The sequence below is a fragment of the Gossypium hirsutum genome, chromosome A11 (genome assembly GCF_007990345.1).
Source record: "Gossypium hirsutum isolate 1008001.06 chromosome A11, Gossypium_hirsutum_v2.1, whole genome shotgun sequence".
Classification (NCBI taxonomy): domain Eukaryota; kingdom Viridiplantae; phylum Streptophyta; class Magnoliopsida; order Malvales; family Malvaceae; genus Gossypium; species Gossypium hirsutum.
Window position 1 is genome coordinate 15666484 of NC_053434.1, and position 286724 is coordinate 15953207.

The following is a 286724-nucleotide window of genomic DNA, read 5'->3' on the forward strand; positions in this document are numbered from 1 at the left end:
AGAATATATGACAGTTACAGAAGCTGTTAAGAAGGCTATTTGGCTTAATGGATTATTGAAAGACTTGGGAGTTGTTCAAAGTCACATTAGTCTATATTGTGACAGTCAGAGTGCTATTCATTTAGCGAAAAATCAAGTCTATCATTCAAGAACCAAGCATATCGACGTAAGATATCACTTTGTGTGGGAAGTCTTTGAAAAAGGAAAAATTCTACTTCAGAAGATTCCGACAGCAGATAATCCCGCAGATATGATGACCAAGGTGGTAACAACAATCAAGTTTAATCATTGTTTGAACTTGATTAACATCCTGAGAATTTGAGCACCTTTAGGTGTATGGCGCTCGAGAGCGCATTTGGAGGCACTACAAAAGATAGCTTTATCGAATTTGGGGAGTTGAAGGAAGTATGTGAAGATGTGATTATCCTAATCAAATCTTCAAGGTGGAGATTGTTGAAAAGTCAACAAAGGTAGGAAGCAACTTGTTAAAAAGGTTGAGCAAGTTGCACCGAATGTTGAAAAGTTGAATGGGATAATTGCAATTTTAGTCCCTAATTTTTTAGGCCATTTGCAAGTTAGTCCCTGAACCTCAACTATAAATAGACCTTTTCATTTTTCATTTCAACCATCCCAACCAATCTTTCTCTCTTAGTTTTCTCTCTTCTCCCATTTGAGAATTCTTAAGGAATTCTATTTGTTTGTAATACTTTGAAGATAGTAAAATTATCATCTGGTGTTAGTGCCCGAGGACGTAGGTATAATTTACCGAACCTCGTTAAAACTCTTGTGTTCTTTTTTGTTCTATTTTTCTTTCAATATTTGAGGGTATAATAGTAGTATTTAATTGTGCTATTAAATTACTATAGAAGGGATATTCTGTCTAAGGAAAGACTTGGTATTTAAGAGATCCATGTGATCCACCTCTCTTCCCTGGGAATTGAACTTTGTGTGATTTTTTAGTACAATAATTTACACGCTTCCGACCCTATTGGAACAACAGCTCTTTCGTCAACCTGTTAAAAAATTTTCTTCATCTAGTTGACAGATGATATAAAGAATTAAAAGCTAACAAGTCAAGTACGTTAGTACCTAAACCTGATATTTAAGACTGAGCCAAAAGAGAAGCAATATAAACCACCTATCACTGCTAGTAGCATCTTCCTGAGATCTAATCCCTTGAAACCTGAACAACTATACCAGATGGTGTATGGGCAGTTTTAAGATGACCTGATCCAATCAAGTCACGAAGGAGAAACCTCATATCAAGAGGAGACAATCGAAGGCGCATCTTCTCAAGAGGGGCCAACATCATCTCTTTATATCTCCTACGATTTAAAAGAGAAAGGAGTTCCTTCCTTCCCTGAAGTCCAAGCAAAATAAGAACACCATAAGTGCAACACTGACAGAACAGAGGACTTAAAATTTAGGTATCTTAGGTAAAATCCAAAAAGCAGTCAGACTTTGCAAGGTAAAACAGCATCTAAATTATTTAAAGTACTTAGTGCAATACAAAGTTTTGAAAAGTTATGGAGGATGTGCATATATATCATAACCTCATATACCATTTCCTATGTTCAGGACCTTTTAATTTGCTAGCAACCAAAAATTTTGAAAACCAACATAAAATTAAGAAATCAAAAGGATTCTATCTTAAATTTCTGTTCAACTCCTTATAACCAGAAAATTCATATATAGTTCCAATGATGAGTCGGTGCATGTATTTTCAAGCAACTGATTCACAAAATGATAAGAACTTCATGTACAGAAGTAATCAAGAAATTAACTCCTCCTTTGCAAAATATAATAACATCTCCCAGCTAGAGCAGGAAAACTAAATGAAAAAAAAAAATTTACCTGGGAGAGTCCTTTCAGTACTGAACCTATATTTGGGATTGCAAACCAGTACATATTTGGATCAATCAATTGGCGAGTCTGAAAGAGAAATGTCCTTGTTAGAAGAGGAAATTACTCAAGGAGACATCAAACATGCCTAATCTAATGCAACTGTGCAATAAGAGGAAAAGGAAACCAGAGGGAAATGGAATTGCACAAGTGCCATGTGGTAGGAAAGTAAACAGAAAAGAAAAAGCCCAATATGCATTCAAATAAACACCCACAATTGTTTTTATGAGATGTTGCAGAGTACTAGCCATATAATATTGAAGTAACAAAGGATAAAAACTCAACATGCTAAAATAATATGACAAACTCACCAGAACCAAAGTTCACTTACAAGAAGGCCAGCATTGATTAGGAGGGATATGTGTCCATCTTTCACCTGTCCCCCTAGTGATAAGAGTGCATACTGCAGCAAAGATAAACCATGAATTATAGAGACAAACATGCATGCACTGATGCACATGAAAATGGCACCTGGACAGATTAAGGCCTCAACATTCTGCAAAAAAAATTCTGAAAACAGAAGCGGCAATTTATTCATAAAAGATTAGGTGCCTTATTAGGTAGCAGGAAAATTTCATGATATAGGATCGCTGAAGTAATAATTTTAGCCCACATGTCAAATTCACACGTACACATATGATTTGCCACTATATAAACAATTTGATAATTAGTAAACTATATTAACATTTTCTCATCAGAATGAGTTGATAAATATGTCATGCACACCAAATGTACACATACATTACAACTAAAATAACTAAATACATTAGCACCCAAAAATAAAACAGGAGCATCATCCCAAAAACAAACTAAAATACAAGATTGCAGATTGGAGATAGATCTGCTGATTACTTAAGCAAATGGTCTGAGCCACTTGAAATTAATTAGAGAAAATCTTTTTGGCAAGTCAAAACTCCAAGTAGAGGCAGGCATGCTGAGAGATTAACAGCCAAAGATAAAATAGCATCCTAAAGGAAATCAGGATTACCAAAAATCTATGCAGACTAACAAATATAGATGCCTCTACCTAGTCCAACAAAAAATATGTGGGGTCTGCCTGTTCTGTATGCCAACATTTAATACAATTAGACCCCGGGAAAAAATCTTGGAGATCCAAACAAAGAATAGCTTGTATAAGATCAAATGTTCCTCAAAGGAACAACCGAGGCAATTCCTTGAAAGGAGGGGAAAGTAGGCACACCACAAATGCATTAAAAGGACATGCATGGTAAACAGAAAGAAACCATCAGACATACAAGCACGGAAAGGCATAAAAAATGTTCAGCAATGAATCCAATTCCACTCAAGGAATGAAGTTGAAGAGTGAGGGTTCTAATAAAAACACAAAGTTATATCTATCTCAAGCAGAGTAAAAATTAAATAAACAGCATGATTCATTGGTGTTTGGCCACTCACCAGTTCTTCATGTTCAATGCTAGGTTCCAGCTTGGACTCAATAACATGCCCTTTAAACCACTTAAAAACATCAACATCACCTTGTTTCTTTTCTTCCATTCTTTTGACAACATGCTCTAACTGCACAAATATTATGGACAAAGAAAATTGGTCAAAAGGAAGCCTATTTAGCTAGCTTACAACAACACAAACATCACTTGCCAAGAGTGCCAAGCACTACAAACCCTCATGCCTCAACCAGAGCCAACCAGATTATATGTAACAGGTTCTCACTTTGAACTAATTGAAACTGAAGTTGAAAACTAAATGTGGCATCATTTAGGGATTTAGAAAACATCAATAGACCAACCTGTTTTAGATAATCTTCTAAAAACATTATTCCATGATCATCTTGCCCTGTATTTAGTTTGAATATGCGCACTACCTTGTCCCTCCTTAGAGACTGCAGAAAAGTAATATATTATAGAAACCACACGGGACTATGTGAGAAGTTATTCTACTAAATTCAGAAGAGAGAGAATTGCAAGAAACATTACAATAAAAGAGAACTAACAAACAAGAACATTTACTTGCTCACTCTATTAGAACCAGGAATATTCTGACCACATAGACTTTTTTTCTTATCACCTTTCAGTCACAAAACATGTTCCAAATATCTAATTTACCAAGAACCAAATGATGTGTCAGTCATAAAACATACATGTCTATCTATAATCAGCAACGAGCATATGGATCTAACCTAGGAAACTACATGATGCCTTAGCTAAACACATAAAGTGCAGAAAAGCTAAATACAATATATCTCGGGAACAATTCTGCATAAAACACATCAATTAAAATCCCCCGCCCCCAAAAAAAAAAATTGCTACTCTCACTATTCAGTCAATAAAGCACATTTTTTGGCCAAGCATACCACTGAATCATAGTTCAGGAACAATTCTCCATACGAAGTAATGCTCTAAATTTGAAGGTTAAGGAACCAAACCTCTAGCTCCCTATCCACTTGAGTTCTGTCCTTTACACTGCTATACAATTGTGACTGTAAAATAAAAGGTTGAATTGCGACCTTGCAAATAAAATGAAACAACTTCAGCTTTATCATTTTAAAGTATAAGCAGAAGTAGATACAAAAGAATCTAAATAGAATAAAATTACACACTGCAATGGAAAAGGAACTGATTTTTTAACAGAGAAGTGCTAACAAATTGTTTTAAGAAGGGAAAAAAAGGGGGGGTAAATTTTAGGAGTAGATAGCTAACCTTATCAATTTGAGGAAACTGAGCTCGCATCATACGAAGGGCCACATTAGTATCGCTAAAGCTGAGATTTTGCTCTGCGAAATTAGAAAGCATTTATGATGACATTCGCTAAAACAGGAAAGAAAAAATTGGTAAGCATTTAATTTTGTTTGAAGCGCTAAGCTTTTACCTAGGGAAAGAGAATGATTAGCGTCTCTATTTTCAGCCTCGATCTCTTCTGCTTCTCTTCTGCGTTTCTTTCCTCTCTCCATCTTTAACGGAACCCAAATCCAACGGGAATTGGAACTTTGGCGCCTCACCCACCCCTCGGTTCTGGAACTTTCCCTATAGCAATTGTACTTGCATGTGTGAGCTCAATCTGGTCGTTGATGTGGCAGAAATGTTTTTGTAAGGTTAAAATATGCTGTTAGTCCAATCGCTTGTATAGAATTTGACATTTTGTCCTTAAGGTTTTTATAAAATATAATGAAAACTTTTAAGGGTGTTTAAATTTCGATTAAAATTGAATTAATCAGCTAGTTAACTAATTTAGTTCAGTCAGAGATTAGTTAAAAGGTTTTTTAAAATTTCAGTTAACGGTTAATTCGATTCAAAATTGAGTAATTAACTGAATTAATTGAATTAATAAAACTCATGAATATGTTGCTTTATAGCTCTAATGTACTTTACCATTATCAGTCTACGCACGCCTTTACTTCATGTAATTATTGCATAGATTTTAGACGATCGTAAGCCCCTGATATCAGTTTTAGCTAACTAGTAGGACCGAGATCTTTTGTAGGGATCCTGGTAGCTGCCTCCAGTTACACACCGAACATTCATCTTGCTTTTGCATATTATTTTCTTGTAGCATAATTATATAATTGAAATGTTTCATATATTTTCATATAGTTATGTATTTAAATCATAATCATATGATTTTTTAATATCTATTTTATTGTGTCGTGTGTTTTAATTCTGCGGTGTGTCCCAAATTATTGAATCTAATTTTAAATTAGCAAAGAATTTTGAATCGAAAGTCATCTCGATGTTGCTGCTACCTAATAAAACTTAAGAGGCTTTAAATTTGGAGTAGCAATATTTTTCTTTTTCTTTGACGTAACAGATTGACTTGAATCGAGAAAATAAGCCCTACCAAAATTTTGAGTTAAAAATGACCGAAGAAAAATCTGCTAACCAAAAGAGAAGAGGAAAACAATCTTGAAGCAAGCAACGCTTGCAAAGGAATAGGAATTAATCTTCAATCAACTCAGGCAGATTTAAGCTTGGCAGATGTAGAAGCCAAATGGGAAAGGACTCTATGGCCAACCAACACAAGGATAACTCCCAAGAAACCAAGTAGTTTCAGTGTTTGGAATAGATCCAACTGCATCCACAATATACATATATACAAATAATGTTAATGAATTATATATAATTACCAAAAATGGCAATCCCCTTTTATCTCAGCATTTGTTTAAGTGTTAAATAATAAATAATATAATATAATATAGAACTAACCTTCAACCAGAAGAGCACATAGAGCGACAGAACTGCTCCAATACTGACGTGGAAAAGTGTGGCAAACGTGGCTGGTACAGCATTGGAAGGAAAGTTCTTCAAATTCACTCCCAATAGTAATAGCTATCCAAGTAACCACCAAAAAGTTCAAATAATAACATTAGCACAATTTTGAAGCAAATATACTTTGCATATGCAAGTATGCATATATTACAATTATGCCTGAAAAATTGCAACCATTTACAGATTGAAAATTGAAATGCTTGACTTCTCCTTCTGAGATATCAGTTATGAAAAGGCAGGCGAAACCAAAAGATCCTAGTAGCCCCAAAAAATTATGTTAAAGGCTTCTCTATTTTCCATCACAAGAAATCCTTCTTTCTAAGTGACATGAAGCACCCAATGACTCAATCCCCCCCCCCAAAAAAAAAACTAACTATTGGACACAGGCATTCAACATGCCACATACAGATAAATCCTAAGTTATGGAAATAATTACGTGGGCCATGTCCAGACAGACATTGATTCAACCTGAGTTAAAATTTCCAAAAACTTAGTGTAGCGACAATTGAGTTTCTATTCAGAACCCAAGACAATGTCAAACACTTTGATAAAAAATATCATAAAAGATTTTAAAAATTAAATAATTAGAAATTCAGATATAAGTAACCTTCTGGTTGAAAGGAAGTATAAAAGAAGCAGTGCATGCAAGACTAACCCCAATCAAGAATCCAAGCAATGGCAAGAAGGTAAGACCCAGGAAAGCAAGAGAAAGCTCCTTAGGGGGACGCTTTTCAGGAGCCCTGAAGATGTGAGTTATTTCTGCTTTGGGCCCATATCTTGAGTAAGGATCAACAGGCTGAGGAGGAGGGCGGGTTGCCTTCTCTGGAGGTTCTGGCAGATCTAACTCAATATGCCCAATAGCTAGTAATAAAGAGTTTTCCTGAAGAAAGCAAAATATATATCTAATTGCAACATTTTTTTGGAATAATACAATTTGAGAATTTTATAAAGCAAAAGCAACATTTACCATAACAGCATCTCCAACTGCAAGCTCAATGTCATATCTACCTGAGAGATAGAAGAACTTCTCAACCAGTCCAAGAAAATTCTACAAGACAAGCAATGCAGAATTAATATATATACATATATACAGAACAGATACAGGATCAATTTCATCTGAATAGTAGTGTAATCTTAAATAGGTGAAGCATAAGCTGAGCCAGCTGAAGAATACTTTATTTGGGAACAGTTCTTGATAATAGTATAAAGTTCAAGGTGCCTTCTTGTTTCCCAGTGAAAGAAAGAAATTTTTAATGGTTCTAATATTACTAATATTTTAATCTATCATACAGCCCAAAATGATACTCAACTACGAAAGAAACTATACTTAACTAGAACTATCTCAAACTGTTTTCCAGAGTTTCCAACCACAAAGATGTGCTCAACCTTGCTTTCATGTCTCAACTTGAGCAAAGCCTGCAAGCAACCAAACTTATCAACAAACTACTACAAAGAAGACCATTGATTAAAGTTAAGACAAGTACGAACTTGATGTGGCTTAAAAGCAAGTCCATGAGGAGTTGTCAACTTAAAAGATACACGCAGCTTCTGTAGATGGTTTGCTGATAATGACACAGCATTTTGTCCAGCTAAATCTAACCTACAATATTTATGGTGTAAGACCATGAAAAATCAAACACACACCAACTTATAAAGGGGTCATCAGATGTTATTGCATAAGTACCCAAGACAGTCACCAAAATAGCACAAAAAGCAACAAAAGATAAGCAAAAGAAACAGAAACATACTTTTTCTGTGTTTCTATGCTCCCAAGATCACTGTCAAGTACTGCAATTTCAGCATTTTCGATTTTGATAAGTCCTGAGACAAATATAGGTACCTTTTTTTGGCCTCCCGTGATGTAAATCTTTTCATGCTCAAGTTCATGAAGCACAATCTACAAAAGTTCCATTTTGCATGTAAGGGAAATGCAGATGAACACAAAGCTTAAACTATAAATGCAAGAATGTCTACAACCACAATACCTCAAAAACAAATGTGTAACTTCCAACATCTATACTCTTGGGCAAGTTTTTCAAGTTATACATTCCAGTTCCATCATCAAACAGTAGTTCCTGTTAAGTATAATATTTGTAAACATTGACTCAAATTAAACAAAAGGAACACAAAAATAAAACTTGTATACAGAAGAAATTACATCCAACCAAATGAAAGACTTGAGAGAACAACATACTTGGCTTTCAACTAGAGATGCAGCCTTTGAACCAGAAGTAAAAACCCCCACAAGCTTCACTGTTAGAGGTGGTGCATTTGAACCAAGCACAGTGTTAACATTAACCTGTTATATTCAAAGAGCAGGGTTAAAAAACAAAGGAATAACAATAGCCTAGAAGCCAGATTAAATGAATTCAAGTTGGTACAAAAGAGCTCATGTATGCAAATAAATATCAATGCACCACAAATATGCATCATGATTGAGATGGAAAAAGAAAATTCCTTTCTGGTAAATAACAGAACAATAGTGGTCAGCATACACTACATAAAATGAGACACTGGGGATCAAAAAACTACGTTGTACTGGGAAAGCAAAATAGAATGCCACTAATATTAATAGCATCAATCCTTGGGTGGTTGGTTTCTGCCATTTAGAAGAATGTAAGTATTCATGTCAAGGATTTTAAATTTGGACAAACCTGGAGTAAGTCTTCTTTAGTCACCGAAAGCACTGTAGATGGAAGTGATAGGATCAGTGGGATGGAAACCCTGCATGGAAAGTGAAATTTAAGATCTATTAAGCTCCGGAGCTTTATTATACAAAACCAAAGAAAAAGGGGGCATAGCACTGTCGTAAAAAGCTACTGAATATGAACATAAAGTCTACAAATGGTAGTTCTTCAATCTGCAAAAGCTAAACAAAGTACTACCATGAAATGCTATTGAAATAATTCCATAGCATGGTAGACAAAGGAAATCTAATATCATAATCAAAATTTATATTAAATAAATACAAATACATTAAAACTGCCAAAGCAAAATATTGCCTGTTGCTTTCCAAACAAGCCAAGGAGTCTATTTGATTGAATAAATCTTTGGCATCGCCAGGAACTCCAATGCCAAGGAAGAAGTTAGCCAATCCAAGTATTTTGTTGCTGGGAATCTGCAGAAATAAACCATAGGGATTACAACACACTCCAAATAAAAAGGCTAAAAAGAGCATGATGTGTGAACTCTCCCAACGGACATTAAGTCTTTCATCAGTTACTGCTGCAAATGCTGTTAGTCCTCTAACAACAGATGAGGTGGTTGCTAAGGGACCTTGATGGTCATGTCCATCAACAAGCTTGTCATCAAAGTAAAGAGCCCCATCATCTGAAAAAAAAAATTAGAGAGAGATGCTAAAAAGGACAGAAGAAAAGAAAAACAAAAACTAACAGAATAAGAGTAAAATTGGTTAAACTTTTTTTTTTTTCCTGATTGATAAATGATGGATGGAAGTAGGAGAAAAAGATTGAAAAAAAATAGAACCAATAACAAAGAACATAGAAGGAATTTGGAAAAAAAAGGATAAAACATACATACCATATTTCTCAATACTGTCAAAAAGCTTGCTTATATCATTATTTAGAGTACTGATCTGCCAACAATAAGCAAACAAATATGATGGAATGCCCAAACTAACAATGGCTGACAGATAAGCAACAAAAACAATGAAAATCGAACTTGCTCACTTGAACAGAGATTATTCAATATCAAAAGACACCATCATATGACTAATTGAAGTAAAGAACTGAAAACATTATAAAAATTTATAGAAATGCTGATTATCATAAGCTCATTTGATGGGTAGTCTATTATTCGCAAATCTAAAACATCATCTCTCTTGAGCTTAATATGGTTTATGGAATTTAACCAGATGGCCTAAATAGTTCTAAGGAAGTGCTAATCACTACAGAAAAAGGCCTATGCGTACAAGAAGAAAAATCAGTTTTTCCTCACTAGAGTTCCAGAGAAACCCTCATCATCACAAGAAGGATAATTGACAGTCCACTTCTTTTGTCAACAACATAATTACCCAAAATAATTAAATGTCAGGTATAATCTTTATATTCCCTTAAAGAAACATTGATTAAGATTGGGCAACAGCTATGATATAGATATCACACATGATATGGCTAGAAAATGAAGTTAACCATTAAATATATATTTGTATGTATGTACGCACTAAGGGCAAAAATAATCAATTTCAATTCAGAAACTTCAAAACCCATACAGCTAAAAGCCAGCAAGTAACTACGTCAAAAAAGAAAATACAACACATGAAGTTTAACAGGAGAATGATACATTTAGATCTGATTAACAATTCAGATCCATAAAGTGTTCAAAACTTCACCAGACTAAAGCAAGCATCATAAACTACTTACCAAAGATTGGTCAAGTTCAGGAGATGCTAATGAAACAACTCCTGCAAGTGTTTCAAGTGCTATTCCTGCAAGAGTATGACATGGTTAACAAATAACAATCTCACAACTGGATTGAACAATGGATATTAAAAGAAGGTAAACAACTTTATCAAAGACATAACATTAGTGATAGGAGAAAAATGCTAAATGGTGGTTGTGCTGAACATTGTTCTCAAAAAAACAAGTTTTAGAATCTAGAAAAATCTTTACCAGCAGCAAAGGCACTAGATTCAGGATTACTAGAACTAGAGCGCCACCTGCCATCACTCTGGCGGAAAGCCTGAAAACAACTTGTAACATAAAATCAACCATTCATGAAAAACATACATAGCTATACAAATCAGGGCATAGAAGTTGGCTGAAGTGAAAAAGTCTATATAAACATAAGATCAGAAGTTTGAGTCAGTTCAAGTAGAGAGACGCCGCAAAGGTAAATGTCTCCATCCCAACAACTTGTCCCACCAAAATGGTAGGCCTTAGCCTGCTTAGAAAGCTGTGGAGAGAATGAGCACTATATCTTAATATCTACACAAAACTAAATCTAGTAATAGTAACAAACCTTGACTGAGCGGAAAATTCCATCAGCATCAGCAAGATGAACATCACCTTTGGAGCCCTGATCCAGCATTGACAAACAATGTATAAGACAAGGAGAAAATAGGAACAGCTAAAAAGCTATAGAAGCTGGATAAATAAGCTCACCAGAGCAAAATAACAAAGCATTTAATGCATCATATTTCCTCTAGAAAGCTCATAAGATTTACTAAATTGCATTCATCATAATAACCAGTATCCTACAGCCATTTATTACCTTGACAAGCACCAGACCTCCTACTGAATAGTAGAAGTCAGGCAATGAACTTGCACCATCGACAGCAGCATTAAGTCTTGTAATAATGCCCTTTTGCAAAGGAATAAAAACAAATTTAAGCGCCAGGACTAAACAAAGTTAAATGATTCTCAATAACAAGTTAGTGAGCCAAATTCTATTAACTACCTGATAAGCTTTGTCATTTATCTTGCATTTCACAATGCTATTTGCTTTTAAAGCATAGAAAACATTCTTTAGGGTTGAAGATGATGACCCAACAGTTTCCGAAACTAAACGGCAAGCTGTTGCGGTTACATCAGGCTTCTTTTCAATTCCAAGAACGTCAAATGTTCTTAGTGCTTCGTACGTCTCTTCCAAACTGGTGAGATCAATTACATCAAATAACATAAGCATTCCTAAAACTCGTTCTCAAATATCTCTATTCTACTTCGAATTAACAAAATAAAACTAGAATTCAGAAAGAAAAAAAAGCTTGAACGTAACTATGTTTGACCTTCAACGGTATTTATTCCCCATTATATCCTAACTTCTTTTCTTAACCAACAACAGAACAAACGGAGAAATGGAGTAGAAAAAAAAGGGTTTAAGAAAACCTCTTTAAGGATCCATGGTCTGGACTGAAGAGCTCAACAGCGGCAGATCGATGAGAATCGGAGATCGGCTGAAAAAACGAAGCGGATTCGCAGATCGATAAAAAAAGCAAAAGAACCGTAAATCCAACTAGACTTCTAGCCATTTCCTGCAATTAAAATCCAACCCGCATTGTATCAAAAAAATATCCAACCCACATTAGTCAACAGCATCTACTGAGATTAATTGACGTAAATATTAAAATTGTTTAATAGGATCTGAAAACAGTTTAAAGATAATATGGGGAAACCCTAGTGTTTTAGATCAAGAACAAAAGGAAACCATACGAAATTTAAATTCGTCGGCATTTTTTTTTTCGGTTGAAGTCTTCGCAGTCTTTGCCGTGCGCAAAGTGATCGAGTGAGTTTGGAGTAACTAAGCTATGGAAATAACGTAATAGGAACAAAACAAAAAAAATTACCCAATTTGTCCTTAGGATGAATTTACGAAGTTTTGTCTCTTGGAATTTCAGCCTGGGCCCAACAGTTTGGACTTTTCAGTTAGTGTAGGGAGTAAACTAAAATAAGGCTTGGGTCACATAAGGCCCAAAAGCAAATCCACTAACCGGTACATGTCAGATTCTTATTTGTCTGAAACTCAACCACAACACACCATGCATGATATTTTTTTCTTTTAAGGTACAGTGCATGATTAGTTGATTACTAAGTTGATACAAAGCCGCACTCGTTTGGTATCAGAATTAAGGATAAAATTTTCAAATTTCTTTTTAATATTTTCGAATTTTGATTTAACTGTATTTATTTATGTATTATTTTTTTTAATATTGATATATAAACTAGCATGGGTTAGGCCTGTTAAAGATTCTTTATAGGCAATTTTAATAATTCAGAAATTCTGATAACAAAACCTTTTTTTAGGAAATATAAAAATTAAAAAAAATTGTTTTCTTTCTTTAGAAGAATTAACTTTTCTACAAGTTTTACTTCTAATTATTTTTAAAAGTCTGACTAAATCTTCAATAAAAAGGAAATTACAAAATATTCTCAAATGTGTTATAATTGAGCTCTTTCAAGAGTTCCAACAAACCAAATTTATTAAAAAAATAGCATTCAGAAACTATAATGCCTTTTTAGTTATGTTATAAAAGCAAAAGAAAAAAAATTAATTATCCAAAAAAAATCTGAGCTTATACAATTATTAGATAGAATCGTTATTGATAAACTTAAAGAACAAAATTATAAATATACTCATTTTGAATTAACCCGAAATGGTGTCAAACCATTTAGTGTTGAAGCTACCAAAAATACCTCAATTTTAATTATATTAAGGGACCAAAAATACATAATGTTTAATAATTCATTACGAGGGACAATTGAGAAAATATCACACCAATATAATTACCAAAATCAAAAGGCAAATCTCTTAAGTTTATTCTTTATATTTAGTTCATCCAGCTACCCCTAAAACAGTAAAAATAGATGCTTTTGAGATAAGGTATGATGAGATCATGAAATAGATTGAGGATGGAAAAGAACAAATAGTCTAGTTTACACTTAGACATCAAAATCAAATTCAACAAAATTATAGTACAATAAAAAAATCAATTGTTCTATGTATTACGAAATTTTTAAGTGACTTAATTTTTTTTTATGATTTGATTGCAAACCTACAAAAGAACTTTTATAAAAAGATGTTCAAAATATTACTTCAAAACATATTTTGCAAGATGACAAACAATTTCGAGTGTATTTGATTTTGAAATTGAATATATCAAGGAAAAACTAATTATTTGTTTGATTTTCTCACTAGAAAATTCCTTAAAAATGCCTCCAAAACTCAGAAACAAAAATATCACTAAAACCCATCTAATTATGGTATGAAATTTGTTTGCAATAAGAAAATGAGGGATCATCCTCGTTAAAAACCTCAAATGATACATCCTCTGGAATGCACAAGACCCAAGTGAAATCAGTTCCCAAATAAAAAAATAGATTAAGTCTCTCTTTCAATCCCCAAAAGTGGCATTAGCCATGGCCCGATCACAAGAGAAAACTCCTCTCAAACAAATTGTTGTTGAAGCAGCCAAAATTTTATAAAATAAAGATATAGTTTTATAAAAACCGAAAGACTCACAAAATACCCAGTAATATTATGAAAATATATTGGTTCAAACTGGATCAAAATAGTTCAAAAATTACACAGATTCAAAAGACCCTGACTTAATTACCCATTCAACAACCCAAATAATTTGAATTATCAAACTAAGAGATTGGGGTGAAAACCCAAACTCTTCAAAGAAATTCGCAACCAAATTTACCACCAAAACAAATCATCACCTTTTTTTACATATTGGGGCTATCAAACAACTTGATACAATGCTTTTCTTATCAACAACCAACATATGAGACACTATTGGCTCATATATTTCAAGTATGACACTCAATATGAATTCCCAAATTGGTTTTCAAGAATGGTGGAATTGGTTTGAACCATATTCTTTTGATCTCGTATCAGAAAAAATCTAAAATTTGTGGACCGAAATTTTTGACAAATTCCAATCAGAATCAGATAAAAAACACATATACAAAACAATCCATTTCTTTTCAAAATTATGTATTTATTGGATTATTTCTTAGAATTATACTTACGAACAAGATCAATACATGAGAATCCGATAGTTAGTTCAAAATTTCATAACAAAATGATGGAATAATTTCAATGGCGAAAATATGATTCCAAGTATTTGGATGATTTTTTGATAAAAATCCAATATTATGCAAGTTCATTGCCTCGAATCAAACTATTACAAAATTTCTTCAAGTCAAATCGACTACCAGCGCAAGATTAGCCCAAGCTAATACCAAAAAAGAATATAGAAAGCTTATGACTGAAATACTCAGCTCAATGAATTTTGATTTAGAATATGAGAAATCCTCGATATTTTCAATCAAAACAATGGATCTTGTAGATAACACCACAACATAAACAATCACCAAAACCAAAAAGAAAAGAAAAAAATAATTATTTTAAAATAATTGTTTGCAACCTTTAAAGATTCCTTGCATACTTAAAGAAATTGTTCCAAAAGAAGATAAAAAAGTCACACAATAAAATTTTCCTAGAAGACAAAAGACGAAAATGAATAATAATGATTATTTGTGTTATAGTTGTGTAACCCAAATTCCTCTTAAAATAAAATACAAGTGGTAAGATAGTAGGATCTGCGAGGGCAAAGGCCGCAGCCCATCGCAGATCCCCAATAAGCAAAATACTAGATTGGGGTCGCAACTTGGGATGCGGGGTATTGGGAATTATCCATATTTATGGAAAATCAAAGATATGGGTATCAAATAATGGAAAGTCAAAGATATGGGTATCAAATATTGGAAAGTCAAAGATATGGGTATCAAATATTAGAAAGTCAAAGATATGGGTATCGAGATATTGGCATAATAAAATTTGAGATATTTGCAATATATGGTCCCTAAATTGTAAAGTGACTTTGCAAGTTGATCCCTGAACCTCAACTATAAATAGGCATAACCATCTCTCATTCTGTATCTCAAACTTGCCATTCTCTACTTAAGGCATTGTTTTCTCTCTCTCTCTTTGTAAATTCTCACTTGTATTTTGGAGTGAAATATATTTGGTAGTGCCCGAGGACGTAGGCAAAATTTGCTGAACCTCGTTAAATTCTTGTGTTCTTTATTGTATTATTCTGCATGAATTGTGTGTGTGATTGTAGTGATTTATTGTGTTATTAAATTACGATTGAGGGATATTCTGGCTAGGAAAGACCTGGTACTTAAACGATCCTTGCGATCCACCTCTCTTTCCTGGGAATTGAACTTAGTGTGATTTTTTAGTACAATAATTTTACTCTTTTACACGCTTCCGCACAACAATTGGTATCAGAGCTAGATTCGTACTTGGAGAATACGATCGTTCACGGCACTGTTCACGTACTGTAGTTGGGATTGAGGAGAAAAAAATGGAAAAGTCATCGTCAAAGACTACTGTGACCAATACGAAATTTGAAGTAGAGAAATTTGATGGTACCAATAATTTTGGTATGTGGCAATGTGAGATCCTGGATGTCTTATGTCAGCAAGAGCTGGATATAGCCCTTGAAGAAAAATCTGACAAGATGGATGACAAGGAGTGGGATAAGATCAATAGACAGGCATGTGGAACAATTCGCCTATGTTTGGCCAAAGAGCAGAAGTACTCTGTCATGAGGGAGACATCAGCGAAGAAGTTGTGGGATACACTGGAAGAAAAGTTTCTAACAAAAAGTCTTGAAAATAGGCTTTATATGAAAAAGAAACTTTATCGATTCACATATGCACCCAGTATGTCGATGAATGACCATGTGAACTCATTCAATAAAATTTTAGCAGACTTGCTAAATTTGGATGAGAAATTTGAAGATGAAGACAAGGCATTATTGTTGTTGAATTCCCTTCCTGATGAATATGATCATCTTACCACCACATTGCTTCATGGGAAGGACACAATCACATTTGATGCAGTCTGTAGTGCGTTGTATAGATCTGAGACTCGAAAGAAATATAAAAGAGATCACAGAGATACAACCGCAGAAGTCTTAACAGTAAGAGGTCGTTCACACAGCAGCAAATCTGGTAGAAGGGGAAAGTCCAAATGGAGACCCGCCAAAGATGAATGTGCCTTTTGCCGTGAAAAAGGGCATTGGAAAAAGAATTGTCCTAAGCTACAAAAGGGCAAGGCTATTTCTAATGCATGTGTAGCGGAGCATGATGAGGAGTCAGACTTTAGCTTGGTTGGCATGGCAATGGCATGTCAAACAGATGAGTGGATTTTGGATTCAGGATGTACTTACCATATGTGTCCTAATAAGGACTGGTTTTCTAGTCTTAAAGAGCTAGAAGGTGGAATTGTTCTTATGGGAAATGATAGTGCTTGTAAGACAATGGGAGTGGGTACAGTCCAATTGAAGAATCACGACGGCTCAATCCAAGTCTTGACAGATGTTCGCTACGTACCTAGCCTGAAGAAAAATCTCATCTCATTAGGTGCCCTAGAATCTAAAGGGCTTACAATCACTTTGAGAGATGGATTACTAAAAGTAGTAGCTGGGCAACTAACGGTGATGAAAGGCACAAGAAGAAATAACTTGTATTTTTTAAATGGAAGTACAGTTATTGGATCAACATCAACAGTTTCTACAAAATATGTAGATTCAGAGGCTACCAGATTATGGCATATGCGATTGGGACATGCTGGTGAAAAAGCTTTGCAGACATTGGTGAAGCAAGGCTTATTGAAAGGTGAAAATTCTTGCAAAATGGAATTCTGTGAACATTGTGTTCTGGGCAAGCAGAAGAGGGTAAAATTTGGTCCAGCAATTCACAATACGAAAGGAATTCTGGACTACGTTCACAGTGATGTGTGGGGACCTACCAAAGTAGCTTCTTTGGGAGGTATGCACTATTTTGTTACTTTTGTTGATGATTATTCAAGAAAAGTATGTGTGTATCTAATGAAAAGAAAAAGTGAAGTTTTGGATGCATTTCTGAAATGGAAGAAGATGGTGGAGACTCAGACTGGTCGAAAGGTCAAACGACTTCGATCAGATAATGGTACTGAGTACAAAAATGATCTATTTCTACAAGTATGCCAAGATGAGGGCATTGTGCGACACTTTACTGTTCGAGATACACCACAACAGAATGGGGTGGCAGAACGTATGAATCGGACTATACTGGAGAAAGTTCGATGTATGTTGTCCAATGCTGGATTGGGCAAAGAATTTTGGGCTGAGGCAGTTACATATGCGTGCCATCTAATTAATCGGTTGCCATCAGCTGCAATAAATGGAAAAACTCCTATGGAGAGGTGGGCTGGTAAACCTGCTATTGATTATGATTCTTTACATATTTTTGGTTCCACTGCATATTATCATGTAAAAGAATCTAAGTTAGACCCAAGAGTAAAGAAAGCATTATTCATGGGTATAACTGGTGGAGTAAAAGGATACCGTCTCTGGTGTCCTGATACAAAGAAAATAATTTTCAGTAGAGATGTGACTTTTGATGAATCAACCATGATGAAGAACAATGATTCACAAAAGGATAACACAACCAGTGGCACTTTGCAGCAGGTGGAGCTTGAAAAGGTTAATGATGATCCAGCTAATATTGAAGGAACAAATGATGAAGAAGTTTCGACCCAAGAACTTCTACAACAACATGATTCAATTGCATATAGAAGGCCAAGAAGAGAGATTCGTATGCCTGCTCGCTTTGATGATATGGTGGCCTATGCACTTCCAATTGCAGATGATGATGTTCCTTCTACTTACACAGAAGCAAGAAGTAACTCTGATAGTGTAAAGTGGAAGCAAGCTATGAATGAAGAAATGCAGTCTCTTCATAAAAATAGGACTTGGGAGTTGGTGACACTACCTAAAGGAAAGAAGGCAATTGGATGCAAATGGGTATATGCAAAGAAGGAAGGACTTCCTGATAAAAATGAAGTTCGATACAAGGCTAGATTAGTAGCAAAGGGTTACGCTCAGAAAGAAGGAATAGACTACAATGAAGTGTTTTCTCCAGTTGTGAAGCATTCGTCTATTCGGATTTTGCTAGCCTTGGTTGCGCAATATGATCTTGAACTAGTTCAGCTTGATGTGAAGACCGCGTTTTTACACGGTGATTTGGAAGAGGAAATCTATATGACTCAGCCAGATGGATTCAAGGTTGCTGGAAAAGAAAATTGGGTTTGCAAACTGACAAAGTCGCTTTATGGATTGAAGCAATCTCCGAGGCAGTGGTACAAGCGATTTGATCAGTTCATGAAAGGGCAAAGGTATACAAGAAGTAAATTTGATCATTACGTGTATTTTCAGAAGCTACAAGAAGGATTTTTCGTATACTTGCTCTTATATGTTGATGATATGTTGATAGCATCCAAGAGTAAAGTTGAAATTGAGAGATTGAAGACTCAACTCAACCTTGAGTTTGAGATGAAAGATCTAGGTGAAGCTAAGAAGATCCTTGGCATGGAAATATGTAGGGATAGAGCTCATGGCAGAGTTAGTTTATCTCAGAAGCAATATTTAAAGAAGATACTACAGAAGTTTGGCATGAACAAGCAGACTAAAGCTGTAAGTACCCCGTTGGCTTCTCATTTCAAGCTTTCTGCACAACTATCTCCTTCGACAAATACGGAACAAGAATACATGTTACAAGTTCCGTATTCTAATGCAGTAGGTAGCTTGATGTATGCAATGGTGTGTACAAGACCCGACATTTCACAGGCAGTTAGTATAGTGAGCTGGTATATGCATAATCCTGGAAAAGGACATTGGCAAGCTGTGAAGTGGATTCTACTGTATATTCATAAGACCATGGATATTGGATTACTGTTCAAGCAGGATACTACACTTGGTAAAGGTGTTGTTGGGTACGTTGATTCTGATTATGCCGGTGATTTGGACAAACGAAGATCAACCACTGGTTATGTGTTTACTCTTGCTGGAGGACCAATAAGTTGGAAGTCTACACTGCAGTCTACAGTTGCGTTGTCAACCACAGAAGCTGAATACATGGCTGTAACAGAGGCTGTAAAGGAAGCTATTTGGTTACAAGGTATGGTTAAAACCTTAGGATTGGTCCAGGAGCATATTAATGTGTATTGTGATAGTCAAAGTGCTATTCATTTAGCAAAGAATCAAGTCTATCATGCACGTACAAAGCATATCGATGTACGTTTCCACTTTGTGCGGGAAATTATTGATGAGGGGAAAATTCACCTTCAGAAGATTAAGACTGCAGATAATCCCGCAGATATGATGACCAAGGTGGTAACAACAATCAAGTTCGAACATTGTTTGAACTTGATCAATATTCTGCATGTTTAACAGTTGAAGAAGGCACTATCAAGTGTTGTTGACAAAGGAAGAGAGAATTGTGTGAAGATAAGATTACTCGAATCAAATCTTCAAGGTGGAGATTATTGGGAATTATCCATATTTATGGAAAATCAAAGATATGGGTATCAAATAATGGAAAGTCAAAGATATGGGTATCAAATATTGGAAAGTCAAAGATATGGGTATCGAGATATTGGCATAATAAAATCTGAGATATTTGCAATATATGGTCCCTAAATTGTAAAGTGACTTTGCAAGTTGATCCCTGAACCTCAACTATAAATAGGCATAACCATCTCTCATTCTGTATCTCAAACTTGCCATTCTCTACTTAAGGCATTGTTTTCTCTCTCTCTCTTTGTAAATTCTCACTTGTATTTTGGAGTGAAATATATTTGGTAGTGCCCGAGGACGTAGGCAAAATTTGCTGAACCTCGTTAAATTCTTGTGTTCTTTATTGTATTATTCTGCATGAATTGTATGTGTGATTGTAGTGATTTATTGTGCTATTAAATTACGATTGAGGGATATTCTGGCTAGGAAAGACCTGGTACTTAAGCGATCCTTGCGATCCACCTCTCTTTCCTGGGAATTGAACTTAGTGTGATTTTTTAGTACAATAATTTTACTCTTTTACACGCTTCCGCACAACACGGGGTCAGAGGCTCTCGTGGTATGTTACAAGCTGCACAAGTAGAATCCGTATAGAAGTTTACTTCATCTATTTGATATGTTGATTAGAATAAGGTGTTTTAACATTACTACATTATTTTTATTTGACTTTGATTAGACAAACCTATAAATAGACGTGGTATACTCCTCTTGTGTCATTGGAATTCGACATAGTGAATTTTTTTCTCCTCTGCCCATGGTTTTTTCTCAAAAGGGTTTCCACGTAAAATTCTATGTATTCTATTTTCTATCTTTTTCTTTGCAATTAATTGTCATTATCAACTTTCAACTTTCATACTTTGTAAAGAAAAAAATGAAGATGAACAATAAAGATTCTCTGTAAAGAAAAGACAAAGATGAACAATAACGATTCTCTACAAAAATTCTCTAAAAAAAAAGACGAAGATACACCGTAAAGATTCCCTTTAAAAGTTTTCTAAATTTGAGAATATATTCTCTGCAATTGTAATAATAGTATTGAAAATAACAATTCTCTTGAGTAAAGTTTCTTTCAAAAGCTTTCAATATTTAAAAAAAATTAAATTCAAAACAAATCAAATTTAATTTTTCAAAAATTTAAATTTAAAATTTTACTTCCATCCATCCTACATAACTAAATAAATCAACCGTGTACTTCTTGATTTGTTTGCAGCGATTCAACTTTTTTCCAATTAAAATATATCATGTTGAAATTTAATTTTTGTATTTTTATTTTTAAGAATTTAGGCCGTATTTCGTATTGCTTAATAAAAACACTTTTAAAAGAAAAATTATGCTAAAAAATCAACTTTTGGTTAAAATGAGTGGCTTTTTAAAAGTACTTTTACTCAAAAACTAAAATTTTTAGCTTTTTTTAGCCAAAAGCACTTCTTTATTACTGTAACTGCCCGTTTTCAGTGAAATCGAAACAATAGTTTCGAGACCACAAATTCGAATCCAAAAGAAAAATTATTTTAATATTATTTAATGGTCTGCATTAAGACTTAAATATCGTATGAAATTTTCGTAAAAAAATTTTATCGGTTACATGTCTAATTAATGTAAAGAACCAAATTGCAAAAGTGCAAAAGCTAAATTCTAGTAGCTAAAGGGATCAAATAGCTATGGGATTTAAAATTTGAGGTCTTATATGGCAAATAGACCAATTAGTGGAGTTAGTAGATAAGTATGATTAGTCATCATTGGAAAATTCAATAAAGAAAAGGATGAAATTGGAAAGTAAAAGATAAAAAGATGATAAATAATAAAATAAAACAAAATATCATCATTTTTATCATCTTTCCTAAAATTAAAGACATGGAAACCCTAGCTATGGTGTTGAGTTTTTGAGCAAGCTTATTTGGGTTAATTGGGTAAGTATTCTTATCCCGTTTTTAATAATTTTCATGTTTTCAAGAGTGTGATAGCTTAATCTAGCTATCGTGGGGATTAATCTGCAAAATTATTAAAGTACTAGGGTTTTTCCATAGATGAGTATGCATAAATTATGAAGTTTTAATGTAGAAAATGAAAGGTTTTTTATAGATAAACAATTTTTGTAAAGGGAATTTTGATGAAATTAATATTTAAGGACTAAATTGAAAAGATGTAAAATTTATGGAAAAATTCTAAATTTTATGAAATACATGGACTTCTAATGTTATATGTAAAAATTGGCTAGGCTTGGAATAAGGATTAAATTGTATGATTTCCATTTTTCGAGCCTAGGGATGAAATCATAATTAATTAAAAGTATAGAGGCAAAATGGTAATTTTATCAAAGATGTGAATTGAATTGAATTGAATATAAATTGATGTTAAATTCATTCTTATAGATCCGGATAGACACAATACGGAATTGGATCAAGAAAAAGAAAAAGTATCGGATTAGTAACCTTTGTATTCATGAACATTGTCGAGGTAAGTTCGTATAACTAAATTGATAATTTATATGTGTTAATTGAATTGTATGTATGTGATTGTATTATTGCCATGTATATGAAATTAATCACTTATCTGACGATGACGAACAAGTATTAAATCCCATTTGAACAAAAGAAATTCAATGGATGCAGGATTCCTAAATTGGTTGTGGTCCTGTATATGTTGCGGACACACCACAGCTCGCAAGAGCGTCCAGTTATTAGCTCTTACGAGCATCTCGATATTGGCTCACTTGAGCTACTCGGTATATGGCTCTCATGAGCTTCCCATTAATAGCTCTTTGGAGCATCCTGATTGGTTGTGATCCTGCATATGTTGTGGACACACCGTAGCTCTTATGAGTGTCCCGATATATGGATCTCTGGAGCTTCTCAATTAAAGGCTCTTTCATGAGCTTATTGATTAATGGCTCTCTAGAGCTACCCTATATTGGCTCACATGAGCTTCCCGTTACATGTCTCTCATGAGCTTCCCGTTATATGGCTCGAAAGAGCTTCTCGATTACATGCTCCCATGGGCATACCTGTATATGAATGGATTACAGATTTGTACACTTCGTGTGTACTACCCATGTATCCATCGATATTTAAGTGATTCAACGAGCAATGTTCTGATAAAAGAAAATGTGAATCCGATACGAATTGTTACCTATATGTATATGAAATTTACATGGAAATGATAGTACATGATATATGAAAATTATGAGATAAGTGATACTTGTATGGAACTTGATGGTGAACTTATTCATCCATGATTATGGATTATTATATGTGAATGCTTGGCTAACATGTCGAGAATATGTGCTTAGGCTTTTGGTCAAGTTGTTGGAATATGTTTTGTATGCTTACTTTATATGTATATGAAATTTACATGGAAATGATAGTACATGATATATGAAAATTATGAGATAAGTGATACTTGTATGGAACTTGATGGTGAACTTATTCATCCATGATTATGGATTATTATATGTGAATGCTTGGCTAACATGTCGAGAATATGTGCTTAGGCTTTTGGTCAAGTTGTTGGAATATGTTTTGTATGCTTACTTTATATGTGAAATTAATGGTAAGTTAAATTTCATGTTATACAAACTTACTAAGCTTAAAAGCTTACTCTGTTTAATTTTCCCTGTTTTATAGTAATTCAGAAGCTTGCTAAGGTTGGAAGCTGGTCGAAGTCATATCACACTATCCATCAGCCCATTTCGGTATAAGTAATAAATCAACTTTGGATACAATGACATGTATAGGTTAATTTAGCCATTGATGGCATGTAAATGTTTTGTTATGATTAGCCATTTGAATGGCTTGTGTTGGTACAATTTTGATATATAAGTATATGGCCTTATCATGGTTGATATGTGTTTTTGGTATAATTAATTGATGATTAACTAATAGGCATAGTTTCAGTTGGTATAATTGGTACCAATATGTTTATATATGTAAATGATCATTTGGTTAAGTATGGATACTTGGTCATATATGATGAAATATCATGCATAAGACTTGGTTTTCGCTAGATTTAAATATCTTGTATTGGCTTGTGAATGTATTAAAGTGCTAATGTAGGTGGAAGGTATATTTGGGTGAGAAATATGGCTTGAAAATGACCTAATTTCATCCACACGATGTAAAACACGACCTAGCACATGGGCATGTAGTTTAGTCGTGTGTTTCTTATATATTTAAAATTTCAAAACAGAATGCTAAAAATATCCACACGGCCTAGCACACGGGCGTGTGGCTTGGCCGTGTGACCCAAGTTAGAGAGCACCTTAATTTGGACACAGGCTGGGACATGGTCGTGTGCCCCTATTTCGAATGTCCACATGAGCGTGTGAACCCTGCACCTTGGAAAAATATTGATGTTTTTCGAAAAAATTTTTGAGTACCTGATTTAGTCCCGAACCATTTCTAATGTGTATTTTGGACGTCGAGAGTTCATATAAGGGTCTTTATGATTGAGTAAGAAAATTGTATGATGTGAAATATCTATTTATTTGATCTGTAAATTCTGGTAATGCTTCGTAACCCTGTTCCGGCGACGGATACGGGTTAGGGGTGTTACAATTACTTTTTTATCCCTCCATTTTTTTCTCTCATTTTTCATTCATTTTAAATTGAAAATACTAATATAAAATTTTTAATATTTATATTTGGTGTAGGACTCAAATTTTGCTCGGGCCCAACAAACAGAGCCCAAAATACCAAATAAATTAATAAACCAATTAACACCCCACTAACTCTATCACCCCACTTGCCTAAAAAAAAGAGGTGATTAGTTGTAAAATTTGGCTATAAAAACCATTCAAAACTATTGTAAAGGGGTCTTTTTTTGGAGAGGGGTTAAAAAAAGGAGAATGATTCGAATACAAGAAAAAGAGAGACTTTCAATACAAGAAATACATGAGATTAATCAAAAATCAAAGCAAAAGAGGTGTTTTTTTCTTTTATTCTCGTTTTAAGTTCTTTGTTTATTTTATTTTATCTTTCAATTTTATTTTGTTTTTTTTGCATACGAAAGTAAAAATAAAGGGGAGGAAGCTTACCTATTTTGAAATTGCCGAATTTTTTTTTTTAAGGTCCGGGCGTCGTGTACGGTGGCGCCAACGGCGGCGTGCGGAGGTTTGGTGACCGGAGCAAGGCCAGACCGATAATTTAGAAGGGAGGGGGAGAGTGTTGTTATTATTATTATTATTATTATATATATACTATTACTGTTTTTATTATTATTATTAGTAGTAACGTAATAGTGTTTTTATTATTTCATTATTATTTTTTACCTTTTTATTACTATTATTATTAATCTACTATTATTATTTTTATTAATATAGTATTATTTTTTTATATTGTTATTATTATTAGCACGTATATTATTATTATTAATGTATCATTGTTATTTTCTATTTTATTATTACTTTTATTACTATTGTTTCTATTATTATTATTTTCATTACTCCCATTATTATTATCGTTATTTTCTGTTATCATTAATATGTCGTTTGTTTATTATTATTATTTTTAACACTATTATCATCATTATATTTATTTTTTTAATATTATTATCATTATATTTATTATTATTACTATTATTTTTATTATCCGTCCTATTTTTAAACTATTTCATTTAATATTTTGTTGTACATGTGTTTATTTATCCACTCCCGATTTAAATTAAATTTTCATTCGAATTTTCTTTGTTATTCCATTTTTTATCTCTATATTATTTTATTTATTATTATTTTTGCCTGAATTTTTCAAGTAAAGACAATATTCGATACTTGAAAACTCGAGAAATCGTGTCTTAATGTACTGGGTTTTGGCTTTTCGTTTAATCTAAGTAATCGATTATCCTTTTAAGTTAAAATGTTTTAAATAAAATAAAGGCAATATTTTGTATTTAGAACTTCGAGTAGTTGTGCCCTAATGTACTGAGTTTCGATTTTCCGTTTGATCTAAATATCCTAATATCCTTTTTAAAATTTAAATATATGAGTTGTAAATGAAATAGAAGGCAAGCTCATACTCGAGGGTCGGGGTGTTGTGTCTTACATTTTACTTTGGGATGAAACGGTCCTTGACATACGTTTTAATTCATCCAAATACTTTAAAAAAACATTAACACTAAGAGGGATCTTATTTTACACTCTTGTCAAATTTTTAATTTTCGACATTAAGACACTAAATAATCAATTAGGTACCAAATTTCGGCGTGACGAGGGTGATAACCCTTCCTCGCACGTAATTGACTCCCGAACCCGTTTTTCCAATTTTAGCAGACCAAAATCGTTGTTTTGATAAATCAATATGTTTATTGAAAAACGACCACATTTTGAGGTGACCCGATCACACCTCATCAAAAAAGATCGGTGGCGACTCCAAACTTTCGTTTTAAAAATTTGATTCCCGTTTTTCAAAAAAAATGTTTTCGACATTTGGTATATAAATATTACCCCCTTTTGAAATTTTAATCAAATTACATTTGGTATATAAATTTATTAGATTTATATTTTCTTTGTTACGTTAATATCTAATATGAGTTATATATTTAAATTATATTTTAAAATAAAATAATTAATTAAAAATTAAAAAATAACATTTCTTAAAATAATACAAATATGTTAATATCTAATTACAGATAATTAATGGTTATATTTAAATATTAAAAATGCAGTTTATATATTCTTATTAAATTTTATAAATAATTCATATTAATTACTTACAAATATTTAAAATTTATATTTCATATATTAAAATATTAACAACAAGTTATAATAAATTATTTTTATAGGCTTAAGGGTACAAAAAACTCTCAAACTTAAAAAAAAAAAACAATTAAGCCTTTGCTTTTTTTTTTTCACTTATTTAGGTACTTGAACTTTCAAAATACATAAAAAAAGAGCCTCAAACTTTTTTAAAAAAGCCATTAAACCCTTGCTTTTATTAAAAATTATGAAATATTAAAATATTAAAAATTATAAAAATTATAAAAAGCGTAAAAAATTATAAAATATATAAAGATTTTTATAAAGTCGTAAGAAAATTATACAAAATATAAAGAAATATAAATTTTGCAAAAAAAATTAAAAAAATTATCATATCAAAAGAAGCATTTTTATAATTTTTCTATAACTTTTATTGATTTTTATTTTTTTATCATTTTTCGCCATGTCAGGCTATGCTATGACATATGATGATTTTAATTGAAAAAAATTAAGGGTCGTTAATTTTTTATGTTTTTTATAAAATTTTACAATTTTTTTTATTTTTTAAAATTTTTATAAAAAATTCTAATTTTTAATAATTTTAAATTTTTTATTAAAATTTAATAATTTTTCTAAAATTTATCATTTTTTATAATTTTTTTTCTAATTTTTAAGAAGAGCATGTGCTTAACTGCTTTCTTAAAAAAATTTAAGGATATTTTTGATGCATTTTGAAAGATCAAGTACCAATTAAGTGAAAAAAAAAGGCAGGGGCTTAATTGATTTTTTTGAAGAAGTTTGAGGGCCATTTTGATGCATTTTGAAAGTTCAAGTGATCAATTGAGTGCAAAAAAAAAAGATAAAGAAAAAAGGAGAGGCTTAATTGTTTTTTATTATTATTTAAGTTTGATGGCTTTTTACACCCTTAAGCCTTTTTTATAGTATTGCTAAAATATCATAATATTAATTAATTTGAACAATATTTAAATGCATATTTGTTACTTTATAATATCATGTCTAAAATAAATATTTTATTTCTCAAAAATACTTTTTGACAGCAATACTAAACTAATAATACTAATCTTAAATCAAAATTTTTAAAAGTACTTCTCAAAAGTACTTTTTCATCACACTTTTTAAAAGTAATGCTAAACTAGCTCTTAGTGCATTTACTTTTCAGATTTTAAAATTTAGGTCTAACTATTAATAAGTAATTTTTTGTTAAATTTGTTAGTTTAAAAATATAATTTTAACAATATCAATAGTAAAATTCGAATTTTGAAAATTGAAAAATAGAGAGACCAAATTTTAAATTCATGAAGAGTAGAATGGTTTATATCCTATTTTAACCTTTCTCAAAACTTGAAATTGAAGTTCTGCTGGATAAGGTTACAATTGAGATTGATAATGTTGCGAGGATGGATTTGCTCGGTTTCTTTTAGGAGGAATGCAAGCGGGTAGTGAATGCTGTTGTTTGTTGTGATATTTACATTCTCCAGCCCAACTGAGCTCCAAAATGAGAAATTACATTTCTTTCTACTAGAATAATTGAAACTTGACTTCTCTATTTTTACATTGGCTCACTTATCATTGCAGACCACAACGTAGATGTTCTTGTGTTGTTCAAGACTCTCATTCATCATTGCCTTATCATTTCCTTCTATCTTACCATGTACAAATGGAGATGAAAATTTCCAAGTTCCTGAATTCCCTATACTGTCCAACCAGATTGTTTTAGGATGCATGCTAATGTTATAAATTCCCAAAATGTGGTGCCTTCAAGGTGATGCCATAATAAAACTTAGAACATAGCCTTTACACCCATCAATCTTTGAAGCCTCCTTAGAAGTGTAAACCAAGCCATACTTGCCGCTGTAGGCTCATTTCCCATTGGAAGATCGATTCCATTATCTTGTGCATTATCCTAAAATCCCACTAATCAGTTACTAGAATACTTGTAAGGATGCCTGTAAAAAAGAGAGAGAAAGAAAAAGACAGCTCTCGTTTGGGTCTCCAAACTGTTAGTTGCAGTATATTTTTTTTTGTAGCAAAGCAAGGCTTCTACAACTACTCAAGCATCTCATCAACAACAGCAACACTTCCCACTTACAAGCTAATGTCCAGATCACATTATTGTCCATGTCAACTTCCTCCTTGCCAGCATCTAAAATGGGACCAGGTGTTGCTAACAACTATAACACGTTAAAATCATTACAAAAGGTAATCAACCTTACCTTATCACCTAAACAAAACCCTGTTATTTCCCTTCAATATCTTGCTTTGCTGTTTTCTTTCTTTTGACAGTTTTAGGTATATCCTAGAATGAATGGAATAAAATAAGAAGAGGAAAGAAGGTGGTGCAACGTCTATGGGGAAAAAAAGTGAGAAGATGGTTGGGTTGTGCAATGTTAGATGTCCTTATTGCAAGAAACACCCTAATCCAATCGATATCCCTCATGGCCCCTGGCCCTCGGTTGGCTGTCTCTGCCTTTCTTCCCACTCCATCCAAAAAATAAAAAAAAAATCAAATACCATATTATATAAAAAATGATAATATTAAATCACGTCAGTGAAATACTTAAAATTAACACAAAAATTGATTAAAAAAACCCTTCCTCTTACAAAATATATTTTTTAGGCATAATTATTAAAATTTGAACTTAATATTTACATATCTTTTTGTCAAATTGACGTTTATTTTTTAGTCAAATTTGATTACTAATCTTAAAAAAAGAGTCAAATTGATGACTTTTAAAATTAAAATATTAACTAAAATATTAAAATTTTAAACATACTAACTCGGATTGCAATTCATGTCAGCTTGAAGTGTTATATTTTATAATTTATAATTTTTATTGTTTAGATTTTTTTCATAAAATTTAAATTATTTGTTGATATGATATATAAGATAAATAGTGACATGTTTGCATAAAGTATACGTGGACTATCGTACGGGTTACCGCACCAATATCGCTAAAAAAATATTACTTTAGTCAACATTTCCATTAAAAAACTATTTGACTATTTTTGAAATGGCTAAATTTAGTCAAAAAAAGAGTAAATATCCAATGGACAAAAAATATATAAATATTGGAAGTTAAATTTATCATTATATTTTTTTATGCAATGCCTCTTTCTACCAATAATCTTTTCTAATCTTTAAATAAAAAAAAATACACATTTAAGTATATTTAAACTCTCTTAACTGTAGCAATAACAATTATGCTAATTGAATTAAAACTTAACAGTAAAAATATTAAAACATATATGTGAAATGAGAAATATATTTTAAAAAATATAGTGAAAAGAAAAAAAATTATATATATAAAACAGCTTTTAAAACAGACATTACAAATACAGAAAATTATATAACATTAATTTTATTAGCCTAATAATTTAAATAAAATTTTTTAAATAGTTAAATAATTAAATATTAATTTTTTAATTAATTAACCAAAACAAAACCTTATTTTAGTCTAATGAGTAATGGTGAAATTTCTAAAAAAAAAAAAAGCCTGAAATTTATTCGCGATATGAGTAATTGAAAAGAAATAGGCTGAAAAACGTATATAAAATGGAAGAGAGAGGTGTGCGATCAAAATACAAATACGAGAATAACGCGCGCGACAAGAAAAACTTTTCTTCCTTTTCTATCTTCTAACAAATTTCTTTTTCTCTTTCATTTTTCTCATTCCCATTTTATTTTCGAGAACAATAATAATCATATTAATAATTTAAAAAAAAAACGCTGCTCATATTAATAATTTAAAAAAAAAAACGCTGAGAAATAGCCGGGAGAGCTTTTTGCGGATCGTGTTGTCTCACGCAAACAACGCTGTAGCGCGAATTTCTTTGCTTACTTGGCTTTTAGTTTGTTTCTCTTTTTTTTTTAAAAAAAATTGAGAATCTTTTTTTTTTAAAATGTTATTGTTAATATTTATATGTTATTGAAATGAAGAATGCGAGGGAATTTGTTTAGGTGAGATTTGATATTTGATTAGAGAAAATGGATTCAGCAAGGAATTGGCTTTCGAAGCTACAACAGAAGGATAAGGTGAGGGCTTTGCGAAGGAATGAGGCGACGTCCAACGTTGAAGGCGGAGGGAATGACGAAGCCAATACGGACGAAGAAGCTCTCTCCAAAATCACCAAACAAAAGGCCGCCGCTGCCAAGCAGTATATTGAGAATCATTACAGAGAACAAATGAAGAATCTTCAAGAAAGAAGAGAGCGGTATGGCTTCCTTCCTCCCTTTATCTTCCTAATCTTATGCTTAACTATCTTTCATTTCTCAATAAAAATTAATTATATCGAGAAACGGAGATTTAATGAATTTGAACTAGTTTCACAAATTGAGGAATTCTCTCATGATTTTTAAAAGAAGTATGAAAAAGATAATATGAAGGTCAAGAGCCAAGACGTAGTAATTAATGCTTTGAATTATTTTTGAAGACTACTCTACCTTCTAATTGTTAGTTAAAGTCAAACCAATCACGGCTGAGCTGGTTCAGGGATTATAATAAATTGGAGTGGATTTTCAATGATACTCTTGACATTGGGCAGTCGTTTAAGGAAATTCATTTTTAATAATCCTGTTTTTGATAGACGAATAATCCTAGAACAGAAACTGGCGGAAGCTGACGTCTCTGAGGAAGATCAAACTAACTTACTGAAGTACTTGGAGAAAAAAGAAACTGAATACATGCGTCGTCAAAGGCATAAAATGGGTGTTGATGACTTTGAATTATTAACTATGATTGGCAAGGGTGCGTTTGGAGAGGTATACTTTTACATAATGTCACCTGTCATATATCTTGTTCTATACTTACCTTGTGCGAGGGAGTGCCTATACATAGACTACTCAGTTTCCTTTTTCTCCAAATTTTATTAGTTAAAACTGCGCTTATGGTGTAGGTTAGAGTTTGTAGGGAACAGACTACAGGCCAAGTATATGCTATGAAGAAGCTTAAGAAATCAGAAATGCTTCGAAGCGGCCAGGTATTCATTTATTGTGCCATGTGGTATTCTTGAAGTTTTGTAGACTATGTCATTTTGGATGTTTTCTTTAATTTAGGTTGAGCATGTGAAAGCTGAAAGGAACCTTCTTGCTGAAGTCGACAGCAATTGTATTGTCAAACTCTACTGTTCTTTCCAAGATGAGGACTACCTTTATCTTATAATGGAATACCTTCCTGGTGGAGATATGATGACATTACTTATGAGAAAGGATATCTTGACTGAAGATGAAGCTAGATTTTATGTTGCAGAGACAGTTTTGGCTATTGAATCTATCCACAAACACAATTATATTCATAGGTTAGTATAAAAACAAAACAAACTGTGAAGGTGTTTTTTTCTTTTGTTATGGCGTAGGCTAACCTTTGGAATGCTGAATGTTGCAGGGATATCAAGCCTGACAACTTGCTACTAGATAGACATGGACACTTGAGATTGTCGGATTTTGGACTATGTAAACCCTTAGATTGCAGTACCATCCAAGAAAATGATTTTATTGTAGGAGGCAACAGTAATGAGAGTGGGGAAAGTGATGAACGCCCAGCAGCACTGAAGCGAACACAGCAAGAGCAACTAGAGCACTGGCAAAAGAACCGGAGAACACTTGTGAGTTCTCAGCCATTATGTCTCAACTTCCCTTTATCCCACTACATTCTTATTCTATTAGTGGTTCACTAAATTAAATTCATATATTGGAGGCTCTGAGCTATGTTGCCCTTGTTCGGTGAATTGATGATGGTCTCACCTATGCATCTTTTCATTTGTGGAATCACTAAATGAAATGTATCGGACCCTGCATTGCTTTTCTGTTCATGACATATGTAAATAGAATTGTTTCTGTTTGCATGTGTTTTTGTGTGCATCTTAAAAAGTTATGGTCTGAGCCTTTGGAAGAATTCAGCAGTGACCATTAGATGATTCTTTTTTCTGGTCAAATACTTGGATTTGCAGGCTTATTCTACCGTTGGTACTCCGGACTATATTGCTCCAGAAGTCCTCTTGAAGAAAGGTTATGCAATGGAATGTGATTGGTTAGTATTATGCATTTTGAAAAGAAATTCCATCTTGTTTCACATACCAATATCCTTTTGGTATCTCTAACATGGCAATTGAAATTGTAACTTTTTAATTTAGAAACGAACTGGTTATGCCTGGTTGCAGGTTAGAGAACGTATCACTTTTAACTATTTTATATAGAATGCTGACTTCATTTTGAAAGATTAGCTTCAATATCTCAATGAGAATTGGTCAATTAAAGTGGCATTATCCTCTAATGATGTCTAGAATGCCTTAATTTCTTGCACAGACATTACAATAGATTGTTGTGACTGATTACTTTTTTGCATAGGTGGTCGCTTGGTGCTATCATGTTTGAAATGCTCATCGGATATCCACCTTTTTATTCAGATGATCCGATGTCAACTTGTAGGAAGGTAAGTTGAGAAATATTACCAATCAATGTTATGTACTTTTTCTTTTTCTCATTTGTTGCTTTAGTCTAGATCTAGCTCATGTTACTCTGTTAATAGGTCCTGATTTTGCTGAGGCTGGAATATGAAAAGAAACTGTCATAGTCCAGAAATATAATATATACACTTTCTTCCATAGATTTTTCTTGTTTTATGAATTTTTTTTAGGAAAGCGGATTCTGGTATAATTCTTTTTCAGTGGCATAACAGTCATCTATTGCAATAAAATGATTGAAGGGATGTAGGAAAAGGAGGATATAAAGAAGTAGTTCTATTTGTCTAATATTGTCACATTTTTTATTCCTGGCATAGATAGTAAACTGGAAAACTCATCTGAAGTTTCCTGAAGAGGCAAAATTATCTGCAGAGGCAACAGATCTAATTAGCAAACTCTTGTGTGATGTCAGCCACAGACTAGGATCAAAAGGGGCAGGTGAAATTAAGGTGTTGTTTGGCGTTTTCTATTCTAGATTCTTGGATATGTTCCTTACACTTGTTTCCAGATAAAGGAGGCTATCTTGCTTCTTTTTTCTTCTCTAGGAACATCCATGGTTTCAAGGTGTGGATTGGGATAGAATATATGAAATGGAGGCTGCATTTATTCCTGAGGTTAATAATGAGCTTGATACTCAAAATTTTGAAAAGTTTGACGAGGTACTGATTCTTATTTTTCGGATTTGGCTGTGCAAATTATGTTGCAATTTTATTGCATTCATGATGCTAGTGTTCTGTTTGCTTATTTTTCATTGTGCAGTCCGACGATCAGTGTCCTAGGCCATCAAAATCTGGTCCATGGAGAAAAGTAAGCTTTCTAGTGCCTTTTGTATTTATTAGTCATCTACCTATAGCATTTCAATCTACTGCTAGCAGATGACAAAGTTGCCATTGTTTTCTTTGGCTCTTTACTGTAGAATTCTGTAGTTGGATACTATTTTATGTTGTATTATTGTTATTATTATTCATTTTTTTGTCAGGATGGTTTTTGCCTGTGTGCACTGTTTGATTGCTAATCAGTCAAAGAAATCTTTTTATCGTAAATTATAATTTCAGGGAGTCCTCCATACAAGTGCATTTCATGATTTTGTGCTCCCTAATTCTAACATAAAATGGCAGCATGTTTCATTCTTTTATTCATGACTTCCATTACTGTTTTTTCTTCACCATCCCTCTGTGCCACAGATGCTTTCATCCAAGGACGTAAATTTTGTGGGATACACATACAAAAACTTTGAAATTGTCAATGATTTTCAAGTGCCTGGAATGGGTATTCTTCTTTCTCCACGTTATTATGGAATTATGTACATAGATAACCAGGGTATTTGTTCCAGAATCATGTGCAGGAATTCTTGTCTGACAAATATTTCAAGATGCTTAAGCTTCGTATTATTATTATGCCATCTGATGGTGCATCTCAACGTTATTGCTTGACTCTGCTGCGTCTGGAACATAATTGTTTTAGTAATTTGCACTTAAAATTTATCTTCAATCACAGAAATTAAGGGTTATTCATTAGATTCTTTTGGAGTGTGACTGCATAGCGAACCCATATTTATCATATTGCTATAATATCATTGAGGTCAAATGCTGAATGCCGAATTCCCAACATAACTGGAAAGTACAGCATGATCTGTCTAGTCTGTTTTTGATGAACAGAAAAATATCTAGTCCGCTTTTTACTTATTGCTGGCATTACATAATATCTCCTTGTTCTTGTGATACAAGATTTCTAATGTTTTTCAGTATTTTGACTTTGGAAATTACCTCTCTAAGTTGGCATTTTCTCTCTTTTTAGCCGAGTTGAAGAAGAAGAGCTCCAAATCAAGTCGGCCGTCAGTTAAGACACTTTTTGGTATTTTTTCTTTTTTCCTTACTATACTTAATATGTTGTTGGTATTTCTTTCTACATCTCCGGGCATATACCACACTGCCGACATACTTAACATATTCAATTTTTCTATCTGATTACTCCACACAGACAGTGAGGCTGACGCATCTGATGCTTCAGACTCAACACCTGCTGCACAGCCTGTTCAAGGGAGCTTTTTGAATCTCTTGCCTCCAGAACTGGAAGCCACTGAAAAGCAGTGTGGATCCCAGTAACTCATCTCGTCTGTTAGAACTGTTAGATCTTAGAAAGGCAAGTTGGCTTAGGCAACTGCATTCTGGTACCAAAATAGCAATTTTCCATGCTGTCTTTTGCGTTTGGATATATTGGTGGCTAAAGCTCTATCTGCAGGAACTTCAGGTTTAATTCACATCTTAAGGTCTAGATACCAAGGAAAGCTATTGCTGATCAAAGTTGCTTTTTCATTTTCATAAAGATCAAAACAAACAGGAGAATTGAAAAGGAAAAAGAAAAGAGCGAGTAATTGTTAATAATAGTAGGTGCAAAATATTTTTATTTTTTTTCTTTATTAGTGGTAAAAGCAGCAAAAATGTTGTACAGAAACAGTCTTAAAGTCATATCATTCCATCATGTATACATCCTTTACTTGCAATGTGTTAATTATTTACCCTCCAAGTTAGATACTGACTCTGCTTTCTGTTCTTTTCTATTATTTCTTTATGTGTAAAATGTTTTGCATGCCTTGGGAGATGGTTTGGATTGGGTTAGCTTAGACGTGCAGCCACCCTCTCGCACTTCTTCAAGAGATGTAATTGCTTGCTTCCATACTTATACCAACGCCAGGACCAGCTGTGAGTATATACACAACTTTGCCCCTTTACGAAGTTTTTTTTGGATGGAAGCTGCGGTGAAAATGGAGGGAATGATAGATAGTTAATTAGGTTAGGCGAGTGAGGTTTAAGCTAATAATGCTTCTTTTGGAGTGTTCTCTCGGTTGACAATCTTGAAGAAGCTCATAGAATATTTGCTTGAACTGATCTAGTGGCTTCTCCTTATGTGCTCTTTCTAGTGCTGAAAGTGTTGCATATTCTGCTAATGCCATGTCTAGTAGGCTATTAAGTCTTATTTAGGGATTTACAGTCTTCTTTGATGTTCTGTCTGCCTTCCGTCTCTCTCTCTCCCTTTATCAAATTCGCTCACTTTTTTTCTCCACCAAGCTATCCGTGAGTCATTTTGTTGACTCAAGAGGGTTCATAGACCTTGAATATCATGCAAGGCTTTCAATGTCCTACCCTATATGATGAAGACGTTGAGGTTTTTGAATAATTGGATCAAGTCTCTCATTGGTTGAGCAAGATCTCTCCCACGGTGGATCATTGTCGGACTCCACTATTATTCCACCATGTTTGATTCACTTGTGGGGGCATAATCTGCCGGCCGATGACTTTCTGTATGGGTAAACCAACAATACACTGGAAATTGTTGCAGCCTTGCAGGCCCTGCAAGATGATAATATTGTAGTTAAAATATTCTTTTTGTGGAAACCATTTATGTTTGTTATGGAAGAACATCAAAATTCTATTCACTATACTAAAAAAATCCCTTAAATTTACTTCTTTATACCAGAATTTTTTTTTAAACAAAAAATCCAACCATAAGTTCATAATTAACAATATTGTCTAAAGGTTGATTATAGTAAGTAAAATCTAATCAAATAATTCACTGTAAAATTCCAATAAACTTGAAAGCTTCAGCTGTTCTTTTTTATTCCAGGAATTAGCTAAATACTGGATATAAAAATATTGGAACAGCACATGTCATCTGCTTCTCAATTATTGATCCAGGCAGCTTAGGATTTGTCTCTTGGTCTGACTGTGAAACGTGTCGGATTAAATAGACGAAAGGGAGGCCCAGTCTCGGTGAATTATAGGTCTGAAGAAAGGTACAATACAAGACAATGAAGCATTTATAACTATAATTATAGTAGAAATTAATTTTTGGATTAGTGTTTCTGTTTGGTATAGTGATATATTGATGTTATTTGTGGAATTTAAAAATTTAATTAATAATATATTAAGTAATTAAAAAAAAAATAAAAACAACTCCTGAATCGATACACTAGCCTTAATGATTAAATGAATATAATATAAAATTATATCAAACACAATCAAAAACATATTTAATGTTTGAGAAATTAAGAGAAAAATATTGGGCTTACGCTTTCAATTGCCATAGTCGTACAAATATATATGATTACATATTAGAGTTTATCATTTGTTATTTATATCGTCCACAATAATTTTTTTGTATAAAATATATAGTTTCTAGTATCTAACCAAAATAATCTCATGTCAAATTTATAATTATAAATAGCTATAAATTTGTGACTTTCAAATTTTGATTAAGAAAACTTGAGAATTTAAATATCGACAACCCTATTAAATCTATACATAAATTTAATTTTATGATATGATATATGAATTTCTATTTTAGTTCAAATTTCAAAAAAAGTTATAACCTACATTACAAAATTTTAAGATTACTTTTTAAGTATACTAACCATTATTTTTTTAAGATTACCTTTTTAAGTATACCAACAATTATATTTAAAGGATAATTGGGTTTATTTAATTTAATTTTTTAAATACATATAATTAACTTAAAATCAAAATTAAACTTTCATACTTATAATTGTATAAAATTAATATTAGTATACTGCATTACCATTAAAATAAATTCATATACAATTTTAACCAAATATAAATAATTGAAACTAATCTTTTTAGTAAATAAATAAACAATTATTTTCAAACTTATATCACGTAGAAAATAATTTAATCTCAATTAAATATTATTATTAAGATTTAAATTCAAAATCAACCATATCGTCAACTAAAAAAAAACCAAATTCATGACTACTGAAAAATTATTTGATTCAGACAATCGTGTTCTCAAGTCTTTTTTAGTTTTTCCTTTTCAATTTTATTTTAAAGTAAAAAAAAAGTATATATATATAAATCTATTGTTTTCTTTCTTTTTCCCTTTTCCTATCTTTTTCTCCTAAATTCTCTCACCTTCACTTTCTTTCAATCATCTTACCTTTGTTAACAAACTGCTGCTGAAAACTATTTCTTTACTATTTTGATTTTGTTTTTATTCCAGAGAAAAAACAGAACAATTTTTCTTATTTAATTTGATTCATTGTTTTCGGCCAATTTTTTCCCAGCCGTTATCTTTTATTTGATTGCATATAGATGTTTGATTTTGCCTGTTGATTACTCTTCTTCTCTAGTCAATGTAGCTGGGTTTTTTTTTCCTTTTCTGAATTAGGGTTTCAGTTTTAAAAAATTGGGGATTTTGCTATCAAGCTGTGTAGTTGAGGAAACTGGAGGAGCCTTTCTGATAATTATAATGATAAAAGTTTGTTTTTTTCTTTGTTGTGCTTAGATTGAAATTTCCCTGCATCATTTCCGAATTTTATTTTTAGCGTCATCCGTCCTAGGATTTCATTTCTTTCTTTTAGTCAAAAGCTCAGACTTTTTTTTATTTTGACGATTTTATCCCTGCTGATTATTGAAGAAGATTAAGAATTTTTTTCTTCGTTTGATCTATTGGAGTCATCAATTTGGTAAATCCCCCAAGCTTTAAGGGAGTTGTTTTGGGGGCAATAAATATTGAATTTGAAAAAAATCGAGTGAAAACAGCTTAGATTAAGCTCTTTTGGGGGCATTTGGTATTGTTGAAGAGATAGAGAGTAGCTTTTGTTTTCTTGGCTTGAGATGGATCGTGTAATTGGTGGTAAGTTCAAGCTTGGAAGAAAGATTGGGAGTGGTTCTTTTGGAGAGCTTTATTTAGGTATAATAATCCAAAATCTCTTTAATGGCTTTCTCTTTCTTATTATCTTGTTTTTCTGTCTGCATTAGGACCTTTTTTTTTTCTGATTTATTGTTTTTGTTGAAGGGGTAAATGTGCAAGCTGGAGAGGAAGTTGCTGTCAAACTGGTATGTGATATGTTCTTTTGGATAGTCTATTTTGTTGGTCTTCTCGTGGGGTTTTTCTAGCTGTGTTTGCCAATTGGTAATGATGATTTTGGGTCTTTGAATAGTTATAATTTATAAATAAAGCAATCTTCAGTTTGTCATAGACTTGCTTTTGTGGTTGTTTTTACCATGTTTATTTGTAGTCTCTCTTATCTCTAAGAAGCAAAAAAAAAAAAAAAGAAAAAAAAAAAAGAAGAAGCAGAGTTTAGCTTAGTGGTTCTTGCAATCATCCTTAAGAGGTAGAATCCAGTAGGACTGGGGTTTGAATCCCAACATTTGCGATCCTTCTCTTATTCCCTAGCAACCTTTGTATCAGTAAAGTAAGAAGCCAAAAAGGAAAAGAAAAGTGAGTTTGCAAATGCTTTTCTCAATTTGTGTAAAGATAAGTCGCTTGTTTTCCACATCCAGTTATGTCTGCTCAATTTCCGTTATGTGACAGTGTTTCTACATGAATGAGAAAATGAGATCATGATTCTATGATCAAGGGTGTTTCAAGTTAATGTAATTTTGGAAGACAATTTGTCTACTTTGTACTGCCAAATTCCAGCCTGCACTTTCCTCTTTTTTGAGATCATGTGGTGTTGCTCTTTTCTTGTGAGATTGTGTCATTTCAGGTGTGAATTTGAAGGGTGCGAATAAGTTCCTAATCATGGTTGATGTCAATGATGGACGCAAACAATATTATTTTGATGAAAATTTGTATTTCTAACTTCAACTGCAATGACCTTGACCTTTTTTCCCCAATTTTTAATTCTAGGAATCTGTGAAGACCAAGCATCCACAGCTTCATTATGAGTCAAAATTGTATATGCTTCTTCAAGGAGGAAGTAAGTCTCAGACTTGCTCTCCCTCTCTGTATTTCTAGAAAAATGGTTTCACATGACATCATAATTTTACCATGATCTGTGTATTAGTGTTTTCGACTGCACTATCATTATACAAGGAATAACCTGAGAGAAAATATTCAATCGTCGATGTGATGGAAGCCATTAGTTTCCTTTTCATCTTAATTTATAAATCAATCTTCACACAATTTGCTATTGATCTTGGTAGCTGCTGGTTTAGAAAGACAGTATGATATGTTACCACCTATATGCACCTACACAATACCAATCTTCTTTTTCTTCCATAATTATGCATATCAACTTAGTCTTCAAACAATTTGTTCAATATGTTTTTACGAATGATTGATGCTTTATCTTCTGTTGCTTATTTATTTTTTTTATTATTTTTTTTGGGGGGGGGGAGGGTGGGAAGTGGGGGAGGTATAATTTTTTTGGGAAGCACATAATTTTTATCTTTAAATAACTTGGTGTGGATTCTCTTTCATACAGCTGGCATTCCTCACCTTAAGTGGTTTGGAGTTGAGGCGGATTACAATGTCATGGTAATTGACCTTCTTGGACCTAGTTTGGAAGATCTGTTCAACTACTGCAGTAGGAAACTCTCATTAAAAACTGTGTTGATGCTTGCTGATCAGTTGGTAAGTTTATGACAATTTTGTGACAAAATTATTTTTCAGGTTATTATTATTATTTAATTTCCCTCCTTTTCAACCATTTTCCCCCAGATTAGTAGAGTAGAATATATGCATTCGAGGGGTTTTCTTCACCGTGACATAAAGCCTGACAACTTCTTGATGGGCCTAGGACGCAAGGCAAATCAGGTTCTAGTTATTGTGTTTTTCTTGTAGGTTAACAAATATAACATGTACATATTCATTAGATGGCTAGCACAACCACCTTTTTTTTTTTGTTGAATTTTTGGTTATGATAAAAACAATATGATTCCTTTCTGGCTATACGACCCTGTTACACATCAAAAGTTTGAAATATTCTGGTATCATTTTTCCTTTTTAATTTGTTATTGCAGGTGTATGTCATTGACTACGGCCTTGCAAAGAAGTATAGGGATCTTCAAACTCATAAGCATATCCCATACAGGTGATTACTTTTTGTTGATTTCTTAATAAGAAATTCAAACTTGAGGGTCTGAAGAGTCTATAGTTTTCGTCATAATACATGACTATCGCTTATTGGGTTAAGAACTTATGAAACATAAGAAAGTTACTTCATGGGCTGCATATTTCTTTTATCAGGGTGTTTGTTTTACACTTTTACTGAAGGAGGGAACCCATGTTGGCTTAATATTTTGAACAGCTTGAGGAAAATTAAAGTGAAAGTTCATAAGCCTTCTATGTTCTAACCTTTGCAAATAAAGGGAACTCCAAACTTAGGGCAGTGCTCATATATCTTGCCATCTTTTCTTTGGATGCCATTTATTATGCATTTCACTATGCACTGCTGCCTATTGTAAGATCTGTCTGACTTGTCAGAATTGAATTTGATACAGATCTTTATCTCTTGTTTTGGGTGAAATTTGAACTCGGGCGGTTTCTTATACCCTTGACTCTGAACTTGTTTTATATAGATTCCATAGTACTAAATACTAATACCTAAAGATTATTGATGCTTATCCTTAATCATCCTGACTGAGTCTCTCTCTCTCTCTCTCTCTCTCTCTCTTTATATATATTTCTTTCTTTTTTTTTCGTTCTTGTCATCTGTTTTTGTATCTATATCTGTATGCTTAGCTACGTGGTAAAGATGTGCTGAGCATTCGGTGGAACCTAGTCCCCAATGCATTTGTTTGTGAAACCAACTCATGAAGTACTTTGCTGCAGAGAAAACAAGAACCTCACAGGTACAGCTCGTTATGCGAGTGTGAACACTCACCTTGGTATTGGTGAGTGACAAGTCATTTCCAACTAGTAGCAGTAAACCATGTATTATGGATGCAAGTTTACTTCTTCTTCTTCCTCTTATGAACTTATATTCTTCAATGTTACTGGCAGAGCAAAGCCGAAGAGATGATTTGGAATCCCTTGGCTATGTGCTTATGTATTTCCTAAGAGGAAGGTTAGTGTATCTAGTCTCGACATGCTCATCTTAATATATATATATTTGCATTTCCAGATAATGTTTTGTTCTGAATCTTCATTCTTAGATTTCTACACCTTGATTATTGATTCAATTGGCACTATTTCTTTGCTTTAGCCTTCCCTGGCAGGGGCTAAGAGCTGGCACGAAAAAGCAAAAATATGATAAGATTAGTGAAAAGAAGGTATCAACTCCTATAGAGGTATGGTCTCTTTTGCCTTCCTATGTCTAATTTGTTCCCTTTAAGAAAATTTTTTAAGTTACTAATCTCACTGATATCTGGATTGCTCATGCTTGCATAAGGCCTGCTCTTCATCCTTTTGTGGACTTGGCCTGATCTTTGTGTTCCTTCTTTCCCACTTGTGCAGAATGTCTGATAACTAGTATAAACTTTTTAAAGCATTTGAATTCTGGGATGGCAACCGGAAGTGTTTTTCAAAGGATAAGATTCCTATTTAGTTCTTTGATTTTTGTTATAGTGAAATTTAATTTGGCTTAACTAGCAAATGGCAATGTTGAATAAATTGATAAGGGGAATATATCCATTAAAGCTAAGTTATAGTTGGTATTTAATCCCGAAATTTAGTGTTAATCCATCTAATGGTTATTATATGTGTTTCCTTGTTTAGTAACAATGTCATATGTCCATATGTCAGGTGCTCTGCAAGTCATATCCGTCCGAATTTGTTTCATATTTTCAATACTGTCGATCTTTGCGGTTTGAAGATAAACCGGATTATTCATATTTGAAGAGGCTTTTCCGAGACCTGTTTATAAGAGAAGGTTAGTTATTATGCTTGTGGCTTCCTTAATAACGATTAGTTTATCATATATATTTTTTCTGGGTTCTGAATTTCACATTGTTGCAGGTTATTCGTTTGACTATGTCTTTGACTGGACTGTATTGAAGTACCCACAGATTGGTGGTAGTTCCAGAAGTAGGGTAAGTAGTTATAAACTTCTAGTCTCCCAGTTACTTCCAACTTCAGAATATTACAGCTTTTCCATCTGTTTCTCTCAGCATTCCAGTGGAAGGGCAGGTTTAGCTGCAGGACCAGCCATTGAAAGGCCAGAAAGAATCTCAGGTCTTCTTTCTTTTAAGAGAACTCAATTTCTCATTAGATGCTAGATATTATAATCAAACCTCTGATTCTTGGAACTTAATTACCCCAATACTCAACTTGGTCATTTGATTTTATAAAAAATTATAGTGTGTGGACGAGGACAAATGTTCTTTTAGAATAGTCTTTTGTTGTTTTTACTAACTATGATGTTATACTAATAACCTCTTTGCTTTCTATCTTTGAACCCCCTTGTGGGTTACATCAATATTCAGTGGGAAGAGAGGTTCGGGATAGATTCTCTGGTGCTGCTGAAGCATTTTCCAAAAGAAACATTTCGAGTACTAGCCCTCGTCATGATCATTCTAAAAACAAGGCTGTTGAGGATGCAACTTTGTCAAAGCATGCGGTGAGCCTTCATTTTTCTGTTAAATATTTTCTTTTATCGAACCTCAATTTTGTGTGGCAACCTTTCTCCAGAAAAGCATTCTCTCTAGCTGTGAAGCTTTAGACCCACTTTAATCATCCCCCCTGATTTCATATCCTCCCCTTTCTGTTTTATTTCATATAAGAGCCAAGGCTAAATTGCACCTTGCTGCTGGCTTTTATCTGCAACTCTGGGTTAGAGTTAGGTGATCCTATGCAGTCGTATCAAATTCATTCCGAACCAGACATATAACCAACCAACGATCTCCTCATTTACTGAGAATGATACTTTCTTTATATTTAGTTTTCTTTTATTTGTCATCAAATATATATTTGGCTCATCTCCGTTGTGATATTTGTTGGTTTGCAATTCCCAGCATCCTGATTCAGGTAAAAGACGCAGTTCTTCTCGATATGGTAGCACTTCAAGAAGAGCTGTAGTAACAAGCAGGCCCAGTTCATCCGGTGAACCCAATGACATTCCCCAAAACCGACTATCATCAACCGGTGGTCGCATGTCTACCACACAAAGAATCCAACATGCCTTGGAGGCCAAAACATCTAGTCGTGCCACCACTGTTAGAGGAAGCCGTGATGATCACCCTCTTCGAAGTTTTGAACTCCTGTCCATCAGGAAATGATGGGTGTAGTATATCAATAGCAAGCCTGATGCCTTTAAGAACGTACTATCTCACTGTGTATAAGGGATTATATCAGCCTAGATTCAATGCTGTTAAATTACTACAGCTCATGCCCCTTCTCTCACCATGTTGCCAATAGTTTTTCCAACATTTTTTTTCCTCCCAAGGAGTTTATGGCCATTCTATCAGAATTTTATGTCATGCGAGTTGAATTTCTGCAATCAAAGACTAAAGCGTTTTAGACTTATTAAATGTTTAAGTACTGCTATTAAGCATTGGTCAAGTTGATACTTATATAAGGAAATATTTAGTTAATATGCATTAACTTATTTATTTCAAACAATAACGTATTGTATGCAAAAAAATTAACTTCCAGTTCAAAAGGAAATGAGGGTCAGATTAAAAAGTCAACCATAATTTCAGATAGAGGTTTGATAGCAGGAGTCATAAGCAACAATTATGAGAAAAAAAGTCGGTAGAAGTTTACAATATCTCAAACTGAAATGTATAACAAGGCAAGGCTTAAATAGAAAAAAGTTTAGGCTGCCGTCTCCTTTTTAAGTTTAGCTAGCTCCTGCCTAACGATTCCAGCCTTCTGCAATACAAAATGTAGTACTAAATACATCAGTATCAGAAAATCTTACAAGTTGGGTAACAATTTATGTTACAGCTAAGATTCATCTGACTTGTACCACATGTATGAAGTTAGGTTTAACCAAAAGGGCAAAATTAGCTTCAAGAGCTTAAGATTTGTATTGATTGTGTACCAAAAGGATTTCGAACCTTTAACCTTCAACATTTAATTCAACACCCAAACTTCTTTAAATCATTAAAATCTGGACTAAGTGCACTTCACATCAACAGTGTGAACATATTTTATCCAAGCTCAGAGGAGAGTCTAATACAGGTATGTGTTGACCAGGAGCATGCTAATTCTTTTGTACTTAGTTTTTCATTTATTAAGAGAATTATACCCTCGAGCCACTATTTGTCAAACATACAGTACTTTGAAGGGGGAAAAATACAATTAATGTAGAAAAACTGTGCTAAATCAACTTCAACTCCCTATCCAAATTTAAAGTCGATGCTCTCATTCATAAAGATTGGGCTGAACTTATCCGGAGACCAATGCCAAGAAAAAAACTTTTTAACAGTTTACAGTCTATGGCTATTAGCAGCAATTCTATTAGCTTAGTAAACATGGAACGAAACACTTGTAGAAATGGAGAATGAGGATAAGAAAAAAGAGGCTTTCAAGGATGATGTAAATCTTGTAAAATTAAAGACCACACAAAATTCAAATGGCAGTGAAAACTAGGAAAACATAGCATGGAAATGATGCAATATGGAAAAAATAAATAAATGATCTGCTGACCTTAATCTTTGCCAACATGAGCTTGAACCTATCAAAATCATTAAGCGATGCCCGTCTTTTCTGGACGATCAGCTTCCTGCCCCATGAACTGTTCTCCCACTTGCTCTTCACATCTGCACCATTATAAAAGCAACTTTCAAGCAACAGATGAAAAAGAAAAGACTACCCTTGTTCTTTTCAAACTTAAGGATCAACCACCAACCAGCTTTTTCCATAGCATCAATCAAGGTCTTCTTCTTAGGAACCCTATTAATATCAATCTTGATATCAGTGAGAGTCAGTCTTTTAAAGTTCATTTGGCTTCTTACCGTATCAGGTGCATCAACAAGAGCCTACATCACATTAACAAAGCCATTATCACACACCTTATTCCATAACAATAGTAATCATTTTAAGCAAAAACTTTCTTATTGAACCTAAATTTTAGCTAAAAATTGCTGCGTACTGCAAAAAATGAAAACCATTATCAAACACACAAAAAAATTGCAAACACAATTCAATGGTGTACCCTGTTTTGATCAACGACATCGACAATGACAACAAGCTTGCCGTAGTCCTTTCCGTAGTTAACCAGAGCTACTCTTCCAATCTCCACGTACCTCTTGAACGGCTACACAGAAAAAAAAATCTAATTATAAACTATGAACACGGAAATGATGATATGTTTCTAGTCGGTGTTCAGATGCCATGAAGAAACAATAATAGAAGTGAAAAAAAAAAAAGGGGATTTGTTTGTTTAGGAAGCTTACCATTTTTGAGAGACTGGGGAAGAAGGGCAATAGCTGAAGTTAGGGTTTCTGAAGACCACCAAAACCATTAAAATGCCTTATATCATTAGGGTTTAAAACTTTAAATTTTCCTCCAAATGTTATTGGGCTCCAAACGGGTTTTTATTGGGCTTTTCAGTTGCTTCTGGGCTTCAGTCTTTAGAAAATAATAGTAACCGATTAACCTTGTCCTGAAATAAAATGATTTAATTAGTTGTTTATTTTATTTTGATATCAATTATATTACAAATAAATTTAAAAAATTAAGTCAAAAGATAATGAAAAGTTGGACAATATTTTAATCGTTTTTAATGGATATTTATGTAATAATGGATATATCTAAGTTTAGCGTTTTCAAAGTGCTAATTATATAAGAGTGTGGAAAGACCAAACCGATTCTTCGCATGGAGCTAACATTTGATAGACCATATTTTTAAGCTTTTGTTGAACCTGCTCTCTCATAAATTACAAGTACTATTATTAAACTGATAGTTACTTATTACTTACTTATCCATCTTGTAATTCTCATATAACAAATATACAATGAAATCATTATTTTTATAAACCTTTTTTAATCTATTGTTTGGTGTTATTGAAGATATACATGTTTTTTTTTTTTTTTAACCAAAAAAAGAAGACATTATTTATCATTGTGTTCTTAAGTGTTGGGGTGTTTTAATTTCGGTTAAAACTGAATTAATCGATTAGACCGATTTAATTTGGTTGGAGGTTGGTTAATAATTTTTTCAAAGTTCAGTTATCGGTTATGTTCAAGGTGAGTTACTTGATTGCATTATTTATTACCTAGCCGATTTCTTATTGTTCTTCAAACATTTTAGCTTATTCTTTGATGAGCAGGAATGAATGACATATGCTCTCCAATGGTAATTCTTCTAGAAAATGAAGCAGATGCATTTTGGTGTTTTGAGCGTGCGATGCGAAGATTGGTATACTTCACTTGTTGCAGGATGGTTGATTGAATAATTGCTTTAGTGGAGACTAATATACACTAGCTTTTATTATTTCATTTCCATGCAATTTGTGTATATGTTTATGAGTTAATGTTCTGTTCAAGTGGCATCTTATGATTGGTTAATTTAGTTGAAAGAATTAATTGCTTATAACTCATCATTTTGGAAAATAGAGGTCTAGGCCTTCAAACTAAGAGTTGGATGTACCAGTCTCTATAATGTTCATGGTGATTAAGACAGTACGTGATACATGCTTCCTTTAAACTGGTGCAATTTTTTGTTCTATATGATGATTTTGAATGTATATTCATGAAAAGACAATCCATTAAAATATTAACATTATTGTTTAAGAGGGAAGATTCATTTAAATTTGTATCCTTAATTATTCATAACACGATCGTACTTATTATATACAATATATATGCATCATTCTATAGGAAAAGATTCATGTAAAACTTTGGCTTTCATGCTTGTTAGTTTATATATGTTGCTTATGGTTTATATCTCCAAAAGTGTATCTCGGACTTTGGCACTTTGTTTTTTGTAACAGAGGGAAAATTTTAGGTGCAGTACAACTTCAATAGGAGTACAATCCCAGCTTGGTACACTTTCACAAGTAATTAAAACTGTTGACCCTCAGCTTCATAAACACCTTGGTATGTATTCGTTTGCCCCATTCTTTTTGTAACTCTAGTTCTTTTTTCGGTTTTATTCTTTGTTATCTGTTAACATTGACCTTGTTTAGCTTGAACTTATCTTGATAATTTACACCGTTAGAAAGAAGCTACCTAAAAGAATCAAGTATCAATATAACATGTAGGGGGCTCATACCAAACCGTTTTTATGCCACTTGAACCTTGAGCTCCTTACTGCTGTTAAGTCACTCTGAAACCTTTTGTGCAACTTCATGGATTAATGACTGTTGAATAATTTTGTTCCTGAACAAGATAAGGAAAGAAAGAAATTCGAACAACCGGGAACCCAATGCATTTCAAGGACATAGAGAGCACCGAAAATAGAAAGCTTCATTCTTATGCCTTCTTTTTCTTGGCATGTTCATAGTAATGTAATGTAATGAAATTTTATTTTATTTTATTTTTGTTAAACTAATATCTCATTTGATTTGTGTGGCAGAGGATCTAGATGGCGGGGAGTATCTGTTTGCATTTCGCATGCTGATGGTACTTTTCCGGAGAGAGTTTTCCTTCCTCGATGCATTGTATCTTTGGGAGGTGAGAGGAAAGATCCCGTTTATATCCAGCAAATCTGATGTAATTTCTTTGAGAGAATTTAAGGTCCCATTAATTTTTTTAGATTGTTTGAAGTTTCAGTTTCTTCATATGTGCTTATTCTAAGACAGGTAATGTGGGCAATGGAGTACAACCCTAATATCTTCTGGTCATACGAGCAGCCCGACGGAGCTTCAGATAGCAACTATGGACAATTAAATCAGAAGATGCTAAAGCAGTATGGGAAATTTCAAAGGAAAAACTTGGAGACTGGGTATGCGGATAAAAACAATGCACTTGCTGTTTTCCTTGTTGCAAGTGTTCTTGAGACCAAGAATAAGCAGATTCTAAAGGAGGCCAAGGGTTTGGATGACGTTGTCTCGGTACCCCCCCCCCTTTCTCTCTTCCATCCCTTCTACATATAAACCTTCGCCATTGATGAAAGCATCATTCCTCTGATCATGGATATCTCTTTTTTTTTTCTATTCTTTTTTCCGTAGATATTGGGTGATATTACTGGAAACTTGGATGCTAAGAAAGCATGTCAAGAGGCATTGAAGTTACAAAACAAGTACTTGAAAAAGGTAGGCTTTATTTATATATTCTGTACATAAAGTAGTTAGTCAGAGGTATAGAAACTGATCTTTCATTTCATTTCATTTGTGTTTTGGCATGCAGGCCAAGAGACCATAGCTGCAGATCGTCAAATTTCTATTCCTCTACTCGAAAATTTTGTATTCATTTTCTCTTGCTTAGTTTTCCATGTATTTGAGGTTTCTTTTTTTCCCTTCAAGTTGCACTAAATTTCTCTTTCTACCTAGGTTATATATAATATATTAATTCTTTTTGAAGTTATAGATCCCATCAAAATAATTTATTACAACCACTGAATTGATTAAGAATAACATAAAATAAATTATATGTGTGTGGAATAGCGCATATAGAATACAAAAGCGTGTGTAGGAATAACATAAAATAAATAATGAAATATATAGTTTGTAATTAATTAATAATTCATGTATGATATTAAAATTAAAAAAATAGATTAAATTGTAAATAAAACAAAATTTAAACACATAAATACATCATATTAAGAATCCTAAATGAATACAATTGTTTATATAGTGTTGTCATTAATCTTAAGTTAGTATAGATTTGTGAGATCATTCTGATTAGCAACATTATTAATATATACAATTGATAGAGGTAATAAATTGTGCATAATAAAATTAAAATGTATAAATAAATTGAAATAAAGTGTTGGTTAAGTAGTAAATTTAGAGTTTTTCCAATGTTATTGGCATAAGTTCAAATCTCACCATATGCATATTTTTATTTTTTATTTTAATTAAAAAGAGTAAAGTGGTATCACATAATATAACTTGTTTTAAATATGAAAAGTCATTTTTATAATTTTCTAATTGAATTGGTGCCTGGTTGACTTGTAACACCAACTCAATCTCTATCAGTGGCGTTTTTTAGACTCCACAAGCGAGTTGAGGGTTTGACAAGTGTTTTATGGGGATATAGTAAAAAAAAATAATTATATAAATAAATGTGAAACTTATCACATCATTGACATGTTTGTGGAGTCTAAAAAACTTCACTGACGATATATTAAATAATTACCCTTTTATTAATAATATAGCTATACAATTTTATTTTAATGAACTTTTGCAGACCACTAATACCTTTATTGACTTAGACATCATTTTACCTATTGATTATATAATAATTATGTTTATTTATTATAAAAATAATTGAATTTATTTATTTTTCAAAATGTGTATAATTTAATTAAAATCAAAATTTTATGTGTATAATTATATCAATAAATGGATCCAAACTTCATGATTGCAATTAAAATTACATAACTCCTTTTTTTTATTTTTCCATTTGAAAAGGATGTAAATATTTTATGTTCCTTTGAAAAGGAGCTAGTTATTGAAAGATGTCATGAGCAAAAAGGTCTAATGTACCACTATCTTCAAAAGAGAGGAGCAAAAAAAAATGGAGGTTGGTGTTCCCTCAATACTACAAGAAGCTATTTCCAAGGCCAGAGAAGAGAGGGAGGAGCTTTCCAAACAACAAGATCAAACATTCCTTTCACCTGCCTGTGCCAACATACACAAAGCCTTTGCAAAGAAAACCAATATTGAGGGGAAGAATATTGATGAAAAAGGTTTCTATGATCATAAATAGATACTTTCCTGAAAAGAAGTGATCCGATGGGGTTTGTTAGCTTTGTAAAATCATATGTCAGATACGTGGTTTTGGAGTCCTATGCCAATCATCTGAAGTCTATTGTTGATCCCAAAAGCAAGTATTTTCAAAAAGCTTTAAAGGAGGGTGGTATGATTTTAGTCTTGCAAGGATGAATGCATCCTTGAACAATCACTGTGTGAATGATGAATAGAACGACTCTTTTGATAAAAATTGCCAATACAATTACAAATGGGGTTCAACCAATGGTCACATGCAACTAGATTCTTCATAGTCAAAGGATACAATTGCAAACAAGTAGGTTGTGCTACTAAGAAAATTGTTGAAGTTGTTCAATTCAATCTTGGGGAGATCATATTCCAAGATACCATCAAGCATGCAGTGTTTGTGCGTCCTAGACTTTTAGGAACTTAGGTCGAATAAGAACCAGTTGTGGAAGTAGCAGATATTGAACCAATTGGCATTGAGATTGGCATTACGAGCTCAAATTTAGCCTTTGAGCAACGATTGCTAGGACACTTGGAAGCTAAAATAGGTGGGCAGGACAAGACTATCATTCAACTGAAGGCTCAATTAAAACTTGCTCAATAGATAAAGGCTCTTAATCTTCGTACTAAGAAAGGATAGCTGTACTTTGGCAAGATTTTTCAACAAGAAGGGGGAGTGATAGATGATGTTGATACTGTTGATTTTTATTTTGATTTTGATGATGTTGATTCATTCTAGTTATTTTGGTTATCAAACTTCTTATTTTTGAACTATTGGACATTTATTTTGTCTAGACTTAAGTGTTGATATTTTTTATTTATTATAAATTCTTATACTTATCAACTTTGCTATGATATGATTCTACTATTTTTATTGTTAATGCATTTCTATCTCAAAACGTTAATGGTTAAATTGCTTGATTATGATATTAGCCAAGTTTGGTTCATTGAAGGGAAGCATCTACGGATTTACTTCTTGTATTTGTTTTCCTATATTGATTTTGTTTAGAACTCTAAAATGGGAGAATTGTTGAGGCAGGTGTGAGAGGAGTGCCACTAATAGTTGCAACTGCACCTAAGGTTATGTAGCTTTCATAACTTATATAAAATTGACAATATTTTTTAACAAACAATTGGACCATAACCTTTGATAATCCTTTCAATGTGTTGGCCCGTCATTGAAGATCGATCATTTTGAAAAAACAAATTATAAAGATTAGATTGAATTGGATCCCCTATTTAAGGAGATTAGACCGGATCGCTTAGAAATATTATCTTCAAGATCCGTGACTTATTTGGATTTTATTAGGATATTCTCAATGTTGATTTTATTGCTACTTACCTGGGGATTGATGTTATAATTGATTCAATATGTTAACAAGTCAAAATTACATATATTCACAAAATTTGTATAGGTTTACCAAGAGTGTTAACACTTATTTGTTCTTTAGGAATTCATATTTGTGAGTGTTTTGTGTAAGCAAAATAAGTGAGTTACTTGGCTTTGCAATCTAAGTTTACAGGAAAAAACTTAGAGAAGAGAAATCTAGATCTAAAGTGTAAAAGTGAGATTACTATACTTGTGGGTGACCGGACTTAAATCAATGTTTGTACAAGTTAACAAATTATCTTTCTAAGCTATGCCATGCAAACAAAGGAGATTGAATTGTGTAAACAATCAGAATTATAATTATTCCTGTGTATTTACAATTATCAACATTATTCTTTTACCTTCAACTATATATCCAACGACAATATTAATTTGTCTCCATAATTTTCACCATTCATAGAATAAATAAGAAAAAATTTCAAAGTTTTAATGAGCAGTAAAAGTCAATTTATCTAAATTTCTATTATAAACATTTCATTAATTACATGAATATTATCAATTTTTCATTTGGATGATTTAATTGACATTTTTGAAAACTTTCCAATTTTACTACTTTGGTAACTAACAAATGTCATATCACATAAACATCAAATTGGAAACATTCAACTTTAAAGGACATGAACTTTCAAGGATAATACAACATTTAGTCTCCTAAATTTGATAACTTTTCTCGACTTGATCTCTAGACTTTCTTGTTCCTCATTAGTTTTGAAACTTTTGACTTTTTCAAATTTTGGTCCTTGTGATAACGTGACATTTTGAGATTGTGTTGCATCATCACATTTTTTTTATAAAAAATATTATAATTTTTTAGATGATGACATAACATAATATTAGAATGTGATCAAATGTACCAAAATTAGGAAAAGTTGCCAAGTTCTGAGACTAATGTGAACAAAAAAATTTAGGGACTAAGTTAAAAAAAGTTGACAAGTTCAAGGGCTATTGCTTTATCTCAGCTTTTAATGGCTACTTACATAGAATACCTAAAACCTCATAATAATCTATCCCTAATTTTCATCACAATACTTAAAAATAATACATATCTATTAATTATTAAAACCAACTCTCTCTATAACAACTCCATTTGTCTGTCAATATTTTGTCTATTATGAATAATTGACTATTATATATCATAGCAACATATTGATATAGAAAAATAATTGATATAAACCTACAACAGAATTCATGTCGTAAATTTTTATTTAAAAAAATGAAAGAAAATGAGAATTATGTTAAAAAATAAAAAGTAAGAATCAAAACAACAAAATGAAAGGACATATAACATATGCATGCATTATAACTTTTATGCATAAATTATTTTACATTCTTTCACAAGATTAATTATGAAGTTTGTAAATCTAACAAGTTCAATTAAACAATATGAGTTATTAAATTTAATTAATTATGGGTTATTAAATTCAACTAATCAATTTATAAATTTATAACGTTCCAAAGTTATAGTAGAGTATTTAATTAGGGAACTTAATAATTTATTGAATTAATATATTTAATTCCATTCATTAAAGATTTTTCATGTGAAATTTAAGTATTTTATTAAAATAATATTTTGATTAAAATAAAATTTTTATTTGACAAGTTATAATTAATAAACTTGCTTATATGAAATAGTCATAAATTTTAATAACTATGTTTGTCGTTGTTATAAATGAAAATTTACTATAAAGGATTAAAAGAAAACATAAAAAATCGTGTTTATAATAAATTTTATTATTATAACAAGTGCCTTTTAAAGAGAAAGTTAATTGTATTTTTTTATAAAAAGTTATATATTAATTATTTTTTTAATATTATGCATGTCTGTTTTACTATTTATATTCGAGGTTCGTGACTGTCCCTCATAATAATATTATTTTTAATATTCGATCCTATATTTTCTCTTTGAAAATGCAATATGCTTTACCATTAGACCCAACAACTTGTTGATAATAAAATTTAATAATTCTACCTATCAATTTAAACCATTATTTTTAAAGCACAACATAAGACCTAACATATGAGTCCCCGACATAATAAATAAATTAAAAAAAAAGCATTACAACGATACTAATCAGTAATAAAGAATTAAAACGTAATTGTAATAATTCACAACAATGGTGTTTAAAAACTTATATCACTACCCATGGTGGTTTCTTCTTAATTTTAATCAAACACCATTATCATCTTTTATTTCCATTGGTTGAAAACATTATCATATGTGAACTGTGTTTAAATAGTTGGTTCAGTTAATACCCGAATCGAATTATCATTAACCAAATTACTATTAAAATGTAAAAATATTTAACTGTTAATCAAATCAAAGTTTTTTTCAAATATATTAATCAAATCGAAATATTTCGGTTAATTCGACCGGCTAACCAAATTAACCAAAATTTATATTTTTTTTGTCTTTTGATTAAAATAAATATAAAACATACCTTGCTAATATTCATTTTTTTTAATAGTTCAAAAAATTTGAAAACAACAAATAAGACATTAGAAACATTACATAAATCTTGAAAGTTAACAACCAAACAAAAAGTTAACAATTAAAATATATATAATTTATTTCGATTAATTGGTTAATTCGATTAATTATCCGATTTCGAACTGAATTAACCGTTAACCGAAATTCTAAAAAATCATTAACCAACTTTCGATTGAATTAAATTCGGTCATTGACTAATTAACCGAATTAGATCAATTCGACCGATTAATTCGATATTAACTGAACTATGAACAGCCCTAATCTATCTACCTTGATGCAAACATAAATTATATTGATAAAATATAAAATAAAGAATTTAAAGGAAGAATTATATATTCTATTAACTTTATACTTAATGTTAAATTAAAATTTAATATTGGAAATAATATTATTTTCATAAATATATAATGTTACTTGATGTAGAATTGGAGTTGATAATTCCTTAGGATTTTTTAATCTTGTTTCACAAACCTTAAAATAGGATGAAAGAGCAAACACCATTTCTAAAAAAAATTTAACAATAAATTTCAACCAAATTTCCTGTGTATAATAGGACAACTAATTAACCATTGATGTATGGGCAAATGACTTCCACTGCTAAAGCCAATCTCTCTATTCTTTTTAAGTTGACAGAAGGAAAGTTCCTAAATTACACTGGGACTACTCGTGTTCCTAATCCATTAACATCTTCAAACAAAAAATGATCAACTTCTTGAGGAGGGTTGTCTGGCGCGCTCAAACCAAGTTCCCCATCCAACGCCAAGGTTGCCATGCTGTCCCCGTGAACATGCGTCACACGAACAACCCAATCTCATTGAAGCATAACCATAATCCAACGTACCACCGCATCATGTGATGAGGCACACGCTTGCTTCCCCAACATATGAACAACATCCAAGCTGCCGGTTTCAATTAAAACCTTCCGTCATAGATTCTCCACAACTTAACATCAACGATTGCATAAGATCCAGAACCCCGTAACCACCTCCCATTGTAATCTCGTACCACTCCTGCCGGCGCAGCCTGTCCCACATTCGTATTGAAAGCACCATCAGTGTATACTTTGTTCCAGCCATCTAGCGGCCTCTCCCAGCAGATTAATCGACCGACTCGCTGGCTGTTGCTACCTTGCTGTAAATTTAAACCTGCCAAAGCGCGCCTCACTTCCTCCCGCATGCTTATATTCTTTTCCACCACCCCAACGTTGTCAATATAATGTTGATCAAATGTTATGGAGGATATGTTGATAATATCCTACGCCAGTGCTTCGAATTCGTGGCAAGGTAAGTTTGGTTGATGTTAATTCAAGAACACAGAGTAAGTGAGTTCTTGTGTATGGAGATTTCAGAATGGATTAGCTTGAGTATTTGAGATCCATCTCTGTCTTCTTGATAAAAAAAAAATAGAACATATATACTATATTTAACGTAGTTCATTGAATTGGTGTCAAGTTGATTCTACGTCAACTTAGAAAATTATTTAAATTTTTTTTAAAAAACATAATGAATATTAATTTATATATATATATAATGTGGTTGATTGAGATAATGTCACTTAAAATTATTTTTTTAAGAATGTAAAAGATACTAGATTATGACACACGGATTGGGGTAAAAAAGAATTATATAATTAATTAATAAAAAAATTATTTGAAAATTAAAAGTGGCTTCAATTGAAATTTTAAAATTGAGATAGTAAATGTTATGATGTTTTAGGTTCAAATACTATAATTTTTATCATTTGTATGTATTTTTCTAGATTTATTAAAATATGAAAAGATATAAATACCCTCAAAATAATATTTATTACTTTGTACAAGAAATCTATTTTTGGTAGTTTTACAATTGAATTTAGACTCGTTAACGGATGATACAACTAAATTAATATAATGGTGATTTTGTCTTTTATTATTTTATATGAAATTTTATAAATAAAACCACTAAAAATCAAATGTTTAGAGATTGAACCCGAGATTAATAAGGGTTTAAACATAAGTACTTTAGCATTCTATCTATTATTCAATTATTAAATAGTCAATTGAGTCACAACTTAGTTAGCATTATTATTGTTATAACATGTAGGAAAACATGAGTTCAAGCATGCTTAAGTACATATTATCTTTCGTTTTAAGAGTTAGAGGTCATGGATAGTAATAAAAATTATATAAAAATATTCAATAAAAATTTGTAAATATATTCTTAATATCAAGTTTTTCTTTATCCAACACACAAGATGGATTTGACATAATCTAATATTAATAACTTAACATTTTTATTTGTATTTAATGAGAAATTATTTTACGGACCTTTCCCACCGCGCTAGCAGATGGAACAAAACTACTTTTCAAAGAAAATATTCTTCCATCTAGAGGCAATACTCATTTATTTAGTATTGGACCGGCTATAGCAGTCATATCAATTTTACTAAGTTTTTAAGTAATTCCTTTTAGCTCTTGCCTTATTTTAGCCGATCTCAATATCGGTATTTTTTTATGGATTGCCATTTCAAGTATTGCTCCCGTTGGACTTCTTATGTCAGGATACAGATCAAATAATAAATATTCCTTTTTAGGTGGTCTGCGAGTTGCTGTCATTTATAGTCCATTTCCAATTATTTATTGATATTTTAGTAATTTTTTTCATGTCATTTATATATTCTTTTGGTTTTTTTTTACCATGAACCCAAAACCCAATCTTTGAACTTTGAACTTAGTGTCTTGGATTCAAGGTTCAGGGTTTGGAACTCGGGATTTAGTGTTTTGGGTTTGAGGTTTAATATTCAAGGTCTGGCGTTTTAAGTTTAGGGCTCGGGGTTCGAGATTCTGAGTAAAAGAATTATCAAAATTATATATCAACGACATAAAAAATTATTGAAATGTCATTAAATAATTGAAAAAAATCATAAATGATGTGTTGGGAAAAGTCTATAAAATAATTTCTCGTATATAACATTTAGATTTGATATAGTTTTGAATGTAAATAAAAAAATACATCATCTAAAATATAAATAAATTAGATACACATGTATTTAACATGTATGCATATCCTAAACTCATCAACCAAATTTAAACGGGATGAAGAAAGTCAAATGTCTTATCTTCTATAATGAAAAAAAAAACTTAAAATAAAACAGGAATAAGCCCAATAATCAATATGTAGTTACTAAATAAGAGAGTTTGTTAAAACCTGCCTATATTTAGTGTTATCAAGAAAAAAAGAAACATAGAACATGTCTGGTCATTCGTTCATATGCATACCTAAATTATCGACAAGTTATTGATTTAGATTAACTAATCATAACTGTGAAACGATGGAGTGCCATTGAATTAACGAAACTTTTGTTTAAATCAGAAATTTTCCATTTCCTAATTATTATTATCTTTTTTTTCTCCACACCACCACCCTAATCACACCTTTGTCAAAAACAGTCAGATGTTTTTGATCAAATATTAACTTTTTTCTTTTTTTATTTTGACTTTAAAATTGATTCCTGTTTCTTGAAAGAAAGAAAAAAAAGGATTTGATCTCCTTTTCATATGTTGCAGGCATGAGGTGATGCAAATTTCTTTCTCTTTGCATCACACACCAAGTTTTGTTCTTCTTTCATCTTTGAAGCTTAAGAGGTTTGTTTAAGTTTTTAGCATCAAAGCCTCAAGAGTGAGACTTGAAGATGTCATCTTCAAACAATAAGATGAAGGGCCTTTTAAAAGGCCTTAGATATATTTCTGAAATTTTTGGTATGTATTTCCATCTCTTTCCAAAAAAAATAGAGGAGGGTTTTCAGATTGGAATGACAAAATGTTTGAACTTTGTGTTTTTGCAGAAAATGAGAAAGAGCCTGAAATGCAGATTGGTTTGCCAACAGATGTAAAGCATGTGGCTCATATAGGATGGGATGGGCCATCATCAGTAAACTCTGCACCCAGCTGGGTAAATTGAAAGAAACTACTTTCGTTACTAGGACAATCAAGTGTTTTTATTTTTTATTTCTTCTTCTTTTATGATTACACAATTAACATTCCCCCAAGTAAAAGAAAGCCATGATTGAATTCTGGCTTTCATTTTACATGCAGATGAATGAGTTTAAATCAGACGGTCGGGATGATGATCCTGCCAAATGTGTCTCTCAAGGTACCATATACCAGTTTCTTCATGGAACGATAGTTCAATCTCTTGGAAAATTTTAATAATTTTATTTCATACCAAATGTCAGATGGGATCAACCGAGAAGGTTCCAAGGGTCAAAGTTCATCATCAGTAACAGACATGGCAGAAGTTCCTAAATCATCAAAGCGCAGTTCAACTTCAACCAAGACTAGTAAAGAAGAGTCTACAGTGAAGGAAAAAGGAGATAAACCTTCCAAGGAAAAGCCAGATAAACCAGATAAACCTAAGCACTCAAAGAAGAGTTCCAAGAGCTCTTCTTCCAAGGAAGCTTCAGATGGCACCACCAAGCATAAGAAAAAATCAAAGGATCCAAACCCAGCTACTGACTCAAACTCCCAAGACCCCTCTGGCGTCCCTAAGAAAAGTAGTCGACGAGATAAGTCCAAAGAGTCTGTTGATGGATCCTCCAGGCGATCCAAGACCCGAGACTCCGATATCGGATCCGATGCTGGCTCTATTGCTGGTGGATTAGACCGAGATGAACGACTAAGTAATGCTTCAGCTTTTGAAGGAGGGGATTCTTGAGGGAATATTCTAATGTTGGTGGTACCATTGTTTTTTTGTTGTATACAGTAAACACCTGATAGCTACTAGCTAGACTCTCTTTTGCTTTAGTAGAAACCATATACTTGGTTTTTTTTTCTGGTTTCGTTTCCTTTTTCCCACACCGAGGAAACCTAACCTTGTATGAGTACAAAGCTCCATTGGAATTCATTGTTGAAACTTGGAACTGATTCAGTGGTTCAGCTTTCAATGGATGAAAACTTTCAATGCACTCATACACTCAGCCTTGTCTAAATCTAACTGTTATGATGAGAAGGGATAGTCAATCAGATCAAACTGATGATCATGGCTATATTATGATTTGATTGATTTTTTTATAGATAATAATGAATGGCTCATGTTTACATCAGTTGTAATTACGTAACTTGTTGATTGTTGGACAAAAACAGAATGGAGAAGAAAGTAATTACATATCTTAAACCCATCGTAATACAATCCTATTAGCTTGTTTCTGTAATATCTATCTGTATTTTTTTTCCCATTTGTCAATGATAAACAATCAAACTAAAACCATAAGAAGCCCCTAAAACAACAACTTTGTATGAAAAAAGAATATGATAATAGCCCAACATTATATCACACATTGAAGAGGACAACAGTGGGAATGTCTGCCTTGCTGCATTCAATACCTCGAGCTGCTGCCAATGTTTTTGCCATGGTTTAATTTCTCGTCAACACACAGTTTTAGACTACCCTTTAACCTTAACTTTTCACCAATCTTAGCAGTGAATTTAGCAGGGAAAGGAACTCTTCCATTCATATTATTGCTTTCCAAATTGAGTTCACTTACAAACTCTGAGAACCCAAACCCCTCAGGCACTTTCCTTTGAAGCCTGTTGTTATCAAGTCCTAAATAACACAAGTTCCTCAATGCAACCCCATGGAAATTGGAATTGCCCCGACCAATCCCATGCTAGAAAGTCTTATCCTCGAAATGTTATATATTTTCTCGGGCTCAGAATTAAATTATAATTTTAAGAGATTAAATTAAAATTTTATCGGTTTTAAGAGGTAACTAACTTATAATTTTTTAAATTTTAAAAGATAAAAAAATGCAATTTTTTATATTAAGAGTTGAGGGCCCTGTTAGCTCCTATCACACTCCCTGGATAGAATCAGGGAGAAAGAGTTTTTTTTAGTTAGCTGAAGATCAATAAAAAAACCTAGGGAATAAAATCAATAGTTGGAAATTGATGGGGACGTACTCCAATTGCCAACCTATTATCCATGAAAGCAACATTATTGAACGACAAGTAACAAGGACAAGTAACAAGGAACGACTGTTGTTATATGGAAAGATTGTACTAGTTGAGATATGGCAATTGTCTATTTTACAAAAGATTGTCTTCAGAAATGACAACGTATGTGATGCAATTCACGCTAAATAATACGAAAACAAAAAAGAATTACCAAAATTTTCCTTTGGCTTTTCTTGCTTAATCTTGTGGTTACTTGCTGGAGCAGAAACGAACTCCCGACTCAAAAACGGTAAGCAAAAGATGCCAAAAATAGGGACAAAGTTGGTGATGAATGGAGAAAATGACAATATCATAATATAGTTTCAAAGTTTTTGCGAATGTTATAAAATATACGTTAACCCTCTTTATAATAACTTATTTATTTGTTAAAATTTTAGATGTTATAAAGAAATTATTATTATACACCTATATAACAACATTTAAAACACTCAAAACAACATTCAAGATTTTGATTATATTTAATTTTTTAATTTTATAATTAAAATACTATAATTTAATTTTATAATTAAAACACTCAAGCTTTTATATGGTTTGAAAAAATCTCCTTCTCTCTTGGCAACTTTGGATGTAAAAACACCTTCGGTGCGTTAGATTTTTAAGCCAAAAATTGGCTCTCACTGAAACACACTTCAACTGCTTGAGCTTCTTTGGTGGTCGGCCGATGACTGATCGACTAGTCTGTCCCTTCGTCTTAAATAGAACACTTCTCATCATCCAATGCAGACACTTAACTATTAGTGCGTATTGTAATTTATGTGGGACTGCCATTGAGGATATTGATTAGGGGTTGTTTTGTGCCTGTCTCGACTTGGACCAGGTTCATCAAACCTGACAAATGAGTTTCGAAGTCTAGAACTGAAGGAATGGCTTTGCTTGAACTTTACTAAGCCAGATTTCTTTGCTAAAGATTCTAGAGATTGGATTTGCTATTCGGAACTGTTTGTTGGGAATTATGGAAGAGAAGAAACAAGGAGTTATTTGATAATAATTTTGTTGAAACAGAGAGTATTATAGATAGATGCCAGCGGTTGCTGGAGGAATTTACTTGTGCGCTACCGCTAGCGTAGCGAAGACCACTGTTGGTACTGGAATAAGGGCCTGGCGTTCGATTCCTTGGAACCCTCCTCCCACGGAATGGTTAAAGGTGAACTCTATGGTGCACTGAAGGCAGGACAAGGAATTGAGTTTTCTGGTGGGGTGGGGAGATGGATTATCCGGTTTGCAAGAAATATAGACTATGGCACTGTGGAGAGCATTAGATGGAGTTGATCAGGCATGGGAAATGGGCTATCGACGGATTATGTTAGAGCTTGATAGCTCCATTGCTGTCAATGCAATAAATAGCATGATAATAGGCAGCTCTGAAATTCGATCATTAGATATATTTAGGAGTTATTGGGCAGAGAATGGGAGGTGGTTACCATCCATATGTACAGGGAAGGAAATTATTAGCTAATGGATTAGGTAATGATGCTGTTGATCTACCTCTTGGTCTTCATGTATTCACACTTCTCCGGCGCCGGTCTTAAGGATTGTAATGCGTTACAACATCTTAGGATGATTACCGTGTAAGCTGTTTCTTTTCTCCAATTTCCATTCGAAAGAATTTATGGTAAAGGTACAACTAACTGATGAAGGTGAAGCCCAACCATTAGAAATAGGCCAAGGCCCGCCATGAAATTTTACCAATTTAACACCTAGTTGAATTAATTTTGAAAATGTTGACTTGGCTGAAAAAGAAAAAGTCGTAATCGCACTGAAAAGTGAAAATTCCCTAATAAATACCTTTCCTTTTACTTATTTCGGAACTGGTAAGTTTAGGCGGGGGACGAGTAACGGCGTTTTTGTTGCATCTCTTTCTTTGTTGTGTTTAGTATTGTGTGTGTCTCCTTGGCCAAGACAAGCGTAACGGCGTATCGAATCACGCTTTGGAGTCAACGAGTTCTAAGCTCAGAAACTGACTTTGATTGCGCGAAATCTTCAGTTTCCTTTCTGGAGAAATTTTGAGAAAAAAATCACTCCAAAAAAGGGGGGGACAATATAATTAATATAAATCGAGAAAACCAAAGCAAAATGAAGATGGCGATGGCGATGGCTGGTTTGTATAAACGAGTTCTTCCTTCACCTCCAGCCGTCGATTTCGCTTCCTCTGATGGAAAGGTAATCAACGCTTCTCGATTTTTAGCTTTTTTCTGTCATTTAGGGTTTTTTTAAATCATCTTCCAGAAAGATTATTGTTCGCATAATTTGTATTTGATTGTAATTTCTAGTTAAAGAAACAGAGGAATTTGTATAATGTATGTTTTATTGATGGGAAGTTTGCTTTAATGATTATATTTTAATGTATTCAGTTGCTTGTAATGTCTTGGAACTGTAGCAACTTTTCATCGAAGCGATTCAAAATGGGACGATGGAAGGATTTTATAGGTTGATATCTTACTTTCAGACACAATCGGAGCCAGCTTACTGTGGATTAGCCAGTCTTTCCATGGTCTTGAATGCCCTTGCTATTGACCCTGGAAGAAAATGGAAGGGTAACTTCTAGAACCGAGTTGACTTCTTTTCCAGCTCGTCTCTGCATTAAATAAATTGTTTTATAGATTATTTCAACCATCAAATTATTCCTTATCGTCAAGAAGTGGATGTTTTTGCAATCTAGCGAGGAGGAACATAGCACTTGTAGTGGAATTATATGAATTTCAAATAGTCTAAATGTAGTTTTGCATATGGCTTTTCAAACTTTGAAAGTGCTTTAATATCTTGTCATCCATGTGTTTGTAGCATTTAAATTTTGCCTTCAGTTGGTATTATATAATTTGGTCCTATTCACATCTATAATTTTGCTAATATTTTGATTAGTCTGAACACAGCCACCTGTGATTGAAGTAGTGTTTCTTTGATCTCTCACACAGTCATACTTTCTTATAAATATTTTATCCATGATCAGCTGAATTTGTTTTCTGTCGTCTAAAAGCATACAGTGAGCAGTTATAAGTTTCTTTTGTAGGACCTTGGAGGTGGTTCGATGAATCTATGCTCGACTGTTGTGAGCCTTTGGAAAAGGTTAAAGAGAAAGGGATATCATTTGGGAAACTTGTGTGCCTGGCTCATTGTGCTGGAGCAAAAGTTCAAGCTTTCCGCACAAATCAAAGCTCCTTGGATGACTTCCGTAAATTTGTTGTTAGATGTTCCACTTCTGATGATTGTCATATAATTTCATCATATCATAGGGCAACTTTTAAACAGGTTAGATTCAACTTTAAAGTTTATAGTATGTATATTTTCCTTCTCTTTTGTTTGTTATAATGTTATTTAACAGAATCCATATCAGCTCAAGTACTTGCAGCCTGGGTTGTAATAATACAAGGTTTCTTTTTCACCCATTTTGCATTCTATTTTCATTTCATGACTTGTCACAACGTGTGACATGCAAGCAATGTGAACAGGAAGCATTTTAAAAATGATATGGAGAGCTGTCAATGAAATTTTGTTTGGCAATTTGTACATAAACATAATTCTGATTGTAATTGTAAATAATTTGAATCTTATCGCATGCATCTTTGGTTAATCAATTATTAGCTAGCAATCCTTAAATATTATTTATTTATCATTTATGTGTTTTAAATCTTCCATTTTGATGTAGTGTACCATGCTTTTGACTATGCTATTCATTGAACTAGTGCCAATACTAAAATCCAAATTGTGTTGCATCTTTCTCCATCTTTTAAGTGAATCCCACTGGCTGTATGTTTTGCAGACAGGGACTGGTCATTTTTCTCCTACTGGTGGTTATCATGCTGGAAGAGACATGGCCCTGATTTTAGATGTTGCTCGGTTTAAGTATCCTCCTCATTGGGTTCCTTTGAGACTGCTTTGGGAAGCCATGGAAAGTGTTGATGAAGCAACGAGGCAATGTAGAGGGTACATGGTTTTGTCTGCTTTCCAAATTAGTTCTCAAATGTTATCTAAGCAAATTGTTATTAACAAGGAGCATTTTTTGGTCGGTGTTGGAGTAAGATTGAATATTATTAAGAAATATAATTAAGTCTCATTTAGACATGGGCATGGTTGATCAGCAAATTAAGTAAAATACCAAATCCAGTATATATTGGTGATTCTTTGAAGTGTGGTCAGTTATGGATTTCTATAAGATATAGAAGTAGTAATATGGTTGAGCTTTTACAGCTTTCTTATATATTCTGAAGAACAGATAAATGAGATGTTGAAAACTGTAGTGTGGTCATTTTTTGGTTTCTATATTAACATTGGGATACAAAGAAGTGGTAATTGCAGATTCTCATCCGTGGTTGATTTATTTTCCAGGTTCTTGCTTATTTCCAGGCCTCATAGAGATCCAGGCTTACTTTACACCCTGGTATTCTTGTTATCTTCACATTAAAAATTTACCTGTGGAGATGTTCTATTATTCCAAATGTTTTCAAATGATTATTCATACTTCCCCTTTCATTAATTTTGTGGTGGTGTGGCTATGAGCTTACTGTTGAATGCTAAAGTCAGCATTATGGTTAGGATGCATCTGATACAACTACAATAACAAGAATTATAACAATAACCACACAAGGCTTCTTTTTCTCATCGGCAAACTAGCATTTGTTTGACCTTTTTATTTGTGTACCATTTTATGTTCTCTCAAAAGTTTAGTCAGGTGTAGTTTCTTGATTTTTTGGTTTAGTACAGGTGTTAACTACTTGTTTTCGTTTTTATTTGGTAAAACTGCATCTCTTCTGGACGGCAGATGTGTGTTCTAGGTACAGTTTGTGGGGTAGTACTGAGGTGACTTTGTCTTGGATTCTTTTATACTGCCTTGTTTTGAAGTATGTCTAGTCTTATATTGTTGCTTTTGGTCATGGCTTGGCATTGCTCACTATGATTTAATAAATTAGAGCTGAAATTTTGAATTTTTTCTACCCCTTTTTTATGATGGATTGTTTGTCTGTTCTTTACACAGAGCTGTAAGCATGAAAGCTGGGTCAAAGTTGCAAAGTATTTAATGGATGATGTTCCTAATCTTGTAAAGACGGATGATGTGAAAGATGTTCATAAAGTTCTCTCAGTTGTTTTCTCATCACTCCCATCTCATTTTGGAGAGTTCATCAAGTGGATTGCAGAAGTTAGGAGAAGAGAAGATGGTAGTCAAAATCTTAGCCTAGAGGAGAATGGAAGGCTTTCTTTAAAGGTGCTGTAAAACTCGATTGTCCGTTTTTATTTCCTTTTCCTTTTAGTATTTTAGCTGCCTGCTATATTTCTTTATAAAGTTTTACACTACAAGTTGTTTCTGTCCTTCCAGGAAGAGGTGTTGAAACAAGTGCAGGAAACTGGCCTTTTTAAGCATGTTGTAGCATTTTTATCGTCACTGACTCTATGCTGCAGAAATGCACCCACTTTAAGTAATGAAAATAACCTGCCTGACATTGCTGCAACAGTTTGTTGCCATGGTGCAGAACTTTTGTCTGGGACGTTTGGTTCTTCAGAGAGGTATTGCTGTCAGGAAACATGTATTAGATGCTTGAGGGCTAATGGTGACAAGCCTATTACATTGGTGTCTGGGACAGTGGTAAATGGTAGCTCTGAGCAGGGTGTTGACGTGCTGGTTCCTTCATGCCCAACTAAACTGAACTGTTGTGGCTCTGGCCCAAGTAATTGCAATGGGATTTACCCAGCTGGAAATGATGTTCTCACAGCTCTTTTGCTGGCATTGCCTCCAGAAACATGGCGCGGTATCAAAGATGAGAAGCTTTTGAATGAAATGTATTCTCTTGTCTCGACTGAGAATCTTCCCATTTTGCTCCAGGAAGAGGTAGCATCATATCGGTCAATTTTGATTCTTCCTACCGTTTTGACCTTTTGTGGATTAATGCATATGATAAAATACTGAATGTGTATGGTAATGAAATAAAGTTTTGGTTGCTGCTGTCATTATTTTGAGTTCTGTCTGAGAATATGACCAATTTTGGGAGTATGATATATAACCGAGTGTGAGTTGCCTTTCTCATTCCAAATTTCTGTTTCGTTGAGAAATAGCAGCAATATATGCTAGAGAACAATATCCCAGAACGAGTTCCTTACTATATTATTCTTTTCCTTTATGCTTGAGCAGTGTCTTGCAGCCATTATCTAGCTAACTGATGAAACTATGAATCTATCTTTCAAAGAGTTGTGACTAATAGCATATATTGATATGGCAGGTATTGCACCTACGACGGCAGCTACATCTTCTGAAGAAATGCCAGGAGAATAAGGTAGATGAGGATCTAGGTGAACCTTTATGTTAGCATGTTACACCATCTTCCCCTCTCTTGATCTCCTCTTCTCATTATTTTCCAATTGCTTTATGTTGTTAACAAAAAAGGGTAAATATTAGTGTGTTCCAAGAACGTGAAAACCTAAGATAGCACGCAAGACATTTTTCCCCCCTTTCAGTTGGGGGGGGGGGGATAATCATTTTTTATGGGGGAGTTTGTTTCCATTGCAAAGTGGGGAAGAATTGACATTCGGAGGCTGTAACCTCTCCCATGGCAGTGAGGACCAATGGATGGTATCCCCTCGGCCTTGCAGGCGAGGTTTTAGTTGAAACTGAACCGATTCTATATCCTGTACTAACTCCTAAGTCCTAACTAATTTGGTTGAAAACTCTTTTAATCATTACAAGTGCACTCTGTAACCTAAACTAAATTTTGTTTGTATTTGAGTACTAAACTTTGATTGCATTGGAAAAGAAAACTCACTGTTTAGTTTTTTTTTAATTAATATAAAAAGTTCAACAAAAAATTGTTGAATTACTTAATGTTGATTTTTTTTTTTTTGAAAGAGAGATTTGGAAAGGATCTTATTTCTGCACAATGGGACAGTAAATCCTACTTGTAGAATAATACCCTCATTGTGCAACAATAAATTGACCTTCAAGAGCAGCTCAGGCTTTTTTTTTGTGTGTGTGTGTGAAAAGTGCAATCAACAACAAGAGATGATACAACAGAATGCTTGAATTATTTGCAAGTTGAAGGCGAAGCGAGGCCACCCAAAGATGGTAAATGTAGCACCGAGAATGAGGATGCGGCTTCATCGGTAGTTGGGGAGGAAATCACCCCACCAAAACAAAAAAGAGGAACATTGGACTTGACACGTAAGGGATAGGTGTACCCTTGGACGGCTCACGGCTTGAGCAGCAAAAGGATACTTTAAGAAGAGAAATGGATTTGTTAAAACTATTAGCAAAGTGAGGAGAAGTTCCATCAGACCAATACGTGAATGATCCATTGACCGCCCAAGTCACCATAGTATCAGTATTAAATTCCTTCAAAATGCTGACTGAAACATAGCAAGGAACAGAGGATTCAAGGGACCATCTATATCAATGTTACAACTATATGAATATGAGAATCATGAGTCTCTGACACCCTTAAATGTAAGTAGTTCTCCCTAACGCTATAAGACCACGTTTGGAGTTGGTATCAAACACTCTCGGCTAAATCTATTGGTAGTTTCGATGAGTTGGCTTGCTAGTTTGAAAACTTGCACTCCGCCAACATTGCTATGACAAAGAACCCCGAAATGCTTTTCAGCACTAGACAAGTCAAGGGGAAAATTTGCCAGAGTACATCTAACGGTTTAATGTTGCCACTTAGAGGATCAAAGTCCTGACGAATGATTGAGTAATTCAAACTTTCCCAACTAGAGTAACCCACAAGCATTTGAAATATGAGTTGGCAGAACATTGGCTAGATAAGCTTGAACTCCTTATATGAGAAGACACATAGAAACCTAGATACTGAAAGTTTGAGTGCTTCCAGCCATATGTTCGCAGCTTCTATGTGAGATAGAAATTAAGAGATCGCAACAAGAACAAAGGCCCCTAGAAAACTTGCCTAGAGAACCATAGAATGAACCCTCCCCTCAGAGTCAATATGGGGAGACAACATTTCTCAAGACACTATTAAATAAGAAGGCAACTATCGGGGCAGAATGACAAGTTTCTACAAGAAATCTATTACCCTACCATAGATTCCAAGGGTGCACGTCACTGAATACATCTCAGGTGTATATTTTAAATCAAATTGCAAGAACGAAGTGTTAGGAGCCCCTTCAGCCATGAAACATTCGCTCAGGTGCAAGTATTATGGTGAAGTGAGGCATAACATAGAGAAACATGTGGACCAAATAATTCCATAGAAAGGATTCGTAAGGTGAGGTCATTTGGGACAATTTGTGGAATGACAATCTAGGCAGAAAAGGTGCAAAAATAAAAAAGAATGTCTAAACAAAAAGAAACCAGAAATATGAAACAAATACGAGAAATTGTTAAAATAATAGTGGGGGCAACAAAAAAATGTACTATATCGATCATGCGAAAAAAAACCATCTGAAGAGCATTATTTCAATTGAAACACCCTTTAAAATGTGGAAATAGATAGATGAGAAATGAGTTTTGAAATGCTATAAAGGCCACCATCACCAATTACATTGTAAAGAGAATCTTGATCCATAGTGGCAATGCTATAAAGGTACTATTCTATGACGCCTTGCAACAAATGAGATTAAACGAGTGTTTGTTTCAAAATTTCGAAATTATCGCAAAAGTAATCATTAATCTTTATTATCGATTTTATAAATTTTTCAAAAAAAAAAACTTTTAAAAAAGTCATTGTAATTTATTTTTAGCTAAATTCAACAGATTTTGAACTATCTGTATGTCAATTAGTCTAACCCATTTTCATGAGCTTATTCTCGATCTAACCAAGTAAGTTAATTTAGTTTAAACAATATTTATTGCAACACTTCCTTTGTAACTTAGAATTTCCTAAACATTGGCTCCCAAAAAGAGGTAACTATCAGATGGGATATTGAGATGCTACTTAATTTAATACCATAAATAGTATCCTTTTCTTCAGCTCTCATTGAGGCATAAGACAAAATACGGAGAAGGAATCTCCCTTACCTTAGTTCCCTCTAACAATATTACCATTTAGCAGGACTTAAAAAGAGAACCGAAGAAATGCAAGTCATTAGTCTGTAAATCCACCATGAGGGAAACTCCATGGTTTCTAGAACACAACTTAAGCCCTATAATCTCGACTGTTGAATAATTTGAGGAAAAAAACAAAAAAAAGGTAAATTATCAAAATAGTCACTTTAATTTGTCTCATGTCATATTTTAGTCATTTATGTTTAAAATGTTACGTTTTAGTCACTTATGCTATCGTGTTGTAACATTTAAATTACTGAGCTGTTAATTATCATTAACAATGTAACAGGAAGTTGATGTGGCACATTAAATCATTTTAAACAAAAATTTTAGGTTAAATTGCTCAAAACAAAAAATATATATATAGGGACTAATTGCATTATTTAACCTAAAATTTCATTTGAAATGATGATTTAAAGTGTCACGTCAACTTACTATTACTATTACACTGTTAATAACGATTAATGGCTCAGTGATGAAAATGTTACAACATGATAACATAAGTAACTAAAACGTAATATTTCAAACATAAATGACTAACATGTAACCTAAAGCAAATAAAAGTGACAATTTTAATAATTTAACTTAAAAAAATCAAACATACTTTGTCCAATTAAACATACAATTTAATTCCGCCTCCAAAATTTTTCTTGATCCCGCCATTAGATAAAATAAGAAAAACAAATTTAAAATAAAATTAATAAATCTGGATCGGATCTAATAATATCAATTAAAAAGAAATTTAACATTTTTTAAATTTATTTTACTATTCATATTTAAAAATTATAATTATTACTCGAGTACACTCTAGTTAAAACTACCATTTGTGTTTTCATTATATCAACGCATTGATGGTTGATGTAGAATATATTTGTTTTCTACAGTCTCCAGAACATATTCGTCATTAGGTAAGAGAATGGGTCCCATAGTCTCATAAGAGCCAAGCCGCGGAAGCTGCTCAATTTGCCTTTTTGCTAAAGCCGGTCAATTTGAACTTTGAACCAAAGAAAAAGGATGTACTATTTCTTTTTTCTTCTTTTTTTTTCCTTTTTAGAAATTTACTCACTGTTGGGTAAACTATACTATGATATGAATAATTTTTTATTTTAGTTACTTAATTTAAAAAATCACAATTTAACTATTAATTATTTAAAATTGTAGTTTTAGTCACACAATTATTAAATGATTAACTGTAACATTTTTTTAATTAATATAATAATTTTTTTAAATTTTAACATGTTCTATTAATTTAATCCTAATTCTTTATAAAAAAATTATTTTAAAAAATCAGAATAATCTGTTAAAAAATAAGAAAATTTAGGTTATTGCAACAACAATTCTTCAATATTGCTGCCACAAAATCATGAAAACTGATATCAAATTCAATCTCAACATAATATTCATCTTAAATATGATTAACTAATGTTCATATAAGAAAACTCAATATCCTATTGCAGTAAAGCTCAAGATTATTTAATATTGAGACATAAGAGCAAAAATGATCGATCAGTAGAATCCAATAACAAATTAAAAAAAAAAACCAAATTAGTTTATTTTCAAGTCGAATTCCATGCTGTTAAAGAACTAGTGCCAAAACTAATATCACTTAGACTTGTAAAATTGAATTTGATGCCATTTTTTAGTAAAAAAAAATACAAAATATACCACAAAATTTTCTTTTTGAAACTTAATTCATAATTTCAATTCATTTAAATTATTTTCCAAAACTCAAATAGTACAAACAAATTACATTTCGAATCTTATTGTTTTTCTTTTCTTAAAATGAAAAACAATTTCTCCTCATTTTCTCTCACTTTATCTATTTTTGAAATTTTTATTTATTTTTTTAAAATTTATATGTATTTTTAGTAAATTCTTACTTTTTAAAAAGAATTTCAATTTTCTTTTATCATTTTATATAGAATCAGAGTCAAATTAACAGAAAGTATAAAAGCTGATAACTAAGTTTGTTATTATACCAACTAAAAAAGTGTCACCGATAGTAACTTAGGTTAGATGATTAAAAAAATAATTTCAAAAATATTAGCGACAAAATTGTAATTTTTTAGTTAAGCGACTAAAATAAAAAGTTAATTATAATTGAGTAACTATTAGTAGAGGTGTTCATGGGTCGGGCCAGGCCGGGTTCGAGCCGGGCTCAACTAAAAAATCATGCTCATGCCCAAAAAATGAGCCTAAAATTTTGCCCAAGTCCGACCTGGATAAAAATACTAAAATCCGGGCCCAACCCAGCCCGCCCGTATTAATTTTTATAATATTTTTAAATATATATAATACATCAAAAATTCTAAAAACATCAAAATAAATATTTCCCAATAAATTGAAAATAAATTTTAAAAAACATGTAGACTTAAATAACACTAAAATAGATGCAACTTAACAAGCAAATGCCTCTAAAATAATAAAATTAACAAATGCCTTTAAAATAATAACAAAATTAACAATAAAATAAGTTTCATACAATATCTAAACAATAACAAGAAAATAGTAACAACATAATAGTAAAATTATAGCAAAATAGGGAGAAAACAACAAGAAAATAACATTCAAAAATAAAAAAATGTAGATTTTTTTGTCCTTAAGTGAATTCAGGCTGGGCCGGGACTAAAAATACCTTACCCGAGGCCCGACCTATTTTTTAAACTGGCCTTATTTTTTGTCCAAGCCCATTTTTCGTGCCTATATTTTTGCCCAAACCCTCCCACGTTTCGAGTGGGCATTCGGGCCAGACCGGGTAGCCCGACCCATGAACACCTCTAACTATTAGTATAATTTAGTGTAAAACAATTATGGGTAAATGGAAAACGTCAACTGAAAATGTGTCCTAAAAGACACGTTTTCACTTAAAATTAATAACTTTAACTCTTTTGATCAAATGGTTAAATGTTAGTGTTTTTGTTTTTTGAACATTAGGTTTGATTCATCCCCTACTCACATTTATATTTTTTATTTCATGTCGTTTTAAATTTTTTTTTAGATGGTTAGACAATTGTAATTTTTCCCTTAGGTCCGAAGTTCGCTTCCTCTTATAAGCATTTTAATATAAGCATTTTAATATGTATTTTTTATTCATGTCCTTTTATTTTTTTATTTTTAATTAATATTTATAATTAATAAATATATTGTTTTCAGTTTTTTTTATAATTTTAATTAATAATTATTTTATTTATAAAATCAAATCATAAATATGTTGTTTTATTAAAAAAATAACTAATTCTTTAAATATATTTTTTATATGTCAAATATTTATTTCATTCACCTATATTGCGGGGTATAGTGATTTCTAATAAAATAAAATCAAATAATTATTTCAAATATCATTATTATTTCAAATATGTAAAATATTTCAAATATTTCAAATATTATTATTTTTCATCTACATTGTGGGTATGATATTTGAAATATTTTTACATGTGAAATATTACAAATACACATACAAAAAATATAATATGTCAATTTATTACACTCATGATACGAACTGAAAAATAAATATTACACAAAAAAATTATATTTACTAAAAATAATGATATTTGCAATAATTATTTAATTTTATAAATAAAAGAGTTATTAATTAAAAAGATGAATTAAAAATAAAAAAAATTAAAAATAATATATTTATTAATTATAAACATTAATTAAAAATAAAAAACTAAAAACAAAATTAAATAAAAAATACAATTATGAGTAGGAGAAAAATTAAACTCTAGACTTAAAGATAAAAATATTAATATTTAACTATCTTATTAAAAGAGTTAAATTGTTAATTTTTTGAGAAAACGCACCCTATAAAAACGAGTATTAGCTTCAAAAACAATGTAATTAGTAAATTAAAAAACAAAATACATACTTTCTCCAATAATTTTTTTTCCAGCACATATATATATATATATAAAAATTAGCCCACCAAAAACATTTAAATTCAGATTTAAAATACTAGAGTATATAGCTAACATCAATGGATGAACACATTTTCATCCGCTCCTGCTTTTTCCCAATAGATTGTACAATGTTTTTTTTTTCTACTCTACTTATTTGTAAAAAGAAAAGAAAAACTTTGATTATGAAGATTAGATCTGATATTTCTTTTTAGTGTTGAAAATTCTTTTGTAAATGATATTTTGTATTTTGTAGTGTTTTAATAAATAATCTTTCACATTTTGTAACTCCTTTAAAAGGTAAATGCTGGTTACAAGATAAAGATCAAATACTCGATGACCAGTTAAGTTAAAAAAATCCCTTACCATTTTACCTAAATCTCTGTTAAGAAAAATCCCACATCAACTTTGGATATTTTTATAAAATTCCAGAACCATTATTACATATCATGCGAAAAGGTATTTGTGGATGGCAACAAAGATTAAGCAGTAAATGGTAAGCTTTTGTTGTTACAGCTTCGTCCTAAACTTCTAGGGTTTTGATCTAATTTCCAAATTCAAATCAATGTTTAGACCCAGAAAAAAAGTAAAAAAGGAAATAATAGTAGTATCAAAAATAAAAGAAAGCATCTTGTATGTTTCCAGTTTGCATTATTCAGATCATAAGCTAACATCAAATGTACATGCGAGCCTGCATGCATCTCTAAGGCATACAGTCATCCAAAACAAAAACATAGGAAGTACAAAAAAGAAGGGGAAAAGAAACAGTAGGGCAAAGCTAAGGCTACATACTGCACGAAAGAAGGAAAACGTCGCGCAATGAGATGTCTCCACGTGTGAATCAAAAACCCTCACATCTGTAAGAAACGAGCTAGCTGGGTCGGGTTGACGATACCAGGTATATGGGCTCCATCAGTCTTGAGCAAACTCGCCACTTCCACGTACCTTTGATGATTATCCTCCCTCGGCTTCGACTCGAAGTCGCCTGCTCTGGATCTGTCGCTTGGCTCGGCGTCTTCTTTGATTCCTCTCCTGGAATCAGTGGCTGGTTGTTGCAGTTGGGCCGGGTCCCACGGTTGGCCGAACAGTGTTTCACGAGTGAGGAACTCGTAGGCCAGGTATCCAGCTAGGAGTTGGTTGGAGAGAACCGGGCGTGCGGCTTTCTGAGAAGCGGCTAAGGGAGCAGCCGGCTTGGGTAATTTTGCGGGTGGAGGGCGAAGGTGTAAGTGTTGGAGGTCAAAATCGTCTCTCTCTTTTCGCTTGACGTTGTTGCTGGGCATGGAAACCCGACGGGGCGGGAGACGCATCGTTTTGGTGTTCATTATTGCGCCCTTTTAGGTGCATCCACGTCAGCACCAATCTACCACAAAAATTAAAAAAAAAAAAAACACCAATTTCGAAATTAAAAATATATCCCTCCGAGGGATAAATAGGGGACCACCCCCTTTCTCCCTCGTTATGAGAAACGGAAATGTTTGGGGTAAAAAGAAAAAGGAGCTGTGAAAATATGTGAACACTACAAAAAAGGTAAAACAGTAAAAACATAAAATATTTAAAAATAAGATACTTCTATTAAAAAAATCATAAAAGTGCTTTATTTATGAATATGAAAGGAGAAAACAGGGACATAAAATTAGTGAAACAGAGAAACTTTGACAGAGAAGTTGAAGATGGAAAGATGGTGGGTTCTATGTATTTATAGAGAAGGTAATAAGAATTAGCCCCTATGAAGACGAGAAATTACCGGAACTGCCACGGAAATGTCAAATGACGAAAATGCTCTCTTCTCTTTCCGTGATATCTATTTTTATTTTTACCGCTTTTGTCTTTTGATGGAATTACCTGATTACAACGGAATAACTCATCAATTATCTAAAAATAAAATTTTAAAAATTATGGCTTCAAGATTCTTGTTTAGGCCCCAAAGAATAAATTTTTTAATGTTGATTTTACTGTTGGATATTTACAGTTACTACCTATCTCTTCTAATAATGTTCTCATATATATATTTATTAAAAATACAATGCATGCTATACTTTTTTTAATAAAATTTATATTTTTTTCATTCTTAATAATTAATAATTATACTTTATTTCTTATTGAATTACTAAAAAATACATAAAACAAAGAAATCTATATTTTGTTTTATATTATTTTTATTAAAATATTTAACATGTTATTTTTTTAAAAATAGGTATAATATATTCGTGTGAAATTTTCAGCCAATTCAATTTTTTTATCAAATATATTCATTTTTCGATTCATATTCTAGGTTTGTAATTGCTCCTCTCAACAGAATTGCCTTTAAGGTTTTAATCTACGTCTCCTCTTACACAAAAATCCTCCTATGAATATATAATTTAAAAGTATTTTTTTCCATAACTCTTTGGTTTTTAAAGGTCAAATTCTACTTTCAATCCTTGTAATACGTATAAGTTGTGGATTTAATCCATGTATTTTAATTTGATCAATCTTAGATATTATACTCTTTTTAATTTTAAAATTCCAATTTTGCTGAAAAATGTAGCCATTAACTTTGTTAATTTCTGTTATTTCTAAAATCTTATGCAGCAAACATATATTCACATTTATAATGTCATGCCAGTTTGTTATTTTCACGTAATATTTATATAAAAGTAATATTATTTTAATTAACGGATCAACAATTACTTATTTTAAAATTTTAAAATTAAAAAATATACTATCTAAAAATTGAAATCCATAATTTACACTGAAGCGAACCATCTTACATACACTGATACACATTTCCAAGCCTTTGAAATAATTAAAAAACGTGTATTTTTTTTATTTAATTTATGAAAGATTCGAGTAGGCTAGGCTGGATATTTAATTAGCTTTTGCTCAGCTTAAACGGCAAAACCGTTGATACTTTCGGACCTTGCAAGTAAGAAGATGATGAAGCTCACATGCGAAATTTTAGCATTAATTAACCTCGCAAATTAATATATTCTAGTTAATAAGTTTGAATAAATAAACTTAAATAATTTTAAATGTTTTATTAAAAACAATCAGAAACATATTTACAAAAATTTCATATAGGAATTTACAAAGAAATAATCCAAATGATGAAATTACACAATGAGAATCGTATCCATACAATTTTTTACTTCTCCACAAATCTAATTTATCTTATTATCTTAAGTGCTTATTTTATTTTTAGGAATGAAGAATTTTTTATTCTTTAAGAATTTTTATTACCATATTTACATTTGTTTCCTTAAAATGAATTTTTTTTATTTAGACATTTTATAATTTATAAAATTTTAATTTAATAATGATAAAATTATACTTTAATCCCAAAAATAATAAAATTTTAATTTAATCATTTAAAAATTATAAAGATATAAACTACTAAAATGTTATAATTATATTTTTATTTTCGTAAAAATATATAATTTAATTCTATCTTAAAAAATATTTTCTAGCTCCGTCACGGTATCGAATTTCATTCTCCCAATATTGATGGTTTGCAAGGGAAATGTGTAATAAAGTTTAACCACGTATTGAAAGATATTTGTTTGCAAAAGGCTAGATAATGCTTGGTGACTGAGAAGGCCCAAAACTTTCCATGACCCCTAATATAAAACGTGCCTTAATTTCAAACTTCACTGTCTTCTTCCCTTTTGTTTTACTACCAATACCACACATTCTATATACATATTCATGTTTACTCTAAAAAATATACCTATATCTATATTATACACGATGTCTTTAATTGAATTTATGTTACCCAGATTTCAATTCATTTATAAATTTAACACAAATTCATTTATTTTATAAAGTAATAAATATTATTTAAAATTTAATTTATATATTTTTTATTTTCATAAATTTAGTCCTTTTATTAAATTTATTGGTACGATATTTTGAAATAAAAAAACTCGACAGTCATATAACTAAAAAAATGACGAATTTAATATTAGGCTTGAATTTTAAAATCTAAAAGTATAATAATTAAATTCTTAAAAAATAAGTGTACATAAACTAAATTTCAAATTTTCGAATGTGCATATAGACTTATGACATATTTTATAATATACGTGTAATATAATTTGAATCAAAGGCACATTAATGCTTACTCTTTTAATTATATTATTTCAATTAAAATCATATTTAATTTTGATATCAATTTTTAATAAATTCATTACATTATTATTTTCACTCACATTCACATTATTCAAGGTGAACCGGCGAGTAGAGATTAGAACAAATAAAAAAAAATCAAAGTTTTAATAAACTCTATTCCATTTCAATTCGGTTTGGTTATTACATAAATATATTTAATTCGAGTCACAAATTTTTTTATTAAAAAAACCATCTTTTCTTTAAAAAGTTTATGGTAATTAGTATTTAAATTTTTTAATATAAAAATATTTTATATTTAAATCAGGTAAAATAATTTTAAAACGCCATATATTTTATTTTTATAATTTTTTTAAAAGTAGATAAATTAACCGATCAAAATTTGTGGAATTCTCTTCTTTGGAAAAATTAAAATATCATATAGTAACGGAAGTGTTATCACTCATAATTCCAACTAAAAATAAATAAATTTTGAGTTCGAGAGAAGCTGTAAATAATTTTAGATATTGTGTAAAAAAATATTTGATTTTGAAATTGTTATGGTCCCATATTCAAATACATACTAGACTTCCGTCCAAAATTATTTTGATGAATTATTTAAACGGTTTTTTGTGATTAGTTTGAGAAAACTTATAGTAAACATGCATGCATGGTGATGGAGGGCAACAACTGCATATCAACTCTTCTTTCAAATGACCAACCAAACTACTTAGATTCAAACCCGATTTTCCCTTTGCTACCTAACCCTGTTTGGTTTGACCACCGTTTACTTGTCTTATTGTTTTCAGCTAAGTTGAAGATATTGGCTTCCTCATTGTTCACGAGCATTGTTTTCTTGGATTTAAATTATGGACATGTTTTTTTCTTAAATTACATCATAACTAACATTAAATTCGATTAATATTAATATTATTATTAATGTAGAAGAATATAAATTCAAATATATTAAAACATATTTTATTTCTATTTAAATATTGAAGAAGAATTATGGTTTGTTGTTAGAAAAATCATTTCTATTTGTAGGTTAATTTCATGTTAAATTGTATTTAATAAATATAAATTTAAAAAATCAATATATTGTTAATAAATAAGGAAAAGACATCACATCATAATGCATAAGAAGAAAACCCCTTTTAAGCCCACAGCTGTTAAAGGCCTTTAAATTCAGCTACCAAATCCCCCAACCCTTAATTGGCATTGGCCCCCTCAACTAATTAAAACCACACCTTTTAGAGCTTTGAAGTCTCCTTAGTTAGGCAAGCTTTAATTAATCCTCCTCACACTTATAATTACACTTTTTTTTCAAAAATTAACTATTTGTCACGCAAATAATTGAACCCAATCATTGTGCAATATGGTTAATGGCTGTCATAATTAAGGGCTTGCCTTTCTTCCTTGGACGTCTGTCCAACCCAATTTAGTTACTGTTTTATTCATTCTATTTGAATTTTATGAATTTTAGTTTTTGAATTTTTAGTTTTGATTAAATTGTAATTGTTAAATTATATTATTTTTAATATATTATATTGCAAATATATTATCACATATGTAATATTAAGTTGGTTTGTTAAGTTTGTATAGTTAAACTATAGTCATGATTGATTGAGTTTTAACTCGATTGACATTGACATTATTGCCAATGCAGGAAGATGTAGGTTCGAGTGCACTGTCTTCGACTTTCGGTTCTGAGGATCTAATTTCCTGATGCCGTTGGGTACGGGTTTGGGTACCAGTGACTCAAGTCTTTCGCGAATAGATTATTGAAGAACTTTTCCTAACTGAGACCAATCTTTGTTCTCACCTATCTATGAACGAGGAGAATCTATGAGGATACGCGGGCAACCCACGTATGAGAGATCTGGTTCTTTCGGCTCTAATTCTTTCTCAAATCAAGCGGACTGGGATGGGAATGGATCAGTGGGTAGGAGCCCTTAATAGAGTTACGATGAAATAGCAATTTATGAGTTGAGGATGGGTTATGAATAGTTCTGAGGATTATGTAAAACAAAACAGATATAATCAGAATCTATAATATGATCATTAGAAAAACACTATTGTCAAGATTAACAAAAAGAACTATATTATTTTAATAATATATGAGAGCAGGGACTAAAATTGATAATTTATTAAGACATGCATTACCAGATGTAATAAGTATTTGATTGATTTTTGCATCTTGAAAAGTGACTAACAATTTAAAATTATGGTTAGTATTGTGTATGTTTTTTCACAAGTAATTTTAAAAAATTATCATGTATATTTTTTTTTCACAATAGAAGGTATGACAAAGTTGATAAACTCAAAGGTTCTGATTCCAAGCATCAAATCAACCTCACCTCCACCCAACCAGAAGAAATCAGGATTAAGCTTCACAATAGCATCATCTAAAATTTCCTTAAATCAATTTCAATTTTTCAGTTAATAGAAGTACAATGAAAAACATGAACTATTTCTCCGTGCCTTTGATGGTTTATATATATATATTATATCCCTCCGCTACTTAGACATATGTCAATAAGACAGAAAACGTTGACTTCCCTCCTTTAACTCCATCTGTGACAGTGTCTCAATTAGTTACCCGTCCAAATTAAAGGAGTATCACCCTTTAAATATCAAAACCATCCGCTAGACAAGAACTCCTGACAAGTTCTCTTGCTCATCGATAACGAGATAACCACTCACTTTAAGGCACCTACTTTTTTGTGTGAACATGCTTTCAATACAATAAAAGGTCCATTTAAGCATAACAACCTCGTATTAATTGAATACATAAATAAATGCGTCCCGCGATGCACAGACAATATGACTTTTCCTATAAATACCCTTTCAACAATCAAGAATGGGTTGACTCTTGAAAAACCCTAAAGTTACTCTAAGTATATTATTTCTCCCTATCAGTTAAATTGTCTTCTTGTTCCTTTCAGCTCTCTACCTCTTTAAGTGAATCGACCTCCTCAGAACCACCCATTTCCCTGTCTTGTATCAACAACATGCATGGCCATGCATGAACTCATGCATTTTAGCTAATTAACACAGATCATACCTTCAATGAGACATTAAAATTGGCTTTTTGTTTCTTCACGAAATTTATAATAATATAGTAACTCAATGAGAAAATCTCAATCAGAAAAAATTCAAATCCAAAGAAAACTCGATTTGAGCCCGCTCCTTTGCACCTTTAATAATCATTTGATAAAGGTTTAATACAAAGGAATTTATATCTTAAGAGTTTACAAAATTTAAAAAAAAAATTATTATTTTATAAATGTTAAAGGCTAAATTAATTAAATTTTTTAGAGTTTGAACTAAAATGAAATTTTTTTAAACATTAATAATTAAATTTATTAAATATTTTATATTTAAAATCAAATTAACAGAAAATATAATCATTAAAAAGCTAAATCTATTATTAAAAAAAAAAAAAAACCACCTCAACACTTCCATCAAATTTGAAACCGTTAATTAAGTGTCCTTGCCAACGCCACTTCTAATAGAAAAGTAGCAGTGAAGAGAAATACCATCATTTTAGCAAAATAATATACCACATTGAAACATAAAAAATAATCGTAGCTATACACAAAACGAAAATTAATAAATATTTAGTGATTAACGGTACTATTTATTTAAAAAATTATTAAATTATTTATTAACCAAAATAATAAATTGAAAAGAATAAAAAAACCCTTGAAACCCATAAAAAATAAAATCTATGGATCGAAAACAAGCTTCTTTTCATCAAACGTAAGGTTAAAAAAAAAAAAAAGCGAAGCTCATCAGGGAGAGCAATGGATCTACTCCTCCATGCTGACCGAAGCTCTCCCTTGTCTTTTACCCAGTGGCAAAAATTTCCATTTAAATACTTTATAATTTATAAAATTATAAATTAATAATAGTAAAATTATATTATGACCCTCTAAAAATAATAAAAATTTAATTTAGTTCTTTAAAAGATATAAACATATAGACTGTTAAATTGATAAAATTATATTTCTTACTATCATAAAAATATACTATTTAATTTCGAATCTATAAAAAAATTTCCCGACTCCATCACACTGCTTTTACCACTACCAGTAATGATGATCGTCAGACGAAGAAGTGTAATATCCTAATTTTGGGCCTAGTCGGAATAGTGGTTTCGTGACCACAAAATTCGAGATAGAAATAATTATTTTATGATTATTTTAAGGTCTATGGTATGATTGCATGATTGTGTGAAAATTTCGTGAAGAAATTTTATGCATAAAGTGCTTAAATTGAAATTAGGGACTAAATCGAATAATTTGCAAAACTTGCATTCTAGAAATTTTTAGTATGAAATTGTTTTGAAATATTAATTAGAAGGTCTTAAATAGCAATTTTACCAATTTTTAAGTCTATGGACAAAAATTGGACATGGATGGAACAAAACAGCTATATGAGTTATATTTTATGAGATGTTTAAATTTTTGTGAAACAGGGCCAGAGCGATTTCTGAATCCCCTGTTCTGACTTTGGAAATTTACCATAAATTGTTAAAATATAATTAGAAGTCATGATTTATATTTACAGATTCCTTATTGAGTCTAGTTTTATTAGAGACAAACGGAATAGTCATTGAAGCTCTGTACAGGGAGATATCTGATTCGTAATACACAGAGGTCAGAGCAGTCGAATCCTGAAACAGGGGAGACTTTAACTAATAAACTGTACTAATTGGCTTGACCAAAAATTCTAGAAAAAAGTTAGTAAATAGATATATGAGTCTAGTTTCAGGGAAAATTTACGGAATTGGATTTCGAGTTTTGTAACTAGAGATATGAATTTTTAATCGATTATGACGCAGATTGTTAGCTTGACTGGAAATTTTAAAAATAAATTGTTTGAGCTGTTTAAGTAATGAATTAAGTCTGTTAACACCCCGTGTTCGACTCCGGCGACAGTCTCGGGTACAGGGCGTTACAGGAAGAGTTCTCGATGTCTCGGCCAAGGGAAGTATTACACTATGGAGCATAGCTATTCTCAGAGGTTTACTCTCAATTGAGGAAGCAAATGTTTGAACCGATAGGAAGTTGACGAAGCCAACGAGTAACAAAGAGCATAGAAGATACGGTGGAGGTGATGAAGAGGAAAAAACAAATACTATTTTTGGGATTTCAAACGCTTGGGTTTCTCTTAATTATTTAATTTTTTTTTAAATTTGGTTAATAACAAGTATTGGATAAATTATTTTTTTAATTCCTTTAAAATTAATAAACAACGAGAAATTATTAAGTAGACCTTTTTTACCATATCAATTATGGTTTCATTCAATAATTTAATGCTATATAACATTATTTTCCAATGTCATTGCAACTAATATAATCTATAATATATATAAAAGGAGTTTAAAAAAATATTTGAACCGATGAGAATATCATTTTAAAATTTAATTTAAAATTATTAGTTATAACTCTATTTAAAATTAAGTTGTGATAATTTATTAACTCTAAGATCAGAGGTGTAGCTAGGGGGTTGGTAGGGGACTCGGCTCCCTTAAAGTGAAAAATTATTATTTAGGCCCTTTAAAAAATTTTAAATTAGTAAAGGTAAAATTACACTTTAGCCCCATTAAAATTATAAAAATTTGATTTAATCCTTTAAAAATTATAAATATAGACTATAAAAAATTAAAATTTCATTCAGCTCCCTCAAAAAAATTGTTCTGACTTCGCTCCTGTCTAAGATTGACTTATAACTTGAACAAAAATCTAGCATACTCATTACTAATAAGTCAAAATAATTAATAATTATGGTTAAAATATTATTTTGAAATATTCTGAATTATTTTTATTTTCATATTTATTAATGTAATAAAATAAAGTTATAATTTGAATAGAAGTATAAGTATATAAATAGAGATTGATTTTATCTTTTAATTATCACTTAATTAGTGTTAAAGTTATATACTAAATAAAATTAAAATTTAGATCTATAAATAACATCTATTAGTAGCACCGATATCTCAAAAAAGAAATATTGGAAGAGCACCGGACAGATATGTAAGATCATTTTAATTAATTTTTTTATAAGTTGTTTCTTCCGTGCCAATCAAGTACTTTTTTTACATTTTATTAATATTATTATTATTTGTAAACATATGTGAGAGATTTTTAAAAAAAGTAAAAAAAAATACCAAATAAGATTTCAATATTTATTTTTTAATTACTATAATTAAATATTTTTATTAATTTAATTTAAATATATTTCATATTTAATCAATTTAATATAAACATCTTTCGTACTTATCATGAATTATTATTGATGCATGTTGTTTTACTTTTTTATTTTAATTTAATAATATAATTTACTTTCTAATATAGTTATAAATTTCTATTTTATTTTAAATATTACTTACATTAAATATTTTATATATTATTTATTTATTGTTCATAAAAAAAATTAAACACATAAAATTACATATAATACATGTGCTATTAGAAAATATGTATATATATGGGCCTTCCATAGCCAATTTTTCCTCTTAACACAATATGGATGGACGGAATGGAGAAACATGAGGGGTGGGGGAAGAAGATAAGCTTCCAATTTCTTAGAAAGATTTTTATTAAAGTATTAGTTGGTAATTATATGAAAAAAGGAAATCTTACGTAGCATTAAATTATTTGATGTGATTATGATTGATGTGATAAGAAAGTCTTATTTAATAATTCTTTTGTAAACAACACTGACGGTGTAATAAATTGTACCGCATAACATCTTAAGATTCGTCCACGTGTCAAATAATGTTAGAAATTAACATTGTTTGTCAAATACTATATTGATAAACAACATAAAAGTATAGAAACTAAAATAGTCATTCACAAAGTAGAGATATCACTTTAGAAGAGTTGATAGAGTTCAAAGAATAAATATATCATTATTTCTAAAATAAATATTAAGAAAATTATCCAAAATTTTTTTTACTAAAGCATTATGGAAACAATAATTATTTACCAAAATAACAAGGATGTTAAATTATTTATCAAAATATTATCTTCTGAACAATAATTTAGTTTTAAATTTTTTAAAAGTTTTAAGGCAAATATCCACCATCGATAATGAAATTACTGTAAAAAAAAAAGCTCATGTAATAAAATTCCAAAAATGAAAACTCCTATTAAAAAATTCAGTTATAATTTTTATCTTCTGGAACATTCGGGACAAAGCAACCATGAAACTAAATAACTAAAAGGAAAAGTAAGGAAAATATTTTATCAGGAAACTAAGAAGTGTTTGGAAAGAGATAGGACTAGCGATAACCATTTGATTGAGTCGAAATATTTCAAGTTTGTTTAGTTGACGAATTTTATTTTAACAACTAAATTTAATTTAATTTAAAAAAAATTTTTGAGTCAAGTCGAGTTGAGTTAATGAATCCTATTATTTATACTCAATGTTGCATTTACGTGGACTGATTATTTAACTAGTAGACAAAATACAAGATTATTTAACTATATAAGTAAGGTTGATGGGTAAACATTTATCAAAAGGATGTAATTTTAACTTAATGGTTTTAACTTTTAATTTTAAAAAAGATAAATATTTATCAAAACGACATAGTTTTGCCTTTTCTTATTTGGATATTCGGATAACTTGAATTGTGTAATTCATATTCAAGTTAAACCGAAAAATTTAATTTTTTTATTCAAGTTTATCTGAATAACTTAATTGACTTGAAAAACTTGAACTATTTAATTTAAATATTTAATTTTTTATCAAATTTTTCGAATTGAGTTAGATTTTGCTTAATCTTAGTTAGAAACTATACCTATGGTGGTTAGAATTTAAAAGCCAAAAAAAGTGAGGATGGATTTGGATGGAAATGAAAAAATGAGGGCTGATGTGTAAAGGAAAACTTACATGTCGTAATATTATTTGAGTGATCATTTTTTATATGGTAAAATAATTTATGTAATAATTTCTAAACTCTTTATCCCAAATTAAGCGAAACACAGTGGCGAAGTAAGAGACGGTTGGCAACGCTACGATCCCTTAAAATTTTTTTATTTAGGTTTTTTAATAATTTATAAAATTTTAAATTAATAATGGTCATAAAATTACTCTTTAACCTTTAAGAAAAAGGTAGAAAATTATTTTAATCATTTAAAAATTATAAAGATATAGACAATTAAAATGATGGAATTATATTTTTACGATAGTAAAAATATACAATTTAAGTCCGACCCACTCACAAAACATATCACTTACTATCATTACAATACAAAATTAATCAATTACAATCTATAAATGTATTCACTATAGTAAAACTGTAAAAGAAGTACGAGTAAAATGCTCCCCGTATTTTCGTTCCTATGATACATTTTCATTGAATTTTGATTCCATATTTTTATAAAAATGTTTGTATTGAAACATATATGCTATTAGTTCATAAATTAGTATTAATATATCGAATTTGATTAATATTAATATTATTATTAATATAAAAAATTATAAATTTCAACACATTAAAACGCGTTTATCTTCTATTTAAAAGTTAAAAAATATTTAAGCATTATATATAAAACAAAGCACCCGTCATATTAATTCAATATGATAAAAAAGCAACAATATTATGCTCCTATTTGATTATTGATTGAAATCCATCAATAAATACAATTATGAAAAAAAATTGATTTTATCAATAATCCTTTTTTATTCATCTACATTAAAAATCAAATCTATAATCATAAAAAGAAGAAAAACAACTTTTTGGACAACTGTTAATACTGAAAAATCAGTAAAATTTTAAAAAAATTTTAACGATGAAGATCGAATTCTTGATTACTAATTAAATTTTATCATTGGTTAAGATAGAAGAAACATTTAACATCTCATTAACTCGTGTAATTTTTGGTAATAAATTTTTAAATTATATACAAAATATAAAATTTATTAAATGTTTATTTAAAAAAAATATTAAATGTTTCATTTGTTTTTTAATTAAAACCGGTTAAACTCCAAATTGTAGAATGCAAAATGTAAGAAAAAAAAGACAAAGGGAAAGAGTTTCCGGTTTTTGACGATCAGTATCCGGCTAATGATTGTCAAACTTGGGCACTAAAACACATGAAAAGGCATATCTGACGTGGCGCAGAATTGGAGCAAGGCTTAAGAAGCCAAGCCACCGTCGTTAAATTAACCTTTTATTGATGGGCCCCACCAACCCCATCTCTGACAATATTTAACCTACCATATTTAATTCCTTTTCCTTCATTTATTTATTTATTTTTTCTTTAATGTTTTATGATCTCCAAATCTTCTCGCCCACGATCCAACTCACATTCCATCCTTTGTTTTTGTTTTTTTTTTCTTTTCTCTTAAAAGAAGAAAAAATAAAAAATAAAAGGAAAAAGGAAAATTTAAAGGAAATAAAAGATTCTTGAAGGCATGGCTTCGGATTCTTCGTTGATTGATTAAGGTTATTTTATTTTTTAAAGTTATGATCTTTTATTAAAGGAGGGCTTTGTTTGGATTCGAAGGGGCAATCTTGATAAACAGATGGGTGGTGTTACTGTTGATGTCATGTGGTCTCTTTTCTTTTCTGCTGTTTGGCAAAACGAAAGGCGAGCTCTCTTTTTTCTTCTTCTTCTTTTTCCTGTTTAAATTTGGGTTGGACTCGAATTTACTGTCATTTCTAGAGTTTATGGATTGTTTTTCTTGGTAAATTTAGTCTCTTTTGCTTTTTTTTTTTGTTTTTAATAGTTTAGAATTATGGAGTTTTTATTAGTTATTTGGTGAGAATTTTTGAAGTGGGGTTGGTGAAATATTGGAGGGTTTTTGGTCTTGATCAGTAACTTTTTTGTTTTTCAATTGTGGGTATTCGGGTTTTAAGCTTATCTTATAGCACAGAAGAAATTAAATCATGATGATTTATTCTTTTGTATAACTTACTGTTGGAATTTGATTTCACTCTTGGTTTCTAGATGCCTTGAAATATTAAGTTTTGATTCTTGAAATCTGTTTTATTGGCAAAACTTTCATCTTCACTGTTTATGGATTAGTCTGATTTTTATTGATCATCAAACTGTGTATATACTAGTTATGAGTTTGTATCCTTTGGATCTGCTATTACTGTTCTCATAAAGTTATTGTTGTTTTGCACTTAGTAGATTTTGGAGAGTGGTGAAACAGTATGAAGAGCAAAATACGGATTAAACAGCCGAGAAGAGGTGGACTTAGGCGGGATTTAGGGCAGATAATGAAGTGTTTATGCACTGGAGAACAATTACGAAAAGTAGACAAAATGATACCTTCATCAGAATCCCTTGCTGCCAAAGATTATTCACTGAGTGGTTATTCTTCAAAAGTTGGTGTTCCCGAGAAAAAGCCAGATACTAGGAATATAGAAGAAGCTGAATTGTCCCTGCGTGAAAGTAGTTCACTTAATTATGAGGTTTGCTTCTTTTCATTATTTTCGGCTCTCAATTGGATTTGTAGAGTGATTCTGTTTGTCAATGCCGTTCCTCAAACCTGGTTTCATATTGCTTTTCCTAAACATCTATCAATACCACGACATCTCAAATCTGGGTTTAGGTCTATTTTATGTCTATTCAAGCCATCTTCTCAGTCATTTGTAGATTATTTTTATCTGTACTGGTAACTGATGTTTTTCCATTCAAACAAATCTTCGTAACTGTAAGCATGTTTCCATGCCATCTGGTTATTCTACTTTGCTCATAGCTTGAGATCTTTATTCCATCAAGTTCAGTAAAAATATGCCAATATAGAGATGCAATTGTTTACTCTGATGTGATTTAGGATTAAAGTTGCTAGTCTAACTTTAAATTCAATATTGTGCAGATTCTACTTGTCCTGTTTCTCTAAGCAAAGCTGGAAGTTATCCATTTCTAAAATGTTTTTTGATGAGTAACTGATTAACACTTAATACTTATACAATTAAGGTCATTTCTTCTTTTAGACCAATCGTGTCAATGCGGTAGTGTTGCTTCTTGCATTAATAGGCCATTTTTTATTTTTAAAAGCACCTTCCACTTGTGGCTGCTCACTTATCCTCACTCTTGTCAACACTGCCTGTGTGAAAGTGATCATACTATATGCATTTGAAATTTGCAGTTATTTGTCTTGCCTCTTATTTCCTACTACTGTACTCAACCTGCCTTTGCCTTTCTTTTCTTTTTGCTGCTTATTTTATCTATCTTATGGAAAATAGTTGCAGTAATTCTATGATCAGTTTGATTTGCTTTCTTTTTGGCTAAGGTGTCTGCAATTTGCAGGAAGCTAGAGCATTGCTAGGAAGAATTGAATATCAGAAAGGAAATATAGAAGCCGCACTGCATGTGTTTGATGGAATAGATATTGCGGCAATATCTCCCAAAATGAAACTCACCCTTTCCAAAAGAGTTGATCGCCGTAAGAGGCGATCTCATGACTATGCTCCTCCACCGATGTCTATACATGCTGTTAGTTTACTACTAGAAGCGATCTTTCTAAAAGCAAAATCATTGCAGCATCTCCAGAGGTTTAGAGGTATTGTTTGATGTAGTAGTACATTGATCTCAACTCTTTAATTATATAAATCAAGAAAGTGGACCTGGTTTTATGTCATTTATAAAAGAATGCTTTAGTTTTTTTGCTAATATAGATGGAATTTCCTGACTGAATCTTCCAAGATACTAGTTTCCAATAAGATATATTGCTTTTTTTCCTTTTACCCCTGCTACTTGCAATTTTATAATATTACACTTTCATTCATAATTGGTGAAATGGCATGTTAATAATTAATATTTGTCAGTAAATTGATAGATATTGCTATTATTAGTAGTATATATGAATTTGTTGTCTGAAATTCTTCTAGAGCTTAATATTTTCCAGTTCAAAATTGCTTTAACAGCGTTATTTCTGTTATCATGATTGGGATAATTCTAAATCCTAAGAATCGAGCAAATTTTAACCTAGAACACTGCAATGGTATTCTAGTTTCTTTTGTTTTCTTATTTATTTTATGCACAAGCTTCCTTGCTACTTGGATGTGGTTTGTCAAGTCTGTTATCATGAAGCTCATTGTTGTCAGATACCCTTTCTGGTTCTCATCTTCATGATACGTTTCTCCTCTGGGAAAAGGCAATTCCATCATCACTGCATGGCTAACGTATATTTCCTCCCATTCTTGCAGAAGCTGCTCAAAGTTGTACAGTCATTCTGGACATAGTTGAATCTTCCTTACCAGAAGGCTTACCTGAAAATTTTGGTGCTGACTGTAAATTGCAGGAGACTCTAATCAAGGCAGTCGAGCTGCTTCCAGAATTATGGAAATTTGGTGATTCTCCACATGAAGCAATCTTGTCCTACCGGCGAGCTCTTCTCCATCAGTGGAATCTTGATGCAGAAACTACTGCAAGGATTCAAAAACAGTTTGCCATTTTTCTTCTGTATTGTGGAGGTGAAGCAAGCCCCCCAAACCTCCGCTGCCAAATCGACAGTTCGTTTGTCCCTAGGAATAACATAGAGGAAGCTATACTCCTGTTAATGATACTTCTAAGAAAAGTATCTTTGAAAAGAATTGAATGGGATCCGTCAATTTTGGATCATTTGTCATTTGCTTTCTCCATGTCTGGGGATTTGAGAGCTTTGGCTAACCAAATAGAAGAACTGCTTCCAGGGGTTATTAGCCGCAAAGAGAGATACAATTTTCTAGCTCTCTGTTATTATGGAGCAGGTGAGGATTTGGTTGCTTTGAATCTATTGCGGAAATTGTTACAGAGTAATGAGGATCCACACTGTGTTCCAGCATTGTTAATGGCATCAAGAATTTGTGGGGAAAAACCTAATCTTGCGGAAGAAGGGATTAAATTTGCTCATAGAGCTCTTGAAAGCCTGGATGAAGAATGCAGTGAGTTGGAAGGTACTGGTAACCTTCTATTGGGTCTGGCTCGATCGACACATTCAAAATCAGCCTTATCTGATTCTGAGAGGGTGTCCAGACAGTCTGAGGCCCTTCAGGCCTTGGAACGGGCTTGGAAAATTACAAGTATGAAAGACCCTAACATTCTTTACTACCTCTGCCTGGAAAATGCTGAGCAGAGAAAGTTGGAAGCTGCGCTATATTATGCAAAATATTTGCTAAAACTAGAAGGTGGTTCTAACATTAAAGGGTGGTTGTTGTTGGCTCGCATATTGTCAGCTCAAAAACGTTTTGTGGATGGTGAAATCGTTCTCAATGCAGCCTTGGACCAAACTGGCAAATGGGATCAGGGAGAATTATTGCGCACCAAGGCTAAGCTTCAAATTGCACAGGGACAGCTCAAGAGTGCAATCGAGACATATAGTCAGCTTCTTGCTGTTCTTCAAGTTCAGAGTAAAAGCTTTGGTTCTGGCAAAAGGCTTCATAAGGTCTGGTTGTAGTTTAATCTTCCTATTGACCTATAATTTGTTGATTTCTATCTTTTTGGAGGAATCTGAAATGTTTTCTTCTACTAAGTTGACTTTAGGCGGTAGATGGGTTAGAAGGTAGATTTTCGGAAATGATTGCTGTAGATCGTTCTTCTTAATGTTATCGTTCTTCTTAATGTTTTGCATTTGATTGTGTGCATGATACAAACTTGAGGCTTATTACTGTTTGAATGTAGGGTGGTAAATGACCTTTTGTAGCATGAAAGGGAAATTATGGTTGCCAGTTTTGAAAGTTATGACATCCTATTGAACTTAAGAAAAAAATTGTCCTTTGAACATAAAAAGAGAAAATTGATGGTCGAAACAATTTTTGTGGAAATAAGAGAAATTTTAAAGTGGCTTACCTTTTCACTCAACTATTTACAGGATCGTTCTTCAAGAAGTTTCGAACAGGAGATATGGCATGATCTAGCTTATCTGTACATAAGCTTGTCACAGTATCAGGATGCTGAGATTTGCCTTTCAAAATCCAAGGCCATCAATTCTTACTCTGCTATTAGAAGTCATGCCACTGGTAAGGTCATTCTTCCTTGGGTTTATGTTGTAGTCGTTATGCAGTAATTCTTGTATTCTTAATGTTCCCTGAATAACGCCTCTGACAGTCAAAGCCGTAGATTCATAGATACTATTCTCTTTTCTTAAGATGATCCTTCTTCTATTGTTCAATCAAAGTAAAAAGCTTCTTGGGATTCAAGTTAAGGGTTGGTTACCTAGTTGAATAAAACATCTTATTTTGCAGGTGTACTTTATGAGGGAAAAGGCTTATTAAAAGAAGCTCTGGAGGCTTACTGGAATGCTTTGGGCATGGACCCGAATCATGCCCCAAGCTTGATATCTGCAGCGGTTGTGTTGGGACAACTTGGCGGCCAATCTGATGCAGTGGTGAAAAGCTTGCTGATGAATGCTCTCCGAGTTGATAGAATGAATCCGTCAGCATGGTATACTCTGGGTCTCCTTCACAAAGATGAAGATTCTCCGTCTTCACTATGTGAAGCAGCTCAATGCTTTGAGGCTGCAGCTATTCTTGAAGAATCGGCACCTGTTGAGCCTTTCAGATAGCATAACACACCTCTCCCTGCCAATTTTCTGTAAATCATTACATGTTTTCTACACATTCTGTCCTGACAATTATGTGTTCTATGTTCTTCATATATATATATAAAATACAAATAGCAATATGATAGGGTTCTCTCTCTCTACCTCCCTCTCTCTCTTTCTCTAAATTCCACTTTGGCCTTTAAAACATTATAAAACATTATAGTTACATCTCAAACTCCTGATGTTATATTGATCAAACTCTTATTTAAATTGTTAATTTAATCGTTAAATAACATGTCAGATATAAAACTAAAAACAATTCAAAGCTCCATTATTTTCTTCTAGGTAGTGTTCGAAAAATATCTAATAATTAGATTTGAGTGTAATTGCTTGTATACATAGAGATATCATGTTTGGGTTTATAAATTATTAAATCTATACACAATACCATTTCTTTATAAATTTGCATGTGTTCTCTTTAAAATTTATATATATACACATTAATACACTTATTACTTTAATAGATTTTTTTTAAAACACCTTTCACTTTGTAATTTACCAAATATTTTCTTTATACATATATAAAATATTTTTTAAAAAAAGCTTTTTAATTATAAAATTATTATTGTTATCTCGTGAATATTTCTTTATATTAAATTACTTCGTGTTTTATATAGCCCCTCATTTAAATGTTTTGATATAAAGGTACGTATATAATTTTAGACTAACTTAAAGTTTTCATATATTATTATTAATCTAATGATTATTTTCGAAATTATTTATATGTACATATGTTTTATGAATGTATTTTGAATATTATGTTTTGTCATATATCTTTGTTATTCTTTTGTATTATATATTATTTAAATCATCACGTAGTTTGTCAACTTTTAAATGTGTTTCTGTTTAAAAAACATTTTATATATATAACTTGATTCAAGTTTTCATTCTTTAATATCCATTTCAAAAATATATATATCCTTATTTTTTTATTTAAGCTTGTCAACCCATATATATCTCAAGCGTATTAATCTTATACCATTTTGATTTCCACATTTCATTTGCTTCGCACATATCTTGTTGTTTTCTTTATATCTTATGGCATGAATATATAATCATTGCATGGTGTTCGCTTTAATGATTTGTTAATTGCTCTTCGTCTGTGATTGAGATTTGATCACGATTTTTAGATTAATTATACTTAATTGCATATTCTGCTAGTCCCTTAATATTATTATTCATCAAGTATGGTATCTCATATGCACCTATTATCCCATCTCATCGTTTTCATTTGGTTTTTCGAAATGTGGTTTTATAAAATCCAATTTTTACGACTAATGTCATCTTATTTCAAATCAAATTAATATGTTTTTAAGTATTCATCCAAAAATTCTTCAAAATGAAGGCGAAATTTGATGTTCGGCGATTCGCGGAATCGTGCCCTAACGTGTTGGGTTGCAATTTCGTATTTGCTCAAAATAATCGAATTTCCCTTCGAAATTTCATTCATATTTTTTAAAATCCCTTAAATGAAGATGAGATTTGATGTTTGGCAATTCGCGGAATTGTGCCCTAACGTGATGGGTTGCAATTTCGCATTTGTTCAAAATAATCGAATATCATTTTAAAATTTTGCTCGTGTCTTTTAAAATCTCTAAAACGAAGGCGATATGTGATATTTGGCAATTCGCAGGATTGTGCCCTAACGTGTTGGGTAGCAATTTCCCGATTGTTTAAAATAATCAAATATCCCTTCAAAATTTCACTCGGCTCTTCTAAAAATCCTTTAAAACGAAGGCAATACTCGGTGTTTGACGATTCGGGGATCATGCTCTATCGCGCTGGGTTGTGATTTCTCGTTTAGTCAAAACAATAGAATATTCCTTTAGGTTTTCACTCGCTTTTTGAAAACATTCTTAAAAACGAAGACGATGTTCAATGTTTGGCGATTTGAGAATCGTGCCCTATCGTGCTGGGTTGCGCTTTTTCATTTGTCCAAAATAATCGAATATCTCCTCAGAATTTCTCACGTATTTTATAAGGTAAGGCAATGGTCAATGTTTGGAAATTCGAGAAATCGTACCCTACTGTGCTGGGTTTCAATTTTTCGTTGGACTAAATAGTTGAGCATCCTTTTGTGATTTTCAAATTATAAATTTTTTGGACGTCGAAACAAAAATATTTTTAACAATCAACTCGGGTTATTTAACTTTTATTAAAAGGAGCCACATCCCGAAAAACATTTTTTAGACATAATGACAGTATTTAATTGATTTGGTACCAATTTTGGGGCGTAGTGAGGGTGCTAATCCTTCCTCATGCGTAACCGACTCCCGAGCCCATTTTTCTAAAATTTTCGTAGACCAGAGTCATTGTTTTTAGTAAATCGCAAATCTTTTATTAAAATAACCAAATTTTTAGGTGATCCGATCACACCCAAAACAAAAAGATCAGTGGCGACTCCCTTATTCCTGTTTTTTTTCAAAGGTCGATTCCCCCGTATTTTCATTAAATTTAAAAACTTTAAATTTTTTTAAATCGAAAGATGGTTTCGACATCCATTATTTTCTTCTAGGTAGTGTTCGAAAAATATCTAATAATTAGATTTGAGTGTAATTGCTTGTATACATAGAGATATCATGTTTGGGTAACAATTATAATTAGTAGATCCCATTGGATGGGTGTAATTGGAGTACTCTTATTACACTTTCCAATTCTTAGAGAAAAACTCAAAATTAGGCAGATAATTATAACTAAATCTAAGCTTTCCAAATATTCATTCTTGATTTAACTTTTAAAAAAAGTTATATTATAAACATGAAGATGTATGTGTTTTTGGGATGATTTATTGCCAAAAATTTTTAACGTTATATTATAAAAAAATATATTATATACAATACTGTAAGTGTATTTTATAAGATTATAACAAAAATTATAATATTTAAATCCTAAATTTTTTTAAAGTTTACTATAAAAAGTAAGTTACGGGATATAAAAGTATTGTAGAAATTATGACCAAAAAGTATGGACATAATTTATTTATATGTTCATGTTATACATTATAATAAACAATATACTTATTTATAAAAAGAAAGTGTTATAATTTTTTACTATGACTTATTTATAAAAAATAACTTTGAAGTTATGACAAAAAATTATATTATTTATAAGAAGTGTTGTAAAAGTTATTAGACACTTATGTGTTTATATTATATATTATAATAAATAATATATTTATTTATAAAAAATGTTATAATTTTTTACTATAACTTAGTTATAAGAAATTTATGTAATTTTTTTTATAAAATTTAGCACTTTATAAAATCTTTTTTTTATAAAACTTATATATTATAAAATTTATATTTTTCACTCAATTTAATCTAATAATTTTTTTTTTCAAATTTAGCTGTAATGTTTCCTTTTCTAAGACCCTTTAATCAGCACAAAATGGAGTTTCGATCTCGACCTTGTTTGTTCCTGGGATATAATCCTATGCATCAAGGTTACAAATGTAGACATGATTCGGGGCATATCTTCATTTCTAGACATGTTTTTAATGAAAATGTGTTTCCAGCTGTTACGTCTCAAAGTTGTGCTCAAGAGGTTCCTTCTTTTCTATTGCTATTCCCGTGTTGTCCAAATCCACTGATTCTCATTTTCATGGAGTTGCAGATGAGAGTTCATCATGCTCGCACAATGAAGAGCCTAATGTACCAAGGTCATCTGCAAATGAGTAGCCTGTGGAGAACCTGAATCAATCATACTCTTCATCTGATGAACCTAATGTATCTGAGCCAAAATTGTGTGCGCAGCCAGTTGAGGAATTGCTTCCGCCAAGTGCTTCTCCTGATGAATTTAATGCTCATGAGTCCTTAATGGATAAGCAACCTGTTGATGATACATATGCTCCTATTAACAACAATCATCCAATGTTACGAGGGGGAAAGCTGGAATTAGATAGCCTAAGGTGTATCATGGAAGAGCGTCAGGTGCTAAAAAAGATCCTTTCCCTGTTTATGAGGCTTTTGAGTCCTGAGTGAAAGACTGCTGTTGATGCTGAGTTTCAAGCTCTAGTGAACAATGGTATGTGGAAACTTGTTTAGTTACCGTCAGGAAGAACTCTAGTGGGTTGTAAATGGCTGTTTAAAGTCAAATATAATCCGGGTGGGTCTGTTTCTAGATACAAAGCGCGTCTAATGGCTCAAGGATTTTCTCAGGATCCTGGGCATGATTAAAAGGAAACATACAGTCCTGTTGTGAAGACCTCCATAGTGCATTTCTAAAAGGGTATCTTAGTGAAGATGTTTACATGCTTCAGACCCTAGGTTTAGAAAAACATCAGACCCTAGGTTTAGAAAAACATACATCTGATGGGAGCATGGTAGTGTGCAAACTGCGGAAGGCACTCTATGGTCTTAGGCAGGCTCCTCGTAGTTGGTATGTTACGTTGAAAGAGTTCTTAGTTGCTTTGGGATCCAGGCATTCACAAGCTGATCATTCCTTGTTTGTTTATGAAAAAGAGCAAGTGGTTATGTATCTTGTTGCATATGTTGATGTTCTCTTTGCTACGTGATAAGTTGCGTGTGGTTCAATCTGATGGGTTTCTGATTTCAAACAATAACAACATGTTTGATTGGGGACTTATGAATAGATTCCAACTTAATTTGGCGGGCCCACCATCAAGCATTAGTTTGATTGGCTGTAATATTATTAGAGCCTGAATCTATTCAGGGTGTATTACACGAAAAGGCTGAATAGTTATTCTCTTCCCTCTCCACTGAATAGTTATTCATTCCCGTGCAAAGTAAAAAAAAAATTGCCCTTTTCAATTTTTGCCCTCACCACTACCTAAAGAATGAAGAAACACTACAACCATCATCTTCTCCCTCGGTTCATGGGTAAATTTCTTTTTCAAGATCAGCTCTTGTTTTTCCATTTTGTGTTAGTGCCGACGCCATTTGTGGTTTCATTTTCAAGCTAAGCTCTTGTTTTTCCATTTTGCATAGATTCAAGATATGAGTAAGCTTCCTTCTTTTATTCTTCGTCAAGTTATTAATGGTGGAAGCCATCTTTCTAATTTCCACTCTTTTTTTTCTTCTTCAAACAACATTGCTACCCACATCAAAGCCTTAAGTAAAAAACCCATGCCCGTTAGAGGAAAGGGAAAAAAAATGATCGCTTCGATATTGTTGATGATGCTTTAATTTTGTTCAATAAGAAAGCAGGAAGAATGTTAACCATAGTTACAAAGTGTACATTCAACATGTGTTAAATGTTCAAATTTCTAAATTCGAATGGCATTTTTTTAAAATAAAAAAGTGTCAATTGTTTTTTATTACTTTTTTTTCTTATCAAACAAATTAATTTAATGTTTAAAAGAAACATAGAACTATTTAACTGTAAAAAAATTTTTAAAAAAATCACACTATATAAAATGTATGGGTATTTATACAAAAATTTTTATCGAGAGGTCTTTTACATAAGGAGACGAGAGGAAGGTAATTTGAATATGTTAACTCTGTGCTCTTAATCTCGGCATCAAATTTCTTTATTTTCTCTCAGCAGTGTCGACACCTTACCAGAGCAAGATAATTTCTTGTCAAGACATACAAATCAAAATACAAGAAAGTCAATAACTTAATATGTACGAGTATGGGTAAAATTAATTCATTTTGGATTTTGGCTTTAAAGTTTATATTGGACCTCTAAATTTGATCTTTCATACATTAATATTTGATTATTATTATTAAAGTTATATAATTAAAAATTTAAAAATACTTTGTTAATATAAAATATAATCTTATAGTTTAAAGGGATGAATTATATGAAATATAACTTGGTCAAGAGAGACAAATATTATATAAGGTGGACTCAAAATCTAAAATATATAATAATTTATATAAAAAATACAAAAAAAAATTGAAAATTCTAAAAGGGGGACTGCCTCGTGCCCCCTCAAATCCATCCCTGATTCTGTGGTTGTTAAATAAACAGGTGCAAAGTTATTAGTATGTTAAGAGCAGTTTACCTTTGTACACAAGAGTATATTATTAATGAATAATTTGACTTGGGGTTTTGTGTTTGTATATATTTGCTTCTAGGTTAGATTTATTTTATTTTTGTTCATTTTTTTAAAATGAATAAAATATAAAATATAATAATTAAATTATTAATTATTGTTATACAATTAAAATAAAATATGTAATAACGTGACCTAGATTCGACCCCAAAATTCATGATGATTCAACCCAAAAACTCATAATTAATCCATAGTTTAAATAATCCCAAAAAACCCTTCGAATCTTTTTTTTTCTCTGCTTTTTCACCCTCTCTCTCAATGGCCACATTGGTTGATGTAATGCATCAGTTATAAAACTGTATAAAACCAATAAATATATTCCTTGGCTTAATGAATATTAATATACATGGTAGGTTGAGAAGCTAGGAATCCTTTCTACAAATAGTAGATATTTCTCATTCTCTATTCCTTAAAGTTTATTTTCCTATTGAGATTCACGTGGATGTGGTGATGCTTCACCTAAACTGATGGATGAATCTCCAATCATTTTATTTTATTATTAATTAAAACTCATACGGTAGTTACTCTCTCATTCATTTTAAAATAGTAATCCATTAAATACGATTTTTCTAAACTTAGAATAAGTATAAAATGAAAAAAATATATATAGAACTACCTTATAAGGATAACGCTCTCCGAATCCCAATTTTAAAATATTATAACATGAGTATATTATTTTTAATTAGTTTTTTTTATAATTTCATAATATCCACAAGTGACATGTTTATGAAATTTAAAATTCTGAATTAAATAATTTTTATTATTATTTAGGCAATATAAACTTAAGACAAGACGGGGAGGATTAGGAACAAACAAACATAAACTGAATCTTGTAATAACGAAATTTAAGAGTGTTTTTACCACATGGGGACGTATCTGACTTTGTGCCTATGTACCAAATACGTTATTGTCCATTTTCCTTTTTTCTTTCTTTCTCACTTTCGCTTTTTTGAAATTCTAAATCTCCTGCTTTGAAAAATTTTCCTTTTTTTTTTTGAAGAAACATTTTTCTCTTGTTAAACCAAAAAAAGGGTTTTTGTTATTTTTGTATCAAAATTAAGTTTTGGGCTTTGAGTTCATTCACTGTAGCGAAAAATAGAGAGAGAGAGAGAGAGAGAGAGATGGAGAGTGGGAAAAGAGCAGAAGCAGGGCCGTCAGCAGGTGTTAGTGAGGATAAGCAACAGAGAGAAGAAAGGGAAATGAGTGAGAAACCATTGGCTGATGAAGTTTGTGATGATCATGAAGATGATGATGATGATGATGATGATGATGATGATAAGAAAGATGGTGCTGGAGCTTTGGCTGGTTTTGTACCTGGTCCGCTCCTTTCTCTCAAGGAGCAGATTGAGAAAGACAAGGTCTTTTTTTTTTTTTAAAGATAGATTGTTGGTTTCTTTTCATTTCTGAACTTTCTTGCATTTTCTCACTTTTGTTTGGAATTTTTTGAGTTAAAAAATCTTTTTTTGGCCTTGAATTACTTATGGGTTTTTTCATTCCATGAAATTTTTTTGAGTTTTTGTTTCTTTCTCCCACCCCATTAAGGGATGCTGTTTGGTTGGAAGGAAAAATAGGTGAGACATATACTATATGCATGCTGATTACACATTTTTTTCTGAACCTAACGTTGTTTATAGGCTTGGTTATTATGTATCCATGCTCTAATATATGACTTGGGCTCTTTTGAGTTTTGATCTGGAATTGTTACATAGTTTAGTACAGCAAAGCTCATTTACTGGAACTTTTTTTCTATTGCTGCATTATTTGGTTTCTGGGTTTTATATTAGTAGCTGAAATGCTGATCTTCTCCACAGTCAATTGGTGAAATTTAAGCTGTGTGGGATTTCTGCAATACTTATCTTTGTTTTTTTCCCCTATTTCCTTGGTTTACAGTATCTAGATTTTTAATTCAATTTCTTTTCATGCACTGGTGTTACTTTTAACCTTCTTTCAACAATGCTATATCAAAGTTCCATCACTTTCCCTGACGGCTTTGGTTGACTCTAGTGCCTTTTGTAGGCTATATTACCTAGTCTCTTCATTTTCCTAGAATGCTCGTGTCTCGCACTTGCTTCCTATACCTATTCGAACATAGATATGAGTATGATTCTCCTGAAAAAAACCTTTGAAAAAATTGAGAGAACTTGCGTCAGATAAACTCATATAGACTCAAACACCAATCCCTTAGTATGGTTTACATAGCTTGAAGGTTTGTTCTTGCACTTTGATAATAATGAAACCTATGTTGATCGATAGCTACTTATTTTTTTTTTGGGGGGGGGTCCAAATTCATTTTGGCACTTATTATACTCTTGCAGGATGATGACAGCTTAAGGAGATGGAAGGAGAAGCTTCTTGGTTGTGTTGAAGAAGACCTAAATGGTATCTGTTGAGTGACTTATGTTCTGCTTTTACGCAATCGTCTTTACTTATCCTGAAACACCCGCAATTTTGTTTTTCCAAGTTATTTTTATGTTTAGTGTTTTATATTTTCTGATTTTCTAGGCCAAATGGAACCTGAAGTCAAGTTTCACTCAATAGGAATCATTTCGAATGACCTTGAGGAAGTTTCTTATCCATTGCCATTGGATTTGAATCGTGAAGGCCTTGTCCTGTTTACTCTCAAGGAAGGATCTCGATATCAGCTTAAGTTAACATTCAGTGTCCTGCACAACATTGTTTCTGGCTTAACGTACTCCAACACTGTGTGGAAGGCAGGTCTTAAAGGTAGAGGAAAAAGAAACCTTCCAATTTTTCTGTTTCCATTGAAGTTGCATTAATTATATTCTTAACATGGTAAGCCAAGATTGTGTATATCTGTCTGAACGGCATAAATTTGATACGGGACTTTGTGGGTGGTTGAATACTATATAGTCCGCTTCGATTACAGGCAAGTGACGAGGCATGCACATGTATTCTATAAGCGTTTTTCCTTCCACAGAAGCTCTTCATAGACTTACTAGGAGGCATAGGCTCTTCTGATTGTGTTTTCCATTGTAGGTCAAGTTTGGGAAGAATTAATGTAATACAGATTAACTAGCTATCACACATTTATTTATTTGTTGTCTTATACTATCTAGATTATTAACCCATGGCTTCTTATAAACTCAAATGAACCATGCTTTTGTATTTCATAATAACTGTTGTTTTAGTGAGTGAGGGTTTATATTTTAATTTACGGTTTTTCTTGTCAGTTGATCAAAACAAAGGGATGCTGGGTACTTTTGCTCCTCAGCGAGAACCGTATGTGCATGTTTTGGATGAAGAGACTACACCATCTGGGGTGCTGGCAAGGGGAATTTACTCTGCAAACCTTAAGGTACGTATGCATAAATGGAAGGATGCATGCATGCATGCACCCTGTAATTAATGAGTAACTGCATGTATGAAGCAAGATTATGTTATCATATTTAGCAACAGATTTCGTAGTTACCTTAGTCAAATTTTGTGCAACATTGACCTTTTATCCTCTCAGAGTAAAAGAGATTGTGATGTTATTTAAACCAATCTAGAAATAAAGACTGTTTTTTTGAGCTGGATATGATGTTATTCAATGTCTGGGTTTTCTGTTATTTAAATCTAATGCTCCAAGCTGATATTATCATTTATGTTGACGATATGTGTCAAAAAGTGAACCCATTTTCAGTTACAAACAACACCGAGGAATTCCTGCTTGTTTCGTTTTGTGTATAAATCTTGGTAAAACTAATATTGTTTTCAAAAGTTTCATATCCAAGCCATGCAATATCTTGTCTGTCTTTGAAAACTTTACTTCTCTGGAAAGTACAAAAATTTAGTGTTTGATCAAAGCATCTAAAAGTGTAGTACTGCATTTTTCTGTGCATTCTTTGCAATAATGATTGTACATGATTTTATGCTTCCATGCAGTTCGAGGATGATGACCGAAGATGTCACATGGAACTCAAATACGCCTTCGAGATAAAGAAGAACAGTTAGCCAAGTTTTCGTAGTGTTCTGTTTCTTGTTCACTCTCCTTATTGCTTGTCTTCTGTTTTACGAACTTGGTACATTCTTGTGGGACTGGAGATTATGAATTGGACTATATTTGCATGCCTCCTTAGCAGTTCTGCTTAAATATTGAGAAGTAAGCCCGGCAATTTCCCTTGTACGCCTCTTCTTGCTTTAACTTGCTTGCAGAATAGGGTCAAGTTCCTGTCGATTTATGCACTCATCATCGCATTCAAATATATAAGATCCGCATTGTTAAAATTGTACTTGTGGTGGTAAAATGAACAAAAAGGGAAGGCTTGGATTGCGCTTGCCCTTCTATTGCTAAATACTTTAACTAAAAGCTGTATCAGCTAAAACTAGGGCTGAGTATTGGATTCAGATATGAAATTTCAACGTTAACAACTCTGACTAAAAGTTGCATATAATAATAAGAAATTAAGCTCAATTTGGTTTTTTTAATTTAATTTTTAATCAAAGACTTGGATTTGATCATTAACCTTTTAAAAAAAATAAATTGTTGTTTTTAATCGAAAAATTGACTAAAATATTGAAATTTTAAATATGACAATTTGTATGAGAATTCATCTCTATTTTATATTTTGTTTTTTCTTTTATTATAAATTTTTATAATTTTAAATTATTTGTTGACAATATTGTTAATGGAGTTGGAACAGATTTAGGAATTATTTTTTATTAATGAACCTAGTTTCCTAGAGTTAAAAACTCAAAAAACTCTTTCCTTGTATTCTTATTTCTTCTATAATTTATCTTTTTGTATAACATACATACAAGATTTAAAATTAAAACACTATGATATTTAAAATTTACTATTTCTAACCAAAACTTTTGACATAAATTTTTTTCATCCAAAGGGGCTTGGGACATATTTTTTTGTATTGTTGAAAACTACGTACTAGATTTGATTTGCGTTTAAATACGAGTTTGATTAGGAGCGGGCCAGGTTATATCTTGTGCCTAATTAGATTTTATTAAGTGGTATTAAACTTATCCATGAGTTGGGTCGCTCGAAAAGTGCGAAGATTTAAGTAAAAATATAGTCTCGAAAAATGAGTTTGACAAAAAATAAGGTCCGTTTTCTAAATGGACCGGGCCTTGGGTAAGCTTTTTGGCCCAAGCCTAGCTCAAAATTGCAAAAAATGTTGTTTTTTTTACTGTTCTGCTACTGTTTTTTTTATTTTTTTGCTATCATTTCGTTATTATATTGTTATTATTTTTGTTGTTATTATTTAGATATTGTATAACTTTTGATTTATTATTGATTTTGCTACTATTTTAGTGTTATTTAAGTATATATTTTTAAAATTTTTCTCATTTATTGAGAAACATTTATTTTAATTTTTAATACATTTGATGTATTATATTTTATAAATTTATTTTTATATAAAAATAATATTAAATTTTAATTCAGACAGACAGGCTCGAGTTCTAATATTTTTATTTTAATCCAACTTAGTGAAATTTTAAAATCATTTTTCAATCCGACCAAACCCCAGTTTAAATTTTTTACTTGGCCAAGCGTAGACAGCTCTAAGTGGTATGAAATGTTTTAAGTCGAAAAAAAATCAAAGTGGCCCGCATCATTACTCGAACCCGATCCGAACTAGACTTTACTGGAAACGGCAGCGTTTAATGTTTAGCTAACAACAATAGCCGGTGCTAAAAACAAAGAAACAGAATTTAAAAAAAAACAACTGAAATATTAAGTTTAAAGCGGTGAAGAAACCGAAGCTGACTCTTCCCTGTCTCTCGACGGCAATGGGCACAAAACGACGTCACAAAGCTCCAAGCGTCACACTTCTGCCAGTCTTTGAGACAGCTTTTATTTTCTTCACGCCATTTGGAATTGAAATCACGTTTTCTTTGACGTTAAATCAATTTCTATGGAATCTTCTTCAACCTCCGCCACTAGATTCCGGTTCCGAGAACAAAATCGACAGCAGATAGAGGATGCCGCCGATTCCGAAACCAGCTCCGGCATGTCCTCCGTCTCCAGCGACCTCGACAGCGAAAACGAGCTCCAGTCCATGACTGGAAAGGTAATACCAACTGATTTCTTGCCCTTTTTTTTTGTTAAGAAATTTCTAAATATTGAGGTGAATTTTCATTCGACTTTAGGGAATTAAGCATCTTTGTTCGGAGCTTCTTGAGCTAAAGACGGAATCTGACGAAGATTTCCACACGAATATTTTCTCTAATTATTCATCATTTGTTAGGTAATATTCTTCTTCATTTTTGAGTGTCCACTATCAAGTTTAATTATCTAATTTCAAATTTGATTTCTTCTTTTAAGTTTGATTAAATTATTCGCATGCAGAATATTTGATGAAGTAAGAGGTATGGAAAATGAACTGATGCAATTAAAAGGCCAAGTTTTGACACAAAAGAAGCTTGTAAAGGACCTTATAGATGGAATTCATTTAAAAGTTTTATCAGAGGAAACAATTGATTCAGTTATTCAAGAATCTGAATTTTCTGAACCAACTCCTCAAAGTCAGTTGGCTGTTCATATCAACAGCATTTCAGAAACATTGGATATTCTTATGATAGAAAATAGGATGGATGAAGCAATAGCTATTATACAAAGGGCGGATGATAATTTGCAAAGGATGCAATTTGAAGACAATTCTCCTGTGGACTTGTTACTATTGTATAATTCAGCGATTGCTGAGAAAAAGGCAATGCTTACTTTACAGCTAACACTGTCGGCTGAAAACACGAGAATATCTGCTGCTGAACTTCAGAAAGTGTTAGTTGGAATTTGTAAACTTGGTGACAGTCATCTTGCAACTCAATTGTTGCTTAAGTATTACCGTTTGCGACTTGCAACTGGAAGGCATCATCTTCAGAGTTCACAATCCTTTTTAGATGGCTTATATGTTAAGAATCTTGCAAAGTTTGTCTTTTCTATGATTTCTCAAGCAGCAAGGAGCTTTATGATGTTATATGGAGAAACTTCTCCCCAGGCTTCAGAACTTCTTCAATGGGCTCGGGAAGAAACCAAATTGTTCGTTGCTTCATTTAATAAATATGTAAGGTCCAGTTCTGATGTAACTGAAGGGTTATCAAAAGCTGTGGAAGCCATGCAGTTTGCAATGTCATATTGCTCCTTGTTAAAATCTCAAAGACTATTCCTCAAGCCATATTTGATCAAGCATATTCGTTCTTGTATGGAAGAGGTTTTACTGATACACATAGACCATTTTAAGAAAGTTATCAGTATGTTCACGGCAACTGATGATTGGGTTTTGGGTAGATATCTTATCTCAGGAATTTTAAGTGAAGGCAATTATATGGTTGCTGGTCAACGGCCAGAATATTGTATACTCACTAACAGCGGCCGGAAGTTCATAACACTATTGCAGGTTTGCTTTATCTCTTTTCTAGATTTAATGTTAGACGAGTATGTAAGCCCTGCATGCATATTGTTATGTACAGTTCTTAACAGGTAAATTGTATTTGTCTGCAAAAATATAATGAAACAGCCAAGTATCCATGCAATTGAGTTCATCCTCTGCCTCCTATCTAAGGCCTAAACAAGTATGGCTTTCATTTTCAAAACAAGCTCTTTAACATATTAAGCAACTGCAATCAATTTCACTGCATGGAAATAGATGCCTATAAATCCATGTACCTACCTGCCTATATCTTTTGCTTTTATAGTAAGGAAGAGATAGCTACCTATTTTTTTCCTTAAGCCTGTGATATGATTATACCCTGAAAATCAGCACCATAGTCAGCAAGTTTAGGCCTCATAGTTTGTTGGATTCCCTTTATAAGTGTACCACAGCTTTTTGGGAAGCCATGGAATGCTATTGTACTTAAATGTCAAAGGAAGGATAGTTCACCAGGGATGTTAATTTCCAGTATGTTCAGTTGAGTCCCCCTACTATTGTGCTATATTTACCTGTACATGTGACTGAATTTTATGCATACGCTTTTCCTCTTTCCAGGCTATCATAGCAGACGTCACCCCCTTACTTGCCATTCAAATGGAAGGTTCTATCCTTAAAGGACTCATGAATCTCTTCACAGAGTACATAGCCATTCTAGAGAAAGCAATTACCTTCGAAACACATGTTTCTGAAAAGGGTTCTAGAAGAAATTTAGCAAAGTCATTGCCACAACAGCTTTCTGTGCTGGCTAATTTATCAACACTACAGCTTTTCTTCTTCAAGATTGTTAGAAGTTTCTTAAGGGGTCCTGGTCACCTGAATTCTAAGCTAGGGAAGAAAAACTCAATTGATTTTCTACAAAAGGAACTTGATGGTTGTATACTGTTCATTCAAGAGGCTGTTGCTAAGCTCAAAGCTCATTTCTGCCAGCAATTTATAAATAGAATGATGTCCCCTGAAACTGGATCTAAGCTTATTGTAGAAACTTGCAGTGATAACCAACAAGAGCCTAGCAATTTTCAAGGTGCAATGCCCTCTGCTGCTTTTCAGGTAACCTTAGCTTCTTCTGGATAGGATGTGACAAATATGAATATATATGTTCTAATAAACTGGCATTATCCCTTTGACAACTTTATATGATTGTTTCTCGTCTTCCATTCCAACATGTTGGTACCTATGTCTTGTTCACATGGAAAAGGAATGAAAAGGGGAAGAAACATTACACTATAATCACAAGTGAAATTTCATAACCAGACTGTGCCTTCATGGTACTTGTTTCAGGTTCCAGCTTGGTTTAGGACTTCTGATGCCACTGTCTCTAATCATATGATAATGCAGATATTTGATTTGTTGGATTTGGACTGTTCTTTGTATAGGTGTTCTTTTCTCCACATTTCCAAAGATAATGGCATATTTGATTCAAATCTTGTGAAAAAGAAAGTAGAAACAATGATTTTAATGCATTAGATGTTACTTTTCTTCGATGAGACAATTAGGACCTAGTTTCTATCTTGTTTCCTATGGTTTTTATTTTGATTTGCTACAAGCAGGTACTATTTTTAGAACTAAGAAAAGTTGATAAAATTGATGAAGACAACGTCTTTGAAGAGGATTGGTTGATGGAGCTATTAAGGGAGTTGATAGCGGCTATATTCTCTTGGATTGTGAACAACAAAGAGATTTGGAGAAATACACAAGAGGATTCACCTGTTCAGCTTTCTGACATTATCAGTCAGGTATTTTCATTGTAATTCCAGAAAATTCCTCAAGATGAATTTTATTACACCACCATCTGCATCAGTTGATGTTGTTTAATCTTAAGAAGTGTAGATTGCACAACATTTTTTCCACTTCTACTTAGTGAGCAAAATTTTTAATTTAATATGTGGATATCTACAAACCTTTGGTCCATTTATCTCAACAATCTGCAGGAAGTAAAGACTGGTTAACCTTCAAATTACTCATGTTTCCTTTTCCAACCTGTTGGCTATATTAAAAGAAACCTTCTCCGCTATTTGAATATGTCAAAAGCCTATTCCTCTTGAAACCTCAAGCTTTTAACTCTCCTATCCTGTTCTCTTTATCACATGAGCTTATGCTGCTCCAACACTTTAATTTTCTTTAAGTACTCATGTCCAACACTTGTGTCCAATGCATATCTGGATATGAGTATGGGGGTATGATCCTTCAAATACACAGAAAAACTTAAAAAACATTGAACATACTTGTGTTCGGAACATACCCGTATCTGATACTTAGGCCCAAGTCCAAGTAACATAGACATGTGCTCTATATCCCACCCCCAACAACAACAGAATTTTTTTGGAAGGCTCTGACAACAGATATTGGCTCCATGTTTTCTGTACTGCAGTTAAAGTTCCTAAAATATTTTTCTGCACTGTACCTTCAATTAGGATATTTATAAGAATTAAATTTCAAGTTATGGATCAATCTGAGAATTTGAGACTTCTAAGCATATGTTTTTCCTCTATAAATGAATAATTCAACTTAAAGAGTCAATGGTGTACAACTTAAGCTGGTAAACATGGTTTAAATTCCTTCTTACATTTTTTTTTTTAGTTTCTTACCTGCCTTTGGACCAGAACTGTCTCTATGTAAGAGAAATATGCTGGAGTGGCTCGAGTAGATTTCATGTAGATAGCTTCATTATATTTTCAATATATGCATCATTATCAGCTGAGTGACCTGCCAAATCTTGTTGCTGAACAGTTTGTCTTGGACATGCATTTTCTGGTGGAAATCGTCAAGTATGGAGGATACTTCTCCAAGAAACCCTTGGTTCTCCAAAGCCTTGTTGATACAGCGTTTACTTCTGCTGGACTTGATCCTGAGAGGTGATATTTCAAATCATTGTAGAATATCTGATGGTAGAAACATTGGGTCCCCCTTTTCGTTTACAGATTTTTCCATGCTTAAAAGAGCCTCCAAAAAAGTATTCTCTCATCTGATCCTAGCATAGTATCGTACTATGAGATAAAAACTACTCAGTCATTTAAGCATGTAGAGGCATTGAAGGTTGTATTCGTAAAAGAGCCTGACGAAGTCCCAAATCCCAACCCGTCTGGAATCTTGCGACTTTATTTCCAAGTTCAATGATATTCTAAAAGCTAATAAACAGAGTTGGCTTGAGAGATTTAGAGTTCAGGTTTTCTTTATGATTATTTTTGCTCTCTATTACTTCTATTGTATGTAACGATGAGTCATTTTCCCCCACACACTTCTTTTGATAATTATGCACAATTTCACCGGTTGTATTTGCCACACAGTTATTCTCTGGATGAAGTTGTAATCCCTTAAACACATTTCTTTTCTTCAGAGATTTTGATGGTGACGGATGGGCTAGAAATGCTGCAAATGAAGCAATGCAAAAGCTACTGGAGATTGAGAAGATGCAATTGATTTCTAAAGGTGATTCCACTGATGGTTTGGAGGAGGAACCATGTGAAAATGAGGCAAATGACCCTGTTCTAGATGAAAGTACAAGTACTATGACTGATTCTCTAGTAGTGTTGGATGAGGATTCACCAACCATGGACGCAGTTGAAAGTAGAAGTACTATGAAGGATTCTCTAGTGGTGTTGGATGAGGATTCACCAACCATGGATGCAGTTGAAGTTGCCATTACAATAGAAACAGCAATGAAAGCAGAAATCCCTCCTGAAGTTTCATTATCTCTTGCTGACGTTTATGATTTTCCTGCAGTTGGATTAGAAGATGTGGATGCCGGGAGCGGCACTACCAAAGCAGCCGGTGAACTTTATTTACCGGAGAAAACTGATCTGCCAGATCCGTTCTCATCTGATGGTACGAGTGATGCTTCGGAGCTTAGTGTTCCAGTAAAGGAGGATGCTGGCAGTGAGGCCGATGCCATTGATTCTAATGTCAATGAGCTAGAATCCATTTCAGAGCTAAGTCTCCCAGTTAAGGAGGATGCTGACAGTAATGCTAATGCCACTGCTTCTGCCATTACTGATCCAGACGGTGATGGAAAGGTAGTTGACAGAGTTTGAAGTTGCTTCTGCAATAGCGAAAAGCCATTGAAAGAAGCACCCTGGGGGGATACCTCATACCATAAACAAAGTGGTCACAGGGAAATGATATATGTGAAAATCATCCATCTGGAAGAAAACCCATTTTTGTTTTGCCATAACAGAATGTAAGATACAGAGGATTTTACTTGATGAGATTTTTGAAGGACACACTTGATTCAACAGAAATAATAATTTATACTGTGGATAGCAATGCAAGTTTGAATTATTAATTATTTTTTCTATATCAACCTTTAATAGTTTTCTGAACAAACATATATAATTTTCTTCCTCGTGTTTTTTTGTAGCTAAATTCCATTTTCATCGAACTTCATGCACTCTATTTCTTTCTAGTGCAACTCGACCTAACAAAACCAACATAAACTTATGGTTAAATTTTGCTTTGTTTATTTAGTTCTTGTGGTCCAATTTAGTCAATTTTAGTGATAGTAATTTTTAAAATTTAAAATTTCACTCATCGTGGTCAAATTTTATTATTAGTTTTGTTTTATATTTAAGTTGTGAATTTAGGATTTATATTTCAATTTAATTATTTTTAGTCTTTATATTTTTTAAAATTAATCTTGATTCGTAATAGTAATCTATTAATTAAAATATTATGATTTTGTTTGTGAATAATACATGAGAAATAATAAGTTGATATACCATTAGACATGTGATTTACGTGTTTGTTGAATAAAATAATATAATTTAACTTAATTGATTTAACCACTATTATTTAAAATAAAATTCAATTTTCAATTTTTTAAAAATACAGTGACCAAAAATAATTAAATTAGAATATATAGACTAAAGTTTACATATATTACATGAAATAATAATAAAATTTGACTTAGAATTATAATGTTTGTGTTATTTATTCTTTATGAACAAATAGGTTATGATTAAAAGGTTTCATTAATTACTAATGGCAAGTGTAGTTGAAAATGATCTGAATGATTTAAATTTTTGTTGATATAAAATCTTAGGTTTAAATTATGATTATTTGATGGTCGCCCATTGATAAAAAAGATTATTTAAAATTTAGTTGATATTTTTTATTAATATAAATTTTAATATTTATATTATTATTTAAATGTTTGATTAAATGAGTATTACAAATCAATTTGATTAAAAAATATATAATAAAAATTAAATTTTAAAACAATTAAAATATGTGTTTATTTTTATACTTTGATATGAAGTTTATAAAAAAAATTTAAATTCAAAATAAAAACAAATATGGTAGGAACCTAAGACTTCAAATTGCCTTAAATCCTTAGCTTTGGTTTATTATTTTTCACCAAATCTAGAACATATGAAGAAAAACATGTAAAAGAACACCATTTGTCACTCAAGTGAAGATGCGACCATGCGCCACGATACTCGAGCCACTTCGCATGAAAGTGGGTTGTTGATGTGGATTGCAAAATTTTAAATGCCATTTAGTTTAATTATTATTCCACAAGCAAAAAGGGGTGGTGGCGCAGTTGGCTAGCGCGTAGGTCTCATAGCTATCTGAGTAATCCTGAGGTCGAGAGTTCGAGCCTCTCTCACCTCATTTATTCTTTTTTTATTCGATTTTGAAAAAATATAAATTGAAAAAAATTGCACTAGCAAACAAAATCAAAATTATTCCAGTAATTTATTTTCATTAATTACTTGTCGAGAACACCCTATTTTTCCTGAATTCCTGCTAGTAATGATCTAATCATGAAAGTAAATCCGATTAATTAATCATTATCTTAAAATCAAAGAAATCGAGATCGTATTTATGAAGAGATCTCCCATGCATTAATTTTGCAGCTTCTTGATCAAAATCAATGTTTGATCCATCAAAATCATTTCACTTTATCCTTCCCGGTGATAAAATAAATAAATAAAAACAAAGGTTATTTATTTCATTGTAGAATCTACTTAATTATATTGCCTCAATTACTCTATATAAGTAAATTAAAAAAAATTTAAGGGTCGAAATTAAATTATTATTTTTACGATAGTAAAAATATAATTTCATCACTTTAATAGTATCGTAAAAATAATAATTTCATCACTTTAATATCTATCTCTTTATAATTTCTAAAAAATTAAATTAATTTTTTTATATTTTAAGGGGACAAAATTTAATTTTATCTTTATTAATTTAAAATTTAAAAATTTTAAAAAATCTAAATAAAAAAATTTTTATTTAGGGGAGTCTGGCCCTTTCTTTAATTTCGCCCAAAAAAATGAAATAAGGATGAAATAAGGGTTAAAATATATAATTTTAATAAGAAATAATATTTAAAAAAATTTATCAAATGATTTTGAATAATATTTTAATTAATTAACCAAATTAGCACGTTCATCAAAACAAATATGGGACCTATCAACAACAAGGCAATATAAACGGTCAAGACAGCTTTATTATTATTATTTATTTACAATTATTAGTTTAATTTTAAGAAAAATAAAAACAAAAGCAAAATTACAGGCTGTAACCCACAATCATGATTTTTAACGGTCACTTCCTTTTTTTCCCTCTCAGAAGCTAATAAAATAATAATATCAACAAAAAAAAGAACTCCCAGAACGTCAAAACTGTTTGTCGTTTCGTTTAGTCCTACCGCTCCCCTCAAAACGCTCCTCCTCTTCTCTTCACTCTGTTCCAAAACCATGAAAACCCGTTAACCCAAACAAAAGAATTTCTCTCTTTGTTTCCAAAGAAAGAAAGCCCACGAAAAAAAAAGAAAAAGAAAAGAAGTTTTTTTTTCTTGATAGAGTCGAAGAGATATTCTTGTAATGGGTTGTTTTCTTGCATGTTTTGGTTCTTCCAAAGATCGTAAGAATCGAAAACAGAGGCACAAGGTCCAACATCGATCGCAAGTAAGTTTTATTTATGGGGATTTATATGATTTTAGTTAATCTGCGAAATTTTGGTTGCATGAAGCTTATCATTTCTTCTTTTTTGTTGTTCCTCAGAGAAATGCTGGTTACATTGCTCAATCTACAGTTTCTTTAGAACAGAGCAGCTTGGAAACGCCTATAAAGCCGGTGGAAGAAGTTCGGTGAGTAAACATAATGGGTTATTATGTTTATTTTTCTGTCTTTTTTAGAATGATGAAATTAGATTTTAATATAATAATTTCTTTTGCGGTTGATTTGGGAGTTTAGAGATGGTAAGGCAGAGGAGCAGCTGGGTTCGGGTTCGGGTTCAAGTACTCGAAAGAAAGTAACTTTTGACACTAATATTAAGACCTATGAACATGTTTTGGTTGATGAAAGTAACGATTTTGAATTGCATGATGAAGAAGAAGGGGGAAAGAAAGGGAAGGTGAAAGAAGAGAATTTGGCTAAACCGAGGGAGTCACAAGCTTCCTCTGAGTCTAGCTCAACTTCTTACCCTCCTAATCATAGGTATCAGAACTGTAGAGAAAGTGACGATGAAGAAGAGGACGAATTCGACTATGATGAAGAAAGTGATTTAGGTGATGACGAGGATGATCTTGAAGATTATGTTGGTGTCGATGACGGAGCTCTCCAATCAAGTGATAGGAGCATTCATGGCCTTGGAAGGGTCACTGAGGAGGAAGAATCAAATCCAATCGGTTCGATTCGAGGTGTTCGAGGAGTTGGGGACGGTAATGTTCTGAAGCCTGTTGAAAATCTAGCTCAATGGAAAGCTGTGAAAGCCAAAGGGTCAACACCATTGAAGCCACAAAAGGAGAATCTCAGCTTGGAGCAAGAAGAGCCCGGGCTTTCGTCTAGCTTCCGCCGTAGTTCCAAGGAACATTCGTTCAGTTTCAGTGAAGAAGTATCAGTTGATGCCAGTCTTTCCAACTGGTTGTCTTCAAGAGAAGCCACACCGGTCAAAAAGAGTAGCACTTTCAATGCGTGTACACCCGAGAGAAGCGTCTCATCAGCATCGGTTTCTATGAAGATGAGCCCTGAAGATAGGCCTATTTTGGGTGCATTAACACTTGAAGAGATCAACAAGTTTTCAGCATCATCTTTAACTAGTAGGAGGTCTCCAAGTAGAAGTCCAACTCCAGATGAGATGCCCATAATTGGAACTGTTGGAACCTATTGGAATCATGAGAGCACCACCACCAAGGACTCTAACTCAGCTGCTTCTTTCAAAGGAATACCGAACACTACCAGCAAGTACAGAGAGGTAAATGTAAAGTGAAAAGACGAGGGAAGCCCTTTTCTTTATTTTTTATTTTGATGATGATGGATTTTGATTTGAGAATTTTTCTGCCATTTGGTGCTTGCAGGATAAGAAAGTGAATTGGCATTCTACACCATTTGAGAAAAGGTTGGAGAGAGCTTTGAATAGAGGTTCTGAGGCATAACTCCAATGAAAAAAGATATACATGCTAGGCTAGCTTGTCTGTTCTGTGAGTGTTGATTTTGGGTGTGCATAATCTATAGTTGTATTTGCTTTATTTCTTTTTCTTGCTTCTTGTAATTCATTCTTTTTTTTACCTTTGTACTTATTTGGGGATGATATTGGTTTATTTTATATATTCACACATATCTTTGGTGCTGATTACTGCATTTTGTTAAAGAATCCCCGAGGCATAGTTTTTTTGTGAACTATTGAAAAGGTGACATTCTATAAGCATAAACAAAAATCAGAGAAGGTTTTATTTCGAGGGCTTCTCTTGAAATGATGGAATGTAAAGCAAAAAATGGAGCACCATATTGAAATACTGAAAATCAAAGGTATATTTTAACTGGAACGTGTGTTATCAAAGATTGATCTTTGAAGAAGTTCCGTTGGTGAGAGATAAATGTGTGTCCAAGGACCGAATTGATTTTCTTAGCAGACAACAAGGTGATCAACACCCATAAATTGGCTTGTGAAAGTAATCCAACCTTAGTGTTATACTAGTCTCTAAGAATAAAAAGCACAAGAACTAAGCAGCCCAAGATATAAATATACTTCATCGCAGTGCTATACATGGCATTTCAAAATAAGCACCATAAATCGTCAGGTACCTGAATCAAGCAGGACAGCAAAAGGAGTCGTTGAGCACAGCCTGATCAGGGGACGTTACATATTACCTTTTTTTCTTTTACATCCCAAAATCTCATCTCCTTTTATTTACCATTGGAGAGCATCTTGAATTGTAGGTCCTCTCTTTGAAATCTAGTCCGTAATCATCCAAGCTCAATTATCTCCCAAAAAGAGATAAACATTTAACGTTGTCTGTGGGAACCTTGAGCAAAAAGCCATAGATCGCATCATTGAAGAAGATTCTACTACCAATACCACCTCTGAAACAACTCCTTTAACCACAGGTGTGATTATGGCCAATATGCCTCTTGTTCAGGATAATAGCGCTGATCCCATGCAACCCAACTGTATTGCGCCTTCTATGGTATCCACCCAGCCTACGAGCAAAGCCACCGACCTCAATATAATATTTCCTGGTGCGTTTTCCTCTGCCAACATTAGCTCATCTAGTTCATCAGCTATGTCCTCCACCACAATAGGAATGCAACCTCTGCAGCCACTATTTTAGGGGTAGCAACACTATCCTTATACCTCTACGTTTTTCCCTTTTAGCCTCGGATATTTTTTTGCATCCTATAAATACTCCTTCGACTTGGAAGTCTACCTCTACATTCTCTGTCGCTGGTAATGCTCCCCATACTGATTCCTTTATATTTGGAGTTCTAACATTGATATCTCCACCTTTCTTCATACTTTCTGTGGTGAGCTAATCAAAGTTTGTCATTTAACCTATTGCACGACAACCAGCGACTACTACTGACCTTAGAGCTACACCCAAGGAAAATCCATGTTCGACCCTGGTTGGTGCAATGCCAGTGCGCAATCCCAACCATTCCTACAGCTTTCACCAGCCTTAGTATTCTTACATGCTGGTCGAGCTTCCTGGCCATAGTACATCTTAAGGGCTTTGACCAGTGAGAATAAGCACCAAAATCAATATTATCCATGCTATCATGAAGGGTTACTTGAGAAGTTGCACACCATGTACGGTGATTGAAGTCAAAAGAACTCTAGAATGCACTATGAATTTTAAGATGATATAGGTCATATGACTAAAGATTACATAAGTTTGAAAAATGCCATTTAAAAGTTAATATGAAAAGACGAGCTCAAATGATACGTTCAAAGAAATTCATTTTCAATAAAAAACTTAAATCTTATTTAGTTCATAAGAATGGAATAGAGCAAGAATTGAATAATTATCTAATGGGAATAAATTCTTTGGTTGATTGAATGTAAATGTTTGGTTGGGTATAATGATATAAAGAATATATAAGGAATATATTAAAAAGACTATTTTATTCTTAAAAATAACATTTTATTTAAATTATTAATAATTTATAATTAAATAAATTATTTAATATATATAAAATAATTATCATAATTTTTATATTTTTAAATATATTTTATTAAAATATTTTTACAGTTATATTAAAATATGATTATTAAAATAATAATTATATATCTTTAAAATTTAAATTATTTAATATGAATAGTTTAAAATGATATTTAATATAATAAAATTTTAAATATTTAGTGGTAGATACTAAAAAATAAATATTAAATATAAAATAATAATTTTATATATTATTTAGTTAAATGCATTTATATCATAAATATATATTTGAAAATATTTTTGTATATAATTTATTTAAAAATTATTTCTGGAAGTTAAGGTTTAGTTTGTTAATTTTAACCAAAAAAAAAAAAGGGTTTAGTTTCCTAATTATTTCTCTCTTTCTAGATTCTCTCCCCTCTTCTCTTCTCTTCTAATTCATTTTTTTCTCTTCTAAATCCCCCCAAAAAACCCAAGAACACCTATATTTGCACTTTCCAACAAGTTTTTGCTTGCTGCCACCGCCGACCACTGTGCCTCACCTAGAAAGCGCTAAAATTTTGGCTCTTGCTTCATCTCAATCTTCTCTTTCAATTTTTCTAATTAATTCTCTCTAAAAATCACCGCAAAAACACAAATCTACAAAAATAAGTCAACAAAATCCCCTCTTTTTGTTGCTGGAAATCGCTCCGATTGCTTTGGTTATTGACGTGTCATTCTTCCTCACCTCTTTCTCATCTGCAATTTTTCAAGTATCCAAACCACTTTAGCATGCATAACCATAAAACCTCTCTCTTCTTCTGATTCATACTAACGATTTGCAGATTTTATATTTTTTTATGAGTATGTTGTTTTGATTGAATCAGGTTACTGTTGATAGCATGGGTATTCTAGGAATTTTATTTGGGGAGGCTATTCGTTAGGGTATGGAGTAGCCATTCTGAAGGGGTACCCAAAATGGCTATTTTGGCCGTATTCCCAGTCTGCTTGTAATAGGCCATTCCATATAATAGCAAGTTTGTGAACCAAACATTTGAATTACTGTACCTCTTGGAATTAAGGCTGAACTCCAAACACAGCGTAAGTTCATGACAAAGCTGCAGGCAAAAGGTAGGGGCCACTATCAATGTTATTGTGACCAAAATGAGCAATGGACAAAAATAAAATAAAAGCCCAAGGTTTATAACTTATTCTATTGCTCCCGTGGAATGTGGTACAGCCCAATCTCTCGGGGGATGCTATCAAGACAAACAACTTGGGTTTTATTTTATTACTCCCACAACTTGTAGTAGAACCCTATCAACCATAGGTTTGGTAGGGTAGCAAACACAGTCCTTAGGTGCAACCTTACGAAACAAGGATGGCCCAGCTTAAGTCATGCCAAGATAAGGACACTTCAACCAATCAAGAGAGTGTTACATACTAACAAGTGAGTGATACACAAACCAATAGAGGGAATGACACAAATATACGTCACAACTGAGGAGGAATAAAGATTAGGTTTGACTATAAAAGGAGAACTGACTTTTAAGGATTCATTCTAGCTATGTATTGCCTTCTTTTGGATATCCTACAACCTTATCATCTACTATGTTTGAGGATAAAAATGATCTTATGATTATTATTGACAATATTTGATTAATAATCTAGTAATATAATTTTTAATTATTTCTAATTTTTTTATAACTATTGAAACATTATTTATATTTTAAAAATATTACAATATTTTTTTCATTAATTCAAGCATCAAAGAACGTCTCGAAGTATAAGCTTTGATGTCCCTATACCCCATATTGTTTTGTAAGCTTTCTATTTGAAATCTAGTTCGCAATCATTTAAACCCATCTATCTTTCAAAAAGATGTAAACAGTCATCTATACTCTCTGTTTTTCTAAAATATCCATATTTAATAGATATGTCCAACATAAATATATACACATACGAAAATGAACATTTTATAAGATAAATATTTATATCTAACCCCCAATTAAAATTTCAATAAGATACATTCATATAGTGGTAAGAAGGCAATAAATATTACATCCATGGTTTTTGCAGTGGAATTCGCCTTCATCACTAAGCCGATGGCTTATCACCTCTAAGGTTTCAAACAGTTAAAAACCAACAGAACAAAGTTAAACTCCCTTGATTTTGATTTATTTTCGCAGGGTGTTTGAATGAAATGGAAGTGGGATTCCTAATTGGTGATGTCAGCAGATGATCAACCATATCAGATTCCACAGTTTGGTCCATCTTTCAGTAGGTAAAGTGTGAAACAATAGTTGAGGGATCTCATACTGCAACTACGTGTCTTTGTTTTAAACATTAACTAAGGTAGAATACTATGCGCTTGTATTTTACATAGATGACGTGAGCGTTTGTATAGTTAAGTCATGATCCACAACAAGTTGAAATAATCAACGATTCCGCTTAGAATAGTTGATTATGTACTAGTCAATAACGTATTTAAAAAAAATAATTACAAAGCTCGGATTTCAACAATTTGAATATTTTTCTCTAATTTTTAACAGAAAGATCAAATTATTCTTTAATCTAATTTATATATAAGAATTAATTTATCTATTTTTTAAATAAAAAAAAATGTAATTTAACCCTAATACAAAAACTTCTATAATACTTTTACCCATAAAACATATACATCAAAAAGTATATAATCTCTCTAAATTTATTATATTGAGAAATTTTGGAACTTTGAATATTCAAAAATAAACTTTTATATTAATGTTAAATGAGGGATGTGAATGATAAATAACGTGTGAATTAATGAATGAGTTTTGAGAAATTTTGGAACTTTGAATATTCAAAAGTTGATTGTCACTTTCGTCTTGGCACCATCATCTTCATTCATGTTAACAAATAATTTCGATGCTCCAAGTCAAAGCCAAAGCTTAACCTAAATTTCATGCTTATAATATGGGAAGTAAGGATTAAGGAATATTTTCAACTTTCACCTTTTATATATTATTTCTTCCACCTCAACAAACCAAAAAAAAAGAAAAGAAATGTGATAATCAAATTATCAAATAATTTTACAAATAAAGAAAGATATTATTTATTACCCATTTTATTTGTGAGGTATTAGAAGAAGCAAAGTTGGACTAGAATATTACTTTATTAAAGAATTATATTTCACCAATATTATAAAAATTCATCTAATTTTAATTTAGTTCATAATATTGTTATTGCAATAATTTATAGATTATAATATATAATATCTTTCAACTTAGATGTTTGCAAATTTATAAATAATTTAGGCTTAATATAATATTTGGTATCTAAATTTGATATTTTTTTTAATTTAGTATCTAAATTTCTTTTGGCTCAAAACTGGTACTTGAATTTGACAAATTTTCATAATTTGGTACCTAGACTCAACACTTTTTCTTAATTTGGTACTTAATCTTTTTTTAGGTCCAACTTGGTACCTAAACTTGACTATTTTTCCTAATTTGGTACCTAATCTTTGTTTTATCTTATTTGGTACCTGAATTTGTCAAACGTTATACAAATTACTAACGATGTTATATTTTATGAGGTATCAAAAATAATCAAAGTAAAACCGACATATAGTAAATGATATGATATTTCTTTTTTCTATTTTAAATATTCAATTAATTTTAGTTTAATTTATTTATTTCATTTTATTAATTTAAAAAAATGAGTTTATTTTGTTTTGGGTTTTAAAATTTTTTTTCTTATTCAATATTTTATGCAATATTATTTCGTTAAGTATAATTCAATGTATAATTTTTTAACACGAATTTCCTCTAACAGTGACGATATTTTATAGCATAACATTAATTTTTTAATATCATTAGTGTTCTTAGGTAATTTGTATATCATTTAACAAGTTTGGGTACCAAACTGAACTTAAAAAATAGCTTAGGTACCAAATTAGGAAAAAGTGTTAAATTCGAGTACCAAATTGGAGCAAAAAAACTTAAGTACCAATTAGGAAAGTTTGTCAAGTTTAAATACTACCAAACTGGGCCAAAAAAATTTAAATATCAAATTAGAAAAAAAAATCAAGTTTTAAGCACCAAATGCAGCCAATAATTTATAAATTGTATAACAAAGTACATACACCTTTATATTCAAGATCATTGGGACATACAATTTAAGTCAAGGTAGTCGAATTTTGCAATGTTATCATTAAATATTGGGTGTAGTGTCAAGGCACAATATATTTTTTCGAGGAAAATATAAATTCAAATTTTAGAAATAATATTATTAAAAAATATAACTATAAATTTCGAATATTGCAATTATTGAGAAAATGATTAATAATCTTTCTTTAATTATTAAATATAACTGGGGAGTAAGATCGACTTAAGTTATGGTCTATTTGTTCTGGACCTAAGCGGCTGCCATTTGACTTTAGCTTTTTTTGTTTTGTTATTTATTTAAATTTAGTTCATATACATTGGTTTCTAGGGTATGATTAATAGACCACTAATACTAAAATGGGAAAAATAAATTTTATTCGATTTTTTTTATTACTTTTTTAGCACAATAACCATTAGAATATAATTAATTGGTTCTAATTAATCAATCTTATTAAATATGTTATGGTTTAAAAGTAATTAAAAAATAATATATATACAAGAATATAAATATATTATTGTCTTATTAAGTTAGAAGTACCATAGAAGGTTTTACATTAGAGGTCAGATTACATTTTTTTTCTATATTAAAAAATAGGTAAATTAATCTCTGTAAGTTAGATCAAATAGCAAATATATTTTTAATAGTAGAAATAGATGAAATTTCTAACAGAAATGATTAATTTACTAATTTATCTATTTTTTAACAAAAAATATAATATAATATAATTTAACTTCTTAATATAAGAATTTTCATGATACATTTTACCTCTTATTATTTTTTTTAAATATTTTCTCGTACATGCAACTAGGGAAGACTAAAGAATATGAAATCTGAAAATATGAAATCATTAATTAAAATTTCGGAAAGTCAATGCAAAGGAAAAATTGGACTATCAGCAAGATAGAGTTGTTGAAAAATAGGTTTGAAAACAGTGAAATTGTTCAGGGCTGAATTTTAAAAAGTTTCTTTAAAACAGATGGTTGTGATGTTTATAGCCATAAATATTATTATCCCATTGCTACATGTGTTTGGATTAGACAAGTTAAGTTATTCTTGAATTTTAATTACTCGGTTTTTTTCGCTATCATTAATTTCGGTTTGTTAGAGTGTGAATCCTTTTTACAAATCGATGAACACTTTAATGTAACTTTAAAAGTTAAAATTAAAAGACGAACTCTAACAAAATATAAAATTTATTTGAGAAAATAACTTCTCTATATTTTAATGAAACATCAACGTATACAAAGTATGTGTTTGATTTAGTACTTAATCTCTATTTAATAGAGAAAATAACAATAATTTTAATTAAAAATAATATTTTGATAGAATACGAATGCATACTAGAGGTGTGTTTAACCTACCTATTAATTTCTATTTATAGAAAAAATAACAATAGTTTGAATTCAAACTGAACAATAATACTTTAATAGGAATAACAAAGTTGTTTGTTTTAGAAGATCAACAACACCGCCAAAAGGGAAAGACAAAGAGCAGCAAGAAGAGGAAAGAAGAACTAAGGATAAAAAAGGTATCACATTTAAGAGCATAATTACAACTGCTAGTGCAAAGTGTAGCACTGCCTCTTGTCAGGTCCGCTAAGGTGGCGGGATCCTTGCCTTTTGCTCTTGCTAGCTCCACTATTGCAGCGAGGTCATCTGACAGTTAGCCTTCCCAATCATCTTCTGCCACTGTAATTGTTACAATAATCGCGCCACCTTCCTCGAGTCAAGTTATGCTTCTCCCTCCACCGTCGGGGAGGTCCACACAAACTGTACGTCATAATCCCAAAAATAAAACAAAATAATGTATAAACCATCTAAAAAATATTATTGTTTTAGAAAAAATAAAAAATAAAAAATATGAAAATGAAATTATTTTTATATAAATTTCATAATTTTTTATAATTTTTACAAAAAAGATAAACCAAAATAATGAAAGTATTGATTAGGCCAATAATTTTTTTTCTTAAAAAAATCAACAAAGTTTATATTTTATTCATAAATTGGAATACACACATTTTTGTTCAACCACTATCAAGAAAAATCTTCAAATGCAGAGCACAAGAAGTAAGTAAATTAAATTTCAGTAGTAAACTTTGAATCCAATTAAAATTTATTAATAATAAATTTTGAGAGTGCATCTTATTTTTCAAATGTAAAATAGGTACATAACCAATGACTCTTCATAAATAAATTGTCTCTCTTCTTAAAAGGTTCTTAAAAATTCTTATTCTTTTATTGCTTTCTTTATTTTTCCACTTCTAGTGGTGAGAATTTATTCCCGACAATCCCCTATGACTATTATTACAGTCCAATTTTCTACATTCACATTAAAGATTATATCTTTCAAATTTATTACATATTGTTACATTTTCTTCAGGGAATGGTTAGGTTCTGTGGTTAAAAACTTTTATTCAATCATAAATAATATTTTTTTCATGATATTATTATCGTAGGAGCACATTTGAATCATGAAAAGTTGAATAAGTTCTTTATTATAAGGTTCTCATCAATAGTATTTTTCATATAATTTTAATTGAGAACTTATTCTGAATATTGTAAAGTTATACTCACAATTTTAAAAAAAACTTACAACTTCAAGTGCATCCAACCGAGTTTTAGATAGATTTATCATATTTCATTGCTCAAAAGTAGATCTTTCACAGTCAAATATTTCGCTTTCAACCTTTTAACGGGGATGATGACAAAAGAAGATCACAGAGATAGTCACGATCAATTCAATTTATAACAAGAGAAATAAATATAAATCAATAACCCAATCCTCTTTTGATTCGTATGAAATACAATTTTTTCTCCATTCACAATCCCAATATGATATCTATTATAATGAATATATTTTAAAACTAATGCATTAACCATCACAAATTTTGTACTTTTTTAAATATTGATATATTAGCTCTTCTGGAGTTTTCAACTAATTTTGTACTATCAAATGTTAAAATAATATTTATTTGTTTTAGTACCAAATAAGATAAATATTTTCTATTTGTAATGATAGAATTCATTACTACATTCTCATATCCTTTTCTCCAAGAATATTAACAAAAATAAAATATTTGGGCATTCGTAATCTTTAATATCACATTGATAACATAGGTTATCTTTACCCTTTGAAGAGTTATTTTGATAAATTAAAACTTCTCCAAAGTTTCTATTTATCGGCATCATAAGTATAAATGAAGTAGAGATCTACTTCTAATAAAGTATATCAAAATTTATTTTAATCTTGATGAACATCCACTTAATAAAATATTCATAACAAAATCAAAATAATGAAAATTTTGATTAGGGGAGTAAATTGTTTTTCTTAAAAAATCAACAAAGTTAATATTTTTATAATTTTTTAATTTTCAAATGATGAAATTATTATATGATAATCATTTTTCACGTAACAAATATTAAACCAACCCAAAAAGCAATTTTCTATTTTAAAATCTACTATTCATTTAAAAATAAATAAATTATTAAAATAGTTATTTTTATTTTCTTTATGCTATATTTTAGTTATTTATGCCTGAAATGTCACGTTTTAGTCACTTACGTTAACATGTTGTAACATTTTAGTCATTGAGTTGTTAATTGTCATTAACGTAAGCTAACGTGGCACGTTCAATCATCATTTCAAACAAAAATTTTAAGTTAAATTATGTATAATTGATCCCCGTATTTTTTCGTTTTGAACAATTTATTTATTTTTCTTTTAGGTTTTTGAACTTTTCCTCTCTTTTTTTTCGATTCTCTTCTGATTCTCCCTCTATTTTTCCTCATTCTCCATCTCTATTGATGTAAAAGAAAAAAAATTAACTTTATCAAAATGAAAAAAATATATAGGGACCAATTGTATAATTTAATTTAAAATTTTCGTTTGACATGATGATTTAACGTGTTACATCAGCTTACCGTGACACCGTTAACGGAAATTAATGTTTAGTGACTAAAATGTTACAACACGATAACGTAAGTAGCTAAAACGTAATATTTTAAATATAAATGATTAAAAAACATAAATGACAAACTTTAATAGTTTACCTAAAAAAAAACTTATAAGCAATCGTGGTAGTTGTTCTTAACGAACTCAAACATCCGTCTATTTCATCCGATTTAGAGAGTTAAAATTATTCTAATATCTGCTTTCAGCAGGCTTTTCCTTCGTGAAAGTCGTTAATAATTGCCCAGATTAGACAGTACTAAACTATAGTTTTTCAATAAAAACCATGTGCCCTTTACCTAATTAAAGTAAAAAGAATCCTTCAAAATAAAATAAAATAAATAGAAAGAAGATTGAAAGTCAACTGAGCCAAAATCTTTCTTTTTTTTTTTAATTATTTTCGGCTTTGAAGGGCTGTGGCCTAAACGCGGATATTGGGTGGCAAATGGCGACTTCCCAGTCACCTTCCCAAGTCAAACTAAGAGATGTTTCTCTTTTCCATTGAACTACCATGATCTTATTTGGGGTGCTGTCTTTGGATTCATATTTAAAGCATATGGTACTGAGACACCAACTGAATTTAATGTTTATCCACCTACAAAACCAAAGTTTCTTCTTCAATTCTGAAGAAAACCCATTATAGATTTGTAATTTCATTGGCAAATAAAGCATGTCGGGTTTTCGAACTCCCTGTCTTGTTCTGTTCCATGTTGTTTTGCTTTCTTTACTTCCATTGAAGATCACATGTTCAGCAAGAACCCAAGCGGAGGCACTCGTCCGATGGAAGAACACCTTGTCATTTTCGCCACCTTCTCTCAATTCTTGGTCGCTGTCCAATCTCAACAACCTCTGCAACTGGACTTCCATTACCTGCGATGATGCCACTGGAACCGTCTCCCAAATCAACCTCTCCAACTCAAACGTGTCTGGTTCCATTTCTCAGTTCAACTTCACCCAATTCGCGAATCTCACGCGTTTCGACCTCAAAAACAACACCATGGATGGCCCGATACCGTCTGCGATAGGTACTCTGTCCCGGCTAGTTTTCTTGGATTTGAGCGAAAATGCATTTGACGGCGAAATACCAGTGGAGATAGGTCGTCTAAGGGAGCTTCAATATCTGAGCCTTTTCAACAACAGTCTCAATGGTACCATTCCTCCTGAAGTTAGTAATCTCCAAAATGTAAGGCACCTCGACCTTGGATTCAACTACTTTGTTTCTTCAGACTGGTCTGGTTTCTTACCCATGCCATTGTTGACACACCTCGGCTTAGCTTACAATGTGCTTGAATTGGAATTCCCTCAGTTTATACTCAGCTGCCATAATCTTACGTTCCTAGACTTGTCATTGAATAAGTTGATTGGTCCAATACCTGATTCACTTTACACCAATCTCAGCAAGCTTGAATTTCTCAATCTCACTGATAATGCCTTTGAGGGGCCATTGTCTTCCAATATTTCTAAGCTTTCCAAACTCATTGATCTTCAGTTAGCAACCAATCAGTTAAATGGTTCCATTCCTGAGAGTATAGGAACCATGTCTGATCTTGAAACGATTGAACTATTTGAAAATTCGTTTGGAGGGGAGATTCCATCTTCGTTAGGCCAATTGAGAAAGCTCAAGAAATTGGATCTCCACTCCAATGACTTAAATTCCACAGTCCCATCCGAGCTTGGTTCCTGTAATAACCTCACATTTTTGGCCTTAGCTGGGAATAAACTCAGTGGGGAGTTGCCCATGTCCTTGTCACAACTCACAAAATTAACCGACTTGGGTTTATCTGAAAATCAAATTTCTGGTGAAGTTCAATCATCTCTGGTTTCTAATTGGACCAAGTTGATCAGTTTGCAACTTCAAAACAATGATTTCATTGGGAATATTCCACCAGAAATAGGTCTATTGACTGAGCTCCAGATCCTCTTTCTCTATAACAATAACCTCTCAGGTTCAATTCCTTCAGAGATCGGGAACTTGAAATCCTTGATAATTCTAGACCTTTCTGGGAATCAGCTTTCAGGTCCGATTCCTCCGACGATATGGACTCTTTCAAACCTTGAAAATTTACAGCTTTTCTATAATAATCTGAACGGCACAATTTCACCAGAGATTGGAAACATGACATCCCTGCTATCTTTTGATGTTAACACAAACTCCTTGCATGGGGAATTACCCGACACCATTTCAAGCCTCACCAACTTAGAAGCATTCTCGGTGTTCACAAATAACTTGTCGGGGACCATTCCTCGGGATTTTGGGAAGAACAGTCCTCAGCTTTATTATGTCAGCTTCTCCAACAACAGCTTCCACGGGGAATTACCCCCTGAACTGTGCAGTGGCTATGCTCTTCAAAATTTCACAGTAAATGGAAACAACTTCACTGGGTCATTACCGGCTTGCTTGAGGAACTGTACGGATCTAAGAAGAGTCCGGTTTGATGGGAACCGATTTACGGGTAACATCACCAATGCATTTGGAGTCCATCCTGAGCTTGATTTTATTTCTCTTAGTGACAACCAATTTAGTGGTGAAATCTCGCCAGAGTGGGGGGAATGCCAAAATCTCACCAATCTGCAGATGGATAGAAACAGGCTTTCTGGTAGAATCCCTGCTGAGCTTGGGAAGTTGAGCCAGTTGCGTGTTTTAAACCTTGGGGCCAATGACTTGAGTGGGGATATTCCTTTGGAACTGGGAAATCTGAGCTTGTTGTTCAACCTTGATTTGAGGCAGAACCATCTCACTGGTAACATCCCTGGGATTGTGGGCAATTTAGCGAGGTTGGATTCTCTTGATCTATCGGGGAACCAGTTGATAGGAGAATTACCGGTGGAACTTGAGAACTGCGAGAAACTATTGAGCTTGAACTTGAGTCACAACAATCTAACTGGTGAAATTCCAAGTGAGCTTGGTAGCTTATCTTCTTTGCAGTATTTACTTGATCTCAGCAGCAATTCACTCTCAGGCTCAATCCCTCAAGACTTAGGGAGGCTTCGATCATTGGAGAACCTAAACGTTTCACACAATGATCTGTCAGGCAGAATTCCCACTTCATTGTCCTCCATGATTAGTCTCAATTCATTTGATTTCTCCTATAATGAGTTAACAGGTCAGATTCCAAGTGATGGGGTATTCCAAAACGCTTCTGGAAATGCTTTTGCTGGAAATTCAGGCTTGTGTGGTGATGTTGATGGATTTACACCTTGCAGTTCCAGTTCCATAGACAAGAAGTCCAACAACAGGAGGGTTCTTATCGCTATCATTGTTCCTATCTGTGGCATATTAATTCTAGCAGCAATTGCGGCTGGAGTGTTTGTGTGTCGCAGGCGAAACAGAATGCTTGATGAAGAGATTAAAGTGAGTAAAAGGACTGAGTTTTCTGAGTCTACCATTTGGGAAAGAGAAGGTAAATTTACATTCGGTGACATTGAAAGAGCCACTGAGGGCTTTCATGATAACTACTGCATCGGAAAAGGGGGATTTGGAACTGTTTACAAAGCAGAATTGCCCTCAGGTCAAGTAGTAGCAGTTAAGAAACTCAATTTTGCAGACTCTGCCGACATTCAAGTGGTGAATTTCAAGAGTTTTGAGAATGAGATCCGAATGTTAACCGAAGTTAGGCATCGGAATATCATAAAGTTGCACGGATACTGTTTTAGAGGAAGTGGCATATACTTGGTGTACGAGTACGTGAAAAGAGGTAGTTTGGGAAGTGTTTTGTATGGAACACAAAAGGGAGTGGAGCTAGAATGGGATACAAGGGTGAAAGTTGTGCAAGGATTGGCTCATGCAGTTGCTTACTTGCACCACGATTGCTCTGCACCAATTATACACCGAGACATATCATTGAACAACATCCTGCTCGAGAAGGACTACGAGCCAAGACTCTCTGATTTCGGCACCGCAAGGTTGTTGAGTCCTAACTCATCGAACTGGACTGCAGTTGCTGGCTCTTATGGGTACATGGCACCAGGTTAGCAAACAATTTACTTCCATTGGAATGCTGCTTTGGCAGTGTTGTTTCTTATTTTCTTCTTAGTTTTCATCTGAAATGTGATTGTTGACATTGTTTAATGTTCTGCTCTTTCAGAGCTTGCACTCACAATGAGGTTCACAAGTAAATGCGATGTTTACAGCTTTGGAGTGGTGGCATTAGAGATTATGATGGGAAAGCACCCTGGAGAGTTATTGAACTCCCTGTCATCAGTAAAACTGTTATCAGACAATAAAGAATTGATGCTCAAGGATTTGCTAGACCAACGACTTCCACTTCCTAGCAACCAAATAGAAGAGGAAGTCGTATCGGTTTTTGAAATAGGCTTAGCATGCACATCTTCAGTGCCAGAGTCACGACCCACCATGCGTTCGGTGGCACAAGAATTATCTACAAGAACGCAGGATTACTTGGATGAGCCATTGGGAAGAATAACCATTAGCAAGCTATTAGCTTTGGGTAATAGAACAAGATAAAGAATAGTCAGGTTTCCTTCTGGGGAGGAAAAGGCTTAGTTACATAAGGAGGCTGGAATTCGAATCCAAGCTTATTGCACGTACGGAGCTCAATCCCAAGTTCGTTTTTCTTACATTTTTGTTATTAAAGCAGATATTCTTGTATCATATTTTTGTTGTTTTATAGAATGAATGTATTGTACATTTGATCCCATTTATAACCAATAAGTTGTAAAGGTAATTGGGTGAAGAACAAAGCTGGATAGACCCCAGGGTGGGAACTGATGATCCACTCGCTTTATCTGAATGCTTTCGACCTACCAAATACCAAATTGCAAGGTGCAAAGTTGGAACATTTTTGTACATAAACTTTTGCTTTTCTAGCGTGGAAACTTCAATCTTTGTAGCTTTCTGAATTAGATGACAGATTAAATAATATATGGTGGGGTAAGTAAGAAGTAGGATCGTCTTTTAATTATTAGTCACTGGTCAGGAATTGACTTTTAAATTTCAGCTTGAACATTATTGTCCACTTGCCTTAGAGAGTGCGTGTGCTGTCCTTTCTAGTTGACCAATCTTGCTTTAGTTAATGGTTTATGTCAATTTTATGTTATGCAAATATAGAAACAGAAGGGCTTGAAATACTAATGGTTTGAATTTATACTGCAACATGCCTTTGTACGGCTAGGTGATCAAAAGTGAATTAGAAGTCGTGTTCTGATGTATGGACCAAATTATTTCAGTTCACATGGCATTGCCTACTCATAAAGATTTAAAAGTAAGATAACATTGTAGTGTCAAATAATGTAATTAATTCAATTTAAAAATCACCCGAAGACTGTTTAGAAGGATTTAGCTTAGGGATACCTCGAAATTCAAGTCCCTGAGTACCATCATCAGTATCCTTCCCCTTCACCTGTTGCTTCAAAGCGTCATTGGCGTCGCATGAAGGCGGTTCGGTTCCTTCAAAAGTGGAGGAACCTTTATCATCACTCTTCACCTGTGACTCAACCCCCACTTCAAACTTTAGAGCATTCACCCTTGTCCCATTAGCAGGACCCTTGGAGGACGATGAACCATCCCCCTTTGCTCCCTCAACCACCTCAATATCTCTATGACTAGCCGACTTACCTGTCTTACTTGGTCTTTGCCTCGGTCTTTTCGGCAATGGTACTCGCAACCACTCACCAAATTGCAAGTCGGCCTCCTCCATTCCTTCAGTCAGTTGAAGTTTTGCATGCTTCTACTGAATGGCCAATTAATCCACAACCATAGCAAAAATTCGATAGCCGTTCATATTTTACCATTAAGAGGCCCCGTCTGAGTACCCATTTTGACCACCCTCTGAAGCGGCTTAGTGATATCCAACCAAACTCGCACCCTGATATATTCTCCCCACCCACCTTCTCTGTCACGCCAGTCAATAGCCATCACCTCTCCTACTGCCCCTCTCAGCAAGCCTGTTCATCCAACCTAATGGTACATTGTAAAACCGAATCCAAAATGGCACCAGTGAAAAATCATAGTCCCTAGGACTAAAAGATGGCTCGTAATCTTTCTACACAAACAACATTTTATCAAAACTCCAAGGTTCTAGGTCCATTATCTTCTTCTTATCCTTTTTCGAACCGAATTTGACTAGCAACGTATTAGAGTTTAGATAAATAAAGGTTACCTCATCATCGGTATACCAAACATTCTTGAACACTCGCACCAAGGCATCTCTGTTAAAAGCAACATCAGTAATCAACTTCCCTACTGCCCAATTCTCAGAACCCAGTTGCACCGAAAACTCATCTTTGATACCAAAAGAGACTTCCTCCCCCTCAGCACCAGTCAAAGTAAGCCTCTTAAGCAAATGGTTAGTCTCGTCTGCCATTGTTAACTCAGGATGCCGTCGAACGCAAGAAAACTAGTGGAAGAAACCAGTCAAAACTCTACAACTTATTATTGGAAGAATACAATAACGCAAACAGCAAGTTATGTTTACCACAACCCTACCAAAACAAAGACCATCACAAGCCCAACATTCTGCCTCTAACACACTACAGCCCAATGAATATTACAAACAAAGACGATCAATAAATTTTCCTTATCAGCCCAAGCCTGTTATTAGTAACTCAAATCCAAAGCAAGTCAATTGCCGGCTTAATCCAAGAAAAGTCAAAACGAAGAATAGCTTGGCGGATGAGGTACCCAATCAACCACAAACATTGTTCATTGCATCGGAAACCCCGGCCACAACTCCCACCATATTCAGTATTGTTATAGTTGTTGGAGGGATTAGGAGGGGTGGTCCATTTCAAGAGGTAAGAGCTTACTGAACTCGGTGTCGTGGACAACTTTCGTTGTTACGGTGAAATTGATTTCTCCTACAATGAGTTAACAGGCTCGATCCCCAGTGATGGAGTATCCCAAAACGTTTCTGGAAAATGCTTTTGTTGGACTCATGCTTGTGTGGAGATATTGATGGATTAACACATTGCAGTTTAAGTCCCAAGTCCAACAATAGGTAGGATTCTTATAGCTATCATTGTTCTTATCTGAGGCATATTTAATTCTAGCAACGATTGCTGCTGCAACTTTTGCAACATCTCTATCCGCCTTTCTGAAGAAGAGAAAAAACCATACACTAGTCCAATGGCTTACCATCATTATCATATAAGCTGGAAATAATGAAACAAAGGGTCAAATGCCGTTTATATTATTTATCTACATAACACACTGGATAATAGTTCTAATTGTCCCTTTACTCAGATGGAAATAAAATACTAAAAAAAATACAATACATTGGAGCCATGTACAAATCTCCGAATGGGGAATATCATTCACATCTTCCAACATGTTTAAGATATGTATATTCCCTAAAAAATTGGGCTCCTTCACTGCCTTACCTAATGCAATTTCACTTGAGGATGTTGGAGACTTTGATACTCAAAACTCAAACATTTTCATAAGCTTTTTTTTTTTGTTTTGTTTTGTTTTTTTCCAACTAAATACCCGAGTGCTTAAGCAAATTTGTTTACAAGGACTTAACAAGAAGGAAGAGGACCTTAAAACTTCAAAAGCTCTAACCTTACCTCAACTTGGTCTATCCTACTATTAAGTTCATCCATGAAATAGTATGCTACTCAGTTCCAAGCTGTTATAACTTATTCTTCGATTCGTGAACGCTTTGCGGCTAGTTCTGGACTCGTCTCAGAAACCCGGGCTTTGGTTTTCTCTAGATCACCAGCTTCAGTTGCCATATCCTCTCCACCCATTTCTCGTGAACTTCTCTCCAGCATGGACTTGGCATTATTAACAGTGCCAGTTCCAGAATCTAAATGATCCCTCTGGGAGGATTCCAGTTCACTTTTTGTTGGAGCCTCTTTGGTAGCATCTGAAGTAGCTGCTGGATTCTCCGGGTTAGAAGATGATACCTTCAGCTTATCTAAACCTGACTTTTGCTTCTCAAACATCATTTGGAGGTACCTCCCTTGTTCTTCTATTCGCAACTGCAAATTTCTTTGAATCTGCAGAAGAAAAATAGAAAACAAAAATAATCCATAAACATTACACCAATAGACCCCATAGAAAGAATTTGAAACATCGATGAGTGAAGGGTTCATTGACAACTTTGACTATAATTGGTGCACACCTCCACAAGGCGTAATGGATCATTACAAACATCTCTTTAACTGACTATAATAGCAAAAGCCAGTATCCTACAAAATAAATTCTAGATAGCAGGTCCCATCCTAAGAATAATAAGTGATTTACATATAATATGATGACTCAGCAATAGCAATACCCTTGTCTAAAATGCCCATAACTGATAGGTATAATGCATAATATCCAACTGAAAAGCGTACGAAAGAACAGTTTCCTTTAAAAGGGAGAAAAGAAGTTTTTCTGTTCAAATTCATACCTCAAGCTGTTCATGCAACCGCTTCTGGACTTCCATCTGTAACCGCAAAGCTTCAGTGATTCCCATACCACTGTTCCAGTTCAAAAATAAATTAAGCAAATCAACTGGCTGAAGCTTCATTAGACCTTGATATTAGGTACATAACGTAATGTCCTTAGGGATTCCATTTGGAGTTTTCTATAATTAAATCTTAGCAAAATGCAACCCCAGTCATTCATAAAAACAAAGATCTAAATAATTACTGAGTATACTTCTCAGACTCTATTAAAGCACACGGTGTGTAAAAGCAGAAGCTCAGAAATGCCACTGATGCAATTCATTAAGCCAGAAAAAAAGATACCATGCAGTATTAATTAGACATCATTGGAAATCACTAAAAATTACTTACGTTTTCAAGTCCAGAGATGATATTTCTTCCATGGAAGTCAATTTTTTCTCAGAGGATCCTGCAAGCAAGATTCATTATTTCAGCTAGATAGACAATGCCATCCCCAAAGCATACTTTTAGACATTTTGACAATCCAACACACATAAGTTATTTATATGTGTTATGATCCAAATAAGCAAAGTATCTGTTGAGAAGTAGACATGTGCTTTATAAACATACTTGCAATTTTGTATATTATTCATCTACATAAGTGTGTGTGGAACCCTAGGGATACACGCCGATTCCATATTTTTATCTTGATTCTAATCTTAAAATTGTCCATGTCAACTACAAAAAGTAACCAGTTCCATGGATAAATCAAGGAGAGGCAGAAAGTGAGCAAATGAAGAAAAACATTTTCACCAGACAGCTGAGATTCTGGAACCGGTTAAACCAGATGGAGAAAAAAAATCATCTCCACTTCATTAATGAGGACAAGATGGACCATACACCTCTCAAGTCTCAAAGATCCATCCATCCATTCACTTAAATTGCTACAACCTTCAATGGGAGGTGAGGATTGTTGAGTGCAATGTAGACATGCATAATAAAATTTCAGTGGACAGCTAAAGATTCTAGAACCAATTAACTGAATTAAAAAAAAAAAAATGATCCACTTCATGGTGAGGACAATATGGACTATAAAGCTCTCAACAATCCCCCTCAATCCTAACATAAGTCACTAAGAGAAAACATAGAACAAATATCAGGAATAAACCACCCTTTCTAAACATGTATATTTTAAAATAAAGAAAAACAGGCAATAGATGCATTCTTGCAGAGAAGTACATGAGAAAGAAATTTAAAGGGAGCTTGACATATACCTTCTGATGACTCTGGTCTGTATCTAGCTGTCCTATATTTCTGCGGTTAAGAGAGTGATATCTCCAGTTAAAAGGATGATCTAACCAGTGTCTTGTACCACACATTTGAAAGAAATTATTTTAATAATTAAAAGAAAGGTGCATTTACCTGCAAGTGACTTTTAACATGGTAAATAGTCAAGCCGTCAACTTTCATAAGCTTCAACACGCCCTTTGGAGTAGCTCCTGTAAGTTGAAAATACCAACTGAATTGAAACATAACATAAGCCTAATGACTTTTGGAAACAATTTCATGAGAACTGAAAGTTACACACTTTCACTGCCTCCCAATTGGTTGACAGCTTCAACAAAGGCTTCATGAAGTTCTGGAGTCCACCGCATTCGTGGCTTTGCTGGGGCATTATTTGCTGATGAAGAGGGGTTTACAACACGGAGATTTTCTACAGATGGAGAAGGAAGCTGCTGATTCTGAGTAGGCATGGTTGTGCATGGTTTTGCCACCTGACATGCCATCTGAAGCAACAAGAAGGGAAATACGAAAAGATAAACAATGCCAAAAGGTATTAAGTTAGCTGGTTAAGCTTTATGTTCCATAGTATGAAAGCATCCACACCTTCGGTTCCAGATTCGTGACATTGTCAACAAGAAGCTCATTCCAATTGGAGGTCAATGCATCATCACAAGTGATAAGCTGGTCTGCCCATTCCTGCCAATCATTTTGTTTGCTGAAGTCCTCAGATCTCTGAATGTTTTCTACTTGACCACTCTGGACAGGGGTGCTTACAGGAAAATCAAGAAAATCTGGATCTGTACACCAAGAACCACTATTTTCTTTGTTGCAACAACTTGGTATTGTAGGTTGTGGCAGCAGTGAACTTGACGATTGTGATAATGGCAGTGATGCAGTATCAGCTGGCGACTGAGAAATGAAAGGACTATTTCTAGAATGCTTTTCATTTGGTAATACAGATGAGTAATGAAGATCACTTGAAAATCCAGAGGATGATGAAAATATGTGACCAACTACCCCATTATTGGTAGGTACACGAGTTGCATGGACCTGAGGCCTAGTCGTCAGTTCCCTTTCTGAAGGTACCTGTTGAATGTCAGGCAACTTTTGGTATGTCCCTTCCAAATGTGTTGATGGGATGGACAAAGATGATGACAATCCCCCGGATACCCCAAGGTTACTAAGCTGGCTTGCACCTGATCTCTGAATGGATAAAGCAGGTCGTGCCTCCATGGTTGTGCTTAAATTAAAAATGAGGGTGTCAATTGTTTGGTCAATCAATATTTAGCTTAATTGGCAGAGTTCATACTGTTTCAAACAAATCAAAGAAGCTCCAGAAAGCACCCTTGTCAGTTATTGCTGCTTGCAAATGCCCACAAGGTCACAACTTTTCACATCAGTAAATATGATCAAAAAGATAATGGATGTATATGGAAAAACATCAACGCCAGAAAACTCCTAGGAAATACTGGTACCAAACTTAAGCTGAACAGGGAAATAAGAAGAAAATAAGTGCTTACATGCATTGTTAGTGATCATGTTAAACAAGAAATGGACGCCAACAAAGGACTTAAGTTGGATCAAAAAAAATTCCCAATGCAGCACAAGATCACGCTTGTTAGACAACTAAATAATCTAGAAATTTATTATATAGTTTTTACATTTTCAATGTAATTTGTATTTAGGAAATTATTAGGGCATTTAAGGTTATATGTGGTATTTCAATTTTATTGGTGTTTAGGAAGTAGCTTAAATGGACTCATGTTATTTCAATTTCTGGTAACTTCCAGTTACTGTGATATTATAAGATGACATTAGACTTCAGAGTGTCAAGATTTCAATTGCCCAGTTTCTCCCTGTTCCACTCGCCTATTCCTCTGTCTTTCCATTCTACTCCTCTCCCTTCTCCAGAAAATTTCTCTCTATTATCTACTTTTTAAGTGCTCTTTCATTGCTTGTTTTATATCATAATTCTAAATACAGCACAAAAGTAAAGAAGAAAAATTGCAGAGACTCCATCTGGGGCATTAGCCACATAAGTATGAACTATGAAGTAAACAAATATTATAATCTCATAAAGCACAGGAAGACAGCCATTACAGCAGAATCAAGTTTGCATACCAGAAAACTAAAAAAACAGACAAACGAAAGGAACCAAGCATTGATCTATTATTAACTCATAGTATCTTTGTAAAGTGGAAATTATGATGATTCCACCCTTGAAGCCACTTAAGATGAGAATATCTATAACCTGTGCGCTGATATTGTGATGACAGAATCTATATCAAAACTGCACAAGATTGTGACACAGCCAGCCCTTGACTATGTACGAGATGCAACATCTAACTCTCTCTTTACAGTTTCCTTCATCACCAAGAAGGCTCAAGCTAACTTCATTACTCCAACATGCACTATTTTCCTATGTGGCTATCTCTACCCTTCAATATGCTTCATATTTAGCTTTGAAGTTCCAAAAATCTTACCATATATCAATAAAAATGGCATTTCAAGAATAAAAGTTATACAACCCCCTTTATCCACAATGGTCCATCAATCCAATCAACCTTAAAATACCTATACTTAACCAGGCCAGCATTTCATATTTCAGGGACCATTCAATTTATATGAAAATACTAAATTTTCACACACACACACACACACAAAAAAAAGGCATGTAAAGCTTTTACATAAAATCATCATACACAAATTCCACACCTAAAAAATTAATAAGCGACAAAAATAAAACATCAGAAAATCTAAAAAGCAAAAACAAAATAAATTGAAAATGCGAATTTCAGCCAAAAAATCCATAAATCCCAACATGCAAAGTATAATATACCCCAAAAAATTCGAGAAAACCCAGCTCAATTTCAAACCTAAACATCTTCAACAAGCACCCAAATTTACCAGAAATTTTATTAAATAAAAAAATTAGAACTTTTACCTCCAAAAATGGCAATTTGAGCGAAAACAAGCAAATGGGTAAATCGATTCTTACCTAAAAACTTGATAGAAACCTCAGAGGATTGAAACCCACAAAAAAGAATCGAATCCCAAAATTTGGGTCACAGCAAGAAAGAAGGATTGTGCGGGAAATTATTCTAGTATCTATAAGCGGGCTTTTTTTTTTGTTTCTTTAAATTCCGTCACCGGCGTAGGCCCAACAAGGAAGTGAACGGTGACGAAGTGCGATTTTGCCTCGTCTCTTGGCCCTTTCTGCCACTTTCTGCCACTGAAGCTAATAAGAAAACAAACAGTATAAAGTCTCACGAGCCTTTCGTGGCGCGTGTAATACAACCTCACTGAAGACTCTGGGGAATTGTTGAAAATAGCCGGAAATTAGATGTGGGGCCCCCATGATGGTCTACGTGGACGGTGCTGATGGATGGGCTGGAAGAATGCTGATGGGTGGCACGTGGGCATTAACGTTGTTCGCACGATTAGGGATGTGAGGTCCTTCTCAGTGGCTAAAATTGGGGCCCTCCGCATTTTCTCTCCTTTTTTGTTTTAAATTAACTTAAAGCCTTTTTAAATAAATAAATAAAATAAATTGGGAGAGTTTCTCTGGTATGGCATCTCAGACAGAAACGTGGTCCATAAGAATTTATATATTACGTGTCCAAAGACGAATGGTTCTTTTATTTATTGAACTGAATAACAAACACAGTCAACCACCATACCACTTTTCCGTCTTAGTGGTAACTACTGAGCTTGATTTTAAATAAAATTTGGGTAAACTGCACATAAGGGCACTAAATATTTGTAAGTTTGCGTTTTTGGTTATTCAACTTTAAAAAGTTATAAGATGATCATTAAACTATTTGAAAGTTTTTATTCAAGTCATTGAGCTATTGAAATCATTGTTGTATGGTTTTTTCAATTCCCACCACCTGCACCAATCGGAAGTTCTTATTCCCTTTCTCTTTTACAGATTAATTTTTTTTATGAAACAACTTTGAACGTCACGAATCTACGAATCAAAGTCCAAACAGTTTTCTTTTTCGATCTTCAACACTGATCGTCAAATCGGTTTGGATTTAAGATATGTTCTTCTACTTGTTAATGGATACATATCCACCATATCACTTAGAGCTTGCTAACCAAACTTTTAAAGAAAAACTTATCACTCTAATAACTTAAATAAAACTTTTAAATAGTTCAATGAAAATTTTTAAATAGTTTAATGACCATTTTCTAACTTTTTGAAGTTGAGTGACCAAAACATAATCTTATTAATAATTTAGTAACATTGGGTGTAGTTTACTCATAAATTTTTTAATTTAAATGGGGTAAACTAGGCCATTAGTCACTAAACTATGGGTAAGTTTTTGTTTTAGTCACTTAACTAAAAAACTTACAATTTGATCACTGAACTATTCAAAAAATTTCATTTAAGTCATTGGACTATTAAAATCGATGATATTCGACTTTCTCTGTTCGCATTGCCTATACCGACTGAAAGCTCTCTTTCCCCTTCTCTTCTACAATTCAGTGTTGTTTTTCATGAAATAACTTTGGATGTCACACGAACCTACAAACTAAAATTCAAACAGTTTTTTCTGTGATCTCTAACACTGGCTATCAAATTGACTTAGATTTAAGGTATGTTCTTCTACTCGTCGATAGGTACTGATCTATCATATTGATCATTGAATCGCACTTGAAACTTGTTGGTGGAACTTTAAAAACAAAAAATTAACAGTCTAGTGGCTTAAATAAAAATTTTTGAATAGTTCAATGACTTAAATGGAAACTTTTAAATATTTAAGTGACCAAAACAAAAAGCTACCTATAAATTAATGACTAATGATGTAGTTTACCCATTTAAATATTTAAAAAAAAACCAACAAACTTGAAATTGTTTGTCCTTAGGGATGTGCAAAAGTTGGGTCAAATCGACTAAATCGACCGAATAGGTCAGTTTCGATTTTGTCGGGTTGATTTATTTTGTTGTAGTTTTAGGTCGATTGCAAAAGTCGGGTACAACTGTTTAATCGGTTCGATTTCATTTTTGAAAAATCAAAACTGAATTAACTAACTTTGAAATATAAATTATGTTAATATATTTTAAAATATTTAATATTCAAATATATTACTCAAGCTCAATCCCCAAATAAATCCAATACCCTCAAATATATTATCTAAACCAAACCCAGCTAAAAATTAAATCCAATTCCGACAAAAATTGGTTCGGTTTATTCAATTTTATTTATAAAATCAATCAATTTCAATGTCTAAAAAAAATGAAATTGATTAAATTAGTTTTTAAATTTTTTGAACCAAACCAATCGATTACTCATTTTTTTATCTTCGTTTAAGAATTTAATTCGACATGGAAATTTTCACTACAAATTGCAAAATAAATCAACCTGAAAAAATAAAAGTGTTATTGGTAGATTTTGGCAGTTATAGGTAGAACAGAAAAATGTGTTAAAATTGATGTATGTTAATACAGTAGGAGTATATGAAAATTGCAGAGTGCATGATGAGTTCCCATATAAATGTTTTTGCCCAAAGAAATCAAACATCTGAAACTAGATAAAACTTATATAAAATACACATTCATGATAACAGGAAGATTTACATCTCCTAATTAGGATTTAAGCTCAGACTTTCCAATCATTTTTATTCAATGCAATTAATTATTTGATGGTAAGAAGGAAAGATTTTGTTTCAACTTGTTGATGAGTAGGATGTTGCTTTTGAGCTTTGATGAATGATCTAAAATTTTTATATATGACAAAATTATTTTACTTAAAAACAGAAACACTCTTGTATGTATAGATATTTTTAAGTGTTTTATTGGAGTCACGAGTTAACTAGGTATTTAGTCATGAAATTATTAAAACATCTTATTAAATACAAATAAATTATATTTTTATAAAAATATTTTTATCTTTTTATATAATAAATTATATTTTTTATCATAATAAAATTTGAACTTAAAAATATTATATAAGATAAATACTTAACTTTACCATTAAGCTAATATATCAATTAAATTTTATGGAAGAATAAATAATTTTTAAATTGAATTGATATTAGATTGACTTGTAACACTAATTCGAATAAAACATAAAAAAGATTATATTCATTCAAAGTCTCATTTACATAGCTATGCTTTAGACATAGCATTAATGGAAGTGGTAACAGAGAGGTCATAAATTTGGTCCAAGCTTTTAACTACCTTGCAGATGTGGTTGAGTTGACTAAGGCTTAGTTTAGATGGGCGGTGTGTTTACTTTCGGTGAGATTAAAAATAGCAGTGGCGGTGAAATTAGTTACTGTAGCGGTGAGATTAGATACTGTAGCGGTGAGATTAGAAACAATGGTGGAGTTTGTGTTTGGATTCAAAAATACTTGTAGCGGTGAGGTGAGAATAAAAAATGACTATTAAGGACATCAGATTAGAATTGATATATAATATAAATTTTTTAAATTATTTTAATTTTTTAAAATTATTAAAATATGTGAATTTATAAATTCATTTAATAAAATATTAAAAATGTATCTTCCAATATTTTATTATAAATATTTTAATGAATTATATAATCAATTTAAATTATTTATTAGATAAAATGATAATTATTTTTAAATCAAAATAATTAAAAATATGTGAATTTATAAATTCATTTAATAAATATTAAAATGTATCTTTCGATATTTTACTATATAAAGTAAAAAAATTAACATTTTTAAATCAAAATAATTAAAATTTAAAATAAATAATCTAAAAGTAGTTAATTCAATGAATGGTAAATTAAAATTTCTTTTGATAATAATGTATATTAGTTTGTTATAAAATAATGGGAAAAATGTTTATTATTTTAAATTAATAAAATTATCTCACAATGAAAATACAAAATTATTGAAGTAGAAGGTAAAATAAAGAAAGAGACAAAAAAAAAAAAGAAGAAGAGTAAAATGGAGAAAAAATAAGAGTAAGGGTGTAAAAGGAAAAATGACCACCAATGGGATGTTGGAACATTTGTTCTTTATATATGCTCCAGTGGAGAAATTGGTGTCCAGTGTGTTGAGTGATGCTCCAATCGTTTTGTTCTTTACAATCCAAACGGATTGGTGCAGTGCGATTTAGTCAAAAAGCACTCCAAACGCACTAAAATGAGATCAAACGTGCATCCAAAGGTAGCCTCAGAGTTGCAGCAACTATCCAGATTCTAGAAAATGTCAGTGCTTCCCTTACTAGGAAGCCAAAACCATTGATATCTCGTAACTATGAATTAGTAATATTGCAATTCTAACTCTAAAATGACGGCATGGGATTTACCCTTGCTTTCAATATATTAGGGAAATGATTTTGTGATCTCCCACATGGGTGAAATAAAAAAGCATATCAAACAGGTTTAATAGGTCAGGTATCTGTCATTTCCTACAAATTTTTATGGATTAATTATAGAGATATTTATAAGTCGAATCATATTAGGTCTAAATGTAATATTAACATATTTTATGTTTGTTCAGCTTAGCTCAAAATGAGTATAAAATTTTATTTAAATCTGTTTATATTTACAAAAGATTAATCAAGTTCGGCCCATATTATTTTTTAAATTTTTTAAAAATATATTTATTTTATTTTATTATTTAATAACTTTATATATTTTTTATTTATTAAAAATTTTTATATAACTATCTTAACATTATTTTAATGTTTATACTAGAATATTATATATTTAGTATAGGTTTACTTTTTAAATGTGAGTAGTGTTATACATTTAGTATATGTTTAGTTTTTAAACGTGTTTTAAATTACATAATATATAAAAATAACATAATATAAAGTATTATAAACTTAAAAAAGGGCTAAATTGAACTTGAACCTTAAATGTTCAAGCTCAAGTTTGATCCATATTTTAAACAGGTCTAATTTTTTTTATCCAAACTCATTTTTCATACTTAAATTTTAAGTAGACTTTTAGGTATTGACAAGTAACTAGAGCCATTAGCAAGTCTAATTTGTTATTACATTTTACTTGGTGGGATGGTGTGATCATTATAATTGATGGTTATTCCCCGGGGGATTCCCACAATACCATATCTCTTCAATAGTGAAACAATCCAAGGCATATACTGAAGTGTCAAAATCTTGTCCTCAACTAACCAGATAATATCTAGGACCCTGTAGTCATTGAAGAAGCAAGCTGCCCCATGTACAGGAATAAGCATAAATGAAGACAATAGCTTAATGAATAGAAATAGTAACTAAAGATAAAAACTGCTTCTAATGGAAACATAACAGCACTACTTGGAACTCCCTTTATGTTTGTTCAGCACAACATTCATCCCCTAACTTTCACTCTAGTTTTCAAGCCAATGATGAAGACGGTCGATGCCAAAATAAGCAGAGATTTTCTTAATTTCCAGTTGCTGGGAGATTATAGCCTTAAACACATATTGGTTAGTGAAAAGAAAATTTATGGACTATGGTATTCTTCTTAGTTTGGAGAGAAGGGAGAAGGTATTTTCCAGTTGATATATGCTATGCATTTGAAATATATATATATACACACAACTATACAAGGTCTGAAGGTATACTGGCCTCTCAGATTTTGATACTAATTACAGAACAGAAAAGCAAGTAAACACATAAAATGGCAAACAAAACCTACTTCATTTATGCATCAAATTGCCTCAAACAACCGAAACCAATCAGATTCTTCACGGTGTTGGATTCAGTTCGTTACGGGAAAATCCATCATCAAAGTTGAGAGAATAGCTGTGGAAGTCATAGCTGAACTGCATGCTGCTTCTTTGCCTTTGCCTCCACCACTGTGAATTGACCTTCCAAACCAACTGTTTCAACACGCAGTTCGGCCTTCTTCGTACACTGATAAGTTTAACACCATGCTCATGGTTTGATACTTTCTTTTCCCACTTCAAGCACCGGATTCTCTTCAAGATTTGCATTTTCAAAAATGTAATAATCCAATGTATCACTCAAAGCAGGAGAGCTTACAAGATTAAAGCAAGGAGGGCAATGGATACATGTATATACGGTTTCAAATAAAGCATGAAAGTGTGAGCTTTTCTTTCATGCATTGCATCTAATTCCTACATGACACGAAGAGACTAAGATATTAGGTGGCAGTTAGTCATTTGTCTGAAATCAGAATCCGAATCATAATCACCAAATGTTGTCGTTTCCACTTTGCTTTTTTCCAATGTCATACGGATAGTGATTGGGATGCATGTTACCAGCACTTTTTGGATAGGTTAGCCTCCCAAAAAAAAGTAGATAGTGTTTGTCACATCCGATAGATCCATCCCTTGGGGGGTTGCACATGGTAAACTTTCAGGGAAACATATATAAATTCAGAAAGACGGAGAGAGAGTGTGAGGAAAAAGTAAGGTTTGCAGTGATTGAAAAGGTAATGACATTCATGCCTAGGTCTGACTCTTCTAGTGCCGAAAGGAGAGGAAAAGGAGGGAGAAAAGAGTGCCTTAATTATCAAAAGGTTTTAGTATCACTTTATCCCATGAAAGGCCCACAAAGATATGAAAATACTTAGTGCATGTAAGTACCAGGAAATTAGGTGGTTAATGGATTATTCTAATTTTATTGGTAAAGTTAATATCGAATTAATTCGTAATTAGAGTGGTAAATGAATGAATGGTTCGGTTTTTATTTATTTGTGTTTATTTTTCAAGTTAAATAAATGAATCTTTGAAGCTCGTTTATTTCATGAACCGAATACGAACACGAACAAAATTTATTTATCTTCATCTAAAGTTCGCTTAAAATTTGTCTATTATTCCATTACTATATATTAATAAAATTATTATTGTTTGTGCATTTATTTTATTTATATATTTGTATATAATTATTTATATCTAAAATGTTTGTTTATTATTTATTTGCTTATTATTCATGAAAAATATTTGTTAACATATTTAATTATAAAATCTTTGCAGAATATATTGTTTAACTCAAACAAATGAAAACAATGGCATATAATTTTAAATAAAAATATATAAACAAAATTTTAAAATTTTTAATCTAACATAAAATTAGATTCAAATTTAACTAAAAATACTAAAAATAAAAAAATCCTAATTTAACATCATCTTATTAAAATAAATAAAAAAATATAAAATCACAATTTTATTCAATCATTTATCGATAAAGCTAATTTAAAAACAAACAAACATCAACGAAAATCTTCAATTAATTTACAGGTTACTCGTGCCGCATTATAGATATAGATATGGAAATGACATAGCTGGTCGGGTCTTGGTCCCATGGGTCGGGGTAGGTATTGTCCGAGTAGTTACTTGCGTTTCTATTCTTCCTTTCGTTTCCTTTCTACGAATGCCGCCTCTGAATCTGCTCCTAATTTCACCTTAGAATTCACCGATCTCTGCTCCAAAGGACTCACAAAGGAAGCCTTTGATAGGTTCTATCCTCAAATATGGGCAGACCCACCTCTGTTTTCCCACCTCATCCAATCTTGCATACCGCAAAACTCGCCATCTCTTGGCAAACAGCTTCATTCTTTGGTCATCACATCTGGGTCCTCAAAAGATAGGTTTATATCCAATCACTTGCTCAACATGTATTCCAAGTTCGGGAACTTACAAGCTGCCGTTTCCTTGTATAATGTGATGGTTGTGAAGAATGTAATGTCTCGTAACATTTTGATCAATGGACATTTGCTTGTTGGGGACTTGGATAGTGCCAAAAAGTTGTTCGATGAAATGCCTGAAAGAAATGCCGCCACGTGGAATGCGCTTGTTGTGGGGTATATCCAGTTCGAGTTTAATGAGGAGGGACTAAGTGTGTTCAGAGAAATGCATGTTTCTGGGTTCAGGCCGGATGACTTCACTCTTTCTAGTGTTCTGAGAGGGTGTGCCGGATTGAAAGCTTTGTCAGTAGGGAGGCAAGTTCATTGTTGTGTGATGAAATGCGGGTTTGGGATTCATTTAGTTGTTGGGAGTTCCTTAGCTCACATGTATATGAAATGTGGAAGTTTGGAGGAAGGGGAAGCGGTAATTAAATCAATGCCAATTCGTAATATGGTTGCTTGGAATACTCTCATTGCAGGGAATGCTCAAAACGGCTATGGTGAGAGTGTTTTGGCCCTTTACAGTATGATGAAGATGGCTGGTTTTAGACCTGATAAGATTACATTTGTTAGTGTCCTGAGTTCATGTTCAGAGTTGGCAACCTTAGGACAAGGTCAGCAGATTCATGCTGAGGTGATTAAAACCAGTGCAAGCTCAGTTATCGGTGTGATAAGTACATTGATTAGTATGTATTCAAGGTGTGGTTGCTTGGAAGATTCCATTAAGGTTTTCATGGAATGTGAAGTAGCAGATCTTGTGTCATGGAGCTCGATGGTCGCTGCATATGGGTTTCACGGAAGAGGAGTGGAAGCAGTTGAGTTGTTTGAACATATGGAAAAAGAAGGATTGGAGCCAAATGATGTTACTTTCTTGAGCTTGCTTTATGCTTGCAGTCACTGTGGGCTTAAAGATAAAGGACTTGAGTTCCTTAACTTGATGACAGAGAAGTATGGAATAAAGCCTAGGGTACAACACTATACTTGCATAGTCGACTTGCTCGGTAGGTCTGGCTGTTTGAATGAAGCAGAAGCTATGATAAGATCAATGCCGGTGAAAGGAGATGCTATCATATGGAAAACTTTGTTGTCTGCATGTAAGATCCACAAGAATGCCGACATGGCAAGACAAGTAGCTGAAGAAGTGCTTAAGCTTGATCCTCAGGATTCAGCTTCCTATGTTCTCCTTTCGAACATTCATGCATCTGCAAAAAGGTGGCAGGAGGTTTCGGTGGTAAGAAAAACCATGAGAGATAGGAGGGTGAAGAAAGAGCCTGGCATAAGTTGGTTGGAAATCAAGAATCAAGTTCATCAGTTTTGCATGAGTGATAAAGCGCATCCGCAATCGGATGAGATTGATTTGTACTTGAAGGAACTGACCGCTGAGATGAAGTCACACGGATATATGCCTGACACAAGTTTAGTTCTACATGACATGGATAATGAGGAGAAAGAATACAGGTTGAGTCACCATAGTGAAAAAATGGCTATTGCATTTGCTCTAATGAATACTCCTGCTGGAGCCCCTATAAGGGTGATGAAGAATTTGAGGATCTGCAGTGATTGCCATGTTGCTATTAAGATCATATCAGCGATCAAAAATAGAGAAATTATTGTACGAGATGCTAGTAGATTTCATCATTTCCAAAATGGAAAATGTTCTTGTAGAGATTACTGGTGAGAGGAATTTTGCAGCCACCCTTTATAGCTGATATTGGAATTTAAATTTTTTTTTTCTAATTAGTAATTTCATTTAATCTAGATAGTTGATTTAGATTTTGCCATACGAACTCTCACACCACCATCAAGTCACTCTGAAGTAACCATACCATTATTGCCACTCTATGTGTAATAGGGCTTTTTCCTCTATAAAAGCTCTCTCCACAGAAGAGTTTATACCAGCTCTCCCCATTCCAAGAGAAAGGGAACTCAGGTGGCCTATCAAAGCTCCAACATAATGAAACCCTTTAAAACCTCTGATTTTTAATCGTTCTCAACATCATTTCTAGTATAAATCGCCTTCATTTTTAGCAGTTCAACGTGAATTATCAATCATTTTATAATAGGTAGACGGATTTGGATTTGAATCATGCTATCAAAGGATGCCGTCCCAATCAAATGCTCCATTACCATTACTCATTAACAGAATGAAAGTAGGAATCGGAGATTTAATTCAGTTGATCTATAAAAGGTGAATTTCGATAGGATATCGCTTCCTTTGTACAAGTGAAATAAAAAAGTAAGTTTTTATTGGATAAAAGAAAACTGTGGCAGAATACTTCTTTGATACAATGCATTAAAAGGAATAATTAAATAATATAAAATAGAGATTTTAACTAATAATATTTGCCCATTTTATAACTGATAGAATCATATATATTTCTAAATAATATATTATTTTCATATAACAACCAATATTTTACCATGCACGTATCACTTTCGTGTTTAAAATGTAATATAAATTATCATGCCATAAATAAATTCAGACATGATTAAGCTTATCATGCAATCACTTAAAGCAAGGAAACAAAAGCAACTTTTAACAGAATCTGTAGGAATGCTAAAATGGGTCCCCAAGTTACGAAGCTTGCTGGATGAAAAGAACAATTGTGACCATGCAAATAGGCATATAAGAACAATTGTGATGTTCAAAAAGTCAAATCACATTTAGAGGGATTTGTTGAGTTCTACTTAAAAGCTGAAAAAGAAAGATGGAAGCATGCTAAAACTGTTGTAATTCCATAAAAAGAAACCAGAAATAAGTTTTAGACAACTAGATGTAACATTGTCTGATCAAAATCTCTCAAAATATGTTGTAAGTAATTGAAAGATAACATCAACAGTAGCAAACAAAACCATGGAAACCTTTCAAACAATAGCATTGGCAGCACTTGCAATTCTAGGCCACAGGTCAGCACACTCTTTTCCAATGGGACCAGTGATAGCAGATCCTGTAATTACCAAATCAATGAACGCAATGAGCTTTGAAAGATCAAATCCAACAATGCAACAACATATAACTTTATGCCACTGAAACTGCAAATCAAGAGGCTAAGACACTGACAGAACCAGCCTAACAAAAACATAAGTTTAGAGAAGATAACCCAGATTTCTAAATTGCATTCTTTACTACAATGAATTTAGACACACAAACATGTTTTTTAATTTCATATCTGACTTTGTCACACTTCATTTGAAACCCCACAATTCCACAAGCAAATATTATTCTAACTGGGTATGTCCAAATAGAATGAAGAAGAGGGTTGGTTTACCTTTCATTTCTCCCTTGGGATTGACAATGACACCAGCATTATCTGCAAACATATAGATAAAAACCCAAACTAAGTTCAAAAAAAAAACACAGAAATACTAATAGTTTTACATGGTAACAACTAAATCAAATATACCAGCAGACAGGTAACACGATGCAATAGATAAACAACAGCATCATGCTGTTTAAAACTGGCAATTTCCCTTTACTCTATGCTTCCCATTAAAGAGAAACAAAAAAAAAATCAAAATCGCGTACCCCCCATTATCAAAAGAAGCAACTAAAGGCAAATAAAAAAATGGGGGAAACAAAGGGAATTATTTTTGACCTTCGAAGTACATGTAGACGCCGTCCTTTCTACGCCAAGGTTTGCGTTGTCGGACGATGACGGCGGGCAACACCTTCTTCCTCAAATCGGGCTTTCCTTTTTTTACGGTGGCCATGACCATGTCACCGACGCAAGCCGATGGGAGCCTGTTGAGACGCCCTTTGATTCCTTTGACAGAAATGATGTAAAGGTTCTTGGCCCCAGTGTTGTCCGCGCAGTTCACCGTAGCCGCCACCGGTAAACCCAGCGACATTCTGAACTTGTTCCCCGCACTACCTCCCCTTCCTGTTGCAAATTAAAAGGGAAAAAGAATAGTTGAGATCGCTGGGGGTTTTGTTAGGTGAGATGTAAAGCGAGGGGAAATGAAGGAAACTTGTACCTCGCTTCGACATTTTGGATCGGCCCTTCTCTGCTCCTCTGTTAGCCTCTTTTTGGGAGCAAGGGCTGCTTCAACATATAAATATAAGCTGCCCTAGGGTTTTGTCTGAGAATTTTGGAATGTTTGGCTACATAGCACAAGGTTGCCTATCCCCGTTTTCACTTTTCTTGAATCTAAACGCAGCGTTCTATATAGTCATCCTAACTTCTACCCCAAAGTTAAAATCAAAAGGTTAAAATATAAACATAAATTTATTTACTTTTTATAAATTTAAAATTTAATCCTTATATTTTTGTTTTCAAAAACTTTAGTCGTTTTATTTTTCAAATTTCAATTCAGATTTCAAAATACAATCTAATTATTAACTCTATTTTTTAAAATAAGAAAATACTCACTCAATAACTATTTAAATAAAAAGATTCATTGTAACGAATTTAAATTTATTAAAATAATTTTAATAATGTTAACTGTTACACCTAAATTTTAAAAGTTAAAAATAAAAGAAATAAATTCCTAGATTAAATTTCTAATTTACAAAGAACGCAGAATACTATATAACATATTTTAACCAAATTAAAACTCGTGTGTAAAAGAATGAACCAAGGCTGCCCGCTGTGGGACTCTTGGTTATAATTGACTTCAAAAAAATTGTTTAGTTAAAAGTCAGTTAGCTTAAAAACCTGACCAAATCGACTCACCACTAATAGCTAATTACATGACATTGGTATTAACAATTTAGTGCTTGCATAGGTATTAAGTGTGGTCAGTTTGAGGAACGTGACATAGAAATAAGGCAGAAGGCAATCCAAAAAGAACGAAGATACATGTGTAAATTGTCACTAGAATTCATTGTCCGTTAGCATTTAACCCCTGCAGTTGCTGCACACTACAGCCCTATCAGAATGCACATTTTCCTGATTTCTATTACCTACCATTACCTAGTAATAAGTGTATAGTTTCATCAGGCCAAAAAAAGAAGGTAACTCTGTACACTTCACAATTTCACATCAAAACCACACCGCAGGGTTGACTAGCATTCACTTTGTCCAAATCTAAACCACGCAAAAGGATATTCCAAAATAAGTGCCTTGAAGATGGCAAAACATTTCCATGACTGAGAATCGGTTCATCCGGTGATTATTGCAGATTTAGACCCTACACCATAGAAAGAAGATCCTTTGTCTCAGTAATAATTACAGAAGCAACCAAATAGGGGCATATCATCAACATTCTTGAGAACACTACAACATTCTTGAGAGTTCCTTATCACTTAGATTGAAGGCTTTTCCGTTGCTAATTAAATAACTTCATTAAAATCCCAGATACACAACTTCCTTTTGCATAGACAATTATGGTTACCTCCACAAAAGCATTATCCTGTGAAAAGCATCTCAATTCTTAGATGGGTGAAAAATCTGAATTTTAGCATCGAAGTTCTATTGGAATCATATCCCAGGGGAGGGTTAAGAACATGAAAACCACAATTCCAAATTTTTGTGTATGGATATTATCGTTGCAGTTTCAAAGGGTTAAAATCTTTTAATGTGGCAAAAAAATTATTCCACCATGCGAAGACCCAAAACCAAACATTGTCTACAGGTTATACAAGATAACTACTTACTGGTTGAACGTTTCATGTTCCTGCAAAACTTACTGCCACATCTACACCGGAATGCCTTAACAGGATGATCAAGATCATCGAAGTCGATACCATAATCCTGCAAGCAGCATGCATAGCCTTTTAATAGGGACAAAGAGGAAAAAAACACATGAAGAATCATCATTTAATGCATGAGAATACTCATGCATGCATGTGTATGCCAAAAAAAATGCATTAGAACCAAAAATTTACATAGACTAACCGCATTAATTTCATTTTCTTTTCTTTTTCAACCTTAGGATAAGCAACAAAACTCAAAGCTTCATAATAATATAACTAATTAGCAATAGATAATCACTCACCCAAGTAAGCTCTTCAAGTGCATGAACTTCTCTAGTTGTGAAGAAGGCTAGCTGCACACAGTAAATGCTCAATTACACTTGCTATTGCAAAGATTTGAAGCAAGCAAAACAATCAAGACTAGGAAGGTGGAAGAAATCAGTATTTCATACATGGTAGTAACGAAGATCCGGGGTCTCCACTTCAACAGGAATTTCAATCAAGTTTGCATCAAAGCATCTAGCAAAATAAGAAAGAAAAAAGAATCAGATATTTTAAATTCCAACTTATTGAAGGTGCTCGGACATTTCTTCCAATGCATTAGCCATCATATACCTTCACCTATAATGGTAATTAAAACAAAACCTCAATGATGGAAAATGAGACATTCTTGTAGGTAACCTTTTCATATCTCCTAGTACTAACAACTCAACTCATGTTTGTAACCCCTCACCCTCCACCCACCATAAAAAAGGGAAAAAATCAACCAATCTCCCAACTTACACCACCTTCACTAATGTCATAAAAACTTATTACTAACATTACAAAAACATGCAACAAAGAGATAGATTCAAAAGCAATTGAATGCTTTAGAAGAACATAGTAGGAAAAAGTTAAGGGCATAGAAAGTCTAATATATAACATCTATACAAACCTATGATTGATAAACCGAGCGACATTTCCATAACATGTGGCATCCAAACAGAGAGCTTCTTCATCCCTAGAACCTCCCTTCAACCCCCAATAAGCATCTAACAGGATAGGGCAAGTATGTTTCTCTCTGTTCCTTGCATACAACTCAGATATAGTGAGTATTTCTCCAACAAACTCACATACGAAGGCCCCTTTGGGAAGCTTCTCTAGAGTTCTGAGGCCCCAACCTTTTTCATCAGGTGTCAAAAAAACCTAACAGCCATAGTAAATTAGTCATGGAAGAAAAACTCAAGTGAATACCTTAAGTTGAAAAGGAACCGAAACTAACGATAACATGGACCAGATTTTGTACAAGACTGGAATAAACCAAACCTGCAATTTGTAGTTTAGACCTCTCTGAACTACTCTGTTACCACACTGCTTATGGCAGCCACATTTGCTCCAACATTCTTTGATAACTTTTCTCTTTAAGTGCCCCTTGCAAGGTTCTGGAAAGTCATCCTTCTTGGATCTCTCAAGGGGGCATTCTGTACAATAAAGGAGAAATTGTTGTTGTGGATCACGAGTCATAGAGATGCACTCTCCTAAGAAGTCCTCTTCAACAACACCCGCTGAAGAGTATGCAAATTTTCTCCCAGCTCGACAAGCACAACCACACGGCTGCTCAGCCAAGAGACAATCCCCAAAACATGTCGGACAACTTTCATCTCCAATCCCATAAAGATTAAAACTAACATGAGCATTTTGAAATACGAGATTCTCTGAAATATATTGAAACGGTGGAGGAAAATCTTTATTAATTTCATTTACCCATGAAATTTCAACTTTTTCTTCTCCCTTGGTTATGTCACTTGCATCATGAAGCCACCTTAATTCATTAAGAGTAAGTTCATGCTGTGGAAGAACCACCAATTCCTTCCCCCCTACATCATCAACACATCCATTTGAAGAGGGCTGAACAATGAAAGATCCATTTAACAGTCTGACTAGCATGCAACCATTTTCTCTATTGCTCTCAGCATCAAGAGCATCTCTTCCAGGAGATCTCTTCAACACATCAAGAGCTGGCATCACATCACCTTCCCGCGATTGATTAGAGGAATTAGTTGCCAATTCCGAGATGCACTCACACATATCATTTAGAATTTTAATGATATCAAATTTTGGGTCAATGAGTTTATATGATCGGAGACATCTCTGTTCCATTAGTTCTCTTAGCTCATCTATGCTAGGCAATTGGAATTTTTGTCCTCCAAGAGCAGAATTGTTGTAGCTTACAGAAATCTTCACCTCACCCAATTGTGATGAGGCAATTTCTAGTCTAGAAGGAATTTCATTAGAAACAGTAGCAAGCTCACAACTGGTATGCCTCTTACTCATCGAAGCTGAAGCACCACCACCTACAATTTCATCTGCATGCAGGGATTCTGGAGGTTCCTGCCAATTTGATTTTCCAGTTGAAAATTCCCTAATTGCCAAATCTTTTCCACTTAATGGATCTATTAAAAAGCATTATAGTGAAATAAATAAGTAAAGGATAAAATATGTTAGAAAATATAACAAAAACAAATAAATTATGAAAAACATCAATCACAATTCTAATATCCAACAATGTTATGGTTATAGATGCTAATTAGTATATTCTGTGTCTCAAAAATGGTTTTACATACAGCAGATTAGGATCAATCGCAGAGATTATGCTCCGCAAAGTTAACAGGTCGAACTATAGTGATCTAAATACTGTCAATAAATTTATAGGAGAGAAACTTCGCACACTCTAACGTGAAAAGCAAGGACACTCCAGCGCAATTTGGGGGTCGATTTATGTAGCTTATTTTTCCAAATATTGTAGACAAGACACAAGGAAAGGTCACTGCATCTTATTCTTATAAAATCCACCCATGCATCTACCCCCATTTATAAGCTGTCTTGCTTTAAAGCTCTCAAATTTGTATGTCAGAAGATTGACTAGATGATTCGATTTTTCTGGTGGAGCCATGAAGTAGGAGTACGTACACTCCATCTAGGGAATTGGAGGATACTATGATCACCTAAAAATCAGGGAGGATGGGGATTTGCCAGGCTGATATGTTTAATAAAGCTCTTTCAGGAAAATAGCATGGAGAGTGGAGACCTAAGGGTAACACTGACTCACTCCTTGAGAAAGTTATGAATGCAAAATACTGTAAATCCAAAGTATAGAGGAGCTGATGCCTAAAACATCTAACTCTTGGATCTGGAAAGGCATCCTAAAAGGGCTGGATGTTTGTAACTTGGGAATGGATGACCAAATATGGACTGGAACGAGCACTGTGGTAAATCTCTCAACTTCAAGGCTTTCCATCTACAGAAGCCAACAGGCAAGTTCATACAGTGGAGCTCATTAACCCAACCATCAAGCCCTGGAAGGAGGATCGATTAGCCCAAATGCCAGGGAAGGAAGCTCTTGCCGAGTTTGGAGAAAGATCCTTTTCCTTATTTGGAGGGGAAGATAAGCTTATTTGGAAGGAGGACCTCAATGGAAAATTTTCTGTACTTCTGCATACAACCTGCTGTAGACACAAGGCCAAGACCACCATGGCAAAGCTCAAGACAATACCAACTGGAAAGTGCTAGGGAAGTTTAAACTTCCTTTCAAAGTTAAGATTCCTTTGGAAGATTTATAATGACTGCCTATCTGATGTAAACTTAGGAAAAGAAACATGGATGTTGCTATACTATGTCCCCTTTGTGATAAAGAGGAGAGTGTAGAACATCTGTTTGCTCGATGTGACTTTGCGAGGGTGGTTTCACTTGGATCATCACTCTCACTATGCATCAACCTTGTCTGGTTGAACATTGGGACGGAGTGTATTCAACTGTTAATGCCATAGACAATCTAGAGGCAAGGGAATTTTACACAAGGTTTAAGTGCATCCTATGGGCAATAAGAGGACAACAAAATGAGGCTGTTTTCAGCAATAGTAACCTTAAAAAATACTCATCCAGGCAAATCCCTTAACTTCTAAAATCCTCGGGGTGTTCAAGGAAGTTAATTCACTTGGCTCTAGGAGTCTGAGAATGAACCTAAGAACAGCTCCCCATCAACAAGTAAACCAACACAAACAAAACCAACCCAGGAGTAATCCCAACTAGACCCCGTACTTGGCAAGTGTAAGAAGCAACAACAGATTTGACTATGGACGGGCTTTTGCAGCATTGAACACCAGAGGAAATTCCATTATCCTATGTAGGAGAATAACAGCAGACTCTCCCTTACAAGCTCGAATCATCATTCTTAGATTTGCACTAGTTCACTCGCAGGAACATCAAGCTGAGCAGTGTTAATGTATCAACACCAGAAAAAAGTGGAGGAACTTAATCCAAGGTCGTATGGTTGTTGATGGGAAGCTTGGTCCAGCTCCTAAGGATGTTAAGCAACTCCACCAAATGGTGAACGTCCAATTTCAGCAAGGAAGCCATAGCATTTCAAAGCTCAGGCACTGGCAAGAGTGGCTGCTAGTCACTGTGTATCCATCAGTTGGCCTTAAGGGTTTGACTTTTGCTTGGTTTTATTCTGTGATGGTTCAGTTAAAGTGTTTATCTACAAAAAGAAAAAACATGCCACACTGCGCATCATTGCTTTTCAGTTTCCATGAGTAAACTGGGTAAGTGTAACGACAATCCAAGAACACAATGGCCCCAATTTTTTTTTTCTGTATGTACACTCTCCTCTCAATATCCAATAAAAAACACTGGTTCCTGACTACCTTATGAATTAACTAAAGAACCATACAAACAATTCAGTACAAGCCTATCCATTTCACAACGCTGATTTTAACAAAATAAAGAAAGAAAATCATAACATATACATGGACCAAATTAAATTATATGCTTGAGAATTGCCACAGGGCTAATCAGGAATCAAAATTTGATTTGAAATGAAGCGAATTGAGGAGGAAAAAAATGTCGATCAAATGGAAATTACAATAACTTACCTGGATGAATTACTGCAATAGGAACCTCATCCTGTGGCATGTCATCAGTAAATGGCTCTTCCTTAGGTATGATCAGTGCATGAGTATCAACCACTCTTTTCTTAGGAATAACACAAGGCTCGGGTGCCAGATCTTTAATATGCAAGGAGAGAGAGACTCTCTGAGGGCCTTTCCCATTAGAAGTAACATTAGGTGACATTAGTTCCTTTCCTTTGCTGCTAAAATGCATTTGAGATGAATGCGAATTTGGTTCAGGTCTTCCCAGTACGGCCAAAGGCCTAGGTTCCACGGTTTGCTTCCCTTTATTCATACCTCCATGATGGGGTGAAGCATGAGCAGGAGAGGGAGACTGAAATAAAACAGGACCAGGTAAGGCAGTCCTATCACCATGATGGGGTGAAACTGAAGCAGGAGAAACAGGCTGAGGTGAAACAGAACCAGGTGAAGCAGGCAGGTATTCTGTCCTTTTTCCAATATTGCACTGAAGTGACTTCTGTTGTAAAGAAGCAGGAGATGGTTCATCCTCGACTTTAGGCTTCTTTAAAAGTGTTCCAGCCACATTGGGGCTGCCGGTTCTATGAGAACTTGATGTCTCACCTAGTCTTCTCAATCTTTTTAAGGGCCGCCTCACAAGCTCATCATGTACCAAACCTCCTCCTTCAGTATCTTCATCCTCCTAGGTAACACAATCAGACTATATCAGTTGACACAGATAGATGTTAAGAACAGGAAAAAAAATTCTGTAGTGGCAGCAAAAGTTAAGAGAGATGAGTCGCATACATCGCATTTCTTGTATTTTTCCGGTTCCGACACCTGAAAAGCAAGATCGTATCAAAAACACATCAAGGGAAAAGACTTAAAACTGAAGTGAAACAGAATATAGAGGAAAATGTACCTTACTCTCCTCCTCATCAAAGATGGCATCAGCAAGAACTCTATAATTTTCTGATTCAATTAGCTCCCAATTCTTTTCATATAAATTTAGAAGCCTCTTCAATACTGGTTTCACTTTGTCCTCGCGAATTCCTATTTCCTTCATGGCGCGGAAGGCCTGCACAATTCTGGGGTTTCGTGCCATGATGCTTTATCAGCTACTATGCCGATATTTTATATTGATACCTACATTTTCCATTTGGAGAAAAAAGGTAAGCAAGGTCAGTAGTCAGTCAAGTAAAATAAACGTACAAAAGTAGCAGCAGGAATTTGAAACTACTGTAATTTTTTTTTTTTTGAAGTATTAATGTAAAACAATCAGATTGGAGAACTTTTAACTTGTGAAGTCAATTCTCATTTTTACCGTACCAAACGAAACCCTTGAAGATTAATGATTACATGCAAAAAGAAGCCAGTTCTCATTTTTACCGTACCAAACGAAACCCTTGAAGATTAATGATTACTATTTTTATAGTGTTTTTCAGAGACCACACAACTGCATTTCACCATGCATATAGCATTACGCCGTTACCAAATCACATACAGTTCAACATTTATTTTTTTCTCACGAGAGGAAAAATATTTTCGAAAGCAGACAAAAAGAACTTAAACCAATAAAATCCTCAAAACCAAGTACAATGGCGAAAGAAAAAGCCAAATGCAGCCGTGAGCCAAGACAGACAAAAGCGTTTGGGATTCAAAGGTAAAGGCGTTTCGCTTAGAAAACGAAGGGTCATTTTTTTAATATATATGACAGAAGAAAATATTATAAAAGCGCAAAGAAGAATTACAGTGAAAGTAGGGTGGTTTTGAAACAAGAAAAAAAAAAAGATCAAAATCATACCAGACTTGTTGAGTAGGAGAAAGCGAGAGAGAGAGAAATTGCATTGGAGAGTGGAAAACATAGGGCAAATTTACTAGAGGGTTTTTTAAGTCTCTGAATCTTCGGGATAAAAAAGAAATTGATTTGAAAATGTTTTAATTAGCTCTGCCTCAGTTGATCACACTTATATTGGCGCGTAAACAACACGTTGTACCGCTGAAGGAGACTACATACTTTGATGAAATACGTTGTGGTTGTTTTTACCACTGAGTTTGAAACGTCAACAAGTAGTAATAACACTTTCAAGTCAAATTAGTTTTTAGATTTTTATTTTAAATTTAATTTAAGTTTATATTAATAAATTTAAATATCATTTAAATATGTATTTTTACCTAATAATATCACGTCTAAATATATTTCATCTTCTTAAAAATACTTTTTACACTATAAAGTGTACAAATACACCACCTATACGATCAAATATTTCCTTCCATTTGATTCATAAGTTATTTCAACTAATTTAAGTGAATTTTATTTTAATCATTTCACTAATCATATTATGGGATTAACAATAATTTTTTAACAACTCATCTGACCTAAATTACTTCATGTGAAAAAATCTTTTTTTACTACACTGATACAATAATTCTAATTTCAAATTTAGTTTTTTATGACCAACTATTTTAACAGATTAAACTTGTGTTGACACACTAAATAATCAAAGAGATTAATTAATTAAAAATATGAATAACGTATAAAGTATCAACGCATCAACAATATATTCGTAAACTGAAAAGCAGTGACGACCTCTTACCAGAGTACTGAATGTTTGTACCAAATTCCGTATTCTTTTTACTTTTTTTCTTTTGGCTAGTCTGTCCATATAGAACCTCTTGACTACAGAATTACCAATATTTATACAAGTTCCATAAATATCTCGTAGAAAAAAGACACTACAATACCTAAAGAACAACTCACCCACCGTCGCCTAAAACATACATCTATTCTCAAACATCCAAACAACCCCCCCCCCTTTTCCTTTTTTCTTCTTAAACCTCAAAAATGTCCACCTTGGCTAACTGCTAAGCCATCTAACTTATGAGGATACGCGTAGAGCAGAGACAGCAAAGTAATTGGATGGTCTTTTTTACTGCAGTCTCATCAGTAGGTCCCATAATAAGTAGTTTGAGGAACTCCTGCAGCAGGTTGCTGGGCTGGGGTTAACATCGTGCCCGCAGTTGGTACAGCATAACTTTGTTGAGGAAAGGTCTGCATAAAATTACAGCACAACATTAGGCTCCAACCCAGAAGGAAAAGTGATTTCAAACCTGAATGTTGAACGACAAAATAAGCAAATCTATATCAAAATCATTTCGAAAACATTAGCTTCAAATTCTTTTAAGTACATGCTGTGAATATCCATGGGTCATTCAGGCAGTTGTAATTATTAACAAGAGAAGCTTACATATCACTTTTTTATTTTTTTTTTAAATCTTCCACCTTTTTATGTTTCAAAAGTACCATTAGGATGGTTCTAATCTTCGAAATTGTAGCTTGCCAAATAGCCTATTAGGTAGAAAACTTCATACCTGAACAGGATATGTAGTCGGATAAGCACCATACCCAGCACTTTGTGGAACTGATGTGGGTACTTGTGGAGTAGCATAATTGCTACCATAACTACCATACGCACCATATGCAGCCTACAAATAAATAACTCATGGAACAGTCAATCAAAACATTACATTGACAGCAACAAGCATAATATGAAACCATTTCAAACCATTAATCCTCCAAAAAAAGAATTATTGGCAGCCATAAATTGTATGAACATTTAAGGTAGTTTTCCCTTCACAAAAATGCACTATAATTCAAAAATGTACCAACATAAAATAAGAAAGCAAAGATTAAAAAGAAAAAAGCACAATGACAGGCTAGAATAAGTTGAGAAAGTCAAACAAGCATGTCCTAGGATACAATTAGAAGATATATCAAAAATTGCAATCTACCTGTTGGCTGTAGCCAGGGGTCCATGTTTGTGCCTGTGTAGTGGAAGGCCAAGTTTGAGGTTGTGCACCATAACCAGCTGGCCACTGGTTTTGTGCACTAGGATAGGCACTCATTAAGGACTGGCCAGGTGAAGGGTCACTAGAGTAAGACCTTGCCAACTTCATCTTATCTGAAGACAAAAAATCTTCAGCATGACGCTTCCTTGAATCTGACATTGGTCTACGAGGTAAAAAGAGCTTAGCATGCCGATCTTCTGCATTTTTAATAGACTGTGCGTCTCCAAAGAGACTCAAGAACTGCACAATTATTTTCTCCGGGTAAGCTACCAGTAAAAGTTTTCTGCAATACTTAGCATTTAGCTGCTAATTTAAAAAATCAGAACACTGAATACAGGTTTTCAGACAGCACTCATAATCTTGTGAGGAAGTCTTCAAACAAACTCAAGACATTCCAAAGCATTCAATCTTCACAGAATCATCAACTCGAGATGAGTCTTAAAAGAAAAATCTTCTGGTTATAACTTGAAAGCAATTTCCAGCCATCCCCCAACCTCCAGTTATCAGTAACCAAGAAACACATAAAGAAGTTCAAGCAGAAGCCAGGTAGACTGTAATATACCACTGGGCATACTGTTTTCAGATTTCGTTACGGTACCAGTACTGATGTCTGCACTTTTCAGATTTTTTTTAACATTAACCTATTTTCAAGTTTTCTAATAAAATATAAACTATTTACACATGCAAATTATCTCTATTACATAAATCTAGTAAATTTTCACAAAATATCTAATATCCAAAAAATTTTAATGTCAAATAAACAATACATAACAATAAAAAACTATAATATATTTATTGTTAACCAAGTTCACTATAGCCTAATTTAATCAAAATTTTATTTTTGAATAAAATTATGACCAAATAAAATGAGCCTGAAAAGAAAAGCCCTAGGAATGTGGTAAAGCCCTAATAGAATCAAGTAAAAATATTTTCAAAGATCTTCTATGGTCCCGCAAGGGAGGGTACCAGCCAGGCCCGTATAGACTGTTAGAAGCTGTTATAATGCTGGTATCATACTAGTTTTCTAACATAAAGTATTACCTCCAAAAATATGCTGGATACATCTTCCCGGTCTGCAGCACTGCCATCTGAGTTTGGGGCTATAAATTTGTCAACTGATGATTCTAAATAACCAATCTGCTTTGGTGGTGGCAAAATTGTTTCAAAATATATTATGGCCTATGTGTAAAACAAAAGCAAAATCAGAAATCAATACGAGGAAAATGTTCAGAAAAGATGTGATAAAGAGTGCATGCGTGTATGCGAGTGGCACATAGAGAGAGAGAACCTCAAGAAATGGTTTAGACAGTTGGACTTGGTCAAGTGCTCCAATAAGAATTTCCCTAGCCTTCTCTGCATTTCCAGAAACCTACAAACAAAACCAAAGGGAATAAGAAAGATATTAGATAATGAGTCAAGTAGCAATGACAATAAATACTTGGAACTAATGGGAATCAAACAAAACGATAAACAGGGGGAATATTCTTTAAAGAGCTAATAACATATTGCTCATTAGGTTGAAATTAATGGTATTTGATACTAGAAAATCAACAAGAAACATAAAGAACTCTAGTAGTAGTATAATATTATGAAGTAAATATCTAGCTACAAAGAAGTGAACAGCTATACATAAAATGTCAAATTTCTTTTTTAAAATGAATGACATTATTGACATTGACTCCTGATAAAAAAAATCCCTTTTCATTTCACACAAATCATATCAGGATAAAGACAAATGAAACCAGGCATCACAAGCACAGCCACCTACCAAGTATGAAAATCTAGAGTACTGTGCATACATCATCGGTAGTGTTTGAGAATGCTCTTTCCCTTTTTCAATGGCAATAGCTTGCTCATATAAAGAGAAGGCATCTTCAAGTTTCCCCTGCAGAATCAAGACAAACAAGCCATTCAGAACAGGTAATAGGTTAAAAGCATTAAGCCCATACACAATTAAACCGCATAGGCATGCTAGCATTATCTTACCAGACGGCGTTCCATATTTGCATGCTTAATAACAGCTTCAAGAAAACCAGGTGAAATTTCATTGTGAACAAGTTGATATGCAGCTCGAGCACCTGGTATGTCCCCATTCTGCTCTTTGAATCGAGCGGCAAAAAGATGGATCTCAGGTTGCCTCTGTCAAATATTGGTAACAGAAATACTAGTAAATATAACACAATGGAAACTGTTGCAACTAGCATGATGTCGCCATTTAAGTCTCCAAAAGAATACTCACCAATTACACTTAATGCTAGAAGTTCAAAAAAATTATAATCAAAAGTATAAAACTGGCTATGCATTATAGTAAAAACTAACTAGATCAAATAATTTCCTAAATCAATAAAAAAATAAAGCCAAAGTGTTCATCTTCAATTGACTCAGTCACAGCAAGGAATCAGAAAATGAATGAATAAAATGTAGGGCAATTTTCTATGAAATAATTTATTTGTGACAACAATTTACAAATTTCTTAAACAGGACCTGTTTAAACAAGGCATACAATAATTCTCTATCGCATAATTAAGCGGAAACCATACTGCTCCCACTATCGCATGATAGTCTATGCTCCAACTTTTTTATGTGAATGTTTTCCGACTTTTGAGGGGGTTTTTTTCCTATTTGAAAGTTGTTACTGATTAAAATGTACAAAAACCAACCCAAAAACAGCCAAAATATTTGCTTCCAAGCATTTTTCTTTTCAACAGTTTAAATTTAAAATACTTAAATGACAGAAGTCAAAGTTGACAAGGGTTTAATACTGGAACCGAAACATGAATGACTCTTTTGGAAGGGAGACAAAATTCACCATGTAGCATTTTCCAAACAATTTAAATTGTCACTTCATACCTTGACAAAGACTTGAGTAGCACGTGCAAGCGCATTATCAGCAAGGTCCATGCTTCCACTGGCTTCCATACATAAAACATATCGTATCCAGTACTCAGGATAACTAGCACAAGCTATCAGGCATCTTTCATATAATTTCACCACCTAATATTGAAATGAAAAGATAAATGATGAGAAAGATATGCTGTTGCAACAAGACAATAAACAAGGGATGATACAAAGCACAAGGAGAAATGCATAAGAAATACTCCATTGTTGGAACAGAGAGGCCCCCCCAAATATGATGGGACCCTCCTTGCCCGACAGATAAATGGTTAGGAAGACATGAACACACCTGCAGGCATAACATTGGAGCTTTAAAAATTATAAATTGAATTTGCTATTTGATACATTACAAACCTAAAATGTCCACTAACAAATAAGGGTTTGAAGTACTTAGCCTCAAAGAAACCAAATCGAAGGCCCGGGCTCTAGTCTCAGTACATTTCCCATTTTAAAAAGTTGCTTCACCCAACGTTTTAGCCACAATAAAGCAAATGATGCAGCAGATGTTACTTAACTGTAAGTCAATATATAACAAACAGTACAACTAAAGACTAAGAAGCATAGCTAAACCGAAAGATAGAGAAAACAAACTCAAATACCTTATTCAAGTCACCCTCACTTTCTATAAAGTCCAGGTAGTTATGCCAATTTTCAAGCTCAGCAATATTGAGAGGCCGTGCATGAAAATAAGGTCTCCTAATAGCTGTTTCAAAACCAAGGATCTTAGAATTGAACTCTTTAGCTTTCTTGTATAGCTCCTCTCTAATGGAGACATACTTCTCCAACTCTTCTGCATCGGTTGACCCAGCACTTATAGGCTTAGGAGTTTGCTCTGCAGCATCAGAATGAACCACTCCTTCATTTACTTGTCCATCAGCCTCCGAAACCATATCTGATGCAAGAGCAGCAGCTTCCTCAACAGCTCTTAATTCTGACAAAGGTCGACTTGCAGCCAACTCTTTAAAACTGTAATACAATTAGCATCAGGGAATAAACAAGTTACAGGAAAATTGATCAAAATATGCAACCAAAAAGCATGAATTAATGTAACTTTTAGCTTTTTTACTTTGCACATTTAGCAAATTTCAAGAAGCAAATAGTAAAAAAGCAAAGTGCAATGAGAAAGGGCCACAACCAAAAATAATCATTTTAGCAACATTATGCTTACATTTGCCCTATCTCATTAGACAAAATCAGAAACATGTGACAAGATAGTAATCTAATATCCATAAAGAATCAGATACGAAGAGACACAATAAGGGCGTACCTGTTGAAATACCTATCTAGCTGTTGATTAGGGTTTTCTAATATTCTAGTATAAATAGCAGCAAGGCGACTCCACTCCTGGTGCATGTACTCATATTCAATATATTTATCCCACAGAGGGAAAGATAAATAATCAGTTCCAACATATGCTAATCCACGTTCAAAAAGCCTGAAACAACATGCAGCAGGATTGTTACTACACATATAAGAAAAAACTATCGGCAATGCAGACACAAAAAGAAGACATGGGACTATGTTGAAGCAGAAGGAACAATTCACTCGACACATCCAAACGCTGCATTTACCTTCCTGAAAAATTCAAACTACGGCGAAATGAAGCACTGATAGAGGCCATCTAGCCCTTAACTGGATGAGATCTTCCCAGCAGCATTTTGTATATTGATGAACCTCAAAGTGTCAAGGTTAAAGTAATAATTCATAGATGACTAAATGACTAATTTATGGGCTTCAAAGAGAAGAGCAGAGAAGGAGCTCAGAAAGATAGCCCACAGCCTAAAAATAGTTTCAACTACTATATGTACAGCAGCCTCAAAATCAAGGGAATAAACATCAGGGAAAAAAGCAATGAGTGCATTCCCATCAAACCTTTGTGCCACAAAGGCAAGGAAAAGCTGTTGGCATACTGAAATAATGTTAGAAAGCAACCGAAATCACAGATCCTCATGGCTAACAAAGGCACACAATCATGATCTCCTAATGCAGACCTGGAACAACAATGGGGAAGACCAACACTTAATACCTTCGGATAGTTTCCGGATCTCCGTATGTTTCTATGGCAAATGAACAATATAGCAACCAAATGTCCACGGAATAAGTCACCCCCTGAACTGCTCTTTCATAAACCTCCACAACTTTGTCCATGGAGCCTATGCGTGCTTCGTGATCCGCATACTTTTTCCAGTAACCATAACACAAAGGGAACTCAGCCAAGAAAGCATCATAAACTTTTCGAATTTTCAGTATATTGTTCTGCATGTAATGCATAGATGAAACTTCAATTAGCAGACAAGATACACAAGCTTAGATGGAAAATAAAGAGACTGAGGAGTTCATGAACCAGTGGAGGGGATTATTAGAAGCAAAGAGGGATAAGGGTAGAAATACAAAATAACCATACGATAGGTGGCAATCTCGGTTTCCAACCCACTAAAAAGAGTTTCAACATGAATTAGATGCTACTTTAATCATTTTTCTCAAAATTAGTAAGGCACCCCCCCAGTCCCTCCCAATGTTGTCCATTTTATGGAGCCTCTTCTCCAATACATTGGTGCCATGACCTTAAAACATAGTCTTCACCCCCCATACCAAATACAGAAGGAAAAACAGAGATAGATATTAGCTAGGAAACAGACAACTAGCTAAGGAAATTTCCAGCAGGTAAAACCCCAGTCTGTCTTCCAAGTTCCAACACATATTCAAGCCCACATACCTCTGCAACCTTCTCTGTCTCCTCAATTAATGCCGTCCAAGCATTAAAATCCAATGAATTAGCTCTCAAAATACTCCACAACCGATCCTCTTCACAAGACATAGGCGGTGCTAGAAATCAAATATAAAAATGAAAATGAGTTCCACTTTTCCTAGCTTTATATTCAATAATAAAAGGGGAGACATAACTTTTAACATGGAAAAAAGGATACTTATAGCCAAAACTAAGATCAAGGATCTAAATAACCACTACCCATATCATGTTTATCAGGAAAAAAAACTTCATGGCAGAATGCCAGTGGACAAAGGCTGCTTTGGTGGTAAACCATCATGGATTTTAGCAATTATGACATATCTTTGGGGTGGTCAGTCTCGGATATTTAAAAAAAAAAAAAACAGAAATAAAAACGCAACATTAACTGTTTAATAAGCCCACTATTTTTTTCAGATGTTATAAACATAAAATAGAGAAGATAAGGGAGTTCTAATTAGTTTAGAATTATGCAGCCAGCTTATGTTTGTTCCCTAAACATCAATTCTTCTTCAAAACACACGTGCTGTAAAAGACTAAACATTACATTTATCCAGCACGGCAATCAAGAAGAAGTACATTAGGCATGATAGACAAATCTAACAAACATGAATAGTGAACAAACCGGAACCATCCACAAACTCAGGTGCAGCAGAAGCTCCACCCACATTATCAACAGTGTTTCCATTCTCAACTGTTGTGGCATTTCCTGCTTCATTGACAACATTTCCATCTAAAGAACTGTAACCAGCAGCCTTAGGAGCTTCAGCTGTTACATTTCCAACATCAGCAGCATTCTCATCAGTTGATACACCAGCTGGCATACTGTAATAGGCTGAACTGATTTGACGCTCTTGACCAGCAGGTTTTAGGTCAATACCAGATGCTGCGTAATTTCCATCTGCTGCTGTTCCAGAAGCAGTAAGACCTCCAGTAACTTCTGAAGGGTAAGCACCAGAGCCAGTAGAATTATAAGCTGTAGACGTATAGTCCATAACTGTTGACGAACCAGTAACTACTGCTTCACTGTCTCCCATACCAGCTTGGAAACTTTAATGTAGAGTGTACAAACCGTAACTAACAGCAAAGAGAAGAATTTACTGTCATTATTTTTTTTTCCAAGAAAACAATATTCAGCCAAAAATGCAACAACATTTTTCCATTAGAATTGTAGTACATGAACACGAAACAAACGCCATTATAAAACCACCAATAAAAAAGTTACCTAAACGCCTCCTTTTACTCCCAAAATTCAGAACACTAACTTTTCTTCTGAAAATAACGGAGACTAGCGTTTACTCTGACATACAAACAAATATGATTAAAAAAAAGCGGAAATAAATAACCAATATCAGCTATCGAGTAAAATTAAGTTAATTGATAACTAACAATATTTTGAAGTGAGAAAAAAAAACAAATATGATTAAAAATGAAAAATAACGCAATACAATACAAAAACCCTAAAACTTAGATGCAGAACCCTAGTCTAACCTTGAACGTTTTCGTCAAAACCAAAACCCGAAATTTGGAAAAAGTAATACAAAGAAAAAGTGGGTAGAAGTGTACCGGAAGAAGGAGAAGACGTCGTCGAGGATTTCGCAATTTGGAACTATTTATGAAATGAAATTTGAGAAAAATTTTAGAAAGTTGTTTGAAGCTCTTTTTTTTTTTTTTTGCAAGAGTAAGCAAGCGAAACAGGGAGGAGTGTTAGGGCAACTAAAATCGTATGTGCGTGGCGGTTTTTCTTCGGGGTCACGTGGAGGTGGAGATGAATCTGGGCCGTTGGATTTTTTGTACGGCTTTGAGGCCCCTGGTTTGTGGCCCAGGGCTGCTACTAGTGCCGCTGCCTGGTGCTAGGAATTTAAGAAGATAGTCCACTGGACCTTCCTTCTTCGTTTAGGCCCTGTTTTATTTGGACTTAGCTAGTGTCTCGGCTACACAAATTTTGATTTTTTTTAATTTTAATTTTAATTTTAGTTTTAGTTTTAGTTTTAGTTTTAGTTTTAGTTTTAGTTTTAATTTTAATTTATTAAATGGTTTTTTTTTAAATATTTTGGTTTAAGTTTTCATTTTTTTTCTTTATCACTCCAAGTCTTAAAATTTTTTATTCTTGGTTTGTTTTTATTTATTAATTTAAAATATAAATTTCACCTATCAATGATTTTTTATTGGATTATTGCAATTTGAATTTTTATTTCATAAAATAAATCTAATCTGATATTACTTATCAAAAAAGTTTTTTTAGTTGGATCTCAACATGCATGGAGTAAATGCATCCCTAACAACTTGTTGAAGACTATCGGCCCAAAGGTTGATCTAATCCAATTGTCTAACATTAATCGTTCTCTATGAGACAAACCAATTGCCAAAGCTCATTGAGGTTTCTAAGATCCAATGGAATGTCGTAGATTATCTCAAATCGACATAAAGTCCGACCAATTACGCGCTACTCAAAGGTGTGAAACATATAACCATCATATTAAATTTAAAAATAGTCACTTTTGTTTTCCTCAAATTATATTTTAATCATTTATGTTTAAAATATTTACGTTTTAATCACTTACGTTATCATTTTATTACGAAGTGGTCGTTCTACCCTTAAAACTCCATTACCTTCCTAATAGAAGTTCAAATAGGTTTTAAATGCTAACTTGGATTTCCAGTTGTTGGGATGAAAATAAGTTGTTAATTACATAATTTTAATTTGGACTGCTATGAAGGACTGTCGTTAGAAAGATAACGGAGTTTAACGGTAAAGTGACCACTTCGTAACAAAAAGATAACGTGACTAAAACATAACATTTCAAATATAAATAACTAAAAATGTAATTTGAAACAAACAAAAATGACTATTTTTAGAGTTTACTCTATTTTTAATGACGACAATTGAAATAACATCATCTCATTTACATATAAACATACAAACAATTTTTCTCATCATATACGAATTTATGAATTTTTATCACAACCATCTAAAACCCTTCTTATAATTTGTATGGTCCAAATGATTAGTCTATCTTTTACAATATTAAATGTAAATACAATTATAAAACATTTATACTTAAATATATTTTATAGCATGTGCTTGTATTTTTATCTTATAATAACAAGAAAAGTGTGTAGAGCTACAAGAGAAGAAAGGATGGCTCTAACCATGACAATCAGTATCACTTCCATGTTTACAAATGTGGAATGTAGCCATTCTTTCCACCAATCTCCAATTAAGGCAGCGTACAAAGTGTCACATGTAAGAACGCAAACATTGTTGACTCTCGGTTGTTTCTTGTAGTTCTTCAAAGATCAATTAACAATGAGAGATACATGCAATAAACAAAAATTTCAGATTTATCTAACATTAGTGCTCTTCCTATCATATAAGCTTTAGTATATTTAGTATGACCTAAATGCGATATACGATTGTCAAATTAACACTCAAATTATGTAAATTTAACTTGCTTCGATTGTAATACTTATTATTTTTCATGAATGAGCCTAATAATCGAATAGGGTATTTTCACTTTAAGGAATTTACCATCTCTCATATTTGTGCCATAGCTAACTAGAAGTCATATAAGTAGTGTTACATCTTCCAATGTTACCATGCATTCGTTGTATAGGAAATGGAAAGCACGAGCCTCAAGCCTTTATCGTTTAGTTATAACATAAAGGAACTCTGACATGCATTTGAACATGTCTATTTGACTAATCATATAAAAATCAACAATTCGTAATTAATTACGGATTCACTAATTCAACTCGTTTGTAGTTAGATTTTGGTGATACTGAAAACTCGCGATATATTGTTTTTGCATTTTAATAAAGTTATTTCCAAAATTGGAATTCAAATTTAGGGGTTAATTATTTTTGTTAATAGATAAATAGGTAAGATATTTTAAATTTGGTTTAATAATAAATTTAGCCACTAATATTTACATGTTTTGTCAATATGGCCTTAACTGTATTTTTGACATTTTTTTTGCCATCAACCTTTTTTTTTTCAATCTGTTTTATCTAATAGATTTAATGAATAAATTCAATATTTCAATCATTCGTTTCTTTAAAAAGGTTTCAATATTTTATACGTTTGTTTACTGAGAAGTTTTCTACTAAGTTAATTTTTTAAAATAATTACGTTTATTTTCTTTAAATTATGAGTTTTTTTAATTTAACATATTATTTATTTAATTATTTTCCACGTGTAATTATCTTATTAGGTTATCTAAGTAATAAATTACTTCTCATTAAAAATATTCCACATGTAAAATTCCACATCATCCCCGTTAATTTTTTTAACGGTACTTTTATTAAATCTGTTAGAAAAACAAATAATAAAAAAACAAAGGTTAATGGCCAAAAAAGACTAAAAATACAATTAAAGCCATTTTGAAAAAATACACAAACGTTAGTGGCTAAATTTGTTATTAAACCTTTAAATTTTAGCAAATAAATAGGTAGCATAGTTTTTTTAAGGAAAGGTGAAAAAATGGAATGAACTATTTAAAGAGATTAATGTTAAGGGTTTGTTGAGGGCATTTAAGCGAACTTGTTGGGAAGAAGAATGGGGAAATTTAAGGGATTAACATAACGATTTTTGTAACACCCTCTAATCTCAAACCATTGCCGAAATAGGGTTACGAGGCATTATCGGATTATACACTAGCATTTATACAAAACCAGGTCATGAATTTGCATTTCAAATCGAAACTTCTCAAATTACACTATAAAGTCCCTAATATGGGTCTACGGGGCCAATACATGTTTTGGAAGTAATTCGACATTAAACCGGCAACTTTGAAAATTTTACCTTGAAGATAGGGGCACATGCCTGTGTGGCCTGGGACATGCCCGTGTGGCCAGCCCGTGGGGTTCCCATGGCCGTGGGGCCAGGCTGTGGGCAGATTTGACTTGCACACACGGCTGTAGAAACAGCTCGTCTGACATAAACAGAGAGCTACACGGCCTAAGCACACGCCCATGTGACTTGGCCGTGTGAAAACATGATTTTTGACCATTTTAAAGCTATTTTCACAAGCTAACCACATCTAATTCATGCCCATATATTTACTAATAGTTCTTAAATCAAATATCATTCATTATGCCATTCAAACTTAGCGAATATTCATTTATTCACTTCAACACCTCTTAAGAATTATATACCACAATTCATATCAAAATTATACAACATTATCATACTAGTCAAACTCATGTAAGTTCAACTTTCAAAATATGCATATTTCATACCATGCGTCAACAACTTTCATGTTTATACACTATCATGTACAAAATAACACCTTAACAACCTAGGTACATGCCATTTTACCAAAATAAAAGTATTCACCACTTTGAGTTCGGGATTGGCTTAGATGCTGAGTCCTTAACTTTCTTTCGTACCTAATCCTGCGTACGGAAAACAAACTGTACGCTGAGTATACACTCAGTGGTATTTCTATAAACTAATACTTAAAACAATGATAAGCTATGTATATACATTGTAACTTAAACTTTTTACTTTTATAATCTTAATAGCTTCATCACTTACCTTTAACTTATAGCTCTTAAATGTAATTAATCAAATTTTTATATACATTTCATATCATTCAATATCTTTCAATAATTGTATAACAGTCACAGTCACATAATCAATAGCAGTCGGTCTTCAGTACTTTCATATACCCCTATTAACATAACTCATACCTGGATGGATACACGGATCCAACCCACACACTGAGATATCATACAGTGTTTCATCGACCGAAGCCGGAATACACCGTAAGGGTAACAGTAACAGTAACAGTAACAGTCAGGTACAGAGTACCTCTTCGGAACGAATCCGGAATAGTAACAGTAGTCGACACATATAGTGTCTCATCGACACACGGTCAGAATATCCCTAAATACTTCCAATCCTATGACATGCCAACTATATCCGACTTAGCCCGACACTGTTAATAAGGTATTTGAATCATTTCATTTTGGAACAGAAATAGTAACAGTTTCTATCACATCATTTATCATGCATACTAACCATTTAAAAATAACAATTTCAATTATTAAATTATTATGCATAGTTTATAGAAATACAAACCGAAATTCTCGAGTTTATTCTATATTCTCGTTCACTTTTTCCTTCCCCTTTTTCGATGACGTTTCCGGTGCTACGTTGGCTACATAAAATTTAACATTTAAAATTATCAATGTATGTTATTTAATAACACACTCTTTTATTTCCATATAACTTTTACTATATTTCCAATTAGGTCCTTCCACCATAACCATACTTTTTCTTCAAATAACCTTATAGTTTTCATTTTATACCTACTTTAAACAAATTTCAACTCTTAATATTCAATATAAAACATCAATTCTACAATTTAAACAATTTAATCCCTACTATAACAAAACTTATATCTCTCTCTACAATTTAATCCCTTAACCACTTCTAACTTAAATTTTCATCAAAATACACTTAATTTCTTCCATTTATTCAACTTAATCAACATCTAAAAAGTCATTAACTTTCTAAATTTCACATAACTCAAATAGTATTTCTTCCTAGGATTCCATAGACACCAAAATTATAAGAAAAGTGATTAAATTGACTTACCAATCAAGTTTGAAATCTCAAAACCCTATATTTTCCTTTTCTTTTTTCCCTGCTATTCGTGCCTTTCTTTTTATTTTTCTTTATGTTTTATTTCTTTATTTTCTTTATTCATTCTTTATTTTATTAATATATTATAATTATATAATATAATATAATTTACTTTATATTATTATTTAGTAAATACATATTTATACATACATTTGTACCAATTAAAATAACACATATGCATTTATACTTACCACGCATTTGTCACCTTCTGGTCTAGTTGCTAATTTAGTCCCTTGGCTTTCCTATAGTTTATAATTAAACCTTCACACTTTATTTAATTTAGTCCTTTCACTAAATTAGCCTTAATTAAACTAGATTTACTTAACTAAAATCTAATTAACCTCTCATTTAACTTCATAAATATTTCTAATAAATATTTACGAATCTAATTTTCAGAATTGAAGACCCGAAAATTCACTTTTCTGATGACCTAAAAATTTGGGTCGTTACAATTTTGATAAGATTTTTAAAGAGATAATGACGTGTATTACTGCTGGCATTGAGATTCGTTTGAAAAAAAAAAAGTGTTGAGGTAAGCTTTTCAATTGAGATTTCCAATCTCAAAGTGTTTGTAGAATTTATTTTTACAAATTACATAAACCTTCAAATTTATAAATGTCGAGTTCATACTTAAAGAAAAGCAAATATAGAATTGGTATAAAATCTACTTTATTTTGAAAATTTAAAACATTAAATAGAATGAAAAATACATCCAATTATATAATAATAAACATTATTAAGTTTTAAAATTTTAATCTTAGAGTTATGTGACTAAAATTCTTGTTAAAAAAATAATAACAAAATAGGGAGATCTGTAGGGGCAAAAGGCATGTACAAGTGGAATACATATAAAAGTACACTTCTTTTATTTAATTTTGATTAGAATAAAGTGTTTCAACATTAGAATAATGTTGTTCAACCTATAAAGAGATGTAGTCTAAACTCATCTTATATCATTTGAATTTAACATTAGTGAATTTTCTTCTTCTCTGCCCATGATTTTTTTCCCGAAAGGGTTTCCACGTAAAATCAATGTTATTTTTCTTTCTTTTTACTTTACAATTGTTCTATATTATTATTGTTGACGTTCAACTTTTCAATTAATAATTTACTTCTATACCTAAATTCTAACATCATATGAATTATGTTCATACAAAATAAATAAAATGATAAAATTGAATATTTAAAATTTAAGGACGTTTTGATTAATTTAAAGAGTTAATGTAATTTTTGGCTTCTAAACTTGCAAGTTAAGTTTATTTTGGTATTTGTCTTTTTTTTATACACTTTGATACTTGAATGTGAATTTCATAAATATATGATGATATGACACTTTAAGATTGCACCACATCATCACATGAAATTTTTATTTTATTTTAAGTATAGACACTAAAGGAGACTTAGGTGCTAAATTTAAAGGCCAACAAGTATATTAACCATAAATTTTATATTGATTAGAAAATTCGACCCATAACTATGAAGGTATTTGGTATAAGAGAAAAGTGAATTTTAATTAGTTGGAAAGTAATTCTAAAGCATGGCAAGTAAATTTTAATTGATTTTTATTGGAATGTAACATTCTTTTTGGGGGTTACTTTTATTGGAGAAATGAAAACAGTGGACAGAACCGAGGGTTTGGATCAAGGAGGCTCCTCTAAATATGGTATCGATGGCCAAAGAAGAAAGAAGAGATCTGATCAGCAATTGAGATGAGTCGGAGAAATAGAATAAAGGGAGTCTGACGGTTTCACTCTCTACGAAGTCACCATCGAGGACATCAACGATATAGAACAACTAAAGAGATTTCGATGGTAGTAAAATCGAGGGGTGGGTTGCTTGAAAACTTGAACTGCAGGGGTATTTTTTTAACAATTATGATGGATTAAGTTGATTTTTTGTTCAATGTATTCAAATGATAAATTGTCTTTAGGGTTTCTGGTAGTAGAAAATGGGTCGTTTAGTTTTTTTTACGTTTGAAGTCTTTTAGGAAAAGTTTTTGGTTTTTGCATTTTCTTTAATTAGGGGTTGTCTTTCACCGTTTTAAAGGTGATTAACAAATTAGGACACGTGTCACCCATGCAGTCTGTTCTTATCCTTAAAATATCAATGGCGACCACTCAATATTTTATAAAGAAAAACAAAATTAATAATAAAATAATAGTTATACAATATTTAAATAATATATAACAACAAAATAGTAGCAATATAATAGCAAAATAACATCAAAATGGCAACAAGCAACGACAAAACAACAATAAAAGCAATGAAAAAATGTACGCAAATTCAGGTTGGGCAAAAAAATATTACTCGAGACCCAACCCATTTGTAAAATGAATGTTATTTTTTTCGAGCCTATATTTTCGCTCAAAGCTTTTCACTTTTTAAATGGGCCTTTGGGCCTGGACGGGTAGCCCAACTCATGATTAGGTCTGCATAAGATGTACCGTCCATACAAAAATTAAATTAAGAATTCATTCGAAAAGCCAATTGATAATTGGATTTGAATGTAATTAATTATAATTATACACATGTGGTGTTTTTGAGCAACTATTGTGATGGTGTGTCCCACTAAATTGAGTGTACTTGGAGTACCCAACTCATACTCATTCTTAAGAGGAGAGAAAAAATCTTAATAATTACAAAAAATTACACTCAAATCCTATTCTTCAATAACTTTCTAAACCTGATCTTCCTATTCTTCAATAACTTTCTAAACCTCATATTACATTATTTAAGTTTTAAAATTTATTTTTATGCAACAATACTAATTTTATTTTAGGATACATATCATTTATCTCATTTAAATAATTAAAAAAATCTGAATAAATATTTTTCTTTACATTTTGAACTTCTAAATAATTAACTAATTTACATAATATAATATAATTATTATAATAAATTTAATCATATTTATATAAAAGTATTTAGCGAGCTAAAATGTGTTTATATAATTATATTGGAATTTTATATAAAATTTATAAAATAACTTCCCATTAATTATATTTTAAAAAAGTCATATTGCATTAAAAACATTTATATTATGTTAAATCATTGATTGAGTTGACCTCACTAATCAATTGGATTTCTATTTAGTTGGAAGTTTATAAAAAAAGCCCATCATTTTACAAAACAATTTATAAGTAAAAATACTTCTCCAGTCCCTCTCAAATTTGATATTGACCAAATTGGTCCATTTCAAAAAGAAAAAAAAACAGTTTAATCCATATCAAATTTGAAAGTGAGCATCCAAGGACACTTAATCACCACATTAATACTTCTTGTCAATTTTATATAAATTTGTTTAGTAGAATAACATATTTAGCCTTCAGAGTTTACACTATGTCTATTTGTATATATTTGATGTTGAAAATTTTTATATTTTTCTTTTTGAAATTTTAGATTTTTAAAATGTTATATATATTTTTAAACAAATTTTTTGAATTAAAATTAAATTGATAGAATATGTAAATGTCAAGGGCTTAATTTATTGTTATACCAATAAAAAATATGTACAATTTACAATTATAATGATTAATTGCCTTAAATTACTTACTTTTAAAAATAACATATATTAAATTACTTCCATTAAAAAAATAAATTTACTTAATATCAAAATTATAAAAGACTAAAAAAATGTTTTTACCGAAATTATATTATTATAAATATATTTTTATCTTTTATAAAAAAACATATATAATAAATTTTTAACTTACTACATATTTATTTTATAATTTCAATTAAATCACTATTCAATTTTTATAAATATATATGGTATGTATTTTTCCCATCTAGTAACATAAAAAGCAGAGAAGGCCAAACTACAGTAGGAGACAAGGTATCAGAGCCGTAAAACGCTCCGGTCCCTAAATTGACACGCAGGCATGTTCCTAACCGTTGGATCGAAAAAAATCCAATCAAGAAGAGACGCTTGTGATTCCGTGCGATAATCACCAGCATAAACTATGAAAAGCCCTCTGTCTCTCTTGCTCTTACTCTGCCCACCCCCAAGTCAGATCTAATCTAGCCAAACTTCTCTCTCTATCTATTTTCTTTGATTAGATTCTTCCATCAAAAGGGATTTTTACGGTCTTCTTTTATATTTCTCCATCGATCAACTAGCTCCAACTTTACCCTAACTTCATTAAGCTTTGCCTTTGTTTACCTTAAAAAACACCACCCACTAAAACAGAGAATATCGTCAAGGGATTTCCCCTTAAACCCTAGTCTTTCCAAAGCTAGGGTTTCAGATACTTAACTCTAACTGATTGGATCTGTGGGTTGGTCTCTGTTTCAAGAGCTATTGATTCCTACTAGATCTTCGTTGCATTCTTTTTTTGTTGGACTTCATCTCATCATGGCTACTTCCTACCCAGGACCCGTTCAGGTTTTCTTTTTTCTTGTATTTTTGCATGCTTTCTTTTTCTAGTTTTGCTCCTATTGTTTTATTAACCGATGTTGTTTTTAAATCCAGGTTGGTTCATACTTTGTGGGACAATACTATAAGGTGCTAGGACAGCAACCTGATCTACTTCATCAGTTTTACTCGGATGCCAGTACGATGATTCGGGTCGATGGAGATTCTTCTGAATCTGCTTCTTCAATGCTGGTAATATGTTTTTCTTTCTTTATATATTTTCAGATGAATTTGCTTAAGCATGAACATGTTCTCCATACTGTTTCCCTTCTTAAATTACTCAATTTTGATTCATTGTTATATTTTCTCTTATATTATTTTATAAAAACAGAGTATTATTTCTTTGGTATTGTATCTACTTTATATAATAACTACCGAGAGTTTTAATTTTTAATGCAATAATTCCAGAGATTGATGCCTCTGATTTAGGGAAGTATGATCTAAGTTCGGGAGAATGAGTCATTATTAGCAAGTGATTATTGATCGGGTTGATGCAATTTCTCTTTCAAGTTTGTGTTATGGAAATTGTTCTGCTTTTAATAATTTTTAGGTTTCTTATATTTGGATAAACTTATCCTGCCCTTTCATTTTGCGGAAAACTTGTTAATTTATGACTTATTGGGTTATTATTATCATCTTTGTATGCAGCAAATTCATACCTTGGCCATGTCACTAAATTTTACTGCAATCGAGATCGAAACGATTAATTCTCTTGATTCTTGGAATGGAGGAGTTCTTGTGATGGTTTCTGGTTCTGTTAAAATCAAGGATTTCAATGGCAGAAGGAAATTTGTGCAAACCTTTTTCCTGGCCCCACAAGATAAGGGTTACTTTGTTCTTAATGATATCTTTCAGTTTACTGATGATGAAACAATTTACCAACATCCAGCATCAACATTACCAGAAGACAAACTTGATTCTAAACTAAATGTATCAAGCCCTGTTGCAGAGCCACAAGGTGCAATGTGCAAGCTTTTTTCTAACTTTGATCTGAATAAACCCTTTATTAGTTTATCCATGTCAAAATGCAGATAACTAGGGTTGGAGCCCTGGACTGTGTCCCCTAAACTTAAACAATGGCCTTTTTCCTAGCAATGTACTATACTTGATACTTCAGTAGCAAATTTATTATGTCTTATATATAGAGTTTGAATCTTTTGACCATATGTGGATTTCTTGTAGTTTTATTACTCAAGGAACTGAAAACCCTAGACACAATTTTTTTTGTTATAAATTTTCACACGTTAAGTTTTTGGTTAAAAATTATTGGTTGGTGAGTTTCCTCTCTCTTTCTCCCTTTCTAGGATATGATCTTCCTTTCATTTTTGTTTATTATTGTTGTTGTTTTTTTATGAAGGTAGAAGTTTGCTATGTTGATTTTTTGTCTAACTTGTTGGATTTAGCAGTTTCTGACTATGCCTTGGAGGAGGACTTCAGTGAGTACGTCAACTCTGTTCACATTGAAGATAATCCAGTTGACAACTATAGTATCCCAGAGCAACCAGAGCAAGAAGCTGTTGAAGATGAGGATCCAGTGGAGGAAGCTCCTACAGAGGAGGAAACCCTTGTTTCACATCACAGTGTAGTGAATACTGTGCAAGAACCTCCATCTATACCTTTGGAGGAACCTGTTGGGGAGCCTCCGAGGAGAACTTATGCTTCTATTGTAAGAACTCTGATATTGCTTGTTTATGACCTTTTTTATTGAAGGTTTCTCACTCATTGCCCACTAGTTGAATCAGCCTATATTCAATTTATCCTTACTGCAACCTGAATATCCAGTATGCGAGTGGCATTCATAACACTGGGCCTTAGTTACTGAAACATGTCTATGCATGTAAAGAATACACTAATCATATAAAGGATCAACAACTTAAATCAACAGGGCCTTGCATCTGAGTGAGAAATAGATTATGGATGCTTTCCTCAAGTTATCAAATGGGAGTCAAAGTTTGAGAAGTATTCTTGCTAGCAAACTCTGTTTCTATCTGTTACCTACAAACACTGATAAATGTTGTCCAGTTTATTGAAAGTTAAATAACTCTTTGTTGACCAACATTATTTGTTGTTACAAATGTTCTAGTTGAGTGTTCCCAAGCAGCAATCTGCTTCATCTGCTCAAGTTCAACCTTCTTATAACAAGATTCCCTCGAGTACTTCAGATTGGGACCAGACACCAGAATATACTAATCAGCAGTCACATCCTGCTTGGTCAGATGTTCCTGAATCTGCGGCAGAGACAGCAGTGGAGGAAGCTTTAGTCTCTGAAGAAGGTTAGTCTAATTATACCTACTTTGGTAGTTACAATGGTAAAGTTAATTGTTTATTATGCGTGGTGTTCTGGGTTCAAATCTCATTATGCTCAAAATTTAAATTTACAAAAAAAAGTTTTCCAAGAAAGGAGTTTTCTCAAATGGACTATCTGAGTATTTGAGGAGTTTTGGTCTCAGAGGTTAAATGCTTTTGTATTTCCATTTTTGAGATGCTTTCCTGTATATGTAGAGTTGAGAATATTTACTGGTAGCAGTTCATATAAATGCTTACTGTACTTGCAGCTACAATCTGATTACTGATCTTCATTCTTTTAGGTGAATATACTGGTGAATATAAATCTGTATATGTGAGAAACTTGCCTTCTACTGTTACTGCTACTGAAATTGAGCAGGAGTTTAGGAATTTTGGAAGAATCAAGCCTGACGGTGTGTTTATCCGGAACCGCAAGGTAGTTTCTTTTTCTTCCCCTCTTGAATATTTGGTATATGATATTTAAGAAACTAAATTAGTGTTAGCTGCATGCAGGATGTTGTTGGTGTTTGCTATGCTTTTGTTGAGTTCGAAGACATTCTTGCTGTTCACAATGCAATCAAGGTACAGCTTTCTCACTTCTCTTGTTAATAACTTGTCAAATTATGTATTCTAACTACTTGTTTGGCTTCTTCTTGTTTGTAGTGTTGAATTTACTTTAGAAAGAGCTTTGAACTCTTTTTAATATGATGCCATAATCATTGCGTTCTCGTTTTATTCCTTGTAGTTGTTTATATTATTAGATGAATTTAGCTGCATCTATGCATCTATATGATGCTTTTATTCTGTTGTTCATGATGGATGAGATGGAGATGACTAGCACAGCCATTATTAGATGAATTTAGCTGCATCTATGTATCTGTATGATGCTTTTATTCTGTTGCTCATGATGGATGAGATGGAGATGACTAGCACAGCTATGAAAGAGCTTCTTGAGTTAATTGCAGGATTTTTAAAGAGGGAAGGGTGAAGGGAAACAACCTGCTGTCTGTTTTTCTTAAACAAATGATTGACTTATTTCACCATCAACTGTCAAAGCTTTGAAAATTTTTGTCGCATGAAGAACTCTATATACATGTATACAATAGAAGATTGCGGTGGAACCTTGAAGACTAACATGCATTCACTTTTGTAGTTAATTCAAATATTTGCTGTAGTTCTGAATCTTTTATAGTTTATCTTTTGTTCTGCACATGTGTTTTGTACCCTAATACTGGCCAATTTTTGTTCTTCCTTAGGCATCTCCCATACAGTTTGCTGGAAGGCAAGTTTACATAGAGGAACGCAGACCAAATAGCACTGGTACTCGAGGAGGAAGTATGTGCCTTTATACACACCCCTGTTGTCTTTTATACATGCTAGAATTTGTTTTGCATTTTATTAAATGATTTGATTATTGCTCATTTTGGTGATCTTTGGAAAGTTCTATGAAAGCACTCTTACAAACTCTTTTAGTTGCTAAAAGTTTTATGCTTCAGTTTGCAATTGCATGTTGCTTCACTAAAATTTTGTATTTCTAAGATAAATCCTCTGGATGGATCTCCAAGTGCAATTGGCTGGTAAACAGCTTTCAAGATAAACTCATAATTCTGATAGATTGGTACTTGGTTGTAGGTCTATTTGGTTTGAATTACTAGTGCTTACCATTAATTGATGCAGTTGATGTTTGCATTAGGCTTGTTCTATTTCCAATTCCACGCACTGTTAGGCATGCTAGGCAGTTTTTGTGTGTGGACATATCAAACTGTTCCACTTATGTTGTGTATAATTGTGCTTTATGGGCAACTATATATAAAGAAAATGATAATCTCGATGGATATTAATTATTGATTCAGTTAAGCATGCATTTTTCTTATTTGAACTTTTTCAGGCGTATTGTGCTAGTGCACTTGATTTGCGTGTACTCTCCAATTTAAAACGGCATATCATGGTGTAATAAATTTACTAGAGTTTTCCTTGTCCAAGGCTTGACCATGAGCAACAGATTTACTAGATTTTTCCTTTGTTAACATAACTCTTATCTGCCATTAAAATTGATCAGGAAGGGGGAGAGGCAGGGGCAGCTATCAACCTGATGCCTCAAGAGGTCGCATTAGTTCTCGAAGTTTGGGTAGGGGAAACAACCAAGAATCTGGTGACTACAGATCAAGAAGCAATGGTTTCTATCAACGAGGTTCTCGATAAGATGGCTTCTTAGTAAAACTGACCGTACACAAGTTGGCATAACTTTCCAACTTTTTTGAAAATCTGTGGGTGATTAAGGGCTTGGTAGCAATGGTTGAACATTTCCCATCAGTGAGTTAAGAAAATATGCATTTACTTTCGTTTGAGTGTGTTGTTTCAGTTAAAGGAGTTTTGGGTGCAATTTTTCTTTATTGCTTTCATGGGTTACATATGTTTCTCCCTTGAATGCTTTTTATTATGCAGTTCAGGTGGAGAAATTTTTTCTTAATGTTTCTGAGCTGTTTTTTTTGACTAGTGAGGCAATCTGATGTTTGATTATGTTTTTTTCTTTGCTTTTGGATGTTCGTCTCGCACATAAATCGATTAAAAGAAAATGAAAACAAACTACAAATGACAACCGATTTATGGTACACTTTTTTTTCCGGTGAATGTACTTAAGAGGTACTTCTTTAATTAAATTAATCATTATATTATTAAATTTGCTTTTTTACTATTAAAATGATTCAAATAAAATTCAAAATTTTAAGTTAATACTTACTGTTTAAGATATATTAATAGAGTTAATATTTTTAAATATATTTGAAGAGAATAGTTTTTGAGATGTTTTATTTTTGATAGAATAGAGAAGGCACAAAAAGCCTTAAATCAATATATTACATATGGGAATTTTTAATTTATCTTTTCGAAGCAATTTCAGAAAATCAATGATTTCAAGTTTAGTCTCATTAGACGGATAAATTCGTGCTAGTCAATTAGCCGCCATGTTACTATCTTTAGGGATGTGTTGAAATTTAATTGCTTGAAAATAATTATACATCATTTTAACCTTTTAAGCAACAGTTGTTGATCCTGAGCCAAACAACTTCTAATCCATAGAGAATTACATTTAAAGTGGTCCTTGTACCAAGGACTCTATTAAAGGCTTCCACCTAATTACCTTGAGTCATGAATTAACCACCAACAATAGACAAATTTCTATTCCTACTTGTTGCACTATTGGTGTTGATTTTTATCCAACCACAGTCAGGTGGTTTTCATTTACTCCGTTCAATCTGATCACCTCTCTTTTTGATTTGATTAATTACCATATCACAGGCATTAGTAACTAAACAATCAGATCTTCTAATCAATTCATCTGCTGTACTAAATACTTGTTGGAAAATGAAGGTGTTTCTATTCTTCCACAACAACCAACACAAGGTCGCAAATAAAGTTTGAGGATTTAAGTCTCCTACTTTGAGTTTAAATTCATCTCTCATATTGGCTATCACTCAACAAGTTAAATCCAAGTCTACGAACCGCGAGAAATTGTTAATCGGCACCACCTTCCGCCAACATTCAATCACAGTCCTACAGTCCCTTAATACATGTAAATCTGTTTCTTGGACACCACCACAAATCGAGCAGCCAGGGTCATTCGACAACCTTCTTTTAACCCTTTCAACATTTGTAAGTAATCTTTGATGAATAACCAACCATAGAAAATGTTAAAATCCTTGGTGGTAAGTCATTCTCCCATACCTCTTTCCAAGCAAAATTATTTTTGGTATCATTGATTTAGACTAAGCTTTTATAAGCTTCCTTACCAAAAAACTTACCAGAAGCATTAGATCTCCAGAGGCATTTGTCCTCTCCCAACTCATCACATGATGGATGACATGCCACTATGTGTTCCAAAACCTCCCTACTAAAAAATCGCTGCGAGTCTATCCATTTCCATTTACCATCAGTATCCACAAAGTCGGCCACTTTCGCATGTGTAGGAATGTATGGTACATTAAGCAAATGGTAACTAAGCAACCCCAAATCAGAGATCCAGGCATCGTGAAGGAGACTATCAGGTTGTCCATCACCTATACTCGAACAAAGATTTTCCCTGAACTGTTCCCAAATTTTAGACAACGACCGCCACACATAAGAGAGCTGTTAGTCCTGTGAATTGAAACCGGACAAATCTTACGCATCCTGTACTTACTTCGCAAAACTTTAACCCATAACGCTTCAGGATTAGTCACTAATTGATACGCTAGCTTCATGAGGAAGGAAACATTCTGAGGAACCATTCTTCTCAAACCAAGCCCCCCAAACTTTATTGGTTGACAGCAAATGTCCCATCTGACCAGGGGCATCTTCCTTTCACCATTTGTAGAGCCCTAAATAAAATTCCTCACAATTTGTTCAATCCTCTCGAATACACCAATGGGAATCATTGTCGACTGTATGAAATAGCCTGTTATAATTTAGATTTATTTGATTCTTTTTAACAATATAAAAATTAAATTGATCCATTTAATAATAGTAAAGTTAATTTAATTTAGTCTTTATAATATAGGGACTCTTTATGTAGTTTAACCTTATTTTTCTCCTCCCAACATTCTTTTCTCAATTCTCAACTGTCAACCTCATCTATCATATCTTTAAACATTTTCTTCATGTTCTTAACATTATGAATTAAAAAGAACATTATATTTATTATTGTTGTAACAATTAAGTTACACAAGCTGATATGATAGATTATGGAGTTTGAAGAGTTACTAAAAATGGAGGTTTAAGATGATGTTTTAGCAGAGTGATGGTCAATGGCTGATTGCTTGTGTTGTGTGCTTTGTCCTCTTTGGATTTTGTGTCCCGTGATCTCCAAAGAAGCCTATTTATAACTTATACGAGAATGGAGGTTGGGAGTGAGTCTCATGTATCATGATTGTATATATACTAGAGTCCAATTTAGATTCAAGTTAGGGTATGACATGAATGTATCTCAATGTGGGGTTGATGAGCTTGAGTTGGAAACATTAAGGATATTGGATATGATGTGATGACTATCTTTAATGGCTTTGTTGTGATGCTTTTTGTGGTGTTGCGGTGATGCTCTTTCCGTGGCACGAGGTGCCCAAGTGTTCAGTATAACAATTATCCCTTTCAGTCAAAGAGAAGTTTATAAAGCTAGCTCCTTTGAGTTTATAATTTGGGACAATGGGGTGTCATTTTTTCAGTCAAAGGTGAAACATCTGTTGTTTAGACTAGTCATGGTGGGATTAATTATCACTTTGCAGCTGTTTGGAGATACAAAATGACATCTTTAAAGAATATGACTGTTAGCTTTTGATATGGTGTCGCTTCCTTACCCAACTTTACTTCGCTTGCAAACGCTTTTTCCTCCATTTTGTTGCTGTTTCAAAACTTAAATCCTTTTATTATAAAGAAGGCCCTTCAGCAATCATTTCTTTATTCTATGAGTTTCTTGCCTTTTTGGTGATTTTGTCATATTCTTAATAGTTCATCAATTTCCTTCCTTCCTATTTGGAAAGTATTGCAAATTTATTTCGTAAGACTAAATTCTATATTATAGAAATTACAATTCTATTGGTTTTTATTAAGAGAATTAATTTCCTATTAAAAGTAATAAATTATTTCTGATTCTGTGTTTGGTTTATGATTGTTTGAGTCCATACTCAAAGCAATTCATGATACGAGAATAGTGAAGAAGTTCGTTTAGTTGAAAGTTGGGAATGCCTACAATATGTACAAACTGGCTCGATTTTTAAATTTTTAATTTTCCACTATCATAGAAAACTGATTTTTAAACAAAAAATTTCCAACACTTATATGTTTATGATGTTCCAAATTCCACTCATTAGCTTACTAAATAGACATTTAATTCCACTTATTTAAGATTATTCTCATTTAATAAAATATGATTATTAAATTTCTTCACATGAAATTTAATCATTTTATTCAAATAATATTTTAATTAAGATCATTTTCATTTAATAAATGATAATTAATAGGTTTGTTTATATGCCATACCTATAATTTGAGTTAAAAATTCAGACAATATATTGTTATAAAGAATTAATTTAAGAAATAACGTATTTCATAACTACGAATGTTGCTATTATATGTGAAATAACTATTATAGACGTTAAAATAAAACATAAAAAACTTATTCTTCTATAAATTTACCTGCTATAGCGTAATGTTATTAAAGTAAGTGTCTGTTATAAAGAAGACTGATTTTACTAGAGTTTGATATGGTGCAAGACATTTCAAGGGAACCGAGGAACTTAGATGGGCTTCATAAGGTTGCTTGCGTGAGAGGTTGGAGCGTTATTGGCTTGATGTTTATAAAAATGGCTCAACCATTAAGACAGTCATCTTGAACTTATCATTGGGGTGCATGGATTCTGGATGATAATTTTGCACCATCACAAGCATACTACAATTGGTATACGATCTATGGTATACCATATCTTATTCAGCAAGGATAACATTTTTAGTTTACGCAATGATGCATACAATGGAGTCATCGATAGAAACATCACTGAATACGTGCCCAACCTGGCGTACTTGCCTAACTCGCATACGAAGCAGGTCTGTCATGGTAGTTTGACAATGAGCCCGGTATTTCAAACCCAACTCCTTCCATGATAGGACGCTTATGGCGGATATTTCAATTATTTAGCCCGAATTTGCATTGATGTTGATGAGCTTAGAGACCCTTACACATTTATCCCATTCATGCACTACATAACTAATCACCAATCGACCCCTCAAGCAGGGAGTTTGTTTTTATTCTATCGACTTTCTGTATATGAAAAAGGTCTTGAGCTAGCTGCCTTAAGATGAAGATTGAGATAATGTTCAAGGTATGATTCATTTCCCACCAGGAAGGAAATACCTTTGAACTTACTGGTTTTAGAATCGATCAGAGAATTATTAGAGATATTAGTCTAAAATAAGGAGTTAGATTAACTGACTTGTAAACTAGTTGCACTGAGTTAAAAAAATTGGTTAAGTTAATTTTTTTTTTTACTTTTTAATAATTTATTTAACTAAGCTGTACAAACTAATTAGATTAAAAACTAATGATCTTTGAAATCTATTATTTTTATTATAAGTTTTTTATAATTATTTTTTATATAATTTTAAAATTACTCATAACCCTTATGCTGTAATATGTTTTAGCCCATTCGAAACAACTTTAATTAAAATAAAAACTTATTAAGATTAAAGTTATTTTATATATATTTTATTAAGGAAAATGAGAAGAAAAGAAGAGAAAAACAAAGAATCCAAGTGGCGTTAGAGAGTTGGAAACGTGAAGACTTGAAAGAGAAGCAGCATGACACCGACAGTGGTCCAAGTTATAATTAATGGACAAGAAAATGATTGCATTGCGTGGAATAAAGAAGGCGACCCGCGAATTTTGACAGTTCGGGAATAATTTAAATGATGCCAACTATTTTGGAGATCATCGTCGTCGTCGTCGTCATCATCATCATCACCAAAAGTTTCCGTCTGCAGAGCTTGTTGTTGAGATCAAAACAGGAAATGTTTGGGTGCCAACGTTTCTACAGGAAAAGGACGGATCAATTGGCGCCTTCCGAGCCTCAAACCTTCTCACTTCCAGCCCCACTTCCTCCATGGCCTCAAGGTACTGCATTTTAACTTGAAAGCTAAAAAGAATAAAAAAAAAATTGCGTTTTTGTAATTTGGGGTTTCTTCGTTTCGTGTGTTTCGCTAATGGGTTTGCTTTCTTTTTGGTTCATTGTTTTTCTGGGCTCAAGTTCATCTTATTAGTAGGCTGCATTTTTAGAATTTTTTCCCTCCTTTTATATTCTGACTGATAGGGTAATTCCTCTACTGATGTATACTTTTTTATCAGTGTATAAATATATTGGTGAAGTTGTCAATTTATGTGAGAAGACGGCTTTATTGATCATTAGGGAACTGCAAAGGCGGGTTAATGTTTCCTCTTATAGAATGAATTGAAAAATTCAGCTTGTTCCTAGGAATTTGGTTTTTATTGTGGCATTCAGTTCTAATTTTTGTTGTTCTTTAATACTTGAATAATTTGATATATTTAAAAGACAGCAGGAGCAACTCTGCTGTCGTAAGTAAAAGGAGTAGCAAATGTAGAAGCAGAAACCAGAAAAAAAGAACAAGATCAAAATCAGAGAAACTTCTCAAATAACAAGGAGGATTAGCACGCTAAGACATCTTCATTTATGATGTAGCTATACCAAAGGAGTTTATTTATAGGCTGATTTGCTACATTTGAAAAGGCAATTGAATGAGAGACTGCTGAACCTAAATGAGAAGTCTTGCCATCAAGGCATATGTTCTGATGCTTCTCCTGTTCTCCTTTTAGATGGTATATAAGTTTTAACACACCACAAATCTTCAGAACCATGCTTTTGCAGATCATCCTTTTGAAAGAATTTTACCCCTTGAACTCTGCATGGCGACCCCCTACTAGTCTTTGTATGTAAGAGGCTTCTCAATTGTACCACCTTTGAGCAAGGATAGGACTTCCAGTTGTTTTCGTTGAGTATTAGCAACTTTAATTTCTAGGACTGTTTATTATTTTGTTTACTGGTTTTTAACTGTTGCTTGTATTGTCTTTTTCTTTTTTTTTTGTTAATTTTATTAGTCTAAGCTTGACTGGATTGTGTCTGTTTATGAAATATTATTGACCTTTTCCAATCCTGATTCATGGTCGTCTTCCTTTTAATGATTACTTTTCATTCTGTGATTGTTTCTCCACTGACTTATCTTTAAAAGCTGCTTATCAATTTAAACAAATAGGTTACAGTTACACCAGTTTCTTTTTCCACAGTAACTTGCGCACTTTCCTATAATTTTCATCAGAATATCTTTGTTTCACCATTGTTGACTGGAATCCCTTTCTATCAGCATGTTAGATATATTTTTGTAGGGTCTGGTTTTGAAACTTCGTTGTTGATGTGGTCTTCCACATTGTCCAGAGTAGAGGCCAATAAAATAAAACTAGTGGAGACTTCTTCTATTCAAGCCAGAAGTTCAATTGGTGTGATGTAGTTTGGTTAGCCTTTTTAATTTGACTTATCATGTAAATGTCTTAATTGCCTGTCTCAATTTTCAGGTCAAGGATTTGCTTTGGGAAAAATAAATCTTGGAGAACTTGAAGCTGTTAAAGTCTCAAGATTTAAGTTCATCTGGAGCAACAATACACAGGATGACAAAAAAGGTGTTACATTTTATAAACCAATTGGAATACCTGATGGATTTTATAGCCTTGGCTATTATTGTCAATCTAATGACCAGCCTTTTAGAGGTTTTGTTCTTGTTGCTCGTGAAATTCCTTTCAAATCAGAATCCACGCATATCTCCACCGGTATAGCCTCACCAGCCCTTAGAGAGCCTGTTGATTATACATTAGTTTGGAGTTCTAATGATGGGAGTGAGGAAAGACTTCAAGGCTGTGGTTTCTTCTGGTTGCCTCAGCCCCCTGAGGGTTATAAGTCCATCGGTTATTTGGTCACTCGCTCTCCTAAGAAGCCCAAATTAGATAAAGTGAGATGTGTTCGAGCTGACCTGACAGAACGATGTGAAAATTATCAAGTTATACTCAATGTTGGTACTAGATTTTCAGAGTTTCCGTTTCAGGTTTGGAGCACAAGACCTTCTCATCAAGGGATGCTGGGGAGAGGTGTTTCTGTCGGGACTTTTTCTTGCAATAGCTGTTGGGTTCCTGGACAAGAGCTGCCTATAGCATGCTTGAAGAATTTAGATCCTACGCTACATGCAATGCCAAACTGTGATCAGATTCATGCGCTAATAAAGCACTATGGACCTACTGTCTTCTTCCATCCTGATGAGATCTACATGCCTTCTTCTGTTTCATGGTTTTTCGAGAATGGAGCACTTCTGTTCAGAAAGGGTGACTCGGTAGGCCAGTCAATTGATGTTGATGGGTCAAATCTGCCGAGTGGTGGAAGAAACGATGGCGAATTTTGGATAGACTTGCCTAGTGGTGATAGGAAAAATAGTGTTAAATCAGGAAATTTAGGAAGTGCTAAACTTTACGTACATGTGAAGCCAGCTCTTGGTGGGACTTTCACTGATATTGCTATGTGGATTTTCTGCCCCTTTAATGGGCCTGCAACTCTTAAAGTTGGTGTTATGAATTATTCACTTAGCAAAATTGGTCAGCATGTGGGTGATTGGGAGCATTTTACTCTCCGTATCTGCAACTTTACTGGAGAGCTCTGGAGCATATACTTTTCTCAGCACAGTGGTGGTGTATGGGTTAATGCTTATGATTTGGAGTACATACAAGGAAATAAAGCTATTGTTTACTCATCAAAAAACGGACACGCAACCTTTCCTCACCCAGGGACTTATATTCAGGGTTCTGGAAAACTAGGACTTGGGATTAGAAACGATGTCGCTTGTAGTAATTTCTTTGTAGATTCAAGTACTCATTACGAACTTGTAGCAGCTGAGTATCTTGGAGATGGAGTTGTTTCTGAGCCAGGTTGGTTGCAGTTCATGAGAAAATGGGGTCCAACTATTGTCTACGATGTTAGTATTTTGCCTTTGGTGCTTCGGTATTCCATGGCAAACATTTTCATCAAGCTTCCAGTTGAGCTCTATGGAGAGGAAGGCCCTACTGGGCCTAAGGAGAAGAACAATTGGGTAGGCGATGAAAGAGGCTAGTTTTCCGGTAGCCTCCAATCTCAATCAACTCTTGTTGTTACCTATCTGTTGCTGTTGTGTTCATCATAAGTTCATAGCAGGTACTGTAATTTTGTACATCTTTCATTCTTGTACAAATATTGGACTGTTGGGCTTCTTTTGAAATGCTGGTAAGTAAATTAGTCGGACACGGGTAGAAGTATGGGTTACGGATATGTCTAGTTTTTCTTTTCTTTAACCTCTTCCTATATTTAGAGGTTCCTTCTTCTAAGGTCATAACTCGATATGTATGAAGCACGTGTATTTTAAGAAAAGAATGGAAAGCGAAATCAACATAGACTAGAATTGAGATTGCAAGGGTTGCTGCAGGTTTCCTTGTTTGAGCCAATGATGAAGATGATGTTTATATCATATACAAAAATTGATAAATGTATTGATTAATTCTACAATTGGAACTGTTTTCGTGTTTTCTTTTTCACATGTTTTACTCATGAATATTTGTTTATTTTATGCATCATGAATTCAACTCTCTTGGAATAAATCAATCTCTTTTCTTCTATTTCAAGTTTTGATAGGTATCAATTAAAGACTATTTTCAATATATATATATAATGGTGTAAAAAAAACAGTGTAAAGAATGTGTGATATTTTTTAGTTTTTTAATATTTATATTTTTTTATAAATAAGGGTGCGTTTGGTTCGCTGTATTGGATTAGAGGTGTATTGGATTAGAGGTGTATTGGATTAGAGGTGTAATAGCTAATCCATTGTTTGGTTGAATGTAATGGAATAGAGGCGTAATAGTAATCTTATGTTTGGTTGAATGGAATAGAGGTGTAATAGCATAATGGAAAAAACTAAAATGACTAGAATACCCTTAGCATAAAATTGTTTTGGTAAATGATTATTGTTATTGTTATTTAAATTTTAATAAGATTATTATTATCAGTAATAAATATTTTAATCATATTTAAACATAATTATTATTAAATATATTTTAATTAATAATATATAATTTAATAAAATTCTTATAATTAGCAGAAATTTGTTTTGGTAAATTATTATTGTTATTGTTATTTAAATTTTAATAAGATTATTAATATCAATAATAAATAATTTAATCATATTTAAACATAATTATTATTAAATATATTATAATTAAAATATATAATTTAATAAAATTCTTAATAATTAATATTCTTATATGAATTTACTCAAATCATAATATATGATACTATAAAAGAAAATTTGAAATAATTAATATTAAATATATTTTAATTAAAATATATGATTTAATAAAATTTAAAATAATTATAACTAATAAATTATATTTCCAACTGAAACAAGCCAAACAACATAAGCAGTATTAGAACGGGGATTATTAAATCGACTTTTGTAGTATAAAGTTCCAAAAAAAATTTTCTTTATCTGTAGATAGAGAGAATCATGTTCATAAAACATATAAAATTTGACGTTGATGAACTGCAGTCTCTTCCATTGTTAATGCAGGTTGAAAGGCTTGATTTCAATAGTGTTACGGCCTTTGTATTTAACTTCAAATAGAAGTTTGTACAATTGCTCCAATTAATATTTTTTTCTTTGCTTCTATTGGCTGGGTTAGAAATTCAAAACAATATTTTTGAAAGACTTGTATAATTTCATCTGCTCAATAATTGGAAAAACTCAATTTGATTTCTTCCTTTAATTGTCTCTTTTTTAAGTACTAATTATCAGCAACAGGCAGGGCGATTTAATGTGGTCAAAACAACCACATCAAGCACTCTCATCTCTTTGTTTGCAGCAAAGATGAACTCAACAGCTTCAAACCATGGCAAAATAAGTACAACATATATAACCAAAACAGGATATGCTTTCTTCAATAACATCTCAACTTAAATAACGGAACATTCATATTATGTTCGGAACACAAAATAGGTAACTTATAAAGTACTGAATGAAAAACAGAAGTGTCAACTGCCATGGTTTATGCAAAGTCCTACCAATTCCTCAACGATTGGCCTTGGCAACTCTCTCGATTTCGTCCTTCTTCCTGATGGCATAGCTGCACAAACAACACGAGAATGATGAAGCAAGCTGTGGTAAATAAATGGGATTGCAAGAACAGTTCCTAGTTTCAAAGCAAAATAAGGTTCAAACACGGGAGTTCAAAGGCTGTTATTTACCTGTTAGATGATCCCTTTGCTGCGTTAATAAGCTCATCAGCTAAACATTCAGCGATAGTTTTAATGTTTCTGAATGCAGACTCACGATTACCAGTGGTGAGGAGATAGATGGCTTGATTCACTTGACGAAGAGGAGAAATATCAACAGCCTGACGCCTCACAACACCAGCAGAACCAATACGAGTAGCATCTTCATGAGGTCCACTGTTATATCAATCAAAAATCAACAAGGATTATCAAAGATTGATCCAACAAAGATAACCTAGAATTGGAAGATGTTTTAATTAACATCATCTGCTACTTTAAAGATTAAAGTCAGCTAGTGATACATTTGAAAAAGGAAATTCTTAAAGGTCATATAGGCCACCTGTTGATAATGGCATCAACAATGACTTGAATTGGGTTCTGATCAGTCAGGAGATAAATAATTTCCATAGCATGCTTCACAATCCTGACTGCCATAAGTTTCTTTCCATTGTTTCGGCCATGCATCATCAATGAGTTTGTAAGCCTCTCAACAATGGGGCACTGAGCCTTTCTAAAACGCTTAACTAAGTACCTCCCAGCAGTGTGTAAAACATATGATAGATTATACACTACTCCACATGTAAAACATTCAACTAAAAGGTTACATGGTACTTTTGCCTCAACTAAACCTATATCCAAAACCACACATTAGAATTTCTCGACAAACAAGCCATAATAAGACCCAGAAATACTGAAAATCGAACATCTTGAAGATTATAGATGCTACTTTTTAAGTAACTTCAGATCAAAACTAAAATCCAAAAATCAAGTGACTTTAGATCAAAATTAAAATCCAAGAAAAGAGAAACAGCATAAAACAAATATTCAAACAAAAGCAAGAAAAGTTGTATAAAATGAATTGATCTAATGAAACAGAAACTCCAAAAAATGAGAATGCAATAGATCAGAAGTTCTCCGCAGTTGTCAAGATTATTAATCAGCTATTCATTTTTAATGCATGGACAGTATCCTCAGAGACCATTTCACAATTAAAACTCCTGCTTGGCCACGACAAAACAGAAAGTTCAGCCACAGAACTTCTTGCTTAGAAATTAAAATTCACCATGTAATTACGACATTATAAACTCAATCATACTTTATCATTATATAACGGCTTCACCACACATGAAGTTTGAATGGCGAAATAAAGGGAAAAAAAAACAGAAGCCTAATCCACGCATTTTTAACTTTCTACTCCAAACTAGACTTATTTCAACAGACAACTGAAGGATACAAGATAGAATGATAATGCAGGAGAATTGATAATTTATCCCCAAAAAAACCCTAATTTCAACAGACAAAACCCACCATAATTGAAGAACACAAATCTGTTTTTTGTCAACAAAACAATCATGAGGAAGAAAATTAAAAATCCAAATTAAGTAAAAAAAGAGAAGAAGCACTTGCCGCTTCTGTTGATGTTGGTGAAAGATGCCAAGATGAAAGTCGGCGAAAGATCTGAGCGGGTGGAGGTTTGGTTCGGTGGCAACTTCTGTTGATGTTGGGAGGGAGGGAGAGGGAGAGGGTGGGGTAGAGAACGATTTCTGCTGGGAAGGGTAAAACAGACACCGATTAGCTAATCCTTTCTTTTGGAAGGGATTGGAAATCAGCGTTGAAGCAGAGAAAATGAGGATTGCGTACGTAACGTAATAGGCCCGTATTAGGGCAATACACCCAACCAAACATGGGATTAAGTGGGCCCACCGATTAATAGCCAATACACCCAACCAAACATACTCTAAATTTTTAAAAGTTGGTTGAAATCACTTGCTTGCATATTGGGAATATATTATAAATTTTAACAGAAATGATTAATTTAATTTAATTTTTTGATATAATTTATTATGATTAATTTGTTCATTTTTAAATAAAATAGATAAAATATAATCTATTAAAACTAATACTTTTTTCGATTTTTACATATTTTTAATTATATTAATAGAATGCTATTTATAACACATCAATTCAATAAAACAAGCAAAGAAAAATCAAATTACAAAATAAATATATATTAAAAAGATTATATTGATAGGATGTGGTTCTTAAAAATAAATTATGTATTTTTATTAAGATTTAAAAAAAAAGATTTTTCATGAATTATTAAACCATATAATTTGAAGATCGAAAAATGTGAACACAAATTAATCATCATTTATTAACACCTTGAAAAGTTAAAACACAAAACAAACATCATTTCATTTTCATAAAAATGACAGGAAAAGCGGCTTCATCAACACGATGCCACACCAAATTATGATGGTTACAAATATCAACCCCCCTCGAGAAGATCTAGAATACAGGTGTCGCAATCACAAAAGGTGATCAACCACGTGTCCGGTAACGAGAAGGACAGGCGCTAAAACATATAATCATAGTTTTGCTCTAACTAATCGCGTCATAGCTGGGACCCATCCACATAAACAAAAATAAAGGGCAGCGTGGACTATGTCCCAAGAACCCAAGACAGGACCGTATGAAAAAGTCAATACCAGACAAAAGCTATCACTCCATCGCCTCAAAATTAAAACAGCAGAAGGACAAACCTGTTTTTTCTTCTTCTTTTTTTTTTTGACTGATTGATGGTTGATGCCGTTAATTAATCATTTTATTTCTTTATTAAAATAAAATAGAATCATATTTATGCTTATGTTTTTACATTAAATTAAAATTTCTGTTATATTTTTAAAATATACCTTTCCATTTTTCAAGTGTCCAAAGTCTTTTATTCAAAAATCGTGTGCTTTGGGGATTTTGCTTAGAGTTTGATGTTTATGCTTCAAATGAGGGGTGGGTCCATCTGCCACGTGTCGAACCTTCTGGTGCTGGGGCCCACCCTTGTCGTTCGCATCTAAGAAAATGTCTAGGCCTGGGCCATATTCTCCAAACATAATTTGTAATTCTTCCTATTAATATACTATTCGGTTCTCTTGAAATATGTTATTTTTTAGTTAATATATTATTTTATACTATAATTTGGTAGTTAAGTTTGATTATATAATATTGAGACTAAGCAATAAGGGTGAAGTTAAAAATCTTTTTAAAGGGTCGAATTAAATTGTAATTTTTATAATAATAAAAATATAATTTTATTATTTTAATAGTTTATATTTTTATAATTTTTAAATAATTAAATTATATTTTTATCATTTTTAAGGACTCCAAAATATAATTTTACCTTTATTAACTTAAAACTTTAAAAATTTAAATGGTTTAGATGAATTTTTATTTTATTTTAGAGGATTAAGACCGCTGCCAGCCTCCCTAGCTATGCCTCTGCAAGCAACATCATATAATCTAATCAATATTGGACACATGTGCTATTATAAAAAAAATACATAAATACTTAATTGGAAAACAAATTCCGATATCAAATTGTACATGTAAGTCAAATTAAGTGTTTAATCAATATAAAAAACTTAAATTATCAATTTAAAAAAAAAGTTAAACACTAAATTGTATATTAAAATTAAATTTAAGTACTAAATTAACACAAAAATTCAAATACCAAATTAAATATTGAAATAAAATCAAACATCAAATAATATATAAACTCTTAATTAAAATTTCTTTTCTACACCTTACCTTCACTTATGAGGTATAAAATATTTTCTTATTATTTAATCGAAATAATAATTCATAAAATATTGGATGAATTAAGCTGAGGTTAAATGACTGCCAATTTTGGATAATTTAATCGAATAATCCATCCTTAAAGATTGTGAAGCTGTAGGGTAATTTAATAGAAATATTCAATCTCTAAAGATTGTCTGCCAATTTTGGTTGAAATTGTGGCCGGCTAGATAGTCGATGATGTTTAGTTTATATTTTGCGTACTCATTTTTCGTTAAGCAAATTAGGTTACCATTCTTTTAAAACTTTCCTAAAATAAAATTACAACACTCGGATTTAATTAAAAATAATGGAAAACGTTTAATCAAAAAAATTTTATGGAAAACGAGGAAGAAAAATGGATTAATAAAATTTTAATCACTTCATTTTCTGGGATTTTGCTAATATTCATCCAAAACAATTATTATATTCGCAAAACGATAAAAGTATCATGAAAGTTTTTATATTAAGGGTCTATTTGTTTATATGTAAAAAGTTGTACAAAAAATATTTTATGTATTTTCTTGCGTTTATTTTACAGGAAATAGTTTGTTCAAGGGAAAATAACTTACAGGTCAAGGTAAAATAAACTTTTTTTTCTGTAAAATGACTTACCTTTTTAAAAGCTTAAGTCATTTTCCGAAAAAAACTCATCTATAGATAATTTTATTTTTTTATAAAAATTAACTTAAATCAAGTTTAATATTATTATACTGATAATAAATTTTATTTTTATTTTTAAAAATATTTAAAATATTATATTTTTCAATATTATTAAACATACATATTTAATTATTTATATTTAGTCTTATAATAAATTATTAATATAATAAATATAATTTATAATTTTAATTTTATTTTAATAATGAATTTTAAAAGTATCGGATTGCATTTTGTCCATCTACTTAATAAATGAGTAAATAAGTCAATGTACATTAGATTAAAAAGTAAACAAATTTTTTTATTTAAAATTTCATTAATTTTTACCGTTAAAAACGAGTTCATGTATGTTAGCATAAGTTACATGTGCACGTTACATGTCATTTTCTGATTATTCCGTGTCAGCTTTTGACCGTATAAAATAATAAAATTTTAATATACCAAATAAATAAAGTATACCAAAAAAATAACAAAAAAAGATTAGTATATAGGAAAACCATAAAAATAACTTAAAATTCTATTTTTCTTAACAAATAAATTCATATTTAAAGAGAAACTGGATTATCACTTTCAATATCTTAAATCTCTCATATTATTATTATAGACATGGACAGACATAGAGAGATAACCTAATAGCATCTTATTATATATAGAAACAAAGCTAAAGGGAAGAAATCAAATCAAAGTGTGCTATTTTTTAAAGGAAAGAAGGTTTAGATTAGGAAAAAAAGAAAGAAAAACATTAATGGAAATGGAGGCGCATATATGCAGACAAGGTAGGGGCCCTCAACGCAATGACAACAAACAACAGCGCCACCACCACCGTATCCAACACCTTCCCAACTTGACATTTTCTTGCTTTTCCAGGTTTCCCTATACCCACCAAATTGTAGCTTGACAACTCTTTCTATATCCCCCTCAATCCCATCTTTGTTCCCTTCCCCTCTTTGCTTTCTACTTTTCTCTATAAAGTTACAAACTTTACTTCTAATTAATCTCTCTATCTTGTCTCCTAACTCCTGCCCTTTAAAAAGTTTGAAACTTTGGTTGAAGAACCAGGAAATTCAGTTTTCTTTTTCAATGCAAGGAGGTGTTGGTGATGGTGGTTCAGAAAGTGGGTCAGTGTCCACTGTGTCAAGGGAGGAAAACATGGTGTTATCCTCGGAGGATTCTTCATGCCCTGATCAGTCTGAGTTGGAGTTGGGTCTTGGGTTGAGCCTTGGTGGTGGTGGTGGTGGTTTTAAGATGCATCATGTTTCAAAGAGTAGTCAATTTGCTAGGATTTTGACTGCTAAGGATCTCCCTTCTCTGGTTTTTTCTGCTGCTTCTCCATCTTCTTCTTCTTCTTCATCACCATCTTCTTTAAGTAGAGCTGATGTCACAGCTAAGACCAAGAGGACTGCTGATTCCATGGCTGCTGCTAATGGCTTTAGGTATGGTCTAATTTCAGGATTCCCTGTAAATTACTTTATTAGGTCCCTGCCATGAATTTTATATCCTGAATACGGTTATCTTCTTGGTATATTTCCTAAATTGATATGCTTTCCTAAATTCTGTGGTGACACTTAGTTTACCTTTATAAGGTATGTGTCTCATCAATTACAGAACTTTAGTACTATAAATACAAGATCAGGTGAAAGCTAGAAAACATCCAAATAGAGAAGCTTAGGTTAATCAAGATTTTGTATGATCTGGGATGTTTTCACTCTTTTAAGATGAGTCATTTTGGGGGTCATACAAAATTGTTAGGTTGTTCAGGTTTGTATATGAATTTGGGGTACTTCCACTTTCCTTAAGATGGGTCATTTTGGAAGGGCAAACAAACTAATTAGTGAATATGCTTATCTTCAAGATATAAATGATGATAGATCACAATTCTGATTTGAATACATGTTCCACTTTGTCGGTGATACGATCTTTTGATCAGATGATTGGTTATTATCTCTCTCAGCTCATCTTTCTTCTAACAAGGTAAAGCATAAAACTGTTGATTGCCCCAATATTATGTAATTGAACCACCAAGTCTTAAGAGCAAAACCAATTCCCAGCAAGTCGAGGGGAAGTATTTCGGTACACCACTTTATATACAAAACTGCATGTTTGGAGCCATCAAGACCAGTTTTAAAGTGTACATTTATTCTTTTGTAGTAACCTTTTTGGTACTTCATGAGTAGCTGAAAGCTTTTTTTTTTTTTCATGTTAACATAGTATTGAGTCGTGGTGGTCAGGTGTTAATTACTTATTGGCAGCTTTTGAACCTTATCTTAGCTGATATTTCCCCTTTTAACATGTCTTATTTTCCTTGAATTTAAAACAGTCAACTTGTGGGGTGGCCTCCTGTCCAAACTCATAGAATAAATAGCATGGGTAACCAAGCAAAAGCACTTCCCGCTGAAGGGTTTAACTCAAAAATGGAGAACCCTAAAAACGAGACCTCTATGGTTGAGAAGAGTACCGTCGGCAGCTACCAGAACAACGGTAACGCTAAGCTCAGAAAATCTCTTTTCGTGAAGGTGAATATGGATGGGATTCCAATTGGAAGGAAGGTTGATTTGAATGCCCATGGATCCTATGAGAAGTTGGCTAAAACTCTGGAAGATATGTTTCTCGAAACGGCCCCAAGTGTTAGTCAAGTAGGTGAGGTTTCCTTATTTTGTTTTGTTTTGACTTTCAAAAGACGACTTAACTAGTAAGTGCCTATTTAAGTACTGACTGCAGGATGCTGTACGCTATATGCTGACCACTTCTTAACTGATATATAGAATTTTAAACAAATTGATTCTGCATTCTTAAGATATTCTGTTAGACGGTCATTGAAGCATGCTGCATGATTCTCTTTTATGAATGTTACAATTTCTGTGATTAGGATCAAGGGCGCTGGAGCATGGTATGACAAATAAACTAACAAGACCTTCGAAACTGCTGGATGTATCTTCTGACTTTGCACTTACTTACAAGGACAAAGAGGGTGACTGGATGCTTGTTGGAGATGTTCCTTGGGAGTATGTATATTTTCAATTGTCACTCACTTTACATATTACTTTTACCATGCCTCACCCGCTTGACATTTTTTAAAGGCTTATATCATGATTTGGCACATGAATTATATCATTTTTCTCACTTTGGTACCTAAATCTTTTTTGTTCCATTTTGGTACTTGAACTATCATTTTTGTTTCATTTTACTCCGGGAATTACCGGCACCCAATGAGAACGTGCCACATGTCATGTTGTTATTGGTAATTTTTTCTGTTGGCGTAAACTAAGATGAAAATGAGTTTAGGTACCAAAGTGGGAGGGCTTCCTGAAGTCGATGGTCATCGTGTCAAGCTTGTGAGGGAGGCTTCATTTAGGGACACCATAGTATGTTACTATGTATGGACACCTCGATGTGCGGATTTATGTCTGTTTTTTAAGTATAAAGGGGCTTAATTAGAGAGCTTCATGACAATAAAGTGAACACCTTGAAGAGGTTAAAAAGCCTATAATACATGGATTCCTTGGCCCTTAATTTCGAGTTCAGATAAGGCTAAATTTATTTGCAGATAGTAAAAAAGTAGATTTAGAGATGCGTATGGAAAAAAAGTAAGATATAGAGATGCATATGGATCAAAGTTTACCACTTGTCTTAATATATATGAATCTTCTCTGGTTCGACTCAGGCTGTTCGTTATTTCCGTGAAGAGGCTTAGAATCATGAGGACATCAGAGGCAACCGGATTGGGTACGTAGATTCGTAATTCATAAACTCTCATCTGAATGTGTTTACGTTGCTTCTCCATTCATAGCTAAGGTTTACTCCACAATTCATAATTTGCAGCTCCAATGTTACAAGGAAGGAACCAGAGGCAAAGAAGCAAGCCCAACTAGAATACTATTCTCTCAAAGCCGACCATAACACGAATAAGACATGCTATCCAAAGCAGAAAAGAAATACAACATAGTTAAAAGCATTTTGACTTTAGCAAAGTTTGAACCCTTGTAGCTCTCTGTTTGTTTGTATTATTTGATTACATGTTAGGAATAGTCACCATAGGTTTTCAAAGTCATTAGTTTTTCAATGTAATATATATTCCGAAAACAACAATTCAAACATAAAGGGTTGTTCCACTTCCATATAGAGTAAAATCATACGGGTGTTTTTTCCATCCATGAAAATCAATTTTCAATTTTTTTTTTAAGTTCTTGTTCATACAAAAGATTGATGTTTTGCTTTTAGATTCGGAAAGCAATAAGTTATAGTAGCAAACTTGGCAACCAAAACACGGTTCAAGGAGCCAGCTGTTTGTCCAATTCAAATGAAGCAATGGGGAGTTTCAGCCGTGATGGTGTCAGCTTTGGACATCGATATTTGAATCAAAAGTTTTAAACCCAGATTTATGATCATTTTCTTTCCAAATCTTTCGGTGGGAAAGTTCCAAGTGAAAGCATCAAGCGTGTAAATCCATCCCATCTGTGGATTTGCTGGCTCCAGTTATTTTTGTTCATCTAAATACTAAAGCCATCATCCAGCTCACACCCAGATGCATTTTTGTTCTTTTGTCCTGGTCAATGTAACCCAAGAACCAATAAATGTAAATACAGGCATGTGAAAAACAACAAATCATGTTTGCCTTCACCAACAGCACAACTGATATAGTCATTCGATGAATGACTCCTGAGGCAATGCAGATGTTCTATAGTGTGGAACTTTATGCTCAAAAAACTACTGTATTTGGGAACATAATGGAAGTTGTCCCCCATTTTACTTGACGTAACTGACTAAAAGCTAAGAAATGCTATAAGATTATGATAATTAACAGATATGGCAAAAGGAATATAGTAAAATGGTACAATGGAATCACAAAAGCTGATTACAAAACCCCCAGAGAGACTGAAGCAAAAAAAAAAAAAACAAAGTCATTAGTAATTATTTCTTGTACGAATTTGTATGACAAGCACAAAACATTTCAAAGAATCAATAAGCAAAAATACGTGAGCTCAAAAGGAGAAAACTATATAAGAACTATGTTTGGTGCTGGGATTATGTATATATGTTTTTGTTTGAAACAAGGCCAAGAGAGCCTGATATGCCTGGTGGCAAACATCTATAGTTGATGCATATCAAGGCACTTACAAGGAACTCTTGTTTTGCCACTGGGAGACTGCAAAGCTTTAGATCAACTTATATATGCTGCTTCACCAACTTTCATTTATGATTGATCTCTCTGCTCGTTCTTCCAAGAATTTTTCGCAGCTTCGGCAGATTGATCTCTCTGCTCGTCCTTTGGTTTTGAGAAGAAAGGATCCCATTCGTGAGCTCCGACCTCGCGCTGTCCTTCGTCTAATAAGTCGTACTTCCAACTGTTCTCCTCCACAAAGTTATCATATTCGGTACGACCTTGGATGATGTTCCTCCTCAACTTAGTGACTTTATTGATCACCGCATCTACAGCAACATCGAAAGCATCTCGAAGAGTCTCCAATTTAGAGCGAGGATCAGCATATATTAACCTTGGAATGAGATTTATGACTGCCTCTCTCATGATCTTCACTTGCTCAGGAGAAATTTGACTAAGCCTCTCCTCTATACTAACATTCCGTTTACGAATATCATCCTCTGGGATGAACACTGAATATGTAGTATAATTCTTCGGAAGGTGCCAAGTGTACTGTGTGTATGCCGAGCCAGGATGGAAGAAGACAGGAATACAACCAGCCAACATTGAGTCGAAAGCAGATCTTCGTGTGTATGAATCTCCTTGAGGCTGTAAGCAGAACAGGGAGCTCTGGAACATCTGCATTATACTGCTTGGTGAATGACACTTGCTCTCCCCAAAATCACATTCCAACAACTTGCCCACCTTGGACTGCCTGCATTGATCAATAATCTGCCCTCTTATCGACTTGGGGTTACCGGGACGAGGTGCACCTGCGAAAGAGAAAAGCCATTTCCGCTCCAGATTCCGCATCCGATCTTGCGATACAAAGACTTCCTCATCCTTTGCAGGATGGAAGTATGTTGGATATGGAATCCCAAAATCATTTGCATTCCAAGGGCTCGATTCGACCACCAGCATCGACATATTCCTTGCAGCAGGTAAAAACAGAAGCTTATTACCCCAATCAGATTCCTCCTCGGTCAATCTCCTGAAATCCCATGTGATCCTCCCAGCTACCAGGAAATGATCCTTCCCTCCCATTATACCCCACTCAGGCCTCTTCATCAGCCAGTCAACCAGATCGAGCGAGGCGGCGTCCCGCCTCGAGATATTGTATCCCCAAAGGTACCTTGCAATATCAAACCCCGCATAAAAGGGCACAAATATTGCAGCTGCGATTGATGAATCATTGGTCAAGCACTCATACTGTTTCATTCGATTATTGAATATCACATCCACCGCAAACTGGTTGGTGGCGTACCACCCAGTATTCTCAAACACCCCTTCCACATTCTCGAGTGGTGGACCAAGCCCTTCATTACTCGTAAACTTACACATATTAGTCCAAAGGCTCAAACTCTTACACTCCTTAAGCATATCCTCATTGAACCTCGGAGGAAGATTGTGCACATAAATGTACCTTCCCCCACACGGATCACTCTTGTTTTCCACCGTCCTTAAAGCTCTCATAAACGGATAAGTTACCACCTTTTCAGTCGCCGTATTCATAACGGGTTTCACCACTGGTGGTTTCTCCTTGGTCACCCGAGCAGGGATGGACTCGACATTGACGATAGGAGACTCTGGTTTGAACGGTGGCGATGGAACCGAGTCCTCAATTGTGGTGCTCCGTCCTAGAACTACGAAATGGAAATACAAAAGCAAAATCCAGAAAAAAGCTGATAACGAAGCTAAAAAACAGAGCCGGGTTTGTTGATTCTTAGGGGAACCTTTCTCCATTGCTTCGAAAGGAGCCAACGCCCCTGGACGGCGTCTCATCAGAGATCGATCACCACCTGATCAACAGATCCCCCGAAAAGCACCCCCCCAAAAAAAGCCAGCTTTCTCACTTGATATGAAAAAATAAAAAACCTTAACAAAACCCCCCAAAACCCCGAATCTCAATTCGTCTGCTTAAAAAGAAAGGTACAGTAAGACCTGAGTTTCGAGCAGAGATCCCAAAAAAAGAAGAAAAAAAAAGGACTAGAACTTTACAACTAAAAAAAAACAAAATTCTAATAAAAAATGGAAAAAGGAAATGAGAATTAGAGCGGATATATAGTAGAGATGGGATTATATGCAATAATGGAGGTAGCGAAAACTGAGAGATTGCCGTGATATAGTTACGGATCTTTTGGCTGACTTTTACCAACAAATTAACTGCAAATATTTCAAGAGAATTTTTTAATTCCAAGAAAAAGGACTTGCAAGTCATTTTCTTTTATTTTATTTTCTCGGAAAATAATTTGACTGAGTTCAGGAGCTGGAAATGGAGGGGGAGTAGAGAGAAAGACTATATACTTATAGAGCGCGTATAGGGCGGCGCAAATTAGCAGTGTGCGCCGACGGGGGCTGTATAGTGTCGGTAGCCGCTGGGATCTAGCCACGTGGAGTCACGAGATGACGTGTTCAAATTTCGAAAATTCTAATTCCCGGAATTCCGTTTGCATGTAAGGTGGAAAAACGTTACGGTCTCCGAGGTTAATCTAGGAAAATGGTATTACTGTAATTTGACACGTGGGAGAAGTTGAGTGGATGAATGGTGGAATCACGTTCATGCGATCTACGGTAAAATTTCCCAGGGCCGGTAGTTCAGACAGAGACAATTTGTTTTATTTAGAAAAAGAAATTAACAAAGTGGAAATAGCAAATTTTGACGTAATTAAGGAAACAAAAAGGAACATTTTGAAATTTAGTTCTTAATATTATGATTGTCTGGGCATTTTATTTCTAATTAATGAAGTTCAAATTTCCCTTTCCTTTAAAATTCATATATAAAGCTTTATATCATTTTAGTTATAGTTTTACGAATATGTATTATTTATTTTATAATTATATTGTATTTAATCTCTAAAACTAAGTACTTGATTTATTCATCATGGTCATGGTTAAAATAATAATAATTAGCAAACCTATTGGAAAATGAAAATTATTTGATTTGTTTATTCCAATTAATTATTATAGGAAGAATAATAATATCAAAACAAATACTTGTACTTACCTCAAAAATAAAAATGAAAAAAAAAATTTGAATGACCGGAATTTTAATCATTAAATAAATTTATTTGGTAATTATAAAAATTTGTAACAAATTGTCGATCAAATTTTAGTCCAGTTGGTATCGATATTATTATCTATGGAAAAAAACGTAACGTTTGAGTATGTTGAAACATATTATCTTCTCCTTTAAAGTATGAAAATTTACATTTTCTACGCATTTTTGCAACTTTTCTTTTTTTTGTCACAATATTTTTATTACTATTTTTCTTGATATGTTTAAGAAACTATTAATTTTTTTTATTTCATTAAAAATGAAAATAATTAACATTTAATATTTTAAATGTGTTGAGTAAACATATTAATTTTTCTATTAATATAAAAATTCCAACTAAAAAATGTTGAACAAGTAGATATACTTATCACTTCATGTTTAAACTTGTTAAGTTATTTTTTTACATATATTTGAAATAAATTATATTTTCTTTAAAAAAATAAATTCAAATAATTATATTTAACATTTATCTAGAACTATTTAAAATAATATAAAAATATTATATTAATAAGATTAAAATTAAAAAAATAAATAAATTCCAAACATCAAGATCTTTTATGACACATAATTGTATTCAATATTTTTTACTAATTCACAAAATAAAATTTCTAAATAAATGCAATACATATAAATTCTATTATTAAAAGTTTAATACTTTATTTTTCAATTTATTGAGCAATCCTTTGAATCTTCCACAACTATTTTCTTCTTTTTTTTTTCATATTTTGTTTTTTTAAAGGTAAATTTATTAATTCATTCAATGAATGGAACCATACAATCCAGAAAAAAAAATAGCAAACACTTGTCATAGATGGTCAACACAATAAAGGCTTTAGTCTTAGCATCAATAGAACATTATAATACATTGACAATTAGCTTTGTCACAACTCAAGCACAACGTATTTAAAGTGATTGCAAGCACTTAATACGATAAGGAAATTAGCCCCGGATGATCCAAAGCGGTGAGTAAAAATTGACAAAAGAATCGAGCATTCACCAAACTAGAGAGAGGACGACAACAAAATCATCCCTAAAATTAATTGTAAAATTAATATTACATGTATACGTAAGACTAAAAAACGTGCTATAAAAGCAAACAAAAACTTCTAAAACTGAAAACTTATTAAACAATGGAAAAACAAAAAAAAAATATAAAACTTAAAACAACATAGGTTCAAATCGTCACGTGAAATCATTTATTTTTCTAAAATACTCTTAAAACATAAACAGATTAAGAAGTTGACGAGGAGTCGCCAATTTTTCAAGAAAAATTATTGATAGTCGGTAGAGGTTTAGCAAATGACAAGCACCATCATCTGTCAATTATAACTTGTGGATATAATAAAAATACCCACAAAATACATCTGTAGGCTGAAAAGAGAGAACACATGTGTAGTGAATGAAAAGAAGAAAGAAATAAAGGGTTAATGGAAAAGGAAAAAGACGGGCGATAGTCGGCCTGGAGGCTGACACCGCAACAAAAAATAATAAACAAAAAACATAAGAAACAAAATATATTTTTAATTTTTTTACTATATGGGTAACAATAACTAATTTATAAAATAAAATTCATTATGATATTCAAAATTAAAAATATTTAATTTATAAATATATATAATTATATTTTTATCATTTTTAATTAAAAATAAAAAATTACCCATATAATTTCAACCATCAAATAACTTTTTTTATCATCTCTATTACATATTATTATTATTATTTTCACGCACAGCATCCAATTTCTTGTATTTGTTTATATATTCCTTCTTTAAGTCGTGACTGCTCTAGAAAAAGGAGAAAAAAAACAAAGACGTGATAAATGGTTAAAGGGTAGATGATGGACGGAGTTATCGCCGTCTCGAGGAGTGTGCAATAGGGAGAGCGCGTGGGTGTGAGCCGGAGCCTACAATGTGGCATGTGGTGGGGCAACTAGGGATGCATAATCATATCCTAAATATGGATTGGCCACCATTCAGTAGCCTGCCTATATATTTAATGTTGATTAGGTCAGTACGTTTAAGCATGCTGCCCACAGAGCATTGATTTAAGTTAATTGATATAGATTCAAATCTCTAATATTATAACAAGATTAAATCTTAAAGAAGACGGATGAAATCTCAGTTATAACATTCAAGGCATAACTCTGTTTTCAATTTTAGTATGTGCATGTAATGTAAGCCGTTATGGTCTTTTTTTAAAATATAAATTTACCCTTTTTTTTCTTCCCAACAATTTCATAACATTATTGGTTAAATAATTAATTGATGCAAAATGCGAATAAGAAAACAGAAAAAAAAAGAATTAAGCATGTCAAAGTCAATAATTTTTTTTAAATTTATCAAATTGAATAGGTCCATAAATTAAAACTCAAATGCAAAGTAGCAAAGTCAAATGGCTTTTTATAAAAAAAGTAGTCAGCTTACACTAAGATTAGCCCGCATTCCCCTGCATCCATTTCAGCGGCATGAACCTTTGAAAGAATCAAACCGGTCTGGCCGGCTCTCACCTCCTATATATATAATATACACTATATTATGGTCTTCAATTAATTAATAATCTAGTACTGTATAAGGGGATGGTCTAATTATAGTTGATAACGACACATTATATTGGTTTCTTCTTTAAATATTTATAAATTTAAATTATTTCTATATTTTTTTTATAACAAATGGTAAAGTTTTGAGAAATTGTCACCAATAAACATGTATAGATAGAAGTCTAAGTTTGAATGGGGGACCATTCCCAAAACTTATTAATAAAATGGTAGAGAGGGGTGATATGAAGTTTAGGGAATACATGTGAAAGTGTCTCTCACGATTAAAATTAAAAAAGTAATTAAAAAAATATCCTTGTCTGGTATAGCTAAGCTTGCAGTTGAACAACGTTGATGTAACATAAGGAAGACGGAGATAGGGAAGGTTGTGTTTGGTAGTTAGGGAGATAGTATCCCCTTTGCCATTGCACTAAACTGACTCGAGGTGGGTGGGGATTTGTTTCTTTCATCACCACACACACTTCCTTTCTTTTTTTTTTTTTTGGGGGGGGGGTGGGGTGGGGGTGTTGTTTAATATTAAAACACCATTCATGTGTCGACGTCTGTATGGGTGTTGTTTAATATTAAAACACCATTCATGTGTCCACGTCTGTATTGTCATTCACATCTGTGGTGGTGAATGGACTGCATGTGTTCTACAAAACATGAAATAAATGAGAAACAGCGCCGGTATGGATGGTTCAGTACATGTTATATCAACGCCACTCTGTAACTTGATGCATAAATAATTTAACAACTAATAATTCCCATGGATCAGATTTCTTGGTTCCAATCAAATAATAGTTTCTTTTTAATGTACAAGTCAAAATGAGAAAGATCAAATTCTAGTTAGGTTCTTGCCCCAGCATTGATTCCAAGATCCTAAAACTGATTTCTGGGGTACTACTCGACACTGTTTGATTGTTTGTTATCCATAGCCTTGTTTTTAATTATGTTACACAACTGATATAAACAGATATAAATTTTTCACCACATGAAGTGAATTGTGGGCAAACCAATCATTTAGCTTGAACCATTTCATAACTCCAATGAGAAAGAAACAAATAAAATGGTTTCTTTTTAACAGGAGATAACCTCCCAAAGGATGATCTTTAAAAACAAGAAAAATTACAAATGAGATTAAATATTTTCTCACAAATATATAATCACATGAAATAACTGAAGGGTGCTTCCCCTTATTATTCATTCCTAGTTTCAGCCAACGCAAAAAAGCCCCCCTTCCTGTAAAAAGAATAACCTATGATGCCACTAACTAGTTAAGTCCCAAGAGTTGCAGATGTTTTACATAGTGATTAACCAAGTATCTCAACTTTTATTAAATCTTTGCTACTCAGCAAACTCACATTCTTCGTTTTTGGAAAAGGGAAACTACAACTATGCACTCTTTTGGTCATTCTTGTCTTTAAGAAATTGATAGCATCACATACCAGAATAGGCTTTTCAACATCGGAGGCGTTTTTAGGACCAAGAAAAAGGTAAAAAGGAAAACACATCGGGAAATGAGATCCAAATAAAATTAAGGATAAGAATCTGGGTTAACTTTTTCACTGACTGTAGAACCAAATTGTGGACCGCCCTTACGGTATTGAATAAGATACTCGACTGGGTAACCCTTCAACTTATGGGGCACAATACCCAAATCCATAAAAGTTAACGCTGCAAAACCCACCACAAAATAAAAGAGGAAATGAGATGAATACATCTTGTAAAAAGGAAAACTTACTGGAAATGCTATTGAAATTATGACAAAATGACATTAACATATTACAGTCTGAAATTATTTCAACTGACCATTTTCTGAGACAACAGTATCGGTTGCAAATGCATGTATCTGATCCAGATTGAAGATGTCGGGATTTGGTAGTGGGAATGGCACTTTCTTGAGTAATACCTCTCTAGGCATGGCAATTGCCTGAAACCATCGAATGATGAGCTGTTAAATTATAACTCAATAGCAAACGACAATGAGCAATGACAATGAGACAATTAAGAACAAACATGAGTACTAGAAGCACAATAATCACTTAAACATAAATGAGAGTCATGAATAAGTCATGAAGGGCACAACATGCCTCCCATTGAAATTTTAAAGAAATCTTGACTGCCAGTATAACTAACTTTTACCATATATGCATAAAGACAATACTAACAAATTAGTCAGAATAAAAAGCTGCCTTAAAACAGCTAAAGAATTGCTTGTGGCACTTGTCCAAATACAAAGGTTAGAATTTTACCTTTGCAACCGGTAAAGGTACGTTTACATAGCGTGGCCATTCACGGACCGTCTCATACATAAGCTCAGCCTGCAGGGCATTTTATGATCAGTTACACCTAGAAGCATTGATTTGATAAATGAACAAGAGGGGCAGTAATTACCAGTTCATGCACGGTATAGATCTCTGGTCCACCCAATTCATAAACGTTTCCCATGCTGCTTCCATCATCTTTCAAGGCCGCAACTATTGCAGAAGCAACATCAACAACATATACTGGCTGGATTCTGTAATGAAACAACTGTCAGAAAAAGATGCACAAAGCTTCCAGGAAGAAAAGGACCTAATAGATTTCAATTAAAAGGTTCAGGTTATAATCCAAAATTACTTGGTAGATCCACCACCAATGAGTGGGAGAAAACTATATTTCTTTGCAAAATGTGCCCATCGATTCATAATACGATCCTCAGTACCAATCATTACAGCAGGTTTCATGACAGTAGCCTGCACAAGAAATAATATGATAAAACTGTTGATGTTGAAACCATATATAACAAAAAGAAAAAGTGGATGCCTACGGAAGACCAACTTTAACAAGCTAATCAAACCTTTTCAACCCAGTTTGCCCTTTTACTACTCTCACTTAACTTCCCTCAAGCTTATTCAGGAAAGAGGTGCTTGTGATTTTATTATGCACTTAGGTTCTGCGCCATTCATGTTCTTGATATGATTGCACTACCTGAGTTATGCATTATTCAAATGATTTCTTAAGAGTAGAAATCAAATGTTCATACCAAGTCCAAAACTAAGTTTGCATAATGTGAAGTTCAACTTTGACCCTTCTATTGCAATAATAAATGCACTGCGTTTTCCAGGTCACTTCTTTGAGAAATTTCCTAAAACGCTATCAGCTAAGAAGCATCAAAAGTTTAGTATAAGCATTAATAGAAGTGAAAAATAACAATCTACTCAAAATAAAGCTTATAGGAAACAAATGAACTTGAAATTTCCTTTTGCTTGAGATGATAGGGAAGTAAATCATAAGATTACAACAATGTAGAATCAGCTTGCAAAATAAACAAAGATGTAGGAAATCATAGTTGTAATCTAAAGGAAGAGTCAAGTAATCAACTTCATATTTTCACCTTCAATCTGACATTGATGTTTGAAACACGAAATTGATCTCAATTCTTAAATGCACAAGCAATAAACAAGTCCAGATAAATAAAACATGATATTGTCGTTAAAATAAACAACAAATGGATGCACCTAACAAACACCACAATAGAGTCCAAAGCATTTAGAAAAACATGTTACTTAGGAATACAGTAGTGAATAACAAAATTAGTTAAGCCCCAGAAGAGACAAAACCAACAGCAACCATGACAACAACAGAGAGACTTAAACAATCCTATAAAACTGTGTCAAAATTAATTCTCTCATTTTAAAAAAAGCACCCAAATTTTTTTGGTCCAAGATCCTAGGATGGCTATCCATACACTTAAAGATAAATAAAACAAACCATTTTCATATCTCCTTCCAACCTAATTTTCTTTCTGCTCCTTTTTGCACAGCATAAAGTGTATATTATATTAGATAATACTGTTTCATATTATTAATACACAGGCTCGCTTTGTTTATATTATAATAAATTGCTAATAATCATTGCCATCTGACTTTGTAGAAACTAAAGATTAACTACCTCAGGAAGTTCTTTCAAAACAGCTTCTTCTCCAGCAGCCTTAGCTCTTAGAAATCTTGATGGAGATGTCAGAGAAGACCCTAAGCAAGAAACTTGAATAAATCTCATGATACCACCATGTTCTTTGGCAATCTGAAATCAAGAAGGAAAAACTAATACATTAAGAACTAAAAACTCTACAAAATTAAACTTAGTTAAAAGTAGACATGGTTGATAGCAGAAGATGATGTAACATAAGTCACAAACTATACACTGTTTCTTAACTTTGTCATAAATATCAGACAAATGAGAAAAAGGAAATGCAGTTAAACAACTTGCTATTTACATTCAAATTTAAAGACCCATACGATAGAGTCTAAAATAGCAAGCATACCCAACTCTCCTTTCCTGAAAGGTTCTAAATAATTCATTTTCTTCTACGCCAAACCCCACACCTTTGTCCAAAACAGGGACTGGAATAACATTTAGCCCATACACAAGAATTGATCTAAATTCATTCTAATAACATCATCAAGAGATCAAGGGTGCCAATTTCAAAGTGAATGAAAGTTCCAACATACCACTGCCAGTTGTTCTGCCATGAAATGGTTCACTTCCTCAAAGCTAAAGTTTCTTGTCTCATACTCTCTTCCTGCCAATATTAGCAAGACTGATCAAACGAACAAATCCAACATTTAAATTTACTTCATTGTTATTATCAGAATAAAGGCATTTTGTACCAATGAGATTGATAACAACATTAGCCTTTGCCATCACAGCCTTGATTGAATTTTCATCCCTTGGATCGTATTTCATTGGCACTATCTGATAAAGAGAAATATCAAATTAAAACCAAATAAAAACACAATAAGCACTTCAATATGAATTTAAAGAAAGAAGGGGAAAAAAACGCAATTCCATAAGGTATGCAACCTGTCCTAAATCTCCCATCAACTTGAGATGACGAGGGTTATCCTCGGAACCTCTGAAGGGAACTAACACCTGAGATCCCATTTTAGCTAAAATAAAAAGAAAAAATCAGTATACACAAATAAACCTTAAAACAACAACAACAACAACAACAACAACAGCAAGCTCTCCGTAATGTACACATTAAGGCAAAACAATGTACAATAATAACTACGAGATTAAGTTTAAATTACCCAGTTGTTGCACAAGATAACGACCAAGGAATCCAGTAGCGCCGAAAACAGTAGCAATAATGCCACTGCAGGGGAAGGGAAAATCATTTGACATTCAAAGAGAAAACTTTTAAAGAAAAAAGTTCAAATCCCAAAAAAGGACCTGACGGAAGATCGGCCACCGGTGCCCTTGCGAACGAGGTGGCCCATGCCCTTGTGGGAAGCCAGTGTAGATCCGTATCGCGGATGATCACCTCCATAGTCTGAAAAGGAAAATCGATAGTAAATGATTTATAACATTTCGATAAGAGGAAAAAAAAAAACCATCAATTTGTTGCAAATATTAAACACCATTAAAAAGAAGAAGAAAAGATAAATTGGAGAAAATAAAAAGAGGGAATGGAAATGTTACAGTGATCGGAGAGAGCGCAAATAGACTTGATAGAAGAGATTGAAGCAGTTGGCCTCAGAGATTGGTGCCCTAATCGCCTCGTAATCGCCTGCATCTTTTCTCAGCTTAGCTTCTCCGCGCGAGAGAGAGAGAGAGAAGGGACGTGGTTAGTGTTGTTGTTTGAGTTCAAAGGATAGACGATTTGGATTTTGATTTGAGCTTTGGGCTAATCTTTTTGAGCCAACTGGATATGTTGGGCTTTACCCATCAACTCATTAGGCCATGGGAGTTGCGAGTCGAAACATGTATTGATAATATATTTATTTTGGCTTTTTCATTATAATCATTTTTAACAACTTTCTTTTAAGGATTATAAATAAAATTTTAAATGTTTCATTTGAGACTTTTCATCCTTGACAAACTTAAGTAATAAAAATTTCTCATTGCAACTTTTTTCTCTATTATTGTATCATAATCACAGCTTTCATCGTTTTTGACCGTTTATTGGCGACGACGTTGCTCAATTGGATAAACAAAATATAAAATTTGTCTGCTGTAGTTTTGAGGCAGAGAATGTGCAGCGGCAATGAGATAAGCTTGAAGCAAAATTTATGGCAACATGGCATCAAAGCCTATTAAAAAAAAGCTGCCATTAAAGAGATGAAACAAAATTTATGTTTTTTGGGTTTACAATTGAACTTTTTGCCAGTAGAAAAGAGAGGGATCTAACTAGTTTAAATCTTCAACTTGTCCTAACTACATGATAACATTTTTCTAACCACTATTTTATTGCACATCTTGAACAAATATGAACCGCGTTCTTCCCGAGTATTATTACATCGACTGTATTTTCTGTTACGAGGTGTATGTCAGGATGCTAGCCGTGCATGAATTTTCTGAATCCGTTTTTGGGGGATGAATCTACTTGGAAATTACCTTGAAGTTGAAATTACTTGATGCTTTGGTTATAAAATGGTTTGGTGCGCGTATCTGCCCTTGCCATTTGTCATTTGACTTAACCGGGTGCTGCGAGAAAGAAGCAGCAGCGGCAGCTGGTTCACTCTTAGATAGTCCCTCAGCTCCCGATGCCTGACTGGTAGAAGAAATTGGCTCACAATCTGTTTTAAAAATCTGGTATGCCACTTGATCTTGAGGAATACTCGGTTACCAACTTCAGGAACATTGATGATTTATCCTCTAAGAGACGTGCCGGGGTATCAAACTCTGCAACTCGACCTGCAGATAATTTTCCAATTCAAGATTTTCAATGAATACAATACTGAAGCATCTCAAACTTTAAGATGGAATATTAAAGACGTAGCTTTACGTACCATCACTTAGTACCAAAACAAGATCACTGTCAATTACAGTCGGAATACGATGTGCAATAGTGCAAACTGTGCAGTTCATGAACTCTGTTCGGATGATCTTCTGTATGAGATTGTCAGTGGCAGTATCAACTGATGCTGTAGCTTCATCGAGCACGAGTATTCTTGCCTGTTTGAGCAAAGCCCGGCCTAGGGAAACAAGTTGCCGCTGCCCCACGCTCCAGTTATCTCCGTTTTCCAAAACTGCATCACATCAATGGAAAAAATGACATCAACCACATGCAACTTCAAGGGGCTTTTTTTACCTCTTCTTTCTCTATGCATCTTTTGATTTCTCTCTCTTTTTCAGCTCAATGATGCATTAATGATGCCTGAGAGGGACGGTGCAAACCTGGTGTATCAAGCCTTTGCTCTTTCTCACGAACAATATCTCCAAGCTGAGACTTATCGAGAGCCTGCAGACAAAGAAAAGCTCCATGCACGTCATGCAACAAAAAGTTTCAAGACTCAACGTAGCATGCTAATTTTTTTTAGTGGGAGAAAAATGAAACAAGAAAATTAAAAGGAACGTAAACCAGGTAACAAAGTGGCATTTGTTTAATGAGGAAGATTAACAGCTAAGTATGCTGGTTACTTGAGGGAGAGAGCTGGGTATGCCGTATGCAAGTGAAAGTTATACCTCCCAAATTTCATGATCCGAATGCTCTTCGAGAGGATCAAGATTGCCTCTAATAGTTCCTTCAAATAATGTAGGATCTTGGGGTATGATACTAAGGCGGCTACGTAGGTCATGGAGCCCAATTGTTGAAATATCAATGTTGTCTATAATGATTCTCCCACCAGCTGGCTCAATCAATCGGAATAATGCTTGGATCAACGTAGATTTACCACTTCCAGTACGCCCAACAATTCCGATCTTTTTGCCACCAGGAAATGCACATGTTACTCCGTGAAGCACTACAGGAAGATTTTCCCCATAGCGAACCTTCAAAAAAGCAATATTACAACAAAAGGAAATGTCAGAATGTGGTCCAGTAATAGATAAAGGAAAATTATCTCAATGTAGAAACAGTACGGTATATATAAGCTTCCGGTGTTGAAAGAAAAAAAATGGTAGTGCATGGTGTGGTGAAAATCAGCTACATACCTTTAAATCAAGCAACTCAATTGTTCCACATTCGGGCCATGAGGACGGCGGGCGGGAATTTTCAATAACAGGAGGAGCTTCACTTGGAATTTGGCTGTACTGATAAATCCTCTCGATGGAAATAATTTTATTCTCGAGCTTGCAAAAGCTAAGTATCCACCGTGATAACCTTGCGTTTAAGTTAAGGCCATATGTCACAGCAAGGCCTGCCATACCTGTTTAGAAGAAGCAATCAGCATATTATCACGACTAAGAACTCAAACAATCAGCATATTAGGAAAAGGAATATATAATGATGGAACTAAAAAGTTCCCGGGAATTCTAAAGGTTCTCATCGAAAACATTGTCATTTCTAAAGGATAATTCATAGTAACACTATCCCTTTGCCTTTGTAAAGATGACAAGAGAGCCAAGGGCAGGGTCAAAGTGTAGGACTTGGACTGCAGAACAAGATTTTAACAAGGTGAAATGAAGAAAGTTCAAATTTATAGTTCACCGACTATTTGCTTGCCTTTGCAAGTGACAAATCAGTTTATTTCAAATTTTACAGTACACGTCACTCTTGACACTCGAATGCCTTACAAACAAGCAGATAAATCAAATAATAAAGCAAAATATTTACTTACTTGGATCAATACTTCCATGTGGAAAACTCACGAGCAAAATCATGCAAAAAGCAAATACAAAGGTTGAAAGTAATTCCATCCGTAGGCAGAGCCACTCGATAGCTGCAAGACTGCAAAAGAATGGACGGGCGAAACAATCAAGAAGATAAAGGTTTCTCTTCATGAACCTTTTCTCTTGCCCAAAACCTCTTATTGTGGCTGCTCCGGAAATTGATTCACCAAACAGATGAATAACTGGAGATTTCTGGATGCTAACAATGCGGACCAGTTCTCTCGAAGACGCCATGTAGTATTTCTGCAACCAGCAATAAATGAGCAACTCATCAGAAGAAACATGCATTCGCAAGACTGTATAAAACGGAATTAACTTAAAGAAACAAACTACTACTAATGTGCCTTCTCTGTGTCTGAGTCAATGGAACCCAACAACAGAAATTTGAGGCAAAATAGCTACCTGCATCCACAAGCAAGCTATAGCCATTGGAACAACAAGAAGCAGAACTTGCCAAGTAACTTTTGTCATCACACCAACAATTCCAAGAAGCTGTATTGTCGTTGAAGCAAACCCACCAAGTCTAAAAGGAATATCGAGATCCACAACACTTTGATCAATAGACACCTGCGAGTTTACAAATGATAGTCATCATATAACCTGAATAAAATAAAGTGGATTCCAAATAGAGCCAAAAAGAAGACTTAGCAACTTTAAGCATTTGTCAAGTGGAAATATATATTTATATATATAAATACTTACACGATTCAAGATCCGCCCAGCTGGAGTTGAATCGAAGAAAGACATTGGAGCTCGAAACACACTTCTAAGCATACTGAGAAACAATTTTTGTGCAGCTGCTAGACCAAATGTGGCTACCAGAACAGCCCTCATAAATATAAACCAAGAGCTACCAAAAGCAAGGGCCATATAAACAACCAGGAGGACCATAGGACCGACTTTAGCTTGGTCTCCATCAGTCTGGGGGTTTGCCCATGCCATCCACCAATTACTTGCAATTTGAAGGAACTGGAATAATGTTTGTGCAAAAACAATGAGTGGTATCAAAAGGCCTTTATATGCAGCTGCCATATATGACAAGTACACCTTCATGCTGACTCTTCCTTTTACCCTTTCCTCTTCTTGAACAAGCTGCTTTTTCCTCCGCTTTGCTTTCTTTTTCTCTTTGATTGTTTTCGTGTCTGATGCTGATGCACCATCTTGCACTTCCTTGGCCAAACTGTCGATATTATTTCCAGCCAAATCACCTTTTTTATTTAATATAGCTTGCCCATCAAGAAGCAAATTTTCATCCGATTCTTCTGACGAATGAGTTGGAATATCCATGGCTTCAATTGCTTCATGGTGAGCTGAGACCAGAGTTTTGAAATCAGTGCCTGCCTGTAGAAGTTCATCATATTTTCCTGCTTGTATGATACGGCCTTCCTTAAGAACCTGCAGATATGATCGATTTCATTGGAGAACAAAATATTCAGCAAAACCTATGAAAAACCGGTCTCATCATATCACCACCTATAGCAAAAATATGTGTAGATATATATATATAACAATTCTTATATTGGATCCCGAAAAATATGACACCGGGCACTTGTATTGCATAATTAATCGAAGATAAGTCATTATTATATTAAAAAAGTTGAAAAAGCAATGAACTTTCCCTTCAAACAACACCTCATCTCCACCAGCTTTACATTTGATCTCCCTGTAAAGGAACAATTAGTCTCGCATGCTAATATTTAGACCCTGCTACCATTTTTACTGTTCAGATGCCAAAATTAAAACTCATACTTCACTATATAGCTAGCCCATCATCATCCAGTAAGTTGCATCATGTTGTCCGACATTCCATCATTATTGACTTGGTCATAGTATTGTGGACAGTGTACTATCTCCTACGGTGTCACTTGTAGCATGTCATCACTATCTAATTCATTAATTAGATCATTTTAATCCATCCCACCCACTTTAGATTAATCAATCACGTTCAACAACCACCGATACTGGACATGATATTAGATAAAGAGAGGGCACATTGCCTTGAACAAGGATTAGTTCAGAAAAATAATATCTTTTCTTACTGAAAAGAAAAGGCAATACAGGTGTAAAGCCATTAATACAACTAAAAAGACTATTCCCGTCTGCCAAAAAAAAAAACAATACTTAAATATGCCCCCAATTCGCTCAAGAAGAATCTTCAAGAAATAAATCACAAATAGTAGCATAAGGAAACTACTACCTAAAACATAACAAGTCCATGATGTACACCATTTAAGACATAAGTTTTGCAGTCAAAGTTAAAGATATTTTAGGCATAAAAGCCAGTTCCCAACAACAACAAATAACACCTCAATAATTCTACCATCTAAATGTTCAGCTAAAAATTTGTCTTCAGATCATAGTAGAAATATAAGTAAATGATGTCATAGGGCATGAATTTTAGTGTGTGCCATGCATTCATACCATCAGAAATAGAAAAAAAAAAGTACAAGCATCATTGCATAGTGGACTGCTAGCAGGGAAAAAATTTTGAAACTATTTCATACCAGTATCAAATCTGCAGTGGGTAGAAATTCAACTTGATGGGTCACGAAAACGACAGTCTTATTTGCCAGTGCTGTCATTATGTATTCCTGCATTTCAAAAAAAAAAAACAATTGTTCAGCCAACTTCTATTGAAATGAAAAGCAAAACATGCAGCATATTGACTGTATCAAACCTTGAATAGTTCTGAGCTAGTGTGTGCATCAACAGCACTGAAGGGGTCATCAAGTAAATAAATATCAGCATCTTGATAAAGAGCCCTTGCAAGCTGCACGCGTTGTTTCTGTCCACCACTCAGATTTATGCCCCTGTCTCCAATTATGGTTTGATCTCCATGTGAAAAGAGTTCAAAATCCTTCTTCAGGGAACAAGCATTGATAACATTCTTGTATTTTGCTTTATCCATTGGACTACCAAAAAGAACGTTCTCTTCAATATTTCCAGACTGTATCCAAGCCGACTGAGAGACATAGGCAGCAGTACCGCACACCTGAACCTGTTTAAACATCAAAGTACAAGAATAACAATTCAAAAAGCCTTTCCATTAATGGGGAAAAAACTAATAAAAATAACAAAGAAAAGAACTTGAGGTGGAAAATAGTTTAAAAGTTCAATGATCTAGACTTACTTCACCAGAGATCTTAGGAATCTCCCCAAGGATGCAAGAGAGAAAGCTTGATTTCCCGGAGCCGACCATGCCACAAACTGCCACGCGCATCCCCCTTTCTACTTTCATTTGTATTCCAGATAAGGTAGGCCTTGAAGAAGAGGGATCCCAGCAAAACTCCCCATCCTTAATCTCTATAGCCACTTTTGACATTCCTCGGGGCAGAACAATGGTGGCATCTTCCTGCAGTTCTTCCTCCCGCAGGAATCCGGAAATTCGATCAAGAGAAACCTTTGTCTGCGCCATCATAGACACCAGGTCTGGGAAATTCCTAAGTGGCTCTTGAAGGATTCTGAAAGTGGCCAGTGCAGAAAGAACACTGCCAGCGGTGAGTTGACCTCCCAACAATATTGATGTTGCAAATGTCACAGCTGCAACAAATATGGGGGAGCTCCAAAAAATGAATGTAACAAAGGCCTGAGAATAGAGTGCTTTCCGTAACCACTTGAATTCTACTCCCCGCATCTCCTCCAATCTCACTCGGTACTTATCCTCCCAAGCTTGTAACTTCAGAATCCTCATGTTCCTTAGACACTCCGAAGTCTTCCTCATTCTTTCATCCTTGGCAGACATTAACTTGTCTTGATAATCTTCTTGGATTTTTGCCAAAGGAACAGTTACAACGATAGATATGATGGTTGCAATCAATGTGGCAACGGAAGCAATTCCAACATTTTTATATAAGATTGCAAGAGCAAGAATTATTTGCAGCGGAAGCATCCAAATGTCATGGAGATACCAAGAATAGTCTCCCACTCTTTGAACATCAACCGCCATATAATTAACAATTTCACCACTGGTATGGCTTTGTTTAGCTAAGCTTGAAAGTTTCAGCCCCTTGCGATACACCATTGCTGTTAGAGCTGATCTGACATGCATACCCAAAATGTCCACCCCGAGATACCACTGTCTGGTTGTCAATGTCTCCACAAACTTGGATACAAAAAAGATTCCAGCAAGCACATAACCTTCGTGAGGGAAAGACTCCCGCCCTCCCAAATAATCAACAAAGTAAGTGATCATGTATGGACCAACATAGGAAACAAGAGTGTTCAAGAGAGCAAATACAGCATTACAAGCTGCTTCCTTCCAGAATGATTTCAAAATCGCCCAAGCCAAAGACGGTTGCTTTGATTGGTTTTCAGCCTTCAATTTTTCCCAATTAGAATTCAAAACCTTATAATTACTCTTGGCTCGATCTTTCGGTGCAAGAAGAGGAATGTCCTTAAGTTCAAGCGGTCTTTTTGCACCGAGTGAAAGAAGTGCATTTAGCCAAGAAAGCGTGGCCAAGCTAAAGAGTCCGGCATCACTATAAGGAGTAACTTTAAGACACCCTGCCTCTTCTTCTTCAAGAAGCAATGGCTCCTGAAGGTCAGAGTTTCTACAAACTTGTATACCGGTCACGCCTCTAACCGCAACAAAGCAAAGAAATGCAAGAGCTGGAGTTACAGCAAAATTGGCCGCTACATGAGAAGAAAAGTAGTTTGAATCATCTGCTAAGAAAGATTTGCCATCAACATACAAGGTACACAAGCAAATCACAAAAGAAATAGACCACCATACCCTCAGCAACAACGGGAATCTCTCAGACACCTTAAACTTACAATGCAGAGCTGAAAAACTCAATACAAACCAGGCTAAAACTTGAGTAGCAGGCAAGGCAACAGCAGACCAATCCAAAACTTTCCCATCAACAGCCTCTCTTATCAAACCAAAACCATCAAATCCTAGCACCACAACTTGCACAAGAAGCACATAGAAACAACATGATACAGACAATTTAAACCCAGTACCAACTATAACATCCTGAACATCTCCATCAACAGTAATGCTTCTCCTAATTGGGCTAGTATTTGCAACCGAATCGTCCTTATGCAATCGAATTTGACCAGCACAAACAGATATCTGCTTTGCAGATATTATTAAAAGAAAAACCAGGAAAAGTGTCAAATTTATGCAAATGGAGGATAGTTCCAAAACAGGCAACCCATGAATTGCTCTCAGAAGGGAGAAATGTGGTGGTTCTCCAGCAGGTGACGATGAAGAGGAAGAAGAAACTGTAATGCTATTGAGTAATAGAGTGAAGAAGCCCATTATTGGCAAAGGTGAGCTTTTTGGTGAAGGATATAGTCCTGAGAAACAAGCTGAGTCGGTGGCTTTGTCGTTGATGTCGATGAATTAAGTAAGAAGAGAGATCAAATCGAGTGATGAAGGGCATCTCACCATCTGAGGCAATGAAAAAGTGAAGGCAAACAACAACAAAAAAAAGGTTATTTGGATATAGAATCTAAAGACACATTGCACATAAAAACAAATAGATTTTATCAACACGCAAAACAAAGGCAGGAAACAGATAGAACAGAAACATGAAGATTGTTTTTTTTTTCGACTCTCCTCTGTTTCTCTTTCTTGTATCTATAACATGTCATCTTCAGTTAACAGAAGGAGACAAATAAAGGATATAAGAAATCAGATGAAACTTTGAATGAAACCCATATTAGAAACATAATTGTATTCTAGAAAATTTCAAAAAAAAAAAAACTGACCAGGTTCTTTATCCTCTGATCAACCAGAGGATGGTAGCTGGCTTTCTTCAAAAAGCTCTCTTCTTCTTTTATGATATATATATATACAGAAAGAGGGAGCACACACTCCTACATCAGCAATCCAAAATCCAAATGAATGATCTTTAGACTAGATGCTGAATACGCTAAAGCCTGTCAGCGTATTAATGTGTATAATCTAGAGAAATGAAACAAGAACAAGAAGAAAGCTATAAAATTACATACATACATATATATAAATATATATAGAGAGAGAGAGAGAGAGCGGGGGGAAATACTGTAGTGTCTTGCTTGCCTCTGATTTTTTTATTTTTGTAAAGAAAATGCTGAAATTAATATTTGGGTGTTAAGCTTAAATCTTCAATAGGTTGATAATGAGAACCATGATAAGGATCCCCGACACACCCAGACCGCCTTTACAAGGAAACATTAGTAGATTATGGAATTTTGCAGTGTGCATTTGTTTCAATGTTCTGAGGAAAAGAAAGGAAAAAAATAAAATGGGTTTTTGTTTGTTTTCACTTTACAGTTGTTGAGGTGGTGCCATGTGAGGTGGATTTCATAGACTCTCAACTTTGATACCATCAATTTATTCTAAAGCTTATCATTTTTATAAGAGTAAATATATATTATTTATTCGTTTCATTTGTTTCATCATTGTTTTCATGTTCAATTTGGTGTTACGTAAAAAAATCGATAATTATATTTAAAAAGTAAAATTATAAATTTATCATGAAATTAATTTAATCTTTCGTATAGTTTATTTTATTAATTTTGTCGCAAAAAGTAGAAGGGAAGAAAAGGCCAGTAATGGGATCAAACTGTAAAGTCATGGCCGCCCCCTTTTTGAGTCATCTTCCTTGTGCTGAATTCCAAAGATAAAAGTAAAAACAATGATAGCACACTAATGAGTTAAATGACTAAAATATAATTTTATTTTAATAGAGATTAGCTATGGGTACGGAAGACTCTAAGACTATAAATAAAAAAATAATTGAAATTGATGAAAATAGACCCTGTTTGTTTCTTGGCAAAAATAATAATGCAGGTCTAGAAATGTCTAAGAAAAAATAATTAAATTTATGGGAAAATAAACACTGTTTGTTTCTTGAGAAAAAAAAAAGTAGTGCATGTCTGCAAGGCCATAGAGGAATGAAAAAGAGAAAATAGAACGAACTTGTTCATGATTCAGGTATGTTTGAAAATCATTTACTACTAATAAATTTACAATAATATAATTGATTAAGAATAAAATAATAGAGTGCGAGTAAGACAGCATTTGATAGTGAAAACTATGTTATTTTTAGTTAAAGCAACTGATTTACCTGAATCCGGTTTCCCTTTTTGTCTAATTCTATAGGCAAAACTAAACACTTTGCCATTATAATTAGCGATAATTAATTAATAATAAGAAAGCAAAAGACAAAATACTAAAAATGAACCGTTAAATCAAACCGAACTTGATGAGTACCCATAAGAGTCAAACACGATGTCCCCATACACTAAACCAAACGGTTCGTACACACGATACCGGTCTTTTTCCTGGATCGAGATATGAAATTTTTGACTGGGGACAGACGACTTTTGGCTTTGGTCACTGTAGTTGCATAGCATTTATTACAAAATGGTTTTTGCCTTTCTTTTTCTTTTTTCTTTTTTTTTTTTTACTTTTAATAATTATAATGCATAAAAGATATTGACATTCGTTTTTCCAAATTATAAAGCGGAAGTTTATTTTAGGAAAATAAGAAAAACATTGAACTTTAAAAACTAAAATACGTCAAAAGATTTGTTTTACTATATGGTTATAATTGTATAATTGCAATGAAACTTTTGAACCCGTCAAAATATTTTTAATTGTTTACTATATTTTTTAGGGTTAGTCCACAAAAAGGGTTTAATATATAATAGGTTTTTTTATAAAAATATATTATCCAAATTAATAGGGTTTAATATATTATTTCTTTAAGTTATAAGTATTTTTATTTTTTTAATATTTTATATCACATCTTATAATATTTATTTTATTTTACATTATATATTATTAAAAAATTACAAAATTTAGATTTTTATATATTTTTAATTTTTTGAAGTTATTTACTATAAATAATGGTATGATTGTGCTTATACAACTACCACATGGCAAGTTCTAATTAATTGAAGGTTGTATCTTTAAATGAGAGAACCCTTACGATAATTTGAATAAAAAATAGTAATTTAAATATATTTTTGATAAAATAAAATAAAATATTTAAATGAAAAAATGATAAATTTTTGTGTATATAAAGCTAGATAGACAATGTCAAACGGACGGACCACCCTTTGTAATGTGAAACGAGAAAATGAAAGATGATGTTTGGGGTCCGCATGCCTATCCTTCGCCGCTCCGTCCTTCTTTGAAAAACAAAATTCTGCTCAAAGCAAATTTGCTAATTTATTTTTACTTTTTGCTTGTTGTGGATTTTTTTTTACATGATATTTAAAATTTTAATTTTGAATTTAGCAGTTAAATTTATTAAGTTAAATTTTATTATTCATCTCGTGTTATGTTTAAGTTGTGATTTTAGTCAATGTTCTCTAATTTAGTAATTTTTAGTCCTTATATTTTTTAAAATTTTGAAATTTCAATTAAATAATCATTAAGTTCATTAATTAAAATGATTTGATTTTTTGAATTTATTTGAAAGCAAAAAGTTAACGTCGCATTACATATAGTATAATATGTTTGTCACATAAGATTTTAGAAAAATCATGATTTTATTAAATTAATAATTGTTATTTGAATCATGACTGGAATTTCAAAATTCAAATAGTACAAGAATTAAAAAAATGAACAACTTAACTTTTCGATTTGTACCGTGCCGCTTTAACAACATCGCACATGTGCTCACCGGTTTAGGCTAGTCATATTCTTGTTCCATGTACTGGATGGAGGAAGCCCTGGTGGCTATCGAAAACGCTGCAGCACTAGATCGACGATGGGTGGATTCACTTGATTAGTAATACTTGGCTTTGGTATCAGAGATATTACTGATTCTTGAACTTTGATTCTCTCCTCGGGGCAGTAATGATTCTCTTTTCTTGATCGATTAAAGTGATTATTTTCTTTTAATTTTGTTTTAGTCTTGAGAAATGCTTTTAATTTTTTGTTTTGTTTTAATGGCTTCTGGCTTCTGTCAGGTTACTTAACCGTTTTCGGTAGACGTGTCAAGTTGTGTATTTGTTTAGTTTATCTTTCCTCAAATGAAATAAAATTACCAGTTTACTTTTTAAAAAAAATTTAAATTAAAATATAAGAATTAAATCTATAACATACTCGTAGTATAGTTACTAATAGATAAATTTGCCCTTTCTTTATAAGTTATAAATTTCACTTCTAGTTGTGGTTGTTTGTAAGTAATTTAGTAAATTTCTATTGGCTAAAAATTTGAGAGAAAATATCACATACATTTACATGTGGTCTAGCATAAGTAAGAAAATAAAAATAAAAATCATCAACAATAATAATTAGATTACTTGACACCACAAAAACGTGGGTGCAAAAAATTTGTTTAACAAATATATTTTTAAAATTTAAAAATAAAGAATAATTGAAATTTTTTAATTAAAATGTTAAAATCATAGTGTTCTACAATTGAATCCCATCAAATGTATTTTTTAAAATTTTATATAATTTAAAAAAGATAAAAAAAAATCCATTATAATAATACTGGTTATTTTATAAATGAAGATTTCTTTTTGTAATTGCTCAACTAAAAGTGTTGGTTATATTATAAATAATGGGTTTCTTTTGTAATTGTCTAATTGATATGAAACTCGATTGATAAGTGACACTAACTCATTAATTTTTTTAGCTTTCGTTTATCAATCTGATACTTCCCTCTAATTGTGTTAAATACTGACATCATTTGACACATGGCCCAATCAAGGACCACCATGTGACACCTTTTTTTTACTTTTGGCTAGAGTTTAGAGATATCTCTGTAATTAGTTCAAAAATCTTTTTTTTAAATTAAAATATAACTTGATTTTTTATACTTAAGATTTTTTTAAAATTAAATTTAAACTTAAAATCCCATAATTTGGAAAATAAAAAATTACAAAAATAAACCAAAAATCAATAAAAAATAACAAATTAAAACTACAAACATCACATTGAAAATTTTGTTAAAATACCAATAGCATTTTTGTCATTATCTCTAACAATAACAATAATAATAATATCTTGAAAGTCGAAAATTTAAATGCATATCTCTTCTTAATTTGGGTTTATGATTTATAACAAGTTTAGTGATGGTAGATTATTTATACTGCTGTATATAAAAGGTTAAATTACACCAACAGTCACTCAACTTTGAGGAGTTGACAAAATAGTCACTCACGTTTTAATTTAGTCACTTAACTTTCGAAAAATAACAAAGCAATCACCACTAACCATTTTCCGTTACAGATGTAACGGAGCTACTATTTTTCGTTACAGTTCCGTTATTGACTTAACCAAAATACCATTTTCCATCCCCCTCCCATCCCTCTCCCTTTTCCCCACCATCCCTTCCCCTACTCTGGTTCTCTCTCCCTCTTCCCTTCTTCCCTACCATCCCTCCTCTTATTCTGATTCTTTCCCTCTCCTCCACCATCCCTTTGCTTAATCCTCTGGAGATGGTGAATCAAAATGGCGTAATGAATGGAGCCTGTAACATAATTAAAAAGCAAGGAAACCATTTTGAGGAAAATATTCCAAATTATATAAACTTACAATGCATAGGATGATAGAAAAAAAGGTGCCTAGATATAGACAACAATAGTACTTGTAGTTCTGAGGAACCCTCCATGTAACACCCTTAACCCACATCCGTTGCCGAAATAGGGTTTCAGAGCATTACCAAAGCTTACCGATCAAACAGGCATAAATTTCAAACATTTCTTATCATATTAAATTCAGGTAAAAAAAATTAACTCATAAATATTGTCCTTTATTCGAGCTCTTGAGGTCCAAAATACATGTTCGAAACAAATCGGGACTCATTCGGAAACTTAGAGAATTTTTCAAAAAATAATAAAAATTTTCAAAGCTGCAGGGTTCACACGGCCAAGAGACACGCCCGTATCTTAGACCGTGTGGGCATTCGAAATAGGGATACACGGCCGTGTTCTAGCCCGTGTCTATACCTATGTAACTCTCTGACTTAGGTCACATGGCTGAACCACACGCCCGTGTGCTAGACCATGTGCCCATTTGAAATAGCCTTTCACACTTGTATGCTAGCCATGTGTCTCACATGGCCCAGTCACACGCCCGTGTGCTAGACCATGTGCCCCTTCGAAATAGCCTCTCACGCTTGGGTGCTAGCCATGTGTCTTACATGGTCCAGTCACTCAAAATGTACCTTAAACAACAAGTTTGCATTCCCTGCAAGCTTGCACACTAAGCAACTAAAAAATTATGCTTTTAACTATTTCAAATTACAATCAAACACATTCAAAACATGTCAAAACAATCATCCTAGGTGCTTAACCAATGTACCATAATTGGTACCACAATTATATCATTAATTCATATCATCAAAACATCATTCAAATCCAAATTATAAACACACCTAATTCAATCCATTTGCCTAGTTTATGAATACTTAAACACCAATTAAACATGCCATAATATAACTTTAACATAAACACATATTTATATGTTTATAACCAACCAATATTAAACTTATAATCTCATTACAATTAATTCACAAAATATCTAATAGTTAGACACCTAGGCACATGCCGACACAAAAGGATAAACATCACTACGTCCGTTGTTGGATGCTGAATCGGAGATCAAAATTAAGTACCTAACCTGCGCATGGAAAACAAAATTGTACGCTAAGTAAAACTTAGTGGCATTTCTATAATCTGAATATTTAAAAACAAAACAATATAACATACACAATTAAATGTTAAGCACAATTACATATTTAAAACCACATTTATTTATACAATAGCATTAACCATTCAATACTCAAATCATGAATACATCATTTTATACTCTACTCAATTTTCATCAGTTGCTATATAATAGCTTTTCACTATTTGATCCATATATCATTTAACAATAACATTACTCATTTCATATCCAATTCATGAATACATAATTCATGTATTTCATTTGCATATTTCTATTCACTATTTCATTTTCAATTCACATAACATATCAATCATAATACTTTTTTATTTAATTACCAATATTAACACGACTCAGACTCAGACGGATACACGGATCCAACCAAAACACACCAGTTTGGCACCCTTCGAAGTAGTAAATTGACACCCAGTGTCCCATCGGTTAAACCAAAGTAAATTGGCATTTAGTGCCTCATCGAATAAATCTGAAGTAATAAATTAACACCTAGTGTCTCATCGACTCGAAGTCGAAGAAATCGTTGAACTCTTCCAATCCTATGGCATGCCATCTATATCCAACTCAGCCCGATACAGTTAATAGGGTTCCAATTCACTTTTCAAATACAACTAATATTTATTTCAATTCAAATATTCAATATATTCAATATAAATATATACCAATTCAATCCATTCAATCAACTTAAATTCAATTCAATGACAAAGTGTCAAATACTCACCTCAACACTAACCATATGCATTAAATAAAAAATACAACAATTAATAACTAAGTTCGGATTATAAAGATACAAACCAGAAATTTCGAGCTATTCCTCGTCGACTTTATCTTTTCCCTTTTTAGTCAAGGATTTCGGTACAACGTTAGCAATTGAACTTGGAAACTTTGAAACCCCTAACCTTTCTTTTTTTCCCTTTTTCTTTTTCTTTCTTTCTTCTTTCTGTTTCGTTTCTATCTTTATTTCTTTTTATTACTTATTTTATTATTATAATATAATATATATACTTAATAATTAAGATTTAATATTATAATATTATAATATATATTTTACTGCCGCCTCATTTTAAGACAATGGAATAATTGCTTCTTTAGTCCCTTTAATCTATAATTCAACTTTCACCCTTTATGTAATTTAGTCATTTTACCTAATTATTCTTAATTCATGCAAATTCACTTAACCAAAGCCTAATTAACTATACAACTAACTTTTTAAATATTTTTAATAAATATTTACGAGTCTGATTTACAAAAATACAGTCCCGAAAATACACTTTTCGACACCCGTGACTATCGGGTTGTTATACTCCAAGAGATAATAGATTCATTCTTCAGATCTAGTGGCAATGACATGAAAGCTCTCTAACCTTGAAATATAATTTTGAGATCATGAAGCTTGCTATCCATACCATAATAGCAATTTGCATGCATTGTGCATACTAAATTCAAATATTTACTAGGTTTGCAAAGACCACCAAAATAAGCAGTCTCCAAAAATCTAATCTTTAATTTGATATTTGAGATTAAAGGATCAAACTTAATCTTATTGAAAACATCCTAATCGTGGTATCCAGGATAAGTTTCATGTGAAGCATACCAGAATTTGTAGAATGCTATTGACCGATTATTAGACTTTACATAGTTAAATCCCCCATTAGGCATGTTATTCAGATAATTAAGATCGCCAAAAAAATGGTCACATGCAATCTGGAAATCATCATCTGGAAAGAACTGCAGAAAATGGTGGGTTAGCAATGAATCTTTGTGGAGAGGGAGAGGGTTAGCAAAAAGGTGGGTGGGGAAAGGGAAAGAATTAGAATATGAGGATGGATGGTGAGGAAGAGGGAGAGGGATGGAAAATGGTAGTTTGGTTAAGCCTATAACGTAAAATAGTAGTTCTGTTACGCTTATAACGAAAAATGGTTAGTGGTGATTGTTTAGTTATTTTTCGAAACTTAAATGATTGAATTGAAACCTGAGTGACTGTTTTGTCAGCTACCCCAATGTTGAGTAACTGTTGGTGTAATTTACCTTTTATAAAACAGGCTTTCTTATAAAAGACTTGTCCTTTTTTACTTTACAAAATAAGGGTTTTGAAATTTAATTTTTATACTTTAATTTTGAGATAATTTATTTTTTTTTCTTTTGACATGAAGAAATAATGGCTAAATTTTATTTCTAATCCCTTTACTTTTTTAAGATTATACAAGAATTGTTAAATTTTAATTTTAATCCCTATATTTCACTTAAATTTAAATTATAATCTCTATACTTTAATTTTGACATAATTTGGTGCCTCAACTTTTATAATAAAATTAGTTAGTCTAAATATTTTATTATAATTAAAATGCTTATGTGAATTTTAAAGAATTGTTAGCACCATTAAAAATTTCTATTAAATTCAAGTCCATTATAATGTTTTTTTTTTGTTACATGGGTACCAAGAGATTTTTTTTTTATTTCAAAATGCCGTACTAACAAATTTATCATAAAACTTTAACGGTGTTAACAAATAGATCTGATTTGTAAAATTTAATAAATGGAAAGATTAAATGTCTAAAAATAAAAGTATAGAAATTAAATTCTAAGCATACATAGAATACAATAATTTTAAGCGTATTGTAATTTTTAAATTTTTACTCTATAATTTAATCAAAAATTAAATAATGAACTCAACACAAGTAGGGATAAAATCCATTCTAGTTATTTATAAAAGGGTATCCTTTTGCTTTAGTTTTGCTTTAGTTTTTAAATAAGATTACTTTTTTTCCTCAAAAGTACCCTTTTATTTACCGAATCTCAAAATGCATGTTTTCTTCAATGTCATTTAGAAAACATTGCTTTTAGGATTCAATGAATGATATTGCACATGTAATCAATTATTAAATAAAGAATAACCTTTCCTTATTTGCTTTTCTTCTTAAAGGTGCTTAAATTTTTAATAGAGTGAAATATATATTTAACTTATTATTTTAAATTTATATTTTGTTATTTAGGTTCGTTCTATATTAACATTATTAATTTGTGTTGATATGTTATTGATAGTCAATCTGACGATAATATATAGTATCCTCTCAACATTCTACATGGTAAACATAAATAAAAAGTCCTTAAAAATAGATAAATTAATAAAAGTATATTTTTTAACATTAAGAATTAACCTAAACAAATGGTTGTTCAAATGCATTTGAATCTGGACAACTAATTTGTTTAGAATCATTCTAGACGTGTTTTTCTTGTAAGTTTATATATTTTTAATTTCTTTATAATATATTAGTTTTTTAGGTTATTATTTTCTTGAAAATTATATAAAATATAAATTTACAAAAATATAAAATATATACAATTAAAAATACATAAAAAAAATTGCAAATATATAATTTTTACCATGTCACATCCGAATTGGTTATCAATACCATATTTACCATAAACCAATCGTATTAATGCAAAAATATCAATTTAAGTGACTTCCAAAAATTCCCGATTTACTTTTTGTTAATTTGCCAGTTTAGTGTGAGATAGAAACATGCTTGTCTCGTCGTATAATGAGTGAATTAATGAATGAAGGTGAAAAAATGAAGGTTACTCCCTTTTTTATGTTTATGTTAAACCAAACACTGATCTTGTACTTTGTATTATTAATATAATCTAGTTTCTTTTTACAATATCTATTTATTTCTAATAAATATTTATATAATAGATTGAATTTATCTAATTTATTTCTATATTGAATACAGTGGCAATTAAAATGAATGATTTATTGAGTATAAATCGTGAATCAAAAATAGAAAATCATAAAAAGATGGAAAAAGCTTTTGGCTCTAGTCATTCCATTATATTGATAATTCCAAAAAGGGTGTGTAAAATTCTTTTTCTTGTGTCGAAATAATAACAATTCCGAGACTCGTTCGTCAAAGATTTTTATTCTTAATTTTGATTTTTTCAAAATTTTCAAAACCCTTAATTCTTTTGATTTACTTATAATAGAATAAGTAATAAGGAATCCTTACCACTTTTTTTTTTTTGAGAAAATAAAATCAAGGGCAATTTAATATGATTAGAGACACTTCAAAGTAGAGGTGTGGCCCGAAGGCCCGTCCGAAATATGGGAGGGTTTGAGCAAAAATATAGGCTTGAAATATGGGCTTGGGCAAAAAAATAAGGCCCATTTAAAAAATGGGTCGGGCCTCGGGTAAGGTATTTTGGCCCGGCCCGAATTCACTACATGACAATTTTTTTAAATATTATTTTCTTATTATTTTCTCCATATTTTGCTACTATTTTACTATTATATTGCTACTATTTTGTTGTTATCTTTTGGATATTGTATAAAACTTATTTTATTGTTAATTTTTTTATTATTTTAAAGACATTTGTTAATTTTGTTATTATTTTAGAAACATTTGTTTGTTAAGTTGCATCTATTTTAGTGTTATTTAAGTATACATATTTTTTAAAATTTATTTTTAATTTGTTAAGAAATATTTATTTGATGTTTTTAGTATTTTTGATGGTTTATATATTTTTTAAAATTATATAAAAAATAATATAAAAATTAATATGGGCTAGCCAGGTCGGGCCTGAATTTTAATATTTTTATTCGGGTCGGGCTTGGGAAAAATTTCAGGCCCATTTTTTGGGTCGGGTCAAACCCGATCCTAACAAACGGGCCTAAATTTTTAATTGGGCCCGGCCCATGCACACCTCTACTTCAAAGTGCTAAAACTACCGAAAGCTTAAAAACTAAAGAAGAGCTTGTATACTACCGCATTTCTTTTATAGGAGAGAATATAAGACATATGCTATCTATTTTGAATTAAATAGTTCGAGTTATTTGAGTTAATTAAGTTATTTGGATTAATTTAACTAAAAAAATAAGTTTTTCGGTTTAATTTGAATATGAATTAAACAATTCGAGTTATCTGAAAATCCGAATAAAAAAAAAGCAAAACTACGCCATTTTGATAAATGTTTACTTTTTTAAAAGTTAAAAGTCAAAATCATTAAGTTAAAAGGCAAAACTATATTGTTTTAATAAATATTTACCCATTAAGTTAAAATGCAAAACCACTATATTGTTTATGTAGTTAAATAATCTTGTGCTTTGTCTACTAGTTAAATAATCGGTCCATGTAAACGCAACATTGGGTATAAATAATATGATTCGTTAACTCAACTCGACTTAACTCAAAATTTTTTGACTCGATTCGATTAAAAAAAAATTCAAATTGAGTTCGGTTGATAAAATAGGATTCGTCAACTCGACTAACTCTAAATTTTTTGACTCGATTCAACTCGACTCAATCGAATACTCACCCTTAATTTTTCGTATATTTCCTTTCCATTCTTTTTGGATTTTTGGTAAAAAAAATTCAATGTTTCTTTTTGAAAAAAAAAACTTTTTTATTTTAATATTTCATTCATATTGGGATGATTAAAGATTTGATGACTAAATTATTGTTATTAAATATGCTTGAAATTTGGTTTAGATTGTGATAAGAGTGTTATGAGCACGTTATTGTTGATTAAAAGGAAATTCAATAAGATCTAATTGAGTCTTACTAATTTGCTATTACTGAAAAATTGATTATAGCATTAGAAGATTCTGTAACATATATTTAGTGTTGAAATTTGGTACAATGTGTATCAGTTAACTTTTAACCATCATATGCAAAAATTTTGATTGTTTTATAAATAATTTTTACTATTAATTTATAAATGTTATTTTAAAAGTGAAGTTATTTTAGTACTTGTAATAGTGCTTGTAATACTAGCCAAGACGATGACCATGATGTTAAAAATCTTCAGGTATATTTCATTATGATTTATTTTATCATAGAATGTATAATCGAAAACTAGTCATGACAAAAACATGAACATTTAAATTTTGAATTGAAATTTATGCATGTTTGTGATGGTGGTTATGAAAAAAAATTGTCAGATTTTTATATTTCAGATGTGAGCTTTATCTATGCAAATGTTTAACTCTGAAAGACATGACCCTTAGAATATGATAATTCCTTACACCTGAAGTTGCAAGATCTCTTATCTAAAGATCGTTACGATAGGATGCATATGAAGTTGTAAGACTTTAAAATTGAGAGTGAGTATAACTCTGTAGTAAATAAGATAAGTTCTCAATTAGATTAACGTGGAAGATAAGTTCTCAGTTACATTAATGTGAGAAGAATATTACTAATGAGAACTTGTTAGAGAATTTATTTTAACTTTTCGTGTTTCAAATATGCTCTTGCAGTAGTAATATCGTGAAAATGGTTTTGAGATATATTCTGAATATTTACTTTGTTTAAATAAAATAACAAGCAATTAATGAAAATCATGAAGCTTGTCTAACTAGATCTATTCCATTGCTTGAAGTAATGCAACAATACATAATAAATTCAAAAAATGTAATCGTGGACGTAGTAGGTGGAACTATAATACTTGTCAAAGAGATAGTTATAATAATTAAGACCATCAAAAGTGAAAAAATAAATATAAAGAAAATATTTGAATAAGAATTCTCAAAAGAACCCTTCAATGAGTGGAGATAACTTGCCATTGGTTTCATCAAACGAAAAGAGAATGTAAAAACGAATAATAAGAATGATGTTGAATCAAATTTGACATGTCAAATTGATGATCGTGATAAAGCTAAATAAAAAAGAGATATTAAATGCATAAAATAATGTAAAAAATACCTCAAAAACAAAAAAAAGGCAACAAGAAATAAACAATAAAAATTATAATTTCTTTTGCCATAAAAATTATAATTACTAAATCCTCAATATGAGTAGAGTGGTGATCAAAATTGGAATCTGACTAATACTTTATAATGGAAATAAAATATTATCATAAATTTTGAATATAAACTATAAAGCTAATTAAAATAAAAAATAATAATAAAAGAGTATCATGAAGAGAGACTCTCAAAGCCTTCTTTTTAAATAGAAAGTATATATTTAGAAAGAAAAAAAATGCAAATTTAAAATCAAATATTATTTAAAGAAAAGGAAGGGATGCTTTGCCCCAACCGAATCCGTTCACGTTAGATGCTCGGTGGTCACCTCCAGAGTTCAGACATCAATAATTAGGTGTCAGTGGGAGGTGTGTTTAGAGATGTGGATGCGAAATGCTTACGTGAGTTTTTTATAGTGGTGAATAAGGATTTCATCTTTGAGATTGAAACACTTACTATATATGAAAGTTTAAACATAGCATGGGCGAAAAATTTCAAACAAGTAGAACTAGAATGTGATAATGCATTTTTAATGGAAACTCTGCTAGCAGATGGGGCTGATTCTAATAATTTAGCCAAACTACGATTAATTAGTTGCCACTTCAAACGAAATTGGAAAAAAAAATTCAACATGTACCAAGTTCATAGAATATGGTTGTTGATCAAATGACTAAATACGTGAATAATGGTGCGTCAAAGCTTTTGCTATTCATGGATCCACCAAGTTCAATACAAGAAACCTTGCAAGCTGATAGGAATGTGAATACAAGGGTTAATTGTTAATGTGATCCCTTAAAAGCTGTTTTTTTTAATATTTTAATAATCCAATTGCCATATTTAATATTCTATTTATATTGATCGAATTCGGCATAAATTAAATTTTTTTAATTATTTATTTTGTGCAAAAAAAATAATTTTCAACGAATATTAATGTATATACAGTTAGTTAGATTAATACCATAAAAATATTGAATCGATTTAAAATTTTACAAACTTAAAAAATATAATTCAATAAATCAATAATCATAAAAAATATATATAATAAAAAAAGTTATCACAGATATTTTTATCATATATTAAAATAAAAATATTAAATAAAAAATAAAAATACTTTGAGTTATCGGGCGATGGCTGGCGACAATGATGCGGAGATGAGGAGGCGTGAAAAGACGAAAGCTTTAAACTTTAATAATTAAGTTAAAAGTACAATGAAGTAAGAATGAAATGGTACTTCCTTTTTTTATCTTTACCCATTTATCTGACCCAACCTAAAGTGGAAGCAGGTAACCCTTTTTTTTCCTCCCTAAAGAAAGCTAGGTAACAAATTTTCTATCGTATCTCCACTTAATTTAAAATTGATGTTAAAAGACACTTTTTAAAATTTTAAAATATTTATTTTAAAAAATAAAAATTAAATGAATGTAAATTATATTTAATTTTGATTATATTCTAATATGTCAAATTAAATAATTGGTACTATTTTACCTTTGTCTACATTCAAACAAATAACAACGAGAGTAAAAGATTTCAAGTTTCTTTTTATGCAATTTTATATATTAAATGTGTATTAAAATTTTAATATATATCTCAAAATAATTATAATTAAAAATTTTTTTTATCAAATGTTCTCTCTACTATCTATATTTTAAATTGGTTCATCTACTTTTATAATATCATTTGTTAATCACCTTTAATTATTCTGATTAAAATACTCAAATATTTTTTTCCTTTAAAACACATATTCAAACTTATGCTGAATTAGTTTTTTAAAGAAAAATTCACTTCAATATTTTAACAAAAATAATTGATATTAATTATTTGGACCAACTAATATCATTATAAAAGTAGATGACCAAAATATGTTAATTTAAAATATAAAAATTAAATCTCAAATATTAGCGTAATAGAGTAGAGTTGTCCATAGGTCGGGTTGGGCCCAAACAAAATCTTAGGCCAGTTTACTAGGCTCTCGGTCTAAAAAATGGGCCTAAAATTTTATTCAAGTTCAGCCCAAATAAAAATACTAAAACTCAGGTCCGACTTAGCCATATTAGTTATTTTATATAATATTATTTAAAAATATTTAATACATCAAAAATACTAAAAACATTAAATAAATATTTCCTAACAAATTAAAAATAAATTTAAAAATATATATGTATACTTAAATAACATTAAGATAGGTGTAACTTAACAAGTAAATGTCTCTAAAATACTAACAAAATTAACAATAAAATAATAGTTATACAATATCAAAACAATAACAACATAGTAGTGAAATTGTAGCAAAACAGTGAGAAAACAACAAGAAAATAACAACAAAACAATAAAAAGAAATTTTTTTTTACAAATTCAGGGTGGGGCAGGCTCAGGGCCAAAAAAGGTCTTACTTGATGCCTGGCCTGTTTTCTAAATGGACCCTATTTTTTGCCCCAAATTATTTCTCGAGTTTATATTTTTAACCAAACATTCCCGCTTTTCAGACGGGCCTTCAAGCTGGATCGAATAGCCCAACCCATACTAAGCCTATAATTGAGTGATCATAACTGTAATTTCACCATTTTGTTATAATGACCAAAAAGGGACAACACTCATACATGTGTTGAAGAGAAAATTTCAATTTTATCCTTTACATTTGTTTTACTATTCATATTTAAAATTAATTATCACTCTTTATAACATATTTTCAAAAATCTTCTCATTAAAAATATAATATAGGTTGTATACACAGTAAAATAAATAATAGTTGCTTGGGCGTAAATGCAACAGAAAAGAAATTATTAGATTAAGCAAGGAAATTTGATACTGTTGCTTAAAGTCAAAATTGTTGCGGTGATATAATGTAGGTTGTCCGCCTCAGAAGTTGGACCACAGTCCTATTACGGCTCTATGGGTACACGCCTCAACCAGGAAATTATAAAAAAAACGTGACATAGATGCTTGCTTTGCTTGTCGGGTTATACATTGGGACTCATAGGACCCGACCGACTATGTGTCCTACCTATATCACATACTTCCAAAGTATGGTACGATGTGCCTTTTATATTTCTCTTGGATTCACTTCAAAGGAGACGAGACCACCTACATTTTCACCCTTTTCCAAAAGCTTTGCTTAATGTTTTGGACACCCAACTAGATATTTAAAATTACGAACTATTTTTTATGTTCCTAATCATATCTTTGATTTTTCAGTTTAAATATACATTTTCTTTCTGTTTAAGAAATAGAATAAAAAATTATTACATTCAATATTATCTTAATTTGTATGAATATTGTTATACTAATGTGCATTATACTCTTATTTATAGGTTAAGAAAGGACTATAAATAATTCTAAGTATTGTGTCATAAAGAACAATTATAATCAAAATTTATAATAAAATTATTAAAAATAACATATGTAAAAAAATTAATATATTTAATTAGACTTGATTTAAATTTTGTAATATTTAATTCAATTTTAAGATAATGTTACCATTCAAATTGCACGATTTGATATATTTTTATACACAAGCTGTGAATTATACATTTTATTTGTTTGCGATAATGTGTGGAATTTCATGTTTTCAATACTTAAAAAATTCCAGGCTGTTCGAAATTCTTATTGTAAAAAATATTTACAAAGTATTTTGTGCATCATGATGATGCAATACGCATGCATGTGCGGTCTCAATCTGCTATTTATGCGTCCTGATCAGATCGATAAGATTAAAAATAAAATAATGCCACAAATTAAATTAAGTAGGTATATATTTAAATCCAATCATGTTTATTTAATATAGTTTATTTTTAAAGTTGGTGATTATTTTTTTTAAGATTTAAATATACATTTTATTTTTTAAAATATAATGTGACTCTTCTTATTGATAAAATTATATATTTTCAATACTCATCTATATATACATATTTAGGAAAAAAGGAAAAAGTTCGAATATATCATGATTTTTTTTCATGGGTCAGATAAGGTGCATACAAAAACTTTCAAAACTATGTCCTCAAGTTTGATGCTTTTTTTCAGAATAATATGAAATAAAATTATTTATTAAAATAATATGAATTGTTATAATTATTAGAATAATATAAACTATACATGGAAATCTTAAATTACTGTAAGACAAGACATGAAATCGTTATAATTTCGACTGATACTTTAGGTTATTAATGACTTGTCATGGCCGAACTTTGTGATTTTTTATATTTTTAAAATCATTTTATATTTTTTGAATTTTAAAGAGTTAATTTTTTATAATTCTTATTTTAAGAAAATGATTTTTTATTTTTCTAAAAATATAATTTTAAAATTTTATGTTTTATTTAAAATATAAAAAAATTAATTTTTAAATTTATTAAAAAAATTTAAGGTACAAATAGTAATTTAAAGCTAGGCTTCCATAATGCATAAATTTTAATCCAAATAATAATATCTTCCATTTGCAATTAAAGTTACATATATATACTGTAGATATGGAAAAATTTTTGACCAATTAAAAAATATTGCATGTCAAGTTTTAAATTATCGTGGCTCAAAGTTAAAGTTATCATAATAAAAATACAAAATTATATCTATGTCATAATTATTTTTTTAATTAATTTAATTTAATTAAAAGATAAATAATAATATTTTTATTATTATTAAAAATAAAATAGTTATATAATAAATAATAATTAAGAGGTAAATAATAAATAAAAAGATTAAATTTTTATAAAACAATCAAATGATACAATTAAATCTTACAATAGCTCTTTTTTATTCAAATAATTGACACTACAGAAAGTGTCACTCCAAGCTATTCTACATATTCACAAATTGAAGAAGCCCAAAAGATCTACAAAATTCTCTAAACAAGCGCAAGAACTTGATGAAAAGCTACCTTTCAATCCGATTCAATCGTGGAGAAAAAGTTAAAAATTGTTTATGAAGAAAGTCATCTTTCGATCCAAGTCAACTGAAGAAAAGAAATCTAAACTCGTTTCAAGAGCAATTCAAGCCGACACTTAAAGCAATCCACATCCATCCAAGATCAAGTCATATAACCTTTAACCAAACCGGAGAGAAGAATCAAAGCATTTTTTTTTTTGAAAAAAATTTAAAAATTATAACTTTCTTTCAAAGTTATCAATAAATTTTATTCTAAATTTTCAAATTAACTTTCGACTCAAAATTAGTTTGTATATATATATACAGAAAGTATTCACCACAAGTGCAAATTGTAATACCCTGAAAATTTTTACAGTAAGATATTATCCTTGATATAGTAAAATAAAGAAATAAAGTGACAAAAAGGGAAATTTTGAGTTATGTCAATATTGAGAAGTATATTATGATATATTAATTCAAGAAAGGACTAAATTGTAAAAGTGAGAAAAGTTTTGTTGCACAAGAGTAAATATTCAAAATTTGAGGGGTTAAAGTGTAAATATGAAAAAGTTGAAGGACCAATAGTGTAAATAATTTAAGAGTGGAATGATCTAGAAACTAAGGAAAATGGATGAATTAGGACCAAATTGAATAGATGAAGAACTATGAGGGACTAAATCACAATTTTACCAAATTAAATGATGACTCAAGGATGGAATTTTAAAAGATAATGAAGGGCAAAATGGTCAATTGGAAGAGAGAGAAATCTAGAAAGTAATAATGATGCTAGAGATATTTGATATTTTATAATTATTTAATTAGATAAATATTATTTTATTAATATTTTAATAATATATTTTATTATTATTTTATTAGTATATAAAGAAAGAAAGATGAGAAATTCTCATCCATATTTCCCATGCACTAACGTGAGAGAAAGAGAGGAAGAAAGAAAGTTTTGCTTTCTTTACAATTTGGTCCTTTTACCAAAAATTCACCATTTTCACCAAAAAATCAAATGAATTTCCATAGCTACCAAGAGACAAAAATGTTAAGGAGAGCATGGGGAGTTAGAATGTCAAGTTGGATTCAAGAAATAGAAGTTGGAGGAGAGAGAAAACCAAGTTAAAGATTAGTATCAATAGAACAAGGTAAGTATATCAAGATTTCAATATGTTTTTAAGTTTGTTATTATTGACAAAGTATGGAAATAATGTTATAGTAGAGTTTTCTTACATAAGGCCCTATGTTTTTGATATGTTAGTGAAGAGAAAATAAGAGAAAGTGATGAGAAATGGTGTAGAAAAAGAAAATAAGGGTGTTATAACATGGTAATTAATAGCTTGCACAAAAACAGTTTGGACAGCAGCAGTAGACTAACTTTGAAAAATCACCATAAATTGTAGAAATCGAATTAGAAGATGAAAAAAAATATGGAATTAAAGCTTATTGAGTCTAGTTTCTCATAGAAGAAATAGTGTAGAAATGGATTTGTAAATTTTGAGATATAATGAATTTTGTGAGACAAGGTCAGAATGAATTCGGGCTCCCCTGTTCTGACTTTGAAAAATCATAAAAAATTGAATAAAACTAATTAGGGGCTTAAATTTATATGTATAAAATTATGGATGAGTCTATTTTTAAGAGAAACAAACAAGAACATCATTTGAATCCTGTATGAGGATATAATTAATTTTTGGTGAAGAAGGGTCAGAACTGTCAGATAGCAGAATAGGGGTAACTTTAAAGAATAAACTGTACTTATTGAATAAACTAAAAATTCTGAAAATTTTATGGTAAGAAGATATATGAGTCTAGTTTCAGGGAAAATTAGATAATCTTAATTTGGAGTCCTATAGCTCCAGATATAAATAATTTAGTGACTATGACACAGATGGACAGCTTGAATATTCATAAAAGTAAATAATAAAGATTATAGATAATGTTACTTACAAGTGTGCTACATACATCAAGGATGTGGAATGGAGAGGAGGAGGAGGAAAAATATGTATGAATATTCATCTAGCATGGCTAATTTGCATATTTTAGGCTCAGGGACTAAATTGAATAAAAGTAAAACTTTATGGGCAATTTTGTAAACATGTCAGAAATGACCAAATTGCATGAAATGGATTATTTTATTATTTAAATTACAAAATTGAATGAAATTATTAATTTAGTTCAAGATCGGGAGAAAATATGTTTTAGGGATTAAATTGAAAAGTGTTGAAATTAAGAAAAATTCTGATATTTTATAGAATTCATGGATTGTTATCAATATATATGAGAATAATAGCTGGAAATAAGGATTAAATTGTAAGAATTTTATTTTCCTGACCCTAAGGATGAAATCGTCATTAATTAAAAGTTTAGGGGCAAAATGGTAATTTTGCCTAGAGCATTAATTAAATGCATTAGAAGATGAAATGAATGAAAATGATGATCAAATTTATTTATAAAGATCCGGACGACTCAAATATGTGACTTGATCGTGGAAAAGAAAATATATCGGATTAATGAAATTATAAACACAAACAAGCAATGAGGTAAGTTTGTGTAACTTGAATTGTATTTTAAATACTTGAAATATGTGGTTATGTGATGAAAATATGATTTGAATGTTCAAATCATGATATTTGATGAAATAATGATAATACTCGATATAAATTGAAAATAAATCCCAGTTGAATGAAAGGAAAATTCGATGGATCTCTGAAAAGGAATTGACGGTAAAAAGGATCTAGCCCGGACGGGTGATCCTATTCTGATATAGCCCTCCCGAAGAATACGTGTAAAATGGATTTAGCCCGGACGGGTAATCTGAATTAGGGTCTGAATTTAGCCTGGACTGGTAATTCAGATCCAAGCTCATTAGAGTAATTGTCGTTGCAGGGGATTTAGCCTGGACTGGTAATCCCGACAATACTCTATGAGTTTATATTATAGGGGATTTAGCCTGGACTGGTAATCCCACTGTAAGGATGAGGTTCGCAGGAGTGTGCACTCTGATATGAAATGTGTAAGACCATGGTTGAAAGATACCATGGCAACCTGTGTGTAAGACCATGGTTGAAAGATACCATGGCAACCTGATATGAGATGTGTAAGACCGTGGTTGAAAGATACCATGGCAACGTGACATGAAAAGAATAAGACCATGGTTGAAAGATACCGTGGCAACATGACAGAAAATGAGTAAGACCATAGTTGAAAGACACTATGGCATCACGTCAAAGATAAATAAGACTGTGGATGGGAGACGCTATAACGTCTGTTGAACAATTGATATTCAGGTAAAATGTATCAGATGACGAATGGTTATATGAAATGGTTGTGTGAAATGTTTACAACAACTGGTCATATGGAAATATATGTACAAAAGCGTTGTATGAAATAATTATGAAAATGGATAAACGAAATAAGTATAAGTACATGGAATATAATTTATGTTAAGTTTGATATAAGCTATTACCAGAATAAATATACATAAATTATATGGAAATGATGGAGCATAAAATATTGATATAATGAAATGAATGATATATGTTTGTGAAGAAACGGTAAGAGCATGACATGTTTCATGACATGTACATATATGATTATCTTTGATATGTTGATACAAGGAAATTATGTAAGTTGAGACTATTATTAAACTCAAGTGCGACATGTCGAGAAAAATAGATATATCAATGTTGAATTTATATGAGATATGTGCAAGTATACTAACAATGTTGTTGTTTGATGCTTATACAAGTGCCAAACTGTTGATTGAATGGTAATATATTTATTTTATATGATGCATTGAATCGGTAAGTATTTTAATTTTTTTAAGTGATCTGCAAATGGTAATAATGCTCCGAAACCCTGTTCTGGCAGCGGATACGGGTTAGGGGTGTTACACAAATAATATATCTATTTTAGGTGAAAATTTTAAAAGAGCTTGAACTCCGAAATGATGCATATTCTAAAGCTTGAATTCCATCATGTATGGCTACTTGCTTTTTAGTCTTTATAATATTTTTAAAACAGGTATATGCCATTTTAATCTATTTTAAGTTACTTGATACATTGTTTCATTATTTGGATTTGTATTTGGTGCATCATTTGCTATGTATAATTTATAAGCTCAAATATGCCTAAAAGTTATTATATTCTTTTAAAATTTAGTTATGATACTCTTAATTTTGAGACTTTGAGTTTCTTATATTTTTTATTTAAAAATTATGATCCCTTTATTTTTTGCCATTAAAGTTAATGATGTCAAAGGTAAAATAATTTTTTTAGCCCTCAACATTTATAAATTTTTTTCAATTTTGTCTTTAACCTTTAAAAAGAAATTAATTTGTTATATTTTAAATAAAAACACAAACTTTTAAAAACTATACATATATATATGTTAAAAATCCATATTTTTAAATAAAAATTATAAAAATACTCTTTAAAATTAAAAAAAAATATTTTAAAAATAAAAAAACAAACAAAATTCTAACATGATAAGTAATCGAGAACCCAAAATAAATTGGGATTTCAGGATGTCTGTATGGGATTTCATACACAATCATTGTCTCATAGTCACTCCATTTGAGATTTCCATGCACAATCCATATTATTCTGATAATTAATTTCTTTTATATTATTCCTCTAAATAATATTTTTTTTCATATTATTTTGGAAAAAGAATTCAAATTTAAATCCAAAAATAAATGTTAGCAATTTTTTCATACATTAGCAAAAACAAAGAAAAACAAGCTTTTTTTTTTCTTTCTAAAATCCTAATCAACTTTTTACAAACTAAAACTTGGTTTTGTCGATTGTTGGCCGTGGTCTCTTCAATGGTTTTCTTTGATCTTTCTGTACTTTTTAGTTCCAGTTTCAATTCACTTCGTTTTCTTTTTTGAAAATGATGGTTTTCAATCCATTCTCCTTTCTTTAAAAGCTATAGTGGTAATGAAAGCCGACCACTATTGTTATTAAAAGACCTCGTCATGACATAATACTAAAATGGTGATCACAAGACTAGACTCCAGTTTGATGAGGAAAGAAACGAGCCATTTGGGATCTTAAATCATGTATAATTTTACATATTAAATCAAAATTTACTTATAGTTTTAATATTTATTCTTAAAAAATATTAATCGAAAAAATTGTCAGAATTTAGAGAGATGGAGAGTAGCTGGATTCGCTCCAACTCTTTGAACGGTTGTTGATCACGTGCATTCTGGGTGTTTAAAGTTCCAAAAAACGAATGAAGGACGACGTCCCTCCTTATCTTCAACTTGAAGCCGCGATTTTAATTGCATTGATTAATCGGTGGACACTTACATTTTTACAGGCTGTTTCCATATAATGCACTGCCGAAGCCGAACCTTATTTTCGATGAACAAATTAATTTGATTCGCTTTTCCTTTCTGTCACGTTTTGCATACTCCCTACACAATCTCACTCTTCTCCTTCATATTCTATGCCAACTGCCTCTTACACGTGCTGTTATGATTTTTTTTTCCCTACAAAAAGTTATAGCAAAGCTCCACGCTTTAAAAGGCATTTATTTTTGCCACTTTGCCACCACCACTTTCTACGTTTTTTGAAAGCTTTTATCTTTCTTACCATATATGATTAACTTCGCTTTCATCAACTTCCGAGTAATATTCATCCATCTAAATAATTGTATTTTATGTCTCTCAAATTTGAGGTTTCGTTTATTTTACTGAAAATAATTCTCAAAAAATAGTTTCTGAAAAATAATTTATTTTTTAAAAAGTTAATATTTTTTAGTGTTTGGATAAATCTGTGTAAAATGTTTTCTGTTATTTGACAGATTTTTTAAAAATATTTTATAAAAGTTGTTTTCAATGAAACAAACATACATATGAGATTTATGATAAGCAGTGAATTGATTACAAAGTGATGTTAAGGTGAAATCATAATAAATAATTAATCTTCTTGATGTTAATGATTAAATTGTAAACTTTGTAAATTTTATAATTGAAACAACGAGAAATAATATGCATGAAAATTTGTTATGTGAAATAAGATATTATAATGAATTTTTTTATTAAAGTGCTTATATGGTGAAAAATAAATTACATGGCAATAGGGACTAAATTGATAAATGTACAAAAGTTTAAGTGTGAAACAATTTAACGTGTGAATAAGGAAATTATGGTAAAAGTTTAATGAATGTGTTATGAGATGATGGAATATGAAATATGGAGCATAAAAATAAAGTATTGTAAAAATGAAATTGTGGAAAAATATTGAATTTTTATAATGACAAGGACTAAATTGTTAAACTTGAGAAAATATGTGGATGAAATAATAGAAGTGAAATACGTAGAAATTTGATATGTGAAACAAGATATTGAGATAAATTATGTGATTAAAGTGTAACAAGAAAGAAAATTGATTTAATATGATTAATTAGTGAATATTGAACTTTTATGACAAAAAGGAACTAAATTGAAAAATAATGAAAGTTTATAAGAAAATATTTGATAAGTGAAGAATATATAGTAGAGAATGTAGCATCCCGATACTTTGACCCAATGTTCGGTTTGGGTATGGGGTGTTACAGTGAATAAAGTCTTATCAGTTTAGAAAAAGTCTTGCAAAAAAAATTTGGCAAAACATTTTACGAGAATAAAGGATAATTTTACATTTATTGAAAAACTTTTTACGTTGATCATCCTATTTTACATGAAAAAAATATCGGAAAAAATTTAAATTATTTTCTATAAAAACTTTTACATTGAAACAAACAGATCCTACGTATTTAAATTTTACCAAAAAATATTTGGAGTATTCAAAACTCAGGATCTTCATATTTTCCAGTCATGCAGTTATTATTTCTACCCAAAATGAATTTACAAATTATGAGATTTGAACTTAAACACCACAATTATTAAAGCCTAAAGTTATCATTTTTTCATAAATATATTTTTATTAATTTCTCGGTAATATTGTATTTATACTTTAATCTAATATGGGATTATTTAATAAAATAACAAATATTATTATAATAACATTTATGACTTTTAATAATCTATATAAAATCATTAAATGGAAATACTTAAAAAAACAAAACATTAATATTTGAACCTTAATCCGTATTAATAAAGAGATTTTAACATGTCTTGGGTATAATAGTAAGATACATCGTATTCTAAAAGAACATAGATTCGAATCTTAAAGATAATATTATTAGTGTGAATAAAAAATAAAGAGGCCTCGATGTTTCAATGGGAATTAATTTTTTAGTTTTAAAGATAAATATTTTTTTTTATTCATAAAATATTAAGATTTATGTATCGTAAACTAAAATAAATGATTAAAATTTATCAATATAAATATATTTATTATGTATATATTTTATTAATCTAAAATATTATTTATATTTATATTATCCCTGCATTGTTTTCCAAAATGGAGCATTGTTGATTGAATATTCTCCGTAAAATATCACTAGAAGTCTAGAACCTCTACCCTTCACCACAACATTTAGAAAAAAGAAGGCTCCAGCAATGAGCATCCACCAAATCATTTCACCGTCCAAAATTGACTGTTAGATTAAATTTTGAAATTGCATTTTTGGGACCATATAAATTTGGAATTATGGGGGCATCTTTAACATTGTTTTCAGAAAGGTCACATCACACTAAACCACAAAAACATAAGTTGAATTAATTAACACTTGCCTCAATCGTTCATTCTACACCGTTCAATTTCACCCCCGTGAATTTCACATCATCCCAAGCTGATACCAAACAAGTCTGTCCAGTTCTTGGACATGTTAAAGTACAGTAGCCATCATCCAGGCTATGAAAGCTGCCCCCACTTTTCAGTTTTAAGCCAGAATTTTGGACTGTTATTTCATGCATGGCTCTTTCATGTGTTTTTGTAATGACTCCTCTTCACTAGGCAAGGTTTCCTGGATATGATGTAATAAAGGAAATTTCTAGGTTATGAATTTGCTGATAGTGATTCCCTTTGCGTCCATCGTAGATATAGAGCGATGCAAATGATAAAAGAAAAACAGAATTAAGGACCCTTTTCTTTTTAAATGCCGTCTTAAGCTCCTATTGACGTGCAACATCATGGTTGAGGTCCACCCGCTAAAACCTCAGCATTTTATAAGATGTTATGTTTTTCGGACTCAGATTAACGATGTCCAGCAAAACAGGTGGATATCGACAGTGTGTGACTCGGTGCTGTAACATTCATCGTCATGCAAAGCAAAAGATACTGATCATTCAATAAGAGTTGCTCTATAAAGTATGAACTGTTCAATTAAACTATTGACATTTACAAGGATCTGCAAGCAAGGACGAAGTTTGAGTTCCTACGCATTTTACCAACCTTTCGCTGCCAAGCGTGTACACGTTTTTACAGCACTGCACCCTCTATAATTCGATGAGGGCTTAGGGTCGCAACTGATGGTGTTTCAGAGGGCCATCACTCTTCAAGGCTATACAGTACTTTATATCTGATGGAGTTTTGCATCTAGGAAGCTTATCCTGATGCTATGTACCTGTTAATCAGATTATGTTAGTGCTCATTTTCGAAGCTTGACAATCTAGAGTCTGATAGAACGCTGAATAGTTGTGTGTCTACAAACAGCTGCAAACAAAAAACAACAGCAATGAGTAAGCAGTTGAAGCTCGGAAATTACCATGCTTAACCAATCATTTGAAACATAAGAATATATGATATCCTTCAAACTTCATGTTACATGTGTTACATAAGATCTAGTGCTACAAATTTGTAACTTATGGTTCGACATATTTTAAAATATACGATTTTCTTTCCCTTTTTATCTTACTTGTGCAAGGGAAGAACTCGGAGATGCAGAGTATTTACAGGGCTCGGGAAGGTTTTGCTCCTGATCATCAAAGAACAACCCAATACTTGCTTCTATGGCTTTTTTACATAAGAACATCAGTCGGTGTTTTAGCTAGACGAATGGTGGACTTCGTAGTTCAAGCATCATGCGTTATTAACATGGTAAAATGTAGCAAACATGATTGATACCAATGATAAAGCAATAGCACGCGGTCTGTTAAATAAGCATGTACCAGGATTACTGTAATTGAACCTCACCCTATTTAAATGTGTGTTGATGGTTGAGTTATTCTATCTATTTGATCAACAAGGGGATAAATTGCACTTTAACATGGATCTGGATGTGTTGTGTGTTTTTCAAGCAGCAATGATAGGTTTGGATCGAGTTTAAACTAAAAGATGTTCAGCCATCAAAATAGAGAACTGAAGTTACCTTAATAAACGCCTGCTCCTTACTAGGAAAAGAGTCAATAAAGCTATCTTTAAGTAGTAAAGAAACCTGGAAGTTAATCAAACACATAAAAAAGATGATGAGAATGGTTCAGAAAGAAACCGAGGAACAACATAAATTATATGAGCCAAACTGCCAACCCTGTCATGGTTTGATTGTACATTAGTAATTGTATGAGATCTCAGATTTGCACAAAGTGACTCGAGGTACTGTCGCATGACTGTCAAAAATTGCGTTGCAGCTTCAGCCTGAACCAGTAAAACTGATATTAGTTGCAGTCAAAATATGAAAAATAAGAAGTACCGATAAAAGGATGCTAAAGGTGAGCAAAAAGCAAAATATTCAGAAAAAAAAAAAGTGCTAAAATCTCTCGAGTTTATTCCAATAACTACTAGAACAAAATTTTAAAAATGACTTAACCATTAATTAATCTGAACTAAGTAGAAAGATCTTTTATTAAAATCTTGACATCCTCCTAGTAAAACAATGGGTCATGGAAAAAGATACATTAAGCATTTTTTATAGTGATTGGTAAACACCTGCACTTCATTGCACCTATATGTAGGATGTTTGTTAGCAATTGAACCTTCATATGACAGTCTGGAATGTATTGACCTTAGTTCCGTTACAAGCTCTTTATGTCGAGGAAGTGTAGGCAAGTAACACGTTTTCACCTGAATAACAGTTAAAAGGAACAACTAAGAATACTCCGAGTTAGGGTGAAATACTTTGAGCAATCCTAATAGATTATCAAATTTCTGTACAAATTGTTCGAGAGTTAGGAGAGCATATGGAAAGAAACAAGAGAAACTTGTAAGGAGCTGAATTACAGTCCATCAAACATTGTAAGTATACCCCATAAAATTTTACAGCAGTTCTACAGTGGAACTATGGATCTTGGAACCAAACATGCAAAACTATGTCTAGAAACCATAAATACCTGGTTTTTGAGCAAATTAACTTGAACAAGATTAGATGCTTTCATTTTCAATTCGTTGGGTTTATGTTGTACGCCAACCTATAAAATGAAAGAAACAAAAAGCTAAATCAGGGCATTCCATAACTTCTACTAAACATATGCTACTATAACACAATTTTTGCATATAAGGGTTTGTATGTTCATTCTGAGCTTTAACCTGCTTACAAAAGCCACAAAGAATCCTTTTCTGTTTTGAGATAGGCAAGATCAATCACGTATACAAAAGAAATATGATTTTTGTCTTTCTTAGGCAGGCTAAAACTCTTCCCTTACAATTTAATGTCAAACGTCGGCTTAGAATTTCATGAATCATAGTATCTTTTCTTCTCTCTTTTTTTATTTTTAAACTAACATCCAGAAAAACACTACAACTCACAAGAAAAGGAACCGGCGCATCAAGAAAATCAAGCATCCTCATCGGCAGCACCTGAATGCAAATAGAGTTCAGAAAGTTAGAAATATGATGTCCAGAAGAATTACTAAATACAATCTTTAACTGAAACATCTGAAATGGAATATGCCAGTAAGCAAAACTACTTGAACTCCCATCTTTTTCCCATTTCACTCACAAGAAAGAGTGAAGAAAAACACTTTATCCAAAGAGGAAAGGATCGATATTAACAGGTTACATCACCTTCATATGACTTATATTGTGTTATCACCATATAAGATGAGGGAATAACAGTTTCCGTAAAAATGCATATTGATATGTCTTTATGTATATTTATTCCTTCACTTACAAATAGCAATGTGCTGCAGCAAAGGCTGCAAACATATATAACATTTCTGCATTTTATTACTGCATTAACGAGGCATTTAGGCAAGAACTTCATGCCGGAGATCATCATTAAGGGGCATTAAGACTAAACCTAGGACACAGATAACATTTTAGCTGTTCATACATTTCAACTCTAGAAGCCATATTTTTTAAATTGCACTGCGTATCTCTATTGGTTTCACCATTTTCATTGTAGACTTTGACTGTTAACACTTCATGTCTTTCTGCTTGATGGCGTACTTAAGAATATTCAAAGAAACGATCTACTACAGCTTATTGGTAATATGAAGATTTGAGCTACATCCAGAAAGATATCTGCCAACTAGAATTTCAGAAAGAGCAGCAGCAATAGAAGTAACGGAGATTACTGGAAGAAATAAACTCTGCCACTGAAACGGACGAATCAAAGGAACTATAGATAACACCACAGCCGATAAGACACCCTGCACTGATACAAATTAGTGTCAAAAAAAGGATATAGTTTATAGTCGGCCATAAAAGCAATTAAGGATGAAACATATAGGAACAAGAATATGATCTTACCAGATTTGGGGAAATTACAACAACCTGTTTTTCCAGTAATACTCCAGCAAGCACTGCCAAAATCTGGAAGAATGATCAAAAGGTGAAAACATATCTACCAAAAATAAATTGAAGTCAGGTGAGGTGAAGTGAAGTGAAGAGGTTTGCAACATAGAACATTACACTATCAAGAGAAAGAACTCGACAAATTGTTGCCGTTGTCCATACAGAAAGTGCAAAAGCTTCCTCAGCAGCTGCCAACTTTGCATCAACCTTTCACCAAGTTGAGCCACATCTAAGTGAATGTATATGTTACAAAGGAGCATTTATTAAAAAAAATATTAAAATAAGGAAATACCTCAGACGGTTCAAGCGAAGATAAATAGCTTTTATCCAGTCCAAAGGCAGAAACTGGAGGTCTCACATATTCAATAGCCTGTAAATGCTCAAGAGGCTGAAAAAGTATTTCTTTCCCTTGTGGCGGAATAGATAAAGCATGATAAGCACAAACGATCTGTAGAATATCGTTTTTGTTTTCCTATCAAATAAATCAGATAAGCAAACATCAAATGGGAATCCAACTATACCAATGATATGTGAGAAAACCAGAAACAAATAGAAAATTAACCCTAGCCCAGTCCAATATGAAGTCATCTCTAAAATCTCTCTCAGGATTTGAGAAAAGGTCATCATCCTCGTCATCATCCTCTAATGCCAGGCTTCTAGTTGGACTGCCAAAGATAACATTATATTTGAAAAAAAAAATGGCTGGTAAAAAACCCACAAGAAACTAAAATAAAGATGCCAGCAGGCAGATATCATAGAGCACTTTATCATATGAGAGTCTCATCTAGTTATGACAACGGATTTCTTTTCTATTTATTCTAATACAAACCTAATAATCAATTTAATCATAATTTACCACCTGAATAGGGATTGAGAACTTCCCATTCTGTCCATAGTACGGCTTCTCATGCCAACAAATGTTCCAATCTCAGGAGAAGCTTGTCCATTTTCATAGTTCCCATTAATTCTTTCCAAAGCATCGGAGCGATATTCTGAGGTTTCAGATATATTATCGTCAAAGTATAGCACATTTTTTCTACCATCCTTTTCTATTTCACTAAGGTGACCCAAATCTGAAGCCTCACTTGCTGCTACACTTTCAGGTGACATCGGTGAACTTATCTTTAGTGAAACAGATGAAACCTCATCATCGGCAATAATTTCAGCAGCAATGGGACTATGAGTTAAGGCATTGTTAACAGATATTGCAGAAGCCATCCAATCATTAACATACTCCCCATCTAGAGACTCAGTATTATCATTCATTTGTTCATCTAGTTTGGTGACAGATGGCGCATAATCATTGAGAGACAAAGACATTTCATTAACAAATTCTGTTATTCGATTCAGGCGCTCCTGTGCAATGATACTGCATGCAAGTAAAAAAAAAGAGACATTGAGAATGAGGGCATCAACAGCTTTATAATTACGTTTAACATCTACCTCAAATTTCAAAGACAAAGAATTCCAGGGGTCATGAGGGAGAGGAATCAACTTTAACCTGTTCAACATCTCATAGTGTAACTCAAAGAAAGGCACTCTAGTTAGCAAACAATAGCAGCGAGGTGCAGATACCATAAACTGGCTGCATGCTCCAGTTGACGTTGGAATAGGCGATGTACCATCTAAAATACCAGGCTGCCTCTGAACAAGTTCCGGTACATGTAAGCAAACACCATAAACCGTAACATTGCCTGCCACCTGATCAAGGGATTATAAAATGTTTCACAACCCATCATTTCCTTGTTTCTCACATAAATCTTATTGTACAAGAAGTGCAAGGACATGAAACAAAACGGACAGGTTCTTGTTCCATTTGGGATTCCATGGTCATTTTTACAGTAATACACACTTAAAACAGAGGACAGAATGATTGAGCAGAAATGAAAGTAATGTCAAACAAGTTTTGGCCATTATATTGGAAAAAATGAATTGCTAGAGTCCTTTATCCATTCCCAGCTACAGCAGTGATGCATCAATCAAGCTTGCCTCTTTACTTCTCACACACCTAACACTATTCTTATCAATAGTAGCTTCAATATGGAATTAAGTATTAACATGGTGCATGGTACTGCCCCAAAAATTCATCTCTCCTTTTCTCTATTGCATCCATTAGAATGACAAAAATACACAGATAGAGAATATAAGAGTAAAGAAAAGCTAACTCTATTAATTATATACCATCACATGTTATAAGTCAATGTACCATAAAGGGATCCATTTGAACACAATAAAATCCATGGAAGAATTTAAAGGATGCAACAACATAGCTCATGGAACAAATATGAAACGTACCTTAAGTGAAAAAATAAATGCTAAATCGTCTGTGGCCAAATGCTCCTGCGGAGAATGTACAAATAAAAATGTTACTTTTCTCTTCAGGTCAATAGAACGGACAAGTGAGAAAAGTTCATTACTTAAAACTTATTATATTTTTTACTGAAGGAAAACTATTCAGAATGAATTCCATATATACGACTAAAGATGCTTAGCATATCTTTCAAAACAAAATATTAGTGTTTACTGGCTTAACCCTAAAAAGGTTTTGAGTTGGTTAACCCTAAAATGTACAGTTGGATAATCACTTTTTGGACTTAGGAAAATGAGAAGAATGAGTTAATTGACAAAGATAAAATAGAGGCACATGGCATGGTTTGGATATTAGTGATAGAAAATAGATATTATAACTGAATAAAGGAAAATCGTTTTATCTTCTTTTCTCTGCCATGTTTTCTTCACTTGAGAATGGGCAAGTCATTGTGTAATACAGTACAAGAAGTAATCCCCATTAAGAAAAAATAACAGTCTGATATACAGAAGAAAAAAAAAAAGGTTATATGGAACCAACAATCTGAGGATAATATAGGAATCCTTTAGATAAATTAATTCTGTATACCTGTCCATAAAGAAGCTCATTTAGATCACTAAATGACGGGGTTCTTTCCAGCAATCGTCCCTAATTCATAGAAAAAATAAGTGTTCTAAGTCCATAAATGTTAATACAAAGAAAAAGGAAAAGAAATGTAGTACATTGACAAAAGTTAACCAGAAACGATCAAAATCATATAGATGAAGAGTACAACATTTATAAGTGCTCCACAGGGCATATGGTAACTATTACTATATGTAAGGCAAAACTAGATGGAGAAAATTCGAATAGATCGCATGGAAATGCGTACCTCTTTGACCAAGTTTCAACTTTTTAATCATAAACTACAAATTAACATGTAATAGAAAGGCCAAACGTGACCTATAATAATCATTTTCCTCCTAAAACAGGCAAAATGAAGAAGAAGGCGATAAAGCAACAAAGAAAGGAGAGACCTAAATAATTGAATAATGAACTGACTTAATATATGCAATATATGAACCAAAAAAAGGCTATAAAGTTTGAATTAGGTTTACTGTAACTCAAATACAACAAAGGCCATGAAACTAGAACCAACTCAGCTAGTAATTCTCATCATTTAATATAGCTCACACCAAGTTGAACAACTGATAAGCTAGTAGACAAGAGTATCATCAAAAAGTAATGAGATCAAACCTTAACACCCCCAGGAAAACAAAAGTTGGCTAAGTCCTTCAAACGCATAGGTATCCTCTTCCCAGGAGGGTATCTGAAAAGTAACTGTTAAAAAAAGAAAGAATCATGATGTCAGCTCATATGAAAAGAAATATATTATCTTTGATCCAAATGCCTACTCTAAAACGATTTCCCATTGATAACATGTTTACGAAAAGAATTCCAGTGAAGCAAACGCATTCTCTGAAAAGAGTGCAAGTAGAAATTTAAGAAGAAAAGAAAACACACAAAGAAAAACCAGATTGTTCTTCCTTCTATAACGGCACTGCCTTTATTTGCGAGAAACGTAAATTGCTAAGTTACACAGTTGACAAACTAGATCTCCCTAAGGTCATGCAAACTTGAAGGAAATTAAGGAGCAGAGTAACAGATTGTTGAAAATATAAAAAGGGTCTCGTTGTATTTCATTATGTAGTCAACCTGAGGTTCAAATGTTGGAAGTGGAGGTCCATGATGCTGTATTATCTTAAGATCTATGATTCCAGATTTTTTCATCTCCATCTCCCACTTCTTCCTTTTAGCAAAGTCTTTTTCCATCTCCCCAAGACTAGCATCTGGATGAATCCCAACAATAATAAAGTGCTCAAAGATTGACTTTGGGTGCTCATATTTAATACGATCCTGCAACAACCTCGAATTAGAATTCTGAATTCCGAAAGGTATAGAAATATATCAGAATCACATTGAGCTAATACTCACTAGCTGTTTACTCCAACATATCAGTAATAGATTTTTGTCAGAATGACTATCTTAAGGTATGAAATTGACTTCCAACATTAAGACATACTATATCATTATAGAAAATAGCACTTCGCACAAGAGCAAAACATAAATGTATACAATCTTTTTGACAGCAGCCATTAGCAATAAATGACGAAGCCTGACCTGAATGTAAGGCCAAAAACACTCAAACTGGAAACAAAATGGGATAAGACCACTTACCAATAACATAAGCCGTGTGTTATGACTTCCTATATTATTACATGTTTGGCCTTGAAACCAAATCATCATCAAGCATAGAATAAAAGTAACAAGGAGCAACCAAGTATATTTTAGTTTAAATGCCTCACAGAAGACATTAAGATATAGGCCCTTAAACCACCTAAATCACATCCTATCATCCAATATAGCATCTGCATTACAGTAGTATTTAATGCATAGAACAAGTTCAGTAGAGACACGAATAGTAAAAGAGATTTTTTTAAAATGGCAAAAATTTTACAAGCATAATAAGCAAAAGAACAGAAAAGGAAGTAACGGGGGACTCATCCTTAGTGTAAGTAATGGTGCAAGTTATAATTATTCTTCAATAACAGGTTACAATAAATCCAACGAATTTACAGCCATAGAAAATGCATACACAAAATGACTGATTAGAGGAAACCTGGAAATGAGCAAAGAAAGAAGTGGATGAGTTTGGTCTAAAATACCATAGATTTGGAGTGGAGTTGGTACCACTGGCGTTTCTGGTTTGCCAAAACCTCAGGATTGAAGCTTGGCCGATATCTTTCATCCCTTGAATTGCCACCCCATCGCCAAGCCCTCTGCATCTGAGTTTTCAATCTCTGGAAACTATTGGTACGCTTGTGTCCTGCAGTTGTGAATTCACTCTGAGTGCGCCTATGCCCCAATGGCAGCAGCCTTGGAGAAGCAGTGCTTCCAGAGTGCACGGGATTCTGAACTCCCCCATCCACTTTCACAGCCTCCTCCTCAAAACCATGGTCCAATTCCCAAATTGTTGATTGTGATTGGTCTTCATGTCCTTCAGCTTCTTCCTTGGTTTCCATTTTCTAAACACTTCCTTTTATCTCATCTTACATTGTTAATTAAATTGTCAGCCATGCCAACTAAAAGATTCAAACTTTTTCATTTATTCTGCAGAATCTACGAGATACCATCCTCTTCAAGTAAAGCTTATCACAGAATACACAAAGATATGAAAAGGGTTCCCTTTTATATGCTCTTAATCCTCAAATTCTCTCACTACCCCCAAACCATGAAAGCTTCCACAATATAAGCTTCAAAAAATCCAATAAAAAATTGCCCCTTGATACACAAAGTATACAGTTTGAATACCAGTACCTTGACTGTAAATGTAATGACTCCTACAGTACTAACACCCTGTAATGCAAAATTTAAAAAAAGGAACCCCTGAGGGAAAAAAAAAGATAAGAAAAGACAACCAATCGGTTAAAAATTCCCAACAGATTTAAATTCTTCAGAAAGAGAATCAAAGCAGTAACTCTTTTGTAACGGGAAAAAAAAAGGTGATGTAATAAAAGGAATTGAAACCCAGGTAATGCAAATGATACAAGAAATAAATAAGCAATAACATCAAGCATAAGTGGAAGAGAAACAGGAGAGATGTTTCCTTACTTGCTTTTATTATTACTAATATTTTAGTTGTCTGATTAGCGAAGTTTTAGTTCCTTCAAGCGAGAGAGAGGGGAAGGGAAATGCCAAAAATAGAAGGGGGTTAAAAAAGTTATATATAACATGAGAGAAAGGGAAGGTTACACATAGAAGAGGAGATCAAGCGAAGGCGCTTTTCCCCTAATTATAAAAACAACAAGCAATAACTTCCCTTTAAAAAATATAATCTTGTAAACAATAAGCAATATACAAAATGGCAGAGGCAATAACTTCCATTGACAACAAAGTATGATGCTTTTTTTTATTGGAAAGTCGACGAGTGGTCTAAGCGATGGCGAAGGCAATGGCACAACGAAAGGGCAGGAAAAATGAAATACACTTCTCGACTCTTTCCTTTATGAGCGTGAATTAAACGCGCATTAAAGCATGAAAAAGTTTTGAGTGAAATCCTCCGAAGTCGCACATGCTCATTGCCGTCCATTTTTCTCGACAACTGTGTTTTCTTTTATTTTTTTTTCATTTCAGGTGGGTAACTTTACGAGAAAGATTCTGAAAGCTAAAAAGTAAATTAAAGTTTGAAAAATTAGTGAGGTTGTTTTGTCCCCCTCTTCGGACATCTCTTTTGATTCCATCATCAAATCTTTCGCTTTGGAGCCAATCTCGCAATTAATATCTTCATTTCTGTCTGGAAAATTTTGAGGAAAAAATGAATAAAGAGAGAAAGAATCTTGTGTAACTTTTTTTTCTTTTGCTAGAAAATAAAAAAGTTACTGGAATTTAAATTTAATAATAATAATTAGGTGAAATCTTGAGTCTGCCGTGGCTCCATTAGTGGGTTTATGCATTACTGTGCTCCTTTCAGGGAAGGTGACCCATCGCACTGAGCGAAGATTTGTCAAAGCAAGTTGCCGTTATTGTTTTTATTTTGATAACTGAGTGTAAAAGTCACCGGGGCGCAAGTCTCTTTTATTGTCAATGTTTGCAACGATAACGGCTTGCCTCTTGAAGAGTTGTTTTTTGAAGGCATTGCTTCTGGTGGCTTTGGATCTTGGGCCCTGCTTTGTATGTTTCACTATATTCCTCTTTCCGAATCTATCAATCAAGTTTTCTTTCCATTAATTAACACAATTTTAAGAGTTTGAAAGGATGAGGCTGTTGTTTTATTTTAGGGTAAACAATAGAATTTTTATCCCCGAAATTTAATTTTTTACAAAATAGTCAAATTTTTTTTAGAAAATAACATCATTAAGCGAGTACATTAAAACCAATTAAATTCATGCAGAGAAAATATTATCTGTCAACAAAACCTCTTAATTGACAAAGGGGGGGTCTTCAAGTAAAATTAAATTCAAAGAACTATTAGACTCACACTTAGTCATTCGATTATCCCCTGCATTTTGGCTCCTTGGAATGTGACGAATCTATATCCTCCAATCAGTGTTGATGAAGCTGTGAATTAAACGAAGCTTAGTTAAGTTACTATTGTAGTTCCAATAGGGTTGGAAGCGTGTAAATGATTGTACTAAAAAAACACACAAAGTTCAATTCCCAGGGAAGAGAGGTGGATCACAAGGATCTCTTAAATACCAAGTCTTTCCTTAGTCAGAATATCCCTTCTATAGTAATTTAATAGCACAATTAAATACTACTATTATACCCTCAAATGTTGAAAGAAAAATAGGACAAAAAAAAACACAAGAGTTTTAACGAGGTTCGGTAAATTATACCTACGTCCTCGGGCACTAACACCAGATGATAACTTTACTATCTCGAAAATATTACAAACAAATAGAATTCCTTAAGAATTCTCAAATGGGAGAAGAGAGAAAACTAAGAGAGAAAGATTGGTTGGGATGAATTGAAATGAGAAATGAGAAGGCCTATTTATAGTTGAGGTTTAAGGACCAAAAAATAAATAGCCCATTATCTCAAGGACCAAAAAAAAATTATCCCTTGCCACTTTTCCAAAGTTGGTGGTTGTCATTATTGATTGTCTCCCATTAATGTTAATGGCAACCATTATTAATTGTCTTCCATTAATGTTAACAATCTCCACCTTGAAGATTTGATTAGGATAATCACATCTTCACACACTTCCTTCAACTCCCCAAATTCGATAAAGCTATCTTTTGTAGTGCCTACAAATGCGCTCTCGAGCGCCATACACCTGAAGGTGCTCAAATTCTCAGGATGTTAATCAAGTTCAAACAATGATTAAACTTGATTGTTGTTACCACCTTGGTCATCATATCTGCGGGATTATCTGCTGTCGGAATCTTGTGAAGTAGAATTTTTCCTTTTTCAAAGATTTCCCGCACAAAGTGATACCTTACGTCGATATGCTTGGTTCTTGAATGATAGACTTGATTTTTCACTAAATGAATAGCGCTCTGACTGTCACAATATAAACTTATGTGACTTTGAACAACTCCTAAGTCTTTCAACAATCCATTAAGGCAAATAGCCTCCTTAACAGCTTCTGTAACTGCCATATATTCTGCCTCTGTAGTAGACACAGCTACTGTAGACTGTAAGGTAGACTTCCAACTCACTGGGGCTTTCGCAAGAGTAAACAGATACCCCGTAGTTGAACGACGTTTATCTAAATCACCAGCAAAGTCGGAATCAACATATCCAACTACAAACTGACCAAGTGCTTCATCCTGTTCAAAAATTAAACCAACATCTACGGTTTTTCGAAGATACCGTAGAATCCATTTCACAGCTTGCCAATGTCCTTTTCCAGGATCATGCATATACCTGCTCACAACTCCAACAGCTTGTGAAATGTCAGGCCTCGTACACACCATCGCATACATCAAACTCCCAACTGCATTAGCATATGGGACTTTCGCCATATATTCTCTTTCTTCTTCAGTTTTCGGAGATAATTGAGCACTAAGTTTCAAATGAGAAGCAAGTGAGGTACTTACATGTTTTGTGTTTTCATTTACACCAAAACATTGTAATACCTTTTTCAGATATTGCTTCTGATTCAAACAAAACTTGCCTCTCTGTCTATCTCTACTTATCTCCATGCCGAGAATCTTCTTGGCCTCACCTAGATCTTTCATCTTGAACTCTTGATTCAACTGAGCCTTCAGCTTATCTATCTCTTTTTAGCTCTTCGAAGCGATTAACATATCATCAACATACAAGAGTAGATAAATGAAAGATCTGTCATGCAGCTTCTGCAAATACACACAATTGTCATATTTGCTTCTTGTGTACTTCTGCCTTCTCATAAAGCTATCAAATCGCTTGTACCACTGCCTCGGGGATTGCTTCAATCCATATAGCGATTTGTTCAGCTTACAAACCCAATTTCTACCACCAGCATCTGTGTATCCTTCGGGCTGAGTCATATAGATCTCCTCTTCTAACTCACCATGCAAAAAAGCCGTCTTAACATCAAGTTGAGCTAGCTCCAAATTCAACTGTGCTACCAAGGCCAACAAAATTCTAATGGAGGAATGCTTCACAACAGGGGAAAATACATCATTGTAGTCAATTCCCTCCTTCTGAGCGTAGCCTTTAGCTACCAATCTTGCCTTGTAGCGAATATCCTTCTTGCTAGGAGATCCGTCTTTCTTTGCGAATACCCACTTGCATCCGATTGCCCTTTTACCTTTCGGTAATTGCACCAACTCCCAAGTATTGTTCTTCCGGAGAGACTGCATTTCTTCATCCATGGCGCTTTTCCATTTATCACTTTCTAAGCTTTGCATTGCTTCTTGATAAGTGATAGGAATATCATCAACAACGGGAAGGGCGTAGGCCACCATATCAGTAAATCGAGCAGGTTTACGAATTTCTCTCCGTGGCCTTGCAACTGCAACTGGTTCTGGTGTACTTAGTGGTTCTTAGGTCAGAACCGCTTCAACCTCTAATTCCTCCATTGTGGCTGGAGAATTAGACTTATTAACTGGGCAAATCCCCATCTGCTCAAACTCCACCTGTTTTGGAGTACACTCCACCTGCTGTGGAGTATTGCTCGTCTGAATATCTTTATCTGCTACCTTTTTCAATGTCGCAGATTCATCAAAGGTAACATATCTGCTACAGATCATTTTCTTTGTGCTTAAGCACCAAAGACGAAATCCATTCACTCCAGAAGTGATTTCCATAAAGAGAGCTTTCTTTGCCCTCGGATCTAACTTTGACTCCTTCACATAATAATATGCAGTGGTTCCAAACACATGTAAGGAATCATAATCTGTAGCCGGTTTTCCAAACCATACCTCCATAGGAGTTTTTCTTTCTAATGCAGATGATGGCAAACGATTAACAAGATGGCTAGCGTATGTCACAGCCTCAGCCCAAAATTGCTTGCCCAACCCAGTATTGGACAACATACATCGAACTTTCTCCAGCAATGTTCGATTCATACGCTCTGCCAATCCATTCTGCTGTGGTGTATCCCTAACTGTGAAGTGTCGAACAATACCATACTCTTGGCACACATCGAAGAACGGATCACTTTTATATTCCCCTCCATTGTCCATCCTAAGCCGCTTGATTTTCTTGCCAGTCTGGTTTTCGATCATAGTTTTCCATTTAAGAAAAACTCTAAGCACTTCATCCTTAGTTCTCATGGTATACACCCAAACTCTTCTGGAAAAGTCATCAACAAAAGTAACAAAGTAGTGTTTTCCTCCCAATGAAGGTGTCTTGGAAGGCCCCCACACATCTGAGTGAACATATTCCAACATACCTTTTGTATTATGGATAGCAATACCGAATTTCACTCTCTTTTGCTTTCCCAGAACACAATGCTCGCAAAATTTTAATTTGCAAGCCTTTGCACCTTTCAACAATCCTTGCTTTGCCAGAATTTGCAAGGATTTTTCGCTGGCATGTCCCAACTTCATATGCCACAACTGTATTGAGTCCAATTCTTTGTTGCCGGAAGCTGCAGCGACTGCTCCAATAACTGTACTACCTTGGTAGTAATACAAGTTATTTTTCCTGATGCCCTTCAATATCACAAGTGCGCCAGATGTCACTTTCAAAATCCCATCTCTCATAGTAACAACTGAACCATTGGATTCCAGGGCTCCCAATGAGATGAGATTTTTCTTCAAACTGGGCACGTACCAAACATCAGTCAGAACTCTGGTTGATCCATCTTTATTCTTTAATTGGATTGAACCTATCCCAACAGTTTTACAGGCATTGTCATTGCCCATATAAACAACTCCTCCATTTAGTTCTACTAAATCAGAGAACCACTCCCGGTTAGGGGACATATGATAGGTACAACCCGAATCCAATATCCACTCATCTGAATGGAACGACGATGATGATGCAACCAGTGATAGTTCAGAGTCACTGGTATCATGCTTTGCAACACAAGCATCTACAGCAGCTTTTCCCTTATTCTTCAGCTTTGGACAATTTTTCTTCCAGTGGCCTTTCTCATGACAAAAAACACATTCATCTTTCCCGAGTCTGAACTTTGACTTTGATCTCCCCTTTTGAGTTTTCTTCCTAGTGTATGAACGACCTCAGACTACTAAAGCTTCTGTATCTCTGATTGAGTTTTTCTGTTTGTCCTTCTTTCTCTGTTCATAACTGTATAAGGCCGCACAGACTTCGCTCAGAGATATATCGCTCCTGCCATGAAGTAGAGTAGTTTCTAGGAACTCAAACTCCTCAGGAAGTGACCCCAACAGCATCAAATCCAAATCTTCATCTTTGAATGTCTCATCCATATTCAGCAAATCAGTGACTAACTGATTAAATTTGGTGATGTGATCATTCATTGTGGTACTTGGGACGTATGTGAAGCGAAACAGTCTTTTCTTCAAGTGGAGCTTATTTTGACTGTTTTTTTTCAAAAATTTTTCTTCAAGTGCCACCCACAACTTATTTGCAGAAGTCTCCTTTGAAAAAGCATACCTCTGCTCTCAAGAAAGGCATGATCGAATTGTGCCACATGCCAACCGATTGATCGCCTTCTAATCTTTCTCCTGTACATCATCTGGTTTCTCTTCATCAATGGCAATGTCTAGACCTTGCTGAAAAAGGGCATCTAGAACCTCACTTTGCCACATACCAAAATGGCCGTGCCATCAAAGATCTCCACGGCCAATCTTGCATTTGCAATTGTCGGTCTTGTCCACATGGACGATGTTGAAGCTCCTACACCGACCGTTTTCTCCATAATCTTTCAATATACCTAAGGAAATCTTTTCTGATGTGGAAGATCAGTTTAAACTGCAACCACAGAGCATACTACGATTAACCTTAGGCTCTGATACCACTTGTAGTTCCAATAGGGTTGGAAGCGTGTAAATGATTGTACTAAAAAAAACACTCAAAGTTCAATTCCCAGGGAAGAGAGGTGGATCACAAGGATCTCTTAAATACCAAGTCTTTCCTTAGTCAGAATATCCCTTCTATAGTAATTTAATAGCACAATTAAATACTACTATTATACCCTCAAATATTTAAAGAAAAATAGGACAAAAAAAAACACAAGAGTTTTAACGAGGTTCGGTAAATTATACCTACGTCCTCGGGCACTAACACCAGATGATAACTTTACTATCTCGAAAATATTACAAACAAATAGAATTCCTTAAGAATTCTCAAATGGGAGAAGAGAGAAAACTAAGAGAGAAAGATTGGTTGGGATGAATTGAAATGAGAAAAGAGAAGGCCTATTTATAGTTGAGGTTTAAGGACCAAACAATAAATAGCCCATTATCTCAAGGACCAAAAAAAAATTATCCCTTGCCACTTTTCCAAAGTTGGTGGTTGTCATTATTGATTGTCTCCCATTAATGTTAATGGCAACCATTATTAATTGTCTTCCATTAATGTTAACAACTATTAACGGTGTAGCCCACCAATAAATACTCAATAAGTAGTGCATTATCGCATTCAATCTCTAATTGATGATGACCCATGTCCCATGTTATACACAAACCTTTAACACAGCACATGATTCAACTCGAAAGATCGTGTCCTTGGCAATCATCATTGAGAAACCACACAACCATCTTGCTTCTGAATCCCTAAGAACCCCTCCAACCGAAGCATTACTGTTATTAGGTGACATTGCTCCATTTGCGTTAAACTTAACTTACCTTATTTCCGATGGCGAACAATGCAAAGTCGACACTAAAGGACTCTAATGAGGTAAGCTCATGCTTGTATTAGCAAAACTCCTTGTCCATGCAATACCTGTATCAACAAGGTCTTGAGCACAATTATTACTAATAGCAAACACAAACAGATTACGATTCTTCTATAGTATCCAACAAATAATAGTGAAAAGCAACTGTCATACAAACTTTTTAGATCTCCAAATTCTGGAATTTTGCAAATTCCATGATAACCATTTTTAAACTAAATTTTAGGACAAATTCACATCTGATTTTATATATTCTTTTTCAGTAATTTAATTTTTTTTAACTTTCATTATCTTTTTTATTTCCTCTCTTTTACAAACAAAAGATAAAGGAGATATACTTAATTTGTTAATTAGTATAGTTGTATTTAAAGTTTTAGTTTCTATTGTCAGATTACCAAAATAATAGTCATATAATATATAATAAAATATTATTAGCTACGTGAAAATCCAAATTTACAAATATAATTGAGAAGGTGACACATTTTTCATTTACAAAGTGAATTTAAAAAATTAAGTATTAAAAAAATAGAACACATGCTATTTTTTAAATATTATTTATAAATTTAAAACATTTTCATATTATATACACTGCTACTTTTATCTCAAACGATACACTCATTGATTTTGATAAAAATATATTAAATCACTATATATTAAAATTATTTATTTTTATACATTATGCACCAAATATATATTATATTATATTATATTAAGAAATGTTAAAGTATTGAGTCTGCCATGTGACAAACCATTTTTTAGTTAAAACCTTATTATAGAATATATATATATGTATGATATATGATTTAATTTAAAATGTTGTAAAGGTTTTAAAGAATATGTTTTGTAATTTTTAAATCTATCAAAGAATCGAATATATATATATATATATATTTCTAGAAAATACAATAACTTTCCTCATTCTAGTCCTATTGTGACAGTAAATGTTTTGCATGTCTATTTAAGGATTTTCTTTTTAAATTTATTTATTTACATTTTAAATGGAGTTATTATATGCTTTAATGATATTTTGTTGGAAATTTTAAAGTTGTTGTGGGTTTGATGAAGGCGAAGGTAAACTTTTTTTTTAAGGGATCGAAATTAAATTTTAATTTTTATGATTAAATTTTAATTTTTATGATAGTAAAAATGTAATTTCATCATTTGAATAGTCTATACTTTTATAAATTTTAAATGATTAAATTAAATTTTTTATTATTTTTAAAGGGCCAAAGTATAATTTTATTTTGCTAATTAAAATTTTAAAAAATTTAAAAGACTTAAATGAAAAAAATTCCATGTTAGGAGGGGACGAGCCCTGCCAACTTTTCACTAAAGACAATGAATTTCATTATGTATTTTTAAAGGATTCCTATCTTTTTTTTTACTAAATTTTGTTTATATTTCTATTTTAGTTAAAATATACTATAAGCCTCTGTATTTTTTGAAAATTAGGAATCTAGTCTCTGTATTTTTGTTTCAGAGAATTTAGTCTCTTTACTTTTTAAATTTTTAAATTTAGGTACAACTGTTAACACTGTTAATTTTTTTATTAAATTTATTGCTACGACATTTTAGAAATAAAAAAAATATTCACTTAATAGCCAATTAATTAAAAAATAACTTTATATTAACTTGAATCTAACAAAAGAAATTTAATAGTGTTAACAATTTGACCTGAATATAATTATACTATTAAATTATGAATTTCATGTTTCCTTATAAAATTTTGAATTTTATTATTAATTATCCATAAGACTGGACTATTGTTGGCTACCTTTCCATTAGTAAATATTCTAAAATTTTAAAAAAATATATTTTTAAAAATTTAATGACAACATTAAAATTTAAGGAACTCAAATGTTTTATGTAAAAGGTAAATATGGGATATTTGAAATTAATATTTAATTAATATCATATTATGTTTCATATATTTAGAAAATAAAATTGTTAATTTGTATTTTATAACTATTCTACTACGAAAAAGTAAATAAATTATATTTATGGAAAACTTATATATATAGATTAATTAAAGGTAAAATGATATAATTTACCCTTAACGTAAATTACATCCGTTGTTCTTAAATTTTACTTTAAATTACATTTCAGTCATCCAACTTTTAAAACTTACATATTAATTATCAACATTATCGAATTAGTATATTTTAGCCACTCGTCCGTTAAAATGATGATGTGGTATGTTAATTTAACTAGTTAATAACCAAATTGGTCCCTAAAATATAAATAAAATATTATTTTTATATTTTATTTTATTCTTAATAATAAAAGTTTTAATAAATCCTATAACATAAATTAAAAGTATTAAAATATAAATTATATATTATAAAAACTATAAATATTTATTATAGATAATTGTTTATACAGATTTCTTTTTCTTTCTTTAATGCTTGAATTCAATTTTTTTTTCATTTTATTTTATTATTCTTATTTTATTTTCTTTTAAAATGGTTAATAACCAACTTAAACCTAAAAATATAAATAATATTTTTTTTGATTTTTTTAAATATTTTCTTACCAAAATTGTTTAATTCTTCACTATTAGAAAAAAAAATAGGGCTATGAACTAAATTCAATAATAATTTCATAGTTGAATGAAAAGATTAAAAACTATTGATTTTAAGCACTAAATCCATTTTTTTTGCTCAGCCTGTGATCCTTCCATGCTGATTTTGAATGGCCTAAAATCCTAAATTATTTTTGTTCTAACAGTGAAAAGATGATGAAGAGACGGTGAGAGGAAGGAATAAAATCACCGCAAATCAAAAGAAAAAGAAATTGAACAAAATTAAATTTGAGGTGGAAATTGTTTTAATCATTTTAATTTGAGTTGAAAAAAATTGATATGACATAGAATAATTGGATAAGACTATATATGAGTCGGTGGAAAGTATCTATGGAATAATTTCTCTTTGAACAGGAGAGAATAGAAAGTGAGGAGAGAAATTGAGACGAGAGAGAAAGTATAATTATATTTATTTTAGTTATTAAATTAATATTTATAATTAAATATTATTATTAATTTATATTTGAATAATAAATCATTTGTGTAAAAATATAATTCTTTTATTTATAATTTATGAAAAATAATAATTTTTAAATGTTTTATACTTTTTAATATTGTTATAACTTTTAAAATAAAATAAAAAAAGAAACTTTATATTTTTTTATCATTTTCTTAAAATATTATACTTTTTTTGGAATTTATTTAAATTTAATCTCTAATTGGTATTTTGTTTTTTAACCCATTAAATTTGATAATAACATTGTAAATCTTAATTTATAGTTATTTTGCCGGCCAATTATAATTTATGTTTTATTTTATTAGAATATTGAAAGTAATAAAATGTTAATATATAAAATGCTAGGTTCCGAAATTATGCGTAGGTATTTACAATTTTTATGAAAAAGATATGACAATTCTAGAGTATTTAAATATATATTATTTGTCGATTAAATATTAGCTTAATTGACATGTGTATTGTTGTCAATGTAGGAGGATATGAGGAGGAGTTATTGATGGTTCTAAACATTCCGTTAAAAAGAGTAAATATGATCAGAACCTATTATAATTTATTATTTTATTATTGTAACTTATATACAACAATTTTATTATTTTAACTAAAATTTTATTTAATTATTGTAATTTATCATTTTTATATAATATTTAATTGTAATGTTTCAATAACGTGAGTTCCAGTAATTTCCCGGTTACGGAAGTACTGAATGGAGGCATGGATGGGGGAGTGACATTTGCCACCTTCCTTTATCAAACTACTTTCCACTAGCCCAGAGCTTTATGGCCCATCCTTCCATTTCTACAAGACGAAAATATTTCCTAGGAACATAAAAATATTAAATTTAAAATATATAAATTTTAGTTTAAGGAATTTGGTTTAAATTATGGACTTATATAGCTTACCTTCTCAACGTTTAATGTACGAGACTCATTAGGCTCAAGTATAAAGATGGGACGGGTGAATGTTATTAAATTCTTCACTCCTTTATAGTTGATATATTTTATTCTATTATTTGTCATGTTTTACTGTGAATTTATAGTTTTTAAATCTATTACTACCTCCATAGATATTAGATATATTTATCCTTGTTTTGCTTCAATTTAATTTCTGTTATTTATTTTTAATATTTTTAATATTTTTTAGTCAAGTAAATAATTAAACATAATTCTTCAGAAAAATAATTAACGATAAGAACCGAAGGTATAAGGTAGTCGCCACACTCAGATAGAATATGAGTGATAAGACTTGGAAGGGGTGAATGCCACAAGAAATAATTTTTAATAAGTTCGGATAAAGTTCTCAAAAGAACCAATGAGATAATTTTAATTTAATCAATGCTCGTTCTCTATTTTTTTTTTTTGAATCACAGGTACACCCCATGGTGCAACAGAAAAATAAATCCATCAATCACATCCAGAGATCCATGAGTGAGGAACGAATCGGGGTGAGAAGGGTATGAACGATTACTTTTAATCTTCTAAAAAATCAAAGATAACTATTGTGAAACTGATCTACGAAAAGTTTCGGCCTCTATGTAATCCACCCGATGTGACAACGAATGGCAATAACTCAATCAAATTTTTCAGAGAGAAAAACTCATTGATGGCTGCTAGACCTCATACACTATATTTCGAGTATATAAGGTTTTTCTTAAAAACCTTATATTTCCTAATTCGGGAATAGTTGATATCTTAATATGAATCAAGATTCATTATAATAATTAATCGAATATAATAATTATAATTACCGTAATTATAATAATATTTGACCAAAAAATTATAATTGCAATTATTATAATAATATTCAATTGTAAATTATAATTACAATAATTATATCAAGATTTCGGTAAATTATGTTTAGTTAAATTTTAAACGAATCAAATTCATATATATTAATTTAACCATGTTCTCATTATGTGTACAACATGCTTGAACATATAATTCGTTCGATATTTAACTGCCCAATTAAATTAATTCTATAATTAATTTAATTCACGTGACAATTAAAAAAATACCAACTGTGTTTGGATTTCGTTCGTTTCAACCATAAGGTGTGACCCTGTAGGTTCGTGTAACGTTAGCAGTAATACTAGAACAATTCTAATATTACAAACAATGAGACGCATCTAGCAATGCATCACGACTACTTAAGTTACAAGAAGTCATGATTCGACATAACATTTCTGTGATTAACCCTTCATGTATTAAATCCTTTTGTCCTTTATATCTATAATGGACACAAGTCATGTAATAGTCACACTTGCATAGTCCATTTAATGTTTTTTGATATCCTGAGTAGACTATGATAAACAAATAAGTATGATATCTCATATCAACTTATTCAACCATGGTCATACATTTCTAGTCTCACTCAATCACTCGGCCTAAGATATTGCTCCCATTATGTAGGAGGGACAAATTCAATATTGATAAACCATATTCCACCATATAAATTGTGGTATATCCAACACCAGCCTTTATAGAACAACTAGTTACGGTGGACGTTTGGCTATCAAAATATATGACTCACGATGTTGGGATAATGATGATTTCAAGTTTGAGGATCGTATACATAGTAATCACTATGAGTAATGTTGTGACTATTACATAATAATCCAAGAAACATACTCATAGCGGGTCAGTTCAATATGTTGTTCTCTAACACACATACTCATGTATTGATTTTAACATCCCATGTCAATGACAATACTTTGTCATCAATAAACTACACGTTAGTTTTAATGCATTATTATTGTCCAAGCCCACAATAATACTCGACTAATGACCTTTTAAGAATAATCATATTATTCACTGGCAATGTAACACCCCTTACTCATATTCGACGCTGGTACAGGGTACGAGGCATTACCAGACATAAACACAAGCAAATATACATTTTTGAGTCATAAATTTGGTACCAAATTAAAACTTTTCACATGCATTTATATCGTCCCAAAATGAGCCTACGAGGCCTAAAACATGCATTAGGAGTGGTTCGGGACTAAACCGAGAACTTTAGAAAACTTTCTAACACTTAGAAAAATTTTCATCAAAACTGGGGTCACACGCCTGTGTGGCTTGGGACACGCCAGTGTGGGCAAGTCGTGTGGTCACACACGTTCGTGTCCTTAACCCATGTAATTCTCTGTTTATGACGTCATCAACAAATTGAAGTCAAACGGCTAAGGCACACGCCCGTGTTGTAACACCCTGAAAATTCCTACAGTAAGATATTATCCTTAATATAGTAAAATAAGGAAATAAAGTGATAAGAAGAGGAAAAATTGAGTTATGTCACTGGGAAGTATATTATGACATATTAATTCAAGAAAGGACTAAATTGTAAAAGTGAGAAAAGTTTTGTAGCCCAAGAGTAAATACTCAAAATTTGAGGGATTAAAGTGTAAATATGAAAAATTGAAGGACTAATAGTGCAAATATTTTAAGGGTGGAATGATCTAGAAATCAAGGAAAATTGTTGAATTAGGACCAAATTGAATAAGTGAAGAATTATGAGGGACTAAATTGCAATTTTATCAAATTAAGTGATGACTCAAGAATGGAATTTTAAAAGATCACTAAGGGCAAAATGGTCAATTGGAAGAGAGAGAAATCTAGAGACAATGATGATGCTGGAGATATTTTAGATAAATTAAATAAATATTAGTTTATTAATATTTTAAATTAATTTTTAAATAATATTTTATTATTTTATTATTATTTTATTTAGTATATATAAGAAAAGAAAGATGAAGAATCATCATCTTTCCTTTCCCATGCAAACCAACGTGAGAAAAGAAGAAGAAAATGAGTTTTCTTTCTTTACAATTTAGTCATTCCACCAAAAATTCATTATTTTCACCTAAAAATTGAAAGAATTTCCATAGCCATCAAGAGAGAAAGATAGAAGGAGATGATGGGGAGCAAGAATATCAAGTTGGATTCAAGAAATAGAAGCTGGAGGAGAGAGAAAAAATCAAGTTAAAGATTGAAGTCAATAAGAAAAGGTAAGAACATCAAGATTTCAATATAATTTTAAGTTTAATATTGTTGAAAAAGCATGAAATTGATGTTAATTTAGAGTTTTATTATATATGGTATTATGTTCTTGTCATGTTAGTGAAGAGAAAATAAGAGAAAGTGATGAGAAATAGTGTAGAAAAAGAAAATAAAGGTGTTATAAACATGGTAATTAATATCTTGCACTAAAACAGTTTTGGACAGCAGCAGTAGTTTAACTTTGAAAAATTACCAAAAATTTTAGAAATTGAATTATAGGATGAATAAAATATTAAATTAAAGCTTATTGAGTCTAGTTTCTTATAGAACAAATTATGTAAGCAATGGAATTGTAATTCATGAGATATAATAAATTTTGTGAGACAAGGTCAGAATGATTTTGGGTTCCCCTGTTCTGACTTTGGAAAATCATAAAAAAATTTGAGAAAACTAATTAGGGGCTTAAATTTATATTATTAGAATTCTTAATGAGCCTATTTTCAAGAGAAATAAACGAGAACATCATTTGAATCCTGTACAATGATATAATTAATTTTTAGTAAAGAACGGTCAGAATTGTTAGACAGCAGAACAGGGGTAACTTTAAAGAATAAACTGTACTTATTGGATAAATAAAAAATTATGAAAATTTTATGGTAAGAATATATATGAGTCTAGTTTCAGGAAAAATTATCTGATTTTAATTTGGAGTTCTATAGCTCCAGATATAAATAATTAAGTGACTATGACACAGATGGACAACTTGAATATTCATAAAAGTAAATAACAAAAATTATAGATAATATTACTTACAAGTGTGTTATATACATTAAGGATGTGGAATGGAGAGGAGGAGGAGGAGGAACATATGTATGAATATTCATCTAGCATGGCTAATTTGCATGTTTTAGGCCCAGGGACTAAATTGAATAAAAGTAAAACTTTATGGGTAATTTTGTAAAAATGTTAGAAATGACCAATTTGCATGAAATGGATTATTTTATTATTTAAAATTACAAAATTGAATGAAGTTATTAATTTAGCTCAAGATCGTGGAAAAACATGTTTTAAGGATTAAATTGAAAAGTGTTGAAATTATAGAAAATTCTTATATTTTATAGAATTCATGAGTTGTTATCAATTTGTTTGAGAATAACGGTTGGAAATAAGGATTAAATTGCAAGAATTTTATTTTTTTAGCCTAAGGATAAATCGTCATTAATTAAAAGTTTAAGGGTAAAATGGTAATTTTGTTTAGAGCAATAATTGAATGTATTAGAACATGAAATAAATAAAAACGACGATCAAATTTCTTTATAAAGATCCGGATGACTCGAATATGAGACTTGCACGTGGAAAAGAAAAGATATCGGATTAATGAAATTATAAACATGAACAAGCAACAAGGTAAGTTAGTGTAACTTGAATTGTATTTTAAAATGCATGAAATATCAATATATTGAATTACATTATTTATGTTTATGAAGAAATGGCAAGAGAATGATATTTATCATGACATGTAAATAGGTGATTATCTTTGATACGTTGATACAAAGAAATTAATTAAATTGAGATGAGTAATAAATTCAAGTAAAACATATCGAGAAAAATAAGTACGTTAAGGGACAATATGTTTGATTTTAATTGGTTCCAAATATGAACGTTAGATGTAATGAAATATCTGATAAATAAATCGGTAACTCCGGTAATGCTCCGTAACTCTATTCCGGTGACGGATTCGGGTTAGGGGCGTTACACGTGTGCTTAGGCCGTGTCCTTCACATGGCTGAGACACACGCCCATGTCTCTGCTTGTGTACTCGATACTAAGCATTCTGTTTTTGCAACAATTTAGGTGTAGGAGACACACGGCCAGATCACATGCCCATGGGGCTGACTGTGAGTCACACACAGCTTAGACACACGCCCGTATGTCTACCTGCGTAGACAAAAATAAGGCTATTTACCAAGCCATTTTGCCACCCTCACTTGCACACATCTACACAACTTCAATAACATAATTCATAATACAAACAAGCAGCCAATACCATCATAACTAAGGCAAATGTAATACCCCCTACCCGTATTCATTGCCAGAATAGGGTACGAGGTATTACCGGAGTTTACGATTTTTTTTATATTCAATATAGCCCCTTTATAAATATCTAACCTTCCCTACAATATTAAATCGAGACCAATCCACTTCAACCAAACCAATTCAACATATTTTCAAGATAAATTCATGCATATTTATAAGATAACGTCATCACATACCCAAAACCAGGTTTGTTAACCATACTAATGGCTAACTTTATATTCATTTCGCGTTAACATTTACTTTATTAGCTTATACATGCCATTGATTTCTAAAATAAAGTTTCTTTATATACCGAAATCCTGAGGTTGATAGTGTGATGTGTCTCCGACCAAATCCGACCTCCGAGCTCTTAACACTACAAAACAGGGAAAAAGGAAACGAGGTAAGCACTTCGTGCTTAGTAAGCTCATGTAACAAGAATTATACTTACCTAATATTTTCAATACAAAACAATAAACATTCATATATCCATTCAATGCATTATACCCCAATATGCATAAACTCAACATTCAAGTTAGTACAATAATTTCCATGTACCAATAATATATACCATGATTGATGAGCTCATCAATATCATAATTTTCATTTCCTTGTTATTTTTCCATATTTATCCCATTGAATTTATCGGAATTTCGATGGATTTTCAGAGGTACACTTTTAGTTTACAATTCTGGGTCTGTCAATTCATATTCATGTGCGCACATTTCCATTTCAGAGAGCACACTCCCGCGAACCTCAACCTTGCAGCGAGATTACCAGTCCAGGTTAAATCCCCTACAATATAAACTCATAGAGTATTGTCGGGATTACCAGTCCAGGCTAAATCCCCTGCAATGACAATTACTCTAATGAGCTTGGATCTGAATTACCAGTCCAGGCTAAATTCAGACCCTAATTCGGATTACCCGTCCGGGATAAATTCATTTTACACATATTCTTCGGGAGGGCTATATCAAGATAGGATCACCCGTCCGGGCTAGATCCTTTTTACCGTCAATTCCTTTTCAGAGATCCATCGAATTTTCCTTTCATTCAATCGGGATTTCTTCCCATTTTATCAAATATATCAATGTTTCATTAATTTTCATACAATGAACATTCAAATCATATTCACATCAATAACATACAATCTCAAGCATTTAAGAATATAATTTAAGTTACACGAACTTACCTTGATACTTGTTTGTAAACAAAAAAAAATCTACTAATCCCGAACTTTTTCCTTTCCTCGATCTAGCTTCGTATTTGAATCTTCTAGATCTAAATAAATAAATTTAATTATCAATTTAATACATTTCATGTTCATATGCAACATTCTCTATAATTCAACTATTATTATTTATAGTTTATTCAAAGCTGTCTATTTGAGTCATAGTCACTAAATTATTTATAACTCGAGCTACGGAACTCCAAATTAAGATCCGTTAATTTTTCCTGAAACTAGACTCATATATATTCTTACCATAAAATTTTAATAATTTTTGGTTTAGCCAATAAGTACAGTTTATTCTTTAAAGTCACCCATGTTCTGCTGTCTGACAGTTCTGACCCTTCTTCACTAAAAATTAATTATCTCTTCATACAGGATTCATATGATGTTCTTGCTTGTTTCTCTTAAAAATATACTCATTCAGGATTTTAGACATATAAATTTAATCCCATAATTATTTTTCTTAAATCTTTTATGATTTTTCAAAGTCAGAACAGGGGAACCCGAATTCATTCTGACCTTGTCTCACAAAATGCATTATATCTCCAAATTTACAAATCCATTGCTTACATCATTTATTCTATGAGAAACTAGACTCAATAAGCTTTAATTCCATATTTTGTTCATCTTATAATTCGATTTATAAAATTTATGGTGATTTTTCAAAGTTAGTCTACTGCTGCTGTCCAAACTGTTTTTGTGCAAGCTGTTTATTACCATTTTTCCCCTAAGCTTTTAATAAATGATAATTTCGTCCCTACTCAATGAGCCTCTCAATTGAGCTGATTTTTCTCAATTAACATTTTATTCTATCACCTTAAACTAGTTTACAACCTTTAGGAATCAGAATTTCAGCAATAGACTTTAATTCCAAGCATTTTCACAATTAGGTCCTAAAAATTAATTTCTATTGAAATTACCTAATAAAATCATCTCATAAAAAAATTAAAGCTTTAATTTCATTCTATTTCATCATAAACTTACAGCACTCAACAATGGCTACTTTCAATTTCATCCATGAAATCCAAAACTAATGAATTTAATAGTAGGACCTAGTTGTAAAAGTCTTAGAAACACAAAAATTACAAGAAAAAGGCAAGGACTAACTCACTTGGTGCAAAAAATTATGGAATAACAGCTTAGAGAACCCTCCTATGGCTTTTTTAGCTGCTGTAATTGAAGAGAAATGAAGAGAAATCTAGATATTTCCTATTTAGTCCTAGTTTTATTTAGTTAATTTTGTAATATTCCAATTTTGCCCTTAATTTATTAATTTTCCTGCTGATTTCATGCCCTTGCCGTCCAGCCCAAATAAATTTTGGGTCTAATTTCCTTTTAAATCCTTTCTCATTAGACTCTTAAGCTATTTAATCATTCTAGCAACTTTTACACCTATTACAATTTAGTCCTTTTCATTTAATTGACTACCCAAACATTAAAATTTCCTAACGAAATTTTAATACCACATTACTAACATTTCATAAATATTTATAAAATTATTTTCGACTCGGTTTTACGAGATAGAGGTCACAATACCTTGTTTTTACCCAATTTCTTTAATAATTTCTTTTTCTAACTAACCACTAAATCGGTAAAATTTTTTCTATCAATATTTTCATACAATTTTCCTATCATATCAATTTTCATGCAAAAATATTGAAATAAAATTTCTCTTTAAATCGGATTTGTGGTTACGAAACCACTATTCCAATAACCTTGAATTTAGGCCATTACAACTCTCCCCCCTTTAGGATTTTCGTCCTCGAAAATCTTACCAGTAAAGAGGCTTGGGCATTGTTTCCTCATTGCCTACTCCGGTTCCCATGTCACTTCCTTAATCCCCTGCTTTTGCCACAATACTTTCACCAAATTTACCTTTTTATTTCTGAGCTCTTTTGTCTCCCGTGCCAATATCTTGACCGGTTTTTCACTGTAAGTCATATCTGGTTGAATCTCCACTTCTATTGGAGAAGTAACATGTGAGGATCTGATCGATATCGTCGTAACATAGATACATGAAAAACATTATGGATTCTATCAAGTTCTAGTGGTAATGCCAATCGATAAGCGATCGGTCCAATTCTTTCTATGATTTCATATGGCCCGATAAATCTTGGACTCAGTTTACCATTTCGACCGAATCAAATAACTTTCTTCCAAGGAGACACTTTTAGGAATACCTTGTCACCGACTTGAAATTCAATCTCTTTTCGTTTAAGGTCGGCATATGATTTTTGACGATCGGAAGCTACTTTTAGAATATCCCGAATAACCTTTCCTTTTTCTTCTGTTTCCCGGATCAAATCAACCCCATGTATCTTCCTTTCACTGAGTTCTGTCCAATATAACGGTGTTCTACATTTTCTACCATACAAAGCTTCATACGGAGTCATTTTAATACTGGACTGATAATTATTATTGTAAGCAAATTCAATCAAAGGTAGATACCTCTCCCAATTACCTTCAAACTCTAGTATACAACATCGTAGCATATCTTCCAATACTTGAATTACACGCTCAGATTGACCATCTATCTGAGGATGAAATGCAGTGCTGAAATACAACTGAGTACCTAAGGCTTATTGCAATTTGTCCCAAAAACGAGACGTAAATCGGGAATTTCTATCTGATATAATAGAGACAGGCACTCTATGTAGCCTGACAATCTCAGATATGTATAGTTCAGCTAATTTATCTAAAGAATAATCCATACATACCGGAATAAAGTGTGCTGACTTTGTCAATCAGCCAACAATCACCCAAATAACATCTTTTTTCCTCGGAAACAAAGGTAACCCTGATACAAAATCCATAGTGATTCTTTCCCATTTCCATTCCGGTATAGTAATTGGCTGAAGTAACCCTGAAGGTACCTGATGTTCAGCTTTAACTTGCTGACATATTAAACACCTTGATACAAACTCAGAGATATCACGTTTCATTCCCAACCACCAGTACATCTTTTTCAGATCATTATACATTTTATTACTCCCCGGATGTACAGACATAGTACCGCTGTGAGCCTCGCGTAGAATATTCTGTATGAGCTCTGAATTCTGAGGTACACATACCCTACCTCTGAATAATAAACAATCATCAGAACCAATCTAAAATTCAGAATCATTACCTAACTCACACTGTGCCTGTTTGACTTGTAACTTCTCATCATTCTTCTGAGCTTCACATATTTGCTGTAAAAATGTCGGTTTGACTCTTAATTCTGCTAGGATTGAACCATCATCAGTCAATGATAACCAGGTATTCATAACTCGTAAAGCAAACAGAGATTTCCGGCTCAAAGCATCAGCTACAACATTAGCCTTACCCGGATGGTAATCAATAATCAAATCATAGTCCTTTATCAGTTCAAGCCACCTACGCTGTCTCAAATTCAAATCTTTCTGTGTCATCAAATATTTCAAGCTTTTATGATCAGTATAAATATGACATTTCTCACCGTACAAGTAATGCCGCCATATCTTTAGCGCAAATACAATAGCAGCTAATTCAAGATCATGTACTGGGTAATTTCTTTCATGTGGTTTAAGTTGTCTTGAAGCAGAGGCTATTACTTTACCTTCTTGCATTAATACACAACCTAAACCATTTAATGAGACATCACTATAAATAACAAATTCCTTACCCGGTTCAGGCTGCACTAATACAGGTGCTTTCGTTAGTAGATCTTTCAATCTGTTAAAACTCTGCTGATATTCATCAGTCCACTCGAACTTTACATCTTTCTGTAATAATCGAGTCATCAGAGAAGCTATCATAGAGAATCCCTATACAAATCTCCGATAATAACCAGCTAAACCCAAGAAACTTCTAACTTCAGATACATTCTTTGGTGGATTCCAATTGACAATAGCTGAGATTTTACTTGGATCTACCCTGATGCCTTCGGCAGACACAATGTGTTCAACAAAACCCACTTATCGGAGCCAAAATTCACATTTACTGAATTTAGCATATAACTGCTTCGCTCGCAGAATTTGCAACACAATTCTCAAATGTTCTGCATGTTCTTCTTCATCCGGAGAATAAACCAAAATATCATCAATTAATACTACTACAAATCTGTCTAAGTACGGTCTGAATATCCGGTTCATCAAATCCATGAATACTACAGGTGCATTAGTTAGCCCAAACGGCATAACCAGAAACTCATAATGTCCGTACCTGGTTCTGAAGGCCGTTTTTGGCACATCTGACTCCTTTACTCGTAACTGATAATAACCTGATCGAAGATCAATCTTTGAAAACACAGTAACACCTTTCAGCTGATCAAATAAATCATCAATCTGGGGTAATGGGTACTTATTCTTTATGGTTACTTTATTAAGCTACCGGTAGTCGATACACAGTCTTAAAGACCCGTCCTTCTTTTTCACAAACAGAACCGGAGCACCCCAAGGTGAATAACTCGATCGGACAAAACCCCTGTCAACAAGCTCTTGCAACTGTGTCTTTAACTCCTTTAATTCAGTAGGAGCCATCCGGTACGGAGCTATAGAAATCGGAATAGTTCCCAGAATCAAATCTATGGAAAATTCCACTTCTCTTTCTGGTGGCAACCCTGGTAATTCCTCTGGAAACACATCAGAAAATTTACATACTATTGGCACTGTCTGTATCCTTGACTCAGATACCTTGGTGTCGAGTACATAAGCCAAGTAAGCATCATACCCTTTTTTGACATACCTCTGTGCTGCCATTACTGAAATCACATCAGATAACTCCTCTGTCTGATCAGATTTAACCCGGAGCAACTCACCATTCTGACATTTTAGCACAATATATTTTTGTCTACAATTTACTACCGCATCATGCTGGGTTAACCAATCCATGCCCAATATCACGTCAAATTCATCAAATGGCAGTAACATCAAATCAGCCGGGAAATAGTAACCTCTTACCATCAGTGGACAATTTTTACAAATTTTATCCACCAATACAGACTAGCCCAGGGGGTTCGAAACATTAACCACAAATTCAGTAGGTTCAACAGAGAAATTTTTAACAATTGCAAGTTTAACACATATATACGAATGCGTAGAACCAGGATCAATCAATGCAGTAATATCAGTATCAAGTAAAGAAAATGTACCAGTAATAATATCAGGTGCCGAGGCATCTTCTCTGGCACGGATGACATATGTCCTAGCAGGTGCTCGTGCTTCAGACCTGCCTGCAATATCTTTCGTAGCTCCTCGGCTACCACTGACATTACTAGATGGTTAAGGTGGTCTACCTCTCGAAACTGGATTACTCGGCTTCGATAACTGTTCAGCTTCTTTTTCACCCATTTCTGGACAATCTCTGAGGAAATGGTCAAAAGAATCACATCGGTAACAAGCCCCACTCTTTAATCGACATTCACCAAAATGAGCTTTATTACAGTACTGGCATCTCGGCTTAGGAGTGCCAACACTACCAACACTGGTCACTGATGAAGTGGAAAGTCTTGGATTAGTGCGTTGAAAACCTCGCTCTCAACCCGAATACCCAGTGGCTGAGGTAGAACGATCCTGGTACTTCTTCAATTTCTTTGAAGCAGGAAACTAGGATTTTCCCATCGGTCTTTTACTAAAAATTTGAGCTTCCCTCTCAGCCTGTTTCTTTTCTTTGCTCAATTCTTCTGCTTTGTAAGCTCTCTTTGCCAATGTAGCAAACTCTCGAATTTTAAGAATTCCAATCAATAGCTTAATGTCTTCATTCAACCCTTCTTCGAATCGTTTACACATTTCAGCTTCTAACTGTACCCATTCTCGAGCATATTTACTCAATTGAACAAATTCTCTTTCACACTCAGATACTGATCTGTTACCCTGTTTCAGCTCAAGAAATTCTTTTCACTTTTGATCGAGAAACCTCTGACTGATATATTTCTTTCTGAACTCGGTCTGAAAGAATTCCCATGTAATTTCTTCTTTCGGAACAACTGAAGCTTTAGTATTCCACCAATGGTAAGCTATGTCTTTTAGCAGTGAGACGGCACATTTCAGACATTCTTCTGGTGTACAAGATAATTCCTCTAAAACCCGAGTAGTGTTTTCTAACCAGAATTCAGCCCATTCGGAATCATCATCAACTGCTGCTTGAAATTCTTTGGCCCCATATCTTCAAATTTTATCTACTGGAGCTTTCCCTTTTCTGACAGATTCAGTACCCGTACCCTGTGGGATTTTGGGAACCGATGGAGGAGCAGGAGAGAGAGCTTGAACTTGCTGCACTACAGGGTTAGTTCTTAAGTATTGACTAAACCATTCATTCATCATTTGAAAGAAGGCTGTTTTTGCCTCCTCCCCTCGACCCTCTGTCTCGGGCCTTCTACTGCTAGTTTTTTCTCTTTGTACTGAAACCAGAGCATGACTCCCAGCTTCCTCAGATTAAGCTCGATCGGTAGACATTTACTATAAGAAAAACACATTTTAAATGGTCAGGAGATATCATATTATCAATAATAATTTAAATGGCATGTATAGCTAATCTCGTATTTGCTACATCGGTCCTAGAACCCGCTAAACCGTAGCTCTGATACCAACAAATGTAATACCCCCTACCCGTATTCATTGCCAGAATAGGGTACGAGGTATTACCGGAGTTTACGATTTTTTTTATATTCAATATAGCCCCTTTATAAATATCTAACCTTCCCTGCAATATTAAATCGAGACCAATCCACTTCAACCAAACCAATTCAACATATTTTCAAGATAAATTCATGCATATTTATAAAATAACGTCATCACATACCCAAAACCAGGTTTGTTAATCATACTAATGGCTAACTTTATATTCATTTCGCGTTAACATTTACTTTATTAGCTTATACATGCCATTGATTTCCAAAATAAAGTTTCTTTATATACCGAAATCTTGAGGTTGATAGTGTGATGTGTCTCCGACCAAATCCGACCTCCGAGCTCTTAACACTACAAAACAGGAAAAAAGGAAACGGCGTAAGCACTTCGTGCTTAGTAAGCTTATGTAACAAGAATTATACTTACCTTATATTTTCAATACAACACAATAAACATTCATATATCCATTCAATGAATTATTACCCTAATATGCACAAACTCAACATTCAAGTTAGTACAATAATTTCCATGTACCAATAATATATACCATGATTGATGAGCTCATCAATATCATAATTTTCATTTCCTTGTTATTTTTCCATATTTATCCCGTTGAATTTATCAGAATTTCGATGGATTTTCAGAGGTACACTTTTAGTGTACAATTCTGGGTCTGTCAATTCATATTCATGTGTGCACATTTCCATTTCAGAGAGCACACTCCCGTGAACCTCAACCTTGTAGCGGGATTACCAGTCCAGGCTAAATCCCCTACAATATAAACTCATAGAGTATTGTCGGGATTACCAGTCCAGGCTAAATCCCCTGCAATGACAATTGCTCTAATAAGCTTGGATCTGAATTACCAGTCCAGGCTAAATTCAGACCCTAATTCGGATTACCCGTTCGGGCTAAATTCATTTTACACATATTCTTTCGGAGGGTTATATCAAGACCTTTTTACCGTCAATTCCTTTTCAGAGATCCATCGAATTTTCCTTTCATTCAATCGGGATTTCTTCCCATTTTATCAAATATATCAATGTTTCATTAATTTTCATACAATGAACATTCAAATCATATTCACATCAATAGCATACAATTTCAAGCATTTAAGAATATAATTCAAGTTACACGAACTTACCTTGATACTTGTTTGTAAACAAAAAAAATCTACTAATCCCGACCTTTGTCCTTTCCTCGATCTAGCTTCGTATTTGAATCTTCTGGATCTAAATAAATAAATTTAATTATCAATTTAATACATTTCATGTTCATATGCAACATTCTCTATATTTCAACTATTATTATTTATAGTTTATTCAAAACTGTCTATTTGAGTCATAGTCACTAAATTATTTATAACTCTAGCTACGGAACTCCAAATTAAGATCCGTTAATTTTTCCTGAAACTAGACTCATATATCTTCTTACTATAAAATTTCAAGAATTTTTAGTTTAGCCAATAAGTACAGTTTATTCTTTAAAGTCACCCCTGTTCTGCTGTCTGACAGTTCTGACCCTTCTTCACTAAAAATTAATTATCTCTTCATACAGGATTCAAATGATTTTCTTGTTTATTTCTCTTAAAAATATACTCATTCAGGATTTTATACATATAAATTTAAGCCCACAATTATTTTTATTCAATTTTTTATTATTTTTTCAAAGTCAGAACAGGGGAACCCGAATTCATTCTGACCTTGTCTCACAAAATTCATTATATCTCAAAATTTAAAAATCCATTGCTTACATTATTTATTCTATGAGAAATTAGACTCAATAAGCTTTAATTCCATATTTTTTTCATCTTCTAATTCTATTTATAAAATTTATGGTGATTTTTCAAAGTTAGTCTACTGCTGTTGTCCAAACTGTTTTTGTGCAAGCTGTTTATTACCATTTTTCCCTTAAGCTTTTAATAAATGATAATTTCGTCCCTACTCAATTAGCCTCTCAATTGAGCTGATTTTTCTCAATTAAAATTTTATTCTATCACCTTAAACTAGTTTACAACCTTTAGAAATCAGAATTTCAGCAATAGACTTTAATTCCAAGCATTTTCACAATTAGGTCCTAAAAATTAATTTCTATTGAAATTACCTAATAAAATCATCTCATAAACAAATTAAAGCTTTAATTTCATTCTATTTCATCATAAACTTACAGCACTCAACCATGGCGACTTTGAATTTCATCCATGAAATCAAAAACTAATGAATTTAATAGTAGGATCTAGTTGTAAAAGTCTTAGAAACACAAAAATTACAAGAAAAAGGCAAGGACTAACTCACTTGGTGCAAAAAATTATGGAATACCAGCTTAGAGAACCCTCCTATGGCTTTTTTAGCTGCTGGAATTGAAGAGAAATGAAGAGAAATCTAGATATTTCCTATTTAGTACTAGTTTTATTTAGTTAATTTTGCAATATTCTAATTTTGCCCTTAAGTTATGAGTTTTCCTGCTGATTTCATGCCCTTGCCGTCTAGCCCAAATAAATTTTAGGTCTAATTGCCTTTTAAATCCTTTCTCATTAGACTCTTAAGCTATTTAATCATTCTCGCAACTTTTACACCTATTACAATTTAGTCCTTTTCATTTAATTGACTACCAAACTTTAAAATTTCCTAACGAAATTTTAATACCACATTACTAACATTTATTAAATATTTATAAAATTATTTTCGACTCGGTTTTACAAGATAGAGGTCTCGATACCTTGTTTTTACCCAATTTCTTCAATAATTTCTTTTTCTAACTAACCACTAAATCGGTAAAATTTTTTCTATCAATATTTTCATACGATTTTCCTATCATATCAATTTTCATGCAAAAATATTGAAATAATTTTTTCTTTAAATCGGATTTGTGGTTACGAAACCACTATTCCGATAACCTTGAATTTAGGTCATTACAGCTTAAACATGTCATTTAATAGCCAACATCTATCATGCTTAAAACATTATACTTTGCCAAACTCAAACATACCACAAGCACATCCATAATCAAGACAATAACATGACATCCTCATGCCATTATTTATCATGCTTAGAATATCAACCTTTCCACACCAAATCATGCAAAATTCCACATTCACAAATGGCATCTATATATGAATATACTCATAACCAATATTAGCCAACTTCCATGGCCATATACAAAAATGAACTAAACATCATTGCAAGCCAACACATATAGCCAAATTAATAATTACACATATAACCAAAATATTAATTCCTATACATGCCATAAACTCAAAATACGTGAATATATCAATACCCAAAGTGATAGTAGGATAGTGTGATAGGATCTCCGACGATCTCCAATCCGAGCTAGCTTATTAACCCTATAAGACATGGAAAAGGAAGGGGGTGAGCTATATAATATAGCTTAGTAAGTTCATGTGCAAATAATAAGCAACCTCAACCATACATATATCATACAATTAACATAATATAAATTCATACGAATGACATTTAAGTCTCATAGTATAACTTACTCATTCACATCTTACCAAGTGTTTATCATGTTCAGCAATATGAACACAAATTATTATAATCTACCATAATCTCATGGTTACAATTTATCCAGTCACAATGCTTACCCCTTTCAACTTATAAGTATAATTTAACATATCCCGGCATTAGCATGACAACTGTAATCTTTCCTTTGTAACATATTATAGCAATTAACAAATCATTTCACATCTCATAATAAACATGCACATTAATTATGCGTACTCGAATTTCCAAGCATATATCTTAATATCTTTCGATTTCATAAACTTCTATCTTCCCGTACTTTCATGACCATTTTAATAGGCAATTATTCCAATCTTTCCTTTTTCTCATATCTGATAAATCATAATTTATGTGATTAAAACATGCTATATCTAACTCAAATTGGCCCGAAAACCAATCACATAATAGTCAATCGAATTTACTATGAATTTCATACATCACAAGTATAGACCAATAATCACAAGGTTTTCACAAAATCATTCTCATAGAAATCATGAACTCACAATATCATGAATTCAATGCTTATAAACTTTACGTACATACCTGTACTTTACGTACAATTTCTCTTCTTTGACATACTCATTAAATTTTCCTGTTGAACCATTTGGAATACTAAAGGATACTCGGGGATCTCGTACACACACTATCATACCAATTACATATCCCAGATATGGTCTTACATATAATCTCGCATCGATGCCAATAGCCCACCTATGATCTTACATGAAGTCTCATATCGATGTTATATCCTAAGTATGGTCTTACATGAAATCTCATATCGATGCCATATCCCAGGTATGGTCTTACACAGAATCTCAATAACCCTAATGTCATGACATTTGTACCCTATCTATTCCAAGGTTCAACCGGAACTTTGACTGTATTGAATCTCTGTCGGATATTTTTACAGTATCGTACTCAATAGCATTCACATTTCATCTCAATAATATAACATTTACCACAATTAAATCAATTAAGTATTTAAACATATATAATTTAATACTTATTAAACATACGAACTTACCTCGACATAGAAACGACAAAAAGAACTAAATTGTCAAATACTTGTTTTTCTCCCGTTCTAATCCTGAATCTTGTTTTTCTTGATCTATAACATCACATTTAACTTATTTAATCATTCTACTATTCAAAGTAGCCCAAAATCACATTATGGAAAAAATTACATTTTTGCCCCTAAATTTTTAACAATTTACAATTTAGTTCCTAAGCTCGTAAAATAAAATATAGTCAATTTCTTCAAAACCCGAGCCTAACTGAACCTTATACATGCTTATAACAGCCTACATTTTTCATTAAATCGGACTTTTACTACATATTTTACAACTTTTACAAACAAGTCATTTTTGGCATTTTTACCGGAAATCACTTAGCAAAAGTCATTTAACAAACAACAAACATGCATTTTCTACCATCAAACATCAAAATACATACATGTTCAACATGGATAAAATTTTAAACTTTGACATCACTTCAAATTAGTGGTAAAAATAGATAGATCTTGTTACGGGGATTTCAAAAACGTAAAAATCATTAAAAACACGGCTAGAACGGACTTACAATCGAGCTTGGAAGTTGCCAAAACCCTAGCTATGTCTTCTCCATGCAAGTTTCAGCCATGGGGTAGAAGATGAGCAAAAATTGGCTTTTCTTTTCTTTTTAATTCATTTTAATTACTAAATGACCAAAATGCTCTTAATGAAAAAAACTTTGGAAACATACCTAACCATATCCATTTTTGTCCACCAACTTAACCAATGGTCTAATTACCATTTAATTGCTTTAAAATTTCATAACAATTAGACACCTCTAGCATGTAGAACTCAACTTTTGTACTTTTTACAATTTAGCCCTTTTGACTAATTAAATACCCAAACGTCAAAATTTTCGAACGAAATTTTCACGAAACAATTCCATAAAATTGTAGACAATAAAAATGTAATAAAAATAATTTTTACTGTGTCGAATTTATGGTCCTAAAACCACTGTTCCGACTAGATCCAAAATCGGGCTATTACAGGACATTATTATAAAACAATTTATTTATATACACAGAAAAGAAACTGAGATAATAATGGCAATCCTTTATATTAATAAACAAGGTAAAACAATTATGTTATTATAATCATCTCATGATTGGTCTTTGGGCACACTCTAACACTTTTTACATAGGCCTAATTCTACTATTTATACTTGGAACATCCCTCCAAGAATAAGGATGACCAAAATTGGGCTATAAATGCATCCATGAATCCTCCCATGTAATGTATCTTCAAGTATATGTATGACCATTAATGTATGAACATTCACTTGGCCATCCGTTCGTTGAATATAAGATAGGGAAATGATCATACACATGCATTAGTCATGCACTGAACCTAAGAAGAGATGAATGGTTGAAATGCATGAACCAAACCATAAATTGTATTTAAGGGCAAATGAATGGTCAGTTATGCATGTATTTAGTTGAATCACCATACAATGTATCTAAGTTAACTCATGACTTAAATAAAAACTAAATACATCCATTAATAAACTTAACATAGAAAATGGAAGAATATTGGGAACTAAATAGCCTAGTGTAGAAGCTAGATGGCCACTACTAGAACGTTGAATAAACCTTTATCATTGATTCAGCCAATTCTTGGATTTGGACTTCTTATCTTCGAACCAACTCCCTTGAATTAGCCCATTAAATACCTCATTAAACCGTTTAGCCCTAGCCCTTGTAATCAACCTGCTAGGCATTTACAATGGATCCTATGCACTTGGACACGACCTACTTGATAGTCCATCGGGATGTTGGGAAATGTGCCCATACCGTAGTAAACATATAATTATTTTCTATGTATTTGAACAATGAATAAATAAATTCCACATTTTACTGTTATGTATTTCGTATTTTTGTCTTTCATATTTTGGATGCATAGCGAAATTGTAACAAACAAATATTAGCTCATTAGTTGTCTAAGTTCAAACTAATAATAAGTGACACTGTAAGAACATTTACATTGTGAGAAAGACAACTTACTTCAATAGATAATCTAAACGATTTTGTAATTCGGTAAAAGAATCAAAGTGAACATTTGATTCAAATATTGAAAATGATTAGTATGTCGCCTATAATTCCAATTGAGGAGATGACTAGTCTTGGCTATCGGAGCAGTTGACTCAACGGGTAGAGACATAGATGTATTCATTGGCAGAATGATATATTAGACTAGACTCAAGATGAATTAATTATAAATCCGTTTGTGAATTAATTCACTTGTGACATTCATAGTGTGATTTACCTAAATACTGAGTTAGCCACTGACCATGCGTATGTAACTCATATGCTTTGATATAAGTGGAGGCTTATGCTCTAAAGATGATCGAGTTGATAGCCGGTATGTTGGGCACATGACTTGTGTATGACATGGCTTTACTAGCAACAATGGAATTCATAACTCAATTAAAAAAGTTAATAATATCCTCTCATTGGTATTGTGTGGATTAATAAATATGGAAAGTGACCACGGGTTGTTAGTTCTCGAACGAGCAAGTTATCACAGTTATTTGTTGACATTAATCATATTAATCATTAAGAAGGCACAATGTTGACAATGGGATAAAATGGGATTGTATTGAGTGAACGGATTTAATTCAAAAGAATAAAGGATACCATATGAGTGTAACACACACATGACGAGGTCATTGGACAATGCAGTTGGATGAATTGATTTAGTAAAAAATATACAATAATGAGTTTTCAATCATGGTACTTCTTGTGGGCTGTCTCTATAATCAAGTAATTGCGAATTATCGGAATGATGCTTCTAGACATAATCACAATTACTAGAGCCTAATATATATCTGATTGGTCCCTCCGCTAGCTTAACAAAAGCTCGACCGGACTGCATTTAAATTAGAAGAAAATTCTACGACCTTGAAAATAATTTAATTGAGTCGATTTATTTGATGTGGAATTAAATTGGGTAGTCTTAAAAATTATTTAACTAGAGAATTTGATTAAAGATTTTTTTTTGAAAATTTAATTTGAAAAATCTAAGTGATTTTTGGGAAAATTAATTTTGATTAAGTAAAATTAAATTAATCAATTTAATAAATTAATATGATATTTTTAGAAATTAATTTTCAAGCCAGGCAATTGGAACAATGAGTAATTGAACTTGAAAATTGGATTAGATATCGTAAATTGGGCCCGGGAGCCCAAAATTAAAACCAATACCAAAAACTGGTCGAATCGGGTCGACGGCCCAACTAGTGGCTGGACTAGACCGATCAGGCTGTCACTGGCCCAGACCAAATGACAGAAATCAAATCAGCTCGGGGTTCTAGTGTCT

The 286724-nt window shown here is 32.5% G+C and overlaps 26 protein-coding genes, 1 long non-coding RNA gene and 2 other non-coding genes across 50 annotated transcripts in view; 15 read left to right on the plus strand and 14 right to left on the minus strand.

The window, feature by feature from the left end:
* The window catches only part of LOC107923135 (serine/threonine-protein kinase 19), a 10363-nt gene extending 5389 nt beyond the window's left edge, over positions 1 to 4974 (minus strand). The window contains exons 1-9 of one of the 2 annotated variants that reach the window (XM_041081161.1): positions 4747 to 4974; positions 4578 to 4651; positions 4304 to 4384; positions 3668 to 3760; positions 3319 to 3438; positions 2234 to 2305; positions 1855 to 1932; positions 1139 to 1360; positions 1000 to 1013 (exon numbers count right to left, since the gene is read on the minus strand). In XM_041081161.1, the coding sequence (XP_040937095.1) occupies positions 1169 to 1360; positions 1855 to 1932; positions 2234 to 2305; positions 3319 to 3438; positions 3668 to 3760; positions 4304 to 4384; positions 4578 to 4651; positions 4747 to 4828 (792 nt within the window). In that variant the 5' untranslated portion in view covers positions 4829 to 4974 and the 3' untranslated portion in view covers positions 1000 to 1013; positions 1139 to 1168. Of the gene's footprint in view, positions 1361 to 1854; positions 1933 to 2233; positions 2306 to 3318; positions 3439 to 3667; positions 3761 to 4303; positions 4385 to 4577; positions 4652 to 4746 lie in introns of both variants that reach the window. The other variant, XM_041081160.1, reaches the window with a different exon arrangement.
* A 668-nt stretch (positions 4975 to 5642) lies between these two features.
* LOC107924575 (dolichyl-diphosphooligosaccharide--protein glycosyltransferase subunit 2) lies at positions 5643 to 12449 on the minus strand. The gene is made up of 20 exons (XM_041081162.1): positions 12311 to 12449; positions 11987 to 12132; positions 11559 to 11751; positions 11373 to 11462; positions 11121 to 11177; positions 10772 to 10841; positions 10523 to 10587; positions 9681 to 9735; positions 9343 to 9470; positions 9143 to 9258; positions 8795 to 8864; positions 8335 to 8439; positions 8126 to 8215; positions 7889 to 8037; positions 7629 to 7740; positions 7473 to 7556; positions 7108 to 7188; positions 6796 to 7020; positions 6078 to 6200; positions 5643 to 5943 (listed from the first exon to the last, which is right to left on the minus strand). The coding sequence occupies exons 1-20, from the start codon at positions 12329 to 12331 to the stop codon at positions 5827 to 5829; spliced, it is 2097 nt and encodes a 698-aa protein (XP_040937096.1). The 5' UTR covers positions 12332 to 12449; the 3' UTR covers positions 5643 to 5826.
* A 17862-nt stretch (positions 12450 to 30311) lies between these two features.
* On the plus strand, positions 30312 to 35704 carry LOC107922940 (serine/threonine-protein kinase 38-like). 4 transcript variants are annotated; one of them, XM_041081163.1, is made up of 14 exons: positions 30403 to 30934; positions 31307 to 31481; positions 31616 to 31699; positions 31776 to 32017; positions 32104 to 32323; positions 32669 to 32748; positions 33066 to 33150; positions 33499 to 33630; positions 33727 to 33840; positions 33941 to 33988; positions 34366 to 34450; positions 34979 to 35035; positions 35162 to 35323; positions 35423 to 35704. In XM_041081163.1, the coding sequence occupies exons 1-13, from the start codon at positions 30708 to 30710 to the stop codon at positions 35284 to 35286; spliced, it is 1674 nt and encodes a 557-aa protein (XP_040937097.1). In that variant the 5' UTR covers positions 30403 to 30707; the 3' UTR covers positions 35287 to 35323; positions 35423 to 35704. The 4 variants fall into 4 exon arrangements, with proteins under 4 accessions (XP_016708630.1, XP_040937097.1, XP_016708632.1 ...); XM_016853143.2 differs by having other exon boundaries at positions 35432 to 35704; XM_016853141.2 differs by having other exon boundaries at positions 30312 to 30934; positions 35162 to 35704.
* Positions 35705 to 37954: 2250 nt separating this feature from the next.
* Positions 37955 to 44386, plus strand: LOC107924127 (casein kinase 1-like protein 9). 2 transcript variants are annotated; one of them, XM_016854430.2, is made up of 14 exons: positions 37955 to 38887; positions 38993 to 39033; positions 39830 to 39899; positions 40407 to 40555; positions 40643 to 40738; positions 40945 to 41015; positions 41756 to 41817; positions 41927 to 41990; positions 42129 to 42213; positions 42668 to 42794; positions 42881 to 42954; positions 43033 to 43096; positions 43348 to 43481; positions 43876 to 44386. In XM_016854430.2, the coding sequence occupies exons 1-14, from the start codon at positions 38812 to 38814 to the stop codon at positions 44137 to 44139; spliced, it is 1377 nt and encodes a 458-aa protein (XP_016709919.1). In that variant the 5' UTR covers positions 37955 to 38811; the 3' UTR covers positions 44140 to 44386. The 2 variants fall into 2 exon arrangements, with proteins under 2 accessions (XP_016709919.1, XP_016709920.1); XM_016854431.2 differs by lacking the exon at positions 39830 to 39899 and having other exon boundaries at positions 38776 to 38887.
* Positions 44387 to 44538: 152 nt separating this feature from the next.
* On the minus strand, positions 44539 to 46377 carry LOC107924128 (60S ribosomal protein L14-2). The gene is made up of 5 exons (XM_016854432.2): positions 46264 to 46377; positions 46023 to 46124; positions 45717 to 45846; positions 45515 to 45627; positions 44539 to 44734 (listed from the first exon to the last, which is right to left on the minus strand). The coding sequence occupies exons 1-5, from the start codon at positions 46264 to 46266 to the stop codon at positions 44678 to 44680; spliced, it is 405 nt and encodes a 134-aa protein (XP_016709921.1). The 5' UTR covers positions 46267 to 46377; the 3' UTR covers positions 44539 to 44677.
* A 182-nt stretch (positions 46378 to 46559) lies between these two features.
* Positions 46560 to 49332, plus strand: LOC107923698 (rab GTPase-activating protein 22). Its single transcript, XM_016853871.2, has 8 exons — positions 46560 to 46566; positions 47039 to 47056; positions 47140 to 47228; positions 47803 to 47908; positions 48387 to 48484; positions 48613 to 48864; positions 48982 to 49065; positions 49160 to 49332. The coding sequence occupies exons 1-8, from the start codon at positions 46560 to 46562 to the stop codon at positions 49172 to 49174; spliced, it is 669 nt and encodes a 222-aa protein (XP_016709360.2). The 3' UTR covers positions 49175 to 49332.
* An 8567-nt stretch (positions 49333 to 57899) lies between these two features.
* Positions 57900 to 59719, plus strand: LOC107923703 (CRIB domain-containing protein RIC7). The gene is made up of 4 exons (XM_016853875.2): positions 57900 to 58305; positions 58392 to 58498; positions 58642 to 58699; positions 58782 to 59719. Exons 1-4 carry the CDS (start codon positions 58239 to 58241, stop codon positions 59258 to 59260), a joined length of 711 nt encoding a protein of 236 aa, XP_016709364.1. The 5' UTR covers positions 57900 to 58238; the 3' UTR covers positions 59261 to 59719.
* A 2562-nt stretch (positions 59720 to 62281) lies between these two features.
* Positions 62282 to 67363, plus strand: LOC107922692 (glutathione gamma-glutamylcysteinyltransferase 1). Its single transcript, XM_016852820.2, has 8 exons — positions 62282 to 62718; positions 62936 to 63092; positions 63566 to 63804; positions 64316 to 64479; positions 64882 to 64933; positions 65528 to 65755; positions 65867 to 66376; positions 66765 to 67363. Exons 1-8 carry the CDS (start codon positions 62632 to 62634, stop codon positions 66849 to 66851), a joined length of 1524 nt encoding a protein of 507 aa, XP_016708309.2. The 5' UTR covers positions 62282 to 62631; the 3' UTR covers positions 66852 to 67363.
* Positions 67364 to 74051: 6688 nt separating this feature from the next.
* On the minus strand, positions 74052 to 75091 carry LOC107922929 (uncharacterized). Its single transcript, XM_016853134.2, has one exon. The coding sequence runs from the start codon at positions 74754 to 74756 to the stop codon at positions 74286 to 74288; it is 471 nt and encodes a 156-aa protein (XP_016708623.1). The 5' UTR covers positions 74757 to 75091; the 3' UTR covers positions 74052 to 74285.
* An 11685-nt stretch (positions 75092 to 86776) lies between these two features.
* Positions 86777 to 92147, plus strand: LOC107924073 (protein NPGR2). The gene is made up of 6 exons (XM_016854346.2): positions 86777 to 87122; positions 87669 to 87952; positions 88794 to 89046; positions 89693 to 90909; positions 91336 to 91483; positions 91709 to 92147. Exons 2-6 carry the CDS (start codon positions 87692 to 87694, stop codon positions 92026 to 92028), a joined length of 2199 nt encoding a protein of 732 aa, XP_016709835.2. The 5' UTR covers positions 86777 to 87122; positions 87669 to 87691; the 3' UTR covers positions 92029 to 92147.
* A 6705-nt stretch (positions 92148 to 98852) lies between these two features.
* On the plus strand, positions 98853 to 102212 carry LOC107922815 (rho GDP-dissociation inhibitor 1). Its single transcript, XM_016852987.2, has 5 exons — positions 98853 to 99444; positions 100402 to 100465; positions 100589 to 100810; positions 101278 to 101402; positions 101972 to 102212. Exons 1-5 carry the CDS (start codon positions 99208 to 99210, stop codon positions 102038 to 102040), a joined length of 717 nt encoding a protein of 238 aa, XP_016708476.2. The 5' UTR covers positions 98853 to 99207; the 3' UTR covers positions 102041 to 102212.
* Positions 102213 to 103763: 1551 nt separating this feature from the next.
* On the plus strand, positions 103764 to 109732 carry LOC107924726 (exocyst complex component EXO84B). The gene is made up of 7 exons (XM_016855299.2): positions 103764 to 104112; positions 104192 to 104289; positions 104391 to 105438; positions 106027 to 106518; positions 107019 to 107204; positions 108199 to 108323; positions 108806 to 109732. Exons 1-7 carry the CDS (start codon positions 103957 to 103959, stop codon positions 109497 to 109499), a joined length of 2799 nt encoding a protein of 932 aa, XP_016710788.2. The 5' UTR covers positions 103764 to 103956; the 3' UTR covers positions 109500 to 109732.
* A 1260-nt stretch (positions 109733 to 110992) lies between these two features.
* On the plus strand, positions 110993 to 111078 carry TRNAM-CAU (transfer RNA methionine (anticodon CAU)). The gene is given in 2 exon segments: positions 110993 to 111030; positions 111043 to 111078. It is a non-coding gene; the product is annotated as a tRNA-Met (tRNA).
* Positions 111079 to 112068: 990 nt separating this feature from the next.
* Positions 112069 to 114046, plus strand: LOC107924690 (uncharacterized). Its single transcript, XM_016855241.2, has 4 exons — positions 112069 to 112382; positions 112479 to 112564; positions 112671 to 113670; positions 113774 to 114046. The coding sequence occupies exons 1-4, from the start codon at positions 112299 to 112301 to the stop codon at positions 113849 to 113851; spliced, it is 1248 nt and encodes a 415-aa protein (XP_016710730.2). The 5' UTR covers positions 112069 to 112298; the 3' UTR covers positions 113852 to 114046.
* Positions 114047 to 124297: 10251 nt separating this feature from the next.
* LOC107924014 (MDIS1-interacting receptor like kinase 2) lies at positions 124298 to 128767 on the plus strand. The gene is made up of 2 exons (XM_016854263.2): positions 124298 to 127899; positions 128017 to 128767. Exons 1-2 carry the CDS (start codon positions 124602 to 124604, stop codon positions 128394 to 128396), a joined length of 3678 nt encoding a protein of 1225 aa, XP_016709752.2. The 5' UTR covers positions 124298 to 124601; the 3' UTR covers positions 128397 to 128767.
* Positions 128768 to 131051: 2284 nt separating this feature from the next.
* Positions 131052 to 136795, minus strand: LOC107924015 (protein PHOSPHATE STARVATION RESPONSE 1). Of its 4 annotated transcripts, none has more exons than XM_016854264.2 (8): positions 136545 to 136795; positions 134150 to 134786; positions 133851 to 134049; positions 133685 to 133761; positions 133537 to 133576; positions 132674 to 132731; positions 132286 to 132355; positions 131052 to 131890 (listed from the first exon to the last, which is right to left on the minus strand). In XM_016854264.2, exons 2-8 carry the CDS (start codon positions 134777 to 134779, stop codon positions 131528 to 131530), a joined length of 1437 nt encoding a protein of 478 aa, XP_016709753.2. In that variant the 5' UTR covers positions 134780 to 134786; positions 136545 to 136795; the 3' UTR covers positions 131052 to 131527. The 4 variants fall into 4 exon arrangements, with proteins under 4 accessions (XP_016709753.2, XP_016709754.2, XP_040937100.1 ...); XM_016854265.2 differs by having other exon boundaries at positions 134150 to 134905; positions 136545 to 136783; XM_041081166.1 differs by having other exon boundaries at positions 134150 to 134908; positions 136545 to 136783.
* A 6913-nt stretch (positions 136796 to 143708) lies between these two features.
* Positions 143709 to 145858, plus strand: LOC107922973 (pentatricopeptide repeat-containing protein At2g41080). Its single transcript, XM_016853172.2, has one exon. The coding sequence runs from the start codon at positions 143804 to 143806 to the stop codon at positions 145802 to 145804; it is 2001 nt and encodes a 666-aa protein (XP_016708661.2). The 5' UTR covers positions 143709 to 143803; the 3' UTR covers positions 145805 to 145858.
* A 985-nt stretch (positions 145859 to 146843) lies between these two features.
* On the minus strand, positions 146844 to 148263 carry LOC107922788 (60S ribosomal protein L23). The gene is made up of 4 exons (XM_016852958.2): positions 148102 to 148263; positions 147723 to 148007; positions 147396 to 147437; positions 146844 to 147074 (listed from the first exon to the last, which is right to left on the minus strand). The coding sequence occupies exons 1-4, from the start codon at positions 148112 to 148114 to the stop codon at positions 146992 to 146994; spliced, it is 423 nt and encodes a 140-aa protein (XP_016708447.1). The 5' UTR covers positions 148115 to 148263; the 3' UTR covers positions 146844 to 146991.
* LOC121210279 (small nucleolar RNA snoR137) lies at positions 147523 to 147628 on the minus strand. Its single transcript, XR_005905399.1, has one exon. It is a non-coding gene; the product is annotated as a small nucleolar RNA snoR137 (small nucleolar RNA).
* Positions 148264 to 148903: 640 nt separating the features above from the next.
* LOC107924654 (probable inactive histone-lysine N-methyltransferase SUVR2) lies at positions 148904 to 156595 on the minus strand. Of its 2 annotated transcripts, none has more exons than XM_016855194.2 (10): positions 156449 to 156595; positions 155567 to 155790; positions 155452 to 155484; positions 154672 to 155347; positions 151067 to 152193; positions 150696 to 150946; positions 150214 to 150280; positions 150064 to 150114; positions 149723 to 149819; positions 148904 to 149478 (listed from the first exon to the last, which is right to left on the minus strand). In XM_016855194.2, the coding sequence occupies exons 2-10, from the start codon at positions 155747 to 155749 to the stop codon at positions 149474 to 149476; spliced, it is 2490 nt and encodes an 829-aa protein (XP_016710683.1). In that variant the 5' UTR covers positions 155750 to 155790; positions 156449 to 156595; the 3' UTR covers positions 148904 to 149473. The 2 variants fall into 2 exon arrangements, with proteins under 2 accessions (XP_016710683.1, XP_016710682.1); XM_016855193.2 differs by having other exon boundaries at positions 148904 to 149256; positions 156449 to 156594.
* A 587-nt stretch (positions 156596 to 157182) lies between these two features.
* Positions 157183 to 165856, minus strand: LOC107924034 (pre-mRNA-processing factor 39). Of its 5 annotated transcripts, XM_016854293.2 has the most exons (15): positions 165701 to 165856; positions 165360 to 165434; positions 164760 to 165211; positions 164105 to 164214; positions 163415 to 163644; positions 162656 to 162823; positions 161988 to 162354; positions 161344 to 161487; positions 160480 to 160632; positions 160262 to 160378; positions 159782 to 159862; positions 159535 to 159672; positions 158437 to 158733; positions 158017 to 158130; positions 157183 to 157696 (listed from the first exon to the last, which is right to left on the minus strand). In XM_016854293.2, the coding sequence occupies exons 3-15, from the start codon at positions 165169 to 165171 to the stop codon at positions 157589 to 157591; spliced, it is 2439 nt and encodes an 812-aa protein (XP_016709782.2). In that variant the 5' UTR covers positions 165172 to 165211; positions 165360 to 165434; positions 165701 to 165856; the 3' UTR covers positions 157183 to 157588. The 5 variants fall into 5 exon arrangements, with proteins under 5 accessions (XP_016709782.2, XP_016709783.2, XP_040937103.1 ...); XM_016854294.2 differs by lacking the exon at positions 165360 to 165434; XM_041081169.1 differs by lacking the exon at positions 164105 to 164214.
* An 8880-nt stretch (positions 165857 to 174736) lies between these two features.
* Positions 174737 to 180006, plus strand: LOC107924312 (nuclear transport factor 2). Of its 2 annotated transcripts, none has more exons than XM_041081170.1 (9): positions 174737 to 175170; positions 175258 to 175392; positions 175849 to 176158; positions 176604 to 176866; positions 177284 to 177473; positions 177789 to 177922; positions 178000 to 178068; positions 178743 to 178821; positions 179546 to 180006. In XM_041081170.1, exons 1-9 carry the CDS (start codon positions 175141 to 175143, stop codon positions 179686 to 179688), a joined length of 1353 nt encoding a protein of 450 aa, XP_040937104.1. In that variant the 5' UTR covers positions 174737 to 175140; the 3' UTR covers positions 179689 to 180006. The 2 variants fall into 2 exon arrangements, with proteins under 2 accessions (XP_040937104.1, XP_016710181.2); XM_016854692.2 differs by having other exon boundaries at positions 174741 to 175170; positions 176607 to 176866.
* A 4768-nt stretch (positions 180007 to 184774) lies between these two features.
* On the plus strand, positions 184775 to 188689 carry LOC107924722 (uncharacterized). Of its 2 annotated transcripts, XM_016855296.2 has the most exons (3): positions 184775 to 185122; positions 186593 to 188196; positions 188232 to 188689. In XM_016855296.2, the coding sequence occupies exons 1-2, from the start codon at positions 184918 to 184920 to the stop codon at positions 188167 to 188169; spliced, it is 1782 nt and encodes a 593-aa protein (XP_016710785.1). In that variant the 5' UTR covers positions 184775 to 184917; the 3' UTR covers positions 188170 to 188196; positions 188232 to 188689. The 2 variants fall into 2 exon arrangements, with proteins under 2 accessions (XP_016710785.1, XP_016710784.1); XM_016855295.2 differs by having other exon boundaries at positions 186593 to 188689.
* Positions 188690 to 190000: 1311 nt separating this feature from the next.
* Positions 190001 to 190530, minus strand: LOC121209773 (uncharacterized). The gene is made up of 2 exons (XR_005904887.1): positions 190332 to 190530; positions 190001 to 190210 (listed from the first exon to the last, which is right to left on the minus strand). It is a non-coding gene; the product is annotated as an uncharacterized lncRNA (long non-coding RNA).
* Positions 190531 to 195685: 5155 nt separating this feature from the next.
* Positions 195686 to 198784, plus strand: LOC107923964 (auxin-responsive protein IAA11-like). Its single transcript, NM_001327229.1, is given in 5 exon segments — positions 195686 to 196060; positions 196945 to 197264; positions 197494 to 197629; positions 198289 to 198350; positions 198447 to 198784. Coding segments are annotated over 5 exon segments (921 nt in total). The 5' UTR covers positions 195686 to 195707; the 3' UTR covers positions 198497 to 198784.
* Positions 198785 to 199515: 731 nt separating this feature from the next.
* LOC107923963 (xyloglucan galactosyltransferase MUR3) lies at positions 199516 to 202045 on the minus strand. The gene has a single exon (XM_016854186.2). The coding sequence runs from the start codon at positions 201544 to 201546 to the stop codon at positions 199819 to 199821; it is 1728 nt and encodes a 575-aa protein (XP_016709675.2). The 5' UTR covers positions 201547 to 202045; the 3' UTR covers positions 199516 to 199818.
* A 4384-nt stretch (positions 202046 to 206429) lies between these two features.
* On the minus strand, positions 206430 to 211006 carry LOC107924457 (NADH dehydrogenase [ubiquinone] 1 alpha subcomplex subunit 9, mitochondrial). Its single transcript, XM_016854916.2, has 12 exons — positions 210822 to 211006; positions 210573 to 210672; positions 210431 to 210495; positions 210201 to 210286; positions 210008 to 210092; positions 209849 to 209919; positions 209289 to 209420; positions 207975 to 208090; positions 207750 to 207873; positions 207608 to 207676; positions 207165 to 207285; positions 206430 to 207029 (listed from the first exon to the last, which is right to left on the minus strand). The coding sequence occupies exons 1-12, from the start codon at positions 210913 to 210915 to the stop codon at positions 206890 to 206892; spliced, it is 1203 nt and encodes a 400-aa protein (XP_016710405.2). The 5' UTR covers positions 210916 to 211006; the 3' UTR covers positions 206430 to 206889.
* A 402-nt stretch (positions 211007 to 211408) lies between these two features.
* LOC107923915 (ABC transporter C family member 5) lies at positions 211409 to 220272 on the minus strand. 5 transcript variants are annotated; one of them, XM_041081175.1, is made up of 13 exons: positions 219965 to 220272; positions 219669 to 219776; positions 217084 to 219348; positions 216631 to 216951; positions 216458 to 216544; positions 214656 to 215348; positions 214356 to 214520; positions 213902 to 214196; positions 213276 to 213490; positions 212808 to 213113; positions 212520 to 212583; positions 212132 to 212371; positions 211409 to 212036 (listed from the first exon to the last, which is right to left on the minus strand). In XM_041081175.1, the coding sequence occupies exons 3-13, from the start codon at positions 219214 to 219216 to the stop codon at positions 211924 to 211926; spliced, it is 4632 nt and encodes a 1543-aa protein (XP_040937109.1). In that variant the 5' UTR covers positions 219217 to 219348; positions 219669 to 219776; positions 219965 to 220272; the 3' UTR covers positions 211409 to 211923. The 5 variants fall into 5 exon arrangements, with proteins under 5 accessions (XP_040937109.1, XP_040937107.1, XP_040937106.1 ...); XM_041081173.1 differs by having other exon boundaries at positions 219982 to 220186; XM_041081172.1 differs by having other exon boundaries at positions 219669 to 219864; positions 219965 to 220186.
* A 25157-nt stretch (positions 220273 to 245429) lies between these two features.
* LOC107924302 (uncharacterized) lies at positions 245430 to 255752 on the minus strand. 3 transcript variants are annotated; one of them, XM_016854667.2, is made up of 19 exons: positions 254775 to 255752; positions 253829 to 254549; positions 252819 to 253019; positions 252360 to 252443; positions 251712 to 251771; positions 251111 to 251155; positions 250317 to 250516; positions 249675 to 250184; positions 249378 to 249480; positions 249108 to 249287; positions 248933 to 249022; positions 248771 to 248833; positions 248596 to 248670; positions 247826 to 247876; positions 247411 to 247488; positions 247010 to 247144; positions 246611 to 246718; positions 246453 to 246518; positions 245430 to 245797 (listed from the first exon to the last, which is right to left on the minus strand). In XM_016854667.2, exons 2-19 carry the CDS (start codon positions 254183 to 254185, stop codon positions 245726 to 245728), a joined length of 2478 nt encoding a protein of 825 aa, XP_016710156.2. In that variant the 5' UTR covers positions 254186 to 254549; positions 254775 to 255752; the 3' UTR covers positions 245430 to 245725. The 3 variants fall into 3 exon arrangements, with proteins under 3 accessions (XP_016710156.2, XP_016710157.2, XP_016710155.2); XM_016854668.2 differs by having other exon boundaries at positions 246632 to 246718; positions 253829 to 255752; XM_016854666.2 differs by having other exon boundaries at positions 253829 to 255752.
* Between the last annotated feature and the right edge of the window lie 30972 nt (positions 255753 to 286724).

What these genes read in the sequence shown, in the direction of transcription:
- LOC107924575 (XM_041081162.1), bottom strand. Translation starts at nt 12,331, where the DNA reads ATGCCGACGAATTTAAATTTC. An exon ending in GCTTGTTTGGAAAGCAACAG is followed by an intron (nt 8,865 to 9,142) that starts GCAATATTTTGC and finishes CTTTCCATGCAG; the next exon opens with GGTTTCCATCCCACTGATCC. An exon ending in TTGCTTTTAAGCCACATCAA is followed by an intron (nt 7,557 to 7,628) that starts GTTCGTACTTGT and finishes GGTTGCTTGCAG; the next exon opens with GCTTTGCTCAAGTTGAGACA.
- LOC107922940 (XM_016853141.2), top strand. Translation starts at nt 30,708, where the DNA reads ATGGATTCAGCAAGGAATTGGCTTTCGAAGCTACAACAGAAGGATAAG. An exon ending in AAACACAATTATATTCATAG is followed by an intron (nt 32,018 to 32,103) that starts GTTAGTATAAAA and finishes TGAATGTTGCAG; the next exon opens with GGATATCAAGCCTGACAACT. An exon ending in AATCTGGTCCATGGAGAAAA is followed by an intron (nt 33,989 to 34,365) that starts GTAAGCTTTCTA and finishes TCTGTGCCACAG; the next exon opens with ATGCTTTCATCCAAGGACGT.
- LOC107924127 (XM_016854430.2), top strand. Translation starts at nt 38,812, where the DNA reads ATGGATCGTGTAATTGGTGGTAAGTTCAAGCTTGGAAGAAAGATTGGG. An exon ending in ATGTATTTCCTAAGAGGAAG is followed by an intron (nt 41,991 to 42,128) that starts GTTAGTGTATCT and finishes TCTTTGCTTTAG; the next exon opens with CCTTCCCTGGCAGGGGCTAA. An exon ending in AAGGCCAGAAAGAATCTCAG is followed by an intron (nt 43,097 to 43,347) that starts GTCTTCTTTCTT and finishes ATCAATATTCAG; the next exon opens with TGGGAAGAGAGGTTCGGGAT.
- LOC107924128 (XM_016854432.2), bottom strand. An exon ending in ATGTCGTTGATCAAAACAGG is followed by an intron (nt 45,847 to 46,022) that starts GTACACCATTGA and finishes AATGTGATGTAG; the next exon opens with GCTCTTGTTGATGCACCTGA. An exon ending in TGATGCTATGGAAAAAGCTG is followed by an intron (nt 45,628 to 45,716) that starts GTTGGTGGTTGA and finishes ATAATGGTGCAG; the next exon opens with ATGTGAAGAGCAAGTGGGAG.
- LOC107923698 (XM_016853871.2), top strand. An exon ending in ATGCATTGTATCTTTGGGAG is followed by an intron (nt 48,485 to 48,612) that starts GTGAGAGGAAAG and finishes ATTCTAAGACAG; the next exon opens with GTAATGTGGGCAATGGAGTA. An exon ending in GTTTGGATGACGTTGTCTCG is followed by an intron (nt 48,865 to 48,981) that starts GTACCCCCCCCC and finishes TTTTTTCCGTAG; the next exon opens with ATATTGGGTGATATTACTGG.
- LOC107923703 (XM_016853875.2), top strand. Translation starts at nt 58,239, where the DNA reads ATGTCATCTTCAAACAATAAGATGAAGGGCCTTTTAAAAGGCCTTAGA. An exon ending in ATATATTTCTGAAATTTTTG is followed by an intron (nt 58,306 to 58,391) that starts GTATGTATTTCC and finishes GTGTTTTTGCAG; the next exon opens with AAAATGAGAAAGAGCCTGAA. An exon ending in TGCCAAATGTGTCTCTCAAG is followed by an intron (nt 58,700 to 58,781) that starts GTACCATATACC and finishes ACCAAATGTCAG; the next exon opens with ATGGGATCAACCGAGAAGGT.
- LOC107922692 (XM_016852820.2), top strand. Translation starts at nt 62,632, where the DNA reads ATGAAGATGGCGATGGCGATGGCTGGTTTGTATAAACGAGTTCTTCCT. An exon ending in CCCTGGAAGAAAATGGAAGG is followed by an intron (nt 63,093 to 63,565) that starts GTAACTTCTAGA and finishes TTTCTTTTGTAG; the next exon opens with GACCTTGGAGGTGGTTCGAT. An exon ending in ATAGGGCAACTTTTAAACAG is followed by an intron (nt 63,805 to 64,315) that starts GTTAGATTCAAC and finishes TATGTTTTGCAG; the next exon opens with ACAGGGACTGGTCATTTTTC.
- LOC107922929 (XM_016853134.2), bottom strand. Translation starts at nt 74,756, where the DNA reads ATGAACACCAAAACGATGCGTCTCCCGCCCCGTCGGGTTTCCATGCCC.
- LOC107924073 (XM_016854346.2), top strand. Translation starts at nt 87,692, where the DNA reads ATGAAGAGCAAAATACGGATTAAACAGCCGAGAAGAGGTGGACTTAGG. An exon ending in GCATCTCCAGAGGTTTAGAG is followed by an intron (nt 89,047 to 89,692) that starts GTATTGTTTGAT and finishes CCATTCTTGCAG; the next exon opens with AAGCTGCTCAAAGTTGTACA. An exon ending in CTGGCAAAAGGCTTCATAAG is followed by an intron (nt 90,910 to 91,335) that starts GTCTGGTTGTAG and finishes AACTATTTACAG; the next exon opens with GATCGTTCTTCAAGAAGTTT.
- LOC107922815 (XM_016852987.2), top strand. Translation starts at nt 99,208, where the DNA reads ATGGAGAGTGGGAAAAGAGCAGAAGCAGGGCCGTCAGCAGGTGTTAGT. An exon ending in AGCAGATTGAGAAAGACAAG is followed by an intron (nt 99,445 to 100,401) that starts GTCTTTTTTTTT and finishes ATACTCTTGCAG; the next exon opens with GATGATGACAGCTTAAGGAG. An exon ending in TGTTGAAGAAGACCTAAATG is followed by an intron (nt 100,466 to 100,588) that starts GTATCTGTTGAG and finishes CTGATTTTCTAG; the next exon opens with GCCAAATGGAACCTGAAGTC.
- LOC107924726 (XM_016855299.2), top strand. Translation starts at nt 103,957, where the DNA reads ATGGAATCTTCTTCAACCTCCGCCACTAGATTCCGGTTCCGAGAACAA. An exon ending in TGCCCTCTGCTGCTTTTCAG is followed by an intron (nt 106,519 to 107,018) that starts GTAACCTTAGCT and finishes TGCTACAAGCAG; the next exon opens with GTACTATTTTTAGAACTAAG. An exon ending in TTTCTGACATTATCAGTCAG is followed by an intron (nt 107,205 to 108,198) that starts GTATTTTCATTG and finishes GTTGCTGAACAG; the next exon opens with TTTGTCTTGGACATGCATTT.
- LOC107924690 (XM_016855241.2), top strand. Translation starts at nt 112,299, where the DNA reads ATGGGTTGTTTTCTTGCATGTTTTGGTTCTTCCAAAGATCGTAAGAAT. An exon ending in AGGTCCAACATCGATCGCAA is followed by an intron (nt 112,383 to 112,478) that starts GTAAGTTTTATT and finishes GTTGTTCCTCAG; the next exon opens with AGAAATGCTGGTTACATTGC. An exon ending in AAGCCGGTGGAAGAAGTTCG is followed by an intron (nt 112,565 to 112,670) that starts GTGAGTAAACAT and finishes TTGGGAGTTTAG; the next exon opens with AGATGGTAAGGCAGAGGAGC.
- LOC107924014 (XM_016854263.2), top strand. Translation starts at nt 124,602, where the DNA reads ATGTCGGGTTTTCGAACTCCCTGTCTTGTTCTGTTCCATGTTGTTTTG. An exon ending in TTATGGGTACATGGCACCAG is followed by an intron (nt 127,900 to 128,016) that starts GTTAGCAAACAA and finishes CTGCTCTTTCAG; the next exon opens with AGCTTGCACTCACAATGAGG.
- LOC107924015 (XM_016854264.2), bottom strand. Translation starts at nt 134,779, where the DNA reads ATGGAGGCACGACCTGCTTTATCCATTCAGAGATCAGGTGCAAGCCAG. An exon ending in CCAATTGGGAGGCAGTGAAA is followed by an intron (nt 133,762 to 133,850) that starts GTGTGTAACTTT and finishes TTCAACTTACAG; the next exon opens with GAGCTACTCCAAAGGGCGTG. An exon ending in GGTTGCATGAACAGCTTGAG is followed by an intron (nt 131,891 to 132,285) that starts GTATGAATTTGA and finishes TTTCTTCTGCAG; the next exon opens with ATTCAAAGAAATTTGCAGTT.
- LOC107922973 (XM_016853172.2), top strand. Translation starts at nt 143,804, where the DNA reads ATGGGTCGGGGTAGGTATTGTCCGAGTAGTTACTTGCGTTTCTATTCT.
- LOC107922788 (XM_016852958.2), bottom strand. An exon ending in CGTCTACATGTACTTCGAAG is followed by an intron (nt 147,438 to 147,722) that starts GTCAAAAATAAT and finishes ATATGTTTGCAG; the next exon opens with ATAATGCTGGTGTCATTGTC. An exon ending in TCCCAAGGGAGAAATGAAAG is followed by an intron (nt 147,075 to 147,395) that starts GTAAACCAACCC and finishes TGGTAATTACAG; the next exon opens with GATCTGCTATCACTGGTCCC.
- LOC107924654 (XM_016855193.2), bottom strand. Translation starts at nt 155,749, where the DNA reads ATGGCACGAAACCCCAGAATTGTGCAGGCCTTCCGCGCCATGAAGGAA. An exon ending in AAAAATACAAGAAATGCGAT is followed by an intron (nt 155,348 to 155,451) that starts GTATGCGACTCA and finishes TGTGTTACCTAG; the next exon opens with GAGGATGAAGATACTGAAGG. An exon ending in CACTTGAAGAGCTTACTTGG is followed by an intron (nt 149,820 to 150,063) that starts GTGAGTGATTAT and finishes TGCTGCTTGCAG; the next exon opens with GATTATGGTATCGACTTCGA.
- LOC107924034 (XM_016854294.2), bottom strand. Translation starts at nt 165,171, where the DNA reads ATGGGAGACAGTGAAGCAGTAGTTACTGGTTCGTCAACAGTTATGGAC. An exon ending in CTAGATAGGTATTTCAACAG is followed by an intron (nt 162,355 to 162,655) that starts GTACGCCCTTAT and finishes ATTGTATTACAG; the next exon opens with TTTTAAAGAGTTGGCTGCAA. An exon ending in TGTCTAAACCATTTCTTGAG is followed by an intron (nt 159,673 to 159,781) that starts GTTCTCTCTCTC and finishes TTTTACACATAG; the next exon opens with GCCATAATATATTTTGAAAC.
- LOC107924312 (XM_041081170.1), top strand. Translation starts at nt 175,141, where the DNA reads ATGGCTACTTCCTACCCAGGACCCGTTCAG. An exon ending in AATCTGCTTCTTCAATGCTG is followed by an intron (nt 175,393 to 175,848) that starts GTAATATGTTTT and finishes CTTTGTATGCAG; the next exon opens with CAAATTCATACCTTGGCCAT. An exon ending in AGCTTTAGTCTCTGAAGAAG is followed by an intron (nt 177,474 to 177,788) that starts GTTAGTCTAATT and finishes TCATTCTTTTAG; the next exon opens with GTGAATATACTGGTGAATAT.
- LOC107924722 (XM_016855295.2), top strand. Translation starts at nt 184,918, where the DNA reads ATGATGCCAACTATTTTGGAGATCATCGTCGTCGTCGTCGTCATCATC. An exon ending in ACTTCCTCCATGGCCTCAAG is followed by an intron (nt 185,123 to 186,592) that starts GTACTGCATTTT and finishes CTCAATTTTCAG; the next exon opens with GTCAAGGATTTGCTTTGGGA.
- LOC107923963 (XM_016854186.2), bottom strand. Translation starts at nt 201,546, where the DNA reads ATGAGACGCCGTCCAGGGGCGTTGGCTCCTTTCGAAGCAATGGAGAAA.
- LOC107924457 (XM_016854916.2), bottom strand. Translation starts at nt 210,915, where the DNA reads ATGCAGGCGATTACGAGGCGATTAGGGCACCAATCTCTGAGGCCAACT. An exon ending in TGATGGGAGATTTAGGACAG is followed by an intron (nt 210,093 to 210,200) that starts GTTGCATACCTT and finishes TCTCTTTATCAG; the next exon opens with ATAGTGCCAATGAAATACGA. An exon ending in TACCTTTACCGGTTGCAAAG is followed by an intron (nt 207,286 to 207,607) that starts GTAAAATTCTAA and finishes CGATGGTTTCAG; the next exon opens with GCAATTGCCATGCCTAGAGA.
- LOC107923915 (XM_041081175.1), bottom strand. Translation starts at nt 219,216, where the DNA reads ATGGGCTTCTTCACTCTATTACTCAATAGCATTACAGTTTCTTCTTCC. An exon ending in CCACTGCAGATTTGATACTG is followed by an intron (nt 215,349 to 216,457) that starts GTATGAAATAGT and finishes TCATATCTGCAG; the next exon opens with GTTCTTAAGGAAGGCCGTAT. An exon ending in ACATGGAAGTATTGATCCAA is followed by an intron (nt 213,491 to 213,901) that starts GTAAGTAAATAT and finishes TCTTCTAAACAG; the next exon opens with GTATGGCAGGCCTTGCTGTG.
- LOC107924302 (XM_016854667.2), bottom strand. Translation starts at nt 254,185, where the DNA reads ATGGAAACCAAGGAAGAAGCTGAAGGACATGAAGACCAATCACAATCA. An exon ending in GTTTTCCTGGGGGTGTTAAG is followed by an intron (nt 251,772 to 252,359) that starts GTTTGATCTCAT and finishes TCTATGAATTAG; the next exon opens with GGACGATTGCTGGAAAGAAC. An exon ending in TTGTAATTTCCCCAAATCTG is followed by an intron (nt 248,671 to 248,770) that starts GTAAGATCATAT and finishes GTATCAGTGCAG; the next exon opens with GGTGTCTTATCGGCTGTGGT.